At 38.4% G+C, this 288358-nt stretch overlaps 16 protein-coding genes across 30 annotated transcripts; 7 read left to right on the top strand and 9 right to left on the bottom strand.

The window, feature by feature from the left end:
* Positions 1-25932: 25932 nt before the first annotated feature.
* On the bottom strand, positions 25933-36499 carry chst3a (carbohydrate (chondroitin 6) sulfotransferase 3a). 2 transcript variants are annotated; one of them, XM_042009456.1, is made up of 4 exons: positions 36058-36499; positions 34218-34381; positions 29132-29683; positions 25933-28037 (listed from the first exon to the last, which is right to left on the bottom strand). In XM_042009456.1, the coding sequence occupies exons 2-4, from the start codon at positions 34295-34297 to the stop codon at positions 27335-27337; spliced, it is 1335 nt and encodes a 444-aa protein (XP_041865390.1). In that variant the 5' UTR covers positions 34298-34381; positions 36058-36499; the 3' UTR covers positions 25933-27334. The 2 variants fall into 2 exon arrangements, with proteins under 2 accessions (XP_041865390.1, XP_041865391.1); XM_042009457.1 differs by lacking the exon at positions 36058-36499 and adding an exon at positions 35524-35600.
* A 7388-nt stretch (positions 36500-43887) lies between these two features.
* cdhr1a (cadherin-related family member 1a) lies at positions 43888-62603 on the top strand. Its single transcript, XM_042011178.1, has 18 exons — positions 43888-44342; positions 47474-47535; positions 48241-48336; positions 48700-48845; positions 48935-48985; positions 49492-49581; positions 49721-49807; positions 50371-50487; positions 50884-51027; positions 52439-52517; positions 52599-52699; positions 52930-53133; positions 53861-54013; positions 54145-54309; positions 55138-55205; positions 57491-57719; positions 57819-58076; positions 61984-62603. Exons 1-18 carry the CDS (start codon positions 43888-43890, stop codon positions 62533-62535), a joined length of 3057 nt encoding a protein of 1018 aa, XP_041867112.1. The 3' UTR covers positions 62536-62603.
* Positions 62604-69613: 7010 nt separating this feature from the next.
* On the bottom strand, positions 69614-72736 carry lrit2 (leucine-rich repeat, immunoglobulin-like and transmembrane domains 2). Its single transcript, XM_042011177.1, has 3 exons — positions 72627-72736; positions 71649-72439; positions 69614-70431 (listed from the first exon to the last, which is right to left on the bottom strand). The coding sequence occupies exons 1-3, from the start codon at positions 72734-72736 to the stop codon at positions 69614-69616; spliced, it is 1719 nt and encodes a 572-aa protein (XP_041867111.1).
* Positions 72737-74774: 2038 nt separating this feature from the next.
* On the bottom strand, positions 74775-78453 carry lrit1a (leucine-rich repeat, immunoglobulin-like and transmembrane domains 1a). Its single transcript, XM_042010792.1, has 4 exons — positions 78332-78453; positions 77453-77913; positions 76184-76489; positions 74775-75841 (listed from the first exon to the last, which is right to left on the bottom strand). The coding sequence occupies exons 1-4, from the start codon at positions 78451-78453 to the stop codon at positions 74775-74777; spliced, it is 1956 nt and encodes a 651-aa protein (XP_041866726.1).
* Positions 78454-85784: 7331 nt separating this feature from the next.
* rgra (retinal G protein coupled receptor a) lies at positions 85785-91755 on the top strand. Its single transcript, XM_042011017.1, has 7 exons — positions 85785-86285; positions 86602-86758; positions 87100-87221; positions 87673-87826; positions 87946-88063; positions 89158-89271; positions 89827-91755. Exons 1-7 carry the CDS (start codon positions 86207-86209, stop codon positions 89968-89970), a joined length of 888 nt encoding a protein of 295 aa, XP_041866951.1. The 5' UTR covers positions 85785-86206; the 3' UTR covers positions 89971-91755.
* An 8708-nt stretch (positions 91756-100463) lies between these two features.
* Positions 100464-113387, top strand: chata (choline O-acetyltransferase a). Of its 2 annotated transcripts, XM_042011115.1 has the most exons (16): positions 100464-100514; positions 105089-105410; positions 107588-107684; positions 107990-108181; positions 108481-108599; positions 109406-109459; positions 109558-109738; positions 110141-110318; positions 110406-110575; positions 111018-111118; positions 111221-111349; positions 111437-111559; positions 111640-111781; positions 111956-112018; positions 112099-112236; positions 112531-113387. In XM_042011115.1, the coding sequence occupies exons 3-16, from the start codon at positions 107637-107639 to the stop codon at positions 112942-112944; spliced, it is 2052 nt and encodes a 683-aa protein (XP_041867049.1). In that variant the 5' UTR covers positions 100464-100514; positions 105089-105410; positions 107588-107636; the 3' UTR covers positions 112945-113387. The 2 variants fall into 2 exon arrangements, with proteins under 2 accessions (XP_041867049.1, XP_041867048.1); XM_042011114.1 differs by lacking the exon at positions 100464-100514 and having other exon boundaries at positions 104908-105410.
* Positions 101823-104549, top strand: slc18a3a (solute carrier family 18 member 3a). The gene has a single exon (XM_042011117.1). It carries the CDS (start codon positions 102459-102461, stop codon positions 104013-104015), a length of 1557 nt encoding a protein of 518 aa, XP_041867051.1. The 5' UTR covers positions 101823-102458; the 3' UTR covers positions 104016-104549.
* A 2806-nt stretch (positions 113388-116193) lies between the features above and the next one.
* On the bottom strand, positions 116194-132163 carry ogdhl (oxoglutarate dehydrogenase L). The gene is given in 26 exon segments (XM_042010724.1): positions 116194-116979; positions 117019-117169; positions 117259-117413; positions 117507-117670; positions 117760-117832; positions 118735-118860; positions 119399-119470; positions 119599-119777; positions 119850-119977; positions 124252-124402; positions 124706-124834; positions 124932-125034; positions 125639-125791; positions 125879-126058; positions 126355-126483; positions 126843-127022; positions 127097-127187; positions 127288-127434; positions 127851-128005; positions 128082-128197; positions 130068-130170; positions 130851-130882; positions 130885-131002; positions 131005-131022; positions 131318-131535; positions 132114-132163. Coding segments are annotated over 24 exon segments (3042 nt in total). The 5' UTR covers positions 131534-131535; positions 132114-132163; the 3' UTR covers positions 116194-116979; positions 117019-117045.
* A 953-nt stretch (positions 132164-133116) lies between these two features.
* Positions 133117-167468, bottom strand: parga (poly (ADP-ribose) glycohydrolase a). The gene is given in 19 exon segments (XM_042009801.1): positions 133117-135194; positions 136480-136608; positions 138378-138474; positions 138476-138484; positions 138925-139033; positions 139121-139199; positions 148145-148292; positions 151083-151158; positions 152036-152096; positions 152196-152275; positions 155709-155863; positions 157864-157956; positions 162135-162209; positions 163733-163813; positions 163948-164070; positions 165496-165628; positions 165752-166411; positions 166598-166663; positions 167226-167468. Coding segments are annotated over 18 exon segments (2319 nt in total). The 5' UTR covers positions 166627-166663; positions 167226-167468; the 3' UTR covers positions 133117-135012.
* A 155-nt stretch (positions 167469-167623) lies between these two features.
* Positions 167624-187446, bottom strand: myofl (myoferlin like). Of its 2 annotated transcripts, XM_042009799.1 has the most exons (54): positions 187165-187446; positions 186765-186820; positions 186581-186672; positions 184745-184853; positions 184465-184561; positions 184074-184243; positions 183152-183280; positions 182713-182775; positions 182584-182634; positions 182451-182481; positions 182234-182349; positions 181615-181741; positions 181409-181512; positions 181255-181323; positions 181129-181172; positions 180962-181044; positions 180826-180861; positions 180238-180362; positions 180007-180120; positions 179439-179616; positions 179196-179320; positions 178975-179084; positions 178630-178822; positions 178381-178536; positions 178117-178248; positions 177855-178018; positions 176897-177011; positions 176352-176454; positions 176114-176253; positions 175853-176017; positions 175523-175610; positions 175238-175315; positions 174955-175136; positions 174648-174806; positions 174434-174535; positions 174071-174232; positions 173453-173618; positions 173288-173358; positions 173158-173172; positions 172983-173081; positions 172731-172859; positions 171802-171957; positions 171567-171658; positions 171253-171423; positions 170466-170614; positions 170179-170318; positions 169971-170059; positions 169792-169887; positions 169558-169699; positions 169340-169439; positions 169016-169209; positions 168820-168929; positions 168543-168690; positions 167624-168362 (listed from the first exon to the last, which is right to left on the bottom strand). In XM_042009799.1, the coding sequence occupies exons 1-54, from the start codon at positions 187250-187252 to the stop codon at positions 168324-168326; spliced, it is 6162 nt and encodes a 2053-aa protein (XP_041865733.1). In that variant the 5' UTR covers positions 187253-187446; the 3' UTR covers positions 167624-168323. The 2 variants fall into 2 exon arrangements, with proteins under 2 accessions (XP_041865733.1, XP_041865734.1); XM_042009800.1 differs by lacking the exons at positions 186581-186672; positions 186765-186820 and having other exon boundaries at positions 187165-187306.
* Positions 187447-187653: 207 nt separating this feature from the next.
* On the top strand, positions 187654-194664 carry LOC121655271 (centrosomal protein of 55 kDa-like). Of its 6 annotated transcripts, XM_042009804.1 has the most exons (11): positions 187728-187764; positions 187995-188015; positions 189238-189392; positions 189578-189817; positions 190369-190437; positions 190631-190781; positions 192054-192177; positions 193168-193357; positions 193490-193564; positions 193831-193938; positions 194373-194664. In XM_042009804.1, exons 3-11 carry the CDS (start codon positions 189240-189242, stop codon positions 194553-194555), a joined length of 1293 nt encoding a protein of 430 aa, XP_041865738.1. In that variant the 5' UTR covers positions 187728-187764; positions 187995-188015; positions 189238-189239; the 3' UTR covers positions 194556-194664. The 6 variants fall into 6 exon arrangements, with proteins under 6 accessions (XP_041865737.1, XP_041865738.1, XP_041865736.1 ...); XM_042009803.1 differs by lacking the exon at positions 187995-188015 and having other exon boundaries at positions 187654-187764; XM_042009802.1 differs by lacking the exon at positions 187728-187764 and having other exon boundaries at positions 187782-188015.
* A 707-nt stretch (positions 194665-195371) lies between these two features.
* LOC121656122 (free fatty acid receptor 4-like) lies at positions 195372-201510 on the top strand. Its single transcript, XM_042011176.1, is given in 8 exon segments — positions 195372-195393; positions 195814-196346; positions 196401-196487; positions 196489-196533; positions 198384-198536; positions 198538-198711; positions 201114-201248; positions 201391-201510. Coding segments are annotated over 8 exon segments (1269 nt in total).
* LOC121655644 (leucine-rich glioma-inactivated protein 1-like) lies at positions 201011-206215 on the top strand. Its single transcript, XM_042010426.1, has 8 exons — positions 201011-201749; positions 201952-202023; positions 202495-202566; positions 202650-202721; positions 203312-203383; positions 203766-203935; positions 204026-204190; positions 204315-206215. The coding sequence occupies exons 1-8, from the start codon at positions 201553-201555 to the stop codon at positions 205130-205132; spliced, it is 1638 nt and encodes a 545-aa protein (XP_041866360.1). The 5' UTR covers positions 201011-201552; the 3' UTR covers positions 205133-206215.
* Positions 206090-239557, bottom strand: LOC121655643 (serine/threonine-protein kinase MARK1-like). 3 transcript variants are annotated; one of them, XM_042010423.1, is made up of 18 exons: positions 239178-239552; positions 235648-235848; positions 229667-229720; positions 218553-218601; positions 218134-218199; positions 217877-217947; positions 217135-217191; positions 216762-216998; positions 214382-214501; positions 213714-213813; positions 213517-213629; positions 213249-213441; positions 212412-212593; positions 209498-209589; positions 209196-209336; positions 208801-209052; positions 207866-207910; positions 206090-207761 (listed from the first exon to the last, which is right to left on the bottom strand). In XM_042010423.1, exons 1-18 carry the CDS (start codon positions 239226-239228, stop codon positions 207416-207418), a joined length of 2370 nt encoding a protein of 789 aa, XP_041866357.1. In that variant the 5' UTR covers positions 239229-239552; the 3' UTR covers positions 206090-207415. The 3 variants fall into 3 exon arrangements, with proteins under 3 accessions (XP_041866357.1, XP_041866358.1, XP_041866359.1); XM_042010424.1 differs by having other exon boundaries at positions 213288-213441; XM_042010425.1 differs by lacking the exons at positions 206090-207761; positions 207866-207910; positions 208801-209052; ... (10 more) ...; positions 218134-218199; positions 218553-218601 and adding an exon at positions 222974-223813 and having other exon boundaries at positions 239178-239557.
* A 12322-nt stretch (positions 239558-251879) lies between these two features.
* Positions 251880-271858, bottom strand: LOC121655879 (EGF-containing fibulin-like extracellular matrix protein 1). Of its 5 annotated transcripts, none has more exons than XM_042010779.1 (11): positions 271788-271858; positions 270938-271041; positions 270748-270793; positions 270305-270586; positions 259447-259569; positions 259176-259295; positions 257250-257369; positions 256990-257109; positions 256114-256240; positions 255834-256026; positions 251880-253707 (listed from the first exon to the last, which is right to left on the bottom strand). In XM_042010779.1, the coding sequence occupies exons 2-11, from the start codon at positions 271016-271018 to the stop codon at positions 253546-253548; spliced, it is 1374 nt and encodes a 457-aa protein (XP_041866713.1). In that variant the 5' UTR covers positions 271019-271041; positions 271788-271858; the 3' UTR covers positions 251880-253545. The 5 variants fall into 5 exon arrangements, with proteins under 5 accessions (XP_041866713.1, XP_041866711.1, XP_041866712.1 ...); XM_042010777.1 differs by having other exon boundaries at positions 271673-271852; XM_042010778.1 differs by having other exon boundaries at positions 270938-271063; positions 271788-271803.
* Positions 271859-287227: 15369 nt separating this feature from the next.
* LOC121655854 (cystatin-like) lies at positions 287228-287991 on the bottom strand. The gene is made up of 3 exons (XM_042010725.1): positions 287654-287991; positions 287474-287581; positions 287228-287330 (listed from the first exon to the last, which is right to left on the bottom strand). The coding sequence occupies exons 1-3, from the start codon at positions 287864-287866 to the stop codon at positions 287247-287249; spliced, it is 405 nt and encodes a 134-aa protein (XP_041866659.1). The 5' UTR covers positions 287867-287991; the 3' UTR covers positions 287228-287246.
* Positions 287992-288358: the final 367 nt, after the last annotated feature.

Genomic DNA, 288358 nt, shown 5'->3' with positions numbered 1-288358 from the left:
GACGCACCAATCCGCTTGTGGTTCTCCCGCTCCATCCTTCCCTTACTCGTGAATAAGATCCAGAGATACGTGAACTCCTCCACTTGGGGCAGGACCCTATTGCAGACCCGAAGAGAGCACTCCACCCTTTTCCGGCTGAGGACCATGGTCTCGGACTTGGAGGTGCTGATTCTCATCCCAGCCGTTTCACACTCGGCTGCGAATCGCTTCAGTGAGAGCTGAAGATCACGGCCCGATGAAGCCAACAGAACCACATCATCCGCAAAGAGCAGAAACCCAATCCTGAGGCCACCGAACCGGATCCCCTCAACACCTCGGCTGCGCCTAGAAATTCTGTCCATAAAGGTTATGAACAGAATCGGTGACAAAGGGCAGCCTTGGCGGAGTCCAACCCGCACTGGAAATGATTCTGATTTACTGCCGGCAATGTGGACCAAGCTCTGACACCGGTCGAACAGGGACCGGACAGCTCGTACAAGCGAGTCCGGCACTCCATACTCCCAGAGTACACCCCACAGGAGTCCCCAGGGGACATGGTCGAATGACTTCTCCGAGTTCACAAAGCACATGTAGATTGGTTGGGCAAACTCCCATGCCCCCTCAAAGACCCCGAAGAGGGTGTAGAGCTGGTCCACTGTTCCACGACCGGGCAGAAAACCACACTGCTTCTCCTCAGTCCGAAGTTCGACTGCCTGATGGACCCTCCTTGCCAGTACCCCTCAATAGACCTTACCGGGGAGGCTGAGGAGTGTGATCCCCCTGTAGTTGGAGCACACCCTCCGGTCCCCCTTTTTGAAGAGGGGGACCACCCTCTGCCAGTTCAAGGGAACTATCCCCAATGTCCACATGATGCTGCAGAGGTGTGTCAGCCAAGACAGCCCTACAGCATCCAGAGCCTTAAGGAACTCTAGGCGGACCTCACGGAACACAGCCCATTCGGACTCAATGTCCCCCACCTCACCTGGAACATGGTTGAAGCTCTGCCAGAGATGGTAGTTGAAAGGGTGGGCACTCTGAACTGCTATTTGGTGCATAAGCACAAACAACAGTCAGGACACGTCACCCCACCTGAGACGAAGAGAGGCTACCCTTTCGTCCACTTGGGTAAACCCCAACGTACAGGCGCCAAGTCGGGGGGCAATTAGCATGCCCACACCTGCTCGGCGCCTCTCACCGGGAGCAACTCCAGAATGGAAGAGGGTTCAGCCCCTCTCAAGTACAGTGGTTCCAGAGCCCAAGCCGTGTGTCGAGGTGAGTCCAACTATATCTAGCCAGAACTGCTCAACCTCACGCACCAGCTCAGGCTCCTTCCCCGCCAGAGAGGTGACATTCCACGTCCCTAGAGCTAACTTTTGCAGCCGAGGATCAGACCGCCAGGGTCCCCGCCTCTGGCAGCCGCCCAGCTCACACTGTACCCGACCCCTATGGCCCCTCCTGCAGGTGGTGAGCCCACGGGAGGAGAGGCCCATGTCACCCTTTCGGGCTGCCTCATGGGCAAAGGCCCGGCCACCAGGCGCTCGCCTCCATGCCCCACCTTCAGGCCTGGCTCCAGAGGGGGGCCCCAGTGACCCACGTCCAGGCAAGGAAAACCTTGGTCCTTGCTTTCTCATCATCATAGGGGTGATTTGAGCTGCATTTCATCTGGTCCCTCCCCTAGACACCTGTTTGCCATGGGTGACCCTACCAGGGGCATGAGCCCCCGACAACATAGCCGCTAGGATCGTCAGGACGCACAAACTCCTCCACCACGATAAGGTGGCAGCTCAGGGAGGAGAAGGCCAGACACTATTAGAGCATATTGTAATAACTTTCCAAAGTTACTAAAAGTGCACTGTTCTCAGCTTTGGGACTTTAGGGATGTATCCTTTCAGGACTTTGATAGGAAAACCTATTTAAAACAGAAGCACTAATGAAACAAAAATGGTGGTGGTTAGTTTAAAGGCCCAATTATGCTCCCTTTACGTACATAGGTAGATAGGTCGCTTTCGAACATTACTGCCCTCATACGTACATGTCCCCCTTAGCTTCCATTAGTGTGGTTGTTAGCCAGTAGATCCACCAGAGGACAGTGCAGAGGTCACTTTCTAGTTTTAATCTCAGTTTCAGACAATAGCAAAGATGGCGCCATGGAGGACATTATGATAATGTACATTCTCAGAAAGAAATACAAAAAGAAACAGCACAGTAGGCAGCAGTGGTCTGTGTGGCCGTTAAAAAGGTCATGGCACCTTCTTCTTATTTGTTCCTTTTGTTGATCGCGTATCATCTATGCTGTTGAACACTACCCCTACAGTTTTTCTGTAGTACTACTCCATTTGCTTTAGTCAGAGAATCTACACCTACATCTACAAGTGCCCCGAAAAAAAAAAAAAAAAAAAACTGTTTCATGATCATTGCAATCTGGCACAGCACAGTTCTGTTATCTGCAGTTTCCATGCTAACCTGCTCACCTAGCTTTACTCAGATACAAAACAGGTAAACAAACAAAACAAAACATATAATCATATAAGCCCAAAGCTGGCACATACCCAATCCATCTATTGTGTCTTATGTTGACACTTGGTGTTTGACAAATGTAGGGAGCAGTGCATGTTGTGGCTCCACAGGCCAATAAAAATAAGCTAAATAACAATAGGCTCATCTGGTATTTTAAATATATTTATAACATCTACTCATCCATACATTTTCTATACTGCTTATTCCTTCAGCGATGTGGGTAAGCTGGAGTATATCCCAGCAATTACCAGGCAAGATGCAGGGTACTCCCTCAACAAGTTGCCTGTCCATCACAGTATAGTTCCAATGCATATGCATATTTACGTTCTGAAATTCTCTTCCCACAAGTCTGATGACAGAAATACAATACAAATACAAAGCAAATTCACCACCAAATGTTGGGGATTGAAAACAATATTTTGCCTACAATGTCTCACATTTATTGCGGTTAGGGTTTCCCATTTAATTTACTAGAAACTAAAAAGAATTAATTGACAGATTTATTTATGGTTCCCAGACATTTAAATTCAGTATAACCATTTTCCATTATTTGCCTCAATATGCTGATTTTTATAAACAGTCACTACATATTTCCATTGAAGGAATTTACAGAGGGTGTGGACAAAGCAAAAATGGAAAAAAGACCGACCAATACCTTGAAGGTAATATTAACAAATTTAAAAATACTTGAGTGCATACAACTGTGAGAATGGCCTATTTTAGTCTGCTAGTGTATACTGTTGAATTATATTACTGCATTATCATTATTTATTCACTGTAATGTAGTTAACAAGGGGCAATGTAGTGAATAACCTCATCGAACAGTAATGCATACAAAATGTAGAGGGCATGAGTTAAAATGATCAAATTTAAGGGTAACAAGACTGAAAATAAACAAACTTCATAAATATATTTAGAGGTAAGAGAAAGCTAGCTTTTACAATGTTGTATCTAAATTATGAGAACACTGCTTAAAATACCTGTAGGTCAATTTCTTAATCTGCAACAAGTACAAAAGTACAAATGTAGTGTTTTTGTGCCTACCTATAGGGTACATGAATTTAGCTTAGGTTAAAAAAAATAATAATAAAAAAAATAAATAAATAAGTAAATAAAGTTTCTCTCATCAAACATGGTTCATATATAGTTATGTGCAATAATCTGACAAGACAAGTCCGTTCAATGCAAATGCTGAACCCCCCATGGGTTGTTAAAGCTTTTGCGATTTTCTGTGAAAACAGGGTTCACATCATTTGGAAAGGTAGATTTGCCATTTCACGCACCAGTATCCCAGCAATCCGTAAAGACCTGGAAACATTCCTCGACAGGATTAAAATTATGATCGTCAGAAAAACGACTTCTGTGCCAAAAAGTCATCCTTTCCCTATCTGCTTTCCTTACTTTGCTTTTTTTTTTAAAAATTTGATCAGCCTATATGTTCCTTTTCATACATAATGTTTTATCAGATTACAGAAGAAGAATGCATAAGGAACACATTTACACTTTTTCAGCGTCTTAAGGTATACATTGCATATCTCATTGGAGTACAAATACCTACCAGTTAAATTGAATAAACTATAACTCAAGAGCCTAACAGCACTGCGGGAAGCAACAACACAGTGATGGTCAGGGACTGCTGGGATAGTGGCTGGCCAGGCTTCCCAGTCTAGTCAGGCTGAGTCGGCTCACAAAGATAACGTAGGTAATGGTGTTTCTGGAAGAGTGAGGCCAGATGAAACACACCACATAGACAGATACCACAGGCAAACTGGCCCCTTCTGTTAGAAAATTTCATTTTTTCCGGCAGGAACCCATGAATGCAGAAGCTGAATCCAAATCCGGTTTTCCGCACTTTATCAGCGTGTGGCCCACCAAGTGGTGAGATGGCGGGGGCGGTGGAGGGTTGCGTGGGGTGTGTGTGGGGGGGGTGATCCGCTCAGCCGAGACCCTCCACTTTAATCCAATTTACAGCCTCCCCCAGCAAAAGATAATTACAACCCTTAAACCAGCTAGGAGAGGGGTAGAAGAAAAGGCCTCACTCACCGAAACTGTGCCTCTGGCTCCTGAAGTCTCCACCTAGAGAAAGAGGGGAGGGAGGGCTCTGTTAGCAGGACTCAAGCAAAGGCATTGTGACAAACTAAGAGTGTGTGTAGCTAATGAGGCAAAGTGATTTTTTTGCAGCAAATAGATGCCTGCTGGGCACCAGTAGAATGCACCCCAGGACTTCTTTAATGACTGCTGTTTGCCACAGACGTAGGGGTGGTATATTTTTGGTTGGTATTTCATTATGTTTGTGTGCATCAATGTACTTTAATAATATATATTTGTAAAGGTCCATGAACTCTGTGTTCTGTGTTTTACATTTTAATGCAGTAATAAGTGTGTTTGATTTCCTTTTTAGCATGTCAATATTTTTGACTCCTCAGGTTTAATATTTGTTTTTTTGCAGCTAATTGTAATGTATTTAGGAGTTGTGTGCAATTAATGCATTTACTTCGAAGTTTTTTTTAAATTAATGTTCAAATTTCTGATTAGTTTTTTTCTTTAGTGGGGGGGGGGGGGGGTTAAACGAAACTATTTTTGTCAAAGGTCTTTGAAGTTAGAACGATGGAATGGGGTTAACTTTTACAAAAGAATGTGAGCAAATAATAATGGAGGGGCTCACAGGGGAGCGGAAATGCTGGCCAGTCCTAATTAACAGAAGGAGAGACACTCCCAAAGTCTCCCATTCAATCCGTCACAATGGAGTTCTCTACCAAGCAGAACCTGGAATGGAATATGGGAGGAGTGAATGCAGACAGGGTAAAAAAAAATTAAAAAAAAAAGAAAGAAAACGAGAGAAAGACTCATTTTCTTTGCACTTGTGTCTCTTATTGTGTTACTATTTTATAGCATTAGAACCAGGCCTATGGTCCTATAGTCCCCGTCCCATTCAGTCAAACAGTGTTCAGAGATTCCCACTGGTCAGTTTGGTAAATATGGGTCCTGGCAGTGTGTATGAAAGGGTGGCACATTTCCAGAGCTTATCCAATGCAGGCCTCTCCTCTTGCTCCATCCCCTCTTCACACCCGTCATTCTCCCCGTTGCACTATTTCTTTCTTTCGGTGCATTAACAGTGGTTAGAGTCAAGAGTGTTGGAAGTCTGTGCAGCAGGAAGGCTTATTTTGCCACAAGTCAAGTCAAGATAGGAATGGGGTTTGTAAGGGGCAACAGGAGAAGTGTGGTCCCACCTGCCACTGATTATCCTCTGAGTTAGAGGGTTTAGTCTTGACCTCTGAACTTCAGAGCTTCCCCACACCACTAATCTGTTAATTAACCGAGAAATACCCTGGAAAACCTTTGAACAGCTATTGTGCTTATGTGTGTGTGAGAGAGAGTGTGTGTGCATGTATATAAAAGGAAGAGACAACAGAAGGATAGAGAGAACAGCATATAGCAGAAGCTGAATGTGGCATATAGTTGGCACATTTTCTCAGTGCAGTGTTGTTGGATAAGTAGGACACTCCAGCTATAGTTTGTTTATTTTTACCAGGGTATTCAGTCCTCAGTGGTGGCCACCATCTTTAAAGCTTAATGACATATAGGCCGATCACACAGTTTATTTGGATTGTATATTGTTTCAGAAATAACTGCAATAAACAACATTATTGTCATTTTTAGACCATTTATTGCCACTAATAAATATGACAATAAGCAAAATAGAATGCATCTATGTTCTCTAAAAATGATACATTTTCAATTCATAAGAAAACTTGGGCTCTTAATTATATATACAGGTAAATTTATTTAAAAATTTCCCCATATTTGAGTTTTAGCTCATCAGTCCCATTACTTTTATCAGTGTTGCTGAATGCATGTATGCATGTATGCATGCATGTATTTATTGTATGTATATCTGTGTATGCATGCATGTATAGTTGCCTTAACTCATATTGTTTTTAAACTCAGTCATAGAAAATAGATGGCAAGAATATGGTTTGAAAAAAAAATTTAGAAGTATATTATAGTTTTTATCTCACTTAAGTCATGTGCTATTTATATATATGTATATGTACACATGTATGTGGCAAAAATGTGTCTGTTACTTTCTGTTTTTCATGTGTCTGTAATGTTTTGCATTTTTATAGTATTTCACTTTGATGCACAAATTTCTTAGTCTGAATTATTATTTCTAGACCATACTTTATACATCACATAGTAATGATATTGTCATTAATAATGTTTTTAAATCAAATTGAAGCAAACTTAAACTATTTAATAAACCAAGCAGCCTTATTTTAAGGCACAGTAAGCACAGAATATATAACATGATTTACCAAACTTGTCCTTCTGGACCACTAAGGAGTCAGGTGATAAATCTAACATGTTGCAAAGAATCAGAAAGAAAAGGGTTTTTCTGTCTCAAGATTTTCCTAAGTATTTTCTTTTGAATTTTCCTTTTATTATTCATTTTATTATTAAGCTTGAGTCATCTGAAATATAATCCGTGGTTTGTTACAGCCAATTTCAAATGGGAATTTGAAGTATAGATTACCACCCTCTCACAATCACCAGCCTATGTTAAATTTCTAAATTTGAAAGTCAGAAGAACTTTCCCAACCCCAAATATAAAATCCAGCATAATTTTCTTGTAAAAGCATACAGCCTATTAGTAATTCTGTCTATTTGTGGCTCATAAATGTCTCACAGCTGGACACAGCACTGTGCAATTGTTATCTTCTAACACATTCTTGAAGAATGGGTATGCACATGTAATGTGCTGTTATCAATTGGTAGTGATAACCTGATCAACCTGTAAACCACCACTGACATGAAATGATTAATTTGGCTGAGATCCCATTCCCACCTCTGGCTTCTGCTGTAAATGGAACTCACCATTATTTAACCACAAACAAACATTAATGAGCTCACTGATTTGCACAAAAGAATGACAAAGAGCTGACAAACTTAGATATATCTTTACATTTCCTGAACAGAAAAAACATGTGGCATGTTTAATTTTTTTTTTTTTTTTTTTTTTTTTTTTTTGGCCACTTCTGTGTTTGTAATTGAATTTTCCACATTCTATCAATGTCTAACAAATGTTTAAGCATTGCAAAGCTATATTTTCTCTCCCATGGGATCCTGTGGACAAAGCACTTGACTGGGCATGACACAATAAACAACATAACTATCCATAAAGTGCAGAACCTAAAAAGTAAGGATCTATTAATCCACTCACATCTCTAAATTACAAGAACTAACATTTGAGGCTTCTTGCCATCTTTAGTGTATTTGTTTTTAATGTGTCCTTATAAAAAGGTCAGCCTCATTTAATATCCTTGCTACGTTCTACGCTACTACAATGACCCCATAATGCTAAAATAATAAACTAAATTATTTTTGGTTGATAAAACACACCCAGTACTCACGCTGTAAACAAACAAAAATCTCCAAGGTTGCTTTGACTGGTGAGGTAGCTGATAAGTGGGGCAACAAAGTCAATTAGTTCTGTGTTTATTAGTATGTGACAGGTGCTGGGTCATGCAGATTAACTCTCAACCCTTGGAGGGATGGGACAACAATAATGGTGAAACATGTCCGTCCGACCAGAAAGTAAAGGTAGCAAAAGGAACATAGCATAGCCTGCTCAATTAATTATGGGAATTAATGAAGTTCTGCTTGATTAAACGTTGATGGCTTTAAAAAGAACGGCTATTTTCTTCCTCTCTGATGTGATATAATGGACACTCTTACATAAATAATGGAATCCTACATGGTAATGGAAACCATCACATTATGTGGTATAATGACCCCTCCTCCTGAACACTCAATCGATTGATTAAGGTTCTTGCCCTTGATTATCCAATCACAGGTTTTTATATAGGTTTGACCTCTAACCCTCAACTTTCCCTGACGGGAAGGTTATTGATTGAAGGATATGGTCTATTTTCAACTACAGGAACAACATCCCCTGTAAAAAGAGTAGCTGACAGTTTCTTCTCATTGACTTCTCAGACCTGTTGTAGTTGCTGTATTTGCAGACAGCTAGAAAAATGGCTTAAACATCAAACAACAATTCTTTAGATAACTATTAAATTAAATAATTGTCAAAATGATGTAATGGATCAATAATACTCACTCTTCTCTAAAAGCTACTGATGCAAAAAACTGCCACCTTGTGTTTTGGACACAGTAAAACCAAGTTTATCATTATTTCAACAGAACAAATAAATTATTTGAAGTTTGTTTAAGTTATTTTCTTTCCTTTTGGGGGGAAATTAAGCATGTAATGTTTGCAGCTGTAATTGCAAGTAGTGTGTATATAAGTGATGCATCAACAATGGTTCACATCATTCTAACCTGTAGTACGCACCGTTCAGTGGAGCAAAGCAATTCAGGTATAAAGTATCCTCAGGATAATTTGATCTGGGTTTCATTACCATTTCAAATGAGTCAGTTGAGTTCAGAGGAGATGAATCAAAATGTAATACGCAAAAAAAAAAACAAGTTCATCCAGTTAAAAATGTTAGGCTTATATTGTGAGTATTATTTGTCTTCTATATAGCTGTGTTATTCTTTTAAATATGACTTATTATTAACAAACAGCAAAAGGTAATGTGGCAGTGTCATCACCATGGGACCCAACTATAAACAGTATTAAGATGTTAATATTTAAACAACCAAACTCAGTACACAGGTTAAAAAAATGTAACTAGAACAAACCCTTCAAGTATCAGCTTTGGGTTGATGATTGACTAAAGGTCACGTCTGCTGTGTTTTCTTCCTCTTCTCAAGATTAAACCCAGCGGGGAGACTAAAATATTAGTTCCCCAGCACCTTCCTCAAGTAGATTTGAACTGCAAGGATTCAAGTGAGCAAAAATCCCCCTGGCAGAATTCAAAACACCACTGATGTGTCAACATATCAAATAACTATTGTGAAATGCCATGGCTGCATTCATTCCTTGTTTTGTTGCTTGTTGAACAAGGTGGCGTGGGATTGCTCTCCCTAACCCTGTGGTCTGTCCTCTAGGGTGCAAGGAATCTAAGTCACTCACTGCACATCAGGTTTTTCCCCCAGGGGCCCTGGAACTGGCAGAGGCAGGTTAACAAACTGTAAAAGGCTTCAAGTGAGCAGCACACAAACTGTTTTCTCTCCACAAAGGGATTTTCTCCAACAAATGTCATAAGCCTATAATGAGATAGCTGATCTCAGTAGTAAAGAAGCAAAGCAAAGAAAAAATGTTTCCCCTCTCCAGTCAGTGGCTATTAGAGTCAGTGAAAGTAAAAAAAAAATGGGGGAGAGGCTTCCCCATTTTCTTAGAAACCCTCAGAGCCTGGCCAACATGACAATGCTGGTCAATTAATTGGTGAAAAAGTGAAAATCCAATTAATGTGTATCAAGCTGGCAGTTTTGCATGATGATGGCTCATTAGGAGACCAAGCTGAGAGTGGAAGAGTAGAGGGGTGGAGGGGCTTAAACCCCACTCATTAAAGCTCTGTCTTTCTCAGTGGGGTTTTAGGGACTGACTTATTTATGCAACAGGTTCTAAACAAAACCTCAATGTAATGCTCATTTAGTGGATTTGAAATAGATGAATTCTTAAATGACATGGGTCAGATTATTTGCTTCTGGGCCAAACTTACTTGTACATATGACGACGGTAGGTTTACAGAATACATTCATGAGTGAAAACATGCACACCTTTAAAGAAGCAACTACACAAATTTAAAGGAAAAAAGAGCCTTGTATATGAATGGATGCACCTGTCTTATACAGCTCTAATTTGTTTATATAAATTTAAGCTCTCTACATACACAATACACGTACTAATAAATATATTAACACACACTTTCCTGAGTATTGTCAGTAAAATAGTATGTGTCCCAATTTTACATGGACAACATTTAAACAAGCCAGAGTTCAATAAAAGAATTTAATATTTGTATTAATGTGGCTTGAAAATGCCAAATTGTCATTTGTAAAACGCTAAATTTAATATGTAACACATACGTTACATTTACTCATAAGTGGTCCTGTCATAACACAGACAATGGGATAATAGCCCTATGAGTGTATTATAAAATGAGATAATGGTGTTCCCGCAGCTACCTCTGAACCTCACAATATACTGACAAAATAAAGAATGTGCTTGTATACTGTTGCAGCCAGCTTGTGTTTGTCTAGCCTCTGCCTCTATGTGTAAGATTAATACTCTTGCCACACTCTCATAGAATAATGTCACTTTAATCTTGTTTGGGGCGAAATCCGAAGTGGAGTGTGTCTACTTGTTTCCTGAGATTACTTCATCTTTCTTTCGGCAGCGGTGTGTGACTCTACTGCCTGCTGTCCCCTGGCGTTGGATGTCCCATTACCCTTCACACGCCGCAACTTTCTGCTGTTTGCACAACGCTGGTCACAGGACCCAACAGGAGGCCAGTATACTATTGATGTTTTTAGCTTTTCTTTACTACAGCCAAACTCATTTTAGTTATACTACAGTGAAATAATGCCAGGGGCTGGGACATTGTGAATATATCAGGTGCTTTGAAATGTTTCAGCAAAGAAATAAGTATCACTGCTTCATGTGCTACTCAACAGCTTTAATTACTTTATGTTGATACTAAATTTATTTGTTGTTTACTTTAACTTTTACAGTATTGTGCTGAATATCAAACAATGGCTTTCTTTAAGTGTTCTTTTTTATGCCTATAAACATGTTTTAATCAAATTATCAGTGAATATGTATTCCTTTTTTTAAGGGGCAAGGAGAAATGACAAAACTAGACTATTTTTATTTTAATATAAGTTTCCCCTTTAGCCTGTTTCATAATCTTTAAATTGTAATTTTGATAAATGTATAGCACATATCTCCACATTCTTGCTTTTCCACTGTGTTGGCCCCAGCATTGTGAGTGAATGAGCTGCACTGCGTCAGCTATAAATCTCTAATGAGGCTTGATGTAAACACCACAATACAAACCACATAAATTCCATAAGCAACAGCTCATCATCTGCATGTACATTCCAGCAGGCACATCCTAACCTCTATTCCAACAAGTCAAGATGTGTTTACACTTTGCTTATTGTCCATGTTGTGTAGTTACTGTCTGATTTTTCTACTTGTTCTTTAGAAATTGTAAATAATTAATTTGTTTTGACCAACACATCGCAAGTCCAAGTATATTGCGTTGTAACATAATGGTGGATATATTTTCAAATGCACAGTGTAGCTATCTCTGCATGTTCTTTATGTCTGAGGTAAAGAAACATATTTTGTATGGCAAGCTGTGCACTGTTTGGAGAAGCACTGTTTTTCCCCTCACTTCCTAATAATCTATTCTGTTCAGCCAGCTGCATACATTGACAAATGTTTCCAGCATTAGGTATTTACCCGGTGAAAGGTAATAGATGCAAGGGTTTAAAAATGCCTGATGCAAGAAACAGCAAGAACATTGGCAAAAAAAAAAAAGAAAAGAAAAGAAAAAAAGAAAAGAAATCACAGTGGGGAACATTTGTCTCCTCCTAAAGGAAAACAGTCTGGTTGAGAAAGTTGTTTTCTATCAAATGCAGGAACTTTTTTTTTTTTTTTTTTTTAATAAACGTAAATAAGGAGAGGCATTTTATGAAACACATGGGTATTTTTATTTTTTAAATCACTAATTCCAAACTTAAAAATGAGAAAAATATTTTCAGAATATTTTTAACAGAGGTGTAAGGGTGAAAATAGAAAAAAAATAGAAAATAGATAATTTTGTATTTGATAAATGAAAAATGCTGTACATGGGGAGTTTGTATGGGTTAGTTTTTTCACACAAGCTGTCTCAAATTATTCACAGGTAAATTTAAAACTGTAAGATTAAAGCTAAGACACTACTTGCAGAGTGAAAAACGTAAGGACTTAATCACTTATTTTGTTTTATCTGCTGATTTTCTTTTGGTTGGTTAGTCGTCATTTTTTTACAACTCTTTCTGTCTGGTTTATATTCGTTCACCTTGTTCTTGGAAGCTAATGAAAGTTGTGACAATGCATTAATGAGGCTGCTTGTTTCAGCTGAAATCTACTTCCTCCATTTGCCTCCGTCACCTCATTCACCCAGTCTACATTTCCTCTTCAGTTCTCTTCCACTATGTGCCATTTTTCCAACATTTTGCCACTGCTTTGCATAATCTCAAACCTCCTCAAATTATCTTCAAATCAATGAGTTGTGCTCATTTTATTTTTAAATAAAAACAAATCCTTTTACAGTTAAACATATAAAAATAGGCTGCTGATCTAACAAAAGTGCATCAGTGTCAGTGTTTAACATAAAATCAGAAAGTTAAAAGAAGACTTTTGCTTCCCTCTTAGGAAATGTGCACAGTTGTGAAGGAGCAAAAAAGTATTTTATGATATTTAAATCAACAATAAATCTTGAATCTAATGATGAGAAAATATTGGAGAGAACAGCTGAATCAGAGTCATGCTCTGAAAATTTGCCACCATCAGTCATTCATAAAATCTTTTGATTTGAACAGATAATTTTTCAAGCATTTCATTATAAACCGAAAATGAATGAAGGGAATTAAAGAAAAAGAAATTAAATAAAAGTTTGCACAGTGCTGAGTAATGTCTGAGAATCCAAAGTACGGCTGCTAACAAGCATATTTAAATGGGCAAAACACCATTACAGATAGATCTAGGAATGAAAGAATCTGCTGGTGCTGTACGCTCGTACTCTCAGCCTGCTGGGATTAATGAATAACTTCGGTGAGAAACGCCTCTGTTCTTAGGCAAGACAAAATGACCACAGGCAGCCAAAGAATTTGGCGGTCAGTAACTGTGGCTGTTTCCCATACATACATTATTATAGCAATAGCGGCGGTGGTGATTGAATTTCTGACCTTTTGTTGAAATGGAAAAAGAGGAGGAGGGGGCGCATTTCAATTTTTGTTGTGTCATTCATGTCTTAAAATAACTACGGGGATGAAAGATCATGGCTTGATTCAATTACAGTGCTGTGTAAAAGGCTAAAGATTACTGTATACTACATGGAACCTCACTTGTATTTGAGATAAACACAGATACTGATTTCACAGACTTTCAGTGAAGTAAAACAGGTCAAGTGAACAATGTCATGCCTGCTCTTTGGAACCAATTTGGAGCCTATAGGACAGTAAACTCCAATTTCACAGCTATGCTAATGAAAAAGAACACTTCCATTTTTTCCTTTAAATCCATACTTAAATCCAATACATGGTTCAATCAACAAACTTAAAGCACAATTACAACACAGATTCAGATTTTTAGATTCTCAAGATAACAAACCTGATACTGGATTCTTCATGCCACACAATCCATCCAATAATTGAGAAACTCAAAGAAACCAAACTGAAGGAGTTTGGTGGAAGATTCTGACCAGCTCTGCCAATCAATAGCAAAGTTCACATTAAAAACTGCTGACAGCTGCGGGAGAGCGTTCCCACTTTCATCTAGCTTAGTCTGGCCCTCCAGCGAACCTCACCATCACCCTCTCCCTTCACAGACCTGCTCTTTTTATTAACTTTAGTCGCATCCCACAGCCTGACCCAGAGAACTGCTGCCCCAGCCACGTTTTTCACTTATCACCAAACTTTTGGCTTGTTTCATCTTTTTTTTATTTTTTATTTTAACTCCTATTGTAAGATGCAGACATTTAACCTGATAGCTTTGAACCGGTGGCTACTCTTGGAGTGAAGCCCACCCAGAAGTTCTGTCTCACCATCTTAACCTGTTTTCTAAAAGAGGGAAAACAAGTTTTCCAAATGAAGCCTGTGTATGTGACAGAAGAATTTATTTTGTATCTTGTTCCTTCAGTAACACCTCAGTTTAGTGCAAGAAAAACTTAACAGCCGAAGGCAAAACATAATAATAAATAATATAATAATATAAAAAAAAAAATAAAATAAAATAAAATATACTCTGGATCTGTTGAACTTTGGTTCTTTGTTCTTTTATGATGTAATCTTAGACAAGGAAATGAGTGGGCCCCTTACTTGACAGTCAACGCTCAGAAATGAGCTGCCTCAAGTTAATGTGGGTCTCTGCTGCCCCTTAGGGGTGAAAGAAAAAAGAAGAGGACTCTAAAAGCAAGAAGGAAGTCTCAACCTGAAGGAATCATAAATTCTTGTTTTGTCCCTGATCAATTACTCTCACTTTGAGAAAAGTTTCTCTATTAAGCCTCCTAAGTTTTTTTAAGCAAACCCCAAATTAGACAACTTCTATCAATTTGTAAGGAGTTAGTAACCTTTCTTTTTCAGGGCAAGTTTAAACAAGACATACTTATGAATAAACAGGCATACAAATTTAATGTAAAAAGTAAAATAACACATAGATACATATAAAACAAATGTTTGTTAACAATAAACTAAAAGGGGCAAAAGCAGAACCAGAGGTAACAACAGACTGAAGGGTTACAGGGTCTAAAAGACCACGAAATAAAAATGCATCTTTAAAGAGTTTAAGAGAGAGAGAGAGACAGGACATCTACTATCTACCAACAACTGAATCCATAATTGTGACATAGAAGCTGCAAAGACTCGGCAATAAGATCAAGTGATCCAGACGGAAGATCCAAAAGATCTAGGAGCAGAACACCAGCTAAGAACTCAGTTACAAAGGTTAGTAGCCATTATTGCTGTTTTAGTGAGATTATTTGGCATCCATGCTGCCCCCTGGGCATTGAAAAAAATTTATATTTCAGCGTTTGTAACCTTTATTAAAAACAGATAAATTACTACAGCTTTTGTACTGATGTATTAGTTGCATTGGAGTGAAATGTCTGGTACTGTTTCTCATTAGCAAATTGAATGAATACTAGTCAATGTCACACAATTTAAGCTAAATGGAAAACAATACATAGAAAATGTAATTAATGAAAAACATCTCAACTCTGAATTTCTATTGTTAAATCTTAACAAAAAAAGAACCTCTGTAATTACTTTTATGAGTCTCAACAATTTTCCTATTAGAAATAATTAATATGCCATATTTTCACAGTTTCTTTATCAAAAGAGACTTAAATTAAATTTGTATGGTATTTAAAGCAAATAATAAGTTTTCAGTCTTGTCAAAACTCCACAAGACTGTGATTTTTTTCAGGCTTGAGTGCAAAATGTGAAGCAGAGGTCGGGGCCAGAGCGGGCATGTGGCATCTGGTTGTTGCAAGGTATTCAGGAGGTTGATTTGGTGATTGAGTATCACCACTTAGTCTGGCAAAGTTTGTCATTAAAAATAAGAAAACTTTTTGAGTTTGGTCTCTCTTTTATGTGTAACTGCCAAACGGAAAATTGTTGAGAAAAAGTGTCACATGTTGTAGCTGTAATGTGGACCAGATTGTCACTCTAAAATAAATTTTATCCACTCTCAGTTTAGTAATAAAGGTTTGATCTACTGATAACAGTCTGGACTGCTGATTGGGTAAACTCGAATTATTCTGGTTTTAACTGGTTATAGTATTCCACGAGTTCATGCAAACAACAAGGAAATATTTTTAAATGGTGAGGAATCAGAAAAAATAAACATACTCAAGCTATATAACGGCCCAACAGATCAAAAATGTATAGTATTTATGAAAAATGCTGATTCTCTTTTGATCATCCTGTAATCTCTGATTATTACACTTTAATATGTTGCAGCTTGTGTTTTGTGGGTTTGGAAAAGGCCTGCATCCATGTCACATAAGGCGTGTAGGAATGAAGCCAGAGAAGATGCCTGATAATTTTCTCCTGAGAAAAAAGACAGGAGATAGGTTTAAAAGACAAGTTAGCAACTGCAGTGGGTTCAGTTATCTCAAGGAATAAATAATGTGAGGTTAAAAGACATTAACCTCACATTAGACACTGTGGCTACAGTAATGTGAGTGGCATCATGGACACAATAGATCTTCCCACACTGTGAAAAAGGATAAAATGACAATTTTGCTCTTTTAAAGACAGAGATGGTCACCAAATGGAAGATCAAGAGGAAGTATATGCAGTGTCATATATATATATGGTGTTAAGTTCCTTTTTGTGAGAATTTGTACATGCACTTAACCTTCAGTCTCTTGCTACAGCCCTTTGGGCTTGTTTCCTAAGAAATATGTCTCCTCTTTTCTCTCTCCATTCAGGTTCCCCTGGAACTTGTCAACAAGACAATGTAGAAGGAAGGAAGAGATAAAGTTGCGAGGCTCTCCTTCTGTGCTGTGTTTATTTGCTGTGTCAAGAATTGAGAGATTACACCGTTTCTATGCAGTGAGGGAAGAATCTGGTCAAGCATTTCCTCAGGCTAGAAACATCATTTGAAGAGGCTGAGGAGGATTACTGACACCTGCATTAGGAACAAAAATTCCAGCTTGGGCCCATTTACGAGCAACAGAGACTCCTCATCAATCATTTTATTTTAAGTGAAGAGGGGCCATGTGAGGGCTTTATTTTGGGCTGGGACACTAGAAACCTGGCCTGTACAGTTTAAAATGGCCCTTCTTTTATTTGTGAACAATCACTGTGGATCCCTGTCTTTTATCTAAACATAGAGCTCTTTCTTTTTGCATCTTTTTGAATCTAAATAATTGTTTAATACAAATAGATAAAAATCAATATTTTATTAGTTCATTCAAAATGTATCAGTTCTAAAGCATCCTCAACAAGACTCAATAATTAACCAAGCACAATCCCTTAAATCTAGTAATGCAGATTTTTGTCCACATATGAAACGTTTACATGATACAATAAAAAAGGCGCATAATTTATCAACTTTTATTAGTTTTAACCTGTTTCTCTGTTCAATCTAAAGACGCCCACTTGGAGGCAGTGAGGATGGTAACACTAACCCCCATGCTGTCAGCAGTGTGATTGATCACCAGCAGATAAACATCACATTGGCGAGAGAACAGGACAGACATTGATCCCCAGAGGAAGCGAGGACTTGTCACACACCAGCATACACAAACCTCTGTGAAGCATCTGTCAAAATACTGCAACAACAGACAACTGTACCTGTGTGACAAACAGAGGAGCCCACAGACAGCTGTCAGCTGCTTTGGACGCAGCCTGATGACCAAAGAGTACAATTCGGTTTCATTACCAAACAGCCCTGTAACATTCATCCTGAAGGGTGTGAAAGTAGAGAAATCTTTATAAGATCAATAATCTATGTACTGTAGTTATATTAAGGATGGACACATTTCACCCTAAGGCAGAGCAGACAACAGATGAGGGTTGTTCATTTTGGTTACCCTACAGATTTCCCTGTTATTACACCGTCCCAAAGAGAGCACAAAACAAAGACCAAGATGTGGAATTTCACAAAATGTCAATTGCTACTGGACAATGGAAGACATCTCACCAGGTTGACTCCTGAATATGTTTTTCCTGTCATTAGCACAAAACCTCATGCAATGCCATACTTAAGAACAGAAGAAAGAGGCAAAGAAAATGAATGAGAAGTAAATGGTCTGTCTGACAAAAGGAGGCCAGCCTTGCATCCACAGGAAGCATTAGCAGCCTTTATGTGCATGGCGGTGGATTTCCGCGTGCTACACTGTCAGCGTACTTTCCCCTTAATTAAAACAGTCACAAGTTTCATTGAGCGGTGAATCAAAGGGTGGCTACACCATAAAGCAACTCAACTCTGTAACCCTGAGTGTGTGTGTGTGTGTGTGTGTGTGTGTGTGTGTGTGTGTGTGTGTGTGTGTGTGTGTGTGTGTGTGTGCTCCCCGAGTTCAGAAATCAGACTTACGCCCACACAGGGACAGGGATGAAAGGGGCTTTACATTGTGCCCATTCTCATGGCCAGTCACTCAGAATTGGTTATTACTGTCTGTGATAAAAAACACTGATTAATAATTTCTTAGATAAAAACATAAAACATTTCAGAGACTGAGGTCAAACAACGCAGTAATTTCTTTACATGCTTTTAGGAGCAGTTTGTTGGTCAAATAATATTTGAATTTTGGTCAATGTGCAGCCAAGGAGAATTGACATTTGGTAAATATTATTTTATTAATATATTTTCATTGTATTATAGTGATACACATAAATAAAATTCTTTAATCCCAAACTGAAGCAAAAGAAAAAAAAATTGTCTCAGCAACCCAAAGCAGGTGAAACTCCACAATCGCTAAGAAGCATAATACAACTCAACAGCAGCGGATTCAGTCAGGGAAAGGGAAAACATGGACTCCTCTTCAGTGAGTGGCTTTGTTGCTGCTTTGTCATTTGTCATCTTTGGGTCAAGAGAAGACCCAAACCCTTACAGCCTCATGACCAGCACTTTCCACACCCCTTGTTTTCTATGACGGTCAAGGGACAAACCTGCGCCAACAATCATACCTTCATCAATTATAAAACATCCAATGGTAGGATAATTAAAAATGCAACATTATTTTTTTTTTACTCCCCTCTAAAATACAAGCCCCCTGGGATTACTAAAGCAGGGAGGAATTCCCCTCTCGTGTTCTCTCCAGCAGACAGTCAAAAAGAACAAAGAGTATAAATTATGCAAGGAGGATACATTATGGTAGAAAATACTAATCATAGCTCATGCAACTTGAGAGGGGTAGAGAAGAGGACTGACTGAAAGAGAGGTGCAGTGGAGACAACATAGGATTAAATAACTCAGTGTGGGCTGACCTGGAGTCCAAGTGTCCTTTAGGTCAGAGGTGTGCTGAGTAATTTTGGCATTTCTTGTATATGGCATGTGCTTGTTGAGGTTTTGGGCAGAGAAGGAGCCATAAAATGTAAAAATAACATATGGTTGTAGTAGTTGCATGAAAGCCATTGTTTTTAGGGTAGTGTGAAAAAAGTTTAATGAAGAGTGTGGCAGCAGCAGTGGGGTTGTGTTGTCTGACAAAGCTGACATTCCCAGAGTGAATTTTAATCCCCAAATGGCACTTCAGATAGAGCACTCCTATGAGGTTTTGCAACCTCTTGCAAACATTCAGATGGATACTGTTACCTTCTGTTACATGCTAGACAAACATAATATGACTGTAGCTGTGTGCTTCACCGGGAGGTTAAGGAGACCACTGTACAACTTAGTATAACCTAGTTGATGGCTCAATATTATAGATACATTATTTGATTTTCTGACAATAATCCTGTTGCTTCAAGTTCTGCAATAGGTTGCATGACTTTTTCAGTACGGTTACAAATGGCGCAGCATTGAGATGGCAGATGGCCGCCCTCCCTGAGCTGGGTTCTGCCGAAGGTTTTTCCTTCATGTTAAAAAGGAGTTTTTTCTTTCCACTGACACGTGCTCAGGATGGGGAATTGAATCAAAGTCAAGATTTGATGCAATCTGTTGGTTTTTCTTAACTAGGCTATTTTTTATTATGAACTGGCTCAAACAGATTTTCTGTAAAGTGCCCTGAGATTACACTGTTGTGATGTGGCACTATGTAAATAAAGCTAAATTGAAAAGTTAGAATATAGTTAGAAATCATAACATTTATTTACTGCAACTATAAGTTTCATAAACTGTCATTTGTCTCATAAAATGTTTTCAAATTTACTGTTGTTGCTACATTTATTTGAACATCTTTTGTTTCCTTTGATCACAATTGATCATCCAGTTTTATTTTTAAAAACGACACTATTTTACAACATTAACATTGGTTTTGATGTTAAACTTGTATGTTGCTGTACATTTATGATTTCACTATTTGGTTTCACTGGTTTTTGGCAGCTGAAGAAGCCAGATTCCCCTCAGCAGTCAAGAGAAAGACCAAGATCAGAGGCCTTAATACACTTACACTGAAATTATGGTTTCAAAAGTGGGTCCAGAAGAATGCCAAAGTCGCCCAGTCACTGCTCGATGTGTTAATTTGCTTGCTAACAAGTTCGCCAGCACATGTATCATTGTTTATGGTCAAACTTGTTTATGTTGCCCCCTAACTGTGGATTCAATTAAGGATAGTTGAACCGAAACTTTTTTTAAATAAAAAACAAAAAAGAAAAAGTAAATGCATGAAAACTGAAAAATGAAAAAAAAAATGAAAATTTGATAATTATTTATTGGAGGAAAGAAAATTGTCAGTCACTGCCACTTCTGTCTTCCCAAATATGCTCAATCCCCCAAACCAAATTAAAAAAGTGGTGTAAAACACAACACTGGATAAAACAGCTGAAAACATAATGCACCACAACAATCTTAACATGTTTTCTGTGTTCTCCTTTGTGGTTGTGTTCAATAGAATGTTGTTTGTTTGTTTGTTTGTTTGTTCTTTTCTAAGTAATAATTGTTTGCCAAAATGTTCTTGTGTTTGTTGTTTATGTGTTTTTCTGAATCTAATTGTATTGTCTGAGATGATTTTCTTTTTATTCTAGATGTTGTGTTCTGGATTTTGTCATTGCCCTTTATATGGACAAGTACAATACAATACACATCCTCAAAAAGAGAACGCTTTGCTCGTCTGTTACACCTTCAGAGTACAGATCTGGTGTAAAAACAGTCACATAACTAGACTCAACAGAAATTTGGAGTTGAAATGACACATGGATCCAGCATATTTATGATTTTTACTCAGATAATTTAGGTTCTTATACATTTTGCTCCAAAATGGAAGGACAAAAAAGGAGGTTATTTGGCAGTGAGGATTTTTACCATTTGTTGCTGGTTCTCTTTGTCACAATGATGGAGTGTTTATCTGACAAGTGCTGTGATTTCCCTGACCCCATTGTATTCAAACAACACAGCCTCCTCACACAGGAAGAGCAAAGGAAACAATAGGACAGGTGAGTCTGGGAGAATTTCCCCTGAAGGCGTTTCCACCTGACAGTTAAAAAGGTGTGTGAGTGTGTTTGTGTGTGTGCCTTACAGGCCTCATAATAAATAATAAAACCTCATAATAAAACATAAGATGCATTTTCAAATGTCTAAATCAGTTCAACTTATTCCACTGAGTCTGCTGACTGCTGTAATTCTTTTGTGATGATTCTCATGAGTGATTGTTTGAACACAAATCCAGATTATTACATGTAGATTAGTAGAGTATGTCAAGCTAATGTTGGAAATTAATACTGTCTTACACATTTTATAAGGTGGACATGATTCACACTTCAATCCCTTTGAGCTCCAGGGACAGCTCAACAGAAGGATTGAAAGGGAAATGGTTAACAGAATCATGTGCTTTGTTTTGAGCAGCAGGATAATTCCTGTAATAAAGATGATAAAGCTGTATATATGTACAATTGCCTGCAGACAGCATAAAATCACATGGATGTAGAACATACATGCACACAAACTGAAAAGAAACAGTTACCGCTGCTTTGTTTGAGATCCCTTGGAGTGTGCTGCCCTCTGCAGGACTTAATACTAATTGAACAAGACGCTCCATGCAGTAAGGCCTTGTTTGACTGTTATACCAACCCACTGACACAACTTCTTTTCAATGGCTCTCAGTGCCAGAAGACAGAATAAAATGCATGAAATTATAGATTTTTTCCCCCCTATTTTTTACTGCAACAAATTTGATTTCCCTGAATTAAGTGTTAGTTATGTATTAATACAATTTGCATATCCCAAACCAATTAGTCATTACAGCAACAACAGTGGTGCATGTTTTAGAACATAAAACCATGTTTGTAAATTTAAACTATATTTCTTTATTTCTGATTGTTTTCTTTTTGTTGTTGTTGTTTTTTTTTGTTGTTTTTTTTGCTTTTGTTTTTTTGTTTTTTGTTCTTCTTTTTGGAGTGCAGTCTATCTGTGCATGCACACATGCACACTACCTTACAGAAACACACACAAGGCTTCTTTCACCAGAGCCACATAGAGTACTCAGTGTTCCACTCCATCCACTGGATTTATTTACCTGCCAACGACAGGCAGCTAGTAAGAGGACATTAGTGTGCTTTGAAAAAGGCAGGGGTGCATAGGGTGCATGTATTTGCGTATGGGGTGGAAAGTTAGACAGTTAAGAGTACTTTGTAAAACTTGATAACTTTAATCAGAAAGTGGATGTCATGAAAACTAAATGCACAAACAGTGGGAAAAATTATCTACAATATCTCAAAGCATATATAACAAAATATTATATATATATATATATATATATATATATGCGCTGAGGAACTGTTTAAAATAGGAGGAACATGGATGGAAGCCAAAAATGGTCAGCTAGGGAGAGTGGGTTTCCTGTTTTCTTAGCTCTCCCTTTCCCCTCCCTTATGCAGAACAAGTGGTGTCATTGAATATGTGTGTGCATAAAAGCTCACTGTGTGCACTTGCACACTTGTTAAATGTCAGTACAGTCAAAACCTGTCTGAGTTGTTCAAGCACCAAAAATTACGATTAAAGTGGGTTGTTAAACAAAAAAAGGGTTACAGATACTCAGTGAGGTTATTATGCTCTGGAACATCTACACTGTATGTATACGTTATGGTCCCAAGCGGAAATCTACTGTATTTTCTTTTTGTTTTTTGTTTTTTTTAAGGAGCATGTTTATCTTGTGCCTGTAGTTTATCTGGAAAGCTTTGGAAAGAAAAACTCTTCACAGAAATAAATGAAGAACCAAAATAAGTAGAGAAATGTAAAAAATATAAACATAAGTGAATGATGAATGCATGCAAAAAGAGAAACACAAATATATAAATAAAAAATGAATAAATGTAGAGATATAAGCAACTGATGCTAAATAAAAAAATCATATCCCTTTATTTTAGCATTTAATTGTTCACTGATTTATGTAACTTTGATAAAAGTGTTTATTTCTTCCAACTGCAGTATTTTTTCTATTTCAATAAAAGTTTTTCTGTATTTGTTTCCTTTATTGCCATTTCTAATCTCTTTTTCTATTAATTTTTTTCCAGTTTGCCATTAAGTAGATTCAAAACAGGGAGCTCTGAGATACATCTGCTGGTTGTAAATCGGTCTGCTCCACTTTTTCACATGATGCAGATTATTGTTTAACTTTGACAACATAACAGATAAATACAAAGAAGAATGATATTTGGTTATTTGAGTGCAGGGACTGTCACGGAAACTTTGGTGTGGTAAAATGTTTGATTAGTGATTTTTTTTTTTTGTTTGTTTTGTTATTATTTTAAACTTCAGCTCAATTATTTCACACCCCCTCCTGTTTTAAGCCTCACCATGCAATCCCTTGATTCAGCACCAACCCATAGTTGTGTTGGAACCACTCATCATCACTCTGTAAAACTCCCCAGCACCACCAGTGGCCTTAAGCAATACAGATTTCCTTGATGGAACTTGAGAGTTGGCTCTTTGGTGGCTTGTCATCGACACATTTCCTCTTTTTCTAGTATAGAAAGATTCACTGTGCTGCTTTAGAAATAACAGTAGTGGAATAATCTGCCTGACCAACAGCTGTTAACTCCAAAGTGCTTTCTCTCACACACTTGACTGGCTGTGATGTGAAACAGACAGAAAGAATGCAGCCCTGAATGGGCTCCCTGTTTCGATCTTATTCACAGTCATCCTTTTAGGGATCCCTGGTAACAGCATGCATTTAAATGAGAAGTTAAACTGAGTGAATGCAACTAAGTGAACAGTTGCACATTAAGCCTGATTTCATCCATGTCATTCTCAGCCTCTGCACATTTGTAGGCTTAGAGATTACACTAATAAGAAAGCACTGACATTGGATGAGGAATTTCAAAATAACTAATAAATCTTTCTAGCTATGTCACACATATTTAGATCTAAAGACATAAAGGATGTGCCCATTGTTTCCTCCGGGTATTGTGAGAATATAGATGGAAACCTTTAAGTTTGTAAAATGTAATAGTAGAAAGGTAAGCACCTGGTATCATTATGGATCCTTAAACTGCTGAGTCATCTTAGGTCTGACAATGAGAAAAGTAATGAGCTTTAGGTCACTTTACACCAAAAGAATCAATTTAATTAACATTTAAAAAGAAAATTTACATCTGTGTGACACATTTCTTGTTGTTCCAGCATAAGCTGCCAATAAGCCCATGTTTTTTTTTGTTTGTTTTTTTCCAAGAATAAAGCTAAAACGGCAGTGAAAAAAATAAGGAAAGAAAACGCAAGCAGCAAGTGATTGAAGAGGCTTAAAACTCTACATTATGTTACTAATAACTACTGCTTTAATGAAAGTCAGTACTTTGAAGTGAGACTCCTTGTAAACCCCATAAATATTCGTGCTCTGCAGTCTCAAAGGTGACTGTAAAAACTTTAAAGACGGCATGTTTGTACTAAGTGATGCTAACACCCAGCCACAATGTCAGCTCTGGATTTTACAACACATACTATGAAAAAGCTTAAAAATGGAACATTAAAAAACAGATTTTGCTATTTCATGTAAAATATTAGCTCATCTTTAAATAGTGGCAGTAAAACATAAAAAAAGCTGGGGAAAAAAGTGCTGCTGAATGGAAACAGCTGAAAGAACATGCTGCATCTTATTAGGTTAAGTGGCAGCAGGCCAGTAACAGAGCCTCTCAGAAGTAATGATAATTTACAAAAAAAACTGAGTCTACAGATTTTTCAGAATAACACTACTCAATGTAAAATTCCAAAGACTGACCATTTCATAATCAACAGTAAATAATATCAGAAGATTACCAGTACTTGGAGACATCTCTGTGCATAAAGGACATGGCTGAAAATCAGTACTGGATGCTCAGGACTTTTGGGGCGTCAAACATTAAAAACAGACATAACCGTCAATTAAATCAAAGTATGAACAAACATTTAAAACATCATGTAACACAAAAAACAATAAAGGAGACCCAGAACTGCTAAGCAGTTTGAATCATTTCTCAGACAAGAATGGAACAATGTTTCTCTCCCAAAGGCAAAGGAACTGGTCTTGTTCATGAAATATGACTGGTCATGAAATAGTAAAACATCTTATTCTCAACATTTGATATGTTTTTCAATGTTCTGAGTTATATTTTCTTTGTCTTTTTACAAACTATTTTACACTGCTTACCAATCTTTTTGGAATTAGGAGCATACAATCACTTAAATGTAGCCATAAACAGGGTATAAAGTGAAAAAAGGGATTATAGCTTGACTCAAAAGAGCTATATGTATGATAGCAGTATAAACATAGTAAATATGGAAGGAGAGCAGAAACTTTCTCTTGACAAGAGATGTGGAGTTGCACTAGATTTAAATTACGATGCAAAAACAGGGACTTGATGATCAGCCACCTAAAGTCTTAACTAGAAAGCAAAATCTGAAAGCTGGATAAAGTCAGGAAAGACACATTATTACAAAACTTTGGATGACAAATACTCAAGAATTATGACATTTTAACACAACTTAGCCTAAAAAGAAAACTAATTACATATTTTCTTTGGAAACTGAGAAGAAAAATGTAAAGACCTATTTTGTCAAAAACTATAGATTAAACTTGGATGCAGTTATTATTATTATTATTATTATTATTATTATTATTATTATTATTATTATTATTATTATTATTATTATTATTATTATTATTATTATTATTATTATCCCATGAAAAGTTGAACTCAAATTAATTAGTTCCCAAAAATAAAAATCACCTAAATCCTTTCCCTCTCTGTAAATGACTGAATGTTAAGTTTTGGTAACTGTGTACCTTCTTTATGTATTGATATATAACATTTCAAAGCATAGGTAGTAGAAGTCCACTGCTACATGAATCTCAAATGCAAATTCTTTTCCATGAGCAGCATAGCAGTTTCACTGAGGACACAGCCAAGCTGAACACAATGCTGCCATTGAATCCGTATCACAGTGGTTACCTTTATATACCATCAATGCAACACCACCTGGGTTTCACTTAAAGACACAGGCCATATACATGCGTTCACACTACCATATAGAAGTTAACACCAAAGCACACAACTTAATTCTTACCAATGTGAAGTTCTTAATATTTCTGGTGATTTTATCACTCTCACTTTATAAATGATTAAAAATACACTCCCTGCACAATTATTTTTTCACGTTTCCATAAATATACTTGTCTGACACGAAGCTATATGTTCTGAAGTAAGCAATCTGGCAGCAAGAGCAGCAGGTTATTACAAGAAAAAGCTGCATTTTTAAATTATACCAAAACTACCAATTTACTTAAGAGGTAGGACATCATTGCACAGTACATTACTACTACTATGGCTGCTGGTAAGCTGCTAGGTAAAACAATACTGGAATGTTGAAGACACATCTAAAGGGTAAGGCATATTATATCTATGGTATTTCCTCATTTTGTAAAATCATGATTATTACATGCCCAGCTTTATAAGCCTTTATCAGTCTCATACTCAGACAGCTTATGGATTGCATCACAAGCCTTGAAATGGCATTTGGTTGAAAAACATTTCAAGAACACACACAAAAAGAAAATGCTGTTCCACATTCATTTTACCTGAGACAGTTTTGTCAAAGTCTATCAAAGCACATCGTGTCTAATCTAATAAGATTCTAGCAGCTGTCTAGTCTATCTTATAAACTATTAGCAGAAATGCCCTTTTCTTTATACACATACACGTACCAAACAGTATACATACGTAAGTAATAAATTGCAGTTTATCCCTGAAAATCCCAACATGACTAACTAGTATTAAAATCTTACATAACAATCTCTTACAGCCAGGCTTATGTCAGCGTATTTCATTTTAAATTAAATCAGTTTAGAGGTTTCTGAGTAACTTAAGTCTGGAAATAAATGCTTGTCTTTATAAATAGGATGTTTATTGTTAAAATGAGGCACATAATTGGTATGTGTGAATATTACTATATGACCCAAATGTTACTGTTTCCAGTAGAGCATTTTGTCTTTTATGGCATGCTTGTTAATTAGTTTTGGTTTGTTCTGTAATGGCTTCTTCTTGCTGTGATCTATTGCATACGGTGTGTTATAGATTCATCTTTTGACTAATGAAATTGAAATTGTCTATGCTCAAGCAAACTGATAGATTTATTGATCAAAGTTTTCTCATCATTCACAAATTTGTACCCAAACAGCTTCATGGTGGGACCACACACTTTCTGCACCACTCGAGCTAGTGTAAAGGGAATGCTAAATCTCCATTTCTCTGCCTGTTCTGATGAATTCTTCTGGGTGGAGTAAATCCCACTTGCTTCTTGTGTGGTCTGTGTGTTCTTCAGGATCCAATCCCTAGCTTGGGAGCTAAATGGTATCCCTGTGAACTTGTACATCTCCTCTGCCTTCTGCATAGGGTATTGAGCGATATCCTCATAACGTACTAACATGTAGCGACTCCTCAGCCAGTGGGGCTGGCTCAGTCCCACTTCTGCCGACATCCTAATGTTATCACAGTTTCCTTTCAGCCTCTTCACTTCCTCATCATCTTCGGGCACTTGGCCATCGTGCGCCCAGGCCTTCCACGTCTGATATTTTGAGGAGAACGCAACCATGCGTGAAGCTAAGATGGCTCGTGGATCTCGAACCAGCTGGATAATTTTGATATCTAGACGAGGATCCTTTACCAAAGGCTGTAGTGTCTCCAGCTGTCGTACACGAACAGTCTTGATGCCATGGTATTGTTTGGAAAGACAGGATTCAGATGCAAGGGTCAAGTTCAGTGGCCCGCAGCGACGAGTCTTGCAATGATACCTAAGACAAAAAATAAGTTATGAAAACATATAAAGTTTTTATGAGACATTTATATCTCATGTAATGGCAGAACAGTTTATTTCAGGCATCTGAGGTTAAAAATAAACAATTGTCTTTGTAGATAGCAAGTATAAATTCTTCTATGAACAAGAAGTACTTTACCACTGTTCCTATAGATGGCTGCAGCCAAACATTCTACAATAAAGCCTTAAAATTTCTTTGCAAATGAAACTAAAACTTCAAGCCAGTTTTGCTTGACCACTAATAGTACTTTGACGAAATAACACACAGCTCAACGGTGATTCTCTCAAGTCTTGGTTTTCAGGAGAGAAATTATTAGCACTGAAACAAACACACAACAGAAACTATTTACATACTGACATTCTCCTCCACCCATTTTTCACCATTTCAATTACTTATGCTACTATTTACCTACTACCTTCTCAAAACAAACTGATTTTTGGCACCACTGTGTGTCAAAAGCATCTTCTTGGCTTTATTCCAGCCATAGAAGACCATTATTTTGTTCAGCTAGATAACTTTTATTTTACTTTTGATCTTTGGCTGCAACCAATTTGATATTAAGGTCAATTGTAGCTATTTAATTGGTTAAAAGTTTAACAGGAAGTAGCTTCTTCAAAATTTCAGGGTAAATTTTTGATTTATTTATTTAATTAATTTTTATTTTGTATGCTAGTTATTCTCATTACTGTTTTCTTAATTTGTTCTTCTTGTAAAGTGTCCTTAAGGGCCATGAAAGGCACTTACAAATAAAATGTATTATTATTATTTTTTTTTTTTATTATTATTATTATTATCATCGTTAATAAAAGAGGTCTTAAGCTACATTGTAGTGAGAGCAATCTTTTAGAGTTTTAAGGATTAAACCAAGTAACTGTTGTATTTATCAATTAATTTGACAATCGCATGATAAACCTCTTGTCAGTGTGAAAGGAGAGACGTTAGTAGTGCAAAACACTCCCAGAACTAAGAGGCTCTCCTTTCCAGCATTAGTATTGTTCAGATTTTAGCTTCCTTTATCAGATTCAAGAAACACTGAATGCTTTATCAAGCAGGTAGAAGATAAGAAGTACCTCTCAAAAACATCTTTGATTACAGGAGTACAGGCAGGTTCTTCACAGAGTGATAAACTAGACTCTCTGCGGAAAAGATCAGGGGTGACATGATCCTGAGGTGGGGGGGAGATGAACTTCTCAAGAAGAGAAAAATCACACAGGAAGAGTGCCTGGAGTACATCTCGGTAGATCTCTGCCAACACTGTCCCATTATTTGCCTCTGCAGCTGTGGCTAGCATGCGCTCGACATGCCACAAAGGCTCAAACAAGTAAAACATGCTCTCTCCATGTTGGTTGAAAAATTCACCCACAAACGAAGATCCTGTTCGTGTGGTTGCCATGAGTAACACATGCTTACGGCCACCACTGTAGCCGTACGTGTCAAAATCATCCAGTTCTTCCTCTTCTTGCTCCTCAGAGAAATTCGAGTAATTCCCGTCAGAAACTGACATTTTAGAGAGCAGCACTTTCAATACCATTAGAGAGCCACTTTCTGTTGTGTTGGCATAATCTTGAGGAGTCTGTGGGGTCTGCTGTGGAGTCTGCCTCTGGATCAATTTATCAGAGACCCTGGTGAGATACAAAGACTTGATCAAGAAATATCCACAAATAACAGATGAAGAAGAAAACACCTAAACAGGGCTTATATTCTAAATTTTGCATTTTGTAGACATTTCAACATACTCTTATGGTATATTAACGTAACAATTGTTGATAAAACATGTAGCAACACAATGTGAAGTTGAAGACCTTGTTTTGTTACAGGGCCATCATTAGTGATCATACTGAAAGCGTGAAAACACAATCTAAACATAGTCCAGAGGAATCGGTTATCCAATGGCACCTAAATGTGTGAACGGATGACTTCCAAAGACTGCTGCAGCTTAAACTCACAAGTTTAAAAATCCATGTAAATAATAAATCCATGCAAAAATAAAAGATGAATTAATACAACACAAAATGCCATGACAGAAATACTGGCAATACAGTACATAGTCTGTTTTTCCCTTTGATATAAACACAATAAAAATGTAAATACTACAAAAACCTTCACAAACATTTGACAGTATATCTACAAAAACAATTTTATGCTGAAATTTGTCTGAAGTAACTTCTATTTAATATAAGCTTTTGAGAAGGTACATTTAATGTTTTTTATGTTTGTTTTTGCTTCCTACAACACAGCATTAATGGGAGCTCTTTTTCACAGTATCACATTTCTTTTGTCTGTCATTCTTTCTATCTTGTTTTAAGCCACCGACAGAGGACGCTTCACGCACCACTTCATTGTGCGCTCTGAAATGTCAGACTGACATTGTAAAAAAACTAAGTGACAATATTATTATGGGTTAGAGCAGAGCTGTCTTGCTTACTGCCTATTACACTGATTTGACTCTGTGACAAACTCCATAGAGGCACAGCACACCTTGAGAGTGCAGTGTGAAAAGGTCAAATGCGATTTCCATCCTTCAAGTTCCTTGTTTTCTTGCCTACCTTGACATAACTGAATCTAAGTGGGTATGTAGAAAAGCCAAGACGACATGTCATCTGTCTATCACTGGTTTGTTTCTAAAAACGTAATTATTTCCAATCATTTAGTTAAATATTCAACTTTAAATTTAAATCCAAAAACAATCTTGTCTCTTACACCCTTCTGTACTTTTTTGAAACACTCTAATTTGCTGGAAATTTAAAGATGGGTATTTACAATCTGTACCATCTCAGGTCATTTATTGTGCAACCCAGTCACCATTTTATGTCTCTAAAACACCTTGATATGTTCAATCTCAATGTTTCTCACAGTGCTGAATTCATATTACTTGAAACTGTTCTGGTAATGTGCACAAGCAGAAGCCTTATGAACCGGCAATCAAACAAGAATTTGGCAACTGGTGAAGTACTGGCTGCACTGACCTTTGTGTGTTTGTGATTTTAAGTAACTTCTGTTTTGCTTTGAACACTGTTGGTCTTTTGAAAATCTCCAGTGAAACTCCTACATCTCTCCTTCTTTTTTTTTATTTATTCACTTATTATAAGTTAAGTTCAGACAACAGACCTTCTTGCTTAGGTTCACCCAAACAAAACTATCTACAGAGACTATGCTATATTATGGCATCCAAAATTTCACACATTCCTCATAAAGTTAAATATCCGGGAGAGATTCTACACATTTGTGTCTAAAAAAATAGCGGTCATTCTGTCTGTTGACTGGACTATGTGTCCCTGTAAGATACTGGAGGTAGTTCTCTGAAAGACTTCATTCCCTACCGAAGTAAGAAAACATTGAGTCTTATCAACAGGCAGTGATATAGTATGTGGTGGTTACTAAAAGCCCAGTAAATAGCTTAATATATTAAATAAATAATCATTGTCACCATACATGTGTCTTTCTTTTGTACATAAAATTCTGGGGAGTACTTTTTATCTTATCTATTGCTTTACAAAGCCTGATACAATATATTAATGCCCATGATAATATTCAGTAGTTTTTAACCTTGTTAGACTGGTATGCTGGTATGTGGGCTCTATGTCCTCCAGCATAACAAAATAATAAAGTCATTAAAGGAGGTAGTTTCTTGATAACTTTCAGAAACATTAAGTACTGATTATTTCTTTAAGATTTTGACATGAGCACAAACTCCTTTAAATGTGATATTAAACATTATGAAAATACTTGTCAGCTGACCGAAACGAGGAATGTGAACCTGACTTGGGTAAAAGACAAAAAGAAAATTATAGACAAAAAAATTCAAGCCATATTTCTGTCATCCAATTTGTCACTTCATCCCACTCTACATTTTTACACAGCAGGGTGAAAACTACCTTCATGCAAAGTGAAGACGTATGGACTGGAAACGATGTAGCGTTCATGCCAGACCTTTAGTGGGCAGTGAAACTTTGCAACGACACACCCAAAGTGTGCACTAGATCGTCATCAGACCTGAAGACTTGTATAGAGGTGTATCAGTTATCCAGTGCAGTCTTTCCCAAACTGGGGATCCCAAGATAAATTCAGGAGGTCACCAGATCATTGTAAAAATATTTAAATGGCCTATATTTATCAAATAAATTTGGGATTTTTATTATGTCTGTCAAAATTTACAAGTCAATGCAAAGACATTATCTGTGAAATGCCACTTTTTTAAAGGGTCTTGCATGAAATGAACATGTTAATTTTTTAACGCATTAATGTATTAAAAATTTATTACCCATGCCATATTAAAAATCTGAATTCAACATTATCCCTGTGAGATATCCTCCTTATTCATGAAGTTTCTTAATTTTTTGAAGCTTTACATTTAGAACTTTTATCATTGGGTGTCCAGAAAAAATGTTATTATGGATGCTATTTTAAAAATCCAAATTTGGATTCTTCTTGTGTTTTAAGCAGGTCGCGAAATACACTGGGTATTTCAGGGGAAGCCTTTTTTCTGGGCGTGCATCGTGACTTCGCAAGTCACACATACGAGCATGCATTTAGGATCACGTAGGTCAGTCAAAAATATGGTTACTGCCAATAAACCTTCTGCTACTACTACATGCTGCTTATTTATTCAGGAACAGGTAGGAAGAGATCTTTAACAACCACAACACCCCACTCTTCTAATCTAATCATTCGCCCCAAACCTTAGAAATAAATTGAATGTAATCTGAAAGTGGACCATTTTTAGAGCTCCCCTTAGAGTATCACCTGACTGTCTTTAGGGGAGCTCCTCTGCTTTTCAGGGGAGCTAAGCTCCCCTTAGCTCCCCTGTAATTTGAACCCTGGTTTCAAGTAAATTTCCCTCTGGAGCCCATTTTCAAGTGTTTGCAACTTTGTCCATCCTAAAACTCTGTTACAGTGTAAACAAGAGTCCAAAACACTTGTTGCATAGCCTTAGTTGTCAATCTTGTGTTTGACCTGAAGAAAAACTGCTAGATTTATCTTGCACCAAGCTGTAGTTGTTTACATTTTTTACATTACCCTGAGAAGAAATTCTCTTAAAGTAATCAAAGCTTAAATTGTCCCTAACTACACTTGCACCTAAGATAATTGGACTTCCTGCTGATTTTTTTTTCTTTTTTTTTTTTTTTTTGCATTTTACTAAATAGGTTTATTATGTTCTAATAATAGCAACAGAGGAAAGCTTATCTACAATATAGTTCTGTACATTATTCATTCAGTAAGGTAAAAAAAGCTTTAGTATTGCATTAGAAATGTGGAAAGATTAGTCTCTTTTGAACAGGGCTTTCACTTGCTGCTTCCCAATTAATAGTCTTTAAATAAGTATAAATCTTTTCATCTAGGTATTCCAGGCAAATATATTTCTTAAAATATATCACTTAGAAGACCTAACGGCTTCTTTAAAACTTGCATTGTCAGGTTTAGGTCTCAGAAAGAGGCACACTTTTATATTCTATCTTGTCTGTGCTGAGAGTATCTGGTGGCCACACTAGCTAGTTCTCACCAACTAAGGGCAAAAGGAAGAAAAACCTAAAGTAAACAGAAAAGAAAGAAATAAACCTGTTTCAAGCTTGTGTGTAAATTGGGACTTCTATTTGTAGGTTCAGTGATTTAAGCCTATTCTGATTTCTCCTCTTGGCCTTGCCACTTGCTCTCACTTCTCTGTTTTGGAAGGCTAAGGTGTCCCTTTGTTTCTGGAGATTAAGTCTTAGTAGTCATTAGCACTTCATGTATACAGGAAGCCATTTTGGATGTCTGGATGATGCTACAATGTGATCTTTAACCTGCCTGAATGCAAAATGGAGCAGTAGGGTCACATGTTAGGGCTGATAGGAGAATTTAGGTTTGGGCCTTACTACCAGCTCCTGTCCATCTTCTTTCCAATAAACTTGTTATCTGTTCAAAGCTGAATGCTTGACAACAACTTGTGATGCATTTACTTTCAGCTAAAAATATTTCCACATCTGGTGTGTCAGGCCAACAGGAAAGCTCACTTTTATATCAGTGATGGAAGGGGTTTTGAGTAAAAGAGATTATTTTATACCTTAGTAATGAGAACTGGTTGGCAACCCATGTGGCTATTTTTAAATCAGAAGGAGGAATTGAAAGAAGTTACTATACTTTTATGTTAAAAAAAGAAGTCAGAGACAGTTCCCTTACCTTGACAGGATGTTGCTTTCTTTTTCAATGATGACCAAGGCCACAATACAGATGAAGATGACTGCATACTTGGCCTTCATTCTTGAGTGCTGAATTTGTAACTGGAGGTCTACAGTCTAGTCTGTGTTAATCATAGCTTGTCATGCAGAGGCTAAGGCTTCATTCTGCAATACAAAAAATAATTTCTTTTATGCACAGTTAAACACAGACCTAGTAGCACAGAGAATCAAGAAAACTAACTGCTTTTAAGTACAGGCTGATGTTGTACATAAGTTTAAAAAAGGCTCATGTGAGGGGGAGATTGAAAGAGGTCCTTTTTCAGGAGTGGCTTTGAGCACTGACTAACCAGTGAATCAGGGGGAAAAGAGCTGTATGATTTCAACACTACCACCTCTTTAACATGAAGTCAACACTTCCAAATAATTATAATACAAGAAGCTCTAAACATATTGCAGATTGTTACTATGTCATCTGATAAGTGCATCATTTCTGGGAAATGCTTATCCACACTGAAATTAATCAGGAGTGACAAGTTAGTAGTCCATAAGCATGACCAGACAAGTGAGATACTAGTGCAGAATCCAACCTTGCATAATTTTCTGTTAAACAAGTCTGGGAATGTTAGACATGGGAATGTATCGTCCTACTAAAGAAGTTGTCTAGTCAGTCAGAATCAGGTAAGTTGAATATTAAGGTACAGTGTAAATGCCTGAAAAACCTTTAAACACATTTTTACAATGTGTCTTCTTAGAAATAATTCAAATCAACAAAAACTTCACTAAATAAATTGATGTGCTATTTGTGTATGTATGAAAACAGAAAAATTAAATAGAGAAAGAAAAATAAATGCACATACATGTTATTCAGCTCTCTCAAAACAACTCGCAACAACATAAAGCATATCATTAATGAAGAAGAAACCATTTTCAAGTATTTGTGCAGTAACTGTACTCTGAGTAAATATCACCTAATTATCTGAGCTTAATATGCCACAGGCGACAAACTGTCAGGCAGAAGAGCTTGAGCTGAGCACTTATGCATATTCAAGAGCCAGTGAAGCGTTTGGCAAATCGGACTATCTTCTCAGGCAGAAACACACATCATTCTGTTTATCATCTCACTACAAATTACATTAATGGCTGCCTTCAGAGCACTGAAGCAGCACCTCATGGGGCTCTTGAAAGCTAAATTCATTCTCCAAGCCTTGCCCTTCCTTCAGGGTTGAAAACAATTAGCTGTTATTGGCAAACATCAACAACTGTTGTAATTCAAATATCTGCTGATTAATTGATGTCATACTATTTACCACTACCACTGACTCTTTCTGTGGGTGTGTGTGGGGTTTCTATTTAAAAGGCTTCCAAGCAGTCATTTATAGGGGGAGGGGGCACTCAATTCAGTACCATTTTCACCATCTGAACCAGAGTAAATGCAGACTAATGGCTAGTTCTGTATATCATCAGTAACTAGTGGGTAGCAGTGAATTGGCTGTTTTCATAGCATGAAAATTACATGTGAAAACGCATTTGTATGAAACTCACATCTGTTATAAAAAATGATTTCATTGATCACACAGTATACAGACCCATATTTCCGCCATGATCATTATATTTTCATCATATGAAGAGGCGCATAGGCTACATATCACACGAGTGGTTTGACAGACTGGAAAATCTGACAGACTCTTCTATCACTCGACATTTAAGCGTTTTACGCGCTTGTATGTTTCATCGAGCTCTACGTGCGCCAGTGGTTCTGCATGGTTTCTAAGCTCTGAATGCAAGGTTTCCTGCCACAAAAAACAGGAAATGAGAATTTTCTGGTCGAAGATTGTACGAACCTTCAGTTGTTTCCTCGGTGCAGTCGAGCAAAAAGTCCCTGATCCTTGATGAAATAGCTCCTTCTCGTAGCATCTCGCTGCATTGTGTCGGACTCGGACACACTGACTCATTGTATCCTCGGACGCGGGCTCCTCTCCTCTGCCGGATGCAACGCAGCGCTGAAGAGGTGCCGATGAAGCATCTGAGCAAAGCCAGGCAAATCAAATATATACTTTTTTTTTTAAGTAGGCCTATTCCTAAAACAAACTATCATAAAACAAAATCAAAACAACAACAAATAAAAAGCTGCTCTTTGGTCAACAATTTTTCGCCAAAGTTAAAAGACAGAAACAGTCCGAAGATTATTATTTCTGCTGAAGACGCAGGCGCTTCAAAACTTCCTCCATCAACTTTTCCCACGTGCTGTTTAACAACACACGAGAGGAATACTGTGAAAGCTGTGCGCCTACTTTTTGGGACATCCTGTGCTGGCGAAGTCACGTGACCCAGCCCCAGCTTTTGTACAGAGGACTCCTGTGATGGTTCAAATACCTCCATCACACCTCTTCTTACATCACCATCTGTTCTGACTTTGTATTTTGAGCCAAAGTAAAGAGAAACTTTCTGACATATTTTCCTCAACCTGTAAACTGAAGAAGTGTATTTTTGAATTGGAAAACTTATTTAGGAATTAATCATATGAGTAAAAAGTAGGCATGAACATTTGGTTTATTTTTTTTAAATAAAAATTTCTACACTGCTCAAAAAATAAGGAACACTAAAATGACACATCCTAGATCTGAATGAATGAAATATTCTTAAACACTTTGTTCCTTACATAGCTGAATGTGCTGACAACAAAATCACACAAAAATGATCGAAAACAAATTTATTAACCCATGGAGGTCTGGATTTGGAGTCACTCTCAGAATTAAAGTGGAATGACACTCTACAGGCTGATCCAACTTTGATGTAATATCCTTAAAACAAGTCAAAATGAGGCTCAGTAGTGTGTGTGTGGCCTCCACGTGACTGTATGACCTCCCTACAACACCTGGGCATGCTCCTGATGAGGTGGCGGATGGTCTCCTGAGGGATCTCCTCCCAGACCTGGACTAAAACATCCGCCAACTCCCAGACAGTCTGTGTTGCAACGTGGCATTGATGGATGGAGCAAGACATGATGTCCCAGATGTGCTCAGCTGGATTCAGGTCTGGGGAAAGGGCGGGCCAGTCCAGAGCCTCAATGCCTTCGTCTTGCAGGAACTGCTGACGCACTCCATTCACATGAGGTCTAGCATTGTCTTGCATTAGGAGGAACCCAGGGTCAATCGCACCAGCATATGGTCTCACAAGGGGTCTGAGGATCTCATCTCGGTACCTAATGGCAGTCAGGCTACCTCTGGCGTGCACATGGAGGGCTGTGCTGCCCCCCAAAGAAATGCCACCCCACACCATTACTGACCCACTTCGAAACCGGTCATGCTGGAGGATGTTGCAGGCAGCAGAACGTTCTCCACGGCGTCTCCACGTCTGTCACGTCTGTCACATGTGCTCAGTTTGAACCTGCTTTCATCGGTGAAGAGCACAGGGCGCCAGTGGCGAAGTTGCCAAACCTCCTGCACGATGTTGGGCTGTAAGCACAACCCCCACCTGTGGATGTCGGGCCCTCATACCACCCTCATGGAGTCTGTTTCTGACCGTTTGAGCAGACACATGCACATTTGTGGCCTGCTGGAGGTCATTTTGCAGGGCTCTGGCAATGCTCCTCCTGTTCCTCCTTGCACAAAGGCTGAGGTAGCGGTTATACTGCTGGGTTGTTGCCCTCCTACGGCCTCCTCCACGTCTCCTGAAGTACTGGCCTGTCTATTGGTAGTGCCTCCATGCTCTAGACACTATGCTGATAGACACAGCAAACCTTCTGGCCACAACTCGCATTGATGTGCCATCCTGGATGAGCTGCACTACCTGAGTCACTTGTGTGGGTTGGACACTACGTCTCATGCTACCACTAGAGTGAAAGCACTGCCAGAATTCAAAAGTGACCAAAACATCAGCCAGAAAGCAGGAATTGAGAAGTGGTCTGTGGTCACCACCTACAGAACCACTCCTTTATTGGGGGTAACTTGCTAATTGCCTATAATTTCCACCTGTTGTCTATTCCATTTGCACAACAGCATGTGAAATTGATTGTCAATCAGTGTTGCTTCCTAAGTGGACAATTTGATTTCACAGAAATGTGATTGACTTGGAGTTACATTGTGTTGTTTAAGTGTTCCCTTTTTTTTGAGCAGTGTATAAAAACATCTATACACTGGTCAATGAAACATTCAAAATAGAGTTTTTACTCAGGAAACAACATTAACTATGTTGCATCATTTCTTTGTTTAAAATGCTGTAAAAGTTTGGGAACTGGGGAGACTAATACCGTATTTTAGAAAGCAAAATAGGATGTCAGCTGTTCAGAAGTTGTTAGCTTCCTTGGGCATATTTATTTAATAATGAGCCAAACGCTTTCAGTGAGTGATGCATTAACAGCTCTCTGGTTACTTTGGTTTATTTTTACTGCGGAGCCGTCTTGGTGTAACCTGACAAATGCAGATTGGTTTATCAAATGTCATTCCAAAACCTGTACATAGGCCTACATCATGCACAAAATAGCAACTTACCCATGTCATGTACACTGACCCTCCCAGCATCAACAACTGTGTGTTGATAACAAGTGAAATGATCTGGTCTCTTAGGTCTGGAGGTCATAGTTCAAACAGTTTCTAAACTAAGTCTCACTCATATCATGTTTCATCAGACAAGACAGTTTACTTCAACCTCAGTCTATCTTAAAGTGAGTTCAAGTTCTTGAGTTCTTGAGATGAAGCGCAGAAAAGGCTGCAGCATTTCATTTAATCTGTGGGTGAAATCTGGATTAAAAGACAAGGTTAACTCCCAACGGTTTTCAGAAGTATTCTCGAGTCAATCCAATGATTTCCACTTCAAAATGCTGCCTGTATTTAATTTCAAATTATCTGTGGGCCTATGATAGTTTATTATCTTTATCCCATTCAGACAAAAGTGTTTATTGCCTGATTTCCAGAATTTTTGTTGTATTAAATAATAGATAATGAAATCCCCCAAATCTTCAAAATGTCAATACAAGTAGCATCATTCTGCTGAACTGTTTTTCCTCACTGTCATTTACAAAATGGTGGATCATTCACCATCTGTACCACTAAAGAATATGAAATGCATATTTTCATTTAGCCTATTAAACTTATTAATAGTAAAATGTTTTAATTTCTCCAGTATTTGGTGTCCCTGATCCAGGTAAAACAAGAAAAAAGACATTTTGCTTCCATCATATTGAAATATAAAAATATACAAAAATAAATTAATGATTTTTTGTGCAAATTCATTTTTTATTTACATTTTACATTCCCAAATTTTTTGAAATGTGTCCATAGCCAGCTTTTCAATGTGCCACGTACAGTATACACGTGATGTTTAATGTCAGGCATTTGGCTGGACTCCTCCTGTAAGGTAAAGGAACGACGTCTGCTGTCAGACAAGCTGCATACTTTTTTGTCAGCCTATCATTACATCAGCTTTGTTTAGATTTGGAGGAATAGTTATGACCTGCTTCACGTATTTAAAAGAACAACTATTCCAAGAAATATTCCAAAACTGCAGCATGTTTTTGCTCCATTATTGTGTTGATATAAAAGACATCTAAAAAAAGTTTTCAAAGTTCTATAATAAATCAAACAATATTACTTTGTCTGTTGTTTGTCCGTCTCAGTAACTGGTCTTCAGATTTAGCAGTTTAATTACTGGGTGCCAAAATAACTATAATTCACAGTTGTTTTTGTTCTTTGTATTTATTTTGTAATTTTCTACTCCTTTTGAGTTAGGATTACTGTCTGCGGTATCTCCCATTTAAAGTACAGGTTGTTATGTTTGACCTGTGACTTCACTTCATAAATTATGTTAGTAAAGTCACATGGTCTGTATTTGACTCTGGTTACATCCCTCACTGTCTAAATAAATAAATAAATAAATAAAAAATAGGTGCATATGAGACTGTGAATAACGAATGATTTCAGATTAGCTGACTAAAATTCAGCTATATGATATAATATAAGCAAAAATATTGCCCCACTGTCCACAGCAACCTATCAGACATAACCAATAAAGTGAAAGTAAAGCTCTGAAATCATGGCGATTTTTGTATTTGACACACTGTTAAGAATGATAACTTCCATTTGGTCAATATCATTCTAATCTAATTAGCAAACCCCACTAACCTGTTTTCACCAGAAAACAAGCATTTATTTATTTATTTACTTACTTATTTTCTACAGTGACTGTGCACCAAATACATTTTACCACTTGGGGGCAGTAGTGCAAAAGAAGAACGCTGCAGTGTATAAGTGGATTGTAGTGCTGAAAAGTTTTTTTTTTTTTTTTTTTTCTTCACTTCATCATGTTGTACAATACAATACTGTTAACTTGTGGTAAAATATTTGATTAGATTTTTCCACAATTGCTGGTCCTTTTTTTTTTTTTTTTTTTGCCTGTTTGTTTTTTGTTTGTGTTTGTTTTTAACACAATATAAAGAGGGAAATTCATGTTTTAGAGGCAATTCAAGTAACTCTATCATGAACACGCTCTTTTCTTATGTTATTTTGATGTTTTTTAATATTCCTGATTGTTTTTGCCAGTGATTTGTGAACACAGGCCTGCTTTAATTTTGTAGAAACAAGGAGAAATAGATTTTCTGTCGTTGTTTATAGTTTTTCTTTAAAGTCACGCTCTATTTTTCTTGCAGATGATGTCATTATGAGAATATTGCAGATGCATGAAGTTTGTCCTGAATCTGCTTGGGCCTCACAGTGCAGAAATATTGTGTTCTGAAAAAAATCTTAGCTCCTCAATGGGCAGCTGCTAATGATCATTTCAGTTGAAAATAACTTATGAAGAAGTAGTGTCTGATATCATTTGGGACTGTATCCACGGCTTTAGCACTCTTTGAGGTTTATGAAAATGGAAGGGTGAGAACCTACATCATACTCTACATGGAGAGATTAAAGGCATGACCTAGTTCTAGAGTGGGCCAGGACTTAAAGCAAACCTCTGTCCTTGGCAAACCACCCTAGAGATTATCAATAATAATCCAAAAATGTAAGCTGACTTGGGGAATATTGGCAACAGGTGCTCTTGTAGACAGAGTGATCCAGTAGTGAGACAAGCACGATTCAAGTGATCCAAAGTTTCCCTTTTTTTTATTTTTTTTTTATTTTGTCTATGATTGTATTTTTAGGCAGGGGGTTAGAAGTTTCCATTGAACTTCTAATTAATTAATTAGAAAGGTCTCTGTATGAACATGACAGCATGGTTAAGGGTTAAAAGTTGCACCCGAACAAATCTCAGCTTTTAGAACAATGTCTTGTAGACAGATGAGATCAAAGTGGAAATGTAGGGTCATGATGAGCAGCTTTTCTCTGAGTGATACCAAAGTATTCGTGTGTCAAATATTTGGCCATCTGTCTGTATTTCTGCTAAAGATGGTTCTACAACCAAAGGATTTTGGTTAAAAAGATAATGGCAAGACAGAGTATGCGCTGTTGATCATCTGAAGTTGCATTTTTCAAACTTTAAGACCCAGTAAGGATCAGGTTATGTTAAAATTTATGCTAGTAAGTAAAATATGTAGTTTGCTAGGGATTCTTATATTCTAAAATGTCCTTCAGAGGTGAAGTGCTTAGTGATAAACTGCCACTAAACTGCTTGGCAGTCCACATGTTGACTTGACATTTTTATGGACCCTCACGTTTCAGAAACATGTCCAATCCTGTAGCCCCACTAATACGTCTTGCAGCTTTCCATGTTGACATAGCTTCTTGATAAACAGCCAAAAGGGTTTTGAGCTTTAGATATGTATAATCTTACACAGAAAACCAAAATGTCACTGAGGAAAAACATTTTTCTTTTATAGTTTTATTTAGTCTGTTTCAATTTGTTTTTGGTTTTTTTATGTTTTCCAGCTTGAAATGTAAGTTGTTGTTTTTTTTGTTTTTTTCTTTTTTGTTTGTTTTAAGTCATCCCTGATTTTTTCCTTTTCTACTTGGTCCAAATTAAAGTAAGCAAAAGGCAGTTTCATCTCTATAATAAATTTTATAGATAAATTAAAGAAAACTACAGTGAAAGAATTTTGATCTGTGAAATAATCTGGTGGATGGCAGAATATATATATATATAGCTTTGCTCTACAGCTCATTGTGTGAATAAAAACAATAGTTTGTAGATGTGTTATATGTACAGTGCAGTTTAGGAAAAAGCAGGCATGGCCATGTTTGGGTTTGACTGTCTGATCTAAAGATGCAGCAGCTGACTAGCACGGTTTTGCTGGCTAATATTATTGCAGAACTCATTGATGTGTTTGGGTCCTGGAGACAGATGTCCTTTGCTTTTCTTTTCATTGTTTTCAAAGGAAGGGAATCCCTATGACTGTCTGTTTCATCTGGAATTTCTTTGATTTTGTTTGTTTTCATTGCAGTGCTAAACCTTTTAATGTTAGTATTTTCCATCTGGCCAGAGCTCAGATGTACTGGTTAGTATACATTGCACCTATAAATGTAAGTATATAGGTCTATATGAACATTAACCTAAATCAAATGCTACATGTGTAGCCATATGCTGACAAGATAAACACCATGCACCAATAAAGTTTTACTAAGAACAGGATAAAAGCTTTGTCACCAAAGGATATGAGATCATCGTGTGTTGCAGTGATTTAAGCCACCGGATTAGAAACTAAGATGATGACTTGATGAGCAGTGAACTTCTGTTTGTGTTTCAATACTAATTATTACATTTACACTTACATATATAGAGCTTCAGTGATATTTTTTTTTAAATATTTCCCCCAGACTCACATCAGAAGGTTTACAAATTTTGAAAAAAGTTCACTTTTGCTATAGAAGGTCAAAAGAATAAAGATTATTTATTTGGGAAACCACAAACGTGCACACAACATGCTGAATGTCAGCATGTGCCTCATATAACAACATTTTTTGGTAATTGTGCTTTGCATAAATGTTTGACAGAGTCTGTGTTTCTGCAGTCAGGCTCTGTGCATCACAACATAAGGAGAGATTAGAGTACAGTGGGTTAATCTTTAGGCCTACCACCATCTGCCAGTCTCATGAGACTCAAACCTGAAGCTACATGGTGAGCTTTACTCACAATGTACAAAGGCAACCTGACAGGTGATATTTGAATCTCTTGTATGGTCATTGTCTGAAGATTATATACTCTTTCACATCAAATAAAATTAATTAATGCGCATTTGATGAGGGGACATTCGGGTCTTCAACATGAGAGATTTCATTGTACTTGCAGGGGATTTGATTGTTGTCACGGATCATCTTAAATCAGGGTTCCTAAAAATGAATGTTATTAACTTTTTGTATCCATGTTGCTTTTTCTGGATACAAAAGTAAAATGTGTTTATGTGCTAAGCAGATACTAGAAACCACATACTACAACATACTTAACATATTGTACAACTCAGATTAAAGAGTAACATCAGCATGGCAGTGAATGTAAGTATGCCTAAATCCTCTTGTAAAATATTTTAATAGTGTGCATGGTGTTTTCTTTGTGCACTTTGTGTGTAGTTTTCTGCTCTGAATTGATTCCCCATAAATTAAATTAAATAATTTAATAATTTCTTTCACAGATTTAAGTTTGTATTTTTCAAGATGATGGTTTGCTGTAAAACGTTGGATTTAATATATGTTTAAATAAAAAGAAAAGTCACTTGAGCCCAACTTTCGCCAGTCGTCAGACCATCGATGGAGCCCCTTCAATTTGCCTACCAGCCCCAGATAGGAATGGAAGACACCATCATCCTGCTGCACAGAGCCTACACCCACCTGGAGAATATAGGCAGTGCTGTGAGCGTCTTGTTCTTCTACCTGTCCAGTGCTTTTAATACCATTCGACCTGCCCTGATCAACAGGAAGCTAGTGGACATGCAGGTGGATGCTCCACTCGCAGACTGGATCCACAAATACTTCACAGGCCTGCGGCACTATGTGAGACTGAGGAATATCACAGCGGTAACCACTGTGAGCAGCACAGGAGTGCCACAGGGGATGGTCCTGTCTCCCTCCCTGTTTACCTTTTACACCTCAGACTTCAGGTTCTCTTCACAGTCCTGCCACCTGCAGAGGTTCTCAGATGACTCTGCCATCGTGGGCTGTATCAGCGGGGGCCTGGGGGAGGAGTACAGGGGTGTAGTGGACAGGTTTGTGGAGTGGTGAAGACTGAACCACCTGCAGCTCAATGTCACAAAGACTAAGGAGTTGGTTGTGGATTTCAGAAAATGGAGGACCCGTCTAAACTGTTACCATCAGGGGTACAAAAGTGGACATTGTGGACAGCTACAAGTACTTGGGTGTCAACTTGGACAATAAATTGGACTGGACAATAAACATTGATGTCATCTAAAAGAAGGGTCAGAGTCACTTGTTCTTCTTCAGGAGGCTCAGATTTTCAACATCTGCAGGACTCTGCTGCCAATGTTTTATTACTGGATGTATCCAACGTCATCTTCCACTCTATAGTGTGCTGGGGCAGCAGGCTGAAGACAGTCAACCCTAACAGACTCAACAAGCTCATCAGGAGAGCTGGATCTGTCCTGGGAGTTTAACTGAAGTCTGTGGCGGAGGTGTCCTAGAGGAGGATGCTGAAGAAGCTCCTCACTATCATGGACAATGTCTTTCCCCCCATGCATGCCACACTGACGTCCTGTCAGAACTCTTTCAGCCTTAGACTGAGACCACCGAGGAGCTCCACTGTACGCCACAGGAGATCTTTCCTACCTGAGGCCATCAGACTTTATAACTCCTCCTCCTTCAGTAGCAAGGAAACTCAAAAACTTTTAAAAAATTACTTAAAAACTTACTGTACAAAAGAATTGCAATTTTTATTTGTACATACCTGTTCATAACCATAATTTATCTGTATATATCTGTGCATAACTATAGCATGTACAACAGTCTACATTATGTGCAATATCCTTCATGTGCAGTATTTCTTTCTTTTTTCTTGGAAATAGTTTCTCATCAGTGCAAATGTCTCAATCTGGTTCATGTACTAATACAGCATTTCTTATCTATCTTGCTACTTAAGACACTTTATAGTTGTTTTTGTGTTTCTTATTCTCTTACTTTTACTGTTTAAACAATTTTATTATCATTATTTTTTTTATTGTTATATTTTTTCCTGTTCTCTGGCACAACAAAATCCTTCCGTCAGCTCTGACCGTAACCGTAACCACATGAAACTTTTTATAATTCTTATAACTAAGGCAGTGTTTCTTTGTGTGTTCATGCTATTGGAGCTGTGGCCAGTTGTAATTAATAGGAATCCATTAACAGGGTCTGTTTTAGCTCAAACTTCAGTCTCAGACTAAGTGATTGTAATGGGAGGAGAACCAGCTGTGAAACAGCTGCATGGTGATTGGATCATGGCTCACCTATTTTCTAAAGTGACCTTTGTTTTGATGCCAGTTACAGGGCCAAAATATTTTGACTGCATCTTGAATGTACTGACATATCTGATCTGAGACAGACAAAAAAAAAAAAAAAGTAAGCAGTAAGGTTAATTTCAGTGGTGTTTCTTGTTACTGTGTGTATCAGGAGCACTTTTTTGGCATGCACAGACACGCAAAGACAGCCTCACTTCCTTTGATTAGAAAAATGCACATTTATCATGCCTACCTCATGTATTCTACATTTGTTTAGAGAATCACTTGCATATATACAGAAACCCCACACATGATACAAAGCTAGTTCATGCGCTGTTATGTTTTGTTTTTGACCCTGTTCTGTATTCTCACTTGCTTTGAGGCTTTGTATGTACAGACCCACAATTCTAATTTCAGAATTTAAAATGGCTTTTAATACTTAAACAAATTTTTATTGTTTAAATGAACACATTTCTGATTGTATTTAGTAATGAAAGGGCATTCCTCACCAGATGGAGCCTCTGTTCCAACATGCCATGATGTACCTTCACATTCTGTGTATGGAGATGACTGGTAGAGGCCAATGTAAGCCAGTTTCTTTCATCGCCTCAAACTATCAGAATCTTGTAGGTAAGTGAGTTGATTGCCAACATCGAAGCATGGCTAAAAAGCAGGAATATTATGAAAAGAAATAATACAAGCCACACAGATGCATGGTAGTCATTGGGTTGCGGTTTATAGAAACATGATTCTTGACACATGGGAGACCACTGAGACACCATTTGTTTACCAGAATGGGCTTCACAGTGGTAAATAAGATTATCAAACAAGAAGATTATCCATCGTGAGCGCTTAAATTACAGCAAGAAGACTCAGACAGATCTTGAAATAATCTTTGTTTTTTAATTAAAGAGACTCAATACTAAAAACAACAGACAAAATTTGAATAAGATGCAACATGATAAAACCAGTTATTTCAAACAAGTAAAAAGAAACATGTAAAACAGTATTTATCATTTATTTAGATGTAAATAAATAAATCTAAACTTGAGAATTCAAATATATTACATTATTCTTTATTTCCAGTTCAGAAATTCATATAATGACTTCTACAATACCTTCCATGAAGACAACATGATCTTTTCACATCTTTTACCCATATTGCCCCATATCTGGTTTGCATAATAGATGGTGCAATATACAAAACAGGTGAACCACTGACCAACATCACATGGTTCTAAATCATATAATTTCATCCCTTTACATTGTCAGCAGCAGATGATCACATTTACTGTAAAAATAAATAAATAAATAAATAAAAAAAACAGAGACAGGATTCAAAGTTGCATTTCCGTCAGGGATCTCTTTAATAAGGGAGCAGGAATTACACACTCTCTGGTAATTACAGCTCACCAATATGTGACAATTACATCATTAACATAGGGGCAATATATTAACACGATGAAAAAAGATATTCAAAATATACTGTACAATAAAGCAAAGTTCTGAGCATTTATATAAGTTACAGTAGCACCTAGCAGAGCCACATGCCCAGAGTGGTCATTATCAGACTGCAGAAAACGTTGTAAGTAACAAGATTAATGTGACCACTGTAAAAGTAAACATTTTGACAGAATTAAATAAACATATGTATACCTGTGAACAGAAGCTTTGGTATCTGCTTCTTTGTGCGAACAGAACCATCTACTCTGGATTGCTGGTGGATGAAGTCCAGTTGGACTAAAGGGGCCTGCGGGGCACCTCTTAAGAAGAGTCATTGGATTAGCTTGTGAGCATCTGCGTTTAGCCTGTGCAGTCATTGACAGACACCTAGAGAGCTGAATCACATGTACAGGATTCTCGACAGAGCCATCTTCATGGTGCGGTTTTATTGCTTCCTCCATTAGGATGAAGAATGTGAAGATTTTACATTTGATCCTGCTTTTTGTGTTTGTACACTCCTGCTTTGGTAAGAGCCCTTTATTAATAGTCTCTGTACTGTTGGTTAATACTGTAACTAGATTGTGAAAACTGTTCTGACACACTTAACAGTCTCTGGCTGGATTATTTAAAATTTGAATCAGTTGTCATTGGATGTAATTTTGTATTCTGTTTATTTATGATCTGGCTCAGTTGCTCATATGGATTCATATGGTATATAGGATGTGCATCACATTACTGATTTTTATTTTGTTTTCTTTTGTTGCTGTTGTTTTTGCTTTTTAAACAAGTATCAGTAGCGCTAAAACTGTATTTGTAGGGCAGTGACATTACAAAGAGAAGCAGGAGACATCCAGGTCTATGTATAGAGGAATTATTTTAGGAGGTTGACGTAACTTATTTGTAATCCTAGTGTAAGAGACCAGGAAAGCAAAGGTGCATGAACAATTAACACAGGATCCTGAATAGCATTCTAGTATTAAAGACAAATGAAAATGTAACCAGCGGAAATGGTCAAACTAAAGTTAATTTAATTGAAACAGTAATACATTGGTTAGGTCATTGATTAAGGTTGTCACTCACATTTAAATGACACAACTTATCTCAGGTGTAGAAAGCAGGATAAAAAAAAATGTGTTTACTTTTTCCAAAAGTTACATAAAAGGCTTGCTTTTTGGTGACAAAACTGTCCACAACCACACACTGGCTGGTGAATGTTTATTTCTGTTCTCAGCACAAGCAGACTTTGCCCCCTATTTCTATGACAATGGACCCTACAGCAACAATGGAAACCTGGCCCTGTTCAGCCTCTCAGAAGACACCCCTGTTGGTGAGACTGACGTCTATCATATCAGGAATTCAAAGTGAACTGATTACAGGCCTGTGGCAGAAAACAATCAGCAAAATTTAGTGTTTTGTTTACCAGCATCTCAGAGTTCAAAATGTTAAACAGTCCTTGATAGATGAGCAGATGTTGTATAGAATTTGCGTACACCACCACACTCATCTGCTGTTGCCACCTGTTGACGTGAGAGTCTGTTTGCTGGCTATTAATGTGGTGCAGATGTCCCTCTGTACCTTACATCAGTAAGGATACTGATTACTGCTCCTTAGTAGCTCGCTGTCTGGTTTGCGCTTACAAAAGCCCAGTCAACAACTGAGCCTACTTTGACAACATTATGATTTTCTTCAGGTACACAGATATATTGCTTAAATGGAACAGACCCTGAAGGGCAGGAGGTGAGATACGGTTTGTCCTTTGATCCAACATCAAAAGAGTACTTCAGGGTAGACCCAAAATCCGGAAATATCACATTGGTGGAACAGCTAGACAGAGAGGTAAGCAGTGTATCGACATAAATTCACATAAACACAATTAGAAAAAAATCTATGCTGTTTTATTGACATGTTTTCTTATCTTTATCCAGAAACAAGATTCTATTGATGTTAATATCAGCATTACAGATGGAAGAAGCAAGGTAATATAATTTATAATGAATCAGAAAAGTTTGCCACAACATTAAACCCACTTCCCTAATATTATGTAGAACTGCATCATACCATCTCAGAGTCATTAGGTGAATGATTTGAGGCACTTACTGTCTTACATCAGGACTGTGAGCAGCAAGTCTTTTGAATCCTGTCTTTAGGATCTGGGGAGTTTGGGGGCTCTTGGTTCCTTGAGAAAATTTTTTGTGAAGCTATAAGGTAGCTGTGATAACATGAAATTGCCACGAAGAGGGTGTGCTTAGACTGTAACAATATTTAGGTGGGTATTGGTTAAAATAGCATCTATATGAATGCTAGAACTACATTTTTTTTCAGCACAACATTGCAATGTAACAGGATAATTTCATTTGTTATAATTGCTGATAGTTTTGATTTTGTGTTCAATTGTTGGGCATGTAGCTATATTATATATTATCAAGATCATTTTAGTTTAAATATGTTGTTAGACTTTCTTCTTTTTCATAATATTTTTTAGGTTGTGGAAAGAGTCACCATATTTGTGATGGATGCAAATGATGAAAAGCCTGAATTCCAAAACATGCCTGCAATCATTGACATTGTGGAAGTAAGTTAAGCCAAAAGTATGTGTGCTTTGTTAAGCATGTACTTTAAATCAAAATAAATGTCAGTTTCTTCACACTGGACGTGATAGTCAAGACCTTATTGTTGTAATCGTACCTTGTTTTCTGTGTTGCACATTTTAGACCACTGAATCTGGAAGTAGCATCTACAAAGTTGAAGCTGTGGACAGAGACACAGGTTCAGGAGGCTCAGTCACCTATTATCTGCAGGTATGTTTTCCCCTTTAAGCAAGAAATAGTTTTGAATAAAACCAGGACTGTTCTAATGCAGATGCTCTGACTGCATTAGAACAGTCACATGGATGATGTGGTATGTATGTGCATTTGCTCATTTGCTTGTATATGCTGTGTTATTTATGAGGACAGGGATTAAATTGCAATTACATTTTTGTCAGTTATTGGAGGCTTAAATGGCTGCTTTGGCAGCGGGTTGTGGGGTTTACCATTTGGACTATTAGGACTATAGAACAGCTGGCCTGGACTTGATAGATTGGGATAAGTGGGGCAGTGCACATGTGGATATAACAGAGTTCACCTGCCGACTTTGTCCTTGACCATATGGGATATTTTATGTCTAGATGGGAAAAGAGACAGACAGTGTAGGGATATTGGCTAAATTTCAAATGGCTACTCTGTGTTTTTGCAGCCATCTGACAACTTTGTACAATATCTCACGTGAAGATGTGTTAAGGTTCCACACAGGCTTTTGTCACATTATTTGTGTCGATGTGTGTATTTTTAAAATCTTGCTATTCTTCTGTTCTTTCTTACAGACACCTCAGCCCACTTTGTTTGCCATTGACAGGCATAGTGGTGTCTTTCGAATCAAATCTGGAGAAATGTTGGATTACGAGAAAACAAAGACACACTTTGTCACTGTCATTGCAAAGGTAGTAGATGTATCACAACTTATTGTTTCTGTCCTGCATTTGTGGACTTTCAATGTCAAGGAAGTCATTTTCCAAAGAATTTTTTATTTATTTTTTTTAAATTATTCACTTCAGTTCAATTGGTACATATTTAATGACAAATATTTTATCTTCAGGTGACACCATCAGAATGGTAAGGCAACACAGAAATGTGCTAACAGTGGACAACTGTTAAATTTAAAAAATGCTTGCATGATAATGATCTAATTCTCAAAATTGTGTCTTGAAGTTTAGCATGAATTTAAAAAGTTTAATAGATCAATATATAATTAAGTACAATTAAAACACAATTATAAAATCAGAAGAAAAAAATTTCAAACTACAAAATTCTTGATGGTTCTGGTGAATGTCTTCCAGGATGGCGGTGGCAACTTCAATGGCAAGGAACAGTTTCTGTCATCTTCTTCTACCCTGACAATCAATGTGATTGATGCACAAGACACTCCGCCATCTTTCATTGGGACGCCCTATTTTGGCTACGTTTATGAAGTATCAATTGCGGTGAGTTTAAGAATACCTCCAAGTGACTTAAATAAGTGCTTGTTAGTTTGATAACTATTCATCCCTTTACAGCATCAATTTTCCTTTGTTATGCTACATTTACCCTGCTATCTAAAAATCTTAACATTTAAATCTTAGTTAATTACTAATTTCTTTTATATAAACACCAAAGCACCATCTCCTCATGTCTCACAACTTCAATTTCCTGGTAACCCAAGACAAATCTGTTCTGTTTTCTTCATAGTTTCATCATTATCTCAAAATATAACAGCATTAGTAAATCACAGAACTGGAACTGGAATTAGTCACAGAATCTAAATACCATCTAGGTTTTTCCCTTACCTTGAAAAAACAGTAAAAAAAAAAAAAAAAGAATAAAGCACAATCAAATTCACCATCCACAGTTTGAAACAATGCAGACCATCACTGACTGTCGGTGCGGCCAGGATATTTCTGCATCCCATTATTTTCTCACATATTGATTATTGCGTCACAAACTGGTCACTCACTGGTGTAACTCCACAAAAATCTGTACAATCACAGCATTAAAAGGTTTAAAAAATCTTTGACAGAAAAGGCTATTCATATCACTGCAGCCATCGGTAAATAGAAGTTTTTATCTTTTGAGAATTATAAAACTTTTAAATATTATTTTTCTTAGACGTAATATCAGATGGAATTTCACAACCACCAGTAAAGGAATATGTCAAGCTAAAATTGCTCACTGGAAAGACCACAAAATCCACCACAAGAAGAGATTGTGAGGTCCCCCACAGATGCAACACTTTGGAAAATCTATGCTGTCAGTGAGGTGCAGTAATCTGGAACCCTCTACCACTTATAATAAGAGACTGTACCACATGTACCAGTTTTAAATGCCATGTCAAAAACTGGCTTTTAACCAACCAAACCTGTTCTCACAGCTAGATTCTCCTTATGTGTGGGACATGTTTACGCACACACACACACATATAGTGTTTGAGTTTTATCTTGTATGTCAAATATAAAAACCCAAGCTCATTCACTAGACTCTTTCAATTTATACAATATTTACTGTGACTAGTTTGGACTTTACCTTTCATTGTTTGCACCTTGTTGTTATGTATTTTGTTGTGACCTGAACAATCAGATGCAAATTATCTGCTAGTCTAAATCTGTAGCACATTTACATTTGTGCATTTGCACTTATGTTCAATAATGTGCAATTGCTGCTTTTTAAATCAATAAACTTAAAATATGAGTTTGATGATTATATGCAACTTTAATGTTCATGCATAATTTTATATTAAATTAACTTGTGCTATATGCTGAAAACTATCAGTCTGAATCATCAGTGTTATTTGTCTACATTATGAGCCTGTTTTCACTCCTTGTTGCACAATAACAAAAAAAATCATTAATCTTTCTGCAGGGGTCTGAAATATTTACCGTTAAAGCTGCAGATGGTGATGTAGGGAACCCAAATCCAGTCCGCTACTCATTTGACGAAGGTAAATCTTTCCCTCAAAGGAAACTGAAATGTTTTTGACACGTGAGGGAAAAGTTAATCTAGCTCTTTTTCATCTTGCTAGGAGATGATGGTGTTTTTGGCATCAACAAAACAAGTGGTTGTATTTCTCTGCTGACGTCTCCCATATATCTAAAGAGAGAAATCTTTAACATTAAAGTCAGGGTAAGTCTGAATGTTTACCTCTTTCCCTAATGTCTAAACAAAGAAATTAATCAATTTTTTTATTTACCTATCCTTTTCCTTTTTTGTGACTGTTCACTTTCAAAATCACAGTCACAGCATACTTGTATATTGAAAGAATGGATCAAATAATCTGCATGAAAAAAAACTGTGCAGAGTATTACGTGAGTTTAAATTCTTAAAGCTGATCTTAACTTTACTCCTTTGTCCAGGCATCAGAAGTAAGTCCTGAAGGCAAACTCTTGGACTATGGAGTTACTACAGTAGTGATCCGTGTCGTGGACCTAAATAATAATCCACCCACTTTTTACGGAGAGAACGGCCCCCAGAACATGTTTGAGTTGTCCATGTATGAGCATCAACCAGAGGGAGAGATCCTGCGGGGGCTGAAAATCACAGTTAATGACTCTGACCAGGTGGGAAACTGCTATCTATAGTCACACTTCAAGAAATTTTCATGTGCTGATGTTTTACTGCATCAGGTGTCTTCAATAAGCACTGGAGAAGTATGACTATCTTTGAAATCTGCCTGAGAGGCTTTGTGATGTAATAAAACATTTTTTTCAGCCTATATTACATTGTTATATAATCAGAAATGGATTTAATCAACATTCATCAAACCAAAATGTGTTCAGGACCAAACTGTGTTCAGGACAGTGTTTGTCTTGCTGACTACAAAATGACCTTAAGCCTGCCATTATTACAGACAATCCCTTTAAAATTGCATAAATTTCAAAAGTAAGCCAATGCAAACTAGAGACTGCATGATGTGCCATTTGTCAGCTTATGCAAGTGTCTTTTTGTTTGAGAGCTGCATCCAAATGGATGATGCTCTCCGAAGATTTTCTCTGAAATTACTGTCACAACATCAGGCAGGCTCTTTCTGTCCTCTAACATTATGTTTCACTTTGAATATTTTACTTTACAGATTCCCAAATGACTTAGCTTACATTACTGTAGCAATTAATGACACAAAGCTTTTATACTGGCTGAGCAGACTTAAGGCTACATGGATTATAATGTAGTAATGTCGGCTTTTTGGACGTAGTTTTGTTACAAATGGAAATAACCATAAAGAGATTTGTGCATAATGTAAGTTCCTGGATTTTTGAATAACATTATGGTGCATATGTGCTCCTGCAGGGTGCAAATGCTAAATTCAATCTGAGACTGATTGGACCAGGAAGAATGCTACGAGTTGTCCCTCAGACTGTGCTCAATGAAGCCCAAGTCACAATCTTAGTGGAGGACTCTGCTGCGATGGACTATGAGAAAAACCATTTTCTAACATACAAGGTTATCCCTTTACGCCAAAGTAGACTCAAATGTGATGAAAAAATCACAGATACATACATCTCTGCATAAATGGCAGCTATATGTCATCTGCATCTTTTATATTGCTTTTTTCCATTGTTCCTATTTTTCAGTTACTTGCAGTTGAGATTGATACTCCAGAGAGATTCAGTGCCACGGCAGACATTATCATTCATCTCCTGGACACCAATGACAATGCTCCTAAATTTTCCTTGGATTACTACATTGCCAGAATTCCAGAAAACTCACCTGGTGGCTCTAATGTCGTGTCAGTCACAGTGAGTGAGACTTTCTCAAATCTAAAAATACACGTTATGGCAAACATACGTCACTCTGAGCTAAAGAGGAATGCTGATTTTAACAAAATGCTCAACAGGCTATTAATTCTCTAAATGTAGACTCTTTGGGAGGTGGGGGTTGGGATAATATGAAAAATCATGTAGATAAAAGCTAGGCGAGGTAAGCTGCCAGATGGCTATCACTTTCATTTTGTTGTGTAACAGCAAATACCCTGACTTTCTCCCCTAAGGCTCAGTAGCACATGCAGCTACAGCACAAAAATATGTCCTCAGTAAAATGAAGACTTTCAAGGACATACGGAATTCATCCATGGACTTTCTCTCTTCTTTTGACCTTGTCAGCTCATGTCAAATTGGCAGAGGCAGGGAATTTCACAAATAAGTCATGCCCTTGTATGAATACCACATAGGCTCTTTGCCTTGATCCCAGGCATTTTCAATCAGATAAAGGAACAGCCAACTAGTGACCTTGGACATATGCAGAAAGTGAATAGGCATCCCAGCTGTTGCAGACTGACAGAGTAGCTGAAGCCCGGTATAATAGCCCTACATTAAAACACACTCTTGAGAGCTGACTCCTGTAACATCCACTTCAGCAGAATCACTCAGTTAACTGAGACTTGACTATTGACATTTCTGCTCAGTTCATGTTAAGCAAAATATATCTTTAAAAGATATAAAAATTAATCTTGAGTATACCCTCATTATGCTGGGAGGGAATGTACCATTATGAGATCTTCATATTAAAATAATTGCTCCAATGTGTTGAACTTGCCTTGTTAATGTGTCTCTAATGTATTTCTGCAGGCAGTAGACCCAGACTCAGGACCCTGGGGTGAAGTGAAATACTCTATCTATGGATCAGGGGCTGAGTTGTGAGTATGAGTGTATAACTAAGCTTTGTCAGCAGGACACAGAAATTACCTTTTTTCTGTTGCATAGTATTTAGAAATCTTCAACAAATCAGCCACATGCCCAAAGTACTTCCAAACAGTTACTAACCGGCTCTGCATTGGTCCACAAAAAGCATTATTCTGCTCTCTGACTGTAATGATTTTATAATCTAGAAAAGAACAGAGATAAAAATAAATATTTGCACTTTTCCAAATTTCAAGGAATATATATTTATATATATTTACCCTTTGGTACCTCTGGTGTGTCAAAGCATTGGTCTTTGTGTAGAAATTATGTCAGAGAAAAACTTGTGTTTGTGGAAAAAAAGAAGTCTGTGACATTCAAATGGATGAAAATGACTCCCAAACAAAAACAAAAAGCAACAAGATGAAGAGTTAATCCGTGTCTATTTTTTAAAAGCAGAGAAACAGAATATACCCTTCACTGAAAGATTTTTGTTTTTTAATTCTCCTGTATATCTACTGTACTGTACCGAACTGAACTGGACTTAAGCTTGAATATGACATTTTAATTGCAGACTGCTGTTCTACTGCATGTAAAGACTACATAAAGCAAAAACTCATCTAGCTGAGAGCTGTACAAAAATACCACAGCTGACTTGTTTTTTCGTATTAAAACTTGGTTCTCTTCATTGCCTCATAAGCACTGGGGCCAGGAGGATTTGCAGGGATTTTTTTTTAAGTTTTTATTAGTTTTCCAATAGAAATCAAACCTCCAGGAAATGGTCTGAGGGCCTCTGTTCTCTCTTACATGCTTAGTTTACTCACAGCTTGTATTTCATTTAAAGCCACTACAGATATGATCCTACAGATCAGATACATAACATAACTTGACAGAAATGTACTTATGAACAGTGAACGTGAAATCTGCATGTTCAGTAACAATGCAAACAGAAGGATGTATTTTAGCATGCATCTGCTTAATCTGCAAGAGCTGTTCTTGCTAACTATATTTATTCCATCAAATGTAGGTGGGAAATATTTTTGGAATATTTGGTAGAGATTTTGAGCTCTGCAGTAATGAGTTTAAGCAGATATGTGATGTCACATGGCATGCGTTAGAAGGATTTCCAAAATAAGCAGTAAAGAGAGATTGGGAACGCTTAAGCTTAGTGCATATTTGTTTAATCAAAACCATTTTGAAACTGTGTCTCTTCATATTCTTCTCCAAAAAATACTTTGTAATTAAAATAAGATGGTGCAGTGTGGCATTTTTAAATTGCATTACTTTACACAGAAGGTTGATGAATATTTGAATGTGCACAGCACCACACAGTTCTGATCTTTGCCAGCTTGGCCTATGCCAGTTTTAATCCCCTAATGGGATTGGAGGAGAAAATAGACCGCTCTTTGCGTCTGGTTAACTTGGACTGGAATTAAATGACTGTAGTGTAAACAAACATGTCAGTGAGTGAAACTTTTTCCACTCTTATTGTTCACTGTTCTTTTAGAGAAGCTGTCTTATGACAGTGAAGTACATAAAAGGAACAGATAAACACATTTCCATTAATTTCTTCAAGATAGTTGAGTGTTGGAAGTTTTATGGCAATGTATTAAGCCACAGCCTAGCTTAGCTTAGTAAGTAATCAGTGAAATAGGCTATCTAGCTATTTTAAACTCAAACTTCCACCCACTAATAGGGTAAAAAAAATAGCATGCTTATAGAAATGGTCAAGACACAACTTGTAAAATAAAAATTAAAAAAAGGAAAAACAATTCAGATTTGCAACTCATTTAAATAAACATATCATTTAACGTAATGCAAATGTATAATGTAAAGATATAATGAACTTAGTGTCAGCAAAATATTTCTGGCATGTTTTCTAATAAAACTGTTCAGGAACTTGTTGCTGTTGTTTTGAAAGTCTTGATGTAACCATTAGCTTCCCTAAAAACACTATGTTGTCCTGATGTGGGCATATGTTTTTCCAAAACCTGTAGTAGATATATCAAATGGTAATTGCAAGTAATTTTACTCATGTGCACTAATAGGCATGTGCACTTCATATCGCCACACTTGTTTCCTTTTGAACTGTATGCCAATAACAACCTAAATGTTCCCTTCATCTTTTGAACAGAGAATGGTGCAATCATAGTTTCATTTATTTATTTATTCATTTTCTATATCCACTTGATCCTGTTCATGGTCATGAAAGGGTAAGGCTACTAGTCTATCACAGGGCTAGCATACAAACAAAACTACCATCAATGCCATGAGTTTTAGAAAGATGTGTCATCATTTGCAGGTTCCTGATCCAGCCTACAACTGGAATCATCTACACCCAACCTTGGGCAAGCCTGGATGCTGAAGTGAGGTCTAAGTATAACTTCTATGTGAAGGCAGAAGATTCAGAGGGAAAGTACAGCCTGGCTGAAGTCTTTGTGACTGTGTTGGATCTGAATGACCATCCTCCTGCTTTCAATGATAGCTTCCTCGAGAAGACCATGGTTATTGGAGTACCAGTGAAAATAGAGGTATACTCTCTTTTGTGATTTTACAAGAAAGGACAAAAACTCAGTTAAACTTGATTTTATTCAATATTCAATTACTAATAAAATGTGATCTCTTCACAGGCTGTAGATGATGATGCAGAAAAACCCAATAATGTTATCGAGTATGCTATCATGAAAGCTGAGCCAGATAACAACATTTTTGACATTAACTCTGACACTGGAGAGATCCAGCTCAAGTCCTACATCAAGTCAATGGCCATCATTCAGAATATCACCAAGAAAAGAGACTGTACCTGGTCCCTGGTGGTCCAGGCCCGGGACCGAGGCCAACCTTCCTTCAGCACTACTGCAGTTGTCAAGATTGACATCACAGAAGCCGTAAGTTAAATCTAAATTAGTGCCTCTATGAATACATTTTTGTTTGTTTGTTTGTTTTTGTTTAAAGTTGATTTGTAAAAGCGTTCGTACGGAAGCGTGGAGCTGTGACCCAAATAAAAAAAAAAAATGTGAAGCTTATCATGTTATAATGTGATAGTTTATTGTACAAACGTGAAACATATCATGTTATAACATGATAAATTTTATTGTAAGAACATGAATCAAAGTAGCTACTGTATGCTGATGTTGGAGTAAAATATATTTTATGGAAAATATTCTCGTCAAGCAGTAACATTTCCATTCTTTTTGTCAATGATTAATCTACTTCTACTTCTACTCTGGTTTATTGTTGTACACACAGGAATGTGGGACAGTTTTGAGCAACACGGTACGTCACCTGCCTGTGTGTAATGAGACGATGTGTGTGTGTGTCTGAGTTTCCAGAGTGTGTGCTGCTTTTGGTTAATACATATACCAGTGATTACATCTATGACTTTCTTCTGAAGATAAAAATGAAAACTAAAAAGGCTCTATGGGACTGGGAAAGAAGTTGCAGACACAAAAACTTAGTCCTGTGTGCTTTAAGGGTGCAACATCCACAGTATCACAGTGTTCTCCAAGCTTCACCAAATCTCTCCAATGAAGTACAGCTTAATCCCATTTGGTAAATTAGGCATTTCTCTGACCATAGCATGCAGAGTTTCCCCATCCAAAGACGAATATGGTTTACAGTCCACGATTTCACTACAAACATGATCCGTTCACGTTTTTACAATAAAACTATCACATTATAACATTATAAGATCTTTTTTAGTTGTTTTGTTTTGTTTTGTTTATTTTTTTGGGGGGGGGGGGGTTGACAGCTCTACGCTTTTGTACGATTGAACCCTTTCATCTTGAATTTTGTACATTTGGCAACTGTGACCTCTATAGACTTACATAAGTTCAGTAGCTGTGACCATAAACTGTTTGTTACATTTTTTCTTTCTTCACAGATACTTTATTGTATCTTATCCACATACAGCGTATTTCCAGAAGCCAAGCTTTTACAAAAAAAAAAAAAAAAAAATCTACACAGGCCTGATTAGAAAAAAAATTCATCCATATAGCACAAAAAACTACCAAAGTTCCAAAATCAACATTTTAATTTGACAATAGAGGGGAAAAAAGTGTAATGTGTTATAAATGGTACAATCTGACTTATCTGACTAGTCTGGCCAAAACCCAAAACCCCTCAAAACTGGACTAATACACCAGATACTGTGGTTCATTGTCTTCATAAAAAGTAAGATGAGATATTTTTTTTAAAAAGCAGTTGTATAAATTGCACAAAAAAATCAAATAACTAAATGTATTGTGCACTTTATGTGCTGTATATGCTTAAATAGATTCAAACGGGCCTAGGCAAGCCACTCAAGCACTAAAGTTCTATCTATTGGCTTCTTTTTAAAAAAATGGCAAACGTCAAATGTACTGTATAAAGTGAAAACAACACCCATGCAGAGAATTTAGCTGTACTTACATCCACAATGATATTCTATAGAATAGCTGAAAGAGGAAGAACATCTTGAATGTTTTTGGTTAGTCCATAGCATTGCAATGTCTGATAAACTTCAGTAAATAACTTGATTCATATGTCGTGCATTTAAATTGGAACAAAGATGGTGGTGTAATTGAAAGTCCAAGTGTAGCCTTAGCTCAACTTAAATATGCATATAATCATGCCTAATGGCAGGTTATAGTGTATACACAGGATACAAGTAGTAATATATAAGTAAATGTTGCATTTTCCAGACAATTTGCCTTAATAATCCAAAGCTATGCATGGTTTCTATGATCTCCCATCGATTGTTACATAGTTCAGTGCACTTACAACTTTTCTGACTCTGGCAGTCTCATTATAGTTGTCTTCACCTAAATATACATGTGAATCAGCTCACTAAAATGAATCTGCAAAAGCTGTTCCTCTATTCTGCAACATAAACCAATTCATTCTCAATGTTGTCTTTCCAACATTGATGCAGCATGATTAGATGCAGTTGCCAATGTTGCTGGTACAAAGCCAGCAATGTTGGCAACAGGATCTGTTGGATTATGTAGCACTGACCTCAGTAATGGACTTTTAGGCCTCATACCTAAATATTAAGGCCTTTCAAGCAGTGATTTCTGAAAGGACAACCATTTTCAAAACAAAATAATCTAACCTGGATATGTTAAAGTGTATATTTGTACTGCCTGAAAACAAATGGTTTGCTCTAACTGGGCGTCTTTCAAAGACTTACAGTCATTTACACATTTATTTTACTATTAGTGTTGTTAGTGTTTAACATTTAAATTATAAACTACATGACATGAACTACTGAGTATCTATGCCAAATATACACAAAAACTCAAATCTGATATGAAATTATCTCGTTAAGCACACAATTAAGTTTGTTTTGGGTGTTTTAAGATTTACATTGTAGCCAAAATGACATTTGTTATCTAAAATAGCAGTTGTAAGAGTTACAATCATAATTGGTAATATCTCACTTCAAATACAACTGCAACACTTAAAAACGCCTTACATGTGCTATAACTGTCGTTCTTTCCTTCTATGCTTAAAGTCTGTAGAGGCAATGTGCAGCTGTACATGTTCTGTAAGTATAAGTGTACAGTAAGGCCTGTTAATGTAGTTAACATTAGTAATTATCTTGCTGGTATCTTCATTGTCAAGGGATACATCATCCACATGATATCACTGCAAATTGAGTTGCTAAGTACTTTCACCTAGGTTTCTAGAAGAGATTTATTTAGTGTGCCCAGACACTGTGTTTGTGGATAATAGCCTCAGACACACAAAAAAAATGGTCAAATTAAATTAAATTAAATTAAATTAAATTAAATTAAATTAAATTAAATTAAATTAAATTAAATTAAATTAAATTAAATTATTAGACTGGATGTTTAAGTTTTATTTTAAATCCAAATACCAAATTTAATGCTACATCTTGTACGTAAAGTAGTATGAACACAAACTTTAATATGCGCCCTGTTTGTATGTGAACAGCATTACTGTATCATCACTTCTAAGAATATTAAATTTATCATTAGTTTGCATCAAATGCCATTTGAAAATATTATATTTGCAAAAATCTCATAAATGCCACTGTCATGTTTTCAGATCAAATCCAGATTTCTCTCATACTTCTTGGGCCTAAGGAAACGTCCAGGGGCCGTGTTTGGGATTTGTTTGACCCTTGTCACCTTCGCCATTTCAATTACAATCTTCATTTCAACCACCATGTACTGGAAATCTGTAAAAAAGACACGTGTCCAACCTCAGGGCAAGATCAGAAAGATTATAAAGAGGCCTGTGCCATAAAAGAAGCTTGCCTTGAGATCATCAGCAAAACAATATTTTTGCTTTCACCCTGTGGTTACAAGAATTTATATCTATTCATTTTTCAAAGGAATTTTGTAGTGGAGCAAGTCTGTGTCTGTAAAAGAGTACAGGAGGACAATATCCTCTCAAACTTAGCTTTTTTTCTCCATGACTTCATGTACTGCTGGCAATATGATGCCACCACCAAATTGAGCAGGTTTTATGCTTTCAGTTTTGGAGTTATTTGTATTTTATTCATACACTCATTGTAATTCTCAGATGCTGAATGGTCTTAGCTATGGGTTTCTCCATAAACTTCTCTGATCTTGTCTTGACAAATTACCAAAAGAAAAAAAAAGACTAGAACAATGAATGAACAAACAATATATTTAGTTATTAAAGACAATGGTTTTATATTTTACATTTAACATACCTCTCAGTACTACAGAACATACACAGGATGATAATTAAAACTTAATATTTTTTAATTATTTGTGTGACTTCAGTCCCATGGATGTGTATTCTCCTTGTGCTCTTTTACAGACCCAACTCAAAGGTGGGCCTTTGGGATCATTTTTAATGCAGAATAAAAACAAGCCAATGCAAATCATAGGTATGCTTGCTGGTATCATTAGCCTAATGGTCATAGTCACAGTCATCATCTCTACTGCAACATTCATGCGCAACAAAAAGTCCAACCGGATCCTGCCAAACCGCCGCATACGGAGACGGCCCCAGAGACAACCCATGTGGAACTTCAAAAACCCCTTCAAGACAACAGAGCCCCCCAAAGATAAATTCATAATTGAAGAGGAAGAGCAAGAGCAAGAGCCTGAGGTAATAGTGGAGAATGTCAACTATAACAACAATGTCATCAGTGTTGTGAGACAGTGGCCCCCACCTCCACCTTCTCTGCCCCCTCCACCACCTCTCTACACCCCAGGAGAGCGACAGTGGATCGTACCTACAGTATCTGCAACTGTGGCACCAAGACCTAGAAAGAAGCCAGTAACAGAAAGACAGGACGCTATAAACAAAGCGCTAGTTTCAGAGCTCAAGATGAGACTAGAGCAGAAGAGGAAGGCGACATCTTGATGTTCCTCAACAGCTAACAACACAATCCTGCAAAACACTGCAAAGTCCCTTTAGTGGCTCAGTTCAAATATCAGGAAGATGGTTGTTAATATTCTTTCAACTCAACCACTCAAATTGGACATCTTCATTCATTCATTCAAAATTGGACATCTTTAAATAGAAATTTGCAGAGTAGCCACTAAATACACTTTGTGGTGGGATTGCTGTGTAAACTGATTTCAAAAGGTCAAAAATGAACTCAGTCATAAACAGTGCTTTGTGTGTGCATGTGTGTGTGTGTGTGTCTGTGTATGTGTATGTGAGTTCAAAAGGTCAAAATACTGAAACAGCAAAAAGTTTTTTTGTTTGTTTGTTTTTTATCAATGATGTCATTTTGACACACAAATTTCCTGCCATGTGTATAATTGAAATCCCGTTTTAAATTCACAGCCATTCATTGTTTGTTCTGTAGCACAAGTTTTAGGGTCACTGTGTTACAGTTGGATTCCTATTTCTGGATTTTGTGTTGATTTATCAATGACTTCTCCAACTAAAATCCTTTAATAGGAAATAGTTCCTTCTAATTTCAACAAGCAAAGCTGTTGTGACACTTTAAAATGAACAACATCTAAAAATGAAGCACAGTGATCCCAAAACGAAATTTTTTCGTCCCACTGGTGCACAACTGGTTTATTATTTGTATGTGAAAAGCTATATTTGTTGTAAATATTGTGAGCCAGATAATCTATTTCAGTGGATGTGTTTTTCTCTAAATAAATATGCTGTCAAAATGTCTGTGAATTTTACTACTAATAAAAATGAGTCATTTCAGAAATGGTGAAAGACATAGTAGAAGTTTTTAATTCAAGCAAACGTAGCAATCAGTCCTAAATCCAAAGTTTATATGAATAAAGTAAAAAAAAGGGAATAGACAACAAAATTCACTTTATGTCAGTGAATGAGGATGATGATTTTTCAGGACACAAGCCGAGTCCACACTAGATGGTTGCTTTAGAAGGACCTGAAAAACACAAAAAGAAAGCTCAATGCCTTTCCCAAAGATCATTAACTCCTTAAAGAGACCAAATATACTGTACTGCCCCTTTCAGATGGAGCAGAAGCTGCTTCAGTGTTCAGGTGAAACATAAACAAAGTAAGTAAAAAGATCTTCTCACACTGTTCAGATTTTTTCCTATTCAGGTTACAGAAACGTTACCATGGTAAACATGTAGGAAGCAAATATTTTAATTGATTAATCAGAGTAACAAAACAAATGTTTTAAACAGGAAATTAAAATGGAAAGGTCGGACCCCAGGAAGAATAGCTGCAATTTTGCTGCAGCTAATGGGGATCCAAAAGGCTGACACGCCTGGGGCCATGACACAAATAAGACAATAAACAATGAACCAGACAGAGAAAATTTAATGACAGAAATAAAAAATTACTTTGATGTGAAGTATCATTTATAGGTCTGACTTAGTCCTTGCCAATGTTAGTTGAACTTCCATTGCCATTAAAAACTCATTAGGTATTACATGATCAATGAAACAAAATAATATTTAATCAAATTATTTATTTTTAATAATTGTAGTCATCTTGCTCTATAACATCATGTTCATCAGCATGTATAGGTCTTACATATTCAATCTTTTTAAAAACCATCATATGGGATTACCTTTAACTGGAACTTTAGCCTTGTTAATATCTTTGGGAGAGCTATACTGGCTCTCAGGATAAAACTAGCATTTCAGATAACGCTTTAACAATTTAAAGACACAGCAGGACATAACATAGTTCAACACATAGCTTACGGTACAAGACATGGACATATGGCAAGAAAACAAATGCAAAAAGTATTTCTCCCTGGAAGAATGTGTGAAATGATCCACTTTTTGTGAGATAGTTGTTTTCAATTTGCCTTAGATATGAAGTGACATTTGAGATGTGAATTGAGAGAAATAAGTTTTGTACACATTCCTCACTTTCTGACTGAAACGTTTGAGGACTATGGATCAATCATAAAGTAATCCAACAATAAAAGTCCCATTTCCACAGATTCCAATGTATGACTTTTAAAAGCATAGATTCACAGGAGCTTCTGTGGACCATGCAGGATTTTTCTACTAAGGCAGAAGTCCTACTTTAGTTCTTCCTCCTCATTAAACCACAAATGGAGGATAGACCGTGTCAGTTAGCAGTATAACACAGCATCAATATGGAAAAGCACACAGTTTTACATCTTTTGCATTTGTCCCTTCTGCAACTTGTATTTTCTTAAAAAAATGGAATATTGTTATCCACTACCATGGCTGTAGCATGTATTACAAACTTGGAATATATTATTCACAGCAAACAACTGGTTTTGACTAGCTGAGGTGAAGAAATAGCTTGGGGGGTGTAAAGACTGCAAAAGAGAGACCAACAGATGAGTGTGGAAGATGAGTGATGAAGGAGTGCAAGGATAAAGATTGACAGACTGACCAAGGTGAGTTTTCCTACTGAGCTTCGAATGGTATCTTCATGTGGCAGTGACAGTGCAGAGTGGCTGACGTCAGGTCAAAGACTCAAAGGTGGCTAAAGGCTAGCATGTCATTCCCTCCAAAGCACAGATAGTCTAGGCTACTAAAGGCACACAAATGGATAAAAATCCAAATGATCCGACTAGAGCAAACAATTCTTCAGATAAAAAGACATACTGGTGCTGAATTAAGAGCCGACCCGGGCTAATAAGCAACTGAAACAATAGGAACTAAATATATTTTTAAGCTATAGCATAGCAGTCGACCTGTGTTGTTGTGGCTGTACGGACTGGGAAAAACAGTCACACATGAAGTGTACAAGCATGAGTGTAAACACATGTAGCCTAGATCAGTGTCCAAAATTAAATAAATCATACTACCCTGTTGGGTAGGAACAAGGTATTCTGTGGTATAAATGTGTGAGAAAGACAGAGAGAAACTGGAACCACATCCATGGAAGGCAGGAGCAAAGATGAAGCAGACCAAAGAAAAAGAAAGCCCACAGATCTTAATCTAACCAGGTAATGTGATGAAAACTCAAGTGGCACTACTACATGTTATGTATAGTCAATCATTTGTGCCAATTTTAGATAATGTAGATGTACAAATGATCATATTAGTTAGATAGCTTTTGACTCAAACACTCAAGCATAGCTGGGTTAAGGTTAGTGTTAGGTCCCAGAACCCAAATACACAAATAATTAATTATAATACAATAATAAAGATATTTGAAGAATGCATTATACAAAACTATTACATGTGCTGTTTTTTATTGAAACCCCAACAGATGTTCAGCAAATGAACATTTTGTTATAATTTATCTACAATGTTTTTAGTATTGCTAAATAATACATGACATCAAACCACACAGGGTATTTGTGTAGACATCAGCCAAACATGCTCACTATTTAAAAGTTACATAAAACATGCAATTTACAGATTACCCCCCTCTAATCCAAAGTCCAACTTGTTCATCTCTGTGCAATATTGAATCTTGGCTAAAAATCAAAGTTCCAGCAGCACTGAACTAGTTTGGACTCATAAGATGTGTAAAGATATGGATGGATTTTACATGGTTTTGATAATGCAAGGCTGAATGTGCTTTGTTTTCACAATGTAAAAAAACTGTACTTTTACACATGCATATTTTCTTTGAAAATTTTGTGATTTGATGTTTTTTGTAAGGTAGTTAGTTTCAAAGGCCCAAAAGTCATTGAGGAAAATAAATGTATGTCTTTTTTTTTTTTTTTTTTTTTTTCCAATGTTGCGGGTTGTTAATGCTCTGGAGTAAAATTAGATAAATATGAGGAGCAGCCCAAAAGATCATGCATTATGCCATGTAAGAGGCAGCTAGGATTACTGAGCTATTTGATAGAGGATTACAAAGTTGAAAGTTGCAAACAGCAGTGATGCTTTAGAATAAAAGACAGCATGCATGGTTTAAAAAAAAGAAAAAAAACATGGCATTTAAGCTTGAAAAAACAAAAAAATATATATATTTTCTTTTCTGAAAAGAAATTATTTTTCATGAACTATTTACCTGCTGATATTCAAATTTAAACACAAAAATGATCAAAAGCTGCTGCATTGATGTGCTGTAATAATAGCCCTGCTTGAAGCAACACCATGGTATTATAAGGAGAACATACAAGGCATGTCCTCTGGTCAATTGTGTTGATGTAACAGAGAATTTATTAAATTTTCATTTTCTACTGTTATAAACAGTATTTGACTATAACAAAAAGCGGCATTTATCTTCTAACCGCAAATCACATATATGCTAATGAGCAAGAAAGAAAGTAGATGCATCTGTGCTCCAGAAAATAAGAGCTGCCAATATCTGCCAGTTGTTTGAAATCCTGATCTTAAATGAATACAAGCAGAGCTAAACTGATCTTTTTGCATCACAGGAGACAACAAATGGAGATGGAGGAGGGGACTTGTGTGATCTGATAATAAAGAGATGGCAGGAAAGTATAGAGATTTTAGAGAGGATGCCTGTGTTTGGGTATTATGTCAAATGAACAATGACACTGGCTGCAGCACATCGAGTGTGCCATCTGTCTTGGGTAGTCAGGGCATCATATGTGATGCTTAGTTGCTTTGTAGTGTTTGTATAAGAGGGAGGCAGAGAATTGTGATGCACATGCAGATTGAAACAGAGATTATATAAATCATGCTGAATTCCACAGTTCACATATAAAGCTTCATTAAATGCTTCCAGACAATTCAGCCATCAAATACATGAGCTTCACAAAATCTACATTCCTTAAATTTTGTTTTTTATTCAGAGACTTTCAAACTTAGTAGAAATATTCTTACATCTCTGACTATTGAAGCTTATCTGTAAACTAAGAACGAAATATTTTTTCCCACATTAGTGATCTAAGAATGGAATGAGTACATCAGACAAAATCTGCTTTGCTGTTGTTTACTGAGACTCTTAAGTATCAAGAGGGGCTTTATATTCATAAGACCCCTCTTGGCAAAGCAAATTTGTTTTGGCTCAACACAGCAGCCAGACCATCACCCTACTTGCTATGATATTGGACAAGACAGAAGTTGAAGGAAAAAAAACAACAAAAAAGAAGAAAAAGCTGGGATAGAGCCGTACCACGGTGTATCATCCCTCTTCTTCTAACAACAGTCCATAAGCCTCATATTGAGGCCAGTTTTTGGACATTCAGGTGAGGAATTTTGTACCATTCTTGAATGATGTGGGATTCTAGTTTCTTGCATTACATTTTATAAATTTATGACATATTTGGTAAATGATCTGGACTGCAGACAAGCCTATCAAACACCTGGACTCTTCCACTTTGTAACAGAAGAGTCTAGGTGTGGCTTAGATTTTATTTAGTGCTTTTTCAAGGCACCTAAAGCACTTAACAGTGAATTCATTATTCCATCACACTTGGTGGTAGTAAGCTACATGTGTAACCACAGCTGTCCTGGGGCAGATTGGTGGAAACGTGTCTCCGAACATTCATAAACCAGCGATGCCGACAGTGGAAGTAATGACGGCCTCAGGACAATGACAGGACTAGGATTAAGCAGGATGTTTTATTTATATTCCTGTACTTTTTATAACATACATTCTTCTCATTATCATATAGTGATCTGATCTACTCTATTAGCTTAGTGCTGTTTAATTTAACTCTTAAATTCATGCTTTTTTCAAGTACTTGTAAAATCATTTGAATGACATTTAATTTGGTAAAAGGTGTCCATCATCGTCCTTTCCTTGTCTCACATTTATTGATACATAGTTTCTAATAAATAAATAGATAAAACACACACACAAGCAACACAAAGTTCATCAACAAATTTTATTCAAACTTTGGTTGCATTAGCTTATAAACTCTATAATTTTAGAAACATTATAATACAGCTTTAAAAGAACTTCTACAAGGACAAAATACAAAGTATAAATACACAAAGTACAAAACACATGAATGCAGGATTTCATGAAGAATTATAATATTATGTATTGTGTATTCAGGTGAAATTGTCTAGTAAGTGATACACTTCCAGCTTATTAAACAACAAAAGTACAGACTGTATTACTTTAAACTGGTAGGAGATTTAATTAAAAAACCACTTTAGATACGTTCATTAAAGTGTTTGGGTATGTATGTAATGGCTTAATTATTAGCTGTTCTGTAAAAACAGTGAAAACAATAAGTACAAGCAAATTACTTGAATATTAACACATAATTACAGTGGACGAAAAGTAAAAGCCTATTTCTGAAAAAATAAATAAAATAAAAACAGAAGCAGACCTCTCTTCATCTTTAACCACCAGTAAAGGCTCCATATAAGGTACACATTCAAAATAAGAAGTAATCAACATTAAAACACAAACATCTGCACATATTTTACACGGGTTCAAATCTTGATATAATGGTCATCATTCACATCTTTTCAACAACCTCCCCGGCCTAGAACAGAGGGAGACATCAGATTAAAACCAAGGCAGGTAATGTTGAGTCTTCTCTGAATATTGACGTTGAAAGCTTGCGAAAAATTTTTTATGTTTTTTTTTCTTCTAAAGACATGTAACTGAAAAGATTAGCAGATTTTTACACAGGTCCTGCAAGTAGATAGAGAGAACCGGGCTGTGTAAGTAAGACAAAAAATTAGCTTATTTTGATTAAGAGGAGACAAAAGAGCTGATAAACCAACTCTTTTATGCAACAAACAGACATGTTGCATGTTGAGGTTGGGACTTGTGAGGTTCTTCCAACTTTTCGTGTCAGAGATCAACTTTTTCAAACTGGGAATTCTAAATTCTGAGTTTAGGTGGAACACACATGGTGCACACATGTCATTCTACTAGAAAATAGTAAAAGGAATAATCCGGAAATATTCCTTTTGCTACTTGTAAATTTGGTCATTGCCCCAATAAATAAATAATCTATGCCTCATTTGTTTATTTGGGGTCTCTTTTTCTACTTCAGTGGTATATATAAAACTCTGATTAAGTTTAAGTATTTTCCAGAAATACTTGTTTATAAATGAGATGGTTTCTGTTAGAAAGTGGGTGTTATGTGAACTGTGATCATTTAACAAATACCAATTCAATATAGTTCAGCTGTGAGTCTGTTATCAGTTTTGTTCTTATACAGTCTGTCATCTGACCTCCTCCTCACCTTCCTGTCTTCACTGGAATCTTTATTGACCAGACCTTCATCGCTGGCGGCCTGCAGACTGTCAAAGGTGCCCTGCCTCTCATGCTCCCCTCCTGATGAGCTGCTTTCTCTTTGTCGGTTCTTCCAGGACTTCATGATAACTTCCAGACAGGTACATCTAGTGTCAGTGGTGCAGGCATACATACCTATGGGAACTGCTAGCACCATGGCTAAAACTATGACCACTATATGAATAAGCTTTTCCCTCTGCTCCATCTCAGTAATGTCACTTCCTGTCACAAACACGATGCACTGGCCTGGGCGTGGTGTCTGGTTCTTGAGGGTCACGCAAATTTCATATTTGGTAGCAGGCATTAAATCAGAAATGGAGTAAGAGTTAATCCCAGGTCCGATGTAGATTGTTTCTTTTTTTTCAGCATTTGCTTGACCAAAGTGAATGGTGAACCATGATTCAGAGGGATGGTCTAGGGCAGCGAACCACTCAATAGAGATACCACGCACTGTCTGTTTGGCAATGCGGATGTCAATGAAGACATTTTCATCACCAGCACCCAATCCAGCTGGAAAGCGTGGGAGGTGGGGTGACTGGGAGCTGTCAGGAGAGTGGACTTCTAGGAAGATACTGACTGAGGAGTTTCCTATGAAGTTGACTGCAGTGCAGGTGTAGACACCACGATCAGCTACATGGAGAGAGGGGATCACCAGGAGGGATCTGATAGTATCCTCGGCAACTCTTTCTTGAGATTCTGGGAGGACAACAAGGGCATACAGGGTTATTACACAAAACCCTTACTCAGACAGTAACTTTAATTTAATTTGATGGTATATAATAATAATATATTATATTTATATTATATCCTTATTTTGTCATGGAATAATAAAGTAAGACACCATGCTTGCTGCTCATCAGCCAATTATGAATAAAGTTTTGAAAATGGAGGAACTTTGCAAAAATGAAATTAAATTAAGTTTCCCACATGACTGATGCGATGAAAGTCTACACTTTAAATATCTCTTAACCGCTGTATTTTGGAATAATTGTTTTAGTAGATTATTAAAATATTGTTCCACTCATAAAATACAAATTAGCCTGACATCATACACAAAAAAATTACAATGCTAAGTCTTATATATTTACACCCTTAGCAACATATTATATGTTAGGGTTGTGAGCAAATCCTTGTTTTTATTTTCTCAAAAATGTCACAAAAAGTAAATAGAGACACCGTAACCAAAGACACAGAAAGTAGAAAATTGTTGTCGCTTCTATATACATATTAAATTAGTCATCCACTGAAACATTTTATCATTTGAATAATAGTTTCGTGGCCCATTTGCTTGTAAGTGATGATATGCTTAATTTAAAACTGATTTAATATTAACATGAAACATAGACATGAATACTGGGAATGTTGTTTCCTTTATTTATTTTGTCAAAGAAACAGCTAAATAAAAATCCATCAGTTTAGCCCTTAAGATTAGTTATTGGGCAGTAAAATAAGAAGTTTGAGTAGCTGGAATTAGTCATTAATAGTTCCATAGGTTGACTACGGACTATTTTATTTCTTATCGTTGGTAAAAAAAAAAAGGGGACTGTGAGAAATAACTGTGATAAGCACAAATACAGTTTCTTCTTAGTTTATGTTTGTTTGTTTGTTTGTTTGTTTGTTTGTTTGTTTGTTTGTTTGTTTGTTTGTTTGTTTGTTTGTTTGTTTGTTCGAAGACATGCTCTACAGCAGGAGGCCCAGTAAAAGGAGACTAACTTAATGACACAGTGACCTGCATCAGACCAACTGTTCTAACAAATACTGATGCTGTGGTGATTATGGACTATCTAATATCCAAAGGTAGTGTCCTCATTTCAACAAGGCTTTGCAGAACCCTGTAATTAAAGTGTTTTAATTCATCACAATTTATCATCGAAGCTGCTGCATATGACGCACCACGGACAGTACACTCTTACCACGAAATCCTCTGATTATCTTCAGACCATATGTCCACCACACGTCAGGGTCTGGCCTTGCTTTGGCGACGCAGCGCAGGGTGAGGTTTGAACCCTGCGGCAGGCTCATGTTTGCTGACGGGGTGCTGACGACGGGCTTCACACACGCCTGTAGTTCTATCTCGTGGAAGAACTTTCCAGCCCTAAAGTCCGGCCCTGAGCAGGTCAAGTAAGAGTTCATCAGAATGATCGGGGGGCTTAATGACATTATGAACTCCACGAAGCCCTTCAGGCGGCAATCGCAGAGCCAGGCGTTGTCGTGTAGCGCTAGCACGACGTTCGCCTCGGACACAGTCGCCTCCCGCTCCTCCGTGCTCTGTAGCTTTTGGTAGAAAGGCCAGTTTTGGAAGACCTCCTTCGATATGACCGTAAGCCGGTTGAAGGATAAATCTAAGTATGTCAGACCTGGCAAAAATTTTAAGGCATGTTCCGGTAGGACGTCCAGCTGGTTGTGTTTTAGGTCCAGGATCTTGAGGGCCGGTGTGTCCTCGAACGCTGTCCATGGTACTGAACGCAGCTTGTTTCCTTGCAATCGGAGCTCTGTCAAGTTTCTCAAACCCTCCAAACCTTTTGAGTTTATTACTGTTATATCGTTGAAGTTCAACCACAAATTCTCCAAAGAGGATGTTTTTTTGAAAGCTCCTTTGGGAATTTCAGTGAAATGAGACTTTTCTATTCGTATCTTGGTCATATCATGTGGAAGGTTCTCTGGTATGGCTCCAAAAGCGCTTTCCTCCATACATATGAGTGATCTAAGGTTAAAGTATGTAAGATAAGCAAGTTAATTATATGTCAACATATCATATTATCCATCATATGCTTGATGAAAATATGGTGGTATTTTAGAATTAGATTGGCAAACATCAGTATAACAAAGGTGAAAAGGTTGAAAATACCAACCTCATGCTGAAGATCGGACAACATGAAATTAAGTCTTACCTTCCATGACGATCATCTAAACAGCTGCATCCGTGTAAACATTGGGCATAACTCTCTGAAGATTGACTGTTCAACACAATTACAACTAGCAGGTAACAAATTATGTCCATAGTCTGATGAAGTTCCTTAATTTAAGGGGTTACATTCGTCTTCAAGACATGTCCAGCTCGGCAGACGACAGAAGCCTATTAAGCTTAATCCTGTGACATTCTGTGCAGGAACAGTGACATCTAATTCTTGGGAATGAGACTCATGATTAACACTTTACTGTGTCACAAGATAAGATCTACCATACTTTAAAGTCCACGCCACTGCCTGATAAGACAGCTACTCACAGCTGCAACGGTTTTAAATTTAATAAATATTTTATAAATATAGATATGCAGGCCAATGAGTTTTTTGGTTGCCATATTAAGACAAATCCCACTGTGGGTATTTTATTAAGGGCTTTGAAAGTGTCACCTTCAATAAGAAGTCCCCAAGGGTGTGCTGATACTAGAAAATAAATAAAAGTAATTAAACCTGTGGAAACACATATTTCTAGAATATTTAGAATTAGAGCCATTTAGATTACTCTGTATTTTGTAATACTGACCTGACAAATGATAGAGAATTTTACTTAAGCAGAATTAGATTAACCCAAATAATCACTGGACTCACTGATGATTGGGTTAATCTAATCCAATAACTGACTGATATTTTAACAAATTGTTAACTTTTGATCAGTTGATGCTGCAAAGCTTAGAGAGCAGACTTGCTTTTGATTATATTTATATTTACTTCTGTGCTCTTAGTGATTTTCTATCATTCTGATTTAAATTTCCTCTTTTATATGACAGAAAAGCTCTTAGTAAATGGTTGGAAGAAAAACACTGATTCATGGACTTGTAATTGAAGCTCATCTCATTTATGCTGTTTTCTCTGCAGGATAAGAGAAAACACTTATATTTAGTAAAAGTTGTGCTGCAAAGGACTTTATAATGTATTATAAAGCTTAAAAGACAAGAAACAACAGTCAAAAATATCATCTGAAATCTGGGTATAATTTGAAATCTCTAGCTAATTAACCACCTATACGGGGTACAAATTGATATATTGATTGGTTGACTCTGACTACTGTGATGAGGTGAAGTACAGTTGTAAAAACACACACCATAATGTACTGGATAAATTTATACAAAAGTTTATTTTATCATATTCAAATATGTGGTATGGTTGGAATGATCAAATCTACATAAAATGCAGGTGATGGTGCTTCTAAGTGGCATAAAATGGGTACATACATTTCAATATGTTTCTTATTGCTGGGAATAAAAATCATTTAACATTTCATTTCGCATCATTTCCACCCTATTTACATTGCGTCATAGTTCGGTCCGTTCTGTACTTCTCTCCAGCTCCAGCCTCTCTCCATTCAGCAGTCTTGAACCATGCCTATGTGTATATCTTCTCTGTGAACATATGACAGATATATACAGAGGCACAGAATTAACTGTATATGTAAGTGTACATTATCCAATAAATATTTACAAATCATACACATACATATATGATATAAACAATGGAGTATCTACCACTGAGTTCCCTTTAAGTCTGATTGGATTGAAAAGGTTTCTTCGCTGGGTCATGCATGTGAGATAATTTACAATTTGTTATGCTTTGACAGTGTTTTGTTTTCTTACAGGCTTAGTGATAAAAACATTCTTTTACACATAAAAGCAAGTCTTACTAATAATGGATGGGTGTGTGTACAACAGTCCATTGACTTTCTACCTGTGAAAAGAGGAATTTTTCTAGAACTAACCAATTCCTTTAAACTGAGATTTCCATTATAGTGCAGCGTGCAAAGGTCCTTTGATAGAAGTTGGCTCTCTGCGGTGGTGGAGTTGGTGGCATTATCCAGCGAGGAGGGACAGGTGGGGGGGAATCCCATTGTGTGGGTGAATGGGAGCGTGTTGGAGGGGGACTGACGTCAGGATGTTGCGTAGGATAAGAGTACGGGTAGTGATGGGGATATGGATGTGGGTGGTGGTGCATATGTGCACGGTGATGGTAATGTGAATGGGCATTCGGGTTTGGAATATAGCGTGGATGTGAGTGAGTGCGAGGAAAATGACGTGGAGCAGGAGCCGGAGCTGGAGCATGACGTCAGCAGAAGTACTCATTAGGCTGTCCCTCTATCTTAGCTGTGGCCTCAGAGTCAAGGCTGGAGCGGGCTGACAGCAGCCTGTTGGACTCCTCGGGATTTTGTCTGTTAAGATATTCGCCCTCAAGCCCTTTGGCTTTTGTGCCTGGGGACAGTGTTTCAAAGGTCACATACGAATCTTGGATGTCCTTTGATTTCTTTCCCCAGTACTTTTGGATACGTCTCTTCAATGCCCCACAGCATACAATGACAGTGAGTGGGACCGCAATGATACAGGCCACAGTAATCACAATCACATTAATCAGTCTCTGGGTGCCAGTAGCACTAGCTGCTTCATCAGTGGAAAATATTACACACTGTTCCTTCTTGGGGATCAGCCCCCTCACGCATACACAGGCAATGTACTTGGTCTTTGGCACTAACCCATCAATGGTTACACGGTTCTGCCCTGCTCCAACATTGATCTTTCTCATGTCCCTTTCTCCAAACACTGCATACAGCACACTAAAGGCTGTTGTATTCTTGGCTTTAGGGGCTCTCCAGTTCAAAGAGATTGTATTGTCTGTGTCCCCCACTACCTTCACCGACCTGACTACTCTGTCTGGGTCCTGCTGCAGTGATGAGGTGTTGGCTGCCAGGTTGCTAAGATTTGTCTTCTCCAGATCCAGTAGGGCATCTGGGTTAGAGGAGGTGACAGACCCTTGGGTAGCTCTGTCAGTCATGCTATAGCTGGCTAGTCCAGGATCAGAACCGAGACCAGGTATAAGGCCAGGATCCATGGTGGGCAAGGGTGAAGGGGCAGAGGTTGGAACTACATATCTGGCTACCAGTTTCTCCTGGTAGGCAGCTTTGCCCATTTGGTTTGGTTTCTTGACTTTGGCCTTCTTTTCACTCATGGTTTGGTTCTCCCCTAGTTTGGGTGAGTTAGAGACAAGTAGAGAAACAACAGCCTCAGCATTCCCAGCATAGTTAGAGGCCTTGCAGATGAATTTCCCTGAATCTTGAAAGGACACAGCTGGGACACTGAGGACGGACCAGGTAATTCCCTCCTCAGATGTCTCCTGCTGCACTGTGGTGACAAAGAGAGAGGAAAACGGTGGTTACATGATAATTGAAAGAAAAATATGAAAATTAAAAAAAATACAACAACGTCAAAGCATGATTTGGTATCTGAAAACTATCCTTGTTCATAAATGTGCAAATAGACACAAAGCAGGAGATTACACAATGTTGCATTGATCATTATCGTGTTGCATAACTCTCTGTGATGGCCACAACCGTCAGTCAGACTTACAGTCTTACTAACTCCAGTGGTAGCTCTCTGTTTAATTAACTGCAGCACAACAGAGAGGACAAAATCATGTTATCTTATACACAACACACAGAGAGAGCGTGACAACTGGTTACTCACCTGTTCCATTAAGAGGTCGTCCATCTGCCCGGCGCCATGTCAGGTCTGGTATAGGGACTCCAATGGTCCCACAGCGGAGCAGCACATTGTTTCCAACTGCACTACGGACTCGTGCCACAGCTGTGTGGATACGTGGGAGCTGACACTGCCTGAGCTCTGCATCACTGAACAAGACCCCTGACAGACTCTCCGGAGCCGAACAACGGAGCCTTGTGTCAATGAATGCCACAGAAAAAGTAGGGGTTTTCTGGAACTGGACCAGGTCATAGAGCCGACAGTCACACACCCAGGGGTTGTCATGGAGACCTGAGAGTGAGGGTACAAGTGAGGATAAAAAGGAAGACGAGTGTCCAGCTGTGTACAAAGTGAAAGACAAGCTTGCAGATGGCTGGTGTGGATGTTATGATGTTAATCCTGTAAGAGGATTGATATTTAATTCATAAACTACATCATGGCCATGATTATGGCAATGATGAAGATAATGGTGATGATGATGATGATGTTGAAGATGTTAAAGGCAGAGGTTATAAAACTGGTCTAATAATGAATGTTGTTTTTGCTTCACCCTCCTGTTCTTAGGCAAAACAACTCAATAAACTGAATAAAATTCAACTAGAAAACTGGTGGAACTACAGTATTGCTTCTTGTATTTTTTTAACAGCTTCGAAGTACAGCTGATTGTACAGCTTATGTGTTTGTTGCTTTTATTTTCTTATTTTTGCAAAAAAGAAAAAAAAAAGACATTTAGTTTATGCAAAGGGTTGTAGAAGTTTTCATTTTGATGTTTTTTCTAATATTACTTCTAGAATTAGGCCCACAATACTTTTTTTAATGTATTTGACTCTGTTAATTATTTTTTTCCCTCTTAAAAATCTCTTGAAATTTTCCACAATAAGATTTATATAGCTTTTTAAGTATTTCTCAAAAATTATATCTGCTTTAAAGTATATTATAAAACATGTATTTAATGTAGACACACTGCCTATCAATGCTAAATGGAGACATCTATGTGTTAGCTCGGTCTTAAGAAGATTAGGCTATTCTGAATGGTTATACATACCACTCCTCAATCTAAACTAGTTTTTTTTCCCCTCACTAATCACAGTTACAGTCATCTGATGATGCTTTACTTAACATTTTGTCCAACAGCTGTCCATGAAATTTATCAGCAAACTTTCCTTTATGTACAAGAGTCCAAAGAGAATTGTGACGTCAGTGTGTTTGGGATGTCATAAACTGACACTTTACATGATGTGCAGTGCCCCTTACCAAGTATCATCTTGGAGCTCTCTGGTCCTTGTGTGGGCTTAGCAGCCAGCCAGGTGGACAACACCTCTGTCGGCAGGGTCAGTAGGCTGTTGCTGGACAGATCCAGGTAGGTCAGGTTTTTTATGTAAGTGGTGGCTTCCGCGGGCAGCGAGGTTAGCTGGTTGTTGTGCAAATCGAGAAGTCTGAGACTGGGCATATCCATGAGAGATTCCCAGGGAAAGGCGGTGAGGGCATTCCCATCCAGACGAAGCTCTTCCAGGTTGAATAGTCCCCGGAAACTGTCCGGGCTCAAGGCGGACAAAGTGTTGAAAGACATCCACAAGAATTCCAAACTGGAGAGGTAGTTGAAGGCTTCACTTGGTATCAGCTGGATAGATGTCTTCTCAATCCGCAACTTGGATGTGTCAACAGGAAGCCCAACAGGCACAAGAGTTATCTCGGGATCATTGCATATCACACTCCTGAAAGAGGGACATAGAAGTTCACCTTCCAATCATTACCCAACATCTGAGCAAGCTTTATGGGATGTTTTACACAATTGAACTTAAATAGTTGGGAAGAAAAACAGTCTAAAATGTTCTGAGAAAGACACCAAATATAAGTTTGATCACAAGTACATGTTCTGTGGATGACAAAAATATTTTCTAGTCCATCCAAACACATAAAAGGCAGATGGGAAGGCTGAAAGTGCCTTTGAGAGATAATCCTGCATTAAATAAAATTGGATCGACATGCACTTTCTGAATTATCGTTTGTACACGTGCTCACCTCCATACAAACATCTGTCGCCATGTGAGAAGACTGGATCGTCTAAAAAGATGCTCCAGTGTGCACAAACACTTTTCGACATAAATGATTTGTTTTGGACATTCTCCTTACCTGGCCTTCGATCCATCACTTAGGTTGTGGTAAAAACAGCTGCACTGTGAAGGGCATGAGCTCACTCGAGAGAAAAGTTCACCTGTGGCCACGCAGAGCCCCAGGAGCAGGACGAAGAACATTTTGGCCCACTTTTACGCATACGCAGTTTGCCTACATGCGCCCAGTCTGCAGCCGCTGAAGTCAAAGAGACTTACTTTTGTTTCTCTCATTTACAAGGATCTCATCTGCATGGCTTTGTCCCACCACTTCGCTGTCCCATAGTGATCAGACTGCTATGAGTCCCGAGATAAAAAGGATAGACAAGGATTAGTGAAAGGACTGGCGTTCGTTTCATTTGGATGCGTATTGCATCCCGGATTCCGATAGGCTGCGCAGAGACGTGCCTATTTATTATCACAGAAAAACACTTCCGAAATGGTCATAATCCACTGTGATGTTTTTCCCCTCTCTCTCTTTCTCTTTCTCTCCCTCTCTTTCTCTCTCTGAAATGTTGCATGTTCATTTCAGCCCTGCCATGACTCTTAAGCTGTAAGAGAACAGCACTTGTTGTACCACAAGGTGGCCCCTGAATCAAAGCCTGTGGCTCCAACATAGGGGCCTGTGCACAGGGGAGATGCTGAATAAACATTTTATTCATCTAACATGTTCCCTTTTTTAAATTAAGGACTAATAGCAAACAATTAATCATAAATGGTAGTAAATAATAATAGCAAATACATTTATCACAAAAAGCAAAGCATTAGTCTGGATTTTAACATGACACAAATATTCAAGCATATATTATAAATATTTCTGCAAAATAAGGGGAAATAAAATGAGGTAGGCACTCAAACAGGCAGTAAGTATGAAATCTAAAACCCTCCTAGAAGTTTTGTCCTTAATCATTAGAGCAGATAATTCTTCCAGGTTTTATTAATTTTATTCAACCTACACAGCATTAATAGCTGCAGACAAACAGGAAACTAAAAAGTCGACTGAATTTGAAAAAAGGAGGGAAACAAAGAGTACATTACATAATATAAAAGAAAGAGATTAGCTTTTAAATGCACCTAAGTAAACTTTTTTGGCCACAATCCCACACTACTAGGGAAATACCTCCTATTGTAAAGATTTGGTTTTACAATACAATTACTACAAGCAATACTTGACACCTGCTGCTTGTTTTGAGTCCCCTGAATTTCATTATATAGGCTATACATAGAGGAAAGTAAGTCAAATGAAAGTGATTTCAATGCAATTATATTGACTAAAATTAAAGTTATTTTATTTTCTCTAACTTTTCATGCTGTTTTACCCATTTTACAGGCAGTCATAAGTCTATTAAACAGAGAGAGGCATTTTTGGAGTTGTCATGCTGAGTTCTAATAGAGACATTAACTTACATGCAGAGAGACATTTATTGAAGTTAATCAGTTATCAATTGGGAGTGAAAAGGTTTTGTTCAATTTTAAGAAACAACCACAGTTGCTGCTTTTAGTTGGATTTCACATATTTAAGGTGAATGAGCTCGTCAGAGTGAAAGCTGCCACACATTTCATTCTGTCAGACATTACTTTTGCTGAGCAACAGAAAATTGCCATTTTATAAATGTTACCGCACAAGAGAGACGTTCATGTTGGGTGAAAGTATTTTCTTCATTATGTCTTCATATCTCATCTCAGCACAGAATTAAATCAGTGGATAAGTTGTCACATCAACAAAAAGATTTAGGAAAAAAACTACTTGATTGTGAATACTTTTTTTTTAATTCCAAACTAAATTTATTAAATGACAAACAGACAAAAATAGTCATTATCTTACTAAGCAAACTCATTAAAAACAGTAGTTCTAGCACCCATGAATGCTTAATCTGAGGTGCAAAATTTTGGATCTGTTTGTTGAATTTGGAAACACACAATGCTTAACAAAGACATGCAAACTTCACACAAAAGACCCCAGCTGAGGTTGAAACCAAGAACCTTTTTGTTGTGAGGCAACAGGGCTAAGCACCACATCACTGTGCAACCCCAACAAAGGGCGTTCTCAACCAAATTAAGGAGAGAAATAAAGAAAGAGAAAAGAGTTAGTACCTCTTTGTCTGCAGCATAGGAAGAGTTTATTATATACAGGAATGTTGTCTGATCTTAATAAAACTATTAAACAGGAACAAGGGGTTGATTTTACATTGTACATTTAAATAGGACAAAATTTATGATTTTTCTAAATGCTTACAGTCCAAGCAAGGTTTTGTAGCTATGCTCTTTGAGTCACATTGCAACTAAAGACCAGTGTAAGGTTTTTCTTCTGAGTAATTAGTTCACTGTTTTGTACAACTGACCTAAGGTCTAAACCTATTTGAATATCCCGTCCTCTGTGACTGGCTCCAGGACTTTCTGACTGGCAGGCCTCAGTCTGTCAGGATCGGGAACAGGACTTCAGCCAGCATCACTAACACTGGCACACCATAAGGGTGTGTCCTCAGTCCCATCCTCTACACCCTGTTCACCCATGACTGTGTGGCCTCCCACAAGGACAACACCATCCTGAAGTTTGCGGACTCCATCGCTGTGATAGGACGGATCACTGACGGGGACGAGGCAGCCTACAGGAGGGAGGTGGCCTATGGTGTCATGGTGTGAGGACAACAACCTCACCCTTAACACGGACAAGACCAAGGAGATGGTAGTGGACATGAGGAAGGAAAGGAACCCTGAGCAGCTTTAAATATCTAGGAGTCCACATCAGCAAGGACCTCACCTGGACACTCAACACCGCACAGCTGGTAAAGAGAGCTCAGCAGCTGTAATTCCTGACGAGGCTGTGGAAGTTCAGCATGTCACCAAATATCTTCAGAAACTTTTACAGCAAATGATACCAACACAGAGTCCACAGGAAAACTGCCTCCATCATCAAAGACCCCACCCACCCCCAACATGGACTGTTTACTCTCACCTCAGGCAGGAGACACAGGAGTCTGAAATGCAGGACAACCAGACTCAGAAACTTTTTCTTTCTTTCGGCCATCACACTCCTTAACAGCTGATAGGAGTCCGTAACAATGGCCTGTACCCTGCACACTGACTTTATATTGTCAACCACAGTAACTGCAATATTGTAACTGTTTTATGTGTCTAATTACTTATAACAGATATTGTACATGCATCTTACCATTGACATGACAGTTTTTTGCACAGCTAATCATTCATTGTTGAATGTGGCACAACAGTTTATGTAGCACACTGCACATTTATGTACTAGATTATTGACTCAGTTTTTTTTTTATCTTACCTTTATCTTCTATCTATTTTTAAGTAGTTTTCTTCTATTTTATAATCCTTTATGGCATGTCGTGTGGACGGCAAGTAAGAATTTCATTGTTCAAGGAAACTTGTTTCCTTACTGGGCAAATGACAGTAAAACACTTTGAATCTTGAATCTTGAAAATCTGTGTGAGAATTTGTGGTTTCCGCCACCATCATTAAAACATCACATGGGAGAATATCTTGTGGATAAAGAGTGCCCCATTTCTTCGTTAGATTTCTAGAGACTTGATTCCTTGGTGCATTGAGACTGTTCTGGTGTTGCATATGTAAAGGAAATGTTATTTATTATTCTTTTATTTCATTTAATATTTCATTCTTCTGAACATGTATTCAGACTAAACTAGTATATAGATGTGGTTGTGTCATAAGCAGATCAGGTTAATCCCATTGTATGCCAGTCTTCACTATACTGAGTAGATCAGGTTTGACCATTGTGTGTCAGAGTACCTCCCAGAGCTGCTTAAGAGACCAGACTGTCTTTTAACAATCTTATTGTATGCTAATAATCACGATATTGAACACATCAGGTTTGACCATTGTATGCCAAAATGTTCCACTGCAAGACCAACCCACATATTTAAAAGACACACACACCTCTCCTTGATAACTATGTGACCACCTTCTTGTGCACGACTTTTAATAAAGTAAAATGGACTTTCTCATCTGGATCATTGTCAGAAACTGTTATTTATTTTTTCCACCACACATACAGTATGATAGCCCAACACCTTTACACAACATTTAATGCTTGTTTTTGTTTGTTTGCTTCTCAAACCATTTTGATGCCAGTGAAATGTGTTTCTACAAAAATTTACAGCTTCGCCTTTAATCATAAAGCAAGCTTTTTATGTGCAATGTATAATGTGTAAGATATATTGTGTGTTTTATTGTTTATATAAATAAACTAGACTGAACAGTATAATTAATTTTATTGTTTTGCTACCTGAATATTCATTTTAGAACAAAGTAATTATATGTTAGAGCTTGGAAATTCAACATTTTTTTATTGCCTCCTCTGATTTTGATAGTGATTTAAAATTACTTACAAAGTAAAAGAAATCTCAGCAGTGAAATAAGATAAAGTAGAATTGAGAATATGAGCAAGACTATAGATACAGGTCCAGGCTATTATTTGAGTGAGATGATCCAGTAAAGATAATTCAGGAAATTAGAAGCCTCCAGGCTTTATTTCTAGAATCAGAGGTCCATATTGCCACAAAAAACAGTGGCTACAGCTCTGTATCCCAGTGGTTACAGAGCTGGGCTTAGGTCTAGAGAACCTAGGTTTGTGGCCCATGAGTGCCAACAGAGATGAATCACTATGAGAAAGACTCTTACCTCTCTAGCCCACTGCTCTCCAGCATAAGTTAATAGAGATGGATAAAATTCCAAAGGGAACAATTCTCCATTTGTGATTGAAAAGAAAAGAAAAGCTAGAAGAACTGTTTGCCTTGTGTTTGGAACCTGGCACTCCAGCCCTGTCTCATCAGAATATGTGTAATATATACATACAAGTCCAGGACACAATGGATGTAAACTGTGAGATGGCAACATATCCCTGAACTGTTACTCTCAACAGGGCATAGTTTATGTGACATGACAGAAATATGACATGAATATAAAATGCATACACCATAACCATTTCTTATTAACCCCAAATTTTGTATGACCTAAAATTTTACAGGATTTCTTTTTTACCCACCTTGTACTTTTGACCCTGTTTTGACCCCTAAAAATATTTGTGAGTGAAAGTGTAGTAGTAGCCTTTATAGTGAACGTGCAACAGTTTGTTCTGTGCAGTTATTTCATATTCTGTCAGATAGATAGATAGATAGATAGATAGATAGATAGATAGATAGATAGATAGATAGATAGATAGATAGATAGATAGATAGATAGATAGATAGATAGATAGATAGATAGATAGATAGATAGATAGATAGATAGATAGATAGATAGATAGATAGATAGATAGATAGATAGATAGGTAATATAATGTGTGTACATGAGTATGGGTTTTGTGCCACTTACTGAAATCCCTTTTACTTATAGCCACTACTAAATAGATTTGTGTAGGTCTACACTAAGACTCTAAACATGTCAGGCATGTTCCTTTAAGGGACAACATGAAACATTCTATAACACATAGAAAGTAGTTAATCTCATTTACTGAAGCCAATAAAGACGCTGTTATATTCAGACTGCAGCGTCATTCAAAAAAATGCAAAAAATTCTATAAGAATAAATGTCACGAAGCAAGTTTAGAAAAAGTAGGACTTTAATGCTCTATTATAATCTCACTGGCTAAAGCATGGGTTATTGCAAGATATTCTACACTTTAGAGTGTGCTTAATGTGCTATCACCTTCAGTAGAAAAAGTTATTTGAAGTATTCTTGGTTGCCATTGTGTGAACCAGTTTATAAGAGTAAATTGTGCCAAAAGAGATCATTCCTAGTATTTGGGGTTGTCATGCAGGAAACATTTCTTAGGAAAAGCCAAATGATGTTATGATCATGTGTTTTTTCTTCACCCACAAAATTAACAGTCTGCTGCAATTTAACATAGTTTACAACAAAAAATCTGTCATTTCTTTGAGATCTAGTTGGTTTTCTGCTATTATCAACAAGAAAGTGTTTTCTAATGCAGCACAGTTAAAGCATGAAAACAAATTTAGAAATAGAAGTTTTGTTTTTCTTTTGTTTTTTTTTTCTTTCTTTCTTTCTTTCTTTCTTTCTTTCTTTCTTTCTTTCTTTCTTTCTTTTTTTATCTAAGAAACTCCATATGACCAAACTGTCAAAAAAAAACAAAAAAAAAAAAACAGCTGCAGCCAGAGAAGCTAATGATGCGGGCTGGAAATTATGCTTTGTGGCAACCATCAAAAGCTTGACTGAGAACTTGACAGGGTAGTGGTGAGATAAGTTGCAGGAATTTTTACCTGGTCTCAGGTTTGACCACTGTGTGAGATGACAGATTTTACAGTTTCATTTACATTTCCTATTTGATCAGGCCTAGGCATCAAACCTGCTTCTTTGCCTGGAAAACTACTTGGTTTGGGTAAGGAGAAGAGTTAGAAAGCAAGATTATCTCCTTAATTTATGGACGGCTTCTGATTTTGTTTGCGAAAACACAACTGACACCGAGCTTGACAATGAAATAAATAGGAGTATGTGGCATAATTAAGCCAATAATAACAATGTAGTTGCCTCATCTATTACCATGTTGCCAGTAAATCATGCTCAGTCTCATGCATGCCACTAAAAATCTTTAAACATGCAGTGATTCATTTTTTTTCATAATATTTTACTTGCTACGAAAGCAAAACTGCATTAATACACAAGTAGGCTACATACACTTATGAATCAGTTCTTTACATAAAGTGAGTGACCTATAATCTAAAAAAAGAAAAAAAAATGGATTGTGATTGTTTGCATTTCCATGTGATTGAGCCCTTCACACATTTTCACCTACATTTCATGACCTTTCTGATCATATAATCCTGAGAAACATACAATGTCATGCTTGTTTCCACACCAGTCCAATGACATGAAAAGCTGCAAAAGCTTTTACAGCTAAAATATGACCAGTTGAAAGCTGGGAATGATAGCAAGGCTTAATGTAATTTACACTGATGTTGGCTGTCTTCAGGTCTTTAAGTCCTACAGCACAATGTGTGTTATCCACAGTTGGTTTAATCTCTTACGGTCATTGTGTCACCCAGAAGTTTCACTCTGCAAGAAATAGTGCCAACAAAACAAAAGCTGTCATGGCCAGTTTCAGAAAGTCCTGGCTAATGGGACAATGGATTTTAAAAAAAAAAGATATAAAACATGTCCCATGTAATGTTTTTAGAATAATTCATGTGTGATTTGGTGAGTGGGTGTGATTTCTGTCCTGAAATTAAATACTACAGATCTGTAATTTAATACAAACAGAGCGTTTGCAACAAAACCTGTGAGCATATAAGGTTGAAATCTGGGACAAGTAGTTTGCCCTATTCACCAAAATATCATTACACTTATTTTCTTTTAACATTGCGGCCTGAGGAAGTAACCTTGAACCAATCCACATTTGGCAAAAATCCCCTGAAATCCTAATGAGGCTATTAATATCTTGAGTGCAAAAAGATATTTCAGTCTTATGGTTTGAGGCCTTGTTTTCCTATTAGATGGTGGTGTTGTTGTGACTGGCAGAAGGCTGCATCCTTGCTGACACCTGTTGTTCTTCCTTAAAGCGACGCAGGGATGTATCCACGCCGTCTCATCAGCAGCAGTGGCATCCTCACTGGGACACCAAAACACAAAGGCTTGTTGTGTAACTAACTGAGGGGCTTTATTGTTGCGGCGGGCAAATGCGCATTAAGGGTTACGGTTTGTGTGGTTATATTCATTAAGACATTCCTGCGCGGATTGGGGCATCAGAGAGAGAGGGCTTTACATAATAAACTGCACGCTTTTCCCGTGAAATGCCCCTTTAAAAGCGGGCTCTGTACAGTCACATTGAGACGTCGTAAACGAACGGACTGAAAAGTCTGTGACATCTGCTATTTGTTTGTGCCAAATCGGTGTCAGGATGGTCTCGTCGTACCCTTTACCGGAGGGCTTCTCCGAGTTCGATGTGTTTTCCTTGGGATCTTGTCTGCTGGTGGAGGGTGAGTGTTTTGCCTTGGAATTCAGCCAGATACCACGAGGGCTGTGCCTGCCGTGTGCGGCATTAACCTATGACAGGACTTGTCTCCACAGCGGTTACTGATCTTGTCGTGAAGTGTCAGGAAAGTATCTGATGTTCAGTCTTTTAAAGTAGCATATTCACTCTGAAAACGTGTAAACAAATGCATGACGGCATTTAAAAGAGCGTATTTTGCCCCGTTTTGTAATGAAGCTTGTATCGTAATAAGCGCCGTTGTGCGCACTGACTCCCATCGTCAAGACTGTAACCTAATATGTTGTGTTTTTGTTCAACCGAAGGTCTGTTGGGCTTCTTTCTAAATGCAGTGACAATCGTGGCTTTCATCAAAGTGAGAGAGCTGAGGACCCCCAGCAATTTCCTGGTGTTTAGTTTAGCGATGGCTGATATCGGTATCTCAATGAACGCAACCGTCGCAGCTTTCTCCAGTTTTCTGAGGTGAGTGATGTAATCACAGCTTTCATAATGCAAATTAAGGTCTTGTCTTTTTAGAGGCCGATATGCAAAAAAAATCTATTGAGAAAATACTGCTGTTGATAATAGTATCCAGCTGTAGTTGGATTAATGTTCTATGTCTGGAGCTATAATGATATTAAACTGGAAGATGGGGAGCTGTCACTGAGCTCTAAAGCAGATATTGTCAAACTGCAGTCAGGAGATGCTACTCATAGTTTTAAAATATGATAGTTTTACTAATGTTCCCTCAAGCAAATATACTGTTTTGGCACATCCTGCTGTTGCAGAAGGAGCTCATCTGTTCACAAATCTTCTGCCTCCAGGTACTGGCCTTATGGCTCAGATGGATGCCAGACACATGGTTTTCAGGGCTTCATGACAGCTCTTGCCAGCATTCACTTTATAGCAGCCATCGCTTGGGACAGATATCACCAGTACTGCACCAGTAAGTCCCTAACCCTGAAGTACTCACAGTGACTAAACCACTTACACTCCCCCCTCATGATCTAAAGAGCTGGTGAACTACATTTGTCACGGATTGTTTGCAACACCATGATGAGAAGGAAGCAGTTGTTACATACTGATAACTGAAGGATAAATCTATAAGCCAGAGTACTTATGAAACTTCTTTCTTTCTTTCTTTCTTTCTTTCTTTCTTTCTTTCTTTCTTGGAAGAAATAAAATTCTTCTGTCATTTTGCAGGCATCATTTATAACAATAAAGGAAGAAAGAGCTTACATTGTTATCTGCAGGCTGTGTATCCGCTGTGTATCATGACTGAGGTGTTGCCTGATCTGTAGTGTGGCGTTTACAGTAATGTATAAAAACATGTACTAAGACATGCACTCGTGTTTTTGGAGGTGTTTCAACTAACATTTTAATTTCATTCTTGCTAGGGACAAAACTCCAGTGGAGCAGTGCCATCACTTTAGCTGTGTTTGTCTGGATTTTCACTGCCTTCTGGGCAGCTATGCCCCTCGTTGGCTGGGGGGAGTATGACTACGAGCCACTCAGGACATGCTGCACACTGGACTACAGCAAAGGAGATAGGTACAGTATAGGCTCACTCTCCTCACTACGCAGTCAAGCTAAATGTAGATTTTCTTTGTATCGTTTGTTCCTCTCTGAGATCTGATTTCACAGCCCTGTTTGTTTTTCTGTCTCCACAGGAACTATGTTTCTTACCTGATTCCAATGAGCATTTTCAACATGGGCATTCAGGTGTTTGTCGTCATGTCCTCTTACCAGTCCATTGCACAGAAATTCAAGAAGACTGGAAACCCCAGGGTAAGAAATGTAATAATAAATATAAAATATAAAAACACTCTTAATTTACTCCAGTAACATTGTTAGAACTGGGAAAGAATTTCATTTAAAAATTCCTCAGATTTCAGGTTTAGTGTGGCATCAACAGACAAACATCTATCTTGCATTTAACCAAAGCCAAAATGTAAAAAAATTGTGTGGTGCATTTACGTTTTTGACATCCAGGAAACTGACATTTTTAAGTAACATGAAGTTACACCTGATGTATAAATCCTCACAAATATGCATTTATGGTCATGATTATTCCTACTTTGAAGTTATCTACTGAAGGAAATCAGAGAGATCCTGCAAAAGTACAACTTCCTCACGTGCCCTTGTTCACAGTAACAAAGCAGACTGTGAATGAGGAGCATGCACAGTGTAGCGTATATGGGTCACTGCCACAGTGAGAAGATTGAGTGCTTCAGTTGAGAATGTGGGCAGGCAGTAGCTGGTGGGTGTTGACAAGAACAATCTATCTGCAGCCTGCAGGTTCAGCACTGCAGTTCTGCAAGGATTGAATTAGGTGGCGCCATGTTATGTTGTATAAGCCCATTACTTACAGTCATCTGAGTTGGCTAGAGACACTCATTACAAATACAAAGTCCACAGAGTAAAGACATCAAGCACTCTGTCAGAACAATGCAACTATGCAACCATCAAAGAGCTTATCATCACACACTTCACCATATGGCTGAAATATCAGAAGGAGAAAAAGAGTCCGGACGTGTTTTGGGCAAGAAGTGGGTTTTAATTAGGGAAATGTCACTCTGTAGAATAATCTCTTAATGCAAAAATAAATAAATAAATACTTTGACTCTTGTATTACAACAACATGTCACTTCATTAATTTACTCTTTCTATTTCCAAGCTTAACAACATAACACACATTCTTGGTCTCCCAGACATTATTCCAGCCATGTGACTTTACTCCAAGCAGAAAATCTTATGACAAAAGGCATTTTTATGGCTGACAACTAACAAATCATTCTTCCTCGGATCCTTTCTTGTTCCATTTTGTATAACTTTTTTTCCACCTTTTATTCCTGCCCTGCCTTTGTTTCTGTCCTCTACAGTTCAACCCCAACACTCCTCTGAAGACTTTGCTGTTCTGCTGGGGCCCCTATGGCATCCTGGCTTTCTATGCTGCTGTGGAGAATGCCAACCTTGTCTCACCTAAGCTCAGAATGGTAAGGACAAGCTATGCATGCCTTCATACAGATACTTACTAGTTTACCTCCACCACTGTAAAATGTCCATTTCTGAGCCATTGAGAGAGTGGGTTGACGCACCTTTTTACCGTTACACTCTCTGTAATGATTGAATGTTCACTCTGTTTCTTGTTGATGCAGGTTCAGTAACAATTTATTCCTTTATTCGCGCCAACAAACAAGGAAGTTTAGTTTCTCGCCACTGCGATCAAAAACCCTAATGACCCTAGTGACATATTCCTATACATATTAGCTCATCAGGTAACAATGCATTGCCCCTCTTATAGGAACAGGTGAACTACAGTTATAAACATTCTGCCTGCATTTTTATTTTTTATGCTGCTGTCTTTTGCATTTTGGATATTCAAACAACATGCAGTGAAATGCAATTGCCATTATTTTTCTCCACCAAGACTATTCTGCAAAAATTTAAGATATCACAATAAATGTCATTTCTTAACGGTTGCATAAAAAGTCTACACATTCCAAAAAGTCTTGTAAGGTTTGATATATTTGTTGTGCCTGTCCCCACAGATTGCTCCTATCCTGGCTAAGACCTCCCCTACCTTCAATCCACTCTTGTATGCTTTGGGAAATGAGAACTACAGAGGAGGCATTTGGCAGCTTCTCACTGGGGAAAAGATTGATGTGCCTCAAATTGAGAATAAGTCCAAATAAACTAAGCATACAATAATCACATCCATTCACTGTCCTTGATGTTTCTGTCTGTGAGCATCTGTGCACATGTTGTGTCTCAAGCAGTGATGGCCATTGTCTATACACCTGTCCTGGATTTGTTCCCACATTCTGTCCACAGTTGTGTTTTTAAAATGACTGGGAGTCCAAATAACACATTTGGACTCAATTTAATATGTTCACCCCATTTTATCACATAGTAAAACCAGCACTACACTAGACACGGTTCTTTCTGTAACAAACATGTGATTTCTTTTATTTTCAGCTTTAATGTAATTTATTTTATTAAATGAGGAATGACGATCATTTTGAGCTCATCCTGAGAATTTACCGCTGTAAACAACTTTCCTCCACGTTGACCAGACACAAGGGTTTAAAACACATTCAGACAAAACATGAAAGTGGAGCTCGAACAAAATTACTGCAGATTATAACAAATATCAGTATTTAACAGTTTATCTTAAACATACATCCACAAATTTCTAGTCGGTAAGGTAAGATATAATATCAAATCCTTTGGACATCATTTCTCTTGCTAAAAGGCAGCAATTTGTGTTTAATTTTCAATATATCTTTAGTAGCAAAATACCGTCATTAACTTAAAGTTCTGAGTTTATTTTTCTGAGAAGTTGCCTCTGATTTAAGACAAAGTCCTCTAAAATATTTTAATTCAGCTAAATATATTACATGACACCTGAGAGACAAGAAAGAAGGCATTCATTATTGATTACTGTCACTGTCACTGAAATGTGACAGACCACACGACTCACTGATCGCCCATGATGCTCTTTGCATGCTCTTCGTATTCAGTGAAAAACTGCAGTAATCCTCTAAACAAGAGGACTATTCTTCAGCACATAACCCCCAAGTTAGAGATTAGTCCGTGGTTGTAGATTAAGAGGACACGCTTCTCAGCTCAGCGTTTTAAGTATAAAGACAGGAGTTGATGTTACTATGAAACCAAATAAGAGAACACAGTGAATTATTGTTTATTTTATCAACTGGTATATATCCTTAGTTTAAATAACACTTAATGGCTATTTCTTAGTGTTTTTCCCTCAATGATTGTGATGTAGATTCCATCTAAATGAGCTGTTTAACTTTTACATATCATGGAACAATACAAATATTATGGTTCTTCATGTATGATTTTGCTCACAAACCTTTACTTTAGAAATGACATTTCATTTTTCATGTATTGTCTTACTACAATATTAAACAAAACACCATAATTTACTGGTTATTATATAATCACAATTCTTACTGTAGGTTTCAAAAACCACAAAGTTCCCATTTAACAAGGACTGTTTACATTGTATAAGACATGAGGCAGGGTGGGGTTTTTTTCTGCTTTTATTTTTTATCAAACTAGATCATTACTAGAACTGCTGGTCTTATAATAGATCTCATTTCTGTTTTGAGTTGTACACACGTGTTTCATCACACAATGCAAATCCTTAACAGCACAAGCAAAACCCATCCACCCCCCAACTCTCCCATGTAAATGGGTTAATTGTTTTAAGTCCTATGAAATCTTCACTCAGTGGGAAACAACTGTGCTTCTGTTGGTCAGCAGCTATTCAACAATGATTCTGCTCTTTACGATGTAATTGCTTATACAGTGGGTTTTGTATTGTTATTGGTCTCTGTAAAATGCTGTAAGAACTGATCTTGTTGTAGTTGGTTGAGTATTTATAATTTAAAGAGAGTGATATTCCACATTCCAGCAGTGTTTGGACAATGAATAAAGAATTACAAATGTTTAAACTTCATGTCATTGAGATTTTGTTTTTCTTTTATTTGATAATATGCTGAAAGTGATGCTAATCTTACATTAACTACCATGAATGACTGATGGTAAGAAAATACTCACAGTAAATGTGGTTATGTGTACTCAAGTATTATAATTCAGCACAATTTTGAGTATTACTGAAGTATTTTTTGCTTTTGTTTTGTGTTTTTTGGGTTGGGATAGGGTGTATTCTGTGCTACTTTTGATAAAAAAAGTAAAAGATTAAGTAATGTCACTCACACTTTCCCATAAAATATAAGTGCAAACTCTATCCGAACTGTAGCATTACAGGATGGGCAGTTCTGGCACTTTCATTAGATGAGGATACTTTGAATGCATCATTTTAACAACTTTATTTCTGTACTGTTGTTTTGTGTACTGGGTATTTGCTTTGCCAGCAGATGTGTGTAAGTGTGGTAACAATTAAGTGTGTGTTGACCCAGAGCGATAAAGATGACACCCAGATGTTAAAACATTCAGTAGACACTCCCCCTGGTTGGACTTTCTAAGCAGATTAATAGACAACAGTCTGTCAGCAGAGCGAGGCGTTGCATAATTATTTACTAATGACACATGCCACTTGGGGCAAACCCAGGCCCAGTGTCACCAGCAACTTTCTCATTATTTCCAGTCATTTCATTGTAATCCATATGACAACCTTATGGATTAGACTTTTCAGATGATGTAAAAATGTGCATGAAATGATTTTCTTACACGTATGTGTCCTGTACAGATTATATACATACAAGCTCCACCAGAACCTTGATTACGTGTACACCAAAGTCCCCAGATTCAGACGGACATATTGAGTTGACAGATGGGGGGGGGGAGTTTGTTTGACCCCACTTCCTGCAGGCCATGATATACTACAAATTGATCTTTAGAGATTTAAAGAACATTATGCAAGAAATAATTCAAAAACTAAATTCTGTAAGTGGGAGTAAGACTTTACAGCCAGGCTTCTTTTTAGTATTACCGTAAACTGATACAGGAGCAAATTAGCAGAACATAATTGATTCAGCAACTTCAAAAAAGTTTATAACATGTATCATAAAAATAGAAAAATATCCATTAAAGAATATAATATGTTTAATGTTTTAATATTAACACATAGTTATCTTACATCACATCATTATAGTTTAAAAAGTACATGTTCAATGACAACATACTCAGAAAATTTGAAAGATTATTAGTAGCTAATATTGTGTTGTCATAGATGATGTCAACAGATTTATTATTCAAATCACACTGGTTTAAGTTTTTACATCAAATGGCTGCTGGATTATGTTATACTTTGAATCCAAATGTCTGGCAGGAGGGCACGGTTAGCCTTTCTTTTTTTATCCGCTTTCCATCTATTACAATCAAACATATTCAGGTACTTAGAGTTCACTGAGGATTATCTCTGGTCAACCAATGAAGTTTTCATATGGGCTTTTTGAGAGGATTACAGAGCAATATGAGTGCAAGTGCAGCAGAAAGAGGGAATCAAAAAGAGTGAGGACTGTTCGAGAAAGACAGAGAAGTTACATGAATGAGCACTTTACTAAGCAGTGACCCTCCACCTCCACCCCAATCATTAAAAAGCTCCACATCAAGTGATTTCTACTGAGTGCATCTTATGATATTGTTATGTTTTGTTAAAACACGGCAGTAAAATAACTGATCCCAGTGCAAAAATTCATCAGGACATAATTACAGTAACTATGTACATCTAATTTTTTTACTGGTTATAATATAACCAGCATTATAATTTTCCATCATATACAGGGTAAATATAGGGTCTAATCAAACTCCTGTAAAATTTTACATACGAGTTTAAAAATGACTGGTAAGTTTTAACAGTGCAGTCTGTCATTATGTGTAATTGTGTGACCCTGACAATGTATTTTGAAAAAGTAACGCTAACCATGTACTTTCAAACCTCCAAACTGTAACAATTAGCAGGTGGGAGCTAGAAAAGTCAATAATTGCTAAATCATAGAAGGGAAAGGATTGGGGAAAAGATTGCGCTGGACAAGATTTAAAGCAGGGATCTCTAACTTGGCAGTCAGGGGTTTACCACCATCCACCGACCTCTTCTGTCCTAGAAAGACTGGACTCAACGGGACTGCAGAGGAGCAGACTCACAGCCAAAAGTTCCTGGCCTTCACATCACAGAGAGAGCTGGACAGCAAACACTGTTGCCACAGTGAAAAAAGCTCAGCAGAGGATGCGTTTCATCAGGCTGTTGAAGAAAACTGGATTTAAACATCAGCCCCTCACCCAGGCCTACAGAGGACTCGTTTAAAGCAGTGGTGTGGTATGCAATGAGAAAAAGAAGCTGCAGCGAGTTGTCAAAACAGAGAGCATCTTAGGGTCTGACCTCCCTTCCATGGACATCATCTCCAAACAGAGCAGCAGGAGAAAAGCACATATCATTCTCAGGGACACACACCACTCAGGCCATTTGCTGTTCTAGTGGGAGGACTCAGACTATGACCTGAGACACTGCAGGCCTGAGAGCATCAGCCCTCACAGGGTCCGCTTCCACAACAGCTTTTTCCCAGCTGCTGTAAGGATGGTTGTTCATGACATGAAAGAGGGGGAACCTTACTTTCTCACTCAGGCACTGAACAATAAGTCTCCCCTTGCTGGACAATTTGTGCAATAGGCAACACTACCTCAAAGCGACCATGTGCAATATCTGTGTAACCATTTCGGACTAAATCCAGTTCTGTGTGAATATATCTGTTTTTATTACAGTTTTTAATTCACTAGTGCCGTTTCATTGTTTTGTTCATAATGTGTAGTTTACTTACAATGTTTAGTTTCTGCACCTTTGCACCTTGTCTTAAATTCACTGTCTATTTTAAGTATTATATGTCAGTCAGCTCTGGTAACCGTTAACATCCTTAAGTCAGAAGTGGTGTGGAAGAATAATTCGTGCACAATATTTGAGGCTTTATACACAAATTGTCATTTATTTTTCCATGTACTAGCGTAATATTTTTTAGTCTGTACTGACATTTCATTTTGTTAACATAACTTTTCCATTAAAATTCCTTCCTGAGTCTCCTGAAAGCTCTAACTGCTGTCTACTGCAGGTAAGACACAGACATTACAACACAACACCACTTAAAAAAATAACAATAGTAATAATCTTATTCCTTTAAATCAATAATGATTTCCTCTCAACAGAGGCCAGCATTCATTAAACATGAAACCTCTAGGCCTTTTCCCAACTGAGGCTTTGTTTTGTTTTTTCCCATAGTACCAATTCTGATTGTTTATCATGTACACAAACACAACAATGTACTTGAGATAAACTGAAAAATGTTGCTACAAGTTAGCTGAAAGGCTGTACTTAGGTACAGAGGGTTGTAAGCTAAAAGCAACACTGACATCAGCATATTAATATACTAACTACAAAATTCTAATGCATGAAAAGAGGGTCTAATGAAAGTGTGCACACTCCCACCCAGTCTCAGAGATGCCACTTATCTCTGACAGAGAGCTACAAGATTTACATCAAGGAAGCAAAGAATTACACCAGGAAAAAAAAAGGTTTCAGTCACATCCAAACAAGTCATTTTCCCAAACTAGTGTTATTCCTAATTCCTTTTCCAAAATTAATCCTTTTGCTTGAGGGGGGTGAAAGCAGCTTTCCAAACCTAACCTGCACAATTTTGTAAAGGCAGTGCTATTTCTTCCATCACCCTCTTTCGTAAAACCTGTTTTTCATTCCAGTACTTTGTGACCGACCTGCAGTCCAGGCCAGCCAGGTACACACATGCACAACTAAATAAATAAATAAATGAGGTGAAATGTCAGTTTGCTGCCTCAGGTCAACTACACTCTCTTTTAATGATCCTGACTGTCTGATGTGAAGCCGATTATATAACCCTGACACAATAAGACAGCACACACATACACTGCAATGTGCTCGCTCTTGCTGAGCAATCGCTGGACAGTCAATGATAATACTGAGCACAGCTGCTCTTCCAATCAGTTCAATGAGTATAAGAAATCCCACTATATATCCAATATGTTTTGCATGGAAAAAAAGATATGTGACAACTAAATTCACATTCAAAATTAAAACAATACTCACCTGACATGTTACACATTAGAGAAAACATACTGGTTTAGAAGAAAACAGTGTTTTTACTGGATTAGTGTTTGCCTGTAATCTGGATTAAAGTGGGGCTGTGCATCACTGCTCTTTAGAAATCATTGTTTTAAATCATGGAAGCACACACTGGGACCAGTATAGACTGGACAATAATGCTACCACTTCACATGTTTTATACCTTGACTGCCATTAACTCACACAAACAGAAACCGTTTCCTCAAGCAGCACATGAACCTGTTTCTTCTCTTGCAATCACAACACTCAGGTACTTTCATTGGCTCAAAAATGCTCTGCTGGTACTAAAATTCATCTAGAATTTAACCAGTCATCTTTCAGTTGCATTTCTACAATGTTGCTGACTCACTGAATCTACAAGGGAAGGGGGGGCGTGCACATTTTTTTCTTTAATCAATTATGAAAGTCCCTGGTCAGCATTGGCAGCAGACATGCTTTGATTAAATGAATGGATTTCACACGTAGTGATAATGCTGCTTTTAATCCACTCAGATACATGGATTATGCTCTCAGTCAGTGTTTCTTTTCAAATGCAGTGCACATGCAGCATTGACTTTTCATGCAGCACAATTACATAAACGCATCTGTTGATTGAAAGTCCTCATTTTAGATTGATGTGCACTGCCACATGTTTAAGGTTATAGTCAGTCTAATGCATTGTGATGATATAAAAGGGAGTAAATTTGCTTTTAAAAGGTAATTCTACTTCAGTGTAATGTTTCTTAGTACTCCGAGGCTATACAGTTACAGACTTTAGTTCATTAAAAACACTAACATTCATTCGGTCCACTGCTTATATTTGCAGTTTTTGCAGTGCAGTAGCTTTGGATTTTGTCTGGCTGCTAGAAATTAATACTTTGGCAAAAGCTCAAGATTACGTGGTTATCTTGAATCTCCTAAGCTAGTTTCAAATCAGATCAGAGCAGAATTGTGGAGAGAAAAAAAAAATTTTTGTCAGCCACTCCAGGGAGGACAGTACTGGCTCCACCACTGAACACAAAGTGTGTACACTAACTGTATTTGTTTGTCTATACTTTGTCTGGTGTCACTGGGCAGCATGGCTATGAGTGTTTGTGTGTGTGAGGGAAAGAGAGAGAGAGAGAGAGAGAGAGAGAGAGAGAGAGAGAGAGAGAGAAAGGGATTAAGCACAGCATAGATCTCTCGGGTGAACCAGAAGCCAGAGTTCCAGCCTTCATGACTGCCTAAGCTTTCCTGCTACAGTATGTTCACTGAGGAAAATAAATGTGATTATCAAAGTTGCTTTCTCTCTAATGCGATGTAATATTTGGTCTAAAAATAAGACAGAAACATTTTGAGCTGCTTTTTGGTTAGACTCCAGGAATTATTAGCTAGGTTTTGAATACGTCACGTAAAGTTCTGGGAAAAACAACAGTCTTCAATTCACTGAAAGGCTTTGGATATTTTTGTTTTGAGGTAACTTCACTGAATTCAACCCAAAACTACAAAGCTAACCACCAATCTTCATCTTCACCTGTATGCTTAATACCTGATGAATATTAAGAACAAGGTACTTTTTGTAAATCTTCTAATGGAAGGTTTGAGTTCCTAAACAACAGCTGCAAGAAAGCTGCAGCTTTCCAAGGTTTCTGGCTTCAGTATTCCAGTTTCATCAAACACAATGTTCTCTCTTCACACGTATCCTTGTTATGAGAACTAGATAAGACAACTCTCATAGTTTACTCAGAAATATGTTTCGCAAGGTTTTCCACGGGCCGTTAGTATTTTCAGGATGAGATATCAGATATCCATCTACTTTAACTGCACCTTGAAATAACATCTGGCAATTAGACATCATGGAGAAAAGAAATCTTTCTATTTCTTCATCACGTACACACTCATCAAATGTTCCAATAAAGTCTGCATACAGCCTAGATTGAGTATGTTCCATTTAGTGATTATATATTATTATTTTGTTTTCAGAAACATTAAATAATTAATAAATTAAAATGAGTAGATGTGTATGATAAGAGTATTATACAAGTATGATATTTGAATTAAAACTACGTATATTTAATATTATCTGTATTTTCAGTGTATTGTGAAGCTACACAGACTTTGCCTGTGTTTGTTTTTCTTTGCAGTTTCTTTGTAAAATGTTTCAGGTTTTGATTAGACAATTATAATTAGATATTTCTAGAAAATGTTACACTCCGTCTGTGTCTGGATCATCAGGTGAGTGACTTGGGTTGATAAATGAATTGTCTCTAAAGCGTACACTCTAGTAGCAGGTAAGACTGGGTTGTTGTTTTTCTGTGGCAAGTAAAAAAACTACTAAAAAGAGAAGTTCTTTGTAAATTATTGTGTGATCATGTGAATGGATATGGGGACATCTAGTGGTTCAACAAAGGCAGTTGACATAATAAACCAACAGGGAAATCCTTTGACTGACTGAAAACCTTTAACATAAATCTCTGCTAATAAAAATAAAATACTTCATCTTAATTATTTTCCCAAATAAATATTATAAGTTGCGTCAAACTTTTTGTGTCTTTTATCAGTTTAGCAATATCACACATGTATATATACTGACCATTAAAACCCTTGACAGATAAAGGCAAGACAAGGCAAGTTTATTTGTATTGCACAGTTCATATAAAAGACAATTCAAAGTGCTTTAAAGAAAACATTAAAAACATTACAAATGGAAAGAAAGCATTAAAAAGTAGTAAAAGGCAGCAACAAACAGCAAAATTCACAATAAAGTCATAAATTACATTAAAATTATTAAAGTCACCATGCACATTTCATGTATAGGCGCATGAAAAAAGAAATGTTTTTAACCTGGATTTAAAAATGTCTACATTTGGTGAAAGTTTAATTTCCACTGGCAGTTTGTTCCACTTGTTTGCAGCATAACAGCTAAATGCTGCTTCTTCATGTTTAGTCTGGACTCTGGTCTGGACTAGTTGACCAGAGTCTTTGGATCTAAGAGCTCTGCTAGGTTTATATTCTCTGAACATATCACAGATGTATTCTGGGCCTAAACCATTTTGGAAGCCAGTGTAAAGATTTCAAAACTGGTGTGATGTGTTCAGATCTCTTAGTCCTGGTTAAAACTCTAGCAGCAGCGTTCTGGATGAGCTGCTTATTTAATGCTCTTTTTAGGAAGTCCTGTTAAAAGACCATTACAGTAATCAAACCTACTGGAGATGAATGCATGGATGAGTTTCTCTTGGTCTTTCTGAGAGACTAGACTTTTAATTCTGTTGATGTTTCTGAGCTGGTAAAAAGCTTCTTAGTGACAGCTTTGATGTGGCTGCTGAAAGTCAGATCTGAGTCTATCAACACTCCCAGGTTACGAACTTGGTCAGTGAGTTTAAGAGCCTGAGTCTCCATGTGTTTACCAATGCTGACCCTCTTCTCTTTGCTACCAAACAGAATAATCTCAGTTTTATCTTCATTTAATTGTAGGAAATTCTTCTTCATCCAGGTGTTTATTTGCTCCAGACACTGACACAGTAAGTCTGTTGGACTGCAGTCATCTAGTGACAGAGACACATAAAGTTGGGTATCATCTGCATAACTTTGATAATTAATGCTATAGTTCTGTAATATTTTACCCAAAGGGAGCATATACAAGTTGAACAGAAGAGGTCCAAGGACTGACCCCAGGGGGACTCCACAAGTCATGGCCACTCGTTCGGATTCATAGCTGCCGATCATAACAAAATAACTCCGGCCTTCTAAATAGGACCTGAACCAGTTAAGAACCGCTCCAGAAAGTCCAACCCAGTTTTCCACCCTGTGCAACAGGATTCTGTGATCTACAGTATCAAACGCAGCACTGAGATCCAGCAGAAGCAGGACTGATACTTGACTAGAATCAGTATTACACCTACTGTCATTTAACACTTTAACCAGAGCTGTTTCAGGGCTGTGATGAGGTGGGAAGCCGGACTGAAATTTATCAAGATTTCCACTTTCATTTAAAACGTCATTAAGCTGGTGAAATACAACTTTCTCAATAATCTTGGATATAAAAAAAGAGGTTAGACAGGTCTATCGGTGTTCATTATAGATAGAAATATAAATTCATTTTCTTTAGAAGTGGCTTAACAGAAGCTATCTTTAGTGACTTTAGTGACTTGGGGAAAATGTCTGATGCCAGTAAGCTGTTAACTGTAAGTAGGAGATCACTTACTGCTGAGGTAAAAACTGTTTTTAAAAAGTTGGGTGGTCTTACTTCCAGAGTGCTTGTTGTTAGTTTCAGATGCCAAAGTATTTCTTGCATGATTTTTAAATCAACCATATTAAATTGTGACATAACATAAGAGTTTATTCCAGGTTTTAGACACAGACTAGTTTTCTTGTTTGGCTGTGTGTCATTAATATTTTGTCTAACTGTTTTCTTTTTTTTTTTGGCTACAAAAGTTGGCAAATTGTTTACATTTCTCGGTGGAAAGGAGCTCTGGGCTGAACTGTTTAGGGGGATTTGTACATTTTTCAGTCATAGCAAACAGAGTGAGAATTGTTGACATTCTTGTTAATCATTTCAGATAAATGCAGCTACGCAGTTAGTTACGCAGACTTTGTATGTACAGCTTATAGTGAATTTGAAATTTATTTTTCTGCGACTTCTGCTCAGTAAGTAAGCCCTTATATGTTCTTTACTCAAACACTGATAGGTCAGAGCTATTTTAGTAGAATAACAAAGAAAAAGTCAATATTAGGTAGGTGACCATAATGTTATTACTTATGTAGAATGAAATGTTTAGGGAACAGAGTGGAGTTAGCTTTAGAATCAAGTGAGTCTTTCACAAATACATCTCTCCTCCACTAGATGTCAATACTGCTTTGTCTCATGCTTCTGGTATCAGAAACTCAGCTTAAACTGAATCACTTCTGAAAACAAAAAGAGGATTTTTATACAAAAATAGTAACTGATAGTAACTAAAACCATTTTCAGTGTAATAATGTTTCAAAGTTGTGATTTTAACAGATACATTGATCTTAAAACATCCCATAGCTTATAAGACATCTGATTCCAATGGCATGGCCGGTTAAGAAAAATTTTATCTGTATCCATATATGCAAACAGAAACCTTGAAGGCAGCTGCGGAAGTTCGTCAGGACCGCTAGATGGCAGCGTCCAGCTTTATTTCACACCTCTAATTCTACTCAGGATAGCTGGCTACATCACCCCGCCACTCTGTACAGATTAATGGATACACTCATCATCCACGGGCTCAAAGCAAAACCACTGCGAACTTTGGAAAATGACAGTTCTAACTCACTAAAGGTATTTTTGTGAGATTTTATTAGTTCGATCAATTTTTTGCAAAACAATTAAGTTTGAGAGAAAATCAGCCAACGATGTCTGCCTAAAGCCCAAAATTTGAATATAATACTTAAAAGAGCGGTGAATAAATGCTAACTTTTTAGATCTCTTAGATACGGAAAACTGGGACTCAGATTCCTTAAAAAGAGGAGAGAGCGAGAAAAAAATCATCTGTTTTTATTTCTCTATTTTACCTTTCGTATAAAGAGTCTGTGACCATCCCTGCTGGATCTTTACTCATATACATAGTTTTCACTTGGGTTCCGTGCTTTCCTAAAAACAAACACATTTTTAAAAGCATTGAAAAAGTTACGGATTAAATCTCAGCATTTATGGAGCTGTCTGGTGCTGAAACTATGCAACGTTCTTCGAAATCTTGCGTCTGTCATAAACTATAAATAGTTTTCTTGAGCAGCCTATTTCATTTCACGCCGAGTTAAAAAAAAAATTAACTGCGTGAGGTGTTGCAAGAACACGCCATGTCGTTGTATCATACATAGATTAATTAAAATATCTCAAAAGAGAGCACCATAAAAATTCAGAAGGCTTTTAAGACAAACTTGTGCAAGGGACATTCTGCTCCACTTTGACGCAACTGACTGGACAGCAGTGTGCACCCGGGATTTTGTGTTTAATTAGCATAAAAATCTGCTGGAGAGCAGAAGAAGCTGTGCGTCACAACCAACCGTGAAGATGGGAGGGGGAATGAGGGGAATACCTATGGGAGTCAACAAACTGCAGTGTGTATTCCTTCCACGGCCGACAAAAACCAGTCGGGCTGATGTGAAATGATGACTTAGCTCACAGCGTTACAGGTGGCTGGAGACAGATGGGTGCGTCTGGGAGCCGGAAGGGCGCAGCAATCGGACCTCAAACATTGAGCGCGCGCTGATGGAGCCGTGGCACTGTGAGCTGAATGTGAATCCCCAACCTGTGAGTGTGCTGTCCGGGGCCAGCACGTCACATCAATGACGGGATATGAGACAATGAAGCAACAAGGGAGAACGGGGATAAAACGAGTCCAAGTCTTGGAAGTGGAAAAGCGCGTGTGATGACGGACAGCACAAGGGAAAGAGAAGAGGTAAAGCAGCGGAAGGTTAACTAGTTAATCGAGCTCTCCCGGTGCTGATAAGAGAACAAGTACAGACAGAACAAATGTGCCAACCTCTCTTAATTCTGTAAAGAGTCTGGGGGAGTTGAATTTTTATTAATCAGAAGACAAGACTTTTGAGACAGAAAAGAAGAAAACAATGGAGTCGCAGGGGATCACAGAGGGACAAGCCACTAATATGGCACAATCTGCCGCCTCCATACTGTCCCAGATGGGTGAAAGAACTAAACTGGGCAACGTAATTCAAGACCCAGAACGACAGAAGCGGGTCATTCTAGTAATAGTCTGTATAGCACTTCTATTAGACAACATGCTTTACATGGTAATTGTGCCAATCATACCCGACTATCTTGCAGAGCTACAGAAAGCAGAGGATCATGCCCAAACTGCTGCCCTGCACTCCAACTCCACGAACAGCACCATGCACAAAGTAACTAAGGGAAACTTCGACTTACAGATAGGCGTTCTTTTTGCCTCTAAGGCCATCCTGCAGCTCCTGGTGAATCCACTAAGCGGCACGTTTATAGACAGGGTAGGATATGATATCCCACTTTTCATCGGACTCAATATCATGTTTCTCTCCACCCTTACATTTGCTTTTGCTGAAAACTACGCAACTCTATTCCTGGCGCGCAGCATACAGGGCCTCGGCTCAGCTTTTGCGGACACTTCAGGGATCGCTCTGATCGCAGACAAGTTCTCGGAGGAGGCAGAAAGAAGCAAAGCGCTTGGTATAGCTTTGGCTTTCATATCCTTTGGGAGCCTCGTGGCACCCCCTTTTGGAGGGGTCCTCTATGAGTTCGCCGGAAAGCGGATGCCCTTTCTGATTCTGGCTTGCGTCTGTCTCGCTGATGGTGTGTTGTGCCTGACTGTGCTGAAGCCCTTCACCAACCGAGAAAGAGAAAACATGCCAGTGGGCACCCCTATATATAAACTGATGATTGATCCATATATTGCTGTAGTAGCTGGAGCGCTCACCATCTGTAACATCCCTCTTGCCTTCCTTGAGCCCACTATCGCTAAGTGGATGGAGGAAAACATGAATTCCAGCGAGTGGGAGATCGGCATGACATGGTTCCCTGCATTCTTTCCTCATGTGTTAGGTGTATATCTCACTGTGAAATTAGCAGCAAAATACCCCCATCTCCAGTGGTTTTATGGGGCAATAGGTATGGTGTTCATAGGCGCGAGCTCGTGCACAGTGCCAGCCTGTAAAAACTTTGGACAGCTCATGATTCCGCTCTGTGGCATCTGCTTTGGCATCGCCTTCGTGGACACGGCGCTCCTCCCGACTCTGGGTTTCCTCGTGGATGTGCGCCACGTGTCAGTGTACGGCAGTGTGTATGCTATTGCAGACATTTCTTATTGTTTGGCCTATGCCATGGGGCCCGTGGTGGCTGGACAGATAGTGCACGACCTGGGCTTCGTTCAGCTTAACTTGGGCATGGGGCTCGCCAACGTGCTTTACGCACCGGCGCTCCTTTTGCTGAAGAACGTGACACAAATGAAGCCTTCTTTCTCCGAGCGAAACATGCTCCTGGAGGATGGCCCCACGGGACTGTACGATACAATTAAGATGGAGCAACGAGAAAAGAAGAGAAAGGGTTTGTGTACAACGATGGACGAGAATGGCATTGAGACTTTTGCTCAGAGGTCGTACTCAGAGGAGGAATCCTCAGGAGGAGAGTACGCGTAGAATACATTAAATTGAGTGTAAAACTTTCTAAGTGCCCATGTAGAGGTGTGTGTATCCCGTCTAATTCAATCAACCGCATATTACTATTGTGACTGTGTAGCAATGTAATTTATTTTCTGCTTCTTCTGACAATTTCTATGGGTTTTGTCAAATTGAGTGATTTCAGGCTTTTGCGCGTTATGAGAGAATTATAAAAGATGTTTTAACTGAAAGTCATTTTTCTCCGTATCAAATGCTAACTTATGATGTCTTCAGGGAATAAAGTGTAAATGCATTTTTAACAAAAAAGAACGAATGTAATGTAAGAGTATTTTAATGTTATCCATTTATTTTGCTGGCAAATTAAATATGCAAAATTGTGTGTGATGCGACAATTTTAGAAAGGGTAAATATGACTGAAATCTGCGTCTTGTTGATAGCTTATTCTATTTATTTTCATGATGTGCTTCTGGAATGCAAAGCCTGATTATAATAAGATCTGTGATTGTACAGACATGTAAATTCATGTAAATAATTAAATCAGTATAATGCGAACCGAATCGTTAATTGTCACAATTTGTTTGGGTGATTAATTCAATTCTTTATGTTGGTGTATGATCATTTATTTTTTCACATGAGGTGTATTTTTTTAAAGGACATTTTCCTTACTATACAATGTGACTTTAAGTGACTATCATTTAAAGACTGCACAACATTCTCCCTTTGGACACACGTTAATAAAAAAATCGAATATTAAGGGTATTAGGGATACATTTATTTTTATTCTTAGTAATGATCATCTCTTTTAAAATGAATATACATTATTTAAATAAAAATAGATATTTGGAGCAAATGTAAATGAACAATTTTATGAAGAATCCAGTGGTTAATGTAGAATGCAGACTTAAGAATTTTGAGAAAAATCCTCTTTTGTCCAACATGCAGATCTTTGCAAATAATATTAATCACAGCGCCAATTAACACAGACGCAGAAGCAATGCACGCTAATATTGCTCTATAAAAAAGTGTTTAAAGTTAAGAGCCAAAGCTATGCTTCCGTGTAAACTCCTTTCTAATTGTCTTGCACACTGTAGGCGCATCTGTGGCGCTCTGTCAGACTCTAAATAAGGTGGAGTGTAGTGAGGTACCAAATAAACTTCTCGGCGAATAGCAGGGCTTCTGGGAGGAGTCTGCTCCTACAAGGATGCTGAGGTACCCTCTCAACATCTCTCATGAAGCGAAGGAGTCGTGCTCATGTCGTGCGCAGGGGATTGAAAGAAGATTCAAATGATAAAAGATGAAAGTAGAAAAAATGTGAAGACATTCCTCAAGAAACTAATTCAGCTAAAGATGGACCGAGCCAAAGTTCTTGCTTGAATCAGAAGATCAGCTGGGACGACTTTTCTTTTCTGTCTGGTGAGTAAAACGTTTTAGATTTTTGTTATTGTATATTGTTGTTTAAATTAGTTGAGTTTATCAATATTTATAATTACAGTTTTGTTAATGTCTTTTTTAAAAGAAATAATTCATACTTAAAATCTAATTGTGTTGATCAATTCATGCTGTTTTAATGATTAGTTTTACATTAAATGAGTGACAAATCAACTCAATTATTTATTGTTAGTTAATAATACCCCTGACCATTCACATTACAAGACAACTATGAGTCACCAAAGAACACATTGCAATGTTGTGCATCAATGAATCATTTGATAATGATTGGTTAACAAATATCTGGGAATCCATGGTGCTTATCTCCCTCCTACGAACCAGCTGAAGAACAGCTGTTTGTTTATGTACTTGTTACTAATCTTGACAAGTTCTGTCGCACTTCGTCATTACCTTAACATTAGTTATACTTTCTGTGCCCCCTAAAGTAAGTGAAAACTTATACTGACTACTTAACAGGTACTGAATCCTTACTTCATCATTACCTTACCATTAGTTACAGATTCTCCTTTTTCTGATCCTCTGGGGTGCAAACAGATAAGTACCTACGCACCATGTTAACTTTAATATAAAAGTTTTTAGCAGTTCTACATAATTTCTGCAAGATCAGTCACAAGGTTAAGTGTGGTTCTTAATACACACCAACATTGTAACGATAAAGTGAAAATAGGAATGTTGTACTTGAGTACTTTGCTTCTTTGACAACGAAGGATTCCCTGCAGTTTTCTTACAGTCATTGTTGAAGGAGTTGGGGTTGAGGATGTCATCATCTTTCTGCTTCAGCAAGCTACACAAAGCAGGCAGCACTGTGAGAATCGTGTTCTTGGTCTCCTCCAGTGTGTTCAACACAATTCAGCCTATATTGCTGTGTGAAAAGATGTAAATATTTAGGCAGATACTTCCACAATTATTTAGATTACTGAATAGACCACACTTTGTCCGCATGAAAGCTTCTGTGTCTGAGAAGGTAGTCAGCAGCACAGGAGCGCCACAAGGGACTGTACTCACACCATTTTTCTTTATGCTGTACACCTCAAACTTTCAATACAATTTTGAGTCCTGCCATCTACAGAAATACTCAGGTGACTGCAGTAGTGGGCTGTCTCATTTATCCTGAGTACAAAAGATGAGTACAGCTGGGAACTGGCCAATCAATTTGTGACATAATGCACCAGATTTAAGTGTGTTTAATACATGCTTCTGAATAAAAACGAATTAATTTTAAACTTATTTGCATTTTTATTGTTAAACATGTAAATAAGTAAAGTATTCAATTGTATCATCTATTCCTGTCTTTATTGTCCCATTGTGGGCATGTATTCACAACCATACCGAATCTTACAGATCAATCTTGTAACTGATCTTGAGCTGGTAAAAAACTTTCACATTAACGACGCACTACAGAACTTTGGCATATTTCCTCAACGACTAATTTGCCATCCATCTTGCATCCAACCTGCACTCTGAACTCTCTCCATTCAGTACAAGTCAGTCCTACGTTAACTCCTGTCTTGTGTCTTGCTCTGTCCCTGTCTCTCTTTCTTTGATAATTTCTTGTGTTTCTTTGCTTAATCATCCACTGTGCTCATCCAGAATGGTGTGTTTATAGCGGTGGCTGATGTGTGAGGCCACTCATGTGTGAACCAATTATTACAATATGATTTATTGATGCAGAATATTGCAATGTGTTCTCTGGTAACTCATCATTATTTACTACATGGTCCTCTGTTAAAAATGATCAAGGGCATACTTACTGATTATTAATAAATAATTTAATTGTCCCTGGTTCATCTGTCACTCATTTCACATTTAACTAATCATTAAGGAATCCTTAATTAATCATTACCTATCATTATTTTAAATGATTAATTAGTAATCAGTCCCTGATTCATTTGCCAATAATTTTTATTATTAAACAAACATTATGTAATTATTAACTACTGATTAGCTATTTAATGGAATCTTATGATAAATGCAAAGATTAAGCAATCACTATTGAAAAATTAGTCCCTGATTTGCTTTATAGTTACTAATTAATTAAGCTAATTTGTTGTCCTTATTAAAACATAATAGACAAATGCCATTTATTTTAAACTTTTTATTGACTGCACTAATTGAACTGATATTTTCCCATAAAATTTCAGAGTTTATCTCAACAATCAACCTGCTTGACAGCCGCTCCGCAGCATAACCATGCCAGTTCTGGACCGAGAGTCTTCCACAGATTTAGGACATGCAGATGTAAATATCTTCTTTCTACCTTGTATTCTTTGGATCCTTCATGAGGAAAATCAGGCTTTGCTATTTTGGAAAGAATATAAATAAGTTTCAGTAACAAAACAAATTATTAAAGAATTTAAAAGGAACAATGAAATTTTACTAAATTGTTACATTTAACTTAACTGAAGAGTTAAAAGTGGCATTTTATGTGATAATCTTCTGGATGTGTTATGTAACTGTACATAATACATTCAGTTTTACATGCTGATATCACAAATGTATAACTGTGATTTTAGTAAATGGTTTGGCATCCATATACACTGCAGGGTCTGCCAAAGCTGCCACTGCCCAACCTCAAAGACACACTGGACATGTACTTGAGGTGCATGCAGCACCTGCTTACTGAAGAACAATTCAACAAGACCCAAAAAACTGTGAAGCAGTTTGGAGGCCCTGGAGGAGTGGGGGAACTTCTACAGCACAAGCTCATGGAGAGGAGGGAAAACAAGGCAAACTGGGTGAATAAAACTTTTAAAAAGGAAGTAATCCATTTTAATTGTCTTTAAAAGTCTAGAGATAAATGTACATTTACATATCAAACAGTCAAATTTGAGCCATTAAAAAACAAAATATGACAACTTATGTGAGAAACTTGTCACTGCAGTGGAAAATCTATTATTTCATTTGGGCAGCTTTGTAAATTTTAAAGTTACAAGTTATTCAGTTTTCAGTTTTAATTTTAAGTTGCATTCATGTTGAGGTATTTTTAATGTCTACACCATGATAAGTGTGCTGTTTTCTGGATTCCCTACTGCAGGTGTATGACTACTGGCTGAATGACATGTATCTGAACAACAGACTGGCTCTACCGGTCAACTCCAGTCCTGCAATGGTGTTTCCCCAACAGAACTTCAGGGCTCCCATTGACTCCTTAAGGTATGAAATACAGCAGTGGAGACTCACTGTAAAAAGAGCTGAACCAACTTAAATTAACCAAAGGAATTGGTAATAAGTGACTGAATTAAGTTTATACAACTTAAGTTTTGAGTCTCAAATCATTTAATTTCTTTTTTTTTTTTAAAAAGAACCTCAATTGAATTTGATGAAAGTCAACTGAAAAGATTCAGTTGCTCTAAACGAAAGATTTGATTAATCTTATAACAACTTAGTATTTATATTTTATTTGATATTATAGTAGGAAATAAAATATTTAAATTGTATTCTTTAACCATTGAACCAAAAGAATTAAGTGGGATTCATTTAAAAGAAGTGCTTTTCAGAGTGCAAGTGAGTCACTGAAAGAAATTCCACTGTGTGTTCCAGTAAAACAGACTGAAACATGTACTGTCATCTAGTGGAAGGCATCATTTTTCTGCATTGTCCATCATTATGCATCTTCAACTACAGACAATGACAAGGAGCAAGCATTTTGTCATGCAAAGTTGCCATTTTCTTGTCAGTTTCTAAATATTACAGCATGAAAACCAGTAAATTACATTTTTGATTGAGTCCATCTTTGATTAATTATAGGAAATTTATCACTCTCTTGCTACACACAATAAAAATCAAATCAATGCCAAGAACACCTGGAGGGCAGCAAGTTCATGTCAGGCAAATGGGGTAAAAGGCAATGTAAAATTCAGCTACATAAGTCAAATGTTAGGTAAAACCCTCCAAAAGAGTCTCTTCCACTTTGTGTGGTTTTTGTTTTGATGTTTAACACAATAAAGTTTTCTTCTTAGGTTTGCTGCTCACCTAATTTCAGGAGTTTTGGAGTACAAGACCCTTCTTGATGGGTGAGTTAACACAGAATTTGAGCAAAAAGTCACATTTAAATCACTGTTACCTGGAAAATGTTTAAATTACTGACAAAGCTGAGTGTGTCTGTGTGTAGCCGTGCCCTACCTGTGGATTACGCCCGGGGCCAGCTGGCTGGAACCCAGCTCTGCATGGAGCAGTATTATCGTCTCTTCACATCTTACCGACTACCTGGACCTGAGAGGGACACACTAGTGGCTCAGGAGAGCAGTGTGATGCCAGAACCTGAGCATATAATTGTGGCTTGTAAAAACCAGGTCAGACTTGTAATAATATAAAAAAAAGAGATCACATGACAGTTTGGCAAAACACGATCAGTCCAAAACTCCTTTACTAGTTTCTTCTGGAGTATGTTGTCATGGAGATGGATAGTTAAAAAAATAATCCCAACTTTTAAGCACACTTGTAACTATGACTCATTGCCTTTTATTCAAAGTGATGCTACAGCTGCTGTAGTTTCCATAGTTGGGGCAGGACTCATTCTAAAGAAAGTTTTTGATAACTTTGACATGTTTGAGCTGTGTGTCATGCTGCAGGCTGTTAAAACATTCAAAATCCCTGAAATTTATCAGTAGTTTACATTTTTAGTGACATCACAGAAACTACAGAGGAACTGGTACACTGAAAAAACCAAATGTCCAATCTCAACCTCTGTCCAGTTCTTTGTTCTGGATGTTGTGATCAACTTCCGCCGACTGAATGAAAGAGATCTGCTCACTCAGCTGGAGAAGATCGTCAAGATGGCCGACAGTGAAGATGAGCGTCTACCCCATATAGGTCTTCTCACTTCAGATGGACGAACAGAGTGGGCTGAGTCCCGCAGCGTATTAATGAGAGGTGTATTTAGTAAAGAAATTCAGCCATGTATGAAAACTAGGTGGTTCTTAGTGTTTCCACCCTAACTAATATATTGTTTTCCAACAGAGTCAACCAACAGGGACTCCCTGGACATGATTGAGCGTTGTCTGTGTCTGGTCTGTCTGGATGATGCAAGTGGTCCAGAGCTTAGTGACACCACACGTGCTACTTTGATGCTGCACGGAGGAGGCGTGACCAAGAATGGGGGCAACCGCTGGTATGACAAGCCGATGCAGGTCAGAGAGCTCAGTTTGTCTCATTAACATTTTCCCCACTCTATACAAGAGTCTTAAATTTAGTATAATTTAGATATTAAGATAAACAAGAAATTAGTAGATGAAAGGAAATTTGATTACTAATAGATGGTTTATAGGATTACTTAATTATCTTAAGAGAACAATTATGACTGGCCAAATTCCTGCGTCCTGGATGTAAATGACCAAACCTATTTCAGCTTAACATTTAAATAAATTCAAATGGAGAGTTGACATTCCCACTGGACTTCATGCCTGTAGATTGCAAAATATCATTACCATGTACTGTGATACAGATGTTTTTATAAGGCATTCATGTGAGTTTTTTTCATCATATTTCACATCTAGATGCTTATTTTTTAAATAATTTGTTAACAGCAGTGTGAATATATCATTGAGCCATTAAAATAGCATTTTTTGTCAGTTTGTTGTAGGAGCTGATGGATGCTGCGGAGTTGTGTGTGAACACTCGCCTTTTGAAGGAATCGTTCTTGTGCAATGCACAGAGTACCTCCTCAAATACATGTGAGAACAAACATTAGGGTGTGTGACGTTTGTTGATATGTCATAAATGTGATGTCTGAATAAGACTGTTTCAATGTCTGTTACGCTCCCGTGTGACATCAGGATTGGCAGCCCATCAAAGCTGGTCAGGGCTGCAAGTGTGAGTGAGCTGCCAGCGCCTCGCAGACTCCGTTGGAAATGTACTCCAGAGATACACAAACTCATCGCCTCCTCAGCTGACAAACTCCAGAGGTCTGCTCTTTCTCAAAGTCCCCTACAGTCTTTAGAAATGAACAAATGCTTTGAAAATTTGGCTAAATGTATCAATATTTTTTTCAGACTGGTGCGTAATCTGGACATGAATGTCCACAAGTTCTGTGACTACGGGAAGGAATTTATCAAGAAACAGAAAATGAGTCCAGATGCCTACATCCAGGTTGCTCTACAGTTAGCCTTCTACCTGTAAGAAAAATATTTGTCTTCTCATATTTTGTCTTACACTTTCACAGACATCATGGCTTTCTTTCACTGTGTTACTGCAGGTGTCATGGTAGACCAGTGTCGACCTATGAGAGTGCTTCCATACGTCGTTTCCAGCAAGGGAGAGTAGACAACATTCGCTCAGCCACACCTGAAGCCCTGGCCTTTGTTAGAGCAATGACGGATGAAAAACTCAGCTCAAGCGTAAGATGTTTTAATTTGGATGCTGTTAAATTAATCCCACATCAGAATAAATCGGAATCTGAATAATGACAGTAACAAAAATGCAGTTTGTGTTACTGTAAACCACCATAAGCAACTATGCTAACTGCAGATAAAGGGATTTAATCACCCATCATCAGTTTGTGACCTCTGCAGGACACGGAGAAGTTGGAGAAGTTAAGAAATGCCATAACCGCACAGACAAAGTATACTATTCTGGTAACTCTTTTCTACTTCCAGATTTACATTACAGTTTTCTCCTACCAAATAAAAACAATAACTTGCCTTGGTTTTTTCAGGCAATTACAGGAATGGCAATCGACAATCATCTATTAGGTCTACGTGAAATAGCACATGAAATGAAGATGGAGAAGCCAGAAATCTTCAAAGATGATGCCTATCTCATCAGTAATCAGTTCATTCTCTCAACAAGTCAGGTAACTTTTAAACAGTTTACTATCTTGAAACTATATGTGTACTGAAATATCAACCAACTTAATAAATCCACTACAAAGATATGTTGGCATTGGTATAAAATTAGAAGAAAATGTCAATAGAAATACCAAGATATTAGACTGCATTATTAAATTATGTTGTTCACTAAAAATATATACATATAATATGACATTTTTGTTTATGTAACAGATAAAGAAGAACATTTGCAGGACCCTTACCTCATTACTCTTATCTTAACCCAACAGCAGTGAAACTGTAAGTCATTCTTTCCTCAGGTCCCGACTACTGTTGAGATGTTCTGTTGCTACGGACCAGTAGTTCCAAACGGATATGGAGCGTGTTACAACCCTCAGTCAGACCACATCATCTTCTCGGTGTCCAGTTTCCGTGAAAGCCCACAGACATGTTCTACAGAATTTGTAAAGTGCTTGGTGCAGGGACTCCGGGACATGAAGGATCTGTGCAATAAATGTATCTCCAGCTCTGATGCAGCAACTCAAGGAAAGGGTCAGACAGTAAGGATGCACGCACAAAAGGAAGTAAACAAGCTGGACAAAAATCAGCAGAGACCATCTGACCCAAATATGAGTCAGAAAACACTACCACAGGTTCTGGTGAAGAGCCCAGACCAAATTAATGCTGAAACCCAAACCCAGACTTCAGAGCAGGGACAGACTTTGAAGAATTGAAGTAAATAGAAAGGAAGGAAGTTGTCAGTGCCAGTGATGTTCATGGTAGCTTTTAAATATCTGTTTTGTGCAGCAGTAATTTATTCGTCCTGAGTCACAAAACACACGGTAACTGTGATCCAAAATGTTATGTCAGGGTGCATTGTTGTATAAAGTGTTGTAAAATGTATGGTGATAATCTAATAATCTTAAAGAATACAATTTTTTTATAGAGGAAATTTATGGCCGTTGTTGCAAAAAATAGCCAATATATCACTGCAAATTAAATATCTGTCAGTATGGTTTCTGTAAGTTGATAAGAATTTTAACAAGATTTACGCTTTTTATTGTTATTTTGCACAAAACTGAGATGCATCTGCCAAAGGGAAGAGTGTATTCATTGCTGGATAAGCAGTGCCTGAGAGCTTGCCAGTCAGTTACACAGAGCAAAGATGCATGCTGCTATCCAGTGGTTTCTGAAAGACTGTAAAATTACAATCTCCTATGTTGTCTTCTGAAACAATTTATTGTACTAACAACATGTGTTGTAGTACAAAAATATTTGCTCAAAAAAGTATCCTCTTATAAAATCCTTCACCACTCTACTTATTCTGTGGTTTATTCCACATACTGGGACTCACACTGTGCTTGTGTACATAATAATAGCTAATATTTAGGTGTGTAAGATTTTAAAAGGATACTTTTTTATTTTGAATGTTGATTAAAATTGTGTGTTAACGATCAGAATATATTAAGTTCTTTATTTTTGTATGGTAAAACCTAATGTAACAGAGTGTAACTAAGTTATAAAAGTGATTATGTGACACTTATAAATCAGAGATGATCATTATGTTTATAATTGTCAAAGTATTGTAGTTGTAAAAGATTACTGGATATTAAAAGAGAGACTCAACTGAAGGTTTAAGATTATTTTACATCTAAATGTTTTGTGTATGTGTGTGGTTTGTGTATAGTTGTGTAAAGTTAAGTACTAGTTGAATGTGTAAAAAGTTAACTAAGTAATGATGAGGGCTGAGTATGTAACCAGTAAAATTTGGGATGTGGAAAACTGTGTGGCCAACAATTTAATAAATGATACTAATGGCTGCAAATCTTCAAATAACTGCATGGGCTCAGAAACACTTCTGAATGTCAGGGAACACAGTTTCATGGCAAGATCCAGAAAGGCCGTCACTTTCTCTGAATCAGAGCTCCGTTCTGATGGACTAAAGTAAAACGATTTCTGGAGACCACAAACGCTCAACATTCTAGAAGTCGGCATCCATGATGACATTCGTGTGCATTAGCGAAGTGTTTCCCAGCCTATTTTCCTTGAGGAAGCAAAGCATTCATGCAACTACCAAAAGATTTTACATGTCATTGCAGGAAAGTCCCAGGCGCAGGTGGAAGTTCTTGCTTATGTGTATGTTGGTGGATTATCAAAGTTTGCTGTGGCACTAAAAGAAAAACTTAGCCATGGTTTTTGTTATGTATTACCTCAGCCAAAGTGGGGGTTATGTTACCAGAGTCTGTCTGTCTGTCATAACTAAAAAAACCTATGGACATATTTTGATAAAATTTTCAGGAAAGTTGAGAAATGGAATAAGGAACTAGTGATTACATTTAGGGGGTGATCCGGATCACTGTCTGGATCCAGGAATTTATTTTTGAAAAACTCTTTACTATTGGAAGATAGAGATAATTTTGCCATTACAGCTTATAACTCAACAGAAAATGCCAAGAATCATTGAGAAAAAAAAGTATAAGATGACATCATGGTAGATATTAAATACACTAACAGCTAACCCAGAGAGTCGCCATAAAAGATAATGTGAATTTCTTCAATAACTTCGACTATTAGCCATTTGCTTCATCTTGCTGTCTACGGGTATGTTTCCAGGGTCAAGGATTCTAAATAAGATCTATCTATCCTGATGACGGAAATAGATATATTGTATATTAGCTTGAAGTTTACATAAGTGTGTTGGCATGGGGTTAATAACTGGGTGGGCTGTTGAGGCTTTTCTCAGGTCAGTGACCTATTGCTTGGCAGAGGTCTGCGCTCCGAGTGCTCTGAGTTCATTTATGTTTAAACTAATGCTATTTAGAAATTTTACTTTGTGGCTGTTTAGTTGTTTCATTGAGAGTTATAATTCTTAGTGTGAGTTAAATTTAACAGGTGAGGCTTGATGTGTAGAGGTGCTTAATTATCTCTCATGCACATCTTATAATTTATTACTATTTGCTTTCATACGAGAAATGTATTTTTTGTTCTGGAAAAGTTAACTAACCTGTTATTTTAACTTTGTTAGTTTCTAGAACAAGGTGCTGCAAGTGGTATATAGATGTTTATCTCTCCTTGACCTCTCTTGGGCCGCTTTTAATTCTTCATCTTCTTTTGACCTTTTTAACGTGTTACTCTTCCTTTGCCTGTATATTGCCTACAAGCAAATATAAACCACTTTAAACTTGCATCAATGCCTGACAGTAATGTCAGCAACAGGTACTTGTGTCACAGTTACCAGGTGACCACAAACGGACCTTATGACCCTTCTGTCATGCTGTCTTTGTTGCCTAGTCATTTCTCCAGAGGAAGATACCAGTCTTAAATTTTTTCCTTTTTTATTTTTTTTCCCAAATGCCTGACAGCAGACTGGTGGAGTTCAGACTCACTTAAAGAGATGATTTTGTGAGCTTCTATAATATCACCACTCTTTTTCTGAAGTCCTCAGATACTTCCTTAGTGTCATGAATCTTGGACTTTCAGAAATCAGGGTGCTAAATCACGATTGTTTCGCCACTGACTAAAAACACGAGACTATAAATTCAGCTTCAAATGACTTTCTAATCCTTAAGGTTCACACACCTTTACTGCCTTCCAAACAGTATTGGATCATTCAACCTAATAAATAAATGGCCAAGCATAATACTCCTGTTTTTCCTCTTTAACCACACAAACCTGGTGATGTCTAGTAATGACATAAACCATATTTACACAGAAATATGGATGTGGGGAAACTTCTTTCAATGTAGAAATATTAAGGAACTCTCATCTTTGAAGATGGCAAACTGTCAACTAAGGCTGTACTGTCAGTCTATTAGAAAATTCATTTAAACACACTAAATTTAGGAACAGTTAAGAAAGCCAAAACCCAAATTTTAAAAATTGATTTGTGTCAGCAATGAAAAGTGAATATTTTCTTCTATCAAGCAGGTCAGTCCATGAGTTTTGGACTTATTGTATGTATTTATTAAATTAAGCCACAGACATTTTTTTCACAAATTACATAAAAGTAATTTCCATGTCATGTATATTTTATTGTTCATTCTGGTCAATTCCTGGGCTAGTGCAAATCTGTTTCAGAGCCCACACAGAAATGTGGCTATATTTATTTCAGTAATAAGCTGCCATATGTAAAGCTTTAAGCCACTAAACATATATAATTATGTTTGTGCACTTCTGGTTAAATCTCCCAGCTATATGAAAACTACAGTATGGCTCAACAGGAAGCATAATCCTACGGGCCTCTCTAAACACAGTGGTAACTACAATCAACTCTGTTAATACCTGTGGGATTTAAACGTGACAACTGAGCATCAGTGGGGTTCTCAAAACATCCAAGGCTGTGATGTGTTTGTGTGCATGTGTTTGGGTACCTGAGCTTCCACAGAGGAAGCTGAGCCGTATGTCCTAAGCAGAAAACATGGCTGCAAGTCTCTGTGCCAGCTGGCTCATGTCTGCTAGTGAAGTGAAGTGTGACAATAAATACACTCCTTAGTAACAGCAAAGGTAGCCAAAGAAAATAGAGGTACTAAACCTACTGATGTGTTCAGTTTCAGCAGGTTTCATTCCTGTTAAATGTGACTCACATTTATTGCTTGACTTTTGTGTGTATTATGTGGCTTCTTCAACACTATCCAAATATTAATCAATATTAAGCATAAAAACAGCAATGGTTCTACACGACATGTTAAAAGTCATTGTCACAAATCTGAGTTTTGGTGTCTTGATTGTTGTTGATGTACAACTCTACTACTCTAAACCAGGTGTAAGATAAGATAAGATAACTTTATTAATCAAGAGGGGGGAAACTACATTGCCAAGTGATCTTCCGACATCTCCTACATGTTCTTTCCTTGGAAGGCTCTCAGGTTGAAAGCAGTGTCCATGAACCTCTTTAGCTCATTGAAATGAGTGGACTTGTTCCCCGTCGCAGGTGCAGCTGCAGGGTCCCGTCCCACATACCTGAAAACAAACAATGAAGGCTTGTCACCAATAAACAATACTCAAATCCTTCACCTTGCTCTAGAAATAGATTGACAGGAACCCCTTACCAAATGGATTTCCTGTTGGCCACCACTGTAAGGAAACGTGGTCTCACATAATCATAGTAGCCCATATTCTTGTGCTCCTCCTGACACCAGACTAGCTCAGCGTTGGTGTATTTCTCTGCCTCTTCTCTGACCAGGTCAAACGGGAATGGAGAGATCTATTGGGGAGGGATATGAGTAATGATAAAACTGCACTGCTCCCATTTAAAAAGAAACAGTGCATGTTTAGACAGAAGACATTAAATAAAAACCTGTTCTAGTCTGATGATGGCAACATCTTTCTCCAAGTTTTGCTGTTTCCTCTCTTTAGCCAGTTCATAGTAAACTTTTCCAGTGCAGAAGATGACCCTCTTCACTAGACCTGGGTTTTGACTCGCAGGGCCCTCATCAGCTATCAGCCTCTTGAATTTAGTACCTACAGATATTGTATGTACTATATTACCAAAAGCCAGTACTCATTTAACAGTTATGTCAAAATTAACAGGAAATAAAGTGAAGCTGCACCTTTGGTGAAGTCATCAAAACTTGACCTTGCTTCTGGGTGCCTCAGTAGAGATTTTGGAGTGAAAATAATGAGCTGTTTGACAATAATAAAAAAAGAAAATGTTTTTGTCAGTGACAAACAACAGATTGATCCTGTCAGCCGTATCTTCATTGTGTGTGCTAAAAAACTCAAGATATAAAACTTTTTTTTAATATCTTTTCATGCCAATTTGTTGGCAACATATAGCAATACCAGTCAGTACTAAGAAAACAAAACATTTCTTTAACAATCAAATAAATAAAGCACTTTGTGTTCAGTCAACCAGGCCATAAATTTCTGTGATTTTCATGAAAATAATAATAAAGAAAAATGTTAAAAAAAATAAATAAAAACACATTATTCCCTCTTGGCACCATCACTAATTTGCTCAAGAGTAATTTTCTCATGCTTGGCAAAGCATTGCATTTATGTGCAACAAGGGATCAGTTAAGAGTTTAGAAAAACTGCGAGAGACTGAAATAGAGCTGTGCATAAAAGAAGAAAACCCCAAATGTGTCACACTTGAAAACTTTCTATTCAAACTAGTTATACTTGAGAGCTTTGAAGTGCCAATTAAGAATATAAACACCACATTTTTTAACATGTGTCTGAAAACAGATTCTTTTTGAATCATGGTTGTAATATAGTATTTAATCTGAACCTGTATAACACTGTCTTTCATAATAAAGCAGTTGGTAAAACTTAATGTTAGTTTTTTACACATTTCAGACCCTTCCAAGATAATAAGGGAAAACAAACACTAACACAGCAAAAATACACGTTTTTATGGCTTTGAAAATGCCACTTGAGCCGGGTTGCTTATTAAAATATACCCCTAACAAGCTTTGATGTGTCATTTATGCAAACTTTTAAACATGAAAACAATCATTACACGAGCACACTCAAACAAATACATGGATACAGCGTACTGAGGTAACCATGATGTTACACTTTACCGGTTTTCTGAACGGCAGCTGAATCTGTCGTCTGAGCACATGACAGTAGTTAGCAGGCGTGGAGCAGTTGACCACAATCCAGTTACAGTCGTACAGCTGCTGGACTTCAAAATCTCCAGTGAACTCCTTCATAAGATTTAGAAATGTTAACTTTGCATACAGACATTTAAACTATCTAAGCTTGTGCTGGCTGCAGCCATGTTTTCTCCTTCATGATGTAACACATAAGTTGATGCATCAGTGAACTGTATCTTGCGCTTGCACACACACAGGACTGAGAATGATAATCCCCTAACATGCACCCACTAACAGTCTGATCAATGGTCCACTTGATGGCTTGATGTGGTGAGCTCCTGCTGAGGCAACCCACAGTGGTTTCCTTCCCCAAATGTTCCCACATAACAACTGACCCTTGGGGAAGATGAGTTAAGGCTGATCACTTACTGTAATGAAGAGGCTTTTCAGCTCGATATAAATAGGCAATTATCATTGAAGCTATCACTTAAGTGGTCACGACATCAGTGTAGTCAATATACCAGGACATTCACTGCTGTACACCAGGGAGTATACTCTGTTACAGCTCAGAATGTTTTTGACATAAATCAGCACAGGAAAATCTCAGTAATCATTTGAGCCATAAAGTAAATTGTACATAAAGACATACAGGAAAGTGATCTGGATCATCTTTGCTCATTTGGAGGAAGCGTTCAGGCCGAGCTGATGAATGCTCTGGACCCTGTGAACAGAAAAAGACATGATGACAAAATCAAAGAAATTATTTTATCCAACTTTCTCCAAGTTAATCTCTAAATACTTCTGACAGATCTAATTTGTTAAAAGCCTGGCTGAGTATTCAATTCTCACCATTCCCTCCATTCCATGGGGCAGCAGTAGGACGATGCCATTGTTGCGAACCCACTTCGCCTGGCCTGAGCTGATAAATTGGTCAATGATACACTGGGCTGTGTTGTGAAAGTCTCCAAATTGAGCCTCCCATAGAATCAGAGCATTTGGACTGGCCATGGCAAAGCCAAGCTCAAAACCTGAAATTGCAGGCATCATTGTACAGAGCAGCAAAAATGGCTACTGTACAACATCATGGTGTGCAGTCTTACCTAGAACTCCGTACTCTGATAAAGAGCTGTTGCACACAGTGTAAGGAGCCTGGTTTGCCCATAGGTGGTTCATGGGAACACAGGTGCGTTTATCTACCTCTTGATCATGAAGAACGTGGTGACGGTGACTGTAAATTATTGGGGAGGAAAACACTGTGAGGACTGTGAATAAAATAAAGAAACAAAACTGTCGCCATGTCACTCCCTTTGTAAGTTTTCAGAAAAGTTATGAGTGAAACCTCCAGAAGACAGGTTCGCCAGGGTTGGAGGGTCATTTCCATGATGTTTTCAAGATATCCGTGCATGCTACACTGGTGCTTCAAACACATTTTATGTAAAAGGTCTAAATACATGTTTAAAAAGGATATTTCTGTCTTATAATTTTGAAACCTTTAGTTTTTAATGGAAAACTGTGTGTACACTTAATATTGAAATAAATAAATGAATAAAAATCTAGTTAATATAAAGTCTGGAAAACTTTACGCCTGTCTGGGGGAAAAAAACAAAAAAAAAAACAACGATTAACCAAAGAGATAAATAATTGTTTCCATTACTGATTAACAGGGAGTTTGTAACACCCAAAATTAAATGGAAAAATAGAATAAAGCCAAATAAACTGCCATTTAAAAAAACTAAAGGCTGTTCATTTTCATTTTTTTTATTTTTTTTTTTTTTTTTTGATAAAAACACTTGAAAAGTTTAACCCATTTCTGTCTATTGACTTAATGGCTGGAGATTTTACCACCAGTGTTTACAGAACAAAGTGCAGGATGATACAACCACAAAATACTGTCAGCAGTTAAAGCTGTGTTATCTGTGGTGATGGAAAGTTTTTTAAAGCAAAAAAGGGGTTCTTTACCCATCATGCATCTGCACACACTCCAGTCCATTCCCACCCATAGAGGCACTACTAAAAATGTACTCTCCTCTCTCATGATCTTCAGTCAGTTGGAGGGTTCAACAAGACTTGATGGGAGCAAAGAGCCAAGCAGTAACAAGCTCTGCCAGTCCGCTCGCTCCCAGGACAGAATCAGGCTTCAAAACCAACCCGATCAGACAATCACTTAAAGCCCTTTAATATCACTTCAATGACATCTACACACATATATTCAAACACACACACGCACACACACACATTGCTGCAGATTATGTAACAGTCAGGCAGAAAAATAGCAGGAAATAACCTAAATTATTAACTTGAAACTGACAAATTATGCCTATGAAGACATAATATGAGCCATTTGAAAAATATTATCTATGATTGTGGAGTAATGAGAGCACATAATGTTTCATCCTGCATCAAAATATGCAGGATTCCCACTTTCTCTCAGGAAATCCTTTCATGAAAGAAGAAACTCTAAAGCATCCAGCATTTTTAAAGTAACACCTAATTAAGCTTTTGCAATAAACTCACACACTTTCTAAAGACAATTACCCCCAAACTGTGTGTCTGCCTCTTCTTTATTTTTTATGTATATACACAACACACGTGCATAAAATAGCACACACACACACACACAAATACAAACACACTTCCTCTGCCTGGGGGCCCCATTAGTCAGGAAAAGGGGTGGACGGTGCAGCACATGCACCCTATCCAAATACAACGACTGAATCCATTAGTCCATGCTGTTGCGTACATCACACAAACGCAAGCAGGCCCACTCAACTGTAACATGCCAATATGCTCAGCTCCTGAGAACTATGAAGGGGAGCAGAGTGATGGGGGATGAAAGAAGTATAGGTAGAAGGAAGAAAAAAAAAACTCTATTCAAGAAAGTAAGAAGGGTAAAGTGCAAGTGAAATGTGAAGAGAAAGGAAGTAAACAAAGAGGATTTGACAAAACAACAGGTGATACAGAGATCCTGTCATTTTTTTTTGTTTGTTTGTTTCTTTTTTAGCAAGGTAAATCACCCTGCAGAATGGAAAAACTGAAGTGGAGAGGTACATGTCATGAGTAAATGTGAGGCAAGAGGAAAAGCCCTGTAGCCTCTGGTTAGTTAGTGTGATGTATGTCGCTGTAAGCTGGGGGGTTGGTTGTTGTCAGGAAAGATGGGCTGCTAGAGAAATGATAGGGGACAGATGAGACAGGCACAGTGAAAGGGGGGCTGGTTATGTTCATGTGTCACTCGTTCCCTCCATACCATGACAACACCATGTGGGCTTTGCAGCTCCCTAGAGACTGTGCCAATGTCTTCTGTCTGTCAGACTCACTACGCCATTCTCCACACACCCTTTGTTACTTAATTCAATATGTTTAAGAGACTGTTGTTTGCCCCTTAGTTCTGGTTGGATATACAACCACTGAAATTAACAACAACTTGATTTTAAATGAAGACATATTGGACGCTATCATCTTAAGATTTGTTATTGGGCTGGGTGACATATTTTCATTTTAGTAGTATTAGGGAAATTCATTATTAGAGAAACATATATAATATAGCAAGCTGACAGATGTTATGGAGTGCCTGTGGCTCAAGTGTAAGATGGTAAATGGACTTATGCTTTTATAGCCCTTTTCCAAACAGCTTGACCACCCAAAGCACTTTACACTACCTGTCACATTCACACACACACATATTTAAGATTGGGGAATTTGAATATTTTAACTAAGAGTGACAAAAACCTCCAAAAGAGGGTTAAGTGTCTTGCTCAAGGACACTTCAACATGTAAGGGAAAGCCTGAAATCGATCCACCAAACTTCTGGTTGGAAGACGACTACTCTTCCCCCTGAGCTGCAGCCACCCATAAGAGTGAAAAGTCCACCCATTGGGACGTTTGCTGTACAATTCCTGACTTGTCCGATCCACATATCCATGTCTCATCATGTAGGGTCTTAGACCTTATATTGCACCCAATATAATGAGGAGGGGTGTGGGCACCGACCTGCCCTGATTTAGGCAGTTCCTGTAGTAGCGCCCTCTGCAGCCATGCGTGGGCTGACTCTTGGTGTGGCGTCCCCAAGATATCGTTTCCTCACAGCAGCGTCAAGCTGGACTTTTATAACCACATTGAGTAAGAAACCGAAATTGGTGGTTAGACTTCATGTTTGCAAAGAATAGGAAGAGAGGGGAGATAGTGTGTGTGTGTGTGTTTGTGTGTGTGTGTGTGTGTGTGTGTGTGTGTGTGTGTGTGTTTGTTTGTGTGTTTGCGTGTGTGTGTGGGTGTGTGTGGGTGTGTGTGTGTGTGTGTGTGCGTGTGTGATTGGGTGTGAAAGAGATTAAGATCAGGTGTGTGGAGGCTTTTCTTTATTGTATTGTAATATGTATAAATTGTTTTTTTATATTTTTTTTATTATGTAAAGCAGTTTGTTTTGCTCATTGCCTGAAAAGCACCTTATAAATAAAGTGTGATTTGATTTTTATTATTACCTCTCTCTGTCAATCTGTGTGTCATGCTAAAAAGATGGTCCTAACCTGCTACTGCAGGTTTCTTTGGCAGGTGTTTATATGTCTATCTGACTGTCTTTCAGTTTTTGTAGTCAACATAATATTGCAGATGCAGGTGGCAAGTCTGGTATGATCTCATTGCAAGATGATCTCCAGTCATCATTCACAGAGCAGAGGCAGAAGTGATGACAGGCTGAGCAATAAGATTAACAACTTCCACATAATTTAAAAGCAATATTAATCTAAGAGACCATCTTCTGACCAGATGAATGCAATGCCAGTGAGTCAACAAATAGTATCCATATCTTGATCTCCAGTACACACTTAAAAAGGTTTTGTGACTGCACCTTGCTCGGTTTTTGGTACCATTATGCCAAACACAAATACTTGCCAAAGTACTGCTAAAGTTGGTGTCACCAGAACCACAACCTGTACCTGACACTCCCAAACCTACCTTGAGCATAATCTAAACTACCCCTAAAAAAAATCCTCAAACGGGTTTATCTTTTGATACATGTAAATCCAAGGCTCACTATTGCACTTTGATTAGGAGTGTCCTGTAGCATCCTTAAATTTTGGTCACTGTAAATGGAAATAATGTTGGGATCCATTGTAGCAATATTTGGACTGAGTCCAATTTTCAGCCTAGTGATTTGTTTTTGTTTCTTGTTGTCTCTTTTAATTGTTTCTTAGTCTTTGTATCATTTTTATTCTTGATATACTGGGCTTCTTGGAAAGATTATGTGGATGAATTGCATGGTGAAGTGCCATTTTTAAACACATGAGCGGAAACATTTGTATCATCCCCTACCTGTGATTCGGGGGTGGGTGGGTGGGTTGGGATGGAAATTTTTCATTTGTTTTGTTTTAATACAAATAGATGAACAAAATAAAATAAAAAAGACAAACATGCAAACATGAAGTAAACATTTAAATCAAACATTAATGCAAATAACATCTTTAGAAAAGATTTTGATGCTTTTGATGTGACACCAAGTTCACAAAGACTCACCTAAAGGTTCCTCTTTCAACATCTTGCCCACTGAGTCGGACATGTATGCCATCTTTGAGAAGGGAGCCAAAGGCCACGTACTCTCCTAGAGCCCAGTCCATCTGACGATTCTTCACCAGGTCAGCTCGACCTCGTAGGATGCGAGACACACCTGGGGAACACATACAGGCATAGGGAAAGTAATTTAAAGCACATTAGGCTGACATACTGCACTGCCAATGACATTAAACCTTTCTAGCAGTCTTAGATGCTGTATGAGCCAACCCAGCTGACTAAAGCCATGCTTCTAGAACAGGTTTTTACAGATCAAAAGAACTGCATTGAAAAATGTCCAAAAATTAAACAAATGTGGAGATTTTTAGCATGATATAACAATATCAATGCCTGCTACCATCACTAATAGGATGACTGACAGCTCTGACTCATTGCTCTGCTCTCTGGCACAACACCTCACCAGGGTGGATCTTAAAATCTTCCAGTGGTATCGAGCTGGCCATTTGGCCAATGTGCTGCAGAATGTCTTCATCCAGTCCTGTCGGCGGGCAACTCATGCTTTTTGGCTCTCCCTCTGCTGTGAAGAAATCTACAGAGATTAACAGAAAAAGCAGACAATTACATTTTGTTCTTTTGTTTACTTAAAGTATAATGAGGTATATTTTTGTAGGAATGGGACAATGAACCTGGCCAAGGGGAGTCAAGCCAGTGTCGAATGTGTAGGATCTTTTCATCTTTGGAACTGGTGTATGCCTCCTCACATATCTTGTCATATTTGGCAACTTCTTCCTGTAAACACATTTTGCAATAGAGTCCATAAAGAATACCAAAATATAATAAATGCTTCAGCAGAGAAAGAGCCTAAAAAGATAAGAGAAATACATTTTAGAGGAGAAAAGTCTCCAGTAGCAGTTATGGTTCTGCCTTTTTTTACATTATAAATGACGCTTTTATACGAGTCCAAGCAGCAGGGCACACAACAGAAAAAAATGTCCATCAAAAGCCAGAGAGTGGCTCTGCAGTTTTTTTCTGCCATGTGGCATTAAAAAAAACACTTAGAATGGATGTTATGTTCAAAGTTTTTGTTTTGGATGATGAACCTCAGCAATTCCATTGAATGGTGAAAAAATCTGAGGCATATTTCAACTTCATCACACAATATATACTTTCTATGAGAGATTGTGAGACTAAGTGATTGAGGAGAGGCAGTAAATTGAAACTCAAACACAGCAGTGCTGGCACAACATATTTGCTTGAAGGCAGGAGGGAATATCCAAGAATGATTTAATGCAAGTAACCCCATAGATGGCAATATACCACATAAAGCAGCATACAGTAGCAGAATGCAATATACAGTATATTCAACAAGAGAAAATTGTATTAGATCACAAACCTCAAATTCCTGCAGTGTCACCACTCCCTCTGCAATCAGTTTGTCAGAGTACTTTTTCAGTACATGCTCCTGCCGACGGATCTGTTTATACATCAGGGGCTGGGTGAACATAGGCTCATCCATTTCATTATGGCCAAAACGTCGGTAACAAACCTGTAAAAATGCACAGCGTAAAAAGAGCAGATACTCACCGAAGTATGCAGCTGTAAATTAGTTAATATATGTCAGAAAGGGACTGACCAGGTCGATGACGACATCTTTGTTGAAGGTGGTCCTCCACTCTGCAGCCACCCGACAAACATACATTACAGCTTCTGGATCATCAGCATTCACATGGAAGATGGGTGCGTTGACAACCCGAGCCACATCGGTGGGGTAAGGAGAAGAGCGGGCCACTCGAGGATCTGAAGTAAAGCCAATCTGAGGGACAACAATCAAAAACATGTCATGTAGAACTTTGATTCACATTTTTATTTTATTTTTTTTTTATCTTAAAAGCACTTTGTATTGCCTTTGGTATGGAAAAGGTTTTATAAATAAAGTTTTGATTTGATTTGGTTACTAAACTAAAATATGCTCAAAATATGTTTAAATATCTCTTCATGTGTAGAACAAAAAGGTAGCCTTATTCTGGTATTTTCTATTATAGTATGCTTAGACTTTACACAGTAGAAGAATGGGGAAAAAAACACTATAGGATTACTACTCTGCAGTACCTGGTTGTTAACCACCACATGGATTGTACCATGTGTGGTATACGACGGAAGCTCACTGAGATGGAAGGTCTCATACACAACCCCTTGTCCAGCAAAAGCAGCATCACCATGCATTAAGATGGACATCACCTTGAAAATGACATGATATACTCAGTAGGTTGAAATATCTTGAGTTCATGTTTTGAAGAAGACTTTCACATTCTAAACTCTTGACAAGTATTTGGTTAAGGTTATTAAAAATATTACTAAAATACATAATTAAACACATATAACTGCCAAAGACCTTGTTGTTATCTTCCACATTATGATGGTGACTTTTTCTATTACTGCTACATTTCCAGCTCAGGTAACCCAGCACATTATAAAAGTGATGATTTGGGGGTACTCCGCATCCAAACTAATACAGTGGGCTCCTGAAGTCTCAGTAGATGACATTACGAGTAACAACCAGATGTTTTCAAAACATGTAACTATACAATAAAGGTTACCTTCTTTCCCTGAGCATCTCCTCTGTAGAACTGTTCAGCTTTGGTCTTCCCCTGAACCACTGGATCCACTGCCTCCAGGTGGGAAGGATTTGCCATGAGCGACAAAGTGATGTTCTTGTCTGTTTTACGGTTGATCCGCTCATGGTACATCCCAAGGTGGTATTTAACGTCACCTGAACCCTACACATGTAAAAATTGTGAGTTTATAAAGCACCGCCTGTAGGTTTTCCTAAAACCCACAAAAATGTTCTGACCTCATCAGCAGCCTCTAATTTAGGGTCAAACTGACAGAAGATCTGGTCAAGGTCCTTACGGATCACATTGGCCAAGACATTTAGTCGACCCCTGGGAGAAAAGATCACAAAGTCTACATCCAATAGAGAAAGAAAGGAAGATGTTGACAGACATCTGAGAGAGATAGAGAAAAAAATCAGAGGCACATTACCTATGAGGCATCCCCATGATTACACTGTCGATGCTAGCAGCGCTCGATGTGTCAATGATGGTTTTAAGAGCAGGGATGAGAACTTCACAGCCTTCCAGACCAAAACGTTTCTCTGAAGACCACTTTCTGGCCAAGAAATCCTCAAATCTAGAAATAACAACGGCTCAAAGTTTTGCCACAAACAGGTAGCTTAATAATAAAAAAATATTTGATAATATGGTTAATTTCTTTGTTTTAACAATACTGTGATGGATTAGATAACATAAGTTTGGCTAATTTAATCCATTGTCAATGGTTGTGATTAAATATGGATGGTAAAATAAGATAGGCCAGGAATACAGTAAGAACTATAATAGTAAACATATCACTTCCAGGAAGCTTCAGTGACACAGATCATTTATCAAAGATGAAAATGAACTCACATGAAAAAGAGAGTGCTAATTTCTAAATGCATTTGTGCAAGAGTTTTGTTTATAATAAGCCAGTCTCTGGGAGCTATAACTAAAAGTGAGGTATTTCACTGTCAGCAAAGGGTAAGTCAGTAGATGTTTACTCATGCTGACCGTGTGGATCTGATCAGGCGGGCTAGCAGAGTCCTCTTCTCATCATTAGTGAATTGCATGATCCCAGGAGTCTCAAACTTCTGACGAATCCACTGACACTGATTCACATTGTTAATGAACATAAACTCAACCCCGATGTGACCGCAGTAAGATGTCTGAGAAAGAGACAATTAAATAAATACGTTTCACCAGAATGGGATACATGCATAGAAACAAACACAAATGGAATACCTCTAGTCTCCGTATAATTTCTCTAAGCTGAAGAGTAATTTCTTGTCCTCCGATGAAGGTGGTGGGGGGCAGCTGGAAGCTTCTATCCAAGTCAGACTCATCAAGGCCATAGAAACCTGCAACAACATCATGTCAACACAGGCTCATCCAGGAAAATCACTAATTATCATTAAAGTTATTTTTCATATATCGTCCAATTTGTCTGTTTGCAATTTCATTTGTTTTTTTTTTTTCCTTTTTGTTTTGTAACTACAGAGGGAAAAAATTCATATCAAAGTCATTTATAGTGAGGCACGCATTAACGTAATTTAAAACATTTTAAATAGCAAAGCAATGAAATTTTTTTTTTTCTTTGTTTGTCTTGCTGTTTTTAAGGCAATGTTACCCAATGGCATGAAAATTCCCCTTCAGTCCAAAATCAATTTATAACAAAATCCAGATCAATTTTTAGATTATTAGTAAGCTGAAACAACTTCAACAGATTATTTGGCTCCTGTGTGTTGCAGGGTGGGGCCTTCCAATGATCAGGGTTGTTCCAGCTCATTCTGTGAATCCGATTTACACCCAGGAAGTTATACCTACGCAGGTCAATCCTCTGGGTTCTTTGTCATGTTCTTTAGTCAGCAGCACATTTTGAGATATTGGTAGGAATCAGGAGGCTGCATCCACCAGTGATGCTGTAACCATGGTGAGGGAACGGATGTCAAGGTTGGTGGCTGGGGTCAATATGAATACTAAGCCAAGCATCGTGAAGAAATGATCAATGTTTTCTCATCAGTGAGTTTAATGGTGTTTGACTGATATATATTTGGGTTTTGGACTGTTAGCCCAGCAAAACTAGCAAATTCTGAAGATATCCCCTGGCCTCTGGTGAACTTCTATGACAACTTATCAGAGCCTAGAGACTAAATGATTAACTGATCTATCAAAACATAATAAGCAAAAGATTAACTGATAACGGGGATTAAAGATCATTAGCAGCTCAAAAATGTCTCCAAACTCTGAGGCACTGGGTGCAAGTAAATTAACTTCTAAAATTCAAAAGCTTAAAATAAGTTGATGTGTTTGATGACACTGAGCAATGATGAAAGAAAGCCTGAGGAAAGAAAATAAAAACTGTTCCAACGTAAATTCACATGCAGGTAGGTTTGTGCTTTAACAAAAGCCCACCTGAGAGAGCTGGTGAAGCTCAAAATCATAGACAACATAAGAGGAGACAAGTGAAAATCATATTAGGAACAGGAGAAGGCAAATAGGGCCAGGAATAGACCTCATGTACTATCAGTTGACCAAATAAGGAACCGCTGGGGCTGTCATTAGCTTTCATTAGGAAGCTATAATCCTGGTGACAATACATAATGCAATGCTATGTCCTGAAACACACTGATCCACTGATATACAGCAGCCAACAGAAGCAATGCCTCCCTCTCTCCTCTGCACTTCGCTATTACTGTAGACTTCGATCGCTTTCTGTGGCCTATCCTGCATCCTCCAACCCTCAGCCCGCTAAATGAAATGGAGAATGGACAAGAGCTGGGGCTGAGATTATGACAGCATTAGCCTGACCAACCCGTATATACACTTGGTGAGCTTTTGATGGGATGCTTTACAATGAAATACCACTCTCCACTGGAAGTCTTGAAGAGTTACGCCAATTCAAAAATGTGTGTATAACATGTATAGCAGTACATGCATCGACTGCCAAAAATGCTTGAGTAATGAATAAGTTATAAGTTAATTCAAATAAATTAGATTATATTACTATAATAATATTAGGAAGCTTTTGAAATAATCCTCCCACCAGAACTAATAATCCCCCAGACAGAAACCTTAAGAGAAAGATTGAAGACATGAATTTATTATTATTTTAATTATTACTCTATTGACGCAACATGATAGAAGCTGTTCTCTTTTTACAAGTAAAATTTTTGTTAGCTGTGATGTACAGTATGTTGTGCCTCGGATGACTGAAAGAAAAAATCTCACCCAATTTATCAATAGTGGTGATGAGGTCAGAGGGAACAAAGGAGTCCAGATCAGCTTCAAGGATTCCCAGTGGGTCTAACTGGGCAACATGGTGACCACGAATCTATACACGAAACAGATATGAAGGAAGAGACAAAAAAAAAGCAGCTTGGCTTTAACCAGGAAACTGAGTCTGAACATAAAAATGTGCTGTGTGTTGTATTAACAGGTCAACCTACATGAAAAAAAGACACCCTTATGTGAGCTTTCATGTTGATGTACACACACACACACACACATATATTTAATCCAGGGCTGCAACAAGCTGGGAATAAAACAAAGACGCCTTTGCCAAAATACGGAATTTAATAAATCCCTCAGATAGTTCCTCGAATTAATTTTGGGTCGAGGGGGAATGTTACCACCTGCTTGGTTTAAGCAGTCTCTTTGATATTTCCATTTTCAGAAAGCAGTCTGGGTAAGTGGGTAGAACTAATCTTGCAATTTGCATAACCTCTTGCAGTGACAAACAAATTGTATATTCCTTTTTATACAAGGACACACATTATAAACAGCTTTCATGCCAGTTGCATCTGTTTTGGCAGGTGAATTTTAGGGGATAAATTTTACATGCAGATACAAATAGTAACCTGTGGCTCGAGAAGGATGATACCTTAATTCTGCCCACAGACACAGCTTTAAGATTTAAATGGCTCTTTTCATTAATAAATACAAGTCCATTAAACACCTGACTGGTGTGTATGTGTGTGTTCTTCACAGATGAGTTGGGTGATGGTGGGATACCTGGTAGGCTCTAATGAGAGAGTGCACAGCAGGTGGTCCTCCACCACTTTCTGGGTCATGTCCGGTGTGTGGGACAGCATACGGCCCTGCAGCAGAGCGGAAGGCCGTGTTTTGCCTGCCTCACCAGATGGACTGGATGCCTGGATGTTTTTGGAAAAATCCATCCCCAAGACTAGAATGCAGAGGAAGGATGAAAAAGGCATCATAAACATGTATCCCTGCTGCTTCCTGAGAGCTAGATAGGGACATGCTGGCCAGGAATCCAGGACACTGCAGTTAGGAGCATATTTGTACTTGCTCCAGGCAACTTAACTATTAATAACTTAATTTCAAAAAACACAATATAATTCATGAAGTTCCCTCTAGTCAGTGATGCTGAACTGTATTTTAAAACCAACACTGGGAGCTAATTGTAACTTAAACACAAATTCAACAGAAAGAAACTAAATATTATTTTCCACAGTTACCTCATGGACGCTTTTATGGTCCTCCAGCCAGGCAATAGTACATCCCTCAATATAGCTGGAGTTACTGGCCACTGCTTGGAGAATGGGCTCTGTCTTGGAGGAGCAGCCCCTCCTGGGATCAGCCCTGTGCCTGCCCAGGCCCCCTCCACGCTGCAACTGGCTCCGTCCAACACACCCACCCCTTAAAACACCCACTAACGCCCGAAAGTGGCTCATGGCTGGAAATAACGAGAGGTTTGAAGAGGGAGTCAACATCCATACATCCTGATCACATTTCATTCAGTTTGTTTTACAAAATGCCCTCTTTAAGAAAAAGACAGAATGGCTTAAACTGCGCGCTCACACACATTACATAGAAAATGACCACAACCGTATATTTTTGACGGGATTTGCACTGATCTTAGCAGTCTCTATTTAACCTTGCAGCTTTGCATCAATAACGGTCTGTGCATCTGTTTCAGCACAAAGTCTGTGCAGTTTTAATTGCGCGTAAACCTGGAACAGTCCCAGCCTGGCTCATAACACTGCTGTATCATCCTATAACCGCTGCTGCAACTTCCTCACCTTTTTCTGCAGGATGTTTTAGGCTCCCTCAAATTACTGCGCCGACATCAGTGCCAAAACACATCTTTTTGTCATTATACAACCCTCGCTTTTCATCTGGACCTGTAATCCCACAACGTCAACATAAACCCACATAATCTCCCCTTGTCTCTGACATTGCAGAAGAGCGTTACAATGGCGAGAGAGCAGTCTTTTACGTCACTATGGATTTACTTCTGAAAACTACATTTACCTTAGACTGCACCGCTCTTCTGCTTTACTGTCATGGCCGAGAGGTGTAAACGGGACAGGTGGGAAGGGAGGCGATAGTTTCAACTGAAGCCCCGGCTTGACACGCCACCCTGTGGGTCAGGTGGTACCGCCTCTGTGCAGGGACAAGCTCGCTGCATTCAATGGTGCAGATGGTGCCAGGGTCACAGCAAAACAAGCTTAACTAAAGCTAAATTCTGTGGTGACTTATGTTAAGAATTGACGTTTAAATGAATGAACTGGATTCACCTTCTTGTTGCTACAGATGTGGCTAAATGAGACACCCCCCCTCCCTTTCTTTCCCTTTCTTTTTATTACAATAACACTTATGCTCCTATTAGTGTGCCTATGCACACGGGTCGTTTTTCCATTGAAGACACATCACATGTCTTTGCCCTTCAGTGTTAATTCTATTAGCCAATTAAACTTTTATGAGAGGCTGAACATGAGTCATTTGAGCAAGTGATTTCAGATTGATGGGCCTCTACCTTGAGTGGGTTAAACAATAAGATAATTGGCCCTCCCTCTCCCCATCCCTCCAGCCTCTTTCCTTCCCCTTTTCTAACCCTACTCTCCTCCTCCTCATCTAGATTTTCATCATTCATACTTGCAGACACAGAGGGAACAGTATTATTAATCAAGACAAACATCACAGAGAGGGGGAAGAAACTGAGTGGGCACAAGTCACAGAGCAGTGTATCACAGCCTCATTATACATTTTAATCCTACACTAGAATTAAGTGTAGTAACATGCATTTTTTTAACTCTAATCTAAGAAATAATAAGGCTCAATGTTCCCTGGAGTCTTTTATTTGCATTTACCACTGCTCTCCAGCTAACCTGGAGAATACAGGATAATGTAATTATGTACTGAAATGCCACTTTGTTGTGGCGACTTTGAAGCCTGACAAAGACTGAGTGAAGATCAGCTGCTCTGTGGTGTTTTATTAATAATGTTGAATGACAAAAGGAAAGGTGCCGCTGGCTACTGTAACACAGGGCATGATGTTTAATTATATCAGTATATGGGAAAAATTTGAACAAGCTGTTTGAGACATTTCTTGTATACTGTGAAATTAGAACATGTGAATAAGGGCAAAACCTCATTGCCTATTTCTGGAGATATAGACAAGAAAAAGCTTAAAAACTAGTTTCAATAGACCTGACATGCTGCTGGATTATGGTTATTTGTTTGTAGGATAAACCTGAAACATTTATTGAATGAAAAGTGTCCAAATAAATCTCTAATCTAGCTGGTTAATCTAAAACTTCACATCCAGGTAAACAGACCTCAACTGGTAGGTCTGCCAAACCACATTTGACTTTGTACATGAGTCTTTAGCTTGTCTGGTATGCAGGGCTCAGCACAGAGAGCAGGAGAAGCAGATAATGTGTAATCCACTTACCACTGCCAAGCCTACTCGCCATTTATGGAAGTCCACGTCACAAGGTTATTTAGAAACCTTAATTCATCTAATAAAGCATGTTTGAAGCTGGAATTAAATTTTTCTAAAAGCCCTAGGTACATGTGTAATCGGAAAAAATCAATCACGTCTCAAAATGATTAAATAATTCATGATTAAGAAAAAAGGAAGTGATAAATTAGTAGCAGAAAGATATTGTCCCACACGTTAAACAGAAACGTTAACTTAAGAAGGCAACAGACAGAACAGAAAATCAGATTTTTACTCATGATCTACACTAAGATGTAGAAAAATCAAACATTAATTTAATACTCCACATTTTTTTTCTGGTTCGTGTCACAGTGTTTCAGTGAATAGGAGGTTATACAACCAAAAAATATTATTTGACTTGAATGTCCTGATCATTTGGTTTTCATTAGTAAACCTTATTGATATGAGCAGAGATTTTAATATTTAATACAGGGTATGCTTTAATTAAGAAATTATAATAAAAATAGTACAACCTAAAACCCGAAAGTACAGTACTATGCAATACAATTACAGTCTTCTAGTTTGGAATCCAACATTCAATAATACTCCCACAATCAGAAAACACAGTAATTAATACAACCGCTACATCTTTAAAGTAAATACTGAGTAAAAACCTTAAGAAAAATAATGATTTTTCGTGCAATTATTTATCTGCTCCCCAGTTTATTTGTATATACAATATCAATACTGTGCTTAGCACTGATAATATCTGAAAATGATGTTACTCAGAATTTAATTAATGTTCTAAAATGACTGAATTTCCTGTGTTCTCCATCTGAGACGATTCTCAGAGAATTGATTGTTTGGACTCATTAAAATACCCCTTAAGGAAAACGTGTGTGTTGAACCTTAACATCATAGAAGATATAAAAGAGCAGCATATATTGTCAGAATATTTGATAAATAAATGTAACCCATGCATAGACTACAGTATGGCATCTCATTATCTCTCTGCATTCAGGGAGCTCACCACAGCCCAGGTAATGGTAAACAGAAGATAACAGAAAAAAAAACACAAATGCAGTGTAAGACAAGGCAATCAGAATATCAGCATGTCTTGGATTATCAATAGTGAAAAATGCTCACAAACGTGCATATGATGAATATTTGGCAATATTTGTAATTAGTGTATAAAAAAGAAAAAGAATTCTACATCACATTTAGACTAAAGAAAGGCCTCTAACAGCAACCAGGATTTACTATTGCTATAAGTCTCGTACTACGAGGCTCCTATTTTACCACCAGAGATAAAGGCAAAACTGTGTTTAGGTAGTTTGTGTGTTGGGAATCACAAACTTAAAGGGAGTGTGTGAGTTGAGATAATTGATTGTAAGACTGAGAGCACACTGAAGTTTGTGAACCTGGAGTCTCCCTTATAGAGAAAAAAACAATGGAAAGGGGAGTGGGTTAAATCACAGTCCTCCCCTCTTAATTAGGGTCTGATGTCTCAGGTGGCATCCCAGAATTGTTAGCAGGATCTGAGGTTTTGGGGGTTGAAGTAGAAGAAATCTTTTTGAAGATGAAACTGTAAAGAGTGACGTCGGGTCGAGCTGTGTGGCAGTTCTTGCAGACCTCGTTGAAGTAGTGGTTCAGAAGGACGTACAGCTGCCCTGGGATGGGAAAAAGAGGGATGTCAGGAGGAGGAGACAGTGGTGCAGCGGTCAAGGGAAGATATATGTAGGGAGAAAAGAGCATTGGAGAGAAAAAGACAAAAAGTACAAACAGGTTATGAGTCAAAGAATAAAAGAGAGACTATAACCACATTGGAAAAAACAGAAAAAGAAAAATGAATGACTGTTTGAACTCATTTATAAATCGCATACACACACATGCCTAGAGCATTTTCTTTCTTTTTTTTCCCTTCTGTAGCTCCACTTTAGGAAATGGATGGCTAGAGGGGAATTTCTCTGAAAGACTTCAATAAATGTCAGCAGAAGAAAAATGAAAAGAGGGGGAGGGGAGAGGCGAGGCTGGGGTCAGTTCAGGCAGTAATCCACTCTGCGGCTCAGGCTGAACGGATGGACTGAGGAGCAAGTGACGGTCCATAAGGTGGAATAACTTGCACTCTGTTATTTATATACATGCTGACTGTGTAGTGACGCCAACAAGGAAAACCTGTGTGTGTTGTAAAAGCCTTAAGAACCAAACATTTCTGTCCTTATAGACTTATATAGCAGCATGTAGATTATCTAAGATTAAGTTGGTCAGAATTAATCACATATTAACCAGTCTTTTTGGGATCATGTTACATAGTCAGAAACGCAAAAGTGGAGCTCTTTCAGACTGAAGTGCATTAGTTCTTCTTAACATCCTTACAGTAAAACAGGCAGATGTTTTATCACCCTGTGGAGCTGCTCTGCTGACTCTGGTACTGGCAGAATTCAATGTAGAACATAGCAAATGTGTTACACAGTGTCAGAAAACTGGATGATGGTCTTGGGCCTTTTAGCAGGACAACAAGCCAAAGTACACATTTAACAACACAGAAGAGAAGCAAGGAGGAAAATATCAAAACTTGACAATCAATAAAATTAATTATCTTTAGAGCGTTTCTAATCTTGTATTACATAAATTTTTCTTTCACATCTAAAAAGGCTGTACAAACACAGCAACGGACAAACTACCAGCAGCATGAAAAGGTTTAATGATGAAATGATTAACAAAGACTCTGCAACCATATTACTAACAGAAAGAATAGTTTGAGGTTTTGGACTTTCAACATGAACGGCTATTGTGTCATTCACATTCAATTACACAAAACTGATTAATTTGCTGTTATCGCTGAAGATATTCTGAATAGGCTAAAAATAAATGAATAAATATAAAATGCATTAGCTGTGTGAAAAGACCAACTCCTGCTTTCAAAATATTACAAATATCTGTTTTGGGTCTTACCAATGGTTGCTTGTCTCTTGGTGAGGAAAGAGTGCATGTCATGAACATCTCTCATAAGCTGAGCATCTCCAAATGTGAAGTACGCCACGTCTCTCCCAGCTTCTGCTGCTGCCATTAACTGAATCAATGCTGAAAAACAAAATTGGACAGTGCTTAAGGGATATTCAGCCAACAATTCAAGGTTGTATTAACATGACTGGCTTCAGAATAAAAGCATAAAGGTGTAATTGACTACTAAAAAGCAAAGCGAACTAAGTAATTTGTCACCAAACCAAATAAGGCATGGCCTCTAGCAGAAAAGCACGAGTGACGGGAGCGGATTGTATCACAATGGCAAATAACAGACCATTGTGACAACAGCCCCATCAATAATACTCAGTCTTTGAGCTGTTGCAAATGAGGTCTTAAGGATTTTAAATATTTACGAGAATGGTTATAGATTTCTGATTAATGAACACACCAAACAAATCATTCCCAGAAGGTCTGTAATTTCTACGAGAATACAACAGTTTTGTGAAACTACCTCGTTCCATGTCAGCTCCGCAACTTTAATGTAAAATACAGTTATTACCTTCTAAAAATACATGCTATGCTAATTTCAGGGCTTACAGGCAAGGCCCCCTGAAGCTAATATCATCCTCAGGGAGTCCAGTCGATCTATTCAAAGCATACTGCATAGAAACTTTGGTTTTAAATCAAACTACATAAACTTACTAACGTTACTCAAGTGTTTGAACTGTTAATTAAACATACACAAGTCATAAGGGTTTTTTTTCTTTTTCTCCCCAACATGTGAATCATGTTAACACCTTGTCATGTCAATGACTCGAGAAACAACAGGCCAAAATATGTAGTCTGCCGTACTCAAGGAGACAGTAAGCGGTCCCTACTTATGAAGAGTGATGTTGTGTTAGCCCACAGAGAAATACATCAGACAGGATTTATAGTGTCTCAGTCCTGTAATCAATCATTGTTTTAATGGAAAACATAAATGTGTGCTAGCTGATCAATAAAAGATGGCAAGGAATGGGAGAGTGACACCCTGGGGGAGCTACTAATTAACTAAAAAGATCGGGGATGCAACACATTCTCTGTGCATGACTGAGGGACTCATTCAGTAAGCAGCAGGAGCTTTAATGACTCAGACAAACAATGCAGATGAACAGCTGATCCAGTCTGGGCTACAGACATTTACCTGCAGCTTAAGTATCCAGTAAATTTGTTTTATCTCTTTCCCTCCTTTTTTTTCTTCTAACACTTTTTTGGGCTCTAGGTGCCTTTAGAAAGGGAAAAAACTACAATAATGTTGAAAGATACATCCAGAACAAAACCACACTATTTGGTATTTCTGTGGAAAGCTGAACAGTGTAAACATACTCAACTACGGCTGCTGGTTTTGTGGAGACAGAGGAAACACAGTAGTAAGACCGTTCACTAATGGAGAACACATGAAAGAATCATTCATTAAAATATTGGAGCATCTATTCTAGGACTTAAAAAACCATCATGAAATTTGTCTCTCTCCACAAACACCATCCACGCAAGGACCATTAAAATGACCACAAACATTACAGCTCAGCAAAATGATTTGGCAACAGCAGACTTGATGATTGGTGATATTCGAGTGATGTAGATTATGTTGAGCAGACAGCGCTGTTGTGTAGATGTGGTAACTCTGTACAGGTTTGGCATTTTTCTGTTGCCAGGACATACAAACCATCCAAATTTTAACAGTTTTGTTTACTGTTAAGTTACTTTTAAGAGTCAAAAAGGTAATGTGGCTCTAAACTGTTCATTTGGTGGGGCAGGTGTAAAACATAGTTCTTTTATTAATGAACATCACAGACCCCAAACAGCTTATTTGACATACAAATGCTTTATAATTTGGCCAATGCTACCTTTAAGCCGTGTGTCTCCTCCAAACGCTCCACAGCCCCAGTTGCCTGTTGCTACTGCAGAGAGGTGCTTGGTTTTAGCATTATTCCGATGAAATCCCGCAGTATGCCTGAGACAAATGCACAGGGAGTACAAGAAATCAAGCAAAAAACACAACAGTGAGGGTCTCAAGTTGAATGATGAGATAACAAAAAACTTCATATGAGGTTTTCTTAAGCGCTCAGTTGCAAAATAATCTGAATAGACAACAATTAATGCTGTGTACAATGTCCACATAAACTACAGGTAGTTTTCCATGGCTCAGTGTAACTGTATCAGATCACTGAGCTTTACCAAATTAAAGTATCTTTAGAAATGGTGACAAGTTCACCCCCACCAGCGTTTTATCAAAACAGTTAAATATTTGTCATGTCAAGAATGATGATATCTATAAACTAGTGATAATAACTTCTGAAAACAGGAATCGTAATTCAGAGGCTTTTAGCCTCCTTTAATCAAGTGTTTGTCTGAGAATTGCACTTCCACACAAGACATATATTTTCCCTTCACCTTGTTGAGCTCTCTGGTTATCTTCTCAGGAAGAAACTGCTCTAGGAAGTTCCTGTACTTAAGAGCATCGATGGCAACGATCTCTGTACACCTTCTCTGCCAGTCATCCCTGGGGGGGAAAAAGGTGACACAGGTGATTTCTTCCATTTTCTTTTTACACTAGTTGTAAGTGATCCTAAAAAAAGAAAAACTGTACCTGGGCGTCTCATCGGTGTAGCTCTCCTTCCATTTGTAACTATCAGCATAACCGGCATATTTGCTGTACTGTTCTGTCCCTGTAAGACAAGAAAAGCAAAGCCGAGGAGAAAATGAAGTTATTCAGCACTCAGCAGTCAGAGCACACAGCAGGCCTAAATCTGTTTCACTGCCTTATTTCCTAAATCAGATTTAGTGCTTTCCATGCTCCCCATGTGAGTACTGAGTATCAGCCTGTATTGGATTGTCATAAATAAACCCCACTGATTAAATAACTAATCGGCTTCATGGTTTGAAATGAAAAGCTTCCAGTCACACTGGGAAGAAATAGTTTAAACAGAATAACAAAACCTTAGCAAAATATTTCTGAAACACAAAAAAACATCACTGTTAACAAATGAGTAACTTCATTTATGAACACCTCCTGGTATGAGACTACAGCTGTAAAACATTCCCAACAAACACAACTCTGCTCAGAAAATGATGCAGGCATTAGAGAGAAGGAGTTAAACATGTTAACACAGAAGTTTGAGCAGTACAGTATGTACTGAGAGACTGAAACATGCCACAAACAAGGTGGGGGATGTCTACCATTCTGTTCATAACAAAAGAGCAGGAAGAAATAAAAATTCTACCATTTCATTCTTAGAAAAGAGACTTTGTTAAATGTTCAACATGTATCTTCAATACCATCATTGCTCTAGAAAGACAAGCCAGAAAACAAAAGACCCATTACAGCTTTTAAAAGACTAAATGAGACTGAAGTCAGAGTAGGACTACACACCAACAGTAATGTGTAATTGGTCACATTAGAATAATTTATTTGTATTTGACTCTCACTGTGTTTTAGCATGTAAGTAAGTAAAACTTAATTTATATTGCACCTTTCATGATATAAAATCACAATGCTTCACAAGAGCCAGCAATGCAAAAGAGAAATTATTAAAATGCAGATTTAAAAAGATATACATTTTAACTGGCTTTTTAAAAGCAATCACACAATCTCAAATCCAAAGGAAGAGAGTTCCAGAGTCTGGAGGCCACTGAGCAGAAGGCTCTGCCTCCTTTATTTTCAGCTTTGTGTGGGACACCATCAGCAGGCCCTGGTCACAGGACCTGAAGGACCTGCCAGGGAGACATGGCTTCAGAAGCCCTCTTATATAACCCGGTGCCTGTCTGTGAAGAGCTCTCCAACTCAGTAAAAGAATCTTAAATTGCACTCAGAAATAAAGTGGAAGCCAGTGCAGTTGCATCAAGATTGGAGTTGCATGAGAAAACTTGCAACCTTTAGAGAGGTTTTGCTAAGACATGTGTCTGGTTCATTGCAGTAATCCAATCGTGATGAAACAAAAGCATAGAAAATAATTTTTAATTCAGGAAGTGACACAACGAAGCTTAGCTTGGCAATGTTTCTCAGATGATAAAAACAAGAACGAACCAGAGACTTGACGTAAACCCAAAGTAAAACCAGAATCAAAGGTTATGCCAAGGTCCCTAACAGAGGATTTTGTCAAAAAAACAAGAGAGCCAAGTGTCTCTTTTATCCCAGACATGCATTTTTCCGGTGCAAAGGTACTTATTTCAGTTTTGTCTTGACTTAATCGAAGAAAACTGCCAACCACCGTTTAACAGAGTGTAGGCACTTAAAAAATACTTACTAAACTTTCATACCCATTACAGCATTACTATGTGATTAAGACACAGACTAAAAACACAGAGGACAGAAAAAAGTAAAGAATTTTAAATGTGCAGATGAACTTTTTTACTCAGTGGAATCCCTTTAAATACACTACCTGAAAAAAAACAATTAACAAAAAAGAAAAAAACAAGTCATTATCAAAAAAAAAAAAAAAAAAAAAAAAAGAAAGTTCTTATACTCCAATAGTTAGTTGGACCACCTTTAAGTTTGATTACGCCACACATCTGCTGTGGCATTGTTTTAATGAGCTTCTGCAATTTCACATTTAATTCCATCCAGTGTTGCATTAATTTTTTTACTATTATCTTGTATTAATGATGGGAGAGTAACCATCGTGCAAAGCCTTCCTCTGCACATCTCAAAGATAAATAAAGATTCTCAGTGGGGTTTAGGTTTGGACTCTGGGTTGGTCAATTCATGTGTGAAAATTATGTCTCACGCTCCCTGAACCACTCTCTCTCACAATGAATCCTTGCATTGTCATCTTGGGACATGCCCGTGCCACCAGGGAAGAAAAAAATCAGTTGATGGAATAACCTGGTCAGTCAGTATATTCAGGTAGTCAGTTGACCCAGATCATAGCACTGCCCCGACAAGCATGTACAGTAGGCACTAGGCATGATGGGTGAATCACTTCATATGCCTCTCTTCTTACCATGATGATGTTCGATCTGGAACAGGATAAATTTGGACTCATCAGACCACATGACTTTCTTCCATTGCTCCACAGTCCAACGTCTCATCAAATTGAAGCCTTGTCCTGTAGTTAGCCTCTCTGATTAGTAATTTTCTTATGGCTACAGCTGTTCAGTCCCAATCCCTTGCATGTGGGAATGCTCTTACTTTCACTATTAAACATAGCCCTGAGCTCTGCTGTTGTTTTTCTTCTATTTGATTTATTCAACATTTAAGTGATCTCCAATTACAATCATTCAGGATTTTTTCTGACCACATTTCTTCCTTGAAGATGATGGTTCCCCACTATCCTTACAGGTTTTAATAATGTTGTGGACAACTCTTAACCCAATTTTAGTAGTTTCTGCAATTTCCTTAGATGTTTACTCTGCTAAATGCATGCCACTGATTTGACCCTTTATTAGTGGAAAAGACTAAAATCTTTTCCACTACAACTGACTACAATTACGGGTGGATTCAGCTAGTTAAGCCTTGTGTGCTCCCGAGACGGAAATTAATTCAGTTTAAGTGTGTCAATTTTCAACACCCCGGGAGAGTTGGAAAAACACACGTCTGTGTGACTGTACATCAGGGCAGAACTCCACCGTGAAAAATAGACATTTTTGGCATGGTGTCATGTAAATTTTTTTTAAATAAAAAGGACTTGATATAAACCTGTTCTAGAGGAAAGGGAATCTTAAATGACTTCTTGGTGTCATTAGAAAATTGTTTTTACTTGTCCTTGACAAGAGCCATGGGCATACTCAGAACGCTCTGAGAAGAAAAGACAGCAAGTCACCACCTGGTTAACAACTGAACTGCTACATTACAGCAAACTCCCATCCTAATATTTTAATCCAGCAGTTTGAGTTGTGACCTGCAGAATAATCAGGCTGGTGATCCACCTTCAGCACACTTTGACTCTCAACTAAAATCTACTCCATGACAAATGACATCACTGGCACCATCACTGGCATCATTCTTTAGATTTATACTTGTTTGAAATATATTACTTTTTTTTCTTTTTATAACCATCTGATGATCCCCAGATGATCTAATTGTGATGAAAAAGAAATTAAATAACCATAATTATTTAGGAGAATCATTCATTCTCGGCTGCATGATGGTGGTTAGCACCACAGCCTCACAGCAAGAAGGTTGCTGGTTCGAATCTCGGCTGCGCTGGGGGGAGTTTCGAACCTTTCTGTGTGGAGTTTGCATGTTCTCCCCGTGTATGCGTGGGTTCTCCGGCTTCCTCCCACCAGAAACATGCATGTTAGGTTAAGTGATGACTGTAAATTCTCCCTAGAAGTGTGTGCGAGTGTGAATGGTTGTTTGTCCCCTATGTGTTGGCCCTGCGATGCACTAGTGAACTGTCCAGTTCACCTGTTAATGCTGGGATAGGCTCCAGCTTACCCGCGACCCTTAATGGACTAAGCGGTACAGAGAATGAATGAATGATTATTTAGTGGAACTATGAAACTATCACAATTGCCATATTGATGACTGAAAAACAGTATGTGCCCTTCTAATTTCATTATGTTGTTGTTTCAGAATTGTCTTCAGTAGACATGGCCACTGCAACTGTTGGTTAGGTTAATAAGGCATTAAAAGAAAACTGATTTTCTTTCGTTCAGGTTCCAGTATGTATTACATAAATAATTATTCATTTTTAACAATTAACTATTTGTAAACTTGCAATGTAGCAGTGGTATAAAAATGAAGAGCAAATTTAACTGTTAAGTGCAATAATTAGATGATTCAAAATTCACAATGATGACAACCCCAACTGTACCTTCCTATCTGATGATCATATTAAAAACCGTCTGTAAAGAAGTAAGATTAACAAATCATCATAAAAGTAGGAAAAAAAAAATTTTCTCTAAGTCCAAACGATCTTAAGTTGGAGTTTTTGATTTACATGGAATAATTTGCTGTATATTCACTTCATTATTTGAAACTCTGACTATCCTGAATGTAACATCGGACAGTGTTACATTATATACAGTATCAGGATAAAGTTTGGAGTCACCAGTTTAAAATAAATGAGTAGTTATATCCAAACCTATAACTGGTTATGTCGTGTGTGTAGAACAGAATTTAGTCTAAGAGCACACAACCACATGCACGAGTAGAATTGGGTCTTTCGGTATCAGGCCCCTCTATTATGGAACCAGTTTCTACTCAGGGTTTTATAGGCAGACACCCTCTCTGCCTTTAGGATTAGGCTTAAAACCTTCCTTTTTGATAAATCTTAAAGACTGCTGAGGATTTCCCATGATGTATTAAGCACCTTCCCTTTTTGTCTTTAAGCTTTTTCTATACATGTATATATTTATGAAAGTATCGGAATTAACTTGCATTTCTCTTCTTTTCTCTCAGAAAGTCATCCTTGGCTTAAAGTTGTGGTGTCTGTTCTTCCCTTTTCCCTGTCCTGTCTATCCCGAACCGGTTGAGGTAGATAGCCATCCTCTCTTAGTTGGGTTCTGCCAGAGGTTTTTACTTTAAGTTAAAAAGAGATTTTTTTTTCTTCCCCAACAGCTGTCCACCACGCCCTACATGCTTAGGATGAGGGATTGAATCAAAGACAAGATCTGAGGCGATAATTTTTATTAATTAGCTTTTATGAACACCATTATTATTTGGACTAATGTAGAATTTTTCAAATTTGATAATGAATTGGCTTCAATTGATTATGTCTATAAAAGTGCTTTGAAATTACTTTGTTGTAAAATTAGTGCTATATAAATAAAGCTAAAGTGAATTGTATACGTTGTATGACACCAAAAAAGTAAAAGTATGATAGGTTTAATTTAATAATAAAGAGATTTCTGGATATATTAAAGGCTACAGCTTCTCTTATTTCTTTTCCAGAACATGTCCTGCCACCTGCCTTGTAATGTATTTTTTGACAAGTAAAGCCTTGGCTGGATAAAAAAAAAAAAGGAACATTTACTGTTCGTGCAATTGCAGTTCCAGGCGGACACATAAAATGCTTTATACAACACGAGCGACTCCTAACGTCAAGGAACAGGGTACTTATATCACTTAATCCATCTACGAAGCTGACCTCCTCCTCCTCCTTCACCTTAAACCAATTTAGTCTGGCAAATTTCCATGACAGCATCCTGTCATCCAGGCTTCCATCACTAGATTACATCAGGGATCTCTACCTTTCAATCTAAAACCCCATATGGACATTTACATTTGCACTTTATCTTACTAGTAACATTAAGGTTAAGTTCTAAACGCACTTGAAGACTCTTTAGGAAACTTTTAAAGATAAAGAGAGATGACAAACTTGGCTCAAAAACAAAAGAACAAAACAGACAAATATAAAGAGTCTCGAGACGAGACAAGACTTTGTGAGGAACTACTGCATGCGTGCAAGGAATATTCTGAAGTTTAATGAATCTGTGGTGCAATGGCCCCATTCCATTAGCAGAGCAATGACCTTAGTTGGGCTATAAATTCCTTTCTGTCCAAATGTAATAATGTTAAGTGGAAAAGAGAAGGAGGGAAGATAGAGGGAGGCGAATGACGGGAGGAAAGAGGAGGACAATGACTAACCAATGAAGGTCACTAGGGAGAGATGTGAGTTTCAAAGAAGACAACATGGCGCCACACAAAACAGACAACACTGAGACGGAGGTCGATTTTTACAACATGCGTGTTTGTTTTTTTTTTTTCTTCCAAAGGGAAATGAAACTGTAATCTTACCAGACAGCACTGATTCAACAGCTTTTAAAAGAGTATGCTTATGCTTTGAGGCCTTTTCACAGTAGTAAGTTATCATTAATTGTATGTGAAGGTGAAGTGACTGATGACTTTAGTTTGCATTCTTTTTTTTTCTTTGCGACTTCACTGTTAGCTATGCTTTTCGTCTTTGTGCATGTTTTTCTTTTCAAAGATAAAAACAAGTCCATGTAAATATGTATGCAAGTATTATTTAAATTATTTTGAGTATTGGCAGAGTGCGGGTTAGACATTACAGACAGTGCTGGGCTAGTGTATGCTAAAGTCAAAACACCTGCTTTCATTCAAGGATGCAGTCAGCTTGATGTCATGGATGTGGAGGAGACCAGAGGGCTAGCACACCTCAGGTTCAGAAGATGGTTGGAGATCATTTTAAGGAACGCGGTACCACTAAGCATGGTAGTTCCTTTAATAAAAATTGGTTTGTGTATGTCGTGCAATGACCAATAGCTATATGTCCCAGTGTTCATGTAAAACCACAGTAGTAAGAATTTTTCATACCAGTTACTACTTAATTCATTTATTGTGAAACAAATTTACTTTGATGTGATGAAATTTGATTTGAAATTCTGACACTGATATTGTTTCCTCACAGCAGCATCAGACCGGATGCTTATCACTTTTATATTTTATAATAACATTCAGTTAGAGACAGAAATTAGAGAATAATGTTTGTATAGAACGGGGAGGGGAGGGTTGCTTGGTGTGTGTGTGTGTGTGTGTGTGTGCAGCTGTGTGAAATATTTGGGTGAGTGTTTCTATTATTATGTATTTCCACTTTGTTTTGTTTTTAATATGCATAAATGTGTTTAATCATGTTATGCACTTTGTGTTGCCTGTGGCATGAAAGGTGCTTTATAAATAAAGTTTGATTTGATTTGATTTATATATCAATATTTTGTGCAACATAAAATTGATTGTTGGGGAAAAGTAAACAAGCACATTTTCAAAGTATTCATGAAAATGCATTGGGTTAATTTTTTTTCCCAACAAAAGACACATTAGTACTATCTTATTAATAATATATATATACTAAAACTTTACATCAACTCAATATTTTCAAAACAGCAATTAAATCAGTAGTAGTGACAAACACCTGTCAGCTTCTGATGGCTGTAGTCCAATATAAGGTGCAGTTACCAGCTTTTCTGAAGTAAACAAGACAAAAAAGTCATTGTAGAAATACACTATATTGCCAAACGTATTGGCTCACCTGTCTTGACTCGTATGAACTTAATAGACATCCCGTTCTTTATCAAATTAGTTCAATATGACGTTGGCCCACCCTTTGCAGCTTTAACAGCTTCAATTCTGGGAAGACTTTCCACAAGCTTTAGAAGTGTGTTTATAGGAATTTTTGACCATTCTTCCAGAAACGCATTTGTGAGGTCAGACAGTGATGTTGGACGAGAAGGCCTGGCTGTCAGCCTTCGCTCTAATTCATCCCAAAGGTGTTCAGTCGGGTTGAGGTCAGAACTCTGTGCAGGCCAATCGAGTTCATCCACACCAAACTCGCTCATCCATGTCTTTATGGACCTTGCTCACCGTGCACAGTCATGCTGGAACAGGAAATGGCCATTCCCAAACTGTTCCCACAAAGTTGGGAACATGGAATTGTCCAAAATCTCTTGATATGGTGAAGCATTCAGAGTTTCTTTCACTGGAACTAAGGGGCCAAGCCCAGCTCCTGAAAGACAGTCCCACACCACAATCCCCCGTCCACCAAATTTCACACTTGACACCATGCAGTCAGACAAGTACCGTTCTCCTGGCAACCGCCATACCCAGACTCTTCCATCAGACTGCCAGATGGTGAAGCACGATTCGTCACTCCAGAGAATGTGTCTTCACTGATCCAGAGTCCAGTGGCGGCTTTCTCTACACCACTGCATCTGACACTTTAAAATGGCTTATCCTGAACTCCACACATCCTAAATTTTTGGGACCATTTCCGACGCTTGTATGGGTCAATTACACCTAATGCCTGGATTTCATCTAGATAGCCCTTGTCTGATTGTTCAGTTTTTCTCTGTAAGGAACAGCACTCTTAAGTTTTCTCCATCCATTTATTTATTTTTTTCTTTGATCTTAAGTTGTCGCTGTCTCGCTCTGCGTGTCTGCAAATATGGCGGCTGCATCCTACAATGTACCGCTGGATGGTGTAGTTGCCAGAGCTCTATAGGAAGGCTTATGAGAAATAAGATATGTGTAGCAGACATCCTCTAAGGCTCAAGTGAACCTTAAAGCCCATCACCAACCAACATCTGAAAGATGTGATCATCATTTGATAAGATCCGCAGTGTGGGTCAAATCACATTCTATTTAACCATTTAAGTACCACAGCTCGCCTATGTGGCCTGGCTCCAGATAGGGGCCCTAGTGGCCCACGTCCAGGTAATGGGAAACCTGGATCCATTGTTTTTAATAATCATAGGGGTCTGTTGAGCCACACTTTGTCTGGTCCCTCCCCTACATACCTGTTTGCCACTGGTAACCCTACCAGTTGCATAAAGCCCCCAACAACATAGCTCCTAGGATCTTCAGGATGCACAAACTCCTCCACTGCGGTAAGATGGCAGCTCAGGGAGGTGATATTTAGACCATATTTAAGAAATACAAATTAAAAGATGATTTTTTTCATTTGTTTCTCATTTTGAGATGTGCTTCTCCAACTGTTACTCAGTGGAAAAGCTATTTTCTTTACAACACACTGCAGATGAGGCTCATTGCAGAGGAGTGACAAACTGATCAGCAAAAAGAAGAGAAAGGTGCAGGTTTTCAAGCAGCACATACTAACAAGCAAGCAGTAAATGCTTCAGAGGATTTGCTGCTATGGTTTACAACATCTCATCTGCTGGGCAAATGGCACTGGAGAGAGATGGTGGGACTACACACCTGTGATGATGAGGCATTCATCATGTTCCAAAGCTTCAGTAAAGAGGCGAGAGGCAATGAGTTCAGGGTTGATGAGGAATCTGATTTCTTCCTGGACCAATCCAAGTCCTGTAACTCCACCACCTACAAACCGGTTTGCAAAGTCCACCTGGTGGAAAAAAAAAGAGACGAACAAAGAAGACATTCAATCTTATGTCCACTTCCTCATAAATTCCAATTTTCCTCCTGGTTTGATTCACAAAATGTGCATGATGAGCATTCCAGGTGACATAACCATTCAAGAAAACAAAATACTGTTATGCATCTTTTATCACATACCAAATAGAACGTCACGATCATTTTCAGTTAGAGGATGGAAATGTCATTCTACTACACTTTAATTACTTTAGTCCAAACTTAAAACAAACCATGAACTGGGTCATGAAATTTTAATGGAAATTAATATTCACAGAGCCAACAATCTTTTTCAACTTTTCCTCTTTTGCCACCAGCACACTTGATCATATATATATATATATATATATATATATATATATATATATAGACACACACACACACCTGGCCATTAGTTAGTACCTTGTCAGATGTGGTTCAGACTTTTGTGATTTGAAATTTAGCCCAAATCAAGTTGTGTGAACCTGTTTTTTTCCAAAATGGTAAAATGATCCCTATATCACCTAAATGGTACATGTGTAGATGTGTATCACATAGTTGTTATAAAATCCCATGCAGCTTACAGACTTTAAATTCTTGTACACAGGATATATTACTGGTGATCCATTCACTCTTTATCTAGCAAGATAAAAATGGCATGACTTGCCCAATTTTATTATTATGTTAACAAATGCAATAACTTATCTGTAACCTTTGGCCTTTAAAAAAGTTTGACTGTTTAAATTCAAACATACTGAACTACAATGGTAAACCAATATAAAACCTGTTTACCACCATGTACTGTAGTACACATTTCAATTTAAAAATGCTGTGCATTAGATCCAAATATAACTAGTCTCTTGTTAATCACAGTCATGAAGTTATTCATATTACTGTAACATTAATAAATTGATTCAGACTAATCCATTTCAATCCCTAAAGACTTATAGCTGCTTGTTTTTACTTCAGAGACTGCCATTTCAGGAAATATTTTGGTGTTAGACTAGACCTTCATGCCCTGTAAGTCCAGTACTTGTTTTTGTGGCAAGGATAAAAGAACAGCCCATTCTATCACAATGCTGATACTTAAACATCCTGTCAGGGGTGAAGGTTCTGCTCAGTGGCCCACAGCTACGTCAATCTGTGACAGTGAGTGTGTTTGTATGTGGTTGTGTGCATGTTTTCTTACCAGTCACCCAACTCCACACCTTCCTCACCTCAGCCCAAGCCTTATCCCACACACTTCAATCTCATCTCCTGACAGAATGACAACCTACTCTGCCCTTACTGAGCTAAACACACAGCCAGTGTCCGGCCTGCTGAGTTAGCCGTCAATCCCCCTGTAGGGCCTTTAGCCCACTGGGTCACCCCAGCAAAATAGCTCACCCTTGTCATCTTTTTCTTCATGCGTCTCCTTCTCCCTCATCACCCACCCAAGGGGTCCTCTCCTCCACCCTTGCCACTCTGAGCTATTCATGTGTATACATAAGCTGTCAACTAAAATTGGAAAGAGAAAAGAAAAGAAAAAAAAAAAAAAACACCAGCCACCCAGGAACACAGATGAGTTAAATGGAGTTAAATTAAATAGATAGATAGCCAATTACTTATTAAATAAGTACACACAATCTACCTGTTTCTGAAAACAAGAAGAAGCAGGGATGGTCAAAGACAGGTGTGTAAGCTGTAAGCAAAGCAACAAGTGCAGAACAGACACCAACAGCTCTGACAGGGTAATTTATGTTGTTGATGTTTAACCAAACACAGTATGTTTAATCTGTTTTTTCTCTTTTTCTTTCAAAACAACAGGTACACCCACCACAACAAGCTGATTGCATCTTTTCCCATTTCAAGTAGTAGCATGTTTATTCTTGGTATTCTGCAGGCTACAGTGTGTTCAGAACTGCTCCCAGAGGACAAACATGTAACTACAGCAACATGAAGAGAAGCATTACACTGTAACCTGCAGGCTGTCGGACAAAACATTTTGATGAGCCCAATTCGCAGAGATAATTAGACTAGTTTATTATTTTTTGCCTGGACCACAGATGCCTGCCCCATTCGGCAGCACTTAAGTTAGCCGCCAGTTGTCTTCCCTTTATATGCATTGGTTTCTGTAAAGAAAAAGTGAGTCATACCCATAATTGCAGCCTGAAGGGCAGTACTGTCACAAAAAAAAGACCTTGTTCACCTGAGTGATGAGTTTCCACTGATGCCAGTCAAACACTTTACTAACGCACTTAAAACTCAGATGTTAGAAGGTGTTAGCTTTTTTTAGGGTTTTTTTTTTTTTAAAAACTGCTAATTAAAATGAAAATAAACACATTTTGTTATTAAGGAAGGATTCATCGAGATAAGAAGGTGGTGACACCAATTTCCTGCCAGAAATGCAGAGGAAGAGGGATCAACAAGATAAAGTGATTCCCTAAATGTAGGAAAACTAACTAAATGAACTGACATGAGATACATGAGAAACAGAAGACAGCGGTAACCGAGTCTTTAAACAGACTATATTATCTGCTTCGTATGTCATTTATTCACTAAACATTAACTTTACCCATATCTCTGGCATTTAGTCACCTTTGTCTAATGGCTATTTCCACCTCTTACAAAAACTAACACCGTTTGCTAATATTCTGACTTAAGATGTTCTGTATTCCCAAGAACATGAAGATAGTTAAACTGAAAGTGTTAATAAAAACAGTTTCTAAAGAGAAAAACTAGGGCCCGAGGGACATTTATTAAGCAACATTCTTACTTTGCAATTGGTGCAAAACTGAATTCTTACCTGCAACATGCCGTAGCCATTATCCTCAATCGTCCCCTCACAGGTGATATGTAGGCGTGTCAGCTGAGTCCGGGAGCTTGACAGAACATTAAAAACATTTTGGCAATCAGAGTACAAAGAATGACATAACATGCTAGAAAACAAAAACATTCATAAGCATGGTCTTCAAACAAACCTGTACTGTGCTGAACAGAAGTAGTTTTAAGCCTGATGTGAAGTCTTTCCAGCAGTTTTCTAAATAGAGTGATGTTTTATAGAACACGTGTATAGAAATGTCATGAGCCAAACCCATTCATTTACCTAAAAACCTCTATATAATTTAAAAAATCATCCCGAACTGAGAATGCTCTAAGTTCTAGCAGGGGTGTCAAGGTTTTAAGTTACACAGAAAGCAATTTTGAGTAATCCCTCATTTAATTAAGTTTAACTGTAATTCAAACATAAGCTACATTTGAGTTATTGCAGGACTTTCCATTGTTGCAGTGAAGACATCAGTGACCAAGAAAAGATTTTATTCCCTGTTCCTATGGAATCAAAAAGTGTAACTTCAGCCTCAGGTATTTCCTCAAGATTCTTTTTTACGAATTTTAAACTAATTCTAATTCATTAGAGCTTTTGTATATGCTGCTACTGTTTTTTAATAGCAAACTTAAAGTCAACTAAGGGAAATGATGAGCTTTGTTTATGTGCAACAGATGGACTCTCAGGTTTTTGGTATTGCCTGATCCTTCCCCTCAGATATCCCTTATTTCAAGATCCATTCTGTCAGGTTTAATGACATTTCAATCTTTTATAGAATTTAAATATGTGAAAGAAATATTTACCAACCAAAAATATCCAAAAAACAATAATCTTTTCTATGGATTGCTATGGGCCCATTGTGACAAAAATGTTAATTTGATTCATTTGAATTTCAGGCTGTCAAAATGTCACAACATAACAATGAACATTACCTTTCCCAGTCCGGTGGATTACTAAGTGTTTGTCTTGTGAACGTAACAAGACCCTTGGGTTCTTAAGAAGAAAAGAAAAAACAGAAATGTTAATCAAATGACAAAACAAAGAGTATTTAAGAAAAAAAAAAACTATATCTGGGAAATGTTCAAGGCTTACTGGTGTTAGTGACTCTCCTGAAGTAACACAGCAGTGTTTTTAATTTCTCAATTTTTCTTGGGTAAGAACCTTCAAACAACCTAAAACAAAAGCAATTGGTAAATGAATTTTACAAAAAGGCTACATTTTTACCAAAATACTGCATATTAAAGTTCCTGCAACCTCTAAAAGGAAAATGAAAGCACATTATTCAAAATAAATGGATGACAGTAAATAAAAATATTGAGTAGCTTTTTAGGCTAAACAGTGACATCAATGTTTGACTTGGTTTTTTATTTATAACGCACTGAACAACCACGCTACTGCTGGATGAGTGAGGTCAAGCTTCTAACTGGCATGATGTCTCTTCCATCTACCTACACCCCTCACACAATGGCACTGCCTGAGGCTCTGTCTCAGTTCCTCAGAGATGATGTTAAAACTAGGGTAGAAGAAGAAGGACTGAGTGCTGGAAAGACAGCTTAAGTCAACCCCATACTGCTGCCCTCCTTCCATTAAAAGAGACCTCAGCTAATGACTAATTACAGTCTAGCATTCATGTTTTCCTCGCATGGCTAAAGAAACAAAAACCAAGGAACCCAATGGAATGAAAAATTTAGTGCACTGAAAGCCAGTAGTTAAAAAATAGAATTATCATTCTATAATTCTTGCATATCAAGTGCAACTTTTTATGTATTCAAAATCCTTACAAAGTGCTTTACCAGTGTTTGAGGACACCCCCAAACAAACCCTGTCCCCTGGAGCCAATTTAACATGAAGGATGATGAAGGACAAGTCTATAAAAAAGTGCTGGTGAAATACAAATGAATAAGGATGAAATTATATGTTCAAAATTCATTCCTACTTGCAAAAACAAACAAGGTGATTAATTATATTCATATTTTTTAGCAGAAGGGAACAATCTCTGGTTGCATAATGGAAAGCTAAAAGCTTAATTTCATTTGTGAAAGATGTAAAAAGCAAAAAGTCACTCACTGCTATGCTTCTGGGTTTTATACCTACTGCCTATAGCCTATAAAAACCTCTTCTCGCAAAGGAAACTGGCCATCTCTTAATGACTCAAAAGATTAAGAAAAAGAAAAAAAAAATCATTCTACAGTATTGAGCTGTCCCGTTGACCACACTGTTAAACCAGATCCCTATCATTTTCTACTCAAACAGCAGAAAACACAAGCTGAAGAGGTAAGTCTGCAGCCTTCTTTGCTGCCCCTTGAATTCATCCATCACTTAACAGAGGACAAACCTTGACAGTTCTGCCAAAACAGCAATCACCAGATTGCTTGCTGCTCTGCTTGTCCAAGACAGAGCACTACTGTAGCCGATAAGCAAAGTGACGGACACTCCCTCAATTACACAGAGAGAGAAGGAGGGCCGGTAACGATCCAGGGCCCATTTTAGACTGCAGTGGTTGTCTTGTCTTATTTCATCTTCTCAGAAATACCACAGCTTCTCCCTCCACCCCTGTTGCTCTTTCCTGGATTCTGCTTTTGGCAGAAATGCTGATAGTAACGGAATCAATGCTTACACCATTACTGCACTCATACAGATGACACACTGTTGATACCAAAATTTCAATTCAAGGGGGGATGGTGTAAAAAAAATCTCACAGTTAATCACTGTGTAATAACAAAAATTACAGTGCTCACCTCTAAGAGACAAAAAAATTTAATGTACAGCGGAAACAACGGCCCTTACAAATGGGGAATGTCAGAATCATTTATAACTAAGAAATGCATTTATGTTATGAAGTAAATGTAAGCATTTTTAATCATCAGCCAACAATTCCAGTACAGCATGCAACAACCGGAAGTTATTACACTGCACCTTATTGTCAATAACGAGCAGCACCCCGAGGAATTGGGAGGAAAATGAATTGAGGTGATATCTGGACAGTGTACGGGTTATAATGAGATTTTTACAGTACAGTAATGAAGCTGGTAACAAAGTTTTATATTTCTGTTACCAACTTCACCCAGTCTCAGTATTCTCACTGTTTAGCAGCTCAATTAGCTGTCTGCTCACAATCTGCCGACCTGACCGCTGAGATATGTTTTCTTTCGCTGTCATCACTTCTAACTTTACTTTGGCTATTACAAATTCATTCTTAAAATAAATTTAGACCAGGGCTACTCAGTTCGGTCCTACAAGGGCAGCAGTCCTGCAGGTTTTCAATGTATCCCTGCTCCAGCACACCAAAATAAAAGGTTGTTGTGCAGAATGCCATAGGATCCATGTATCAGGGATACACTGAAAACCAGCAGGACTGTGGCCTCTGTGGGACTAAACAGAGTAGCTCTGATTTAACTAACTTCATTGGAGGTAAAATCACAAAAAAGTAAAAACATTCCCAACTTCAGCAGTTTGATACAGTCAAATCATAAGACTATTTTCCTTTCTTCTATTTAAGGAATAGACAAGAAGATTGACAGATACTGCACAGATCTTTCAATGGCTGATGCTCTTTTTTTTTAGAAATCAGGGCAGCCAATGGCCAATAAAAAGTATAATGCTTTTTTTTTTTTTTTTTTTTGGCGGATATGTTTGGCTGATTTTCTTTATTCCTTCCATTTAATGAAATATTGCATCATAATAAATAATCACAAAATTGCTTAACATAAAGAATTACTAAACAACATTTAAGAGAATATATAATTGTGCATTCTCACTTGGCATATTTAAATTAAATAAAAAAGCAAAAACAAAAAAGCAAATAATTCTGAAACTTTAGAAAAGACTCAAAGGATAAGTTAAAGATGATTAATAAAAGACACTTCCTAGAAGACTTCACCTATCATCCACACTTTGTTACACCAGCTACATTCTTCAAATCAAACAGCCGTCATTCATGTTTATCTCCCGACTACACACGTGTATTAACCCTCGCTACAAAATAAAGTGACCCCTCAAGATCATGAAAAGCCAGATACCAGAGAACAAGCGTGCACTTTAAAACACAACATCAAAACAATTTGTTTCAATTAGTCATCCCAGGCTTTTGCAACAGGCCACTGACTTTGGGTAGGTAGAAAACAGGGAACACCAATTTAACCCTCCTACTTTGATCTCCCTCCCACATGAAGGGTATTATAGAAAGATGGAGAAGCATTCTCAACCCACAGCTCCATCCCCAAATCTGTCCTGTAACAGATGCAGTTACAGCACACACTGTAAAATCCCAACTTTGACAAAATGCTTATGAAATACTCCAGACTATCACTGTTATTAGCCCAGTCAGTCTGCTCATCATGTTATCAATCACTGCATCCAAGCTGAAATAAAATCTATATTTTAAGCAAAGTTTGTGGTCACTAACAAAAAAGGATCAAGCTGAGAAAACACATGGACTTGTCTGTTCAGGGTTTCCGAGGCGGTAGTGCCCCCTGATGGAAAGCTGTTTGCTTTAAATGACAGGATCAATAAAGACGGCTTCTTCAAAGAAAACAGTAACCCACGACGTGAAATACTAAGCATTTTGTGGCTTTCTGTGCTCCTCCCAGGTTAGTGTGCATTTACCTGTAGAAGTTTATCTCAGGATAATTGTAGTACTCCGACTTGCGAGAGTTGCGTCGTGGGAATGTGCAGAAGAAGGCGTTGGCCAGAAGGCAGGCTATTTGCTCCTGAGACAAAGTCAGGGAATGGTTCATCCGTGACTTGAGTAAAGGAATCGGCTAAAAAAAAACAAAAAAAAAAACATAATAATCAGAACCAAAATAAAGAGGGCAAAAGTAAGGCATCAGAGCAAAGGAAACAACATGAGATAATGTCTTAGACAAATAAAGATAGATGCTAACAATGTAGGTTGGAGGGCTGATGAGGGTAAAAATTAGTTTAGCAATTTAGCAAGGAGGGTTCCATTAGGTAAATGGTAGGTAGTAATTAAGGTCCCAGTTTTTCTTGCTCTCACTTGAGTTCATTCAGGCAGACACATGGGGCCCATCCATCTTCTCTGATTAGGCTAAAGAGCCTCTCAAGGCTGCCCAGTTGGCAAATCAATACAAACTCTAATAACACACACATAAACATTACCCTTCACCCTTAATACTGGAAAAAAGAAAGGAAAAGTCTGAAAGCCTCCAAGCTACATTTTTTGGAGGAGAAATCTGTACCAGAAATTCTGTCCTTTTGTTAAACCAGAGCCCAATTGATATTCTGCACCAGTTTGTTTTTATTTTTCTATAAGCTACTAAAGAGGTTTTCCTGCCCTTCCCAGTGTGGGAGTTAAATTCAGTTAATTACATTTATCCGAAAACATTGGGATGGATAATGTGATTACAAAAATACCAATCTCGTAATTGCTGTGCTGCTATAACTGATGATCAGAGGATGAAAACAAAGACAAATGGAGATGACATTTAGAAGATCTGTTGCATGGACCAGCTCTATTTAATGCTAGTACAATGCAAGTATGAGAGGTCCACTTTTGGAGTTTAATGGGACTCATATCAAACCTGTTTCCCCAAAATCTCCTGCTCAAGAAGAGAAATGCTGGGTGTGGATTTTTTTTTTTTTTTTAACATTCCCATCTTGTCTTAGTAAGTGGAAGTAAGTGGAGTTTCCTTGGTTGCACAAGCATAACACACGAAATGGATGACAGGACATGACATGGACCTCTCCTCTCTCGGTCCTCATTTCTAATGAAGTAGTTCTTGATATGGTTAGAGGCCCCTCATTATCGTCCAGCAGTACCTAATGAGTTGATCCTGAGCAGGGTCTACCATCCAACCTGCTTCCTCGCCTTCCCGCTAACACCACAAACTTCCCAGTATTTCTGTGTACATTCCCAGTCAGATCTTTGTATACACTTATCATGGATATAAATCACGATATGATAAGCTTATAAATTATTTTGGTCGGAATTTTGAACATTCCTCTTAGTAGAATTAGTAAGTTCAATTACTTGACCTTTAAGCACAGTCCACCTGTTTTTGATAAATTCAGATAAAAGCTTGGAAAGCCTCTTTAAAAAAGCGCAACATTAGCCTTTTTTGTCCACTCCAAAACTTGACATTGTGTTTGTTTTGAGTCAATGTTCTTGCTAAAAAAAAACCAGAAGCATGGCGATGCAGGAGCTCACCTTTACAACACTACATGCAATTTACCTTCGTCTTACTGGACTGGAAAATTTCCCCCCATGAAGCTTTTTCTTTATCTCGTGGCCAATGGCAAAGTTCATCTGAACCTGAAGGTGTCTCTTTAAAGAAGGGGTCATTTCTTGAATAACTATAAAATTGAATTTTAAAACTTTTACTTTATATCTTAATATTTTTTAGGCCTTGATTATGTAAAACTTGCTAGACAGCAAAACTCGCGTGTCTGTTTCAGTAGCTTCCAGTTTCTAGCAAGCATCCATCCCCGTGGTATTTCCTGACATCCAAATAGTTTCTTTTCAGTTGTGGGTTGTCTTATAGACCTTTAGTAAAGTGGTAACACCTCTTAATAACTTGTACTTGAATACATTTTCTTTTTCAAACTGATGATTTTGGAATAAAGCAATTTATTCAAGTTGCCTTCAAGACATATTTCCAACAAAACTTCTATTTGGCACTGAAGCTCAGGAACAGCAACAGTACTCATGGTTAAATGAAAACGTTTTGGCAGACTTTGATATAAATGAGTCACCTATAACAAAAAAGAATAAACAGTACAATTAAAAACAGTGAACACATACCATTGTGCAGAGACGAGGAGCAGCGAGTGCCAAGTTGACCATGGCAGGCAGGATTTGCTCAAACAGATGTTTTACCTCGCAGTGCTCAAGATACTGGAGAAAAGAAGAAAAACACAAAAGCTATGGTTATACTTTAAATGGTTTATTTATGTGATGCTACGAGACTATCAAGAGTGAATAATTGTACTGGTTTCCAACACCACTGATTTTTCTATCCAAAATGTAAAAAGGTGTCCCTTTATTTACTTTACTGAAGAACAGACACACATACTGGACTCACTTTGTCTGCACAAGAACATTTGAGAACATTTCCTTAATATTTGCAATACTATGTTAAAAACTGGCCATCCAAATTCCATTATAACCTGCACTGTGCATTTTTCTAGTTAACAGATATGAGCAAGAGCCTGCCATTTAATGAAAGGTTTAAATTATATAACAGTTTGATCATGGATTTGAGGTCATGACCCAATACCAATAATCAATATCCACACAATGTTCTCACACGCAGCCAATCGCAAGTTATTGTGAAGGCAGAAAGACTTCATTGTTGATGCCTTATACCTCCAAGATAAATCCTCACATTTCAGTGGTTTAAAAAAAAAGGGGGATGCTGCAGAGTTGCTCACTTCACAGAACCTGTTTAAGAGGAAACCACCATCAATCTGAAAAGGAGCCCGCCATGGCCAAGGTATCCATACTTCAGGCTGTAGCTTACCTCAGCATCCATCTGCAATTCCCTCTAAAATAAACATCCAGTTATTCCATCATACACCCAGATTTACAACGCAATCATTTATGAGTGTATTGGCTTCGAATGTCACTGTCATCAATCACTTGGCTTATTCTACCAAGGTAAGCACGGTAGCTTGTGCTGATTAAATGGACCTTCTGGAGCAAATGCAAATAACCAATTGTGGGGAGAGTGGCAGGTTGGTTTGATTTTCAACGAGAAGTCCTCTTCGACTGATTTGGTCAGGGGCATTTATATGGCTGCAGAGCAGAGCAGGTCTGACTAAATGCTGTCAGAAGTAATGAGCTGGCAGACATCATAAAGTGCTCCTGAGGGACTAATAGATGGTAGCTGGTAATGCAGCAGGATGAGGGCAGAGAGATGATGCCCCTGTTTTTCCACAGCTAAAGCAGCTGGTCACACACAGTTACACTACAATGCAAACTCAAACTATACATTCCACATTAAAAAATATGAAACTATCAGTCTAGCAGAACAGTTCATATCTAGTTATTCACATCCGTTATTAATTTATTTTCCATTCATTCTGGATAAAAGAACTACTAAAAACCCTACTTTAGAGGTCTTGCAAGCTTTTTTTTTGTCAAACTGATGTTTAATTACCATTTTTATATCATGGAGAGAGAGACATCAGAAAAGTTAGAGCAGATTGTTGTGTTGTACTACTGCTGAATGCATGTGTGCTTGTGGAGCATCAGCTCTACTTATATTTGGACTGCTATCCTGCTCAGCACTCAGACATCAGAAAGTGACACAGTGACAGTTTCATTCGGCAGAGAGACACTTGGACCATTTAAGGACAAGCCCCAATTTGTTTTGACTTTTTCTTCCTCCTCCCCATTTGTACCTTCCTCACAATTACCCCTGAGCTACAAAAATGTCACTCAAGATTCAATTACGTGGTCTTAACTAAGGAGTGCAGTGTTTAAAATCCACACTCAACTCAAACTACTTTAGTTGTTTTTTCCTCTAGAAATATTCTGAAAAGAAAAAAGAACATTGACTCGAGTCAGCTGGAATTGTCAATATTAAAAGCAGAACTGTGGTTCCACGCCACACTAAGACCTGCTAGAAGAGCACAGTCATGTCATTTCTGTGCAAAATGAACCAACCCTCTACATATATTTTCTTTAATATATTTACCGTGTTTAAGACTTTTTTTGGGCTGTAACCTTTCTGCAAGGAACATACAACCACCAATTAAGATAATGCAGGTATGAGGACTATAAAAACACATTGATCATTTCCAGTTTCTGTCTCCTCTGTCTGCACAGCTCTCTTGACCCTGAATGGTTGAGTAACACAAACATAAAAGGCTCACTCAGCAGAACTTTTTAAGTATAAGTCTAGCTTACTGAGCTTCTTTTTTTTTTTAAACCAGGAAACAGGTTTAAATTCTGAGATTGTAATAACCTTAGTTAATATTCATCAACATCTCTGTCACAGACTAGTTGAAAAAGCAGATCATGAGCATGTTCACTACATTAGGCCTTGCATAAAAGATAAATTACTTTGTCTGCTGTGGAATGGCAGCTGTTAATCATTTCTGCTTAGATGTTGCTCATAATGCTCATTTATCCTGCAGATATACAATGCTTGTACAGGCTGGGAATAATCAGTATTGAATATAGCTACATTTTACAAATAAACACTGAATGCCTCATGTTTATAGGAAGAGATTCTACAATATACCAATCTTTCTTTAGCATCTCATATGCAGGCATTCAGTTCTTGTATAATCATGACTGGTGGCCTAAATGACAAAACACGCATCCAACTGTGTAACATGTGTGTTTGTCACTGCTAACAAACACAACATGCATTCAGTGATATAACCAGAACAACTATAGCAAATACTAACTCTGCCAGTAGCTAAACAATCGAACAGTAACTTGCCCCCTGCTAGTAACTTGTTTTGTCATGCTACTGATACATGGTGAAAGCTGTTTGTTTACAACTGCACCCACGTGTCACTACAGTGTTTCCCAGTACTTATAGCAGCGGCTTGTAAAGTTGCAAGTTACCAAAGTTCAATAACAGCTTGCATGCAAGCAATGGGTGGTGGTGAAAACCTAAAATGGAAACATTTAGCCACAATATAAGAACAGTTCACTCATGTGACTTTAAACAAGATACTGTATTGCTGCTAAACCTAAAACAGAGCTCATAGAAATACATATAAAATACAGACATAAAGATTTTATTTATTTATTTGTGAGATTTGCACATCAAGATTAAATTTACATGAAACGATCACAAGCTGTAGATATCCTATATCTGTGGAGGTGTATTGTCCACATAGATACATCTTTATTCTCAGTTACTTCACATACTTAAACCATTCTGCTGTGTGAAAATGCCTCATCAGGAGGAAAAAAAAAACAGAAAAAAAAAAAAAACATGTATACTCACTTTGCTCTGACTGGTGAGCAAACAGTAAGTGTCACTAACAAAACATGAACCTGGAAGAGCTACTGTATTCCTAATTTTTTTACCATCCTTACAGATTTAATGGGGCCTTTTAATTAAATTGGATGAAGCTATAAAAAGCTTAAGCTGCTATTGATCTACGGAGCTCCCTGCCTTACTCTGAGAAATTATTCTGCAGAGAAGGACAAAAAAATGATTTAATGGTCTGAATCTAGCTGAGTAATACATGATGAGGAGGGATGAACATTAGACTCCAATATCCTGTCACAGGTAGCGCAGTCGTTTATTTGTAAGGCAGTGTTAGAACAATCACTCTAACAAGGACATTGACTTAGCCAGAAAGAATTTATGGAAAATTATGTTATTGTTACTTAGAAAATGCTAAATTCCTCAAACACATGAGAAAGTTTATTTTCTCATAATGAAAGACAGCTAACGTTTATCCCTCATGGGAAGAAATTTATCTAACAGCAGGGATGCAATTACAGTCCCTAACTGTCTGAACACAGGATAAAAAGTGTTAAAAGGAAGAAGGAAAGAGACAGAAAATAATGCGAGACATTCCCCTGGTTCACCTGCAACAGCTGGTGCCGCTATGCTCTGTGATCATCTGTCCTAACTGTACGGTGCTCCCGTAAGACTCTCAGGTACCATGAGGGGATGATGCACAGCTATGAGCTTACAGCCAAATGTAGAAAAGGAGAGAACTATAGAATACCATCAGTTTTAGCTTCCATCTTTATTCAGACAAATCCCTAAAATGGTGTTTAACATTGTGAGTATCCAAGTTGTCATAGTTTTACTATTGATGTTTTTGTTAATATGTCAATTCTCTTGAATTATACACATAAAAGCCTGCTGAAGAAAAAAAAAAATATTTTTCTATGTAATGGCGTTTTTTCTTTCTAAAGCATGGCACGCGGTTGATGCTCAGAAAAAAACATGGTCAGTGTAGAGCATAGAGTAGCAATAATATAATACAACCAGTAGTATTCAAAGACACATTTTTAATCTTCCTGCTTTATCTATTGTACAAAATATACCCACAAAAATCATCAGATATAAAATCATAATATGAGCAGCTTACCTCTGTACAAAGAAGATTCAGGGCAATGAAGTCCCATTTCTTTGCATGGGCTATGTTGTACCTTAGTATTGCATCCTGAAGAAGAAAGTGTGGAGTTATTTAAAGTCAGATTATGTGGAAATTGTATTAAAAAAAAGATTTCATGTACAAAAATATTAGACATTGGCAGATTGGAATTTTATATACAACCAAAAATATAAGTGTTGTAAACCCTGCCACCTAGTGGCTGTTTACAGAATAAGTTTAGCAAGGGGCTAAAATGTTTGACAGCTCATACTGGTTGAGAAAATAAAATTTGGCTTTGAATAAAACAAACTTAACAAAAACTTCGGTATTAAATTACAAATACTAAAAATTTTGATTTATTCTGAAACAAAATAGATGGAAAAATAAATGGATATTAAGAAAATAAACTTAAATATAAAAGAACTGTGGTTTTTGTACATTTTTTTTTTTTCCTGACAGTTTTCTTTCAGTGATGTGTTTTCAGTTTTAACTCTATGACACTGTTCTGGCATGGAGGGGCGTGTTTGAGGGATGGGGCTTAGGCGAGTTCCTTTTCTCTCTAGATCTTATGTTCACAAGAGATACACCATCCAGCGAAATTGTGGTGCCAGTTCAGGTACTGCGGGTATGTCTCCATTTTGCTCTATAACTGGACCAAGTTATTAACTATGTTTAGTTTTAATAGTTTAATACAGTATGCTGGTTTGGCAGAGGCGTGCTAGAGAAAACTGAGTTTAGCCAGTGTGTGATGCCGATCTGCAAGCATGTCAATGGCGTGAGCTTGTGGACTGCACAGTTCATGAATATTTAATCTCACACCCCATTACAGCAGAGTTCAGTTTTCATGTTATGAGACCTTGTGCAGCAGCAATAACACCGGCCTTTAAATCCATAGGAAAGTAAAATTAGTCTCAAAACCAGAGATTTAATTATAGGTTAGCAAGCTAACTTAGCTTTCTCCAGGGGATCTCTGCCAAACCAGTTCAGTGTTTTAAACTGTTAAAACTACATATATAGCGATATAGTCCAGTTATACAGCAAAAAAAGAGACATACTTTGGTATAGATGTTCCACCTAAACTGGCAGCAGCATCAGTGTCGGTGGATGGTGGTGTTGTAACTGGTGAGGAACTTGCCTAAGCCTTGCCCCCTCAAACCCGGTCGCTCCGCAACAGTTACAGTGTTGAGAAAAAAAAAATCCCATTGTTGAAGGAAACTGTCATTGCGAACATGCTAAATGTTAAAGTCAGTTATTTAGTTGATATCGGTACTTAATTTTTTCAGCCAATGCCAATGCTTTTGTTTTAAGATTAAGGTTTAATTGTTGTCAAAGCCAAATTTTCCTTTTAGCATAAATATGTGCTGTCAGAGTTTTAGCCCCATAGTTGTGTGTATTAGAAACTGTTGGGAGTGTTAAAATGGATGAGAAATAAATGAGAAGAAATTTCTCAAAATCAGTGAGGTCATGTTTAGTCTCTCTCTCTAAACACAAAACTGAATGTGTAACTCCCCATTTAACATTTGAACCCTTCTGTCTGCAAAGATTAAGAGGAATGTTATTTTCATAGGTTTAGTCAAGCAATGCCATCATACCTTCACATCCAGGCAACTTTTGAACCCTCTTTGTAAGGCAGAGTGGATCAGTTCCCATCGACTTTGGACACCACCTCCATCCTTCATAAAACAAAAAAATAGAATGCATTTTTCATTATGATGTTTATACAAAAGTTTACATTTTTTAAAGTGCAGTGGCATGTTTTCATAACAACATGTGATATGACTAAAGTGCGGGCCTACTGCTAGTATACCTCAGCCTCTATAAGAAACAGATTCTTCTCAGAGCAGGGCATCTTCACTGACACATCATCCCATGCATCTTTGAACTTGGTCGGGTATGGGACTGGGACTTCTCCCTCTCTGAGGAGATCCGTCTGCAAAAGAGAATTACATAGGCAAAAAAAGAAAAAAAAAGAAAAAAGCCATCACAGTTTACTGATGTTTTTAAAGTAGTGAAGATCTAAAAAAAATATTTTTATCTCAAAAGAAAGTCCATTTATACTTCTAAATACCTCTGAAATTCATGATGTAGTAAGGTAACGTAAAAATGGAGCCCAGTCTACCACTCAACTCACAAGTCAACGCTGTGGTTAAGTCCAGTTTCTATAAGTTGGGGACTGTCAAAAATCCGGTCTAGAAACACATCACCTAGAGACGGTGACCCATGATATTCTTTTCTTCATGCGTGGATTGATGTAACTGTTTTTATTGGAAATAGCAGGCTTCTCTCTAGCGCCTACAGATGGTACAAAACACTGCTGCACGATTTTTAACTGGTACACGCAAACAAGAGCACATAACTCCGGTTCCAGTGCCCCTTCAATGGCTTCCCGGTTATCTACAAATCCATTTTAGGATTCTTTTTTGTTTTTAAGTCTCTTAATGGTCTTGCTCCTTTTTATTTGTCTGAGCTGCTTCATGCTTACATGCTATCACGTGCTCTTAGATCAGCTGACCAAATGCTCTTAACTATCCCAAAGGCATTTATAAATCCATAAGAGACAGTGGGTTTTCCGTTTTAGCTCCTAAAATATGCAATGAGCTCCCACGGCAGATCAGACAGACTCCTTCCTTTGTTTTTTCTCTCCTTTTTTTAAACACACTTTTACTCCTTGAGTTGTCATCTGTGTCTTTGTCATCAGTGTCAGTTGTCATCTTTTACCCTTTGTATGTACTTTTATTTAAAATTTCTTATAGCTCCTATGTGGTCATTTATAGCTATTTTATCTTTATTAGCAATTTAATCCTCATTCTTCATTTGTGCTGCTTTTATGGGGGTTTTTCTCTCCTTACATTTACTGTACAGCACTTTGGTCAGCTGTTGTTTGTAAAGTGCTTTAGAAATTCTATGGTAAAATAGTTGAACAGATGAAAGCGGTCCTCCTTTTTAATATTATTTTATTGAAACTTTAATTATACATTCCAAATCATACTTGCGATTTAGTGATGAGAAGAGTCAGGTTTGGATTGCAGAGACAAGTAGGTGGTAAGAACTTATTGTAGCCACACAGCAGCACTGACAATGTTCCTGTGGGACTAGCAGTGGAGGAGAGTCTGATAAGACCTTTACTGACAAGAGGCCCTGAGGGGATCACAGAGGATGGCTTCACTCGACCCACTGTCATCTCCCTTTATTTCACCCACACTATCTGTATCTAAAGAGCCTTTTACATTTACTGTGTGTCTAATAAAAACACCAACTGCATACCAAGTGAACAAAGCATTCACATTTTTGTTAAGACAGTGGTCTTTTTTACCAGATATCAAGCTACACAAATGAAAAGTGTCTGATGACTCACCCTGACTGTGACAGTGTGATTATGCGTTGCTTTTAGGTGAGACAGAGGGGGAGCACACTGTGGTAATCTGTTGAGTTCATCTATGGGTACCCCCAGCCATCGTCTGTCCATGTTATGGAATGCTAGTGATGCACTTCACATAAATGCACAGCAGTTAAAGGACATTGCAAGTACTATACAGCAAAGACACAAGAGGAATGGCAATTCTCTCATAATAGGGAAATGCATAAAAGAGAGGGAAAATGTTTACAATTACCTGTGGAAAACTGCACCTGACTGGCTTTCAGTTGAGTCGTGGCTCTTATTAGATGATTCACTGCACTCCACTGTTTTGGGATTTTCAGCGGCTAGGGCAACTGGAGTGACTTTATCTTTGGCTGAACTTCCAGACTCAGAATCTTTAACAAGCTGCTGAGATTCCATTAACTGGGCTTTTGCAAAACCAAGGTCCTCTGCACAAGAACTTCCGTCATCCTTCTCAGCAAAATTGTTTAGCGTCAAGGTTTTACAGACTGGACTGTCAGGGCTCAGCATCTCCACATCACTAGGTGTACTTGCAATCTTCCTGGGACTATTACTAAGACAAAGGGTGAGGTTTGGATTGGTGGCATGTGCAGTGACACAGGTTGTTTTCACTGGGTGGGGACCAGGTGAACTTGGCCTCTTAGACTTCTGCCCATTAGAACCTAGTGTCTGAGGTGGGTTACTTCTGCTGCCTACAAAAACAGATGTATCCACTTCACATGGAGACCCACAGGCCTTTGAATTCTGAGAAGCTGGGCCATCAAGTGTGTTCTCTGTCAGTACAGAGTCTCTTGTATGGTCAGCCATTTCTGGTGCACAAAAGGGTTCACTTTTCCCATCCGTTTGCGGAACAATATTTCCTGCACCCTCGGGTCTGACATCAACAGTCAAACTGCAGCACAAAAGAGGGGATCACAATTAAGAAGGCCCTAATAGTAGAATAACGAAATATATTTGGTTTATCATCGATATAAATATTCAATAGATTAAGACAGCATCCACCATAAAAAGTCATTTAGAACAGTTACACAAGTCTCAAGCAAGTGGTCCAAAAGTTGGAGCTTAATTTTCACATTACCTTCTCTGAGAATCCATCGCTTCATCCATCTTTGATAGGTCATAAATGATTCATCCAATGTAGCTGCTAAAAATACAATGACAGACTGAGGAGCGGGCATAGATATTTTATACATTAAAGAAGAGGGTATCAACAGTCACTTTTTAAATCGACGATCTGTGAAATTTAAATAGACACTTTTTCCACATTATGTTAGGCTACAAGGAACAGTGAATAAGTAGTCACTCTCTCGCTCGCTGTCTCTCCTGTGATATCAATTCATTTTTATTTATTTAATTAAATCGATTAAGTGCATTCTCAGCCGGCCGTGAGAAAAAGACCTCCGTCTGTTAGATTTGACCAAGCTACAATGAGCTAGCTAACTCTAACCAATCTGATATTTATAGTTTTCTTTTCTTTTCAAGGTACAAGTAGTTCATGAGCGATTCGTGGCACTGTGGATATTTGACGGGGCTGGCTGTTTCAGTGCCTAAACGCCAATGAACCTCACAGCGAAAATTACAAATGAGCGAACTACATAATCTAAACGTTAGCTTTTATTTGCAATGTGTACAGCACGAACAGAATCCACCCTGATCAAGCTAGCGATGCAGCCACCATTAAAACAAGGAAATACGTTTTGACTTACAAGCATGTCCCTTTTCAGTCATACGTCGGCAGGCAATGCATTTCAAAACTATTTGTGTATTTCTAAATACAAAAACTGTGCCACTTAAAGTATTGTATGATTACTGGTTTACTTTCACTTCTTTATTGCGGCTGCTGAACCTTAACAGAGGAAGAACCGAGACCAATCAAATTCTTTTCTCTTCCGGAAACGGGCGGGCTTTAAAGTTAGTATCCTAGCAACATGGTCAAAAAGTAATTTACTGTCGTAAAGTCCTTGAGGGTTCTCTATCTATCTATCTATCTATCTATCTATCTATCTATCTATCTATCTATCTATCTATCTATCTATCTATCTATCTATCTATCTATCTATCGCTTAGTTATTTACTTGAATCTTCAAAAACAGAAATCTGACAATTCAGCAAAATCAGTTTTAATTATGCAGAAACGTGCATACAATTTAAATTGATAAAGTTAGTATAACATTTAAAGCAGATGTTTTTTCTTCAGGCCACAAAAACCAAGATCTGATAAGTAATCATATTTTGTCTGTAAAATCGTATATTAAAATGATGGAAACAGGAAACAGATGTTGCTCAGTCAATAGTTACAAGTAAGAAGCCCCAGTGATTTTTTTTTTTTTTTCTTTTTGTTTCACTTTTTTTCCAGGAACATCAATCAGCTAAATTTAACATTTTCAGTTACAAATTCATAGGAACTGTTACAGATAATAAAAATATAAATTAAAAATAAATTCATGCTAATATACTAGGACTTTTTTTGTCAATGCGCTGTGTGATTGTGCTGCTACAATTGAAAGTAAAGGTACATTTTATTCTTGATCTTTGTAATTCAATGCAAGTGAAGGAAAAGATTCTAAATTTAGCTTAAAAATAGCATGCAAATTTTTTCTATGGAACTTATACAAAAACAATTAATTAATATATAAAATGTAAATAAATCTATTTGTTTAATTCTTTTTATTAGATCATACAAGAGATTATTTTATTTGTATTCAAGACATACTGACGTTGTGGAATATGTCTGAGAGAAAACAATTGTGTGCAAGGCTGTAGATTCTGCTGCAGGAAGGGAGACCGTTTCTCTCCACTATGTTTTAGGAGAAAGGCTTCACAATCTTCATTGAGATGTAATTCTGTTGATGGAAGAAAAGATTTCTGAGTTACTGAGTTAAAACTTCTTTATAAACTAATCACTTAGAGAACAGCAACAAATAAACTTTCAAACCATTTAGACAAAATATGGTCACAGTTTTGATTAACAAAATTTCCTTAAGATAATTTCAGATAAAATCAATTAAATTAAGAATTCTCACAGGCAAAGAGTAGAGCAAGATCCCCAGAAACAGAATAACCAGCAGAAGAAGAATCATTCCAATAAAAATCCACTTGAATTTGCGCCACACTATGAATTTCATGGTCTTGCAAGGGCTTGTAAACCAGAAAAATGATGTGTCAGGTCGGCTGTTGAATAAACACAATCAGAAATGAATGCATCATTTATAGTCCTGAAAAATCGTATTTAGTTTTTTTTTTTGTTTTGTTTTGTTTTGTTTTTTTGTTTGTTTGTTTTTTGGAGAGTAATATTCTTACTTGGGTGGGTCCAGTTTAGGATTCATGTTGGGCTCATGTCTCCCTTTACCAGCAGGTCTTTCCTCTATCTCCTTCTCTTCCAGTATTTCCAGTGTCATCTCTACTTTTCCCTTTAAAGTAACAAAAGAACAGTTTTAAATAGTATATTGGGAAAAAAATATTTTAAAAACCATGTTAAGGACATGAATACACTTACACCAAGTATATGTTTTCCATCCTGCTCAACTGCACATGGCCACCAGCCTCGCACAGACTTTTGGGAAAAGAGTGAGTTGGGCAGTGGTTTCTTTGTGGACACAGATCCCATCATCCCTGGCAGCATCTTCAAGCTGCACTTTTCTGGGGTCTTGGCAGGGGGGACCAGATGGAGTAGGTCCAACTCAACAGATCCTGGGACAAGAAATATGGCTTGAAAATAAATATGTGTTATGTATTACAAAAAAACAAAACAAAACTGTCTTTTAAGGTTTTTTTCATCGCCTGACTATGGCATACATTGGACTAAATAACATCACTTTACCTAAGTAGTCATCCAGTGAGAATTTGTCATTGTCCCATATCTGGATGATCAGTTTAGGAGGAATCTTGAATTCAGTTTTGTTGAGATTCCAAAAATGCTCCTGCAAGAAGACAGAAATCATGATCCTTACCTCTGAGCACATCATCACAAAAAAGAAAAAAAAAAAAACTTCAACAGCCATTATTGATGTTTTGTTCCTGATCCTTGATCTCACTCACTTTCCTTGAGACAACACACAGCTGCTCGGCAGGCATGTATTCAAACCCAAAGATGAACCTCCAGTTGAAATTTCCATCTCCATCCAAGGATCTGTAGTGGACGTCAGTCTTCTGCTTGTCCTCCTCCATTCCTGGCATCCATCTTAAAATACATATTATGTAAATGTGAGTGCTAAAATACTTATTTATTCCAGAGTACGGAATAAATGTTTCAAGTCAGGGCAAGTAATGTACCCTTTGACATAGATGTCACTCATGTTTTCTCCAGTGATGCTTGTCTCATCCAGAATGACTTCAGTTGTGTTCCAAATAATGACCCGCAAGAAATACCTGGTGGAAATGTACCATTATGTTTTATCACCCAATACATTTCAAAAGATGTTTAGAGTATTCATTTGTGAGGAGTTTCTTACTTCTTGGCTTTGCGTGGAGTAATTTTACGTGGGGGCCCAGGCAAACCGTATCTCTTGGGGAAAATGTCTACCCACATCTGAATTCGTCCCTGCATTTGTAGAACAGGGTGACACATTAATAGGCTATCCACATATCATTATATTTTTAATTTCAAAACATTTTCATATAAATGAATTAAGGTTTTTTATTTGTTTTGTTTTGTTTCACCTGAGACAGATTTGGTTGGTGGGAGCTATAGAGGGTTCTGGTCTCCACATGTTCTGGTACCAAGCCCTGGTTCCTGAGAACATGCAGGGCCAGCCTCTCTCTGGCTGGGCCTAAATGTGGGTGGATCAAAGTGTTTGCCTCTGTAAAGGACACAGCAAATCACAATTGTGGGATAAGTGATTAACATTCTACAGATGGTAAAAATAAACGGAGAACATATCCAACAGTAGCAAGACATAGTCTAAATCAGAAAACATAAGATGGTTGGGAATTAGATGTAGCAGTACCAAAATCTTGTAGGTTGTATAGTTTTCCTGAGAAAGACAGTGAGCTGCCATCTCCCTCTATGTGTGGAGGAGGGTCACCCCTCACTTTTGCCACATTCTGGAGGATCTGAGAAGGCTTCAGCTGATCTCTCCACTGATTGATCCCTGACCTGCAAGAAAATGGAGCCTTGTACATCCCATTGTAATTTCATGCAAGTAAGGCAGAGCTGCACAGGTCTGGCTTTGGAAAAACTGAAATAAAAAACTACATAACAAAGTATTCAACTCTAGTACTTGAGTCAAAGTATTGATACTCATGGTTAAATACAAGTAAAAGTTGTTCGGTCAAAATTTTACACAAGTTAAAGTACTAAATTACTTACTTTTAAAAAATACTTTAGTATTAAATAGTGTTTGTATTTAAAAACACTCAAGTATTCAAAAGTATAAAGTATATTTTTTAATGTCAGTACATTCCTGTATTGTTTTCTGAGTGATTTTACTGCGGTGACTATGACTGGTTCCCTTCTGCAAGGAGCACGGTGCGTGGCCAACTGCATTTTAGAAAAGAAAAACACCAACAGCTGACTACAGCTATGCTGAGCCTAAAAGGAGCGAGTAACGACAAACTTCCTAGAAATGTAGTGGAGTACAATATTTTGAAATGTAGTGGAGTGAAAGTCATAAGCTTCCAAAAAAGAAATACTCGAGTAAAGTCCAGATACTCAAAAAATGTACTTAAGTACAGTACTCAAGTAAATTTACTCCGCTACTGTCCAGCACTGATAATACATACAAACATACTTACACAGAGTAAGTCTGGGGCAGGCCACAGGTTGACCTAAAACGAGACAGGAGTCTGTTCTCCAAATCGATGACTGTCTCACCAACTTTTTCATCTCTGCTCAGCAAGTCATAGTCATACACAGCAATCTTCAGATCCTTGTCTTGAGGCAGGAAGCAGGATAGCTCAAACATCCTGGGAATTAACCAATGAGGGAATATAAAATGTCTCTGGTGCTTTAAGATTTTAAAGGTATACAATATACATATATATATATATATATATATATATATATATATATATATATAAAATAAACAAATGAAAAATCATCACCTCACCTTCCAAACTCTGGATTGAGGGTGTTTGGTTTGTAGTTATCTATATCATCCAGTGTCTTCCTCCCAAGTGCAATCTTAATGTATGGATCACACTGAAATGACCAAAAAAATATATTTAAAGGAAAGAATTTCAGTTTCAGAACCATTAGCCTCTTGTAGGTAACATCTGGATGAAAGCTTATTATTATCAGCCAACCAGTGAGGCTGACTAGTTGCAGCTTTATATGAAACACACCATGCCATTTGTATCTTTAGGCTGCAGGTCGATGCAGCGCACCACATATATCCTGACCAGGCACTCCTGTGGCCCACTCTCAGGAAGTTCTCTGAACTGGCGAGGTGGAGCTGGCACCCCTGGGTCATCAGAGAGTGGATAAATCTTGAATGAGCCCTAAAAAAAAAGTTTAAAGGGTTTATCTTTTCGAATCCAGCTATGAGAATCTTTGGGATGTGATGAAAAGACTATGTAGTTGTCCAACACACCCACCAACAACACAAAATATCATAAAAAGTGATACAACTATGAATGGAAATGAATGCAGTCACATTGCACAAGCTTATCAAAATGTGGTTCCGCTCATAGCTAAAGTTGATCCAATAAGATAATAGAATAGGATTTTTTTTCTACTTCTTCTGTTTCTTTGTGTAGAATATATGGCTGTATGTATTCTGTAAGAATATTGCAAACTTAATATTCTGATGACAACATTTGGCACAATACTGTACTAGAGCTGAATAATTATTCTGGGCATTTTATAACCAAGCAAATGTAGATATTCACTATTTTGAAATTGTTTATTCATTTTTATGTGCTTAACTATTCAGCAATAAACTAAATAGAATTTATTGACTGATCACTATAATTCAAAATACTGTAAATATTGATGACAACTGTGAAACAAGTTACACATCTAGGTTTTAAAATGTAATTTAAGCTCTAGAACTACCACATACTGTGGATAATTCTCCCGTTATGTACAAAATATGAAGTCAATATACTCTTTGAACTAATATTCCAAAAGCCAAAATATGTACCTCTTTTAGCTGCGAAACTATACAGGTGAAACTCCTATGTTATCCACCAGAGGGCAAACTGAGGCTAGGGAAAGTAGCCTGGTTTCAACAAGTAGAACGTTTGAATGACTGACAATCACACATCTTCACCTTGAACTCTCCCACCACTGAGGGATCATCCTCCTCATCTTCAGTCTTTCCTCGCTGTAGCTTAAAAGTGCTGCAGAAATCAGTCAGTCCATGAAACTCGTGGACCTCTTCCAGTTCAGAGTTGTACACCTAAAAACAGAGAAATAACAACAAAGTGAATGTTATTGTTATTTAGCTTGTAAAACAAACAAAAAATAATGAACAACTGACAAATTCAGTTCTGGTTTTCCTGTGGTCTGTCAATCATGTCACCTGTAAGGTGTCGTATCCCTTTTTTAGGTAAGGCCCACATTTTTCCTGGTCTCCAGTAGAGGCGTAGAACTTACTCCACCAATCTACTGCCTCCTCCTCCTACACAAAACGATGATGAAGTTAGTCATTCTGGAGATGCTACATATCTGTAGACTGTGAAAAGAGAAAGTCTCACCTTTTCTGCTTGAAGCTGCAAAGTGGGAGGCAAATAAAGAATGATTATTGAAATATAAATAAATAAATAAATAAAAAGGAAAGTAATATAAAATCTTGTCACAATATTCAGTTGGCAACTTTTTTATCACCTCAGTCTTCATGATGGTTTTTCCCTCAATATCTATGACAAAGTCTCCCTGGGTAGATGCTATCATTGCAACTGTAAAGTTAATGGAGAACAACATAATAAATCTTGACTGTATATAGATGAGAGGATATAAGCCTTTGAGAGACCATGCAGGTGATGTAGATACCTCTTGCAGACATGCAAACATCATTGTTGATATGATAAGGGTCACAGCGAAACTTCTCCAGACAGTCAATGGTGCACTGGCCCACCACAGGTTTTCTGCCAAAAGGTCTGTAGTCGATTACCTTCAGCACAATGGGAGGGGTGTACATCTCCTCTTTGGGAAGAAGCTAGATGGACCGCAGCAAAACAGGTCATGTTACAAAAAAAACCCTTTTTTTTCTTTTTAACTTTTCATTCTGCTGTCAGATGAAGATTTATAATAAGGAATAGGTTTGGATCAGATTGATCATTTTGGCCAAAATTATTGAATAAAATTATAATGTTTGTACATTTAATTTTGATTACAGCAATTAATATTTTATGATAAAGATTTTGGTAAAACCCTGTCTTAATCAATACACTATTATTATTATAATCATAATAATAATTGTAGTGTCACTATTTTTTTTATTTATTTTTTTTCTGTGACAAGAGCAAGTGCAGAAAATGTACCTTTTCTAGGTGGAAATTCGTACATCTGGTCCTGGTCCACCTTCTTTGCAAAATGGCTGCATTCATTTAAGATTTTAATATTGGTGGGAATTAATAATAGGTTTACAAAACAGTCTGAGGTTCGTACCACTTTGAGGAGCAGCACAGATCCAGGGAAGTTTGGATTCTTTTTGAAGTTTTTGATCACGGCAGTTTGAACAATCTCACCACCACATTCCACTATCAGACTCGGGGAAGTCACAGTGGCCAGCTGGAAAGTCTTCATGTTCCTCAAGCCCCAAGTCAAGACCTGGGGTTAGATCAAAGTATTAATAGACCTGAAGAACACTAACATGGACAGATTAAGATGCCAGTGAGTGAAGCACAGGGACGTTGTTATGGATGAGAAACACAAGCATAAAGCAGTCTTGGGTTGAGCTGGTCATGTCTTATCATGTTAAGAAAGAAGCCGAAAGTTATGGGGGTTGGCAGAAGAGCTGAATGACGTCACCTCAATGGCAGTTAGCTGCACTACTGGTCTGATTCCCTGAGGAACCATGTAGAGTTTCTCCCCTCGTCGAGGAGGCACCAGAGGCATGTCACTGTCATTAATCTGTAGACCAAGTACAGAGTTATCTACAATAGTCCCCTTCATAAAGTTAAGTTGCACCATATTACATCACTTTTTAGTTTTGTTTTGTTTGTTTTGTTTTTTTTTTTGGTACCTTGTCTTTTAGTAGGAGCTCAGCAGCTAGCAGCACCTCTCCAGCACTGCGACCCTTTTTGGTGACTGGGTACCACAGTAGCTTCGTACTGACAGGCACACTGGGGTTCAGCTTCACCAAAGGAGAGCATGTGCAGCGACCCATGGGTTCATCTTTACCCTAGTAAATAACACACAGTGATGCACAGACCATGGAAGATATGACTCTTATCATATCTGCCATGGCTTCTGATTGCTCCTCTTGAACTCAATTTGTGCATTATTATATAATTCAATGAGAAAGTTGGATCATTAAATATATAACATACCACTTGATCACTGTCATACAGCTCTAAGACTACATCAGGTGGGTTGCGGGCAATGGTCTGAGGATCTCCATAGATTTCAATTTCATCAAAGATGAGAGTCTGGTCCCATGTGGGGTTCAGTGTGGTTCTTATGACTTCTGTGGTTTTACTCATATGCAGAAATGACACATGGACATAGGGATCTGCAGGAAACCAGGGCATCAGTGTCTTATTTATTTTGGTTATTCAAGTATTTTACTTCATGGTGCTTGGATTTTGCCAAATTATGGTGAGACTTATTTACCTGAGAAACTGTCTTTGTCCATTGCACAGAGATTTCTCCCTTGATAAACGTACACCCTCAGATGGTAAATATAAGACCCTGTAGTGAGATGATTTTTATCAGCATGCTAAGCTGTAACAGAGTAAGCTCATAGGACACCTAAAAAAACATGTTTAAACACTGATATTTACTGACTTGATGATATCAGCCTTATCTTGCATTACACTTAGTCAGGAAGTAGTGTTTAAAGAGCCTTTAATCAGTATCAATGACCAGGAATTCATTTTATCTGACCCAGCTACTTACTGTTAAAGTGGCAGGAAACAGTGGGTGTGTTGGCACCAAATAGTTTGGCTGCATCCGTTTTACTGGTTTTCTCGTCAACATCAACTCCCTGTTGGAAAAAAAACACAGGCTGAAGAACTCAAGCGGGCATTTTCTGAAACATTTGAGCAAAATTTGAAACTGAAATAAACTTCCTGAGTTATTTGTCAACCTCTGAGAGGAACAGGCACATATAGGAGAATAAAGAGAGGATATGAGTCAGATGGCCTAAAGTAGCTCACGTTGCCATGACGATTGCTTTGTATGGCACATATTTAATAATATTACTCAAAGCAGTTAAGCAACACCCACTAATGCTCCCTCCAGTCTGAAGATGGCAGAGGACCCAATGCAGTCTGATGGGACCATCTTCCTCCTCCAACGGCGGCGGCGGAATGTGTCGGAGGAGCGCTCCTTTCTGTGAAACTTCCAACCAATCAGGGAAGAATATTCCCATCCTTCCCCTGGTTCTCGCCTCTATACAAAGAAGACAAAGATAATAAGAAAAAAAAGAGAGAACTTGTACTCAAGATGTCTTCACCCTGTTTTCTTTCTTATGTAGCTCTTCCTCACCTCGACAGCAGTCACTTTATCAGAAATCTTTCTCCTTGGTCTTATGAGTCTCTTCCTGCGGTGAACGTGGTACATCTTCTCTGCTGCAACCCAGGATTTGGGTTTATCATCAGTGGGGATTGTGACACCATATTCCCAACCTAGTATGAAAAGACACACAGACATAGGTAGACTAAAGTTAACATGAATCAACAAAATTCCTATGACATAGAGAATTTTATTTGTTTATTTACATCACCTTTCTCATCTACAGCTCTGTTGCTGTCAAAACTCCAGTCATCCTCCCAGCTCCATCCAGGTGGACATTCAAACTCTCCTGGGCTTGGAGCCTTTTCTCCATTCTACACAACACACATCATGGCTCATAAATCAGTTAGAAACTGATGGCATTAAGTTAGCTCAGCATTTTTTAAATAGAAAATCTAAAGACTCACTATTGAGAACTAATATATGGTTTAGAAAACTAATGAATCAGCCGGATTTTTTAAAATGTTTTAAAAAAATGATGGGAAGTCGTGTTATTCATCTATGACCGATCTCTCCTGTTATTTCTATAGGTATATTAGGAAGAGCAGCTTGAAGGATGTTACAATAAACTCAATTTGATTTTACAACCCCCAGCAGCATATAACATACGTAATAAAGCCACGAGGATGCTGATAATAGGGGAAACTAGCATGAATAAAAAGGCTTTGTCTTATTATCATCCATCATGTATTTCACATAATGTTCCAAAAGATAAATACGTGGGAATTTCTGTGTTTTGAGAGGAGTAAATCTTACCACGTCTGTGAAGGGCTCTGCTGCAGGCTTCCACTCCCCACCAGGAAAACGTGCTTCATTCTGAAATACTTCATCCGTGAACTCGGTGTGGCCTGCATCTGCTTCTGTCAACAGACTGAAAAATACAACAGCAGGTTAATGAGCAACTCTGTGACTCAGACACAAGCTATGCAGATTCACGATAAACAGATCGTGGCAGCTCAGGAAGAAATGTATCAGAGTTAAGATTATTTACATGAGCCTCGGTGGGAGGATTTATACACTTCAGAGGGAGACAAAGGGAGGGAAGCAGACTTCCTTAAACCCAAACACTGGCTGGTGCACAAATTCCTATCTATATCCTGTAATTGTCATCATTATATGGTTTTGTACTGGGGTTTGCACCATTAGCCATTTATGCTTACATATTTACATATGGAATAAAACCTCATCAGTTGTAGCACCTATAACAAAAAAGAGAAACAGCTGTTTATTTATAATTACACATATGTTTGACAAAGATGAAGAGGTCGCAGGTGCAGTAAAAGTGAAAGTGTTTGGTTTATGTATGTGAGAGAGAAGCTGCTAGGTAACCTTGTCTCCACTGGACAGCCATGTTCAGTAAAGCTGTGTAGTAGGATGCTTTGGTCTTGCTTTTGCATTGAAACTGTCAGCACTGATAATATACCTAACTTAGATTTTAAACCTATTGAAATAAAAAAAATAACAGAAAAGAAATACATATAAATATTTCTGATATTTTCAGATTTTTGTTTGCTTAAAAAATTTAAATTGAATAAATTAGTCAAAGCCTTCATGGTGGTTGGTCTTGTGTTTCTTTTCATGGAATAAAAAGCCTGTTGAATGTTATCGCTAAACAAAGTATGAACACAATTCAACACTGTGTCCTACTGCATTGTGTCTAAAACATCTGTGAATGCATTCGATTACAGTTGATAAGGAAGATTTTTAAACCTACCATCGCTCGGGGTCAACAAACCAGTCTGCCTCCCATTCCCATCCACGTGGAGGCAAAAAACACTCTCGTTTCAGTTTCACCTTTCCGGTCACATCTGAGAACTTGTGGCGACCAACCAGACCGGTGGTTCCCCACTTCCCGAACACCTGAGCCTGGTTCTCATACTGCAGTGAAAAAGAGAGTGTGTTCGTCTGCATACTGTTTTTACAGTCAGAAATGTACATATAATTTTTTTTTTTTATGTTTTGGGTCACAACTGTACCATTTCAGCATATACACTAAAGTTTCCCTCTGAGAAGCTGTTAAACTTCTTCTCATGAGCAGAGAGACCAAGCCACATGTTGACCCGCAGCTGAACGGGGATCTTTAAACCTTTGTTTTTGTCCATAGGGTACTGACAAAGAAAGAAATATTTGAAATTAAAGTTAACGAGATACGACTGGATTTGAAAAGCTGCTGATATATTTTTGAAGGTACATGTGTTGTATTAGAGGAAACTTGTCATTTTATGCTGATTGTTTTGCACCTGCATGAAGATGGTCTGGGTTTTTCCACAGTATTTCCCACAGGCCTGTTCACCAAAGTTAGAGAACATGATCTGGTTGGCTGGGACTCTGGCATAAGCCACCCTCTTCTCTCCTCTAAACATCCATATGATCACATCTGGCATGCTGTTCTCAGGCTGATGGAGACACAATTTAAATACATAATGGAGATTCAGTCATGTCTTTTTTAACTGAATAATCATTCATTTTTCTGAAATAGCATCATGAACCTCTTCTGCAAGCTGCTTTATTCTGTCCAGCCACTCTTCAATGTCACCAACAGTAGACTTGACATCTGTGGCCTCTTCTCTCAAGCGAATAGCCATCTCTTTGATACTGACCACAGCAGCATCACGCAGACTTTTTATCTGAAGATCCAGCATGGTAATATTTGGCTGACCTTCTGGAGCTGGAAGTTGTAAACTATCAAGAGCAAACAGAATTAAGCAAAACAAAACAGCCACCCTGTAAATATGTCAGATCTGACAGCCCAAACATACAGGTAACTGTTGATAAGACGCATTACAGCATTGCTTTATAGTCCCACAGTTCTAATGCAGGATTTGTTGTGTTACCTGGTCAGGTCCTCAATCAGCTGGTTGATGAGTTTGAGCCAGATCTCTGCCAGACGTGTCTCAGGCACCTTGGCCGAGATGGCTGTTTTTAAAGAAGCAAGGTGGGACTCCTGAAAATGAATCAAAAAGTCGGATAAATGAGGAGTACAACTGGAAAAAATACAACATTTAGATGCACATTGTGCTGATGTGCTACAGTGACTTCTGGAAAAGTGTCTCACCAGTCGGTCAGCAATGAATAGGAGAACATTGACAGCATCCAGGCGGTGACTGATGTCCTCCCAGTATGACGTGAGGATCACCACAGGCTTGGTGTCAGCCCAGGGTAGGTAATAGTAGTGATTACCTGAAGATCAGCAGTAATTATGGTATTTATACTTTAAATACATATTGTGTGTTTTGTCAAACATAGACAGCATTTTTTTTTCCTACGCTACTGGAAACTTTCTCTGTTAGTTTCATACCATCAAACACAGCAAAGCTGTACTGGGTTGTGGACGCCAGGGGTTTGCAGGTAGAATCCAGCTTATTACCATAATTACCAATGCTGACCTCGAACTGCACCGGTTCACCTGGCTCTTGGAGCATGCATGCACTGTGGAAAACAGCGCACAGAGAGTACTTCCTCCTCCGCTGGTATCTCTGAAACAAATTAAAAAGGATGTGGGAGTGTTAGAAGTAAAAACAGGAATGTTGTTTTACTTGTTTCATTTTCTTTATTAAAAATATTTAATTTTAGGGGGGTTAAAGAATGTAATAGATATAAAATAAGGGTGAGATTAACTTGTGATTGTTGATGTATCTGAAGTTTAAATAAAAAGTTAATGAGAAAATAATATATGGTTTTCTTCATGTTGCTTTTTCTCTTTAGTAAAATAAGTTATTTGTTTGAGGGAAACACATTCAATTGCAATGCACTATACCAAAAATTGTAAAGGGAGTAAAGAAAGTAAACATGATATCACTATCTAGAAACTCTCGAGAAAACTGGAGTAATTACAGTATTACAGCCTTACATTGTAGAGTTTTTACCTGTGCTACTAGGATGTCATCACTGGAGATGGCGTCCACATTTTTATCAATTTTTCCATCCAACTGAGTGGACAGTTCCACAAGGACCCTTCCCCTGTATGCAACCCCTTCTCCCTAGGATAGACAACATTGCAAAAACCTCCTTTATATGTAGTTTTAATGACAAAAAAAGATCTGGTTTTTATGTTTATGCAGTGCTGAACTCTCAGAAATGAACTCAGTCAGACATACATTCCCAAAGTTGAGGTCATCATATGGGTCTGGCAGGCCAGTGAACTCTCTTGGACTTCCATACAGATTGACATAGCAAGGCCCGAAAGCTGGGAGAAAACCAACCTCTGATGGCGCAGTGCTTACTGCAACACACAAATATACTGTTTAAAACTCCCCTTGTTTCTTAATTAAAAGGTTAAAGATGCATGAAAAGGAGATGATTACAGTAAAATTCAAATATCCATTCTGTCAACTCGGTCTCATAACAAAATGCTACATGGCCACACTGGCCCAGAGAATAAGCCGTATCAGTTTTTCCATTGTTTACTGCTGGCATACATGAATTTTCCATGGCCATGACGTCACTTTCTGTTTACATTTAGACATAAATGAAAAACAGAAAGCTTGGAGTGGTTATGGTAATATAATGTAAGACTTTAAATAGATAGGCTGTATGTCCCAATAATGATCTGCTTCTGTGCAACAATTCAATCTGTCCTGACATTATTATGTAATCAAACAGGTTTGTAAAAGCTGCCTTTTTAACAGTTATCCTTTTTTATTGTGAAAAATGAAAAAATACAGAGATGACCATTTTATACGTACATTCAGAGACTGTGTTGGGAGTATCAGTCTGTGTGTCTGTTTCAAATTAGATAAACAGTCATATATTAAACACTACATAGCAAATTATAGTTTAAAACAGTCTGTAAGAACAGTAAATGCAAAATTTCATTACTACCTTCAATCTCCCCACCAGAGTGAGACATTTTGCTTAGATTCAAATAGACAGTTCCTATGGCATCATCCTTGGTCAGACGGTCCCTGTCAAAAGACAACTGGCATGTCAAATACAGTCTGTCATATTGTCATGTGTGAGGCTGTCTTTAAGTGAGTATCAGAGCTTACCAGTCATACATGGTCAACTTTATTTGTTCGCACATAGATGGAAACTACAAAAGTAGAGATAATTTGTGCTGAAGTGTTTTTTTAATTAAAGTTCATGTGTTATTTTGTCATGTGCATCTTTCTTACTTTGACTTGGAGGTTGATGACTTGATTCCACTCTGGATTTGCATTTTTCTCTACTATTCTGGTGCATAGCTAAAAACAACATTGTTAGAATTATTAAAAACTAAAACACTTAAAAACATAAAGAAATTTCCTTTTTTCATTTAACATAAATTACCTTCTTTCCAGCAAAGCTGACTTCCAAATATGGATCAACCAAGTTCTTCTTATCGCCCTCGCCTCCAAAGATGTGCTTTATGTTCTGAACAAAGGCATCATCCACTGCAACACAAAGGTCTTTCTAAACACGGGGTTCCTTTAAAGAAATTTGACTGTATAAGACTGTAAGGGGTGCATTATTCTATGAAGGTATGCATCACTTACTCTGAGGCATGTCCTCTGCACGATAGACTTTAAGGCTCAGAGTGGCCCACCGCATCGTGACACCAGCTGGCACCAAAAGATTACTCTCAATGTCGTCCAGCTCTTCACTTAACTCTCTTCTCTCAGTCTGCCCCAAAAAGTGAGATGAGATTTTTAATGGTTCGTTTCAACAATGCTCTAAGGCCAAGTTACAAATCCTCCCCTTGGATCTTACCCCGGAGGTAAGGTGTCCCATTTATTTTGAGGATCAAGTCATGATGGCCACCTAGCCATACAAAAGCCCTTTAACACCATAAAGACCAAATGATCATACTCATACTTATCTACTCCTTAATTCTTAGAGGAAAATTGAACACCTGAACACTCCAAAAAGGCACATAGGGCCAAGGGGAGCGATTAGGATTTAAAAGATAGGACTTGCAATGAGAATCTTTGATTTTTCTGCACTCTGCCCTTGATTCTGCATGCTTTGCTCTTGCAAAGAGTTGGGCATATCTGCATTGTGGCTATTCTGTGGAAGGCATTCTGGCCTTCAAACTGGGTCAAATGACTCGATCCTCCTCATCTATGTATACAAATTATGCTCTGCAGAAGAATATTGTGTATTATGTATTCCTACCGGTGGCTCATCTCCAGTGCCCACAATAATTATGCTGACTTTCAGGTATCCTCTGGCCCCCAAATTGGAGTTATCAAGATCACTCAGGAGGAGCCATTTCCTCATTATGGCATGACCTGGACAAGGGATAATAATTTGTTGAATATATAACATAAATACATATTACAGTAAGACAACTTAGATTATCACAAACTGTATTTCACTTTATAAAACTGACCAGATTCATCGTAGATGTAGCCAACATCCAGCTGGGTATCAAAACAGAAATTCAAACATGTTAAACTACTGATGAATAAGACGTACTGTTACATCAAATAAATACTTAAATAAATGTCTTAAAAAGGGCATACCTTGAACTCTCCAACCAGACTGTCTGCTCTGAGGGAGAAGGAGTCATAAACCTTTGAAGAAAGAGACAGTACTAAGTGACAGAAAAAACAACATGATGGCATTATCATGCATAGTGATTGTCTACTTACTCGAAGACTGATGTTCTCATCAAACAGCTCTGAGGGGAGCATGTTAACATTGTAGTAAAACATCTGAGGGACAAAGAAAAAAGTCCAACACAAATTTATTTATCTACATGTACATTCATTTAGATTCATTTAAAAGTGGGGCACTTTTAAGCTGAGTTTCTTACTTTTTGGGAAAAGTCTAGACAGAGGAAAATGCTTATGAGAGGAATTAAGTGCAAGAGAAAGATGAGAGTATTGGCTTCCATCCCCAAAGAAGGCAACTTTCAAGTTGAAATACCATCACTGCTGATAAACAGAGAAATGCCTCAGTCAAGAGCTTGTAGGGATTTAAGTAGCAGAAAAAAAGACAGAGGATGATGACAAATAGAAAAGCAAAGTAAAAGAAAAAAGTGATGGAATTCTCATAAGATGAGCAGATTTGTGGTGATGGACTCATTACCTCATCAAAGAATGGGTTATTTCCTCTCCTAATTCTAGTTCTGTGGGTCTGTCCACAAACATGCACTTTCACCACTGGCTTGATGTTGTTGCCAGGCAGTTGTCGACCTTCGATAACCCGAATACGGATCTGGACATTTCAAACATTAATGAGACAGTTGATCAATCAGTGAGACAACATACAGTACTGAACAAAATATATTTTTACTCCAACAAGATGACAAAATGTGGCATCTCTCAGCATGGTGTTATCAGAAATGGTCTCATGGAAGGCTGCCTATCAAGAAGTCCTTCTTGAGCAATGTAAACAGGAAGAAAAGGCTGAGGTATGCTAAGTTACACAAAAACTGCACTGAAAGTCGTATTAACAGCTGTTTTGGAGTGATTCTTTCCCAGAGCCCAGAGCCTCAACATTACCAAAACAGTGGGATCATCTTTAAAGCTGCCAGCCTCTAGTGAACTGTACTGTCCTTTAAGAAGCCTGGAGAACAATCCCTGAAGATTACTCAAAGAAATTATAGAAATTGTTTCTACAATTGTTAAGACTTTGTCAAAGAATTAAGTATTTCCTTTTATGTTCACATATGTTCCAATAAATCACTTAATCTTTTCTCATTTCCCTGGCAATATTTATATAAATAAGAGATGATTCAAATCTACTCCAACACTCCAGCAACTGGCAACAAAAATCTGCTTCCTAACCAGAAGAAAATGTCTGTCTTGATGCAGGCCAGAAGAACTGTGTGTTTACAATTCTCTGACATGATGGATAAATATTGGTATTTACTTTTCCATGGCATAGCTTTGAGTGCATATTTAAGCGGACAAAGTCTGCTGTCATTCATGTTATTAACAGTCCCAATTCCCTCCCTACATGGTATTTGTGGTTATTCAGGAAGAGTAATCAAAACTTGAAACAATACCTGGAAATCTTGAGGCTTATTGGCCAGAGCTCTGTGCCTCTTTCGGCTGAGACGGAGTGGTTTGTGGCTTGGTTTCCCAGGCTGGTTTGGTAAAGTGGGGGCTCCTGGACTGCCAACCAGACTTGTTTCCTCCATGTTTTCATCTTCCTCCACACCTTTCTCACTGCCTCCTATGGTTAACCAAATAGAACCTACACTTTAATAACATCTTAACACTAAAGAACAATAATCTGTCCTATGTTGAATGAGGAATTAAAATATTATTGCCACAACTCTTTATCTTATGACCTGGAGAGCAAGAGAGGAGGTCAAGATGCAGTTATCTGGTTATTATATTATTATATTGGAGAGGGCATTTTGATATTACTTAAGTTTACTGTAGTCTTCTTACCAGCTTCCGTTTGCCTCATATCACCATTAGATTGATCATTAAGGTTTGGTATGGTGCTGGGAGGTGTCTCACACCCAAGGAGTAAATTAATGGTTGCCTGGAAAATATTACATGATATATTAGCTACTAATACTACTGTATAATATCAAATATAGACTCGCCAATACACTTAATTGTTGATCTAGTGTTTATTTTCACATTTACAATAAAAAAAACTTATGTAAAAGTATGATATCAAAGTGCATAGAGTCTATGTAGGATCATGCTAAAATGTGTTTACCCCAACAGGCTGCTGCTTCTCATTAATCAGAGGCACATTCTTGAATGGAAGAGACTTCACCTGACCACTGGCCAAGTCTCTTAATGAGATTTTTGCAGAACCAATAAATCTGAAAAGCAATCACATAACATTTTTATTTTAGCAAATATCCCTAGAGTCATACATCAGAAAAGTAGTGTCTCCAGCTGAGGAGGAGCAATCATCCTTCTTAAAATCTGTATTAGAAGCAAAAGTAAGAATGTTTCACTTCTGCAGTCAGTGATGAACAGTTACCATACGAGGAAATTGGAAGCAGCATTAGCAAAGGGTGGCAACCACCTAGTTCTCTGGGTGAGTTGACACCATTTACTTTCCAGTTTTATTTCTCTCATGAACAATAATGTGTACTGTCAACTTGTAAAGAAAGCAGAAGTTTCGCGACTGTGATTAATAACCACAAAGTATTGCAACATAATGGGCATTTTCTAAAATCATAAATGACTGCATTTACCAACTGGTGCTAGGCAAAAGCAGCAGAATCAATACATGAAATAGTATGATTTGCTGGTTGCTTGTGAAAGAAAAAAAGACTATTAAAAAAAAGGCATTAATCAAAATGAACCAAAGGCATGTGCCGCAAGCTCTGTGACCAGTTTATGGGAAGAGGCAGGAGGACAGGTCGACTCAGATAAGCAACATTTACACAGTTGAGTTCAGCAGGGTCATTTTCTTGCGTTAAAATATATTTTTTCACTGCAAACAATTAACTTTTAAACTAACATTAACATAATACAAAAAAATGATAAGTTTTCTCCATGAATTAAACAGTCGGCACTGCCAGAGGGGCATCTGGATCTCGATTGCACCATTAAATGTCCCTCTTTAGCCTAAAGTTCCAAACCCATTTCCATAATCACACTCTGTATGAATGTTGTTATTGGCAGAGCTGCAGTCATACAGATGGGTCAAAGACAAGCCAGCACAGGCTATATTATTAACCCCTCTCAGTAGCTGAGTGATACATGAGCATGAGTACATGAGCAACTGAAGGAGACTCTCCTCCTCTTTCACCCGCTTATACCACCCTCATTGAGTCACTGCTGTGATTCAGTGGAAATATTATTACTTGGTCAACCCTCTGGCCAGCTCTTCAGACTTACAAAAAAAAAACTCAGAAAAGCAGGAAATTAAGCAGGACAATAACTAATACTGTATATGGTGTTTGGCTATGAGATAGGGAATGTTATAATAAAGAAGCTTGTATTTCCATTTAAGGTAAAATTCCTGAAACAGGTACAACACTTCTAAGAAAGTAACAAACCACTTCTCTTCTTACACAGCAAGTCTGAACTTGATAATGGTTTGTGCTGTAGAGATCAGTTCCAACATGCTACTGTCATGTTTGAGAAAAGATCATAATCACCATTTTAATCAGTACAATCTGAATGATTAGGAGCTGTTTTTTGGGTCATTTTAGTGCATCTAGAAAGGAAACAAGCACTTTTACAGTTTATGATATAAACATAGCTAGGTTTTTTTCTCTACGTAGAATGCAAAGGATTTTCTTTGCATATGTTTTTTTCTGTCTTATGGAGAAGTTTTAACTCCTCCTCAATGACTAAATTACACTCAATTTATTACTAATTTGTCATACTTGGACATAATACTAAGTAATAATAGATTATACTACGACATGGGTCATGCATTATATCACTTCACACCCATTAAAAAAATGTTTTTATAATTTTTCACAAAATACTCAACACTGCTTCGTCACATATATGTGACTAAGCCGTGTTATAGCTGTTATATCTGCAACGTGACATGTGCAAATATAACAATATTTCATATACATACTTATCTTTTCCAATTGTTTCATAGTCTTTTACAACCACATCAATGAAAGAAGATGCATCCAAAGAAGAGCCTTTCAAATCAAATTCAAAGACCTGTAATTACAAGGACTAGTTATAAACAGCCAACAAGATAATTTAGTCAGGTAATTAATAATTTTTAAGCATATATCACCACTGTTCCTCACTTCATTCCAAGTGGGATTCAGCTCATTGTCAATTGCTTTGGTTTTCTTCTTTTCACCTATAAGCATAAAATATGTTATTTATTGATGGTGTGAATGGTTCTGTGCTGTAAGCAGTCTGTTTCCTCTCTTACTAATCCTGCTCTTTGGGAACACTGGGTTATTCTTACCTTATAAGGATGTAGTGCTTTTGTGAATCATTGCCAAAATATTCAGCTTAAGGCTCTGCAAAAACTTCAAGTATGTTTGAAACTATGATCATCAAAGCAAATGGTTGAAAATGATATTTTAACAGCAAAATGACAACCTATGCATGATCAAATAACAGAGGAAACAGACTTCAAGCACAGTTTACTGAGGGAAAATAATTCAAGAGAAGAACAAAACCCATGAGATTTCTCACCTCTAAAGACAACCGCAGCTATTGGATCTGGATTTCCAATTTTCTTTTTGGGGATCCCACTGGCAGACTGAACAACGACCCGCAACATATTGAAAGAAAAAAAAATCCAAGTTTATCCAGAGAATAGCCTCATGGTGCGCAGGGAGACAGGGAGGCTCAGAGGGAACTGGGGTGTGAGGAGTAGAGGAACACTTGGAGGGCAGTCTCATTCGTGAGTCACACAAGCCACGCAATTTGCAGCAGAGAGGCGGTGGACAGAAATAAACTCTGAACCAAAGCCCATCTTCAATTTTTCAATTTGCAACTTAGTTTTGCTTTACATTAGAGCAAAGCGTTATAAGGCTGAGCGTCTGTCCTTTTCTTACATTACAGCGCCATCCAGTGGTTGCTTGCCCTGTACCGTTTTATTCATCAACTGATGAACTTATCACAAAATTCTATGTTTGTCCACATAAAATCTGGCCAGATATCTTTGCAAGATTTGAGGCGAACTTAATGACTGATTACAGATTTTTTTTTTTTGTCGGGGTGACACGTGTCTAACAGACGTATTTAAAAAAAGAAAAAGGTTTTATCACAGAGGGCGACCATCATCCAAAGGTAACAAATGTTGAAATAACTGCTTCTATTTATTATTTTTTTTAAGAAGAAGAATAAAGAAATAAGAACGTGCATTGTCAAATGTTGGTTCAGTAAGTTTAACATTAGCATATTAGCTAGCTACTTTTATAAAATGCTGGCTAGCTAACTTAATTAGCCTTGCCATTGAATAACGACAAAACATTTTGAAAATATACATTAGTACTAATTTAAGTCAGTTCACTTTGCAGATGCAAGCTAATGGAAAAGAGGTAAGCTAACACTTGCTATTGATTTGCTATTCTAACTTGTAGATCTCTTTAATGACTGTTCTGGAGCAAACAACCAAGTTGTCTCTAAAAATCATTTGTTTACTTTTTTTTAATAGAAAAAAACCTCGAATGCATTAATTGAAATCATTGTCTGATTGGAGTTGTACCGTCTCAACTGCTTTACCAGTGTTGTTGTGTGACGTTATTACTTGACCCATCTTTCGAAAGTTAAATGTACTCCTGTTTTTTAAGAATTGGGTTGATAATGGATTATTGTTTAACAGTTTAACAAGAAGGGTCAGATGTTCGAATATGTTGGATTTCTTTAAGAATATATAATCCTATACCCCCTTTACGCTTTATTCTATTACAAAAGGCTTGAAAATGTTGATGTAAACTGTAGATCTTCTCTTCATTATATGCCAGAATTATTTATAGGAAATTCAGATCCCTTCCTGAGTACTAAGTTTTTCTAAATTAAGGAGATAAAACCAGCCCTAAATATAAGTTTTTATCAAAAAGGAAAGTTATAAAAGTAATTATAATGGCAGAGAGGGCGTCTGCTTTCTGAACCCAAACTGGAAGCTGGTTTTAGGAGTTTGTATGTTTTAAAAAAGAACATGGATTGTTATAAAGATTTTTGAGTCCTTTTCCTATATTTTATCTCGACAAGATGGTAAATGAAATTCGAGTTGAGTTTGATGATGTTCATAAACTAATAGATTTTTCTTACCAGACAAAAGCTGTAGTTGCAGTTGGATACAGAATTGTATAAAATGAACTTGGTCTCAACCAACTGCAACAGTAAAAATCCTGCTTTTACATTAACGCTGAAGTAAAAATGATAGTGTAACAGTCACATGGAACGTTGTCTGCATTGATATTTGTACAGGTTTACCATTTTCAATGCAGAGCTTTTACTCAGAGAGAATACAGAAAGATGTGAATACTTCATGCTCCCTTACACCTGTTGCATGGTTAGGTGTACATATCACTACATGGCCTCAAAAGAAATGTACTTGCTGGTTTTTGAATAATAATCTAGGATAAGTATTATTACTTACTGCAAACTATCAAATGTAATTTGCCTTTTCTTCTGAGCTGCTTGAATCCTGGTGTTGGTAAAGTCATGAATGGAATTGATTTTCATTCCAAATGTTTATGTTTGAAGTTTGACATGCTGGATCCTCTTGCATGTATTTGTGACTCTTTTTTGTAACAGAGATGGCAGCCTCTAAATTTAAGCGTTCACTGAAGAAAAAGCTCAACTCAGAACTCAGTGTGATCATCAGTAATCTGAGGAAGGAGAACACCTATCTGAAGAAGACTCTAGCTGAGGTGTCCCGTCATCATGCAGATCATAACAAGCTTGTAGAGGTACACAACTGACTTCTAGATGCAGCCTTTTCCTTTTATTTATTACTAGATTGTAAAGTAGTTAGCAGTTATTTTAATTATGTTATTTTTACTTAGTTTTTTTTTTTGTTTTTTTCCTCTCAGGATAGTATTTTATTGTAGCTTCATTTTGTTGCAACCACTTTTTGCTGTATGTGTACTTGCAGAGATTTCTCTCTCTTGAAACCATGAGGCTTGAGGGTTGTCAGCAGTTGACAGCAAAAGATGAAAAAGCTGCTTTATCAACAGAGGAGCTGTGCACAAAAGAAGGAAATTCCACGGACGGAGTGACTATGAGAAGGAATAGCACATCCATTTACACAGAAGAGCTTGAAGAAATTAAGAACAAGCTTGCATCCATCTCATCTAAGTGTCAGTATCTCGAGAGCAAAGTTTCAGAGAAGCAGGTGACTACACTGCTGGAGGAAATAAAAACAAAAAAATAGGTCTTCCTTTACCAGCAGCTAACCCTCTTCTTCATATTATTACACACACAGGCTTTTTTTATCCTCCACAATTAGTAGTCCCAGTAATGATATGACTGTTACATCTTCTAAACAGTAAAAACAAACAAAAAAAACGCCATAGCTATTGATGTATTGTTTAACCTAAAGTGCACACTTGGTGTTGTGTCTTGTGGAAAGTTTAATACCAACACACAGTCTTAAACTATTTTAGCATTCAACCTTGTAATTTTGATTTATGACAAAATGTCTTCCGTGATGTGTTTCTCTTCTCAGTGAGTTAAAAATCATCAAGCCACCTTCCCTATCTTGTAGACCACAAGATGGCATCAGTTGCTTTTGAACCAGTTTCTGTTATGTCTAGCCACAAGAGAGATTTAAATAGAAGATTCTGCCCCCCAGTGGTCTCTTTTATTGTTGCATCAGAGAGTGTGTTGATATGAGTTCTTTTTCAGATGTGTGATGCTCTGCTGTATTTTTCTGCTGTGCTATAGGAGACACCTGAGCAACAGGCTTCTATCAGTGATGGAGTTGTCTCAGAGCTTCAAAGTCAACTAAATGATGTGAGCTTTTTTTTTTTTTTTTTTCAGCTGCTTAGTTTTTATTTTGCTTATTTGCATTTATTTCTGTGCCAAGATGCAACTGAATACAGTCCACATGTCTTGCTGAGGGTTTTCACTTTGCAGCCATCCTCGTGGCACAGATTTCTGTCCTTCTCTGTAATGTGCCTCTTATTCTTTTGTTCAATCCTTCAAGGCCTTGAAGAAGAACAAGCAGTGGCTGGAATATGACCAGCAGAGAGAGGCCTATGTTAGGGTGGTTGTGGCCAGAATATTAGAGCTGGAGAAGCAGCTGAGACAAGCCAGTCAGACCCGCTCACAACACCACAATGAGGACTATTCAGATGGTGAGCCAAAGGGACAGTGGGTAGTGGACACTCACCACTGGGGTAACAAGGGGCAACAGCCTGTCACAAGTTTTTTTTGTTTGTTTTGTTTTTTTTTTAAGATACCAAGATTGTACCATAGTACCCCGTTCCCAAAAAAAAGTGGTAATTTACAATATTTAAAACAACTTTTTTTTTTTTTTTTTTTCAGTACTAAGGTTTTGCACATCAGAGCATCCACCCATCAATTTTATATTCTTGCTTTAATAAATTCAGGGTTGGTTCAGGGGGTCTGGAGCCTGTCCTACCTGCTTTCAGGCCAGAGGCAGGGTAAGCCATGGTAAAGACAGCAGGCTGCTTCATGTACTTCACAGGGCCAGTGAATCAAAACATGATATTGGAAAAAAAGTCACTTAAAATTATCTTTTTTTTTCTGTATGACATTATCAGTCTCACACATCATTGTGGAGGAAATGCAGCCCACTCTTCACTTCAGTGTTGCTTCGGTTCATTGTGGTTTTCATCTTTTATTTATGCACACCTCACATTAGATCTGACTGTAACTGGTTCATTACATTTCATCTGACTCTCTACAGGTGAGTGTACGTGTGAGATCATGGTTGGCTCAATGACTGCAAGGTCCCCACAAATCATCACCCCTCCACCACCGTGCTTGCAGTTGTTATAAAGTGTGTGGTGTGTTCGGTTTTTGTCAACCGTGGCACTCGTGCATTTTGTCCAAACAAGCTATACAGTCTCTTTCTTGTCGTTTTGTAGAGTCTGAGATGTAGCATTTTTATTTTGCTTACTTATTTAGTGAGCAGCAGGTACTGTTTTATTTTCCAATTTGAGTGACTCCTCTTTAGACACTGGCTTCCCTGTTCAGGCTGCAGAACTCAGAGGAAGAAAGCAACCATTCTCTGACAAACACTTATCCATCCCTACCCCTTAATTTATTTATTTATCCAGCTTACTCCATCTTGCATTATTTTTTTCTCAGGTTGGTAGTTTATTTCTTTTTATATTATTTGCTAATGGTTTTCTTTTAGCACTCAACTACAATATGCCTGCCAGATCATTGTCTTATAATGTGCAGTTATTATATTCTGTGATGCCATTTTCATCATTTTGATCACTTTTTATGTACAGTTTTTGTTTTCCTTTATCATTTCTCTGCACACCTTACACAATGCCTCCAGGGGGAAAATATTGTTTTTAATTAAGCTGAAAATGCCTTGAATTTTTCCATTTTAAATTCTGTGGAAATCATCTTCATGTTCTTGCTTATTACAGATGTGAGACTGAGCCAGATGCAGGAGCGCTATAAAGAACTTCTGCAGAAAGCTAAAAATGAAAAGGAGGTTCTTCAGGAACAGGCTGAAGTGACTCAACAGAGACTGACAATCACCCAAAACCGGTATCTGTTCTATTTGTCTGCTGGTCTGTCTGTTGGGGTGGGGGGTAAAAAAGAAACGGGAAAAAATATATACTATTGTTTTTTTCAAAGTAGGTGGAAAAGCAAGGCAAATTTATTTATATAGCACATTTCATGTACAAGACAATTCAAAGTGCTTTACATAAAACATTTCAGCAGGGAAACTACTACTAAATAGAAACTACGAAATGCAGCAGAGAACAGGAGGTTTTTAACCTGGATTTAAATAAACAGGGTTTCAGCTGATCTCAGGCTTTCTGGGAGTTTGTTCCAGACATGTGGAGCATAGAAGCTGAATGCAGCTTCTCCATGTCTGGTTCTGACTCTGGGAACTGATAAGAAACTGGAACCAGATGACCTGAGGGTTCTGGTAGATTCATACTGGGTCAAGAGGTCACTGATGTATTTTGGTCCTAAACCATTCAGAGCTTTAAAGACCAGCAGCAGAACTTTAAAGTCTATTCTCTGACGAACAGGCAGCCAGTGTAAAGACCTTAGAGCTGGACTGATGTGGTCCACTTTCTTGGTCTTAGTGAGGACTCGAGCAGCAAAGTTCTAAATAAGCTGCAGGTGTCTAATTGATTTTTTAGGTAGAACCTGTAAAAACACGGTTACAATAATCGAGCCGACTAAAGATGAAAGCATGGACTAGTTTTTCCAGGTCCTGCTGAGACTTCAGATCTTTTACCCTTGATATATTCTTAAGGTGATAGTAGGCTGACTTTGTAATTCCCTTAATGTGTTTGTCAAAGTTAAGGTCTGAGTCCATCAGTACACCCAGATTTCTGGCCTGGTTGGTGGTTTTTAGGTGTATAGACTGCAATTCTGTAGTGACCTTTAATTGTTTCTCTTTGGCTCCAAATACAATCACCTCAGTTTTGTTTTTGTTTAACTGAAGAAAGTTTAGACACATCCAGTCATGAATTTCCTCAATGCATTTACCGAGAGCCTGTATGATAACTTGATGTGTAGGTGCAGGGAAAAGGAGAAGGAGGTGGATGAGCTCAAACAGCAGCTGCAGAGTGAAAGAATGAGCAAAGAAAGTGCACAAGAGGAGCACCATAGCTCACAGGATGAAGAGCAGCCACAGAGGGATGAGGCCAAAGAACTGAAAGTCAGGCTGAATGAAGAGAAGCGAAGGTCAGCAAGCTTTGAGATGCAGGTACATCTTCAGTAAACTGGCTCATACTGTTTTATAAATAAGAAAATATGTCATGATTTAGTTTTAATAAACAGGAAGAAATACCTTTAAAAAAAAAACACAGATTACTCAAAAAAACGACTCTTTTCTCAGGCGAATCTCTTTCAGAGATATATGTTAAATCGTCACCATGCAGACCAGGAAAGGGTTGATGACCTGCAGAGACGGGTATGGTTGCTACACTCTTTATTTTTTACCCACTTAGTTTGGGTATGTTGTTAATCCACTCCTTTCTAATTATAACAAATAAAAAAATCTATATATGGAGGATTGACACTGTCCTCTCAGAGATTCATGCTGTCTCCTGCACATCTAAGCCTCTCTGCCTTCCTTCCAACAAAATGTTCTCGAAAAAATAGTCTTGATAGTTGTGCTGCAGATAACTAGTATTTTAAATATTTCATTGGAGTGGCAATGTTTTTCTTAACTTCTAGATCAACATTTCTTCACAAGATCTTGAGGATGAGAGGCAGAACTGTTCATATTTAAGGAAGCAATTGATCAGAATTCTGAAGGTGCCCTCAAAAGCAAAACAATCCAAGGTTGGCACAAATAGACCAAATGAGAAGAGCTGTATTTATGTCTTTGATTAAACTTAAAGCTGCATTGAGATATTTAAACACATCCTGTACACAGTTTAGTTTATTGCCACCTGGTATGTGAATATTCACTGCCCTTAGCTCAATTTTCTGCAGTTGAAAACAAATTCCTGCTCGGCAAAAGGTTCAGAAAAGCAGAGTTGCATCGTGGTAAACTAAAGTTGGGATCCAAACTAAACTAAAATGTGTCTTATATTCAAGGGAAATTGCACATATTATCTCGTTAAGTGACTCCTCACTTATCACTGTATACCTGGGTTCTTACTGTAAAATTTGAATTTAAATAGTGCAGCTTTAAGTTGTGTTAAGAAAATCAAATAAACTTGTGAATTGTTTTTTTTTATCAGAATCATGAGTGTTGCTGCTATTTGTATTAGGAAAACCAGCAGGAAAGTGAAGAGCTGCATCTCCCATCCCAGCCCTCCAGGCACAGCCTGACATCCTCTGCTCACAGCAGCATCCTGAATGAAAGCTTACTGGAGTGTCCCAGCTGCCAGGCTGAGTATTCAGCCAGTCAGTACCGAGAGCTGCTGCACCACCTGGAAAACTGTCTAGAGTGAGCTGATCTTTCTGAAACCTCCTCAGTTCTGTATCTTAATATGGATTTGTTTTTTCATCCATAATCTGTAAAGACAGGTTCAAGTTAATAAACTGAATTGTTGAATTGTTGAGGTTATGTGTCTTTAGTATTTTCAGTGAACCTGCCAAAGAGTGTATCAATAATGTTCAGTTAGGATAATGAAGACATACAAAGCTACAGCTTTATTTCTACTGGAGTTCTGATTTCCCAAACCATATGCAGCTAATAAGGGCCATCTTCTGTGGGATCTCATAAAAAAGGTTTACAGTACTGCTTTAAAGTACAATAAAATGTTTAAAAGAAAATATTATTATGAATTAACTATATTAAGCTCAACTTGATACATTTTTACCTGAACACACTTTGAGAGTTAGTGTATGTAACAGTGTTAAAATTGAGAATATAGGACACTAAGCATAGAAACATCCCTGCTTCATGCAGCTCAGCCAAGCAGAGCAGGTGTAGCTCTGCTCATAGCCAGCTGTTATATTCCAATCTTTTGACCAGAGCAATTACAGCAATTACAGACTATATAAATTGCGGCATCCATCAGTTTGCATAGTATTGCGCAGGTTCTTGTGCATCACCAGTTGTAGAGTGAAACATTGCACTATTTTAACTAAACATATGGCTTTAAAGTCTTTGTATTACTTCATTGAACTCATTGAATAGTTTTTGTGATTTCAAAAATATCCTATCAGAAATAGCCCTTTTGATTTTGACTTGGTGGATGAGCAGAGATAGGAGGTAGCAAGGACTTCTGATGAGGTTTGTGTGGTATCAGGATGGGGTGAGCATGAGCAGGAGATGGGTTGAAGGTGAATGTCAGAATAGAGTATTTTTAAAGAAAGGGATCAAACTGATGGGGCAGTAGCTGGCAAGAAGACGATTGGATAAAGATTTAGAATGAGGTCAGTTTGACAGCAAGGGAAAATAAAGAAAAGTAGCTATAGCAGGATTAAAAGCCCAAGCAACAGGGGTTTAAGTTGACACGAGGGACCAGATCTTCCTTACTGAAGTTGTGTATGAGCCTCATTTATAATGTTTTCAGTTTTGCTAAATTGGTGCAGCATTGCAGTAGATAATCACAATACCATGATGTTGAAATACACTGCAGCAGAAAGAACATGCTGTAATATTTGACTTCCTCCTCCCATCCTCTTTGATCACTTTATGGTTTATCACATCTGTTGCCACTTAACTTTTCTGCCTCAGATTACCTCTCTTTAGCCCATGAGATCATGGATTCCCACACTCTCCACCTAAAAAAAACTTGACTTATTTTACTTTCTTCTCTGAACTGGAGCACTCAGATAATTTTAGCCGTACTATTCTAGAAACCCTGGTTATCACTATTGTTTTCCTGGTCTCAGTGGCTGCCAATGTAGGAGCCGCAGTCCTGGTAACCTGTGAACGCAGACTGCTGGCCAACAAGACCATCCTCACGCTCAACCTGTTTGTGGCTGATCTGCTGTTTGTCAGCATGATTCCTCTCATTGTGGCTGTGCGTTGGACTGTGTCCTGGACGCTGGGATATGCAGCGTGTCACACAGTGCTGGACGTCATCTGTATGAGTGGCTGTGTCGCCGTCACCACCCTGGCCACAGTCAGTGTGGAGAGGGTACAAGCTATTCTCCGGCTGCAGACTGTGCCAACTTTGAACCCCAGGATGGTGACGGTTACCCTCATCTTCACCTGGGCCTTTTCTGCACTCACATCTGTACCCCTCAGCTTGTTCTTCACTGTGATGGAAGTGGATTTTCCTAAACATGTAAAAAACTGTCCATTACTAGAAATGTTTCTGTATACTTTGTTTTTTACATAGGAACGTTTACACATCTGTACTCTCAAGTGGCACGATGCAACTGCAGAAATTGTGTGGAATGTAGCCTTCACTGCACTGTGCTTCCTTCCTGCCAGGAATCATGATTGTAGTCAGTTACAGCAAAATATTACAGGTGAGTTTATTGTAGGGAGTGAGGAGAGGGACTGTTTGGAAAGTGTTAAGGGTCAGATGATTCCAGACACACTTTAAAGAGCAAAGTGGGTGTATTATGTAGTATGTATGTAGTATGTTAACAGATCTAATTAAAACCTACCCAAAACCTAGGCACTTGTGAAAAATTAACATGACCAGTTTGATCATTTAATTATTTTATCTAGTGTTTAAAAGGGATTTATCATGATTAATTAATAGTTCGTAGCAAATATGAAACAACTGCTTTAATACTTATTAACTGCTGTCATGGTTGCTGCTCTGCTGGGCCTCCAGTCCCTCATCACGCTCATCTGCTCCACCTGTGGCAATCCTGATTGCTCACTCTCTTCACCTGCTCCCCTCCCTACTTAAGCTCACTCCAGTCCTCTCTTCCCTGCCAGATGGTCAGCATTGTTTTCCCTTGTTGATGTCCAGCGTTTACTCTTGTTTTCTGATTCCTGTGTTTGACCCAGTTACAGCCCTTGGACTTCTCTTGCCTCATCCCCTGTCGGACTGCTCCTGCCTTGTGCTCTCCTGGATTTTGACCTGTTTTGGAACGACCATGGATATTCGCCTGCCCCAGCTAAGTAGTCTGCCTCCTACCCCTGTTTATGACTCTTGGCTTCTTAAATCTCTGCTCGTTTGGATTGTGGATCATCCTGACTGTTTCTGGAGCCCTTTCAGGATATTCTTCCCTGCTTTACCTGAGGAAGGCGCCACCGCTTCCTACTGGACCAAACCCTGCTCATCTCCTCCATTACCCGGACTGAATAAATTACTTTCTTGGAATCTATCACTGTGTGTGTGGCTGAATTTCCGGGTCCTCGGGGAGACATCATTACAAACTGCTTAATATAATCAGTACTTTTTTTTTTTTTTTCTCTCATTTTATCAGTTTATTGAAATGTACAAATTTATAATGACACATTATGAAATTTACTCAGTTTACAATAGAACTGAGTGCACTGTAGCATGATATTTCTTGGACTGCGTTATTTCTAAATTGACATGTTGGGTAGCTTTTCTTCAAGAGTAATAGTCATTGTGGAAAGAACTTAAAAAAAAAAAGATACAGGTAGCTTTGGAGCCATCTAAAACTCAGAAGAAACTGCAGCATTAATCAGGAGAATCATGAAGGAGGATGTGAATGTGAGCAGGAATGCTAAATACGTATGAGAGTGAATCAGAATGCTCAGTGTGATTACATGAAGCTGCATGAGTACACAAGTTGTTTGGGACATGGCATTTACAGATGGAACCAAAAATGCTTGTAAACATAAAAATATTGACTGATCATCTTAACATGTTTGTTTTTATACAAGATTAAGATTTCAGTCTTATTAATTAATTATGTGGCATTTAAAATTATACTGGACAGGTATGTTTTTAAATGTATGATTATTCATTGAGCTAGTAAGATAAACTAAATTGAAATTTCTCCTTGTATCCTCTGTGATTATTAGTAATTTCTCAATCACAGTGGGCACAGAAATGTGAGTGCTTTACTCAGTATTGCAGATGAAAATGAATCATGTGGGTTCAGAGCTTTCCACTATCAATTGTCAACATTTTTTCTGGTTATACCGATACTGACAAATGTGTTACAGAACACATGAAATAATGCTAAGTGGTCACACATTGATTTTAGCTCTAAAAACACTTTATTGATGTCTGAAATACATCGAAGACAAACAAAAGATAAGCTCCGTATGTAAATCAATATGCAGATCAATTAGGCTCCACAGATGGTTTTACCTTATCTTTATTGTCTATGTTATACAATGTCTAAAACTGACAGGTTTATATAATAATAATTTATTTGTGTCACAGATTGCTAAACATCGTAGATGGAGGCTCCCACCCAGAGACATTGAACTCCCTGTTGGAGACTCTCTGGACTGCCAGGTCTCAAGGCAGGACTTGAAACTCCTCCGCACAATGCTGGTCCTGCTGCTCTCCTTCTTAATCATGTGGAGCCCTATTTTTTATTATCACCTTCCTCATATTGGCCAGAAACATGCTGGGGCACATTTGTGTCTCCTCTACCATGTTTTTCTGGGTGATAACTTTTACTCTGTCTAATTCAGCTTTTAATCCCATCCTCTACTCAATCTGCCAGTTCAAGAGCAGCTGGCGTAAACTCTGCTGCCCCTCTATTGTACCTCCACTGATAAAAAGGACCTTGTGCCAGTGGTTGCACACCAAGCATACGTCCATTATCATGATTGTCTTTTCAGATTTATTATTTTTGTGTTCAAAAAGCTTACAACATATGCTATACTTAAGATTACTTATTATTAATTAAAATAGTATTTAATGAGAACTATGCTTTATACGTGTTCCTCACAATCTTACAACAAATAAATCCCTGAACTGATAGATGCTGATAAAGTTTAATTATAATTGGGAAAGGCTTTTTTAAAAGATAATTTTTAGTAATTCATTTTTAAAAAGAAATATTTTGGCCTCAGGATTGGGTCTCTGCTCTTTGCAGATAATGTGGTTCTGTTGGCTTCGTCGGGTTATGATCTTCAGCTCTCACTGGAGCGATTCGCAGCCAAGTGTGAAGTGGCTGGGATGAGAATCGGCACCTCCAAGTCCGAGACCATGGTCCTCAGCCGGAAAAGTGTGGAGTGCTCTCTCCGGGTCTGCAATAGGGTCCTGCCCCAAGTGGAGGAGTTCACTTATCTTGGGGTCTTGTTCACGAGTGAGGGAAGGATGGAGTGGGAGATCAGTGCAGCGTCTGCAGTGATGCGGACTCTGCATTGGTCTTTCGTGGTGAAGAAGGAGCTGAGCCAAAAGGCAAAGCTCTTGATTTACCGGTCAATCTACGTTCCTACCCTCACCTATGGCCACAAGCTGTGGGTAGTGACCAAAAGAACAAGATCGCGAATATAAGCGGCCGAAATGAGTTTTCTCTGCAGGAGACCCCTTAGAGATAGGGTGAGAAGCTCTGTGATCCGGGAGGGGCTCAGAGTAGAGCCGCTGCTCCTCCACATCGAGAGGAGCCAGATGAGGTGGCTCAGGCATCCGGTTAAGATGCCTCCTGGACGCCTCCCTGGTGAGGTGTTCCAGGCACATCCCACCGGAAAGAGGCCCCAGGGAAGACCAAGGACACGCTGGATGAACTACATCTCTCAGCTGGCCTGGGAACGCCTCGGGATCCCTCCAGATGAGCTGGTGAATGTGTCCGGGGAGAGGGAAGTCTGGGTTTCCCTGCTTAGGCAGCTGCCCCCGACCCAACACCGGATAAGCGGAAGAAAATGGATGGATGGATGTTTAAGGAGTGAAATGTAAAAATTTACTCTACATTTTCCCCATGTGGAAAAAACAAAATGAGAACATTCTGGCCAAAACTGGATATGTGTGCTTCTTCAGTATCTCAAATTCAATGTTGGCACAGGATATATTTTAATTATAAGTATTTATGAACTGAAGGAGCACAAAAGTAAAGCCACACTTGAACATATTTGCACATTATTTGCAGTAAACTAAGCCCAAAAATGCCATTGAAAAACTAAGACAGTGCACTCACTGTGGTTATATACTTGCTGTTCTATTCTGGTGATGAATGGTGACATTTATGCCGCAGATACACATCCCATCATCTTGAAACATAACAATAATATCCAGTGTTCTGCATTTTGTCCAACAAATGCCTATGAGAAAATACTTTTGCCACTTTGCAACTCCTTCGAGCTTCTTTATTATTGTCCTTGTTCTACAGAAAAAGCACCTTTTTTTTTCATCTGTCTTTCAGTACACAAGCAAAGCACAAACCACATCTACCAAAACATGATGCTGCTCCTCTATATGCCCTGCTTTCATGTAAAATTGCATTATCACGATAAACTGGTGGATATCAAATGGTGTAGAGAGACCTTTAGAGACCTTTTAAAAAGCCTTGCACAATGCTTCTTCCCAGAAAGATCTGACGCATGCGGGCATGCTTGGAACAGTGTGTAAACATATTAATCTTATAACTCGAGGAAAATCTAAAGAATTACAGGGTGAAGAAGATGACCATATAGGGCTCCCAGAGGACACTGTGCACAGTCTGGCAGAGGAGAGGAGAACACTGAAAAAAAGAAAAGAAAAAAAAAGTGAGGGAAATGTTTTGCAGCAATAAAGTAAGCTGGTGCTCTGCAGAAAAGCTCAATAAAGTGAGAGAAAACTGCCCTTTGTGTGACAGGGGCATGGGGCAGGAAGGGGGGTGGGGCTCATTTCACTCAGACCGAACAGATGTCTGGATGACAGAAGGGTTTCCCCAAACTTCTCCATCGCGGGTCAGAAATACTTTATACTGTGCTGTTATTATGGAAACCGCGTAGAGAATTAGAAATATAGCCAAATCATGCTCGTATCTCATAATATAGGCATAAAAAGCTTTGTAATGAGATCACATTACGGTTATTTTCATCATCAGCCCATTAAATTGGTTTCCCATCCACTTCCCGCATATGTGCGTATGCGTCATAACATCAATCCCCTGGTTCATGTTGGGGTTTTTATTTTCTCCAGCTGATTCACAAGAAAATCGCACAGTTCCGCTTTCCATAGGCTGGAATCCTCGAAGAGTTTGACACTGGGCCAGTGGCGTTTGCTGAAGTCATAGGCGTGGTTTTGGATGGAGATGCTCCGTGTGCTCCCGCTGGGATTCCCACCTGCCCTCAGACCGCGTTTGTCACAGCGCCAGTTGGCGTTTTCCTGAGCTCTACACACCACCGCAGATATTTGGTTACTATTTATTATTTATTTATTTTGTCTACGGATATAGACATTCTGTCAGAGGTGTTGTGTAATTGCAGCGCTCTGGGGACGCCCGGTTTGATCACAGAAGAGCGACGGCGCACTTGGTGGAGATAAACAAGAGCGGACAGCGCGTCGCCTGGTCGCCTGGCCTCCAGGCAGCAGCAGCGGGAAAGAAACCGCAGCAGAGACTCTGGTTCACGTGTAGGGCTGCTCGACGCGTAAGTCGTGCCTGCAGTGGTTTTCAGGGATGGAAAATCCACGGAAAATCCACAAAAGATCATCCTGGCTTGGTTTACTTGTGGTGGCGTCTGTTTTCGTTTTAGTGGACAGCAAGAGAGCCAGGCAGCCTCGCTGTCCCTTATCATGTACATGTACCAAAGATAACGCGCTGTGCGAAAGCGCAGGATCGATCCCTCGGAGCTTTCCCCCCGATGTCATATCCCTGTAAGTCACATTTTACATTGTTTTATACCAAAACCAAATCAATGTTTTCTGTTAGTGATAACATGCAGAGCTTTATATTCTGGTGTAGACGTGGATTTTATGCTGCTGCTGCATATCCAAGGAACAGGCTGCAATAACTGTTCGTATGAGACAGTCTGCTGAAAAGCTGAACAGTGTTTTTGTCGTGTTTTTTCCCTGTCAGATCATTTGTCAAGTCGGAATTCACCGAAATCCCTAAGGAGAGCTTCATCCACACGCCTGCCCTGCATCTCCTGTGAGAAATCTCTTCAAAGCTTGTTTCTTGGGGTTTTGTTAGACGCTGTCAGTCCCCCCAGTGAGCTGATCAACGCCATGTTTAATGTCCAGGACATTTTCATTCCACTCATGCAACACATAATGCTAACTGCTAAAAGTCATTTTGTAAATCTTACGAAATTGTTTTCCATTTCTTTTCTTGTCATTGTAAGTTTGATCTGAAATTTGAAATATCTGTGCATATGTGAAACATCTTGCTTTAGATTCACATGTGTTATTGGAGAAATCCAAATTTTTTTTCAGGGGGGAATCCTGTTTTTTTCTGTCTCATGGGTACTGTCTCTTAAAATTAACATGTACTACAACAACAGTCCTAAAAGAGTATTGATCCTTATCTTGGAAGTATTTGGGTTAACATTAAGAATAAATGTTTTATCAGTTTATCAGTGACCCTGCAGTAAAATATTAACCTGAGGATCCCTCTGCACAGCCTCTTCACAGCCAACAACCTGGAATCTATAAACGAGGATGCTTTTCTTGGTCTTCCTCATCTAGAGTATCTGTGAGTTGATACAATTTTGTAATAGAAGCTTTTTCTGATATTGAAGAGTGTCTCTTTTCTAAAACATTTACTTTCCCTCCTAGATTCATAGAAAACAACCAAATCCAGTCAATATCACCGCATGCTTTCCGAGGACTAAAAACCTTAGTGCACCTGTGAGTACATGTGTTATGGTTCATGTGCTAAAAAGCAAGAGATCCTTTTAATAAAAAACAGCTTGAACTATATGATGTAATCCATCTTCAGGTGGAAGCAAGCACTGCTGCAAAGAAATGCCATAGAGACATTACCAACACTGTGCAGCTGTTAATAAGATTACAAAGCAAATTACACTGTTGTCAACATCATTTTAACATTTTATTACAGATTGAGCAAAATAAGTCAATTAAATATCTTATATTCCTTGTGGATGTCAGCAGAACAATAGTAAACACCTAACTTTTACCTTTTAATGGCCAGATCTACCCCCCACCCCACCCCACCCCATGCACACTTTTTTTCTGATGCAGAAAAAGCCATAAAATGGCTGAGGAAGCAGCTCTAAAAATAGCTTCATGTTTCCACAAACTCACAACAAGCAATGTTCCTGGTTTTGTAGTGTAGCAATATGTGCACATGCTCTTCAGCAGCTATCTGATTATGTGTAATACCACGCACCATAGCCACATTAGAATGTAATGGTATGAAGAAGGAAGTGGTAGGTAATGAAACATAAATGCTGAGAAAAATTCTTCTTCTTCATTAGGAGTCTGGCCTACAACAATTTGGAGACTCTGCCCAAAGATTTGTTCAAGGGTCTTGAGGCCTTGACAAAAGTGTAAGTAGGATTTTTTTTTCTGCTAACACAGGAAATTATTACATATGTTTACTGTGCTTGATCTGTAATGTATTCTGTGGTAATTAATGAGCTTTCTGTACAGTCTTCTAAATTTAGTGCACTGTATCATTTATTCCACTTCAGCCAGAGCTTGTCAAATGTGTAGGCGGCTAGTGCTTTTTAAAGGCATTAAAATTACATGCAGCAATGGAAGAGGAAGGCCATTTGCAATCTATCACACAATGAAGATGTTCAGCTCTCTGTTACAGCTTCTTTTGATGTCACTGAGAGCACAGAGTGAAGTTGTGAGATCTTTACTAGACAGTAACAGCTGAGGAGAGTGTTCCTCTCAGCTTTTGAACTTTGCTGCTTTTCCCCACAGAGACTTGCGTGGAAACCAGTTCACATGTGACTGTAAGCTGAAATGGTTGGTGGAGTGGATATACAGCACCAATGCCACCATGGACTTTATTTACTGCAAAGGCCCAGCCTCACAGATAGACAAGAAGATCAACGACCTGGTGCCACAGTCCTTCGACTGCATCACCACAGGTTTTATATAAAACACATCAGTGTTATTATTGAGTTTCTCTGGGCTTTATAATGTTATAGTGAGTTTCTTTTTGTTTGTTTTTTCCACAGAGTTTGCTTCCTACCAGTCTCTAAAGTTTGAATCCATATCAGTGGAAGCATTTTCCTTCGGGAATGATCAGTATGTTGTGTTTGCCCAGCCCTTTATTGGGAAATGCAGCTTTCTAGAGTGGGATCACGTTGAGACAGTCTTCAGAAACTTTGACGACATTGACAGTAAGTAAAGTATGTTGTGATGTAACTGTGAATAAGCTGCACAAGTTTTAAAAGAGAGGTAAGACAGGAAGAGGCGCCACAAGATGAAGACACATATTCCCTAACTGTTCCATCTCTTCACCAGGCACATCAACCGTGATCTGCAAACCCCTGGTCATTGACAACCAGCTCTTCATCATTGTAGCTCAGCTATTTGGAGGTTCACACATCTACAAGCGTGACATCTCTGCCAACAAATTCATCAAGCTCCAAGGCATTGACATCCTGAGAATCCGCAAACCAAATGATGTTGAGACGTTCCGCATTGATGGAGAATCGTTCTTCGTCATAGCAGATAGCTCCAAGGCTGGTTCCACCACCATCTACAAGTGGAACGGCAATGGGTTTTACTCCCATCAGTCCCTTCATCCCTGGTACCGTGATACCGATGTGGAGTTCCTGGAGATCTCTTCCAAACCTCACTTGATCCTGTCCAGCAGCTCCCAGAGGCCTGTCATTTACCAGTGGAACAAAACCACCAAGCAGTTCGACAGACGCACCGACATCCCAGAAATGGAGGATGTTTATGCAGTGAAGCACTTCCAAGTCAAGTCTGACCTTTTTATTTGCCTGACACGCTTCATCGGTGATTCCAAGGTGATGCGCTGGGATGGGGCACTCTTTAGAGAGCTGCAGACCATGCCCTCTCGGGGCTCTATGGTGTTCCAGCCTTTTGCTGTGGGCAGCTGGCAATATGCCATTCTGGGCAGTGATTACTCCTTTACTCAGGTGTACCGCTGGGATGCCAAGAAGGGCGAGTTTGTTCGTTTCCAGGAGCTGAACATCCAGGCGCCAAGAGCCTTTTCCCCAGTTTCAATAGACAACCGTCAGTTCCTGCTAGCGTCCAGTTTCAAAGGGAAAACTCAGATCTATGAGCACCTGGTCATTGATTTGAGCAACTGAGGGAGTGTTTTGCTTCTTTGTTTGTTTATTGATCGGTTAGTTATTCTAGTGACTCTGGTGTGAAGGCCATTTCAGCAGATGCAGTGCAAAACAACTCAGTGTATTTCCCAACTTTAGAAAAATAAGCATTACTCCATTATTTTTAAAAAAACATATGTTAAAATCATGTACGATAAATCTTAAGATAACAGCATATATCTCGACCAAATATCTGTCAGAGATGCATGCATCTCAGGTTAGGATTAAGTCCAATATCTTAATGCATGAAGGCCCCAAATCAGTAACCCATTATATTTAACATCAGCTGGTAAGTTTTTTTTTTTAATAATTTCACATCATTCAGCAATGTTTATATCTTTGTAATCTCATATATTTATCTACAGAGTTATTAAAATAGTACTTTTTAACCTGTTAACATGTTTAACTGAACAAATCTGCCAAAATGAAATGTTTACATTTTTCTCTTTCCATTTGTATGACACACAGTTTGTAAATGAAGATTTTGTAATCTGAAGAGGGACCACTGTTAAGAGGATGATTTAAAGTTATGCTTATCATTTGAAAAAAAAGACACATTGTGTGAGTCTACCTGTATATCTCTGCAGCTTACATTTTTATTGTTAATGGTTTGTATAATGTTTAAAGTATTGAGCAGGTTTTCGTAACTGGGAACTATCAGAACTATTTTCAACACTCTAAAATAACTAAGATGAAAAAGTGAGGATAGTGTTCATAAACCTTAACTTTGACTAACATGTAAGCAAAATACATCACTTGTGTCATGCGTAAGACTAATGTCATGTTATCTAGAGGTAATAAAGGTTAATATTTCATCTGAGCTCCCTTCTGTGTAACCTTACATAATTAGTTTGACATTGTGACACTTGGTGCATTGACTTCTTTAGCCTCAAGGGTTTCTGTGCAATTATGGTAGACATAAGAATTAAATGAAATAAATACAAACAAATAAAATCCTTTTATTTTGTCCAACAAAGTGCACGCCTCAAATCTACAAAGCAGCACATTACAATGTAATGGAATAAATACATTAAAATCAACTGAATTAAAAAAAAAAAAAAAAAAGGCAAGGAGATACACAAGTACCTGCACAATCACACTGGTAGCAGGACTTAATCAGGCTCTTTAGAAAGTTTCCATAACAAAAATCTCAACATTTGACTTCCTCATGCATTGTCTGTCCTTTGGATAAAGACATCCAGTCCTTTGCTTCCTAAAGTAGTTCAGTTTAAACCCTGCAATTTTGCAATTGATGACTACCAATCTAACATGATAAACAAAAACAGGTGCATACTCTCAAGTTCATAGACTTCACCCTGGAATACTTGTGCAACTGCAGCAGGGATCCCCCAAAATCACCTGTACCTACTGCTGAGAGAAAATAAAGTGAACACATTTTCAGTTTCAACTGAAGTTACTACTCAAGTCTATGTGGTGCAACTTAGTACTTTTCCATAGGCAAAAAATATAACATAAAAGGCAAGGGAACACATCCCTTCATATTCCACAAAATAATTTAGTGATCTTTAAATAAAACTGAAAATACTATTTCTGTATGGAGGCTTTTACAAAAGAAAAAAAAGAGAAGAAAGGGAATGGGTTAAAAAAAAACCTCACAGAAAGAATAATGCTCTAAGAGACATCAATTATATTAGGAAATAAATCAATCCCATGAAAAAAGACAATATTAACAGTAAAATTCTGTACAGAACTTAAAATTAATATACAATACAGTACCTGCAGATGTTATGCATACAGTACAATTCTCTTTTTACATAATTTTAGTATGGGCTCCAGCCAGATCTATATACTGCCTTAACACAGGTGGAAAAGCGGTTACTTTAGCTTACAGTAAATTTAATGGTTATTCAGCGAGAAGAGTAGATTTGAAAGTAGGCGATTAGAAAAACAGACTGAAAACATTATTGCAGGATGGTCATCTTCTGTTGCATACTGCATGTTTTACATGACTGCGTCCTCCGATATGGAGCAGTGGGCTGATGAGAGATAGGGAGTTGGATGGAGGGAAATAAAGGATGAGGGGTTAGCTGTTTTAGCTGTCGCTCTATCACAGAGGTTAAACCTCTTGATATTTCTCTTATCCACTACCCTGTACAGTACATTCGTGGCCAGTATTGCACGTTACCAGCCGAGTCCACCCTGATTCTGTGTGGTGAGAACCTTCAGTGCTGATTTTTGTCCTGTAAGTCAGCACTAATCCAGTGATGAGATGAAACTGTAACCAGACTGGGACTCCATCTGCCGTCACAGTTTGAGCTCGTTGGCAATTTTGCAGGCAATATTCTTAAAGGCGATGGACGTGCCCGATATCCTCTTGAAGCGCACGCCATTGAGTGAAAGGCGAGGCAGCTTGCACACCTCCATCTCCCACTGGACCAGATTGTCCTGGCGAGCGTCGCCATGGACGCAGAAAAGCAGAAAGCGTTCGCGCTGCTCGTAGTCGCAGCTGTTGGCATCCAGAACTTTTCTGATCTCTCTCATCATGTCGGCAGGCTCCATGGAGGAGGTGGTTTTCATGCTCCACGTGAAACGCAGCGAACGGGGCTTGGAGTCCCGACCGCCGTCCTCCTTAGTGTCACCAGAGGTGCTCCTATAGCAACAAAAGAGACAGACAAAAGAGCAGAGGTGTTAATGGAGGCAAAAGCTGACTAGAAAAACTTTTTATGAAGTCACTATTTAAAATTAACTTCTCACCTCGGTGTTTCTGTCCTGGCACTGGCCTCTCCTTCACTAGGCACCCTAAAATAAACCAGGACCAGACTTATTTTCATGATTAATGTGAACATCAGCCCCACTCACCCATTACCCCCACCACCAAATCATCACTGGACACAGAAGGGGGTGTCAGGCATCATGCCAGGAAAGAATCCACAATCCCGGGTATCAGGGCTCAGCACACCATGAGATGACCTTTTGAGGAACATCCTACTTCAGCTCACATGAACCATGTGCATCATCCCATCTCGTACCATACCTTTCCTTAATCCCCACTAATGTGTAAAGAGTTTAAAAATGCTTCTAAAAGTTTGATCCTGCTTCTGTCATTCATCTCATCTTTTCTGTTAAGCTCAGCAGGAGGGCAAGGGTGAATAAGGAGAGGACAGCTGCATCTTGAAAAGCAAATGTCTGGAGGCTTAGTGGAGAAAAAGCTGGCAAGCTGTGCGGTTTAGTTGTAAAGGAAGTGGACACAAGGAGAGGAAATACTTGGCATAACAAGGTGTAAGTAGGCAAGGATGTAGTGTGGTGGGCAAGTAGGGATTAAGAACACACGGGCCAGGGTCAAAGTGGGCACAGAGAGGTTTAGTCTGTTTCTTTTTCAATTTAATATTTTGAATAAAGGGGAACAGGTGCAGCAAGCGTTGTGTTCTCCTACCTCCGGGTTGACCTGAAAGACAGAGCTCTAGGCGGGGAGAAAAGGAGAAAAAGCTGTGAGCTTCTAGCAAATGGGGCAGCTTGTAGGTGATACAAGGAGCTAACCGGATAAGGAGGGTCAGTCAGTCAAAAGTACCCCCTTATGGCTTTTTATTGTGGTCAATTGTCAACCATCAATCGCGTAAAACACTAAACCAGATCTTTGAAACTGCTTAAGTACAACTAATTATTTTGTTAGGCAAATGCTTTTCACTGACCTCCGGACAAACTTCGAGGTGATCTTGCTGATGATCCCTGTTGAGGTACCCCTACGTTGTTGTGCGAGAGCCCCCGTGTCATGGGACAACGTGGGCGAAGCTGGGGGGCCATTGTAAGTAGCACTGCGGCGATCTCTGAGCTGAGCTCCATGAAAGGTGCTGCGACTGGTGGTACCCCGGGGGAAACGGTTCTTCTCTGGGGTGCTAATACTGTGTGCAGAAGGAGAAGTGGACGGTCCACGCGGAGAAGAGCTGTAGCATAAGCAAACATCAGAGAAGATCAGCACATGCCAAAAGATGCATCAACAAACTTGGCATATAAACACTAAAAAAATTCACTTTCTAAGATTCCTTTAGTCATAATCTGACCTTTCAGATGCTGGGACACTGCTCACCTGGCTTTAAGCTCTGTATTGTCATCAATAGGGGGAAGTGTGGTCTTTGAAGGATGCCCTGACGATGACATGGATTTAGTGTGACGAGGTCGTGTAGAGCTCATTGCAGTCGATGGCGTGCTGCCTGACACCTCAGTTAAACTGAGGATTGAGAATAAACAGTATTATCAGGACGGAAAACATCAAGAAGAAAAACATGCTCATTTGCACACAAAATAAACTGAAATATGCTATTACAGAGTTAGGTGCATCCAAGTCTGATGCTGTTAAAAAAAAAAAAATGTACAATTATTGATATTTACCTGCTGTCTTTGCCATTGGGAATAGCTGAATAGCGATCAGTGGATGATCGTTCACATACATATGTATTTCTGCGAGTCATTGAACCATTGGTCTGTTTGAGGAGAAAAACATGAAAAACCATTATATGTGAAAAGCAAAATATTATAAAGTCATTGCAGAAGTGGAGACCACTTAGTAAATTTCTAAGGGCCAAAGTAATAAAGTCTAGCAACTTACAGGCATGATGTTAAGTTCACCTCAAGAAACCGTGCATGCATGTTTGCAGTATAAAACTTTTAAACTAGTAGTTCACTAAGAGCATGGTGGGAAATTGTGGAGGTAAAGACAAAAAAAAAGTCATCTGGTATTTACCAGGCCTTAAAAGAAGGCAAATAAAAATGCAAAAACAAACAAAAAAGTATTACACCATGTAATCATCCATTTAAGAAAAACTATGTCAAAATGCAAAAGCTGTGTGAGATATGTTTTATACTGTCGCTGCTTTCTCAGGAAATAAAAGGGTAAGAATCAGTCAGGTGCTGCCAATGCAAGCATGTACTAAATTTATTATAAAGCACCTCTATGAAGGAAGAAATTATGTAATTTTTTATTCTATTATAGTCTAAACTATTCAGGTGTTCAAGGCCAATTACAAACTATTTAGACTCCATCATTGTACTGTGGAAAGATTATCCCCAAGTGAAAAATGTTGAAAACAGTTCCCAGTTTTCTCACAAGTACACATCCAAGAAAGTTTACTCTACGATCAGACTGTGTCATGTAAACCCAGGAGCTACATCACAGACTCTACAGGCCTCAGCTTGTGATATATGTTAAAATTCAAGACAGTACAATTAAAAAAACAACATACTGAAATGAACAGTCACCTGTTTGGAAGGGTTATAGAGAGAAAATATCTTTCAGAAGAATATGGCAGCAAAACTTAGGTTTGCAAAATTTAATCTGACCAAACCACAAAACTTCTGGAACAATGTCGTTGGACAGAAAAGACCAAAGTGGAAAGGTTTGGCCATAATACACAGCATCACATTTTGTGAAAACCAAACACAGCAGATCAACAAAAACACCTCATATCACGGTTAAGCATGATTGGAGAAGATTGATTATTTGGGCTTTTTTGCAGCCACAACATCTATACACCTTGGAATCATTGAGTCAGCCACTAACTCCTTTGTATACGAAAGGGTCGTAGAGAAACGTTTGCCATTTACAACAGCTTGGCTGAAACTGGGTCATGTAACGGGACAACGATAGCAAACACACCAACAAATCTACAACAGAATGGCCAAAAGATTAGAATAAAGGTGGTGCTATGGCCCAAAGTCCAGGCCCCAACTTCACTGAAATGCTAAAAAGCTGTGCATAAACCAATGATAGACAAAACTTTATTTGTCATTGCAACAGAAGTGCAATGAAATTACAATGATGCATGCTTACAAACGAGCGGGCCAGAATTCCTCCAAAAAGATGTGACAGACCAATTATATCATACAGAACATGATTATTTCAGTTTCTGCTGTTAAAAGTTGGGTTCCAATTAAATCATGGAGTGTTTTTAGTTTCTCACACACTGTTTCTGCACTTAGCTTAGTTTGTAAAATTAATACAGACGGTGTTGTTGTTCAATTAAGACTGTAGTTACCTTATTTTAAGTCTGGGTTTTTTATTATTATTATTACTATCATGTCCTGATACATGAAATATGATAATGAAAAGAGCGTATTTTTTTCCACATGTCTGAGGAGGCTTGGTTTCTTACATCAGATGTGTATATACAAGACAGGATGGTGTTTTAACTGAAGAATTGTTGTCTTCTGATTAATTAATACACTTCTTTAAATCCTGTTCTCTCCAACTTGTGACTCAGGGTCTTGCTCTCGACTTCAGCAGACTTAAGTGTACTGCACCCTCAAAGTATCTGACCAATTAACAAACAGTAAACCTATTCATTTACGTCTGCATAGGACCAAACTGTATGTGCTACATTGAAATAGCACAATTTTAAGTATTCTAACAGTCCACGGGTCTGCAACCTGTGGCACTGGAGCCACAAGTGTTTCTCTGGACCTTCCACAATGGCTCTTAATACATGGCTAAAAATGCAAAGAACTAACTAATGTTTTTAAATATAGATATATTAACAAATGCAGGTTTTAGGGATTTTTCTTTTTTTTCATCAAATAATTGCATTGAATTTCCTCAACATAATGACACTAAAAGTACCAGTGATGTATTTATTTATCTATTTTTCTTAGCATTAGGTTGAAAACAATGGGCTTGTTTTAGCAGTTTAGATCCAGTTAGAAGACCAGGAGGAGAACAGAAAACTGCACACACACATAGTCTATCTGCAGGTTGAACTATATAAATCATTTACAATGGTATCAACTTAATGTATCAGCTATGTGAATGACATGGAAACAGGCTGGAAGTTCTTCACATGGCACATTTCCACATTGTTAAGGCACTGAGAATGTAAACATCATTTACCACAAAAATCTACATCCTATAGAAAAAAAGTCAGTCTATCTTTTTGCAAAAGTTTAATGTTTTTCTAATAGAAATAAAAATGTGGTTCTTCAAAAATGACAACAAATTTCCTATATAGATATTTTTTAAAAATTTCATGTCTGTTTTTCCAAAGGTCTCATAACAAAACTCTTAACGGGTTTTATTCAGCAGGGCTGAGGGGAAAATGGCTCTTTGGACTGTAAAGGTTGCAGACCCCTGCACTAGTCCACTGATATAACACTATACTAAACTTTATTGAAAAAAAATTAGGTCATGTCAAAGGAACCTGAAGTAACTTCTTTATAAGGATATTTATTGATGTTTATATAATGTTTGTGTGTGCTTGTACTTGTCTTTCTTATAAAGACAGTTAAAGCACACGCTCTGCATCCACTTCCTTACCCCAACAGCGCTTGTAGCTTTCTTCCTCTCCTGCACCCCCAGCGGTGAGGCAGGAACATCTCCTTTTGATGTGCTGAGCTCTAGCCGACGTGCTCCATCCCACTCTTCCCTGTGGTCACTTTCCACGCTCAAGGCCTGGCCACGCTTCGAGTAGGATACTGCTGGTGGCACAGACGGACCGACTAGAGACAAAAATATGGAAGAAAAACAATTTATGTGACTGTATCAGACAGATTTTGGAAGAAAGAAAATGAAAAGGACTGTGTCTTTGACACAGTAGCACCAAGCAAAGCCACTCCAAGCCAGGATTTATACATGATTCAATCTGTTAAGCATCATACACAACAACAACGCTTTGGTTCATAACATGTACAGCTACAGAAGCCAAGGTGAGCACGTACGAAGCAAAGGTGTTCCCTCCTCATGCTTTGAGGTGCTGTTCCAAAGGAAGCTGCAGGAAAGCAGCCAGTCAGAAGATGGCGCCACAAACAATGGCTCATGAGCATAAGAGGAAGCTGGGACACAACCAGAGCAGTATTCCGGTTCAGTCACTGATTTAATTTAATAAACTGACTACACAAATCATCAAAGTCTAGCAAAAATCATAGCTGTTAAATCTAACAGAAATGGTTGATTTTGAAAAGCCTGATCAGCTTTATTTAGCCATCAAAGAAAACCATGTTGGCTGTGCTCTTGTGTTTTGCTGAGAGGCATATCAACAACTTCAATCCTGGTTTCTGATCCTGCAGCCAATCATCAGTGACTGAGAGCAACTTCCCCCTACACAACACGCAGCCAGCAGCACTCTCAGAGCTGGGAAAGACGAGGTTACTTTACTTGGCTTCTCTACGACACCACCACCATCATCATCCCCACCATGATCACTGTAGCGTCGCTGCTTCTGATTGGCCGAGATGCTGCGCGTGACTTTCGGATGAGCAGGAGAAATGCTGGAGCTGTTGTTGATGTCGCTGTTCGGTCGCTGCCGCTGACCCAGGATACTGTTGCTCAGAGGCTCGCTGCCTTCAAACTGCAATGTGAAAACACACGATGAGAGGTGTGGTCACACCACAAGAGGCTAGTCCAGAAAGTATAACAAACTCACCTCAGGAGCTTTTCTGCCCAGCAGCAGGTAGGTAGCCATGACATCGTCGTACTTCTGGCTTTGTAGAGACTCTGTGATCTCATCTTTAGGGAAACCCATTGTCACCATGAGCTCTGACGGAAGACAAAAGGAGTCCGCATTCTGACTCTGAGCATAAATAAATAATGGCATCTGCACACACCAACACTGATACACACCTATTCTGGATGTGTCACTGAAGTCTGCTTCAGGCTCAATGTAAGGTTTGAGCTCATCCTCGTCATGGCCCACATTCATCCAGTGGTCCTTCATGATTTGCTATCAAAGAAACAGAGAGATCATAAATTAAATATTTAATCATGTCTCTTAATTATATAGTGACATAGATGAGGAATGGCACAGCAGTAAGCCGAGAAATGCAGTGCTGATCAGTTGCCATCACTGGTGGAGAAATCTTTACTATTGAACTCCAGTCAGGTTCTGACTGCAGGGGTGGTATTGACTGTGGGAACAACAGGAGTGAAGCGACAACTTTATATTGTCTGCAATGAAGCAACAAATTTCAACCTGAAAAAAGGCTGCAAACCATGTACACTGAATGAGAACTGATGCTTGAGCTCAATGTGATTCTTTATGAATGTCTCCAACAAAGAATTACACAAGACATGTCTTTAATTTCCCAATCTTCTTCCCACAGGCCATAAATAACTATTCTGTTTGTTCATAATCAAAAACAGCAGCAGTTATGTGCTTTAACATGATGCACAAATGCTGTATATCATTAGGATTAACTGCTTGACTGCAAGTCTGCCGCTATGTCGAGCATTTCTGAACAGAGAGCAAGTAGATGTGAAGACGCAGCATTGATGTAATTCGTAGGCAGTACCTCCAAACTGCCTCGTTTGACGGGGTTAAGCACGAGAAGCTTCTTCAGCAGGTTTTCACAGTCTGTGGACATGTAGAAGGGGATGCGGTACTTTCCTCGCAGCACCCGCTCCCTCAGCTCCTGCAAATCAAATAAAAAGTGATAAAACCACATGAGAAACCCAAAACAAAAAAAATGTTTAAAAACAAAAATTCATTTATTTTGTTTGGAGACAGAGAGACATGGTGTAAACACATGATCACTGTTTAAAGTTGCTGATTCACTTGTCAGGCACATACAGAGTAACGTAAGGATTTATTTCTTTTGATTTGTATGTTTCTGATTGACACAGAGTTAAATATTGATATTCTTGTAGCTCTGTTGTTGCTTTGTAGAGGTGAGGGAGGGTTCACCAACACAAGCAACCACTTTCAGTTCACATTCAGTGAAATGATGAGTTGCTGATTTAAAAGTATTGATTAGTGCAATGAAAAACCCACTCAGCACAGCCATGAACATGCATTAAAAATGACTTTCTGCATTGAATCTAATATTCTAAAACTTCTGCATTATTAAAGACGGACTGATTTATCTCTTCCAATATCTCAACCTAAACTACTCAGGAAGGTAAACTTCTAATATGATTATTCAAGTAACAGCTTAGTTTTGTGTTCATGCATATAAGCATCCTAACTAAGTTTGGCACTTTTTATCTACTTTAGCCTTTGCTGTCCAAGCAAATTCAGGCTCAAAGAGAATTATTTATATGCTTTCATTAATAAAAAATGTTTCAACAGAAGCATTTGAACAGCCTAGTCTGCATGCAGCATTGGAGAGGTTACATATATTAAATAGAATAGCGATCAAATAACATGCAACTGTCCAAAAACCTAAAGTTTGAAATATATTTTAGGCTTTAACAGGCAGATTCATAAATTAAGCTTCCCTCACTTTACAGTACTAGGTTGTGATTAATACCAAGTAAAATTTAGACATACATTTCAATGTTGTAATGACACTTTCTTGCGTAAGCCAAAGATTAAAAGAGCTTTGTTCTTTAAATATTACTTTAGTAAAAACAGAATCAAGTTTTAACTATGTTAAATCTAGAAAGATAAAAGAATAATATTCTAAACCTTAAGCCAGCAGTTAAAAACTACTTGCTATGTGAAGATACAGTCATGGATTCATGATTATGAGGGCACACAGATCCTATTTCTCTGCCTACTTCATATTTCTTGTTTTTACACTATATATTTTCAAAGCTGGGAAGGATGCACATTCATGTTTGTCTGTCATATAAAGCTTATCCATCACATAACCCACTTTCTTCAGTTATAAAGATTTCCACAAAGTAATAGAAAAGTACATGTTAAAGTACATGTAGGTCGGTTTTTGTGGGCTCCGAGTTGTGTTGCACTTGTTGTTGTCTCCGTTTGTTTTTTAATTAAGTTCTGCTGCTCTAGTGCAGCATTGCTTGTATTTTTTCCAACAGTCATACATTTTACCATTGATAAATAAAAGGCATTTTAAGACCTGCTTGAAAACAACAGCCTAAAATGTGAGAAAAATAATTGGACAGAATTGTGAGAGTTCCCCAAACCCATGCTCATAGTCTCAAGCCTGAAAAACATTAAACCAATGTGGAATACTGCAAGATTCCAAAAATAACTTGTTTTACTAGTTTAACATCTTATTTAACATCTGATTATTTTAAAACTGATGCAGACAGAAGCTTTTATACAGAAACATAGAGCTCTCATCCAAATAAAAAAAAATTATTTACGTTATGGTTGGAGGACATTGTGATATTGCTGATGTTGCACCCTTAAACTAGACAGGACTACACCTTCGTACTGGCAACTTGATTATAATTTTCATTTCAGTTTTCAGAAGACAGCTGTTGGCGTAACCACTGGTACATGTTAACCAAAAGCAATACACACACACTCAGACATACACATGCACTACTGCACACAGGCAGGTGTGTTGTTCATAACTGCACCATAGTGCGTACAACAATAAATCAGAGTAGAACAATTAATTCTTGACAAAAAGAACTAAGTGGAGGTCTGGTGGACGAGAAAATTTTCTCATAAAATGTTTTCTGCTTCAGTATTTCTAGGTAGCAACAACATTTGCATACAGTAGGCTGTGTCTCATGCTCTTACAGTAAAATTTATCACAATATAACAAGATGCGTTTTATGTTTTTACAATAAACTATCGCGTTATAATGTGATATGGTTCCATTTTTTTTTTCAAATGCCTGTGCAAATATCACACCAAGTCAGAAAAAGATGTTTTCACATGTTGCATTTGATCTTAATGGCTTAAGCTCATTTTTTGAACTTTTGTTCTCATGAACATAGATTCTGCTTCTTCTCAGAACAAATGCTCACCTTTAGGTTCTGTCCATCAAAGGGCAGTGATCCGCTGACCAGTGTGTACAGGATAACTCCAAGGCTCCAGACATCCACTTCAGGACCATCATACTTTTTCCCCTGGAAGAGCTCAGGGGCAGCGTATGGTGGGGAGCCACAGAAAGTGTCCAGCTTGCTGCCCACAGTGAACTCGTTGCTGAAGCCGAAGTCAGCTATCTTAATGTTCATGTCTGCATCCAGCAATAAGTTCTCCGCCTGCCGTGAGGAGAAAGAAAGCAAATTAACATGTAATTTTAGAAACGCTGACTGGTTATTAAGTTTTTGTTTTTTTGGGTTTTTTTTTTTGAGAACACGTGATATGACATCAGTGAGGAAAGTTGGGATTCCTCACCTTTAGATCTCTATGTACTATCCTCCTCTGGTGACAATACTGCACTGCAGACACAATCTGAAAACACAGTAAAAGGCACAGTAAAGATCAAAACATATAGTGCTTCTTTTCACTGCTTTATTCTACTAACAAAGGGGAGCGTTCCAGGAAATATTTTAAGAACCACTAAGTCGAGGTTCATGAGACCAGATGTCTCTCAGGCCAAAGCTGTTAGCACTCGCTTTGACATGCCAGAATAGCAACAATCGATCAAACAGAAAACACGCCATTTTCCTGACAGAAGCCACCCACCTGTGAACACCTTTACCTTTCAGGATTTTAAACCTAAACTATTTTGCACACACAGAAACACAAATTGCCCATATTGTGTAACACACAGCTCCTCCGAGTCATCCAATGAGACAAGTTGAAAAGCAAAAGAGCTGGTTTATCAAAATCTTGCATATCTTACATGAATAAAAAAGAAAATATGAATTCTGATTATTTTAGTGGTACAGGAAAGCATGACAGATGCCAACACTGTTGTTAAGAAATAGTTTTAGATGCCCTGTTGCTAATGTAGCGCCACTAGGTGTCAGAGCAGCATCTGTAAGGATTTTGGCTCCATCTGACCAAGATATCTGCACTACACCTTCCCTCTGCAGTTGGTGACGAAGCTATATCTTGGTGCATGCAGTCTTCTTCCTGAAAACAGTAATGGAATGATGATGGAGGTGGGAGTGCTGTGATAGTGATGACTCACCTGTCTGAACTTGGCCCGAGCTTCCTTCTCCTTCATTCTGCCATGAGCTACTAAATAGTCAAATACCTCTCCTACAAAAAGAATGAAAACATCAATATATTCTCAATTTATAACATCTTTACATAATAACAAGCTTGTTTGCTTTGAGGTAGTCCACCAAATGTCATCTCATACATTTTGAGATGTCAAATAGCAAGATAATGTACATTACATTTGAGGAATCATATACCTACAGGATGCATTAATGCTTTACTTACCACCGCTTGCATATTCCATGACTAAATACAGTGTCTTGTCTGTTTCAATCACCTCAAATAATTTTACTACAAGAAAAATCAGAAGAGAAAGAAAAAGAGGGTCAGAATAAAACAAATGAGCTGAATGAAAACTTGCCTGATTGAGCTAATAAAAGTCATATAGGGAGTCAATGTGTTAAAAAGTGATTAACAATTATATTTCTGAAATATCAATTCTGCGAAGATGAAAAAAAAAAACAAAAAAAAAACTAATGATCCAATTAAAAAACCCCAAACTAGCAAACAATACACAGTCATTTAATTCTCTTTAATGAATCCAGAAACAAGTTACACAAGTTTAGCTGGTTGCACAGAGCAGCTTTAATTCATTATACAAATCCTCATTCACCAAGCTGCAGCAGGTTCCTCTCTGAACTTACCTATATTAGGATGATTCAGGATCTTCATTATTCTGACTTCCCTGAAGAGCTGTGAAAACATAAAGGAGAATTTAAATCACCCAAAACCATGTAAAATAATGTTACAAGCAATCACCTTGAGTGTCACTTTATCGCTGCAGGGAAAGAAATGTTAGAAAATGTTATTAAGCACTCATTAAAGGGTTAAATAAAGGGAACTCAGCCACAACAAACTTCTGAAGCATGTATAAATCTGAAACTGGATTACACCAGAAGAGGGCCTGAGGATCATGACACTACTGTAGTGAATAAAGCAATATGACTGATGCAGTGACAGCGCTGCACTAGATGCTGCCCTACACAGATAAAGTACAAAATTACAACTCCACTGAAAAGCTGCAGGCAAGTAAGCCAGCCAACCAGCCATCCAAACAGCCATTCAGCAGCATCGTACAGAGCCAGCCACTGCAGAGCAGCAGCAACCCAGGGTTGCAGTTTGACCATGGCCTCATGTAATTGTAGGGAACAAAATGCAGCAGAATTTGAGCTTATATGCAAGTATTACATGAAATCCCCGCAAAAAAACAGTTTGTTTCCTTAAAACAGAATGTGCATCAGCCTACAGCAGAGTTGGACAACAGAGCATCCACAGTTATGATCTATCAAACACTGTCTCTTCAGTCTTGGTGCGACTTTTTATGTCAGCTGAGCTCCTGCAGCCACTTAGAGGTGCTGTTGAATCATTTACATTCTGCTGATTCCCCAGCTGAGCTGTGCTGAGGCTGTGTTCCAGGGTCATATTTCAGGACTGACTTGACAGGGATTTAGCACCTACAACACTGAGACACCTGAGACAGAACACAGATTTGGCCATTTGCTGACTTTGTGTAAAAAAGGCTCTAACTTAGTAATGCTTTCACATGCATTTTTTTTCTAAAAATAGGACAAAAACAGCTATTTCCTCCTCATTTCAAATTACAGATATTTAATTTGTATACGGTGTGTAAGAACATGTGTATACCGGCACATCCATGCAAGTTTCCTAATGGCCTTTCAGGTCTTATGTAAGTTCCAGGACAGTGTGTTTCTAGGTCATCAAACAGCTATTATACCAGTGTGAGCAGGCCCGACTATGTGGGACCTCTCAGCTACAGTCTAGTTCATACAGGTGCTCTGCTTCACTAATTCTTTCTTCTGTTCTCTGCCTCTACTTGCTCCTCTGCCTTTCTTTTGTTTCCTTGCTGACACCATTCATTTTATGAAATCAAAGCAGCAAGAGTGCACAAGAAGCTGTAGAGATTAAAGATTCTTATATTGCTCTACTGTACTGACCTTTTAGCCAACGCCCATAAAAAAAAAAAAAAAATCCTATTCCACAGAGCTATACTGATAAAAAGCTTGTTCAGCGGAGAAGTACATGTGGCTCATTCATACTATTAAACGTATGAATGAGCCACAGTGGGTGACATTTCTTTCATGAACATTGTCTCTGTAGTTTATTTCAGGCCGGTACACTGTTGAGACCGGTGGAAATGGAGGAGAACCAAATGTGGTGGAGTCTGCAGTTGAAAAAGCTTCAAAACAAACAAAGTTTTAAAGGAAAAGTTTTATGTGTTTTTTCATAAGTTGACAGTTCCTGGAGGTTTTGATAAAATGTCTGAAAATGCTCTGGTTGCACGGTGGTGTGGTGGTTAGCACCGCAGCCTCACAGCAAGGAGGTCGTGGGTTTGAGCCTCGGCTGAGGGGGATGTTTGAACCTGGGATAGGCAGTGGCCTTTCTGTGTGGAGTTTGCAAGTTTCCCCGTGTAGGTTCTCTCTGGGTACTCCGGCTTCCTCCCACCGTCCAAAGACATGCATGCTAGGTTAATTGGTCACTCTAAATTCTCCCTGTGAGTTTGTGTGAATGGTTGTTTGTCTCATTCTGTGATGGACTTTTTAGGGTGTCTCCATCCCTTTCTTCTTCTGTTTCTTCTGCAAGGGCCATTTCTTGTGAAACAGACAGTACTCTGTAACCTTTTAAGCAAGTTATAACCTATCAGAGAGCATGCAGTTTCTAGCCTGAGTGCTCAGACAACTGCACACCAAATTTTTAGATGCTAACAATAAGAGACTTGCACCAATTTTCTTAGTACCTGGGTGTTGACCTCAACAATAAACTGGACTGGACCACAAACACAAAAGTCCTGTATAAGAAGGGCATGAGTCGACACCATCTGATAAGAAGACTGAGGTCCTTCGGAATCTGCAGGAGTGTTACAGACATTTTATGATTCCATCGCAGCATCCACTTTCTTGTATGCAGTGTCCTGCTGGGGTATTGGTTGCACCCACAGGGACAGGAGCCGGATTGACAAACTGGTACGGCGGTCAAGCTCTGTGCTGGGATGTCCTCTGGACTCTGTGGTGGTGGTGGGCGAGAGGAGGATGTTTGCAAAGCTGACATCCATCATGGACAACCCCCATCACCCTCTGTATGAGACTGTGGGTAAGCTGAGCAGCTCCTTCAGCCAGAGACTAGAACATCCTTGCTGCAGGAAGGAGCTTTTTCATAGATCATTCATCCTGACAGCAGTTAGACTCTATAACCCACCATGACCTTACAAGTCATTTGGACACTTTACCTCAACTGTCACCACCTCACACACACATAATGCACTTTGTATGTGTGTAGACATTTATATTTGTATGTATCTGTATATGTATACATGTATCATGTATTTGCATATGAATATATATGTATGTGTAGATAAATGTATATGTGTGGATATATGTACGTTCATTTATATAGACAGATATTACCTATATGCATATTTCCAAAACTCTTTCGCCATAATGCACGCTGAGTATATTTGTGGTATATAGTTTTTTATTTTGTTGTATTTGTAATTAATATTTTTGTATCTATCTCAGTCTGCTTTTCTACTCTGTTGTCCTGCTCTGTAGTAACACAGAAATTTCCCTGTTCTGGGATTATAAATATATATATATATATAATTTGACAACTGGCAGAAAATGAAGATAAGGATGCTGGATATTTCCACTCTGAAGTGCAAGTGTGACATGATGCGCAGTGAAGACACCGGTTTGAAAAGGCTGATGTGAAAAGGACCGTAGAATTCAGCTTAACATCTGGACAACTCACAGAATAGGTCATATTCATATTTCATAGAGGGGCCAGAAACACAGTGCAATAGTTGTGTGTCTCAAGTGTTTTTGACTGAGTTTCTTTTTTGTAGATTTTTTTTTTTTTATGTGTGATTTAAACATTTCCTTCTGCCGTTGGTTTGAAAAAAATGAAGCTATCATATTTTGCAGACTACAAGTCGCTCTGGAGTATAAGTCGCACCAGTCATGATGTGTCATGAAGAGGAAACTTATGTCGTACGCTAAGTCGCATTTCTTTAGAAATTTATTTAACAAATTCCAAGACCAAGACCAAACATTTAATCTTGAAAGGCAAGTTATGCAGCTGCACAACATCACATGGAACAACAGGCTGAATATGTGTCTGGTATGTTAACACCGGGGTTTTCTCCCAAGATTTTTTTTTTTTAACTGTGAGGGGAAAACTAGTCTCCTTATTACAGTTAATGAACAGCTGATTGAGGTGCTGAGACAGTAAGAAAATGTATAACATTTGCCATTTAAAGACACCAACACCGCCATGTGCACAACCCCGCCCTGCCACCGACGAAGTTTCATGTTAAATATAAATTAACTGGGCCAATTCTTCATTACACATAAAGACAGACATCCCACAGTTACCCCATGGGGTAGAGGAAGCAGACGAAGCTTCTTGCAGGTATGAACTGATCAGACCAAAACAAACTTTTTTAAAACTGCTTTGAGAACAGGAACAAAGTTCTCACTTCTCTTGGACTACACAACAAGTTTTACTCTGTTCGGTCACCTCTTTGCTGTCTCGAGCGCGCCGTTGTAGAACCAGACAAGAAGTTGAGACGGCAGTGATCGTTTTTTGTTTTTGTTTAAATCCTAGAACCGCCAGAGGAGGTAATTTTGACACTGTACCGACGTGGCATTAAATAAAAAAATTATGAAGGTGGCGTTTACAGAGGGCAAATTTTTTCCTTTGAAACTTTTTTATTATTTAAAAGTAGACAGCTTCAATAAATAAATACTTAATTGGTTAGCGTGTAGGATTACTTCAGGCTTGTATTTAATAGAAAATGTCAAATACTATCTTAAAACATTCAGTAATAACACAATTAAATAATTTTTTTTAATGTTTTATACTTATCAGTTATTGGTGGGGGAAAAATTTAAAAACGCATCATATAATGTTAAAGTAACTAAACAGGGAGCTGGATGTCAGCTGATATTGATTTATTGTATCACATGTAAAGAGCTCAATAATGAACACACAGCAGGTCACTCTGGCATCGACACAGCTCTAGTAAAGAACCCCTGCATTCAGTGCAGTGATGTCCAAAATGTTATAAAACACAACAACAGGCCGTCTTCTAGTTGCAGCTCGAGATGAATACTGCCTCGGCATCTTGTCAAGGATGTCTACTCCTAACATGGTCCTACTGTAGTAAGAGGAGCTGGTCATTTCTCCCCAATCTGAGTCTTCCTCATTTATTTGTTGGGGCAAAGTCAAAGCTTATTCTGCATTAATTCTTCTGCTACTATTCTTCCTTTTTTTAAAATATTTTGTTACATGGCATTGCTTTGTCTCCATGTCTGTCTGTTAGCAAAATAACTTTTATGGACAGACTTTCACACAATTTTCATGAATAAAAGAATAAAAATAAGTGATTACATTTTGGGAGCGTGATCCGGATCATTGTCTGGATCCAGGATTTTTTTTAAAGGATTTTTTGCTATTGGGATATAGGGATAATTTTGTCATTACAGCTTCTAACTCAACAGATAATGCCCAGAATAATTGGCAAATATAAATGAATAAATAATTACAATATGACATCATGGTAGATGTTGTAGTCTGGCATTGTTTGACCCAGATCATGCTGATATTCTGGATCTGGTGATCCAGAAGGTTAGAAATATAATGGGTACCAGGTGGCCTGTAGTGTCTTTTGGGGTTTTTTCTCAGTGACCCTATGGCTTCCTGAATGCTTCTAGTTGGTTTTTCATACCAATTTTGGAAGAAAAATCTTTACATTTCTAAATGCCTCAGAATAACAAGCTGTGGCAAACCCTGCTCCATATTCATCAGCTGCTGCTCTGGCCTGTGAGGTTCCCCCATGGTAACAGTCAATTGGAGTGGAGAGACACTGATACAATAATCAGAAGGTAATCTGCAATACAAGACAAACACATGAGCCAAAGCATCAGATATTCATCCTTTACATGTTTTAATATGTCATGCATCAGTCCGGACAACAGTTCTTTCTTATTCTACATGAGTGATGGACTTAAGAGTCTGTGTTCATCTCAATAGCTTATCTCTCTCTCTGTCTCATTTCCCCTATGTGTCTTGTTTGTGTCATTGCCCTAAAGCCCCTCACATGGGAACCATGTGCGCAGCCACTTAGAAACAAAAATTAGAACAAATCTAAGCAGGGCAGTGAAAAACAACAATAAACACTGAGCCTGTCAATGAACATTCAATAAGGATGTAGCCACCACGGAGGCTGACTGGAGATAATAAGTTTGAGATCTTTGATCCAGGCTGTTATCAGTATTATCTATAGAGTCCAAGGGGAGTCCCAGCATGATATAAAGCCAAAGTTAATTCGGTCCGGAGTGAATATCTTGAGGAAAACCCTCTGAAGCAAAATAACTGTTATTTAACTAACATGAATCATCATTTCAGTTGACGAGCTGAAACAGTGGCTGAAGGAAATGATTACAAGAATGGTAGCAAAACGAAATTTGCATCACACACAAAGACACACCGTTTCCAAAGCACAGAGATCAGTAGTCTGTGCCAGTGACCTACTTCCAGCCACCCAGAGGCACCCAGACTCCCAAACTAGCCCTAATTACAGCAGTCCACATACAGAAGGAGCAGAACAGCAGATATCAGAGGGGGACACTAACAGAACTGGCTGGACTATTTCAGTCACAGCAGCACAGCTGCTCATTCAACATGGAGATTATTGATAGGATGAGTAGCCTGCAATCCCTCATCCTTCTAATGGGTGCATTCATGCATGTTTTCATGTGTGCATGCAATCCCTCAAAACTACATTAATGTGAGACAGAACAACACATGGGGAGATTGAAAGTATCACTGACATTCAAACAAACTGTCCTGCCCTGACCTTCGACTGCAGTGCTGCTGTAAATAACTCCAACAAGAAGTGGCTAATCTCTTTGTCTTCATCTCTCTCTGCTTAAGTAAACATTTGTTATTTATTACCCATAACACAACTCTTCATAACTCATTTTACCTCATTCAAACCAGGCGAACACAAGATTATCATCAGAAATGTGAATCTGTGCATCTTTGCAGAACAAACGTAGTATGATTCACCTCAAACAACAGTGCTTTCTGTCCAATCACATTCCACTCGTCTGAACAAGACCAAAGCTCTTCTAGCCCATGGGCTAAGCAGCGTTTCATTGGCTAATGCAGTGTGGCAGGCGAAGGGCAGACGTAAACAACAGCCATTATAAGAGGTTGACCCCATGGTGGGCTTTTTTGAAACTGTCAGAAAACACAGCCGCTGTATGTTGTTTTGAGCGCTTTCTAACTACAATAAAAACTATAGAATATATCACACAGTATAACACTTAGGAATGAGGCTGTGAGCCTGAAGGTTAGACTGAAAGCATTTTTGTAGAAGCACCCAGGCTTTCTTGCTTTTCAGAATTCTGTCGATGTTGTGGAGGCAGCAAAAAGAAATTACTCTTATTTACAGATTACAAGCCGACAAGAGCGCGGATGGTGGGATGAGTGCGGTGTTTGTTTAGTGGAAGAGGGGATTAAGAAAGGCCTATTTTAAGGCTAAAACGCCTAAAAACCATGACAACATCAACATCCCTGACCACACATGACATGTGATGCATTTCCTGTGGTGGATCTAGGGAGGTTCTTTGGAAGCTCAGTTGATCTCATTTCCTGTTTGACTGAAACAGCCACAAAATCAACAACTTTGAGCCACAAAGGATCAGACCGAAGGTTCATGCTAATCTCATGAATCATTGTTAAATTTTCTTTACCCTGACACTGTATTCATTTACATGTATCTGTGGTGGAAAATAAAGTATAATTTCCTGTAGAGGATGAGGATGTTTGTGTAAATGAGTAAACTACACAGGTACAGGAATTTGTGCATGTTTGTAAAATGTTGCCAGAACTATGACTTGTGCTTATAAAAATGAGGTCCTGCAAGCTGAAACCTTCTGCATAACCCAAAGGATCTCCTGCGGATGTCTGCATGTGTCATGCAGCTTTTGAGCGTGTTTGTGTGTGCGCACATGGCTGCATGAATGTGGCTAAGTGCTGGCTGTGCCCACAGTGCCAGATGGTGTGCCCACTGCCCGGCTCCTCTGAGACCATGAAAACAGAGATCAGTGGCATTTTGACGGGCTAACGTGAAAGAGTAAACGCTGACCGTGAGTGGAGGAGAGATGTAGTCAAATCAGACATTGCTCATCTACACAAACAGAATCACAAATAAAAAGAAATCTAAAAGTCTACAGCTATATAGCATCAGAATCTGTTGTGCCATTTTCTGACAGAATACCCCAAATAGAAACAGCTTGGCAGATAACCTGATAACCTCAGATTATTGTGTACAATCTGTGAAAGATCAGCAAGTGATTGTTTTGGCTTTACTCATAATATACTTTTCCAACTCCAAACCATAAATATGAATTCATGAATTTTCTTTTATTAGAATTACAGTGTGTGGCCTTAAATTTAAATGCAGGTCTGCATTAATTAGTGCCCTACCCTTAAGTAAAATGAACCAAAATAGACAATTAGCAGGTAATGAAAAGGAAGGTTTTCCATTCATCCATCCATCCATTTTCTATACACACTTATTCCTGTGCAGGATCACAGGAGGGATGGAACCTATCCCAGGTGCTACTAGGCAAGCAGCAGGACACCAGTCCAGTCCAGGTCTCCAGTAAATATTTATGTAAAAAGCCAAATATCTTTGCTTTTAGTCTGGTAACTAAAATTTAATTATACCTGTGGCTTCTCTGAGGGTTTTCTAGGTGGGAAAACTGTCCTGGAATCCTGGATAGTCAAAATTTGCTTTTCTTTTGGAAGATAATTTAGTTTGTTTTAAATTTCAAAGATACTCAGTTTTATAACTTTCTCGTCTTCCAAATCTAAGTCAGAAAAGTACATTGAGAGGGAAATGTGCACATTTTTGCAACTGCAAAAGACTTGGAGGAAAAAAATGAACAAAAATGCTTCCAGGAAAGTTTGATCCTTCAAAATGTGCCATCTACTTATATTATCCAAATGATGTGAAGTGCTCAGAGACACATAAAAGATAAAAAAAAAAAGCTGAAGAATCAAGGTTGGACCAAGAAATACCTGCAATGTTGTATATGGCCTCTTAACTTTTACATCCTCTCATTGGTCCAGTGCTATGATAAAGGTCATAGTGGGAACATGAAGGGCAAAGCAGCCCAAACAGTCTCAAGGGCTGTAGTGGAATATGGTCTAGACTTCTAGATGAGCAGAATCTCTCTGACAAGGCACAGAAAAAAACTGTGTGCAAGAAATAAGCAATAAAGGAAATTACCTAACTGGATAATGAGCAGCACATTTTACCTTGTTTCTCATTTTTCCAGTCTGAGACCATTTCTCTCATTACTGTGGCATAAAAAACTTGTTTTTTTCCTGCATTGTACATAGCTGCATGAGTAAATTTTTTAATCATTCATATTTGCATACTGAAGTGTGAGTGTCATGCAGAAGTACAGTGTGTTTATAATACAATTTATTGATTGATTAAATGACATAAAGAGCTATTTCTAATGAGAAATTTACATTTCAAGCACAACTCTATTTATTGTTTACTTACTTTGTAATTTTGCTCTAATGTGGCCAATAAATTGAAACAGATTTAAATTTTATTTAATGTCTTTACTTTGTGCTTATAGCCTCATAGAACCCTTTTGTACTTTATAATGGAACAATATTTCAGTACATTTCCAGTGAACTTGGACAGCAGCATTGTTTGTTTGTTGTGTTCTGTGAGCGTCCAAACAACCAACACTTCATATGCTTCCTTTTGTGGTTGTTAAAAGAACTTTCTATCCCTGTTTCTGATTTAAAAAGCTGCATACAGTAGCAGCAGAGGGTTTTATTGGTAGTAATCATGTTTTTAACATGCTACGTGCACTAATAAATATGTGCATGCACGTGACTTGCAAAGCCTTGGTGTATGCCCAAAAATAAGGTTGTTTTGTTTTCGTTTGTTTTTTTTAACATATCATTTATACTCTCAGGTTTCAAGAATAGCAAAGCAAAAGAGCATTAAGGTAGATGCACCCTTTAATGTATCTGCTATATAGCTTTTACAATGATAATATAGGGCGTACAGAGTCAGTGAGAAAATCGATTCCATCCAAGAGACGACTGCTGCACTATAAGACAAGCTTCTGCATTGCAGATGGCACTTCTGTATACCATTACAGTAATCTATAGCACAGAGGACATCAACTTGTATAACAGCATAAAAGCAACATTTGTACACATAAACAAGTGTCTGTACTTAATCCTGATACACACAACGGAAATGTAACATATCTGCACATGTGCACAAATGTGTGTTTATGCTATGGCATAAATAGCAGCTTGTCTTCCATAAAAAGCTATAAGACTGCATCATGCTGACCCTTTCACGTTCACTACAGCTGACATATGAAATGTCCACTGAATAATTGATCACATGCATCCTGATTGGCCTGCAGGCTCACATGATACATCTGCCCCTACTATGATCATGACCAGGCAGCACCAGGCAACATAATCCATAGGGTATGAAACCACTCACAATCTCAACAAGATCCAAACTGGTAAAGTCACAGTCACTTTATTTGCAGACACACACACATAAAAAGCCTTTAAATGTTCATCAGCCCACTTTGTGTACAGATTAGAAAACACACAAGGGGCACTTAAACAAAAGAGCTCACTCAATGAAATTTATCTGAGTCAGATTAGATGCAACTGAGAGCTTAAAATTCTCACAGCGTCTCGGCCTTGATCGCAGTCGGATCCCATTAAGATCATTAAGATCCAAAACAATTAAACAACGTGTTGTACTTGTGCAGGACAATAACAGTAATATAAAACAGTCTGAAATGTTGCATCAGCTTAACAGCTTATCTTACAAAGCCATAAGAACAAGCATGGGTCAAAATTGCCCTCACATTAGCCATTTACAATTATACTCCACTTGATTAGCTGACAGAGTTTGCAGACAAAGACAGGGTGTGAGAGACTTTGAGAAGATAACTACTGTTATCATTTCGCCATTAAGATCCTACCAGGAGTAATATCTGCTCATCCTTGTGGTTTAGATATGCCATTAAAAAAACTGATAATTCTCCAGTTGCACTGGTTAAAGAGAATAGTTGCTCAATTTTATTAATCTTTTACAAAAGACTTAAAGAAAAAGAGCAGTCATGCTTTGATGATGTTGCGGTGATGAAAAGAATTCCTGTCAGTCAGAAGCACACGTGATTTATTTTTAGACTCGCGGTAGGTGATGCTGGCTCGTACTGTAGATGTGGCCGCTTTTCTTCCACATAGTCTAACCTATCATGGGGATTATACAGTATGTGTATAGATGTGTGTGAGTGCATTTAATCAGCAGAAAGATCAGGACTGGGATTCAGCAACCAGGAAACGGTCCAAACTCTTAGTTCTAATTGGTTATGACTGCTAGAGAAGGCTAAGTGACAACAGGGCTAGAGTGTATTTTTAGCTCCTCCTCAGTACAAACTAATGGAGTCAAGAGTTAAAGGGATGGGGTAGGGAAGGGGTATTTTGAAAAAACTTTGTGGTCTCTCCTGACTCCTGACTACATCTGATTACATTGTGTTAAACAGCACATCCTGAGTTCAAAAAACAAAGAAACAGTACAGCTGGAACCCAAGAATGAGTAATGGAAAAGACATGAGCACTGTAACCAAGACTTTAGCTACCAGGCGGCCATAAAACACCAACTCACCTTCTGTAGACTGGTTGGATTCAGCTGGGTTTTGTCTATAATCTTCACCGCCACCTAAAGACAGAAAAGACACAGGAAGAAGGAGAGGAGAGAGAGAGAGAGAGAGAGAGAGTGGGATGCAGACAGAAAGGGGAAATAAAAAGATTTTAAAACGGTTTTATGTTTGTGTTTTTGGCTAAGTAAGGAGATCACGTGTTTAAATCTTAACATTGCTTTACTCAGTTATCAGTGAGGAGCTGAAGAAAAAAGGAATACTTGTAAATGAATATATAAGGGGGGAAAAAAGGAGACACAGATGACTGGTTTGCACAGGTTACCTGTGCAGCAGTCTGGTCAATGCTGGTATACATGACTGTGCAGTTCAGCGATCGACTGCTGGCAGCAGCCTGATCCATCTATCGCAATAATCAGCCCAAAGTGCACACTGAAACAGGCATGCTCTCCTCACTTTCTGAAAGCTCAGCAGCTTTTATAAAAACCACTAGCTGAGCTTTACTGCAGACTCACCAGAAAGTACACACCATTATGCTGAGTGATTGACAGAGCACTTTTACATTATAATGCAGTTACAGTAAAATGCATTTGAAATACATAGAGACTATTGTCGCTCTGTGATCACTTTATTGTTATTTTTAGACTAACGTAAGAGTGGCTGGCTTATTGTGAAGGACAGTTTTTGTGGTCTGACCACAAGCAATTACGATAAAATCTGCTGTAAGGAAAGTAATAGTTTGTTGATAGTTGATGGTTTAAACCACTGGAAAGCTAAAAGTCTTTTGAGACTCCACAAATGACAGTTAAATGTTTCCAGTGTGTTTGCTTCTTTTCTTTTACACTCATCTTTTGTACCTTGAACTGATAATTAGTAACGGAAAAGGCCTCTATGTACAGATATCTGCAAATAAATATGCAGAATTTGCAAGCAAAGGGTAAGAATTTAATGTCATGAGCTTTATCATTTGTAGGCTGACTGATCAATTTCAGCTGGCTTTGATCACGTTTGACAAATAATCCATGCAAAAGATGGAGAACACACAACCTAGATTAGCTTTTATGAGCTTTTGAAATTAATCTAAAAACACACAGAAGACAGAATTATTGGCCCAAATAATCATTATTTGACTTACTGGTTATGCTGGAAATGCAGGTTGTTATATCCTGGGTTTATGCTAGCACATGATATTCGTGGATCCCCAAAACATTGAAAGGGGAAAAATAAAACTACTCTGTGATCTGGTGTAACCCTGCAAAATGTTTCTATGCATGCAAAATAAAAATTAAAAGAGCCCAAAAACCATGGTACGTCCAGGGTATAAAAGAATGTGAAAATGCTAGACTGGTAACAAACTTTGCACAGATGCGGGTTTGAGACCAGAAAACCCCATTTTTGAGAGACAGTGTGATGACTTAATGATTAAAGATGCAAACTGTGAAATCACAACATTGATGTTTCTGTCTCCCTGACTTTCCCAAAAGCCTCTTAACAAATTTAGTAGCAGTATTTTACATTCTGTAACCTCTTACACCAATAATAAAAGATCTTTGGCAAAGCTACAAATTCTCTAGAATTGATTTTTACAGAAGGTAAAAAACCAGGCTTTAATTTTTTTTGTTTGTTTTGTTTTGTTTTTGGGTGGGGTGGGGTATATCAGTTTCAATTTGTTTATATTTTCTGAGTTGTGTCAACGGGCTATGCACCACCTATTCTCATCTTTTCTTGCTTTTTAAATCAATTATAGACTTATCCCTCATCTGAGACATATGCTTTGTTGTAAAACTATCCTCAACACTTTTTTTTTTTTTGCTATTGTGCATGTTCAGCTGAAAGAGGAGAAGCTGCCTTTGTTGATTAATGATACCATAACGTCTATAATTACAATTTATTATGACAGCATTATTTTGACTCAGAGCTATGAGAGCTTAATAAGCATGCATCAGTAGATGCAGACTCTGGCTCTAATCCCAAGCACGCTGTTAAGGGGAAAACCAAAAAGCAAATGCTGAGTCACTGAGGAGAGAATGCAGGTTATTCATCCCAAACAGGGTTTTCCCTAGAACTACAGTGCAAGTTTTAATTTCATCCAAAGCCAGAAGCTACCCTCCATAATGACACCAATGTAGTGGTGGTGAAAGGAACACAGTCTTGTGGTGAGAGAAGAAAACTAAAACTGCAGAAAGGTTCACAAAGTGTGCAGGTGGTGTCTATTTGCAGCCTGTCTTAGGTGGGCAGGTGCACCAAAAGACTCACTCCTTTCTTTTCTGCTTCCTGTCATGAACAATTGTATGTGTGTCTTTTAGTGTATACATCCAACCTGTAGGGGCTATCTTCGTCTGTCAATTACCTGTTTTAACCTTCATTCTTCTATTTGTACAAGATATTCATGACATTTCGCCAAAACGACACTGCATGGCATACAGTTTGTGTGCATGTGGATGCATGCATGTGATCACTCTAATGGATTTGAGGGTGAATAATTCAACTCCACAGCGACAGAAGGGCAATGTGCATCACTGTTAATTATTCAGCGCTTTCGTAACGCAGGGGCCATATGCTCCTCACCGTACGTGGCTGTTCTGATTGTGTGCGCACACGAAACGTGAATATTTAGACAGATGATGTGGATGGGAAAGTTAGTCATAGCAACACTTGTGTGCTGAAGTGCTTTACATGCTCCTCTACACTTTGATTTCCATCTAAGCTTTATTCGCAACCACAGAGCCATGATCTGCCCTGCTATAGGGAACTATTTCAGTACAGTACAGGCAGTGCAGCTTTGCTAAATAAAACGTATAGTTTTGGCATCGCTTACTAAAATTTGTGAAAGTACCAAAGTGCAAACATAGGTCAAACAATCAATCAACAACAGACATAAAAAAAAAAAATTGACAACCCATATCTTGTCCTGGGCCTGCCCACTACAATGGTGACTAACGAAGAGAGAGAGCACAGTGTGCCATAGGTCTCAAAGTATTAGCATTTGACAGTATGTAGCCAAACAAGTTACAACGCCCCTCCAGAGACTCCACATCCCGAACATAAAGAAAAGCCCGTTGATTACTGCACTAAGATTACTGCAGAAATAAGCTACCCAACTTTTGTAAACAGCAAAGTAGTTTTACTAAAGTAACGTGCAGGGTTTCCTGGTCTAAAAAGCCTCATACTTTTGATATTAAAGTTGTAAATGAAAAGGGGGGCCTGCAGAAAATGTTTAGGAACCAGTGGTGTGCTTTATGGTCATATTCAAATAAAGACAAAGGCATCACTATTACTTGGCAAGAAACAGGAAGGGGTGAAAATCCATATTGGTGTTAATTATAATGAAACATTCAATGTTTTCTGTCACATGCAAATCAAAGCTGACTGAACACTGCATGCATACAGCTCCGACACTTTTAGAGAAGTACAGGTTTCACAGTAAATTTGTCCTCTAAAAAAGCCTTAAAAACTCAAAGTCACAACCACTGAGTGCATCTAAGATAGCCACAAGAATTGGTCATCACTTAAAAACCTATTCGAGAAACCAACATTCAGTTTGTCTGCTCTGGGCTCCTGTAGTAACACGATAATGGAAAAAGATACAAAAGGAGCATCTTTGGATATAAATTGCTGATTTTAAGGTTAGATGAACAAAATTTCTTATTGTTTAGTTATGAATATTATGTTTTTCTGTCAAAGGATCCCCCTCAATATCACACAATGGAATTTTCCAATGAAAACGCTATGGTTTGCGATGCAAAATAATTATTCTGCAGCAGTCGCATCAGCACAACTTCCTGCACTGCAAATGTGTCTACATTCAAATACTTGTTTCCTAGCATTGTGAAATAATCTGATGCCAATCATCTATAATTATGGCAAAAAATCAGCACAAATAATCAGCTGACAGTTCCTCTATTGCTAATTGTCATCTACAATCATTCTTCTACATCAACTAGGGTGAATCTGATAATCTACTACTACTACTAAAATTGTATATTTACTAAAACAATAAAACTAATCATGGGCAAAACAAAAGCTTTGATGAATCAGTATTTATTTTTTACATTAAAATGAACAATTATCATCAACAGGCAACATCAATCATCCACCACAGATGTTTCTACAGTGGCCCAGAAGGACAAAATAAACACTGTTTAATTATCACAATCCTATGACATCATCCTTTCCTGTTGATATAGTAGAGGCAACTGTTTCCATCACTGCAGCTGAGCATTAAGGCACTCATGTGCATGTGTGTCTTGTGTTCAACTTCCTAAGCAGATGGAAGACATTCAGTCACCTGCAAGTGTCTCCTTTTCTGCCTTACCTCTTTCTTTCCTCCACCAAGCTCTTTCAGGTTTTCCTGCAGAGTTAAACCTTTACTTGTTATAGCCATTTGGAAAATCAATGTTGCTAAGAGACCTGCTAGACCCATGCTACGATAGCATCAGATTTGTGGTTTATGGTCTTTCCACTTCTTCCCTCTCTAACTCTGGTCCATGTCTTTGCATTCTGATGAGCCAGCAAAAGCTTTCAGACACACATAGTGCCTGACCTTCTCCACCAGCACTGGGCTCAGCATACTCAATCTACTCGTTTAACATTAAAAGACCCAGAATGGACTAGACCTGATAGAACATGTGTGCTCCCAATATTCTGACATGACCCAGTACTTTCTGAAACATGGAAGATGAAATGGATGCAAGTGGCTAAGATACAGACATGAGAGGACCTTTGATGAGAGCTGTGGGCCCTGGAAACCAGAGCTTTATTTACCAACACACAAAAGCAGGGCGTGTATCACCCTGACAGGTCATCAGTGTATAGCTGTGCATGTGTGAGCGATCTTGACATGACCTGACTGAACAAATGATACAAATTAGTCTTAATCAAATAGATGATTTCCAAAGTTTTACAAGGGTTTAGGAATTTACAGCTTTTTAGCGTGAAGAGGTTTAGCTGAAATCTGAAACCTGCAGGAAGATGGTTTCCTCCATACTGCTGCTCTGCCTGATCTTTACTGCAGCTGTACTGAAATGTAGTTCGATCAGGTAAATATATGGTGTCAGGCTAATCAGATTGGATGTCATTTTGTACGGCAAAGCATCATCCATCTAATCAGTTTTGATCCATTTGTCTGAGCAGACAGTTAAACACTATACAATTCAGAATTTATCTGGCTGCATCTTTTTTCCATTACATTAACACTGAATCACTGGTAACAAAGGGCCATGCCATGCATGCTCATGTCATCACACTGCTTCCAAGTCTTTTACAGATGTATGTTTTTGGATCTTGAGTTATTAAAAACTTTCATCACTTTTTTTTTTCTTTTTAGATTTGTTTAATTTGTCCAGGAAAAATGCAGTTCCACGAAAGGTCTTTTTTAAAGGTATTTTTTTGTTTGTTTTTTGGCAATATTTAATCTTGCCTGTCTACTGAGCTTTATAAACTGACTGCACTGAATTTTCTCTTTGCTCTTCACTTGGCTGATTGTGGTGAACAAGCTGTTGTTTTCTGTGGACATTCAGGCCTTTTTAATGTTAATGAGCTCATCACTGTGTTACTTTTTTTCCCCCTCACAATAAACCAAACTGTTAATAGGATCATTAATAATGTTCCCACCATCTCTCTGATGAGATTTGTTTTGGTTTAGCAGCCTCAGGGTGAGTTGTCTCTTGCACTGACACAACAACAGTTTCCACATATAAATAAAACAGTCAACATTTTACCAGCTTAACTAATATACAACTTTTGAGTCAATTGTTCAGTTACATTTAAAACCCTGATAAATATTAACAGACCAAGCAGTATGTTAGCTTGGCCTCTGGGAAGTTATATCAACAAATAATAGAAGAAACAATCATTTACAGCTTTAACTCTCATTACAAAGTGATTAAAGTCAGGCTAATGTGGCAGGTTTGGCATAAAAGGTGTATTGCAAAAAAATAAAAAACTAAATGCTATATGATTTTGAAATTATGCATAAAACTCTTCTCACCTCTCTTCCAGTTAGGACGTGTCGTGCCAGCTTTACTTTGGCAAAGTTCCCCTTTCCAATGGTCTTGAGAAGACGGTAGTTGCCAATATGAGGGTGCTCGTCTGTGGAGGTGAAAGAGTTGCGACATCGTGGCAGGCTGTGACGACTCGCAGACTTCGTTGGGGGAGCTGGTGGCTCAACAAAGCCATCCACCGATGAGTGCTGCAGGGAAGCAGAAAATGAAGAGATCAGCTACATCCTTTATCTATGATCTTGATTTACATAGCCACCAATGCTAGATGTCATTGAACCACACAGGCCAAACATTACCTTTTGTTACACAGCCTGCACATACAAGCCATGAAGCACAGTCCTAAAGTGGAGATTTGTTTGCACCAAAACTTTGCAGAAAACAAACCCCATAACTGTATGCATGGTGACTGCCAGCAAAAGTCGCAGCACTAAAACTTTCTATTACTATTAATGAATAGCTAAAAACATTAATGAAGCCCTGATTATCAAAAGGCACAATGTAATAAAGATAATTTCTTATTCTCACGCATTCTTCCTGCATGGCTTGGTTCAGGTCTGTCCACAGATATTCGTGACAAAACCATGAGCTTCTGCTTCTTGAGAAAGTCTAAAAGTTTTGGATATTGAAATGTGTTTGGGATCATCATCCTGCCATCGAAGCCATTTTCTTTTTGGTTTTTTTTTTTCCACCACACAGGGTAGTGTGAGAAGTTGGAATATGCCACTGGTTCAACATGAGCCCAAAGTGTGATCAACCCCTGTTCTCAATATAAACAGAGATGTTCCTTTTAAAAAATTCTACGATTTCTACGATCTTTGTGGCTAAAAAGTTAATTAACTTTATCTAAACTTCCCAGCCTGTGATGCTGAATGAGAATGAGGATGCATGAAATGCTTGATCCAGTTATGTACCTTGCATAGTGTCTCTTTGCTGCACACTGACACAGTGCACCACCTCACCAAAGAGTGGGATACTTTTTCCTGAAGATCTGCCTTTCTACTAATTCTGGGTTTCAGTTCTCTCTGAAAGCTTTCTGGCATTCTGAACCTAAACCAATCCTGTTAAGAAACGGATGCTCGAAAACACTTTGATACCATTTCCACCTTTTCCTTCTAAATTGTGAAAAATACAAAAGAAAATACACTGAGTTTACAAAGATATTGGAAAGAATATTTATTCAGTGTGCCATTTAGGAGGATATTTGTCTTCTTTTATTATTCATTCTAAAACAAATTATAACCAGAGGTGCCTAAACCTTTATGACTTTATAAGTATGTTATCACAAAGATAGAAGTTCTCCGTTAAGCGCTGAACTGTCAGGTAGATCCTCCTCCCCCTTTTGTGACACTTTAACCTGCTAACCTAAAGACCTTATCATCCACAAATTAAGATTTAATAACAGAAGACAGTGAACTTGACTGGCCTCTGAGAAAACCTACTCAATGTGTAACACGAGGCACAAAGTCACTTTGCGGCCAAACCGATAACAAGTGTCCCTGTGATATGACATACACGAAGGTGAATTAAGAACAGCTTGCTAGAAGTGCAACGCTGGCAAAGGCAGTGTGCAGTCTCCTCTGTTCTGCTTCCTCTCCTCTATAACAGCTGCAGATGTCAGTCCAGGTCAGAGATCCCATAATCCTCTGCTCCTAAGCACCACACCCAGCCTGAGAATAAAGCCTTGGTCTGGTTACCCAGGCACCCCTGCTCCCATTTCACTTGGGGAAATGCTACACCCTGCAGGGTGTGCACCACCTCAGCTAGCTTACATCCTGACAGAGGCAAAGCTATGCCGTAAGCATACATTCCGCACTGTCACAGTGTGTGTCTGCCTATTGTGACACAGGCTGAAAATTCAGATTAGGTGCCAGCTAAAGTCAAACTTCTCGTTCCTAATGAACCAAAACACAGCGCAGTGTCCAATTCCAGCTGATCCTTAATCTTTCACCCACGCATAGGCGTACACACAAAGACACACTCGGCCTAGCTCTAAACTCTGAATTAATGGAGGGATATTCAGACAGGCAAGTGTCTTTGAGCTCCAGTGCTTGATTAATTGACAAAGTTTGTTTCCCCTCTTCCATCCATTAACCCCAACCAATGGCATAATGTCTATAGGAAAGTTAAACATAAAACATATATGCTAAGCCACACACATATAACAAAGAGCTGCTTCTATTTTGTAAACATAAAAGCCACTCGTCTCTCTGAGTAATAAGCTGTTATGCAATGCAGTTCATCTGTTAGTGGGCCCTGGGGCTGCGAGCTGGAGTCTACAGAGGAAGACTAGCCTGAGTGGCTATTGCCAGTGATGCTGAGACTAGGGCTTTAATAGCCAGCCAGCAGTATAGGTCTGTGAGCAAAACATTATGTAGAAATGTACATTAGCAGCCCCTCTCAGCTTATACATTACTAACAACTGCAGAATGACCTGAGTATCAATATAATCATATAAAGTAAGGGTTTGTTAAGTTGGATAACTTTAGAGAAAAGTTCATCAAATTCCTAATGGCACTTTTTTTGCAAGAACATGATCCAGGGGGGAAAAAAATCACAGCTGAAATTGCATCTGCTTTGCTCTGGTAAAAAGGCCAAAATTGTTAGTCTTACATCTGTCTTAAAGGGTAACCTTTAAGACTGCTTCCAGACATTTTCGACTAAGACATATAATACTAGGAAGCTTGCGTTTCCAGGAAATAAAATCAAATAAATCAGAGGAACCCTGATGTGTCACAGCCTGTCAACACACATACAGCAGTCCTCATCTGAACTGATCTCAAAGGAGGTATTATATTATCACGCTGTGCTCCGTCTGCAAGTATGCGCGAAATAAGCGGGACTGTGTGACCGTTCATAAACATTCCTTCACACAGTGAATGACAAGCCTCTCGTGATTTAAGTGTTGTCTGTTATAAAGGCGTGTCTGTGTGCTGCTCATCAGTGCCGTGGAAGCAGAATAACAACACTCCCTCCTCCTCAGCACAGTGTGCAGTAACGGGGCCCAATAGGTGATGGATGTCACATTGCGATGCTACCAAGCGTTGCAACTGAAAAGTAGGGCAACAACCTCCCCCACCCTCCAGAAATATTGACGTTGTGGAATAGAAAATACCCCCCACTTGTACGCATGGAGCACCACAATTCCCCTCACAGGCCACAGAGACAGCGTTTTAATTCTAAGTATATTAAAAACTAAAGCTTGAACCAAAAACGAGCTCACACTGACGCAGTGCGTTGTTGAGGCTGGCCTTATTGTGCTCAGAAACTAGGACAAACATAACTAAGCTTCACTTTCTTTATTTTAGGTTTTCAAGCTTTATTCCTAACAAGGGAAGAAGATGCAAAAAGAAGCCTTAGTGTTCATTGGTCGACTCGCTCTGCAACACAGTAGCCTCCAGAAGCGCTGCCATTAACCAGTGCGCAGAAATACAGAAGAAGAAAAAATAAGAACCCCGGTCACTATTGTTCCGTTCCCACGTCCGGTATCTCACCGTTGTCTCCCGATAGCAACACTTACATTCTCGGTGTCACGCTCGTTCACTGTGGGCAATGGCGTTCTGGTCGACATCTTGTGTGCTTCGCAGGCCGCTCAGCGATGCAGCGGGCTGGGCAGAGGAGAGCAGACACGGCGCGGTCCGTCGGGGAGAGCGGTGCCTCTATGTCCTCTGTCTACATCCCCTGTAAACACCACAGACAGCGGCCTATTACCGCAGCATAGCGCGCACGGGGCCCAGCCGACGCGCCAGATTTCCTTATCGGCTTTGTGCACTTCCCCTCAGGTAGACTAGTGTCAGACAGGAAAGGAGGAAAGAGAGACCAGTGGAGAGGGAGACAGAGAGGGGAGGGGAGTGGGGGGCAGGAAGATGCGTCGGTAGCGGACTGGTCTGCGCAGCTCATCTCAAACCTCCCACCAGGAAGGATGGAGGGATCTCTCTCTCGCTCTCTCTCTCTCTCTCTCTCTCTCTCTCTCTAGCTCTCACACACACACTCCCTTTGTCTACTCTTTATAGCTCATCATTCAAGTCACCAGAAAACTGTTAAGCACTCGGTGTTCTTTAGATTAGTCCAGATCCAAGTATAGTGAGCGTGCTGCCTGCTAAACAGGTCTATACAGCTGTTTGTTGACTTACTAATTAAGCTGTTTTCTCTGTTTATTAATGTGGATTTGTAAATTGAATAAAAGGTCCAGTTTTGGTTTTGATCATTTATGTTTGTGAACTGGTTGATGTGTCAGCTACTTATTTTACTCTGTGTGTTGAAATGTGGTTTATCAATTCAGTGTTTTAACTCCTTATGATGTGTGTAAAATGACAATGAGTCCTGAGAGGCCTAGTTCAGGGTTAGGGCCTCTCTGAATTAACTGGACATACTTTGCCATCTGTTGGAATACTACAGCATTACATGTCTGCAGTTAAATACAGAAGCTATGAGTGATCAGGAGGCGAAACATAAACAACCACTGGCTTCCAAGTCATGAATTTTATTTTATTTCTTTATCTTCTTAAATCAGTGTAATCCTTACTTGTTTGTTTCTGGGTGTGGTGATGGTGTACATCTTCCTGTTGTCCACTAGGTGTCAGGGTGCTCCTGTAGTATCCTGCACATGTGCATAGTTTGACATGTGGAGGCTGAACAAATGCAGTGCCATTGTTCATTTACTTGCTCAGCTTTCACCCTACGTGTCACAGGTCATGAATCCACCAGCACGTCACATTGCAATAAGGAACAAGCAGGGCAGCAGGCATTAATGTTCGTTACTGAGTCTCTTGTGTGAGATGTCATGTCTTCTTTGTCTCTGCAGTTTTCATTGTAGAATTCAGACAGACAGTGCACCTTACTGGTTGTTACATGACTGATGGTCTGTCCCACCCAGCAGAGAGGCCCCAGACAATAACAATGGACACAGCATGACACAACGTGTCACAATAACTGATGGATACAGGACCTGAAAGCCACTGGCAGCATTATGTATGTTTTTGTGGTTTTGAGGAATTTGTAGTTTATTTTCCACCAACTCCAACCTTTGTTCTTAAGAACCCAATTCATCCCATCAACAGTTGTATTGGAGCACTCAGACAAACTGTTTAGAGTTAATATTTTTTGGTTAGAGATACAGAACAATATGCAAACACATGAAATAGTTCAACAAAACAGAAGGGCTTCAGCATTGAATCTTGGCATGTTGATGGGCATTTTTGGAATTCTGCATCTGATCCCAGAGTGGATCAGATCCCAGCATAGCAGATCTTATCCTCTCTGAGCCCTAACAACTGGGACCGGCAAAATTATCTCAACCAAACACGTCTTTTTGGCCATGTTTTGCTAGAATCTATTTTAGACTTGGTAACATTTATCTAACTTTCTGCATGAATTCATACATTTGCGCAAAGAAAATTAAATAATGGAATGACTGACATGTTTACATGCAAAGGTAAATTTGTCCTGAAAACAATCAATCTAAATAGATTTTTTTTTCTTGTGGTATTCTTATGGTTCACCTCTTTGTTCATTGCGAGGATTTGCAGTCTCTACCTGAGTTGCACTGCTGTGGAATGTAATGGGCACTGACACTGGTTTAATGAGCGTATGTACACTCAGGGCCAAATGCAATTACATGCTCTCACAGGCAACCATCAAAAAAGAGGCAGCTGTTAACAGCTATTCATCGCGAACGGTCATGCAGTTAACTGTATTTGCAGGGCAGGGGGTTAGAGGAAAGAGTAGTAGAGGCTAAAGTCATTATGCAAGAGACAGTGGAGCAGCATCTGTCAGCACTGGCAGTTTACCATACCTCCCTATGCTTGACTCAGATTCACCAGTGAGAGTCAAGCCACACTCTCCAGTCAGTAAAAATGTTTGCGCACATCCTGCTGAAGCGTGGGAAATTACCAGGAGCTGCCTCCTCAGGAAGGAAGATGGCTTTTAGAGTTTTTACATGCCCAGTTAGTGCTTCATGTGTATTATCATTACATTAGACCTGCAGCACTAGCATGCAATTTTCTCAGAAAGAAACATGCAGCAAGAAAATGGCAAAACATTGTTGGCAAATGCAGAAAAGAATCAGGATTTTTATTTTATTTATGTGTAATTTAAAGTGTACTGAACTGAGGATTTGCTTTGTTAACCTTTTGACCTTCAGAGTAAAGCAGAAATCACAAGTAGCCTACAGAGAAGCTCCACAGCTCAGACTTAAATAAAATTGGTGGAGTTTGTGATGTGATTATGTTGCAAAACAAGTTAAAAATGGTCTTATTGTGCTGTTGATGTAAAATGTTGTATTTGTGTGGTTTCAAGAATCTTGGTGGGTTCTGGAGTTATAAGAGCCATCATAAATGGTGGTTTTCCAAACATTGCAGAGCAACTTATGTGCTGTAACTCACATGTAAAGTTAATACGTGAGAGACACAAACCTCAAATTAGACATATGGTCTGATTTTTCTTGAAGGAGCATGTGCCAAGTCCAGTTTGCATAAATACTTATGACTATATCCCACATTGTTTTTGTATAATGTTACAGTTCTAATCATCCACTCATCCATTTTAGCTAAAACACACAAAACTATCACAGTTGAAAGAAGTCATCAGCAGACATTCCTGCGTTAAAAACCTGTTAACTGCACACCTTACAAGGCAGAGCTTGCACTCTGCTGTCTGCTCTGACAAGTCAATAAAACCCACTGGTATGCTGAACATTTTTGGAAGGCAAGATAGATATGAGGCTGTGGTGGAATTTGATCAGGCAGAGAGCCAGCTCGCTGTTCATTACAGAAGCTTTCCAGCATAAACACACCCTCCTGGTGCGCACACCTCAACCTGAGGAAAAGTATTACTGACTGGCATGTCAAGCGCTCGTGCCCACCCTTGGCCTCTTGTCACCTGCCTGTTTTGTTCGCGGTCACACATGCACGTCTTTACACCTTCAGATACCACATACAGCACTCACACAAACACATACATGCACACACACTAAACACATCATGAACTGGTTGTCCCAAGTTCGCCCAAGTTGCACTAGGAGGGATGAAAGGAGAATGGAAAATATGACAAGAGTTTAAAAATCCAGGGCAGGCGTCAAACAACGGGGCAAGAGAGACGAAAGTGAGTGTAAGTGAAACTAAAGTCCTGACTGTAGAATTGTCTTTTCATTATGTTTCTATGGATTGTTTTATGATACTGGGCGGTACCACCTGCCAAAAATCGTGTACCTACCCTTTAATGGAAAACTGCAGATGGGTGAAGATGAGGGTAGCATGTGTGCACCCCCCTCTATCATGACCTTTCTTTTATGATTACCTCCCTTGAACTATTTCCTGCTCTGTCTTGCCTTTAGACCAATTAGAGCCCACCTGGCAAACTCCAGAATCTGGCAATAACACTCTCTATTATTACCTTGCAGTCTGTTCATAAGTTACAACTGAGGGTTTTACTTATGATCACCAAGTGATCTTTAATGACAAGAACATTTAGATTTTTTTAAAAATGGGAAGATAAGATTATGTTATCCTTTTTAGTAAAAAACTGTCCTGTGGTGTTATCAAAGATTAAAATTATCATTTAAAATCATTAACATTGAGCTGTTTGGGCAAATAGGAGAGGGCCCATCCAATTTGTTAAAAAATTAGCATTGGTAGCGGGAGTGAAGTGCATTAGTGCTTGTGGGATGGAATTTACACATTTGTAAAGACACAATTAAATGTGAATGATGCAGATTTTAAATCAAATATGCTGCCAACAGATTGTGCTTTTGTTCAAGTGAGATCTTGCTTATTTAAGCAAAACTATGACAAACCACATTCTAAATAAATAAATAAATGAAAATATTTGGAACATATTTGAGAAAACTGGTCAGCCAAAATCAAAGAATTTTGTTTTGGCGATGCAAAACAGCTGTAAGCTTATGTCTGGATAAATAGGTTTATACAAAAGTGTTGATCAACCCTGCATTTCTTTATAATTTGCTTCCAATGTGGCAGACTTTCTTGTAGTGTTTATAGTTCTCCAGGCTTACGGTTGTTTCAAAGGTTCCTTTTGGATATTGGCTGCTTTATCAGTCATTTTCAGTCCAGTTCTTGTACTAATCTTTTTTTTTTAAGCCACTTAACATTGATTTATAAATCATTCAAGCTTTAAAAAAAAAACTCAAGGAATGAGCCAGTGTATTTTAAATTTGTTTAATTTTAAATTAAAGAGCAATTTACATGAGCTGCAAACCATTGTATTCTGTTTTTGTTAGCGTTTTACACAGAATTCCTCTTTCCAAAAGAGGTATGTAAAGTGGTATGCCTTTTAAATTAATTTTGACAAATGGAAACATAACAAAGGCAGTCAATTTTGTCTTTGAAAATAATTTTTGAATGTGCTTCTTTGAATATGAAGCAGTGTACTAACTATTCTTATACCTTTTTCATGGTGAATAGTACTACTAAAATATTATATTAATACTCGTCTGAACAAAGACGCACTTCCACAAAATTAGCAGAGGTCCAAACGATGCATTCCTGTTCCAAACTATTTTATCTTTTCACCTGGTGGGTAATGATAAACACTTCACAGTGTTAATGAGAAATATCAACTTTCTCCCTGTTATGAACCTAGATCATAAAAGGCAATACCATTTACTGTTTCTGTATTTGTGGATAATTATCTTCTTTGTATATCATGTTTTCCCTTGTAATTATCTCATAATTCAAAGGCTTCCCTGGTGATCTAAAAAGAGTCAGGTACGTCATCATATAACAAACTTTTCTCTGAGGACTGGGACTATTAATTGTCAGGATATAATTACATCCACAATACCCTGAGGGCCCGTCTCGTTCAGTCATCTCAGAGTTACCGCTCCAAACTATAATTAGAGAATGTAATCACACAGGTATGGTCCTCCAGGATTTATTTTTCAGCCTTACTGAAGGCTGATTGAAATGACATATGAAGCTGGGTACCAGGCAGGGAGCGTTTATGATTTGGCTTGTGTTCAGCAGCCACATGCAGTGGCACCACACTGTACCAGCAGACTTGACAATTCACACACACACACACACAGACGTGTGCACATGGTTGGGGGATTCTGCTTGGTGAAATGATTTATAAAGTGGTGTGCATCTTCATTATGTTTCCCTCTGTGAATGTCTTTGTGTGGCACAGTATGCAAGTGCTGACAAGAGGCTAATTTTTTTACTGATATATAGTAGCATCCAATTAACAAATTTCTCATTGCTTCTCACCAGTGTCAACATTTAAATACCCTTTACCTCTATTCTGTTTTGAAAAAGGTCAGAATAAGCTGGACAGAACTTCAAAAGGTGAAATTTGTTCACTTTTTACAGCTGTTGGGTTTACTCAAAATTAAAATCACAAAAAAATTCTATGGTGACTTAACTTACATAGTACCCAGAAGATGAACCCCACTAAGATATTTAAGTAAACCACATTGTAATTACAGCTTACACTGGCATGAAAATGTATTAAGTAGCAAATGGTATTCCTCTTTAACCCTTTGGCATACAGTGGGTTGCAGGTGGGACGCTTCGGGTGTTCCTGTAAGATTGCAGGAATGCCAGGGAGTTAATGACACAGAAATCAAATCTCTGGTAAATATTACAGATCTAGATTTTCCAGGAGCATTTCAGGTGATCACCTAAAATATTTCCTCAAAGAGGAGACATCTGGTATCTGGGGAATGAGCCGAAACAGAGAAAAGGGGAGGAAGTTTACACCACTTATTAGGACAACGATAGGGACAAAGACTGGCTGTTTTGTGTTTCACTGAAACATGGCTGCAGGAACATAACGTGGCGAGAGGGATTGAGCGAGTGTGTAAATTAAATAAGATACCAACTGGGGAAGTTTCACCTCCAGTAAATATGAGAAAGGCCAAAGGTTCACACAATGCAGAGAGATGGATTTTCATCTAAAGATTCAGATTTATTAAGTGATGACCTATAAAAAAAAAATAAAAATAAAAATAAAAAAAAAACAGGACTATAGGAAAAAGCCAGCTACACTTCTCCAGCTTCAAGGGGCATGGGGCCCCGACATAGCTCCTTTCTGTTGCATTAAATTCTCAGCAGTTGTCTTGTTGGAAACTGTGCCACTGCAGATAACTATGAAGCCCAATCCAGGAACCATATGTTCTGCCACAGTTAGGACATGTGAGATCTGGTGCAGGAGGATGAGGTGGCCCTGGAACAGCAAGGAAATGTCTTTGCTGCTGATGTTGGATGCATTTCTCCTCCAGCTGTGCAACCCTGCTGTGGCAGAGAGAGTACTACAGCGATGGCTGCACCTGACACCAGGTTTTACGGGTCAAAGACGACTCTTTGGAGGACCCTTTGGTTTATGTTTGTATCACAGTTTTGGGCCACCTAGCTTTCTGTTGGCTGGCAGGAGCTTTCCATACAGCACCTGGCAGGGCAATCAGCACCCAGGCATCTGAATGACATGACATACCCCACAGAGTTGTCTTTGTGCTAGGGTTGCCTTTACGCTAATAGTGCGTTGGTGAATGTCACTATGAGAAACACGATCCTGCCAGGTGATACCGAAAATACGCTGGAGACACTTGACATTAAATACGTCCAAGTGACTGATGCATCGACAATTAACAGTCCAGGCTTCTAACCCATGTTTTCAAACACACAGGAATCAGTCTACCAATAGCAAAGGAGGTGCTGTTGATGCAGGACTGTATGTTGTCATCAGACTGGCATGTGGGTATGAGTATACTGCCAAGGCCGCTGAAAGGAAAAGATAGATCACTGGGGCCAGAACACACCCAATTTCCTGGTCAGCTGTATCAAAGGCCTTGGTCAAATCAATGAAGGTAATGTAAAAGTCCTTATCTTGTTCCTTGCACTTCTCTTGGACCTATCGCTCATGTCCACAGTGTTTGGTTGCTTCTGAAGCCACACTGTGTCTCGGGGAGGATGGGCTCTGTCGTGTGTGTTGTGAAGTGAAGCAATATGATCTTTGCCAGCATCTTTGCCAGAGATGAGAACTATGTCAGGGCTGTTTCTGCAATATGACCTGTCTCCCTTCTTTTTATATATGGTGAGAATGTTGCTGTCTTTCCATTCTTGAGGCAAGGCTCGTTTTGACAGATGTTACTGATGAAATATAATAGCTGTTGCACCATTCTCACCACGAAGGGTTTTATAGTGAGAGAGGAACGATGAAGAAAGAGCGTTAGAGAGCAAGGCAACATGGGCTTTTTGTTTGGTTTCCAGCAACTTCATTATTTCAGTGGAACTGTTGTCAAACCAATCCTGGTGATGTTATTGGGCGAAGCTGATGGTATCAGAAGCAGCTTGGTTTATAGCTGACTTCAGGTTTTTCCCACTCACTCTCTATGTTAAGAGCATTTTTATCTTCAAGGATGGCGAGCCTGCTACGATAGAGGGATACAAAATCAGGGGATTCCAGTGCCCTGCAGTTGAAATGCTTACTAGGTGGCTGTTTCCTGCATGGTGGTCGGAGCTTCATGTTGAGTTTGGATCTGATCAGCTGATGATCAGTCCAGCATTCAGCTCCATGCATGGCCCTTGTTATGTAGACCTCATTTTCATCTCATTGGTTTGTGATGATGTAGTCCAGCAGGTGCCAGTGTTTGGAGTATGCATCCAAGAAGTTACACGTTTCTTTTTTAACTGAAAGTTGGTGTTGCTAATGACTAGTTGATACTCAGAGCACAGGGTGAGGACTCAGAGGCTGTTGTTGTTTATCTTGCCCGATCTGTGTCTCCCAATTAAATTTCTCTTGGGCACTGAAGTCACTCATGAGGACAAGCTTATCAGAGTGAGGGATTTTAGATAGAACAGCATCAAAGGACTCGTAAAAGGCGTCTTAGGGGCCGTCCCCACGAAATCAGGAATTAGTCTCCATGAAACTGATCAAGTCTGAAACCAGGTAGCAAGGTGGATAGGTTTGAAACCTCTACCATCTGTGTTACATGAACACAGTGTAGCTGCACAACTGGAGGATATGACGTCAATGTGACAAACACTTGCCGATTCCTAATCCACGCCTTCCTCAGTTTGTTTTTGTCTTTGTAGTTCAGCGTTACTCGAAGAAGAAGCTCAACTTCTTCATCAGTCCAAACAAATGTTTCTCTTTTGCCTCGCAGTGAATCATCAACCATCTTCTCTTCTCTTCTTCCAAGTGAACTTTCTGCAACAGCAGTGAGCCTTTATCTGCTCATGCGCTATGTCTTGTTCTAGCTTTGGAGTGTTACTCTTTAGCGCCCCCCACAGCCTTGTAGTATGTACTACAGTGGTTTCGTGAGGATGGTGAATCCTTTCTCCTAGTTTTTGCTTCTGGTTTTACACCTGAACCGACTTTGGCGCCGTGTGGACATAGTCTTTGATGTTGACATCAGCGTCCAGGGTGGGAGTATAGGCACTGAGCATGATAACGAAGCCACTATTCACCAGGGGGAACTGCCAGGTCATTATCTGCTTGTTCACACCTTGATGGCACACGGTGATGTTGAGCAGTTTGGTGGAGCCTGCAGGAGACCCTTCCAGAAGAAAGTGTAACCTTCACCCACTCCAGTGAGTCCTCTATGGAGAACCGAGTGTGCTGTAATGTCTGTGTCATACCTCTTGAGCATATGTGCAATGAGGGCAGTCCATCTGTGAGGTTTCACTGTCCCATCTCTTGCATCAAGGAGAGTGCAGACATTTTAGCAAGCAAGGTTCATTGTCATAGTTTTTTACTCCCGCACAGGGGGAATGCCTTGGTGGTTGTGGTAGGCCACTCCGGCGTATGTGGAACAATCAATATTTAAGTCATCTTTTCCAGACCCTTCCCCTGTGAGCAGCTCAATCCCTAAACAGGGCTGCTCAGTTTCATGGGCTGTTTCCGAGGGAAGATGTCATTCCAGGATTCATCTGCACAACGACTATCATGTCCTAACCCTATCCCCCTTTGACTGAGAAGGAACGTGTCTTTACCCCAGATATCAAACTATTGGCTATAAGTTATTATAATCAAATCAAATCAAATCAAATCAATCTTTATTTATATAGCACTTTCACATACCAAGAGGTACCCAAAGTGCTGCACAGGTAAAATAACAACACATAAAAACATCAAAACAACAATAAAACAAACAAAAAAAAAAAAATAGTAAAAAACTGGCCTAATGATCGTGCTCTCTGGAGTTAAAAGCCAATGTAAAAAGATGGGCTTTTTAAAAGAGATTTAAAATCATTCAAAGTTCAAATACCAATAAAGCAGATAGTAATCCTATCATACTTAACTGTTCTTTGCACTTACAGCTAATTACTGTATAATGGTATGCTGGGATAAACTAGAAAATGCTATAAACATTACCTACTAAATCATAAAATCATCTGCATCTCCATCTTTTGAAGTTGATGTCCTGTATGCTCACAGTGCCCAAACACTGGACTGAGTCTACAATTTATTTAAAAACATAATATAGTTCTTTCTGGTATGGATTTCACAAGATGCTGGAAAATTCCTTTGAGAGTCTGGTCTATGTGAGCATAATTACAGTTTCTTCGGAATTGTCATATTAATTTTGCAGATGTTTGTACTTCCAAACATGCCCTTTTAGATTCCGATGATTGGGGAGGACACACAAAACATGGGGAATTATCATACTGGAAGTTACTATATGAAGATAAATTGTGCCCATAAAGGGATGCATGGTTAATGACAGTTCTCACATAGGCTGTGGTATTCGAACAATGACTGAAATGAATGAAAGGGAAGTGAGTAAAAAATTCCCCTACACCATCACATTATCATGGAACTAGATTCAGGCTGTTGATAACAGAACTCTGAACTTTACTATCTGCAAGCTCATGAGAAGATGAGAGACATAACTGCTTGATGTTAATTCTCTCAGATCCCTAACAAGTTGGGAAAAAAACCCTGATAAATAGAGAATAGCTATTGCATCACAGACATAATGCAAGGGGTAGATGACATAGGATAACAAACATGAAACATTAAACTTACTGAACTTCCATAGCTTTTTTCCCCCCTTTCATGTGATCTTCAGCCAATAATTTGCGCTTTGATCTATTCAATAAATCTAACAGTGATTAATGAGATGTCTAGCAATATGCAGGGAGATTAAGTTAATTATCCCCAATGTTATCCTGAGTGGAATATTAATCATGAACAAGAATCTGAAAATGTTGCTTTACTTAAGAAGTTCAGCACATGGTTGACTCAGAGAAAAAGTGGATGATCAGTGTTTTCTTGTGGGGGTTGAATCATGCACGGACAGCAAAAACACAGCCCCAAAGAGTACGGAGCTGAAGATGGGGTGAGGGGAACAATGACACATCGTGTATCATCTTACATATCCCAGTGCTCCTCGAAATAAAGCCCTAGACAGCAGAATGATTGAGTAACAACTTACCGTAAAACCACTCCCATCCAATGTTACATCTAAATATGCGTGCGTGTGTGTAGGCTTTACACTTGTCCCTCAGCACACAATCACTCAACATACTACATTACTGTATCCCCTCTGGATCTCTTTAAATAAGATAGATATTATGGCTATGGCATCATGTTTGCTGCATTTATCATTGTTAATTTCAGATTAAATCATCTTCACATTTCTCTTAAGCATGAAAAACGAAGCAGAAGATGTCATACAGCTGCTGTTTTCCATGATAATGTAAAGCAATCTGAAAAAACAAGTACACCCATTTTCAATTCCAAGGTTTTCATGACATAATAAAATCATCTGGTCCTTACCAGGTCCTGAAATGAGCTAGATACAACAGAAGATGTAAAACAACACATGACATATAGCACTGTGTCACTATTTATTTAAGAAAACTAAGCCAAAATACAAAAGCAGTGTGTGAAAAACTAAATACACCCTATGATCCAATAGCATGTAGAACCACCTTGAGCATCATTAACTGAAGTAATTGTTATGTGATGGTATCAGTCTCTCGCATCATTGTAGAGGAATTTGGTCCATTCTTCTGTAAAATGTTGCTTCAGGTCATTGAAATTTGCAGGCATTCGTTTATAAAAAAGAGGATTAAACATCTGCAGCTCATCCAAAACGCTGCTGCTAGAGTTTTAACCAGGACCAAGAGATCTGAACACATCACACCAGTTCTGAAATCTTTACACTGGTTTCCAGTCAGTCACAGAATAGATTTTAAAACCCTTCTGATTGTTTACAAATCCCAGAATGGTTTAGGCCCAGAATACATCTGTGATATGTTCAGAGAATATAAACCTAGCAGAGCTCTTAGATCCAAAGACTCTGGTCAACTAGTCCAGACCAGAGTCCAGACTAAACATGGAGAAACAGCATTTAGCTGTTATGCTGCAAACAAGTGGAACAAACTGCCAGTGGAGATTAAACTTTCACCAAATGTAGACATTTTTAAATCCAGGTTTAAAACATTTCTTTTCTCATGAGCCTATGCATGAAATCTGCATGTTAACTTTTTTAATTTATCTTACTTTTAATCATTTTAATATAATTTATTATTTTATTGTGATTATGTGTTGATGCCTTTTACTATTCTAAATATCTGTAATGTCTTTGTTTTATGTAAAGCACTTTGAATTGTTCTGTACATGAGATGTGCTATACAAATAAACTGCCTTGCCTATGCACAGTTCTGTTGAGGTTCCAGCAGTTCAGCCAGAATAAGGTTGGGGTTTCGACTGGACCATTACAACACCTTGGATCTTTTGTTTTTCAGTCATACTGTTGTCAAGTTGTTGATGTGCGTGGGATTATAGTTCTGTTGCACGAGCCAATTTCAGCCAAGCTTCAGCTGTAAGACATATATGGCCTTACTTTGACTTTAGAACACTTTGATATACAGAGACGTTCATGGTCTTAATGACTTCAGGTGAAGAACAAATCCCAATCACTCTTCCACCTCTGTACTAAACTGTTGGCATTTGGGGGGGTCTGACACTGGGGTTAGCATGCTGGGACATCTACTCCAGGGAAGAGGGAAAGTTTTAGAGTTTAGAGTTTTTTTTTAATAAAATTTCTCACTCTAGATTCATTGACTCCAAATTGTTTGGAAATTACTTTATAACCCTTCCCAGGCAGCAACAGTTACTTCTTGAATATCATTGCTGATGTCCTTTCTATGTGGCATTGTGTTACCACACCTGAATGCTAAAGTCAGATCTTTTTTACTTCAGTGAACTCACTATATAAGCAGGTAAGTCAGGTTATAAGACACAATGACCAGTCCTGTTTTTCATACTTTTTTATTTGACAATATAGCTTTAGCTCTTAGTACAATCAATACAAGATACAGATGACAAAATATATTTTAAATAGAAGAGGAAAAAAACATTAAGGCATCTCACTGAGGAAAGTTAACAGTCTTGACAGCTTGAATGATTAGTATTGTACTTTTTGTGTTTTAACCTCAAAGGCACTGTGGCATTATCAGTGTGGCAACTGCACAAGAGTTTTATGCAAAGCTGGGCAACTTTCTGCACTTAAAAGTGGTGGAAACATATTAGTTTTCAGTACTGTGTGTCAACAGTTTACAGTGTTACAGCAATAAGCCAGAGTAAACAGGTAAATTCATGAAAAGCAAAGCAGGTAGTGAAAGATTTGTCATTCTGCTAAAAGTCTGGTGGTATTATATTAACACTTTAATAATCCCTTTCGTCACGCATGAACCAGCTACAAGGCGAAACGCGGCAATTACCTTTATCACGCAAGCCAGCCTGGTGCCAGTGTGACTTCTTGACTGGGACCAACATTAGAAAAACTGTGGCACCACTGAGCACTGAATTTGCCAAGGTGTGTTATGAAAGCCTTCATTTCCTGTACATGTTCTTGAGTTCAAAGATCCCTGTTATTGCCTCTGTGGCTGAAAGCTGCTGGGATGGCATCACAGAAACACATAAACAGCTCAACCACATCCACCAAAGTTAAGGCAGAGAGCAAGCTCTTTCTCACTCTTTCCCTTTCTCTCCCTCTGTTTCACACTAACACTAACTTGCATGCACAAACAAAGCCAATCATGCACACACACACACACACACAAACACACCCACACACACACACACTCACACCCACACACAAACATACAGATTTGTTAACTAGGTATTTACATGACTCAACTCCTGTGAGCGAAGTCTATGGGCACCCCAGCCTGTTCTAACACAAAGTTAAGCACTTTCTTAACACACAGGCTAATTACCTCTCATTACACTTTTGAACTGTTACTGGATTTCTCTGGAAATTATTATTTATGAGGCAAACTATAAAGAAACTTGCACAAACGGCATGGCTCTGCAGCTCTAACTTCTTAACATTCGCCAACAGAAGCTTATAAGGTGTAAATTATTTGTGTATCAAAGGCTGCTCATTTTATATGTTGTGTATATTTGTGTAGATTTCTCTCTCTTCCAAAGAGAGAGAAAGTGATGCGAGGACAGGTTATTAAAAACCGTTCTCGCATGAACAAGTGATAAATGAAGGTAAAGCTGCATCCAAAATTCACCACCATGCCACTGCTCTGCTACCAATTTTTAGGAATATTTGGAAAACTGCTAAGTATAACGATAATTAAAAAAGATGCAATCAGCTTAATTTATCTTCCAACACATCATAAAAATCAACTGAAAGATAAAAAAAAAAACTGTCTGAAGTTCAGGGATTCCTCTTAAATTAGCACCTCAAAAGAAAAAGATGCACAGTGGTCACATGATATCCAGGTGTGCTGCAACTTGAGCAAGCATATAGGTATAGCATATAACTGCTGTGCAGCTGTTTGAATCTGAGACAGCCTATGTTATATGCATGAATTGAGTGAAAATGCAAAGTATGTCACGCTGATACAGGCATTTGTTATGTTTGCTGAAACCAGACTTATGTGGGCTGCTGAGACTTGTGCTGCTCAGAAGGCGTAAGGCCCCACTATGACGGTGAGTCGCAGCAGAGAGCTGGAGCGGTAGTTCATGGTCAGATGGTGAGTGATCATCTCCAGGTCCACAATGTACTCCCTGGGCCCTGTCAAAGGCTTGGTGAGCACCAACATAGCACTCACATTGCTGGAGCGCTGAAAAAAACAAAAAACAAATAGTGAGTTTTATTTGTGATAGACTAAACATTAGTAGTTTATATGACAACCCCAATTCGAAGAGCATTGGGACACTCTGTGTAATGTAAACAAAAACAGAATGCAATGATTTGCGAATCTCATTAACCCATATTTTATTCTCAATAGAACATAAACAACATACCAGAGTTGAAATTCAGACATTTTACCATTTTGTGAAAAAGATGAACTCATTTTGAATTTGATGGCAGCAAAACATCTCAAAAAAGTTAGAACAGGGTCCATTTGCTGCAATAAACTCTCTGTACTGCAAGTAATGGTGCCTTCACAGATGTGTAATGTGCCCAAGTCAGGCACGAATGGTCGCACATTACATCAGAGATGCGGGATTTTAAACTATGCACTGGTCACAAACTGGATGGTCCCCCTTCTCTTTACTTCACAGGACACGGCTTCCATGATTTCCAAAAAGAATTTTAAATTTTGATCCATCTGACCACAGAACAGTTTTCCACTTTGCCTCAGACCATGGTGGCATTTCTGGATTGATTTCAAATTTCTCCTTTTGCATGATAGAACTTAAACTTGCATTTGTGGATGTCTGGTGAACTGTGTTTAAACTTAGTGATTTCTGGAAGTGTTCCTGAGCCATTGCAGTGTTTTCCATTTATAATCATGCCTGCAGGGCTGCCTGAGAACCTTAAAACCATGTGTATCCAGTTTTGACCTTCGTCCATGTCCCTGGTGTACAGAGATTCCTCCTGAATCTATGAATCTCTTGATGATATATACATTGTAGATGGTGGGATCTTTAAAGATTTCACAACATAATACCGAGGAACATTTTCCTGAAACTGTTCCTCAATTTTTAGATGGGATTTGTCGCAGACTGGCAAACAGCTGCCCATCGTTACATCTGTATTTCTGAAATGTTCCTATTATACTTTACTAACCTGTTGCCATTTAACCTGATCAGTTATCAAATACTCCTCTACTTGTCTTGATTTGAGCCAGTTACTTTCCCAGCATTTGGTTGCCCCCCTTTTTTTTTTTTTTTTTTTTTTTTTTTTAATTTTTTGAGATATGTTGCTGCCATCAAATTCAAAATGAGCTAATATTTTCCAGTTTCAATATCTGATATGTTGTTTATGTTCAGTTGGGAATGAAATGTGGGTTAAAATGTACATTTTACACAAGACCCCAATCTTTCTGGATTATACAAGGATTATACAAAAGAAAGATAAAATTACAACAGTTTTAAAGGGCATGATATATCTCGCTGAGTGCTTCTACTTACCAAATACTTTCATAACTGATGACAGTCTGACTAAACTACATGCATTTGATTTCATGTTCTTTGAGCCCCCTCTTTCACAGAATCTGTGGTGATCCCTGCTGTACTGAGCAGTGTTAGTGTCAAAACGGTTATACAGCTGTTTGGTATTGGTATTTTGCAACATGTCCATGTTATGACCTTTTAAATGCACTTGGAGGAGTGATCTTAGGGGAGTAACCTATGAGTAAGGGCTTTTCTTTTCTTTTCTTTTTTTATCCTGTAAATTTCCTTTTCTTAGAAGAAGGCAGAAGTTGCTGTGGACACAGTTTTGCTTTGTGAGTACATCTAAGTGCTAAAATAATAAATAATGTTCAGTTCATCTGTTACCTGAACTTTTTAGCTGATTCTTTATTATTGTTTTAAGATTTTCATCATTTGTGTGATGCTAATTTTCAAACAATCAGCATTTGACCATTGCAAAGCATTGTCTTTGAGGACCACTACTAGCTTTTTGAAAGATTGCATCCTTCCCTTTGAATTCAATGTAGGAACAAACTTTCATGCGAACCAAACAAGATCTTACTCACTTAACCTATCGGTGGTTTTAATGTTGTGGTTTTAACTTGGAAACGACTTAATCTGACGTTAGCTAAGGCTCAGTATGTCTTGTTATTGTTATTTGTTCTACCTGTGTTTGCCAGCAGTTTCTGATGTTTCTGAGGTTTATTAGCATATGAACTAGCTATAGTAGGATAATGAAAACAGTAAATATTTTAAACGCCAGCATGACTGATCACATGAGTTTTAGCCAGTCATTTAATGCAACTTGTAATAACTCCCATCAACTTACCCTAAGGAAAAATTCTCCTGCCTCATTCCCAGCTTTAATCCTAAAGGTGTTGTGTGTATTGGTGTATACATTGGTGGCTTGAATTTGGAAGATGTCTGCTGGCACAGAGCGCTCTGCTTGGATGCTCATGTATTTGTAGAGTATTGATGGCGGGAGACTCTGGCACTCAGTATGAGACCGACAGATACAGCGACTGCAAGCACAAAACAAATGGGACAATATTTGACATACTGGTCACACAGAAGACAGTAAAACAGACGGACTGATAACATTTACTAACTTTTCAGATGTCTGAGTGTAAGGTGGCTCGCAGGGGTTTCTGGGATAGCAGCGGAAGCCTCCGTAATAGTTCCAGCACATTTCATCCTCTTGACAGCTATGGGACCCCGTCTCACACTCATTTATGTCTGGTGATTGATGTAAAAGAAAGAAAGAAGTACTGAATAGTCCAAACAGAACAGAGATGTGTTAGCTTGTTCAACATTTTAGTTTTGCAACTGAAAAATGTGTGGGGTTGTAACTGTATTTCCGCTGGTAGTGGACATGCAACAAACCCATAAGGGAAGCCTGCAGATATGCAGTCAAGGGAAACCCCTGATGCAACCGCACACAGGCCTGACTCCAGCTCTTCCTTTGCAGCACCATGAAAATAGCCCCATCAAATGTGCCCCAAACCACAAGGCTATTTCTGGCACAGCAACCTGGATTCATCGCCAAAACGTCCCTCTGACACAACAAGCTGGATTCATTGCTCTCCCTATAAAGCCTGCACCTGACTGAGGGGGAGAGGAAAAAATAACAGCCCTCCCTTTGAGAAAGTGCTGGAGCTTCAAATAAATCCACTTCAAGAAACCAGCATCATGCATATAAATTCACAGAGGTGGCTTGACAGGGCAACACAAAGTTGCTGTGTTTGTGCCACCTATAACCTCTACATTCTTTCCATGACAGTGCTGGTTGAGAACAGCTTTCAGTCCTTCTTGAGAGGTAGAACAGGGGATGATAGTGGGACGTTCCTCTTAATGGTGATCACCAAAGAGTTTAGGTGGCAGAACAAGGGCGAGAGAAGGACTTGCTTATAAACTTTGTTGTAAATACAAAAGAAGAGGGCAAGACAGATGTGTAAATAAAATAAGAAAAGGAGAGAATGTAGTACCTTGACACAACCTGCTTCCTTGGAGCTGATATCCTTGTGGACACTCGCAAGAGTAACTTCCAGGGGTGTTAACACACTGGAACTGACACATGTAGCTGGACAAGCTGCACTCATCGATGTCTACGCAAAATATTAACACATAAAAACAGACTATAGTTTGGTATTGTACATTAAGTTGAAAATCAGAAACATTTTTTTCATGTGGATGCTTGCAAACATGCATTTAGTGTGTGTGTTAATGTTTATATTTTTGTGTCCACCTTCACAGGAGACCAGGTCTGCAGCCAGTTCAAAGCCCTGGTCACACTGGCAGAGGAAGGAGCCAATCAGGTTGTAGCAGTGATGTTGACAGGGGCTCTGCACATCACATTCATTTACATCTGGAACAAAAGCAGGTGATTTACACATGTGGATTTATTCAGAATAGCTGAGTTATTTTTGGAGTCTGTAAAGAACTCTTAAGCACAAGGCTCTTGATCTCTGTCTTAATCTCTCTTTAAATTTCGTATGGCTTCTGATCAATCTAATGTGTAAAATGTAAAGCAATAGAGAAAATGCCCAATTTTGCAAACAATTTAAACCATAAAATTGTGCTTATCTTGTACAACAATTTGCACAAGGGAATCTAATAAGCCACTTGCTGTAGTTTTTAAATAACTTTCAGCAACTCAAAAGTTTCATTGGAAATGGCAAATTTAAAATTTTAAACATTTTTAATCATTTGAAAAATTTAAACATGTGCTTTTACTTAAATAATAAGTTAAATATTTTTAAACGATTACCTCCTGTTTTTATTTATATTGTGTGAAGTTTTTAACAACTTTTAACAGTGTTTCAGTGTAACAGGGTTAGTTAAGCATAAATTGTAATTAATTTGGAGTTACAAAGAACCATATCTGCAAATACTTTAATTGGCTCATCCATTTCCTACTTATAACCCTTGATTTTGTTTCCAAGCTGGAGGTCAGAAGCAGGCAGAACAAGTAATAGAGCACACAAAGTTGGACACATTCAGCGTAAACAGACACCCACGTGTTGCAGCATAGCTGGGGGCCAGTCATGGGTTTGATGGTTTTCTAAATATGCCTCAGAGATAAACAGCTCAACACACACTCAATAAGTGCCTTTGACTTCAGCATGAGATTTGCAGCGTGGGGATCTCGTTGTGTGATTAAGCTCATGATAGCTCTGATTTTCTGCCGATAAAACAACAGCTACAGTGACTCTTGTAAATATCTGCACCCTGAGAAAACAGTGATGTCCTCTCCTGTTCATCAAACCCACATCTTGATCATTAATAAGTCAGATTCATTTACTGCAAATTCATTGAGAAATAACTGATAATTCATTTAATTATTTTTGTGTTATCGTGTTTTAATAGTAGGTAAAGTAACAACAGATGCACAGGCAAATTAAATAGTCAAATTTCATATTTCTCACATTTATACGCATAGCTGATTTCCATTCAAATGTATACAACATTTCAACCAAATGATCAGAAAAGTAATTCAATACAATATGCTTTAGGTTGGTTGACTGAGATAAGGGTTAGATAGCAATAATTCTTTAGGGATGCAACAAGATAGATAAAACAAAAGAAAAAACAAACTGCCAGATAGCAGAAAGCTTAGTGGACAGGAAACTGAGACGTTTGTCAGATTAAAATGATAATTAATGCAAGTTGTACTCTGTAGGCTGCACGATGGTGTGGTGGTAAGCATCTTAGCACTGTCACCTGACAGCAAGACACTTTCTGGTTTGAGCCTTGGCTGAGGCCTTTCTATGTGGAGCTTGTGCATTTTCCCTGTATATGCTCAAAATTTGACTCACAGTCAAAAAACATGCATATTAGGTTAACTGATGATTCTAAATTGACCTAAGGGGCATGCATGATTGTTTGTCTCATTTGTAACCAGCCCCTCAATCATCCTGCATGGAGTAAGGGGGTATATGAAATGGATGGATGAATTCTGCACATCAGCATTGGGTTACTGAACCTGTTTTAATTTAACCTTTTTGTATTTTTGTTTTACTGACAGGCCAAGTTTTCCACCTCACAAAAAGTTTTCTGCTATTCTTTAAGATATTTTAAAAGTACCTTTTGTGTTTCCACAGCGATGGAAAACAACTAGAGTTGAAATGCAACTTCTCACACATGACTACACACTGACTTTTCAGTGACTTACCAATACAGCTGAGGTTGTTGTTAGCCAACATGTAACCTACGTTACACTCACAGTAGTATGAACCCTGGGTGTTCACACATCCATGCATGCAGTAGTGGCTCAGGGCACACTCATCTCTGTCTGCAGGTACATGAAAGGCAGAAAGGTCTTATAACCAAAAAAGCCACCCATAAAGAGAATACACCAACCTTGTCAAAGACTTGCCATCCATTTAAATTATGAGATAAAGTAAGAAGAAGAGTGGGTTTTTTTTTTTCTGTCTGTGGCTCACCGACACAGTGATCTCCGTTCCTCTGATAGCCCAGAGGACACAGACACATGAAGGAGCCTCTGGTGTTGTAGCACGTCTGTTCAGGTCCACAAGCGTGTCTGCCTGTTGCACATTCATCTATGTCTGCAATAAACACACCCAGACACTGAGACGGAGCTCACAGAGTTAATTCCCGCTGTATGCGAAAACATATGGCAAACAAAGCAGAGCAACATGTCTGAACTACATGCACTCTGTGATGTGTGAACTGCTCTCCACAAAGAGCTAAATCAGAGATCACTGGCACCGTCACATCACATACTTGGCCATAAACATGTGTTCATACAGAGAGCAGGCGATTAAATGAAGACCATTTTAATTTGGTAGTTTCAGCTGAGGGGAAACACACAGATCAGATCTTCTAATAACAGAACAGCTTGAGTGTATTATAAGAGGAAACTGCTCTCATAAGTCATTTGTTTCCTACACCTATATACATCCATCAACCTGAAGACAAACACGCATTCACCATCTATCACAATATGTAATATGATAAACAATAGTTGATCTGAATGTAAAAACGCTGTTACCAACTCAAATCTTAAATATGTCTATACTCCTTAAGTAAATAATAAGCAGTGTTGAGACGAGGAGATGCTGACTGTGAGTTAACTAAATGTAAAAAAAAAAAAAACATGACAAATTGGTGAGACCATTCAATATTTAACGTTGATCCTACAAACACATTTTTAATTTAGGTTTGTTAAGAGCCAGAGCTTCTTTAAAAAGCTTTCTCACCATATCCCACACACATAAATATGCCATCAGTGTATACTATCATCCCAGAGGCCCACCAGCAGTCCTCTTGGGTGGTCTGATGCAACCCATCATAAACTGACAGCTACTGGGCATCAGTTTAACAGCATGATAGACAGTTATCCTCAATACCACACACACAGTAGGGGAGAAACTACTAATACTGCATTGTTGTTTGGCACGTACATAGTCCAACAATAGCTCAAATGGCAAAAACTGCATTCCCTCTGTCCTGCAGATCATATGATCACATTATTATCCCACAGGATTTAGATGGAAGAAATACACAGAAGACAAAAACTTTTACACACATTTAAATATGTAAAAAAAAAATTCCAACTATTCAAATGATTAAACGCGTAAATTAGTTAATCCTTCTCCGAGTGCATCAAATCCTCTATATTCAAGATAGATAGATTTATTAATCCCAATATTTCTTGTTACAGAAGCAACCACAGAAACATAAATAAAGAACAGATATATAAGAAAAGTGTAAGCATATAAAAAAAAACTTTATAAACACAATATGTACAAGAGAAGCCAAAAAACACAATAAATAAAATAAAAGTCCCAAAGCCTTCACCACTGATTACTGCTGGTGAGAAACTTGCATGATTTGCAGCACAAGAGCTAAAGAAACAAAAAAGGCAAACAGAAGGTAAGTTGTTTTCGCTCCTTAAAGGAAAGAAAGGGAAGAAGACTGAAATGTGCTTGAATCCATGGGGGCACAGCAATAGGACACATCTCAGTGGATAAAGGACAAAAGCAGGGCTTATCTGAAGGTGCACCTCTGAGACAACAGGTGCAAATTGCATAAAAGGAGGAATGCACAGACAAGGTTTGTTGCTCACTGACCCGCTTAGCAAAGGACAGAGATGAAAGGGCTGTTGCTGTGAAAAAAAATATTTGTTCTGATGTGGCTTAAAAGGTATCTGGGAGAATCCATAAGCAGCACAGAGAAGAAGTGAGAAAACAAATTCTTGCCTTTCAGCAGCATTACTTTTGGATACCGTTGTACTCTTAAAAGCTCCCTGGCTTCGTGATAATCCATTCACTTTAAGCACAGCTTTGACAGTGTCATATCTTTCAAAGTGACAATTAACATCCATTTCTTTTGGTACATTTAATAGTCCTCAGATCCCCAAATCATTTTTCCTTTTCTTTCTTTTCTCAAAACAGTGATTTCACTACATGCACACTGTTGTCCTTGTGTTGTGTTAGGAGGCTGTGGGCTATGTAAGAAAACTGTTGATATATTTTGGCCCGTTTGACATTCTCTCTGGATAATCATAGTACATGTAACAACATATAGCTGAATTCCCTGCACAAATATTGCTTTAAATTTCATGGATGTTTACTATTTCAGATGGTGATGTGGCTGTACTATAAAATCAGAGCAGAACAGCAGTCTTGACATGCTTTAAGCCAGCCAGGCAGGTAGTCTGGGTGGCTTTTCAGCCACACGATATCATGGCAGCACCAATCTCCTGAAATACATATGCTGGGTTAGGGTTTTACTTTTTTTATCTTGCTCCCACCAGCTAATGGTTATTTTTAAGAGATAAAAGCACATGGCAAGGCGTAGAATTAATGTGCAAGGTTTGATTTAAATGCTATAAAATGTGAGGAAAATATGGACATTATGAAGTTTTATACTGGTTGGTTGCAGTTCCTGGCATGTGATGTGATGCTACCTGGCTCAAAACAGTTCCCTAGAAACATTTTAAAATAAAACATTCACACCTCAGGTACTGGTAGCTTCACAAGCTGCCATGGTTATAAAATAATAACTGGTTGATGTGCTTGTCAGAGAAACAAAATAAATGAATCCTGAATACATATACAGCATCAACGCACTGTTTGAATGATTGTCAACAATTACTTGGACAGGAGGGAACAGTCAAAAGCCAGGATCAAGTCCCTGTGACTCATAAACATGCCTACTTACTGGAGGTATGTGGTGATTCATTCATACTGGAAATGCCCTGCCCTTTGGCAGTATAGAGAATTCAGACAAACACTAGTCTGACACTCCTAATTCATGATGAAATACAGTCCTGTGAGTTGATGCCACTGTGGTGCCAACAAACAGGCAAAAAAATTGTGATGCCAATAAAGTTTTATGCTTTTATTGGCACTAATCTACATCTGGAAACTTTTAAAGCCAAAGTGATTACATGTGAACAATGACAACATTAGCAGATCTGACCCCAGTGCTTCAAAGCTTTGATTGTTACCTTGGTTACCAATGTCCAAATCAAAACAAAAATTATAAGCAGCCTGTGATGTAAGAATTGGTAATCCAACTAAATTCATTCTCCATTAACATTCTTTTTTTTATTCTTCAACAAGTTCATTTAGAGTCTACTGAGCCACACTGAATAAAATTTATTTCAACTTAAACTATTTAGTATTCTATCTAATTTTGTATATTTGTATATATTTGTATGTAATGATTCTGTAACAATTAGAAATATGACATTTTCTAAATTCATATAGGATTATACTATTCCTCTTTCCAATTAAATTGCTCAGATGTGAAATCATAAACCATCCATCCATCCATCCATCCATCCATCCATCCATCCATTCATCCATCCATCCATTCATCCATCCATCCATCCATCCATCCATCCATCCATTTTCTATATCCATTTAATCCAACATGAGTGTATACTGACCATACCATACCTTTTGTATTTGGCTAACTGCTGGCTCTTCAAAGACTTTTGACTACAGTATAAGCTTAACAATACATAGATCTGATTCTCAGAGCTCGTTGTATCCCATCCAACATCTTCCATGTTCCATTTTAACATTGCTTTCGCAAAATGAATCTATTTCTTCGTTAACTTATAATCAATCTGCAGTTTTGGTATACAGCCCAGGTTCTGCTAATTCTAGAATACAGGGAAGATCCATTTCAGTAAAGCAGGCATATGTTGGCTAACTAGTTATCAAATGTAAATAGACGGCATGGTTGGGGAGTCCAAAGCATAAACATTATCATACTGTCGGTCTATTTAAAACATTACAATGTTAGGGACAGGGACATTTGTGCACTACAGCACTTATTTAGCAGTGTTACAGTAAAATGATCTGAAAACTAAAAAAGCGGGTGTCTATAAAAAAGGTGTCTAAAAACTGCATTCCCACAGTCACTCCACAAATTGGCTAAGCAACAGCACAACATTGGGCATACCACTCATGTTAAAGTCCAGGAGAGAAAAAACTGAACCAGATCTGGTATATGGTTAAGATATGGTTAAGCATTTGCTTGGTTAGAAACCACAAAGACATGAGTCTAAATCCACAGCTGTTCAAGGCTGTAGTTAACTGGAAGACCATGGTGCTCGCTGAACAAGGTGCAGCTACTGTGGAAGATAACATTTTTGTAGTATTTGGATCATGTTCTAGGACTCAACTTAAAGTATAAAGAACACTGACATGTTACAGTAGGAAGTAACTGCACATGTGTAACTGGAAATTATTTAGATGAAAAGTGCAATTTGTATTAAATTCTGTGCACAAAAGTGAAAGTCATCTTCCCATTCCTTCAACAAAGCTTGAAAAGCTCTAAATAGAAGCATATGTGGTGAATGCAGTCCAAAGGTTCACTCACAGGAATATCCTGGTGACTGCTACTTTGTCACTAAACCTTTAAGAAGCTGCCAGAACAAAGTTACACAGAGTTTGTGTGGGAGGGTGTGTGTTTGGTCCTATAAAGTCGCCATAGTTTTCCAAATGCTGTACAGTGCTTATAGTTTACACAGAAAAAAGATTTTACCACAACAAGCCATCAAGAGTGATGATGTGTTCTGTGTGTGAAGAGGTGACTCTTTTCTCTAAAGCTGTTTCCTTCAGAATTCATTCAACATCATTTACAAGGTCTTTCCAAGTGTGAGCCCGCTGAAACATCACAGGCAAAGATAAGGCTGTCCAGCAGAAGATGTGGAATGAAAGAAAGAGGAGCGAGGGTGGAGGCTTTTTTTTTTTTTTTTTTAAGCAAAAAAAGGGCTTTTTAAGATTTGAAGTTAGATTTACGGCCGTATGTGCTTATGTGATGTCAGAGTTTAAAAAAAAAAAAAAACTCCTTTCTTTTCAGGGAGATTAATTCTAAATGCCTTGTGAGAGCAGGGGGAGTAACAGCAATGGCGGCAGCTCAAAGAATGTGAGTGTGTGTGTATATGGATAGGTGGGTATGTGTGCATCAGAGGTCCTGTGTAAGGTGCTCATTAAATGGCCTTGCAGCAGAACTGCTAATGTTTTACAGACTGGGTTATACACTACAAAGAGGAGCACATTTGGCATACGTGTTTTAGAAATAAAATTTCAAAAAATGGGGGAACATGCATCCAAAAAAGGGACTAAAACTCATTTGGCCTAAATTCAGTACAAAGTGTTATTTGCTTCAGATGTATGGCAACATGATAGAACTTGTTGTAATTATCACTTGAGAGCATTAAGAGTTGTTTTCACTGAACCACTGCAGCAGGAGGAAAAAAGGAGCCGTTCCAAAGAACAGTTGGAGCCATCCTGCTGCTGTTGGACAGCATCTCTGTTTCATTCTGATTATTGGATAATTCAATCTTCGGGAAAGTACGGGGCAAGATCGGCAATATTAATAACCCATAAAATTTCATAACATTAAATTCGTCAGCATGTCACACACCATATCCAGAGAGCATGGTTTTGTTCAACCTCGCACACCTTAATAGCACCCTCCTTAGCTGCACTGCATGTTGTTTCTTTTCTGTATAATTCTATCTGCAATGCAGTGTAAAATGCAGCTTTTGCTGGCTCAAACACAACTGCAGGTCAAAATGCTAGATGCTGCCTTTCAAAGAGAGCCTAAACATGAGGCACTAAAAAAATGGTATAATTAAAATTGTATATACTATCCATATTAGGGCATAAAACATTTCCATTGTCTCATCGTTACCCCCTCATTACTGTTATTGTTCATGAGGAGGAGCAATTGTAGTCATGCTGGCATTTCCTAACTGATTTGTGAGTTTGTTCCACACACTTCTAAAGGTCAGGCAGAGTCTTCATGTTCTTGAAAACCAGTCCAATGGGTCAGTAAATTCATGAGATATCAATCTCACATGTTACTCAGAAAACATAGAGTCCCTAAGCAGCTCTTCTCTTATTTAGAGGATTAGTTAAAGTGCCAATTTTGGGTTAAGGCAAACACAGAATGAAAGCTGCAAACACAGGCACAAAAAATGATCACATTAAAAAGGAGAAAAGGCGTGAGAAACATGGACTCTTCAATCACAGAAGTGTCACCCAGCTGAGCAAAAAAGAGTGATTTATTGCAGCTCTGCGTTCCCTTCCATCATGAGGTAAACGGAAAGATCAACACATGTAAGCACATCGGAGGAGGAAGCAGCTGGAAGCTGGACAGGCACCGACCTCAGGGATAATAATAACAACAACATTAAGCACTTACAACAAGAAGGCACGGCAAAGCTGCTTCCCCCTCGTTCCTCTGTGCCTTTGTTAATGTGATGGTAGCAAGGAGCCAGTGGCAAACCACAAGCAATAACAGCCAACTGAGCAGCAGCACTGCATGGCTCAAAGAAGGTCTGCCTGCATGAAGGTTTTGATTATATTAACAGAAACCCAATGACACTTTAGTCCTCTCTGGCAGAATGACAAAGTTGATGAAATATTGTAACTATGGCATTAAAACACAGAATCACTGGGAGTCACTCTGCTAAATATTTCTGAGGTTTGCACGTTATGGGTTCATTTTTTGTTGCTTCACTCATGCATTTCATGACTGAGAGGTTTAAATAAATACTTCTGAGAGAATAAACATACTATAGTTCGTAAGTATAGTTTTCCACCTCACCTCAGACATTTTCTCTGGATGCTCTGAAGCTTTTATCTTCCTTGTATTATATTCTGTGGATAATAAAATCCCCCTTTACTTTTTTTTTCTTTTTTTTCCTTTTTTCTATTAATCTATTAATCGATTTTCTTTATCTGCTTTTTATTATTCAGGGTCATGGTTGGGTGTGGGTAGTGGGGTGGTGCTAAGGATGCTGGAGTATGTCCCAGCTGCCATTGTGCAAGAGGTGGGGTACACTCTGGACAGGTCATCAGTCCATCACAGAGCCAACACAAAAACAAATGAGACAAACAAACATGCACATTGCTGAGGTCAGTTTAGAATCACTAGGTATCCTAACATGTGTTTTTGGACTGCTTGGTGAAGCCAGAGTGCCTGCAGAGAACATGCAAACTCCACAAATTAACCCTATAACACCCAATCCGTCGCCAGCAATGCAAAATGACACTTGCCATCCCATTCCTGGTGATTAAAGGGTTAAGACCCCAGTTTTTACTTACTTTTTAACTACATATTAATGTTCTTGGGCAGAGTGATGCTTTAAATAAATGCTCAGTGTGCTAACATGTTCACAATTGTTAAAATCTATGGGAACTTAAAACCTAACCAACCAGCAGCTGAACATAACCCTGGAGAACCTCTATAATTCAAAGGCTCAGCTGGTTGCTGCAGCTGAAGGTGAAGTGCAACAGGTGGAACGAGCTGGATAATAAAATCACAGGGTACTATGAGAGCTGCATTTAAAAGCACACTGATGCATGACTGTGCAGATCATCACGCAGAGTGCAGGTGGAAGACAGGGGCTTAGACAATAATACAGGGCTCCATCTGGAACAAAGAACTGCCGTGAGTACCTTTTTATTTAAGCAACCACAAAGAGGGTTTTTTTTTATTAAACAAATGCTGTGTTTGATCCCGCATCCTCCTGCTGAGCAAGAGAATCGTTACATTAACATCCACTGTTTCCGGCATCATGTTCACTTCAGTATGGAAGACTTCCTTCTCGATGCAGCAGCATTTTCTAAAGCCTCATTCCTTATCTTTGATGGAAGTTTGGGAGAAATAAACACCCATCTGATAAGATATGAAGGAATTTCCTGAAAAAACTGCAAAGGCTTTCTGTGTATCCTCACGTGTTTTTACACAGTTTGTGGATCAGCAAAGATTCGCGGCTGGGGTTTGTTTCATTAAATGGAAATGTCAAGATGAGACAGCAACAAGTGGGACTGTTAAGAATTAGCTGTAAAGGTCAAATCTTGAAGCCTGCTGGCAGTTTCATGTTGAGCTTTGCGTCCACTGGGTTTCCTCTGCTTGTTCTGCTCTCTGCATTCCTGCTTCTCACAGATCGATCCGATGGTTATCTGTCAAGGTTCTGAGTAATTCCAACCATCACAAAAGATGGGAGCAAATGGAAAAAAACAACCACCACTGACATTCCAGAGATATTCCTCCCAAGTGCATTGCATCTGTGTGGAAAAATGTTATTACATGTGCTCTGCTTTTTTCGGAAAAGTACACAAGTTCACTGTCACACAGGGCTTAACGGACTTAATAGAACATATTTAGGAAAGATTTCCATTCACTGCAGGTGAGGAGTGTCCAGACAGAGCTCAAACTAGTCAGGCATGTAGGTGGCAATGTGGTTTATATGACCTCAAGCAACCAGACAGGTAAACAGGAGTGACATGTTCCTTCATGTCCGATACAGCAGTGCATGAGTATCTAATTTAGAGATGAAAAATAAATGGGCTGCAGCTAAAGTATGTAAACTCAAGACATGTGAGAAGAAAAACAGAACCCACAAAGTGTAAAACATGCCATGTTTAAATATCTGTGGCAAATACAAGGGTAAAAATGAAAAAGCAGTCAAGTTAAAACTGCTCAAATGTAAGGCTTCGAACTGTAAATGAGAAACATAAAATAAGCGCTTTCCACTCTTCATCACATTTGATGACTGACATACAACTTCTGATGGACAACCTTCCTTTCTCTGAGGAAGTGATTTCACCTCCACACACAACGAACTACTTGTGGGCATCACCTGGTGCCAAAAACACTATATGTGTGTATGATTGGAGGGAGGGTGGGGGTCATGGAAATGTGAGGCATCATTAAGCTGTCACACATACAGTAAAGATTCATAGTTTGTGTGTTGCTGGAGTAAAGGTGCCAACTTCCCCTGTGTGTGTCACTATAACAACAAACGTTTAGGCTCCTGTTCACACTCAGGGCCAAAGGGCTAAATTGCTCCTTTAAAAATACTTATCCACATGGGAACGAAAATTGAAGCTGCAATCAATGTTATATGTTTTGTGGTTTGTTTGGCTTTTAATCAGCAAAAAGTGAGCTTAAGAGGAGCTCTTTTGTTTTAGAACATATTTTTTTCAACAATTTAATTTGTGCTGTGGAAAATTGGCTTCATTTTTGCAGCACATTTTGCTGATCTTTCTAATATTTGCCACATTCAGCAGTAAGCCACCAAAAAGAACTCAGCACTGCACAATCCATGACGTTACTATAACCTGACTTGGTCAGTGCTCCAGCACTTCTGTGGTTATACAGTCAGTGACAACCTTTCATCCTCCCCTTTGCCCTACCTGACTCTGCACTCCAGGTTTCCTTCACAGAGCCGTGAGTTAGCGGGGAAGGAGCCTGATGCAGGCGCTATTTGATACATTGAGGTTTCCCTCTATTGAAAGTTAATGGGAATTCCTTTGGTGGCAAGATACGTAGCTATGCAGAACAAGCACTGTAGTACAAAAAGAAGAAAGAAAGAAAAGGGAGACGATAATCCTGTGTCCAAGAACAATTGGCTCATTGTATCGAGTTAAAAGGTAATGACACAGAAACCAGAGACTGATGTAAACAAAGATTATATCACTCTCCAGCATAAATATAAGCCCACATAACAGCATGAGACGCCTTCCAGTTTAAACTGCAGTCATTTCAAAGCAATAACACCGACAGCAACAGCCTAACTTTGTTTAGCCCATGCAATGAAACAGCGCACCAGTGAATAAGAATTACACCCATGCCAGCTCGCTTATGTGGTTGCTTTAACTGATATGCTGCCATGTTTTACACTCCAATAAAACCTAATTGGGTTCCAATTCAGAGAAACTCATAAAGCACTTCACACATATCTATGCCCCAGGTGTAAAATCAAGTTTGTTACTTTCACTGGAGCTTTGTGACCGCAAACCCTCACCACACAGCCACTCACCACCTACCTCTGCCTATTGGCAAAGAGGAGTTCCTAATCACTGAACACATGTACTGAAATGCACTTTGCCTTCCAGTGCATTTATGGAGCTTGCCCACAGGTCTCACACAAACCAGCAGCGATTAGGTAAACTGATATCAGAGACGCTTCGCACAGATGCTTCTATGAATATGTGGTACAAAGCAGCTGAAGGGATCAAAGAGTCTCGATCAAACACAAGATCACACCCAGAGTCCATGTGCATCTATTGAGATCACAACCCTGTTGAAGCACAGGGAGAGTCTATCTTAGATGTAAAGGCTACATACAGCCCCAATATTGCAAAATCTGCTCTATTTTCCCCAGAAGCAGAGAACCTTGACACCCAAAAGAAAAAGAATTTTAGACAGAAGCTGAACTCCGGCCAAAAACATCACGCCGCAAGCAACTAAAAAATGTATAAAACATGGCGTCACGGTGAGAAAGACAGAGAAACTTGCAGCACATCTGGCAGCAATGCATGGTTTAGCTGTGGATGACTGTCAAACAGATGGATGAACAGTTCACCTTCGGAGCTTTGCTTATTGAAGCTCGAAAGTCATTAGCAAGTAATTATCAAATACCTACATGGCTTTGCAAGAGACACATATTTAGGCAGCCATGCTGCATCTGGAAAGTTGCAACAAGTAATTATTTTCAGAAGAAATGAAAATACCCCAGTCAACAGTTCTGCCAGTAGGCTCTGGTATACAGCAATCAAAAGTCAAACTGCAACCACATTTTTAGAGAGTAATTTACCTCATGAAGGCCGGATCTTAAATATGTTGTGTAATTAAATTAAAACAGCTTTAATGAAGACTGTGTGGCAATTATCTCTGTCACACCTCTGGCCCCTTCATTTTATCTTAAAACCACTTCCTGAAATAATCATGTGCTTACACTATGTTGATGTAAAGCAGTAAAGAATGAAGAGAGTGAACTCCCTGTGTTATTGATCTTACCTCTACAAATGTTCTGCTCATCAGCAGTGAAGCCCGGTGCACAGTGAATGGTCCGGTGGGCCTGTGAACTGCTGGGCATACCTGGAAACACTGATGGGATTTGAGGCTGGCTTGGTTGGACAGGGGCTTGCCGTACTGGATCAGCCAATGGCACCTGCTCTCCTGTGTCCTTAGTAACATAGATGATAGCACTCTTGGGGAGACAGATGTATCCACCATAGTGGTTGTAACACCGCATTCCACCTTTGCAGGCATCCTCTAAAGTTTCACATTCGTCAATGTCTAACACACACACACACACACAAAAAGTACGACAAAAGATACAAAACAATAAGAAATTGCATTTAATTTGCTGTAAAGTCTTTGTCAAATTCAGTTGACTTAAAATGACTATTTTCTTTGAGTTTACAAGATCATATGAGCAAGAGTAAGTTAACACTCACCTGTGCATTGCCCTGTGGCTGTGTCATACTTATATCCCTCTGTACACTATCAAGGACACATAATACGCAATTTCGAGTTAAAAAAAAGTGTAACAATACAACATAAACTCAAAAATTTCCATTCATAAGGCACTCAGCTCCACAAACATCCAGGGCTGTGTTAGATAACAGATGAAAATCGCTCACTTACTGTGACGGAGATTGGCTCCCGAGTCTCCTGAGAGAGAACCTGTGTGAAAACCGCACAAAGACACACGCAGATCCCCAGCATGTTGACCAAGCGTCGGAGAAGCACTGTAACAAGATTCACGAGGGACTGAGCGGATAGAGAGTGCAAGATCATTTTCTGCTTGACAAGCCTACACGTTTTAATACCAGTTATTACATCATTGATGGCATTGCTTAACGAGTCCCAACATCTTCCACTGCTGGCGTGATGTTTATGTTGGCACCGCTCCAGGTAAATCTGCGACTTCAACTGATTGAAGTGTTTTTCTTTTTTCTGCTATTTTTCTCCGAAAGGAAAACTGCGTAATATGCGTAAAGATCGTGCGTAAACACGTCCTCCTGTGCCAATCTGTTTTAGGAAAACGAACAAGTTTAACACCCGTGCAGGCTTGATGTTGATTAAAATTCTACATGTGAACACAACTTTAACCGAAAAAGCGGTCTTCGTGCGTTTTACCGACTTATTCATAATATCTTCTAGATATAATAAGATAGTGACACAAGACAAGGCTGAAACAAGAAAATAACCACAAAAAATAGAAAAAAAGATAGAATGTCTCTGGTTTATTTTTTCCTTGCTTGATTCAATATAATACAAAAAATGTCGTTAAAGCTGTCATTGAATAGGCTTCAAAAATATAAAAATAAAAATGTATGCTGTATGCATCTGCTGTCCCCAGGAGATTTGGCTACGTACCTGAGATTACCTGCGGCGCGCTGAAGAAAAGGTCCCCGGCTTCTTTCTGCAAATTCGGTTGTGCGCGATTGTTGAGGCTGGTTATTTTAAGTTATTACTATTATTATAATCTTACCGTGCAGACGGCGCAGTGGTTGTTAGATGTTTGACGGAGCGCAAGCTTGTGATGACCATGCGGTTAGTACAGTATGACATACTTGGGGGGTGGGGGGTGTGCCGGACAGGTTGAGCTCCGGGATTTTCTCTCTCCGGGATACAGTAAACCATCCGCAGGATACAGTGGCTCCCTCTATAGACTGACAAACACTGAGGAAGGAGGTTAATAGATCAGATAATCATGTAACGGATACGATTGCGGCACAGCTTTCTCTCTCTTTCTTTTCCGTACCTTAATTTTGAAGACTCGAAAAACATTATAAATGGACAATTTCTTGTCTAAACTTTTCATAATTCAGTTTATGTAATTACGGCGATTGCGGTGTTTTATCCAGCATGAACCTTTTAAACTTTTTACGCGTCATCTTGGGTCTATTTGGGAGGAGCAGGTGGTCAGAACTTGTGTTGAATACCTCTGTCAGCGCCCACATTAGCCTCTGATACATTTCATTATGTTCACAAGTTCCCTGTCCTTAAGAAACATTTTGCTGGAGTTGGCATGGCTTCCTGGATTCGAGACAAGTGATAACCCGTTTGTACGTGTGCGCGCCAGGAGTTTGGTCGAATAGAACGAGGAAGATTTGGCACCAGCTCCTTTTTCACGCTGACCGGCTTGAGATGGTGTAGATAAGATAGCAGGTAGATTCTGCATGTGGCAATGTCCTTTAATAGGAGTGCTTAACTTGTAATCGCCAACTAAACTTAATTTTCTCGCATTTCATCTGAAGTGGCCATCACAGAACAAGACATGTGAACATAGAGAATATTCGTAGTTCTAGCAGTTTGCAGATCTGGAGAAGTGTGTGCTAAAAGCTGCTGAAAATACAGGAAACATACAGTTAATCATTCCTGCCAGCAGAAATATATTAACAGGACTTGTGACTTATCACTAAAGTATGACTGATTTTTACTTTTAATTACAAATAAACTACATCATAATGTGTTGATAAAGTATATTTCAACATTCATTTTATTAAGAGAACAATTGTGGCATATTAATCTTTGAGGGAATATAAGAACATTTTCAAACAGTTTCAAGTTCATCATTTTGAAGTGAGAACTTATTTTCACAAGTGGATAACATTCAAGACAGCTGATATTCTTCCCTGGAGTGGATATTTACAAGTTCATCCCAATATAAGACCTTGCAATGCTCAGAAAAATATTAAGAGTGTGCCAAAATTCCTTCGCATAATAACTTTGCATTGAAAACAGTGATTAAAGTTTTTCCTGCTAAAGGTTGTTCTACAAGCTTCCGAATTATTGGGTGCATTTGATTTTTCATACCCTGCTTCTGTATTTTGGCTTAGTTTCTTAAATTAACTTATTACACAGTGTAATATGTCATATTTTGTCCATCCTAGGGGTAATTTTTCAAAATGTAGGACTCAGTAAGGAACAGATAAAGTCCTGAAAACCTCAGAATTGAGAGAAAGTGCACTTCTTTTCTCTTCTTTTCCACAAAAAAATATGGAGGTCTAAAAAATAAATTAATTATTAAATATAGGGGAAAAAAAAACAAACAAAAAAACATGCAGAACACTTTACTCTTTACTTAGTTTATTTTACTTGGCAAGCAAAATAAGAACAAAAAAAAAACAAAACGCATGCATGGACAGGCAGATACACATGATAAAACGCACAATACATCAAAGCCATTTTCAAACAATTGAGATTAAAAGAAGATTTTATCCAACACTGATAAGACCATGAGAGAACATCCCCCTTGGTCCTACTCCTCAGTGGAACCAAGTTTGATAGAAACTAAGCTGAGGTGGATTCATACTGAAGTAACCACGTGCAAAGAATATAGTCTGGTATCAGTTTATGAAACCTGTTAAAATATTATCCTTCACAGACAAAACAAAGGGTTAATGCATATATGAAGTGCATTATTCACAGGATAAAAGAAGCCAGTACAAAGTGATGTTTCTTTCGATGCTGAAGGCAATGCATCAGGTACTGTTGGCAATTAGGCATCAGCCAATCAGTTCCTGATGCAGTATCATCCACATCAGAAAGCTCCTCCTTCGTCCAAACTTCCTAATCACAGAAGCTGAACATCTTTAAAAATATTTTGGCATTCCTGGTGGTGGTGGTTAGAAGAGTAACACAAAAATAGCCCTTACTAATATAAACAAGACATTATTATTCTTTTCAACATGCAGTAATACAATAGCCATTATTGTACAGTGCACATCATCGTAAGTCAAGATGGCAGCAGAAGCATCTGGATAGTGAATTCATGCAAATTTAAAATGGGCATGCATTATGAAAGAGCTGCGAGAGATGAGGCTGCACTTCAAAAGACTGTCGAAAAGAAATTTTGGAAAAAAAGTGGGCAAGGGGGATGTGAGAGAAGGAAAAGCAGACACAGAGGGTGTCTGTGAAACGTGCTTGTGTAATTGCAGTGACATCTTCATTGAGAATCCTCCATCTCTTTCCTCTGTGCTCCAAAGGGCATAGTTGACGCCGGTCGATGTGGAGAGCAGCCGAAGCGCTGTGTTTAGCATAATCCCAGAGGCCATTGTGAGAGCAGCTAGTGAACGACTCACAGTTGCCAGCTGAGATTTTACCAAAACACAGCAGAATACAAGGAGAGGGAGATGAGACAGGGAAACCAGAGGTGGAGTAAGGGGTAAGAGACAGGAAAGGACTCTGGTGAGAGACCAAAGCATTATAAAAAAAATTTGAAAAGCAGATATGGTAAATATTACCTTACACAGAATCTGAAGAGAAATATTCTGTTCTAAAAGTTGAAAAAAGTTGCTGTATAACAAATACTCTGTGCAGCTTTGACAGCATCAAAGAAGCAGACTATGAATGTATAAAACATTTTTCTTCCAGATGGACTGCACCTGTTGGCCCTTATTCATGATTGTATTTTAACAATCATCCCCCTCCCCTCTTTTGACCAGGCACTAATTGTTTTGACTTTTAACAATCAGGCATAAAGAGATTAACTGAAGCAGTCACATGGCAATTTCTCATCAATTGTGCAAAGATCATAACCTTAGGAGTGTGAAACCCTCTTTGATCAGATGTTCAGGTGGGCAGACAGTTTTTGAGCCAAACTTAGCCAAAAAAAAATGTGGTTTCTTTTAAGTTTAAGGCACATTAGACAAACTGCAGAATCTCTCCAGGTGATTGTGAGAATAAAAAGCACCATCACAGTTGCCTGCAGAGATTACCCAGTCAGCCTTAGATTTCTCACTCATTTCCTCTATATCACACCCACGTTCACCCCTTTTCTGTGGTGGGTGTGTGTAATAACTAGAAGAGTCAATTGACAGCAGATGGCTAACAACAATCAGGATAAAGACAGAGCTTTGACCGCCCCTCCCCACCTTTCCCCTAAAGGTCTTGTGTTACCATGGTGATTAGGCCAAGGCACGTGCCTCCCATTGTTTGGCTGTATCCTCTGGGGTCACCCACACACCCAGTTAGAGGTCAGATGTCACCCATACATCCCGCTCAGGTCACCCCATACCAGCCTCCAGCCTTTGACCCTAAACACTGAAACAAATTGAGAGATGGGTAACACGGAGTGAGAGAATGAAAAAAAAAATCACATATCATAACAACTCTGCATGGTCACATGGGCTCACATAGCTTTGAAATATTGAAGAATTTGTTTTGCTTTAGGTGTTTTGGGTACAGATTACCAGGGTAGCTCTGTGGGGAGGATGTACAGTGTGGTGAAAAATTACTCTGCATATTAAAGTATGTCTCCCTCTTGTGGTGAAGTAAGATGCTTTGCCATTTTTATCTTCTACTGTATGCGGGCTTGGTACAAAAGGTAGAACACAGACTAAACAATATTTAAACTAATAAAGAGAATAATGCATATTAATAATCACAATGCTGATGTTTAATCAACTGTTGCATGATATGATTAGAGTTTTTCCCTCTGGATTGCAATAGAATACATCACTTTATGAGTGATTTAGCCATATATTTATCACAATTATTTGTTTATAATGCTGAAAAGCCTGTTAATTAACAAAAAACTATCAGCTTCTGCAGTCCAACTGACTGCATGACTGAATGTCCACACATTTAAGCAAGTCTCTTGCCAGAGGTGCTTTCTTTTGCACTGAGCCTGGATGCATCTTGGGATATTCAGGTCATCGAGTTGCAAAGTGTTGCTCAGGCTTTGACAAAAGAAAAATCTTAAGTTTATTAAACGGAACAGGCTGACAGTCCACACTTTGTTAGGCAGTGAATGAACAGAGTGGTTTTGACAGGCCTAACCTCTTAAGCTTCGGGTCCCACTGAGCTCGGCACAGCTAGAGCTAAATGCCATCTGTCCCAACATCATGAGGCCCCCCAACCTGTCCCCTAACAGTTTAGCATAAAATCATGCAAGTGCTATTAAGACAGAATATTAGAGAATTTTAATCAATCTAGGGTCTTACTTTTTTACTGAAGTGTTTTTCAGAGTGTCCAGGTCAAAGGTTTTGCAAAGAATGGCGTTTAGTCATCTACTTTATGTGGTTTTTAAAACGGATCTATTCTGCATTTCCCTTTCTATCTCTGTGCACTGCAGCGTGGCTCTCAAGCATCTTCCAGTTCTGTTGTGTGGTTGAACTTGAATATAAAAAGCTGAACAGTCAGAGGTTTGAGAGAGGAAGCACAGAGAGAGAGAAAAGAAAAGCTGAAGACATGGCCAATCGATATTTATACCAGGGATGGACAACTCTGGTCCTCGAGGGCCAGTGTCCTTCAGGTTTTAGATCATTTCCCTATTGCATCACACTTAATTTCAAGTGAGATGGTCCTCCAACAGCCTTTTGTGAAGTTCGTCACAAGTCCGTTAATTACCTGTTAATTTAAATCGTGTGTGTTGGAGTGGGGAAACATTTAAAACCTGCAGGACACCTGCCCTTGAGGACCAGAGCTGCTGATCCCTGATTTATACTAATGACCTCTGACTTTTTCTCTAATCTATGCCCAATAAAAAGCAAATCAGTGCAACACAAGTAACATCTATAAAAGTATGCTGATGACTTTGTACAAGCTACATAAAACACCATATTACACTGTTTGTGGTTATTTTTGAAGTCATGAAAAACAATATTTTTTTTCCTCATGTTGAGTCATGTTGTACATTTTAGTCTTACTGACAAAAATCACTGTCTTCTTCATTGGGACTCAGTACTAATTCTGAACAGATGGTTTATGTTTTATATACAGCAAGAAATGATAAAATAATGCAGTCATGTGAATTTCAGCCTTTTTTCTTTTAGACTGTTGTGTGTTCTGTTAGCTGTCATGCAATGTTAGAGAACAGAGAAAAAAAACACCCCTCATGCCCTGTAACCAATGAGTATGCTTTAGCACTTCATTAAGGCTCTGGAAATTCACTGTACAAGCAATTGTCCTCCTCTGACAAAAAGACAGGCACATTGTATCAGTTGGAGGTAAATTTTTCAAAGGAGGCAGATACAATAGACAGAACAACTCAAATTATTAACAAATTTGTAAGAGGCCTCCTGGTGAGCCATATTGTACTGTTTGTTTATGGTTCAGTTTAAAATAAATGACTAAAATGTAGTGACATTCAGAAAAAAGAGATGTTGCTACACATGTACAGTACAAGGGTCAGTGTCCAAGTGCAGCATTGTGTGCAAAAGCTGTGTGAGAGCATGTGCATTTCATTTATGTATGGGAAGCCATGCTGAAAAACAAAGGTAACCCATAGACCTCTTGGAGTTGCACAGTGGCTAAAAACAATTGGGATCTCTATGAACTGATGTGACATGTCTATTTGTCTCTGCCTGTCCGTTAAAAACCCCTTCTTTAGAGGTGAAAGAAAAAAAAACTGCACCAAGAAACTGGGGGAAAGAGGGAGCCAAGGATGAGGAGGGGCACAATGTAGTCTGGCATTGTGAAACTAATCAAACTGCATCAGTTCTCGATGCTCGAGCAGAACAACAGAAGCTGAGGGTGGCTTCATCTGTTGCACAGCCATTTCAGCCATGTGCAGGATACAGAGAACTAAGCCTACATAAATGCATACAAGTGTTATTTGAAAAGAAATTTTTAATCTATCATCAGTTATTGTGTTGGTCTTCTGATAAAATTCCTTTAGCATTTACGGGAAATCAATCACTTTTATTAAATACAATTTCCCTCATCGAATCAATTCAATTCAGCTTTATTTGTATAGCGCCGATTCGCAGTTAAGTCATCTCAAGGCACTTTACAAATATAATCAATTCAAGCCAATTAATTTTGATCCAATTAAAACAAATTCACATTAGTCCAATTTATGATGAATAAAGTGTCCCCATTCATGTTAGATTTTTTTTTATTAGACCCTTCACAGAAAATCTGGCAACTTTATGAAGTCTTTCGGCAATTTTCAAACCAGATGACCTCTGGTTTCAGCCTCTCCAGTGGGAGGATTTTCTGCTTTTAAGTTCTGTCATTTTAATATTACTATTAACAACAATTGTAATAATAATACAATTTTAATATTACCATTGTTGTTGCACTGAAAACAAAGTATTGAAAAAAAACATGACCAGCATATTAATCACAATGAAATTAAAAACAGTCTTGTCAGTACTAACACCATCTACTGGCAGGCACACACTTTTAGACCACTTGATAAAAAACTTAAATTTGAAAGTCAGTTTGTGAGGCTGGCTGCCATTTAGCCCCTGCTCTGCAGTCTGACTTGACACATTGGACTACTGACTATCCTGACCATATTTACATCCCATCTCAGTTATTGGATGCATAATTCCCCCACACATCTCTTCAATCTTATATCACTCCAAGCCTCATGCACACATGGCTGACTACAATTATAATTTCATATGCCCCAGTGTATCAGCTGCCCCAGCAATTTTCAGCCATTTAAATGTGAATTTATGTCTCATGTAAATGAGCGGGGAGGTCTGGCCTTTTCCCAAGGAGCATTCTGCTTCAGACCTTTGGTCATTTCAAAGTCTCTGTTCATCCGCTGCACATCACAGATGAATCCAGTCCTGTACGCTTCCCATGAATTTAAACTAGTCAGTTCCTACATTAAATTTACATTTAATGTATGTGTTATAAGAGAAATAATCACAGGAATATCTATTACAAATTTGTTTAAGAATAATATCTCTTGTATTTTTAAACATTTTACCCCCTGCTTGCATGTAATAAAGTACATTTTAACTACACTATTCCTGTGGCCAGATTAATTCAAAAACAAAATTGCAGTATTAATGGGGAACTTTATTATAAACAAAATTGTATCAATAAAATCAGTCGTTGACTCCTGTGTGCTTTGTCTTTGCAAAGAAATACTCTCAAACAAAAGTTTGATCTAAAATAGCTTTTTACGAACTAATGAAGTAAAACATCTGGCACTGCAACATTAATTTAAACAATTATCATTCTAATCTTTATAATAAGTAATAATAATAAGTAAATATAATAAGTATTAATAATAAATAGATCCAAGCCGTGTTACATGCTAACTAATGCACTACCAAAAATTTCTAGTAAGAAATCACTGAGATGCAATTTGACATACACCTTTAAACTACTGGGACGGATACTTTCCACTGGTCACATCACAAAATGAAATCATATGCTATCAGTTTGTATCAGTATGTTTTGTATTATTCACTCAGTATATATATATATATATATTCACTTATATATTGCGAAGTTCCATGAATAAGACTAAAAGATTATTTTATATTCCTTTATATGTCTATTTTCAGTTTCCGCGATTAAACCCATGACAAAACATTCTAATTAAATTCATGTTTCACAGGCAGTTATTGGCTGTTTTATTGTCCACATCACAACAAGCACAGCAAGCAGTAATGTGTGACCTTTATAAAGAGTAATTCTCAGCTCAGGCACTGCATTGCTTCAGTAAAATCTCATCACAAGATAGGTTTCTTTTTGCATTTATCTAGAAAACAAAACAAAACTATTTGAATAAACACTTCAACCATTTTATAATATAGTACCAAATCTAAACGATTTCATTAAGTTTTCTCTATTCCAGTTAGTTTATGAACTACAATTTACTTAAATATAATGAAATTTAGCAGCATTTTGATTCAAATTACACTAACCTGCTCATCATTTCTTACCCAAGACCCAATGTTTTTATGTTCATCTATCAAATATAAGTAGTTTTTAATCCTACCATGGAGCAATAGTTATTTGGTGAGATATTTCCTAAGTTTTGTGAAATATTTAAGCACCGTAATTTGGATATTGAGAAACTACCGAAGAAAAGTAAAAAGATTAATAATAAAGTCGTATTGATAATACGGACAAACGTAAGGATAAAAATAAAGAGCTTATATTGGTCTCAGCCTTTGACATTAGATATATAGATTTATGGAGAAAAATGTCAAGTTAGCAAGAAACAACATTGTTGGAAGTCTAATGAAGATCTACAGTTAACCTGTTACAGCGAAGCAGCCTCCTTATTTAAGTTAGTACATTTTACGTGTCATTTTAAGATGGTGTCCAAGGCACAGACATCAGAGGCTTTATCATACGCACATATTACTGCATGCACTGCATCATAAACGGTTAGAAATAATGCATGCAGCTGTACTTGACTGTAAATACATACATATATGGAACTGCATAAATGTGTTGCATGAGTTATTGTGCAGAGTTATGACAAAGTCCAGGAAAACGCAGTGTTGCAAGTAAAGTGCTGTGTAATTCTGGCCCTGGGAGAAGACTTGAGGGACCAGCAAAAGAGCAATGCAGCTCACCATGCATTTGTGATTGATGGTCTCTGTCTGTGCAATAGCTGACTGAGCAACATGTACATCTCTCTTATTCACACACTTAATGGCATGCGCACGTCCTACAGTGTACTTAGCCTCACTACACCCACCACAGTCTATAAGCAACATGCATGTGTAGTATCGAATAAAGTCATACACATCAGAATTGTAAGTAGTGAATTCGGCAAAGGGGCATACCATGTAGCTTTGACATCTTGGTTTGGAGTCTGACCTGGGATCTGTGTTGCATGCCTTCTTTCATCTCCTTTCTTAGCAATCTTCTTTCTCTCCCACCATAGTAGACTAAAGAAAAGCATAAGATATAAACATATTCTTAAGAGAGTATACATACTGTCACCCTTTGTAGATCTGTGAATCAACAATACTGCAAGCTGTAGGAGCATATTTCTGCCAATCCTTGATCCTGTCACATCTCTGTTGTCTGTTGCCAAGACATGTCTGGTCTGGCCTTTGGCCAGGCTGGGCTGGTCGCCACCACGGCCCCAGCAGCCTAGCAGGCAGGCCTTGCTTAATGCTGACACATCGCTAACATCAGCCAGGGAAAGGAGACCTCTGGAAGATGCTGAAACATCAGCACAGCACCATTTCAGATACACTAAGAGGGATACATTCACTCATCTACTGCTGAATTACAGAAATTGTCACATTCACATTCAGCGAAATTATTTCAATAACATCCTATTTAAAGGCTGAATGCTTACATAGGTTACATTTATTCACATTTATGCTGTTACAACATAAAAGTAGGAAAAAAGGAAAGTACACTGGAAAAGCCACACCCCTTCACATAAGCCTCCCAAAAAATGAAAAAAAGATGCAAGCGAAAAAATATCTAAAAAAAATTGAAAATGCCATTATTCTGCGTTAGTTGGTGTAGTCTGGGTATAAAAAAGTGTAGCACAAAAACCTAAGAGTGTAATATTTAAAAAACTAAACTACTGCATCATAGTTTTTAGCATAAACAAAATTGAGATTAATAACATAATATTTAATGGCATATTACAATGCCTGATTCCTTAGAGGTAGAAATTTGAATATTGACAGGCAAATGTTGGTTTTGGAGTCTGAGCAGCTTTATCAAGTATATCGCAGATATGTTGAAAATGGAAATATTTAGGAGTGGTCTGCACAAAGAAAATTGGGTCTTACAAAGAACATAGAGCATGACTAAGTAAAACAGCTGCACTAAAATAAAAAAGGGCCATCTTTGCTTACACCCATTTGATCAGGGCTGCCCTTTGTGCTTAGCAAGCCATGCAAATGAGATAGGTAGAAACAAGCATATCATCGATATGCATGGACATAACCAGGAGTGCCACTGATTGATGAATCAAATCTTCTCCCTATAGCCTTGTTTGTGACCTCTGACTTCTCACCCCTTGAAGGGTTAAACTTATTACCCTTTGACTCATGTGACCTGTTTTGAAAGGAGCTAGATTGAAGGATGACCACAGCTTAGGTCCTATTGGCCACTCTCTGACCAAACTGTGGCCAGAGGCCTGACCATCCAAAACCTAGAGGGATGTGACCCTGGCCCTGCCACACGCTCTGTGGATAATACTATTAAAAGGTCAATACTAGCTTAAAAAAAGGTTGGAGAGAACGCTGCTTTAACCGAAAGGAAGCGCAAAAGGATGAGGGGCAAATTTTGTAGAGAGAACAGGTTTGTAGAATGGATTTGGAGGTTATTTGTCATGTGTGTTTGAACAAACGGCCACCAAAGAGGTCCCATTAGCTCATATGGACAAACTGTTACTAAATCACAAACATTACAAGTGGGCTGTCCTAAAAACATGAAATATTGTAAAAAAAAAAAAAAAGAAAAAAGAAAAATGTTTATAAATTCTGAAAATACGGTAATTGATATCTGTATTCAGTCTCTCTGTGATAAACAAGCAAAATATACAAAAGTAAGCCATATGTTTTATTCATTTTAGTAATAATCAATGCCAGTGTCATTACACCTTATGAAAACTATTACAAGTCTTTTATTTTAGTCATTCCAGTAAAATCATACCGGGACTCGGCACATAAAATGACAGGCATAATGTTGTAAAATGCAGATTTGATCAAATATAGAACTAAATATTACTTTGAATACATTTAAAAATTATCCATAGGGTGTATTTTTAATCATTGTTTAAAATTAGTTTTATATACCACTGTAGCTCCATCTCAAGCATGAACAGTAGAGGGGTGTATTGGGTATCTGCCAGTTCACCACGCTACATACAAGACATGTGCTCACCCTCACACACACCCTCATTATTATAGGATTACTAGATGTTTTTGCTACCATCGCCTTTATTTCTTTCAAATAAAATTTATTATTGGGTTTGGCCTTTGACCAATTAGGTCTTTATATGCCACTCAGATCTCCTTTTTTATGATGAAATAAAGAATTTGCGACTCTGCATAACTTGGTTGTTTAAATCTATTACTATGAATATAATTAACCAACTAAAAAACTAAATTAAATCCTGCCATTGTCCATTTTCACTATTGCAATCCAAAAACGGTACTCTCTTCCTGTAAAGATGTTTTATTTTTTTCGTGCAATTAATCTGACTGAGAGCCTTCACCCAAACATCATGAATACGCATGTAGAGGGTGTACACTAGGCATACATGATGCGTTTTGTCTCCCTCCACCCTTAAAAGTGCTAATAAAACAAGAAATGAAAGAAATAATGCAAAAAGCAGCCAAAGCCATGAATGCCTTTAAAATATGTTCTAAAACTGCATTACAGGATAATAAACTTAAATCAACATGAAGCACCTGTACCTACTAGAATCCACTCGGTTAAAGTTGTCAGACCTGCGGCTACAGTAAAGCTTGTAAACAACTGTACAACCACGCATTCATCTTCACACAAATGCACATGCAACCTCACACAAACACAACAGCGGAGGCTCAAGGATTAGTCTGAAACATGGAGAGCAAATCTACAAATGAGAAAAACAGGAAGACACAAACAGAAAAAAACTATAAAACAAATAACTTAAAAGGGCAAAATAGAAAAGTAAACATTAAATAGTACCTCATGAAGCATCCATGTCTTGTAAGAAGGGTGGGACACCTGCAGAATCTTGCATGATCTATCCAGAGCTCCTCAGCGACTGCTCCCTCACGGAGCAGAGTGCGTGTATGAGCCACAGAGAGAGTGTGTGTCTGTGTCGCTGACTGAGGGAGGGGAGCCTACCATCCTACCCCTCCTCCTTGGGACTGTGCCTCCTTAACAGGATGGAGGGGTAGGTGGGGCCACTGCAATAAAGCAAACACACACATTTTTCTATGGTTGTTATGTCCTCGCTTCTTGTGCTTTTTCCCGCCTCTACACTTCCAACTCTCGGCATCTTTTCAAGACTGGTTCTCTCCTCTTTTTCCTTGCAGACATGCTTTCGTTCTTCTTGCCTCGTGCATCCCCCTGAATCTCAGTCTGTCTGCCAGGCTCTTGCACTCTCCCTCTACCTTTCATCTTCCACTCCTCTGTACTCCTGCCCCTTATCCCCTCCTGACTCACTGGATTGTAATATTAACATGCTCCCATTAATCTGGAGGGGAGAGGGACATATGCTGTTTTTTGGCTGGTGGTCCCCAACCTGCTAAACTCCTGGTGTGTGTTGTGCGTGTGTGTCCTGTCGGTCTTTAGTCTTATAATACCACAGAGCTAAGATTAATCGGGATGGTCAGAGAGCATGGTGAGTAAGAGGGATGAAAAAAAAGGAGGAGGACTGGATGAAGAGAAGAGTGTTGCCACGACCAACAGCAGCTAAACACACTTTAACCTTTTGTAGTTCTTTTGGCTCTGGGTCGCTGTGCCTCCAACCCTCCTTCTCTTCATTCATCCAGCTACCAAACACATATCCCATCTGATTCAGGGACTAGCCTTTCCTACATAAATCATTCTCTTATTGCACTGGCCACACATTACATTGAAAGTATTGATTTTTCTCCCTCCTGCCGCAGCACTGATTGCAAGGAAACCCTGCACACTGGTCACAAACAGGAAGTTGAAAAACAAACCACAGCTGTGTTTCAATTGAATACAATGGCAGACACTTTGCCCTGGTCACAATGCTAAAGAGAGGGAATGCGTGCTTGTGTGTACAGCAAGAATGCGATAAAAGACTAAATGCAGTATGAAATGCACAAAAACTGCAGGTAAAACGTAGATCTCATCTGTAAAATGTTACAAACAGAAAGCATCATGAAACTACAGTGTTCACTTGTTTTCTAATATCTGATATTAAGTTCAGCAACATCTGCATAAAAATCATGCTAATTAAGGAGTAAAGAAGTATTTCTAAAAATTAAAAAAAAAAAAAAAAAAGGTGAGGGAAAAAAAACACAGAGTTAAACTCCTGGTTTTAAATTAACCACTGCTTTTGAATGAAAACTGACCATCAGTTGAGCAAGCACTGCCATTTCCACGAAAGCACAGCTGAGGATACTTTGAACTCTGACCTTATTTTCCTGCCTGGGCTCTGAAGCGGTGACCAAACCAGGGGTCAATCAAAAAGAAGGTCAGCAGGGGTCAAATGGTAATGACCTCTCACTAGTTATGCAACACCAGCATATCAGCCTCCTCAAAATAGCATCTAAGCATTATTCATCCTAATCAGAGCAGAGCACCTTCAAGGGTGACACGGTGATGCAGCCCCTTCATCATGAAAGCGATCTGGGATGATACCAGAAAAGCAAAAAAAAAAAAAAGTTACATACTTTACTGTTAATACTTTAAGACATTATTCTAGTTAATTATTTTAACATCACAGCTATTTTGTAGCCACACACTGGCCCACACTTATTTTACACTGATGTACTATAGCTTGGGATTGACAATGAGGTCAGTGAACATGACTCGGAATTGTGTTTTCAAGAGGAATATGAGCAGCGAAACGTAATAATTGCTGGAGTTACAATTCTCAGTTGAAAAGACTGAATATGTGCTGTAAGTAAGAAGATGTAGAGGCTACAGAAGTCATTCACTAGAAGTACTCTGCCTATAAGGTACATTTGTGGGTATACTGGATTGCCATGATGAGTCAGCAGTAATGGAGAACGGTGTAATGCCTGATTCACAACAACAAGATAGTCACAACCATCAACAATAATGGAGGACAACGGTTAAAGTCAAGTTAAAAACACATCGAGAGATAGTGGGGTTGATCTCTTAGGAAGGATGGCACTATCTTGGGGAAGAGAAACTGGGTTGAAAGAGGGAAAAGACAGATGAAGGGGTGGAGGAACTGATCAGAGGGGTGCCAGACACAAAGAGGCCAGGCCATGGCCGGTGGCACGCGATGGGCAGATTAACCAGCGTTTCCTCCCCTAACTGAAGCATTAGGACACCTGACCGAGTCCCGCCAATGGCAGCCAGCCAAGGATTTGTAGGGGGGGCAAGCTGGGGCTCGCCTTTCAACACTCAGGCTCTTCAACAACACAAAGAAGGGTGGGGTGATGCTCGTGGGGGGGGGGGAATAGGGGTGATGAAACTGGTGGCTTGGAGTTGGGAGGGGGGCTACAAGCCTTACCCCTCACCATCTGCTGCCCAGGCTAACTGAGGACAGGGGTAGGGCCAGAGTGTGGGGTGGAATATGTGAGCGTGTGCACAAAAAAACACACGTGTATCTGCATGCACGCACCTGTTAGTGTGTCAGTGGGTGGGTGGGTGAGTGGAATGGCAGATGGACAGGGCAAACTCCTGGCCTTATAGCTTCAACGTTAGCCATCCAACAAGAGTATCCCTTTATCCCCCCCTCCTACCCCCACATTCCTAACCCCTGCTTCCTAATACGCAGTGCCAGCCAATTCTTTATGTTTTGCTCAGTTTGATTAAGACATCCACAATTAGAGACATTGTGGGCTGGGTAAGAGGGTGTGTGTGAACCGCTTATCCATGCGACAGTTTAATGTAATCAATGCCAAGCACATGCACATGGACAAGCGGTTCACAAGCTATTTTGCAAATTCACATTTTAAAATTGATGACTTTTCCTCCATCTTAGCACTTGCAAATTACATTAAAATTATAAAATAAAATTTTTTTCTATACAAAACACACTTCTGCCCAGATACACACATGACATTGTCATACCAGTTTCCCCTCATGTTGTACACCTTAATACACAGATATTCATCCCAGTCAGTGAACTGTTTATAGCCCCCGCCCTCTCTACTTTTCAAAAAGGGGGTCAGAGCAGCAGACAGTCCAGTCTTGCTTAACAGTAATCTGAAAATGCCTGTAATCCTCCAAACAGAGCCCTTCTGGAGGCTGCGGTTGTATAGCATTGAGAGGTGTAACCTCATCTCAGTTTAGCAGCCATGTGTCTGACCAAGCTTGACACGCAACCAGAGCTTTACAGCTGCCAGGACACACACTGAGAGAAGAGGCACAGTAAAGCTTCCTCGGTCACTCAGTGGAATAATTATGCCCCCCCTTTTTTTTGGGCCCTATACAATGCAGAGTAGGTGCAGGTCACTGAGCTTATTCAACGCTGTGTTGAAACAAGTGGCAAAGATGGGAACCAGTCACATATTATATACTCAAAGTATACATAGTTTTATAATAATTGAGTTTAAGGAACACACTTGAAAAGACCAGCAGCAATACACCAAAATGTTCATTTTTAATCTCGTTGACACTTGTTTTCAGTAAGTACACATAAATTCTCCCAAGGGATTTCGGTAACGATGAAGTGGCAGTGGCACTCCTGAAATGAATGACAAATTAGTGCATCCTTTTTTATCATCTCTATAACTAAAACGCACTGCAGAACATAATCATATATGTGTGAGGCTTTCAGATGCCATTCTAGTAAGTCTGTGTCTGACAGATTGTATATGTTAAACTAACCTTGTGTTCAGAGTGGAGAGCACATGGCTCACTGTCATCCGTGTCCCTCCGCTTGCACACTGTACGTCCCAGCTGCACATCAAGGATATAGTTTATCCCAGCGACAATCTACGGAAAACAGCAGCTTCTTGGCAATTGCTCATTTTAACACATAATTGTGGCTCGTGACATAAGTTTTACCTGCATTTTGGCCGAGGTGACATTCATAATTTTGTAGGCAAACACCTCGTCTATGTTGGCTCTGTTAAAATCAACTACAGCAAATCGTGCAGCCTTTAACACACCAGGGCTGTTGACTGGGACTTTATGTGGCTGACCAATCATCACGTGTTTAGCGGTTAAAAACCGACAGGTGGCAACAACACAAACGAAAAACCAAAACCAGACAAACATCTTTAGCCAATAAGTTTTGCTTTCTCAAAAAGCTCGGTTTTTGGTCCTGAGTAGCCATGTTTAATTTAAAGCAGGTTTAAAGCGTGCTAGCTAAACGCACACCTGCGATCTATCTGCTGCTGATTGAAGTGCCTCTCGGACCATAGAAACTGCTGGGTTGCAGGGCAACCGCGTTGCTAGGCTGCCGTGAAGCTGGGGCTGGTGGTGAAAAACAAGCTACAGTGTGTTAACGGGAAAATAAGTTAACTTACAAAACACGATAGATGAGACTAAGAAATGTTTAGGAATTCGTATTAATATGATAATTAAGCCTTATCCAGCCTCCAGTGATATTTCAGGGTGCATGAAAAATTATACTTAAAACATGATCTTATGCATGATCTAATATCATTAATGTTAACTAATATTAATGATATACAGATACTTTGCCCAAAATTATATCTATAAAGCGCCAAACACAACCACAGTTGATAAAACAAACAAACAAACAAA

This window comes from Melanotaenia boesemani, chromosome 16, assembly GCF_017639745.1.
Source record: "Melanotaenia boesemani isolate fMelBoe1 chromosome 16, fMelBoe1.pri, whole genome shotgun sequence".
In the NCBI taxonomy this organism is placed as follows: domain Eukaryota; kingdom Metazoa; phylum Chordata; class Actinopteri; order Atheriniformes; family Melanotaeniidae; genus Melanotaenia; species Melanotaenia boesemani.
The sequence above is the reverse complement of the archived record's forward strand: the minus strand, read 5'-3'. Positions and strand labels throughout refer to the sequence as shown.

What these genes read in the sequence shown, in the direction of transcription:
- LOC121655271 (XM_042009803.1), top strand. Translation starts at nt 189,240, where the DNA reads ATGGCAGCCTCTAAATTTAAGCGTTCACTGAAGAAAAAGCTCAACTCA. An exon ending in ATCATAACAAGCTTGTAGAG is followed by an intron (nt 189,393 to 189,577) that starts GTACACAACTGA and finishes GTGTACTTGCAG; the next exon opens with AGATTTCTCTCTCTTGAAAC. An exon ending in CTGACAATCACCCAAAACCG is followed by an intron (nt 192,178 to 193,167) that starts GTATCTGTTCTA and finishes CTTGATGTGTAG; the next exon opens with GTGCAGGGAAAAGGAGAAGG.
- rgra (XM_042011017.1), top strand. Translation starts at nt 86,207, where the DNA reads ATGGTCTCGTCGTACCCTTTACCGGAGGGCTTCTCCGAGTTCGATGTG. An exon ending in ATCTTGTCTGCTGGTGGAGG is followed by an intron (nt 86,286 to 86,601) that starts GTGAGTGTTTTG and finishes GTTCAACCGAAG; the next exon opens with GTCTGTTGGGCTTCTTTCTA. An exon ending in ATATCACCAGTACTGCACCA is followed by an intron (nt 87,222 to 87,672) that starts GTAAGTCCCTAA and finishes CATTCTTGCTAG; the next exon opens with GGACAAAACTCCAGTGGAGC.
- chst3a (XM_042009456.1), bottom strand. Translation starts at nt 34,297, where the DNA reads ATGAAGGCCAAGTATGCAGTCATCTTCATCTGTATTGTGGCCTTGGTC. An exon ending in GAAAGCAACATCCTGTCAAG is followed by an intron (nt 29,684 to 34,217) that starts GTAAGGGAACTG and finishes GTATCTCACCAG; the next exon opens with GGTCTCTGATAAATTGATCC. An exon ending in ATCAAAGATGTTTTTGAGAG is followed by an intron (nt 28,038 to 29,131) that starts GTACTTCTTATC and finishes TTTTTGTCTTAG; the next exon opens with GTATCATTGCAAGACTCGTC.
- chata (XM_042011115.1), top strand. Translation starts at nt 107,637, where the DNA reads ATGCCAGTTCTGGACCGAGAGTCTTCCACAGATTTAGGACATGCAGAT. An exon ending in GGGAAAACAAGGCAAACTGG is followed by an intron (nt 108,182 to 108,480) that starts GTGAATAAAACT and finishes TCCCTACTGCAG; the next exon opens with GTGTATGACTACTGGCTGAA. An exon ending in CTACAGTTAGCCTTCTACCT is followed by an intron (nt 111,560 to 111,639) that starts GTAAGAAAAATA and finishes GTGTTACTGCAG; the next exon opens with GTGTCATGGTAGACCAGTGT.
- LOC121655643 (XM_042010423.1), bottom strand. Translation starts at nt 239,228, where the DNA reads ATGTCGACCAGAACGCCATTGCCCACAGTGAACGAGCGTGACACCGAG. An exon ending in ATCCAACCAGTCTACAGAAG is followed by an intron (nt 218,602 to 229,666) that starts GTGAGTTGGTGT and finishes ATGTTTTCACAG; the next exon opens with CTCTTCAGGGAAGTCAGAAT. An exon ending in CTCGGGCCAAGTTCAGACAG is followed by an intron (nt 217,192 to 217,876) that starts GTGAGTCATCAC and finishes CTGTGTTTTCAG; the next exon opens with ATTGTGTCTGCAGTGCAGTA.
- LOC121655644 (XM_042010426.1), top strand. Translation starts at nt 201,553, where the DNA reads ATGGAAAATCCACGGAAAATCCACAAAAGATCATCCTGGCTTGGTTTA. An exon ending in CTTCCTCATCTAGAGTATCT is followed by an intron (nt 202,567 to 202,649) that starts GTGAGTTGATAC and finishes TTTCCCTCCTAG; the next exon opens with ATTCATAGAAAACAACCAAA. An exon ending in CTAAAAACCTTAGTGCACCT is followed by an intron (nt 202,722 to 203,311) that starts GTGAGTACATGT and finishes CTTCTTCATTAG; the next exon opens with GAGTCTGGCCTACAACAATT.
- lrit1a (XM_042010792.1), bottom strand. Translation starts at nt 78,453, where the DNA reads ATGTTCTTCGTCCTGCTCCTGGGGCTCTGCGTGGCCACAGGTGAACTT. An exon ending in AGTGATGGATCGAAGGCCAG is followed by an intron (nt 77,914 to 78,331) that starts GTAAGGAGAATG and finishes TCCCTCTTTCAG; the next exon opens with GAGTGTGATATGCAATGATC. An exon ending in ACGACCTCTTAATGGAACAG is followed by an intron (nt 75,842 to 76,183) that starts GTGAGTAACCAG and finishes TTGTCACCACAG; the next exon opens with TGCAGCAGGAGACATCTGAG.
- cdhr1a (XM_042011178.1), top strand. Translation starts at nt 43,888, where the DNA reads ATGGAGCCCCTTCAATTTGCCTACCAGCCCCAGATAGGAATGGAAGAC. An exon ending in TTTATGAAGTATCAATTGCG is followed by an intron (nt 51,028 to 52,438) that starts GTGAGTTTAAGA and finishes ATCTTTCTGCAG; the next exon opens with GGGTCTGAAATATTTACCGT. An exon ending in ACCATTTTCTAACATACAAG is followed by an intron (nt 54,014 to 54,144) that starts GTTATCCCTTTA and finishes CCTATTTTTCAG; the next exon opens with TTACTTGCAGTTGAGATTGA.
- slc18a3a (XM_042011117.1), top strand. Translation starts at nt 102,459, where the DNA reads ATGGAGTCGCAGGGGATCACAGAGGGACAAGCCACTAATATGGCACAA.
- LOC121655854 (XM_042010725.1), bottom strand. Translation starts at nt 287,866, where the DNA reads ATGTTTGTCTGGTTTTGGTTTTTCGTTTGTGTTGTTGCCACCTGTCGG. An exon ending in TCACCTCGGCCAAAATGCAG is followed by an intron (nt 287,582 to 287,653) that starts GTAAAACTTATG and finishes TGTTTTCCGTAG; the next exon opens with ATTGTCGCTGGGATAAACTA. An exon ending in CTCTCCACTCTGAACACAAG is followed by an intron (nt 287,331 to 287,473) that starts GTTAGTTTAACA and finishes CATTCATTTCAG; the next exon opens with GAGTGCCACTGCCACTTCAT.
- LOC121655879 (XM_042010776.1), bottom strand. Translation starts at nt 271,090, where the DNA reads ATGATCTTGCACTCTCTATCCGCTCAGTCCCTCGTGAATCTTGTTACA. An exon ending in GGGAGCCAATCTCCGTCACA is followed by an intron (nt 270,794 to 270,937) that starts GTAAGTGAGCGA and finishes TGTCCTTGATAG; the next exon opens with TGTACAGAGGGATATAAGTA. An exon ending in AGGAAGCAGGTTGTGTCAAG is followed by an intron (nt 256,241 to 256,989) that starts GTACTACATTCT and finishes ATCAATCACCAG; the next exon opens with ACATAAATGAGTGTGAGACG.
- lrit2 (XM_042011177.1), bottom strand. Translation starts at nt 72,736, where the DNA reads ATGGACATAATTTGTTACCTGCTAGTTGTAATTGTGTTGAACAGTCAA. An exon ending in TTAGATGATCGTCATGGAAG is followed by an intron (nt 72,440 to 72,626) that starts GTAAGACTTAAT and finishes CTTTAACCTTAG; the next exon opens with ATCACTCATATGTATGGAGG. An exon ending in GATAATCAGAGGATTTCGTG is followed by an intron (nt 70,432 to 71,648) that starts GTAAGAGTGTAC and finishes TTGTCCTCCCAG; the next exon opens with AATCTCAAGAAAGAGTTGCC.
- myofl (XM_042009799.1), bottom strand. Translation starts at nt 187,252, where the DNA reads ATGTTGCGGGTCGTTGTTCAGTCTGCCAGTGGGATCCCCAAAAAGAAA. An exon ending in TGCAGAGGACATGCCTCAGA is followed by an intron (nt 181,513 to 181,614) that starts GTAAGTGATGCA and finishes TTTGTGTTGCAG; the next exon opens with TGGATGATGCCTTTGTTCAG. An exon ending in AGGGATACGACACCTTACAG is followed by an intron (nt 172,860 to 172,982) that starts GTGACATGATTG and finishes CTCTGTTTTTAG; the next exon opens with GTGTACAACTCTGAACTGGA.